Source organism: Gobius niger (assembly GCF_951799975.1).
Source record: "Gobius niger genome assembly, chromosome: 16".
NCBI lineage: Eukaryota > Metazoa > Chordata > Actinopteri > Gobiiformes > Gobiidae > Gobius > Gobius niger.
In genome coordinates, this window is record NC_136867.1 from 21,790,289 (window position 1) to 22,078,646 (window position 288,358).

The 288,358-nt window shown below is 41.3% G+C and overlaps 5 protein-coding genes across 6 annotated transcripts; 4 read left to right on the forward strand and 1 right to left on the reverse strand.

Annotated features, from left to right (window-relative positions):
* Positions 1-96,969: 96,969 nt before the first annotated feature.
* LOC306975801 (GTPase IMAP family member 7-like) lies at positions 96,970-101,178 on the forward strand. Its single transcript, XM_079573561.1, has 2 exons — positions 96,970-97,012; positions 100,152-101,178. Exons 1-2 carry the CDS (start codon positions 96,997-96,999, stop codon positions 101,120-101,122), a joined length of 987 nt encoding a protein of 328 aa, XP_079429687.1. The 5' UTR covers positions 96,970-96,996; the 3' UTR covers positions 101,123-101,178.
* A 3,829-nt stretch (positions 101,179-105,007) lies between these two features.
* On the forward strand, positions 105,008-113,423 carry galcb (galactosylceramidase b). 2 transcript variants are annotated; one of them, XM_079573468.1, is made up of 17 exons: positions 105,008-105,191; positions 106,529-106,597; positions 106,675-106,738; positions 106,930-107,043; positions 107,371-107,510; positions 108,685-108,723; positions 108,884-109,011; positions 109,959-110,114; positions 110,902-111,026; positions 111,115-111,242; positions 111,363-111,452; positions 111,531-111,620; positions 111,804-111,948; positions 112,308-112,488; positions 112,795-112,958; positions 113,086-113,162; positions 113,252-113,423. In XM_079573468.1, the coding sequence occupies exons 1-17, from the start codon at positions 105,021-105,023 to the stop codon at positions 113,393-113,395; spliced, it is 2,025 nt and encodes a 674-aa protein (XP_079429594.1). In that variant the 5' UTR covers positions 105,008-105,020; the 3' UTR covers positions 113,396-113,423. The 2 variants fall into 2 exon arrangements, with proteins under 2 accessions (XP_079429594.1, XP_079429593.1); XM_079573467.1 differs by lacking the exon at positions 108,884-109,011 and adding an exon at positions 109,601-109,731.
* Positions 113,424-113,938: 515 nt separating this feature from the next.
* Positions 113,939-120,250, forward strand: ak7b (adenylate kinase 7b). Its single transcript, XM_079573466.1, has 18 exons — positions 113,939-114,072; positions 114,185-114,337; positions 114,428-114,536; positions 114,719-114,813; positions 114,943-115,053; positions 115,416-115,499; positions 115,581-115,669; positions 115,751-115,841; positions 115,940-116,017; positions 116,089-116,238; positions 116,309-116,437; positions 116,732-116,831; positions 116,915-117,043; positions 117,181-117,225; positions 117,304-117,501; positions 117,615-117,835; positions 119,132-119,290; positions 119,591-120,250. The coding sequence occupies exons 1-18, from the start codon at positions 113,995-113,997 to the stop codon at positions 119,627-119,629; spliced, it is 2,058 nt and encodes a 685-aa protein (XP_079429592.1). The 5' UTR covers positions 113,939-113,994; the 3' UTR covers positions 119,630-120,250.
* Positions 120,251-131,787: 11,537 nt separating this feature from the next.
* Positions 131,788-225,407, reverse strand: LOC306976382 (protein phosphatase 1 regulatory subunit 37; the record flags this gene model as incomplete). The annotated part of the gene is made up of 11 exons (XM_079574299.1): positions 131,788-132,567; positions 185,236-185,402; positions 186,013-186,154; positions 190,162-190,274; positions 190,731-190,886; positions 193,740-193,887; positions 195,966-196,085; positions 196,291-196,391; positions 200,109-200,154; positions 223,375-223,475; positions 225,251-225,407. 11 exons carry the CDS (start codon positions 225,405-225,407, stop codon positions 132,421-132,423), a joined length of 1,398 nt encoding a protein of 465 aa, XP_079430425.1. The 3' UTR covers positions 131,788-132,420.
* A 3,321-nt stretch (positions 225,408-228,728) lies between these two features.
* Positions 228,729-240,668, forward strand: vrk1 (VRK serine/threonine kinase 1). Its single transcript, XM_079574138.1, has 13 exons — positions 228,729-228,832; positions 229,343-229,511; positions 229,650-229,705; positions 230,821-230,890; positions 231,420-231,507; positions 233,099-233,207; positions 233,325-233,417; positions 234,949-235,081; positions 235,677-235,797; positions 235,887-235,945; positions 238,157-238,320; positions 240,252-240,351; positions 240,427-240,668. Exons 2-13 carry the CDS (start codon positions 229,343-229,345, stop codon positions 240,561-240,563), a joined length of 1,299 nt encoding a protein of 432 aa, XP_079430264.1. The 5' UTR covers positions 228,729-228,832; the 3' UTR covers positions 240,564-240,668.
* The last annotated feature ends 47,690 nt before the right edge of the window (positions 240,669-288,358 follow it).

Below are 288,358 nucleotides of genomic sequence, written 5' to 3' on the forward strand. Positions count from 1 at the left end.
GCCTCCACTCAGCAGCAGCAGCTCAGTGCCGAGATCGTTATTAAAGGCGGTGGGCCCGTGGCATCGCGCGCAGTGCAATTACGTGTCCACAACATGCACTTTCTGGAGCATGACAGTGCACCGCGGTGGCATGTGTGCGGTGAGGTATGGCCGGGTGCAGAAGATATGAAAGAAGCGTAGACGAGGATATATCAGCTAACATCATGAAAGAGTTATGTTTTGGATTCACATATCATGCTTATATTCCAGATTATTTTCACCTTATATATATTACAATAGTCTATATGTGTTCTATTGTCCTCTCCTAGCAAAAGTGGATATTGGAGGTTATTTACATTGTAGGAAAAAAAAGGAAATCCAGAGGCGCATTGCTTATTGTGGCAACTGGAATACAATTAAAGGAAGGAAGATGACAAAGTAACACATTTTAGTATATGCACTAACTATGATTTCACACAGTAGTTTTGAAAAACTTTTTACAACCAGAAAGGTAAACCAAACCACTATCACTGCCTAATCCAATGAATGGTGCACTATATACAACTGCGCTTCTCAAAGTGCGGGGTCGGGACCGCGGGACACTGAATTGGGTGTTGCACGACAGTTTTGGGACAATATTTCTCACATTGAATTTCATGTATTTTGGATTGAAAACAGCATATTTTAATATCAAAATACAGTATCTAAGCAACATATTAGACCAGATTTAGAATGTTTTTCACCTTAAATGTATAAATGGTCATTATATTTTACAGAAGGGGGTCCCGAGTGATTTTGATATACTGTGACTTAAATAAGGTTAAAATACACGTTCCTGTGTGGCGTTGCCCATCATTGCATATCTGTACATATCAGTCATTTATTCTTCTACAGTAAAGAAAAAAAAACAATGCTATTATAAGACTATTATAAGACTATTATAGATTGTTCTGAGGAAGATCACAGGAAGTGATTGAAACTAGTAAAGCAGGTAAACAAACCTTCTGTCTTAGGTCCTGTCCATACTAGGTCAAGCTGAGGACCAAAAGCAAAGATATTTGATCAATCCAGTGTATCGTCAATACGAGCCCGGCGTTTTGGGGGTTTGTAAACGAACATTTTCCAAACTAGGTCCCAGAGTGGAAAGATCTCAAAACGCCGTTTACGTGGCACCGTTGTTACAACGTCTCTGCAACCTTTACTAAAACAATGACATCACAGCTCCAGAGTGGTGTCTGTTATCCATGATCTACTGACCTTATAATGAGTTTTCTTCATTTATCCATTATGGTTTTATGGCCGAGTCAGTCTGTGTTTTTGGACTGACGGTCAAAGTCCGGTCACTGACAGGTTTTTCTGCTTTTGTCCAGCTACGTCTGAAGAATAAACTTGCCTCCTCATCTCTTCTGTAGATCGTGAATCCTTGAATCAGTCCCTCTACATCTTGTTCCATTATCTGTGTTAGCGTCACAGCACCTCACACAGGTCTGGAAGATGAATTGCGGCATTTTCACAGACCTGAGTCAACCCATGTGGACGCACACATTTACTAAGCTGGCTTTGTGCTTACATGGATATAGCCTTACTAAAAGAACAATCTAAAATACTTAAAGACAGTCGCCAGATATGGTTGATCTCGATTCATAAAATGACCTTTCACACTGACCACTTTGTGCCGTAAACACAGTTTGCCATAGATGTGCCAGAAATGCTGCTCCAACAAAAGCTCTTTTTAAAAATGTATTTCAATATAAAGACTCAATTGTTTGGCTGTTTAGCTACATGTTTTTATATCTCTTGTTAGCTAAAACAAGACATGCCTGATCCTGATCCAGTTCTATTGTCATTGGCTCTGTTTCATGCGGCGCTAATTCCTTCACGGCAGATTCCAAAAAAAGGAACATCTTCCGCACCCGCCTCTGAATGAAACCGCGTTGGTGGTTTTGTACGGCCACACAAAACACAGCGCTCAGGAGGTTGTCGGTACATAGAGGGCAAGCATGGAACAGATTCAGCTCTGAAGCAACACGCCAGCTCCGTGTGCCCGCGAGATCCATCAAGACGACAGGAGAGAAGACAGCGAGGCGCGGAGAGGAAGTGAGCGCGTGGAAGATAAATGCCTTTTTTCTGGCTCATTGCAGGCCCTCCCCGCACCGGCTGTAACGGCGCTCGTGCAGGTGTTTTCATGTGTGCGTCGCTGGGTCTGGCCAGTGGATGCTTTGGGGGAACATCTTGTCGATCCGTTCAGGTGGAGTAAATTATTTTTCCCCCCTGTAATCTGTGGGAATAGAGCTGGTAAGGCTGGGGGGGACATGTTGAGCTGTCTTCACGGGGCATTTGGGTGTGACTTGATGCAGTCCGGTGGAGTTCATGAGGCTGAGACTTGGACAGGAGAGGAAGGAGGGAGGAGGACCCCGCTCAGATCTATGGGGTGGAAAGTGTAAGTAATAATCAAGACTATGCAAAATAAGCAAAATCACTATATTATGACCATATTATGATCATATGTGTCACATTTCTAAAGTGCTAACCTCTACCCCCTCACCTTAACCGAGCGCATGTTCTCGCATTTGCTGCTTGACTGGACAGTTTGCAGCCTATAGGCCAGTGGAACACCTCATTTGAAAGCTAAGACCAACAAAACCGATCGTACATTTTTGTCGCCACATTTATGTCACATTTAAAAAAAAGTTTTGTCATGTTTTTTTCTCTTTTTTTGTAGTTTTTTTCGTAGTTTTTTTGTAATGAAGCCTAGGCGTTAATTCAACCAGGGAGACTAATTTCAGCATTACCGACCTCCAGCCAATGACCGCTTCCGAGAGGGCCACACCTCCACCTGTGCCCATCAGTGTAAGAGCCGCACCTCTGTAGCAGCCAATCATCGCCCTCGGTCCCGCTTTAAAGCCCCAGCAATCATGGTTCGTTCACTTCCCAGCTGCGCTGCGACCCACCTCCGCCTCTTCCGTCCACAGCTTCTACCTGCTTTATCTTCACGGGTCTTCCATACCACCACCAGTGTCCAGGCTCCGGGGGGACATCCGTAGCTTCAAGATGTTCATCCATACTGACTTTCAAACATCAATGTCTACCCCCGGGGTCTGATCGCCAAAACTAATATACATGTCAATAAATCTTCCTAATCGCTGCTTTTGGCTGTTTGAGTCTATCCAGGTTGAAATGCTTTATAGTAAGGGTACATGAATTCATGCATGAATTCATCATGACATCATGAATTACTTAACTGTGAATTCATGTGAGGTCATGATGCTTCATGATGAAATACTCATGAATTCACACCGTTAATTCATGCAATGAACTCATTACTGATAATGATTAATTCATCATGATCATGATGAATTCTTTGTTGTCATGACTTCATAATGAACGTGCCCCTCAAAATGATGCGTTGCAGCTTAATAGATACAGAACCTGATTTAGCAGAACAATCACATGAATATAAACATGAATTGGCTTACGGCTGCACGCTCAACCAACATAATAATAATGATTCATAATAATAATGCATTGGATTTATATAGCGCTTTTCTGGACACACATGAGGCTTAACAAAGCATTATTTATAATTATTATTACAATTTGCACCATTGGCCCTTCCGACCACCACCACGCATTCACTCTTACACTACATTCTCACAGGCAAGGTGGGTGAAGTGTATTGCCCAGGGACACAACGACAGTGTGCACATGTGGGAGCCTCGATTCAAACCCCTCACCTATTAGCTAGTATGTTTATACAAGTTATCAAAGCATGAGATAATTGTATCCATCCATCCATCCATTTTCTTCCGCTTTATCCGGGGCCGGGTCGTGGGGGCAGCAGTCTCAGCGGAGATGGCCAAACTTCCCGATCCACACACACCTCCTCCAGCTGTTCTGGGGGGACCCCAAGGCGACACAAGGCCAGCTCGGAGACATAGTCCCACCAGCATGCCCTGGGCCTTCCACGAGGCCATGTCCCACTAGGACATGCCTGGAACACCTCCGCGGGAGGCGACCAGGAGGCATCCGGAACAAATGCCCTAGCCACCTCAGCTGGCTCCTTTCGACCTGAGATCAATTTAGTTGTAAGTTAACACAAAGTTTGGGCCTTGACACTTTTTGTTTCTTCCGCACAAGGATTCATCATTTGGTTGCGTTTGTCACAATTTCATCTCTTTTTTGATGTGTTTTCGTAGTTTTTTATTGTGTTTTTGTCACTTTTTGTCGCTCTTTTGTCACTCTTTTGTCACCTTATTATCGCTCTTTTGTGGCTTTTCCATCACTTTTTAGTCATGTTTTTTGTCACTTGTTTATTGTGTTATTGTTCCTTTTCCAGCACATTATTGTTGCTGTTTTGTTGCTTTTTGGGTAACTTTTAAGTTGCATTTTCATTCTCGTTTTTCGTTGCTATTTTTACACTTTTTTCAAGACGTTTTTAGACAATGGACAAACTGGACAGAATACGGTTCAAGTGGGTGTTAGGAGAATGAACGTTAACTTAGCCTCACTTTAACTGAGTGCATTTTCTCCAGTTCGGCTTTACCCAAATCTAAAAGCTTCTCGACTGGAGCTTACAGCCTATAGGCCAGTGTAATGCCCAATACCTTTTTTGTCACGTTGCCTTTTTCGTTGCTATTTTGACGCTTTAAGATCTGGGTAAAACTGAACCGGAGAAAATGTGCTCGGTTCAGGTGGGTGTTAAGAGATTTAATGTTCTTCTATTTCATAATAACTCTTATTTCCTGTCTGACAAACTCATTATTATGACTTGTATTAATCTGACATGTTTTCTTAGGTTTTACATCATCAAGGACTGTAGCCTGCTTGACATTATTATTCCAGTTCTGCTTTAGTTCCTCGGTCTATGAGTCATACTTGAACTTGAACAAATTAAAGAGTGAACTTGTATGACCGGTGTATAATCTATTTTGTTCAGATTTTTGTGATGTCAGGTATTCACGCTGATGAAAACAGCCCTTTTATTACGTCACATTGATCCTCCGGATGATCGGGTGTCCTTGGGTAAGGGAGCTGCAACTATTACAAGCCAAAACAAAAGGTACAATCAACCCCACGCCTCTGTTCACAAACAACACCTGGTCTTTTTAAACAGAAGTGGAAGCAGAACTGAACAAACCCGCAACACATTTTCTGTATAGAATAAAAGGAACATTTGCATCAGGTCATCCTAGGTTTGTTTACCCTCTTAACCCCCACCTTAACAGAGTGTATTTTCTGCAGTTTGGCTTTACTTCTTGAAAAAAGTGTCAAAAAAGTAACAAAAATGTGGATGAAAATGCAACAAAAGAGCAACAGAAATGCAACAAAAAAGTGATGAAAAAGAGACAAAAAAACACAAATTGTGATGAAAAAAGTTACGAATATTTGATTAAAAAAAGGGACAACAATGGGACAAAAAGGGGACAAAAATGTGATGAAAAAATAACAAAAATGTGACGAAAAAATGATGAAAAAGAGACAAAATAACACATATTGTGATGAAAATAGTTACGAATATTTGATAAAAAACAGGGGCAAAAATGGGACAAAAAAAGGGATGAAAATGTGATGAAAAAATTACAAAACTGGGACAAAAATGGACAAAAATGGGACAAAAATGGATGAAAATGTGATGAAAAAATGACGAAAATATGAGGAAAGAGGAACAAAGAATGGACGAAAATGTGATGAAAAAATGACAAAAATATGAGGAAAAAGGAGCAAAAAAGGGATGAAAAAGTGATGAAAAATTACAAAAATGGGACGAAAATGGAAAAAAAAACGGGGGGGAAAATGGGCCAAAAATGGATGTGATGAAAAAATGACGAAAATATGAGGAAAAAGGAACAAAAAAGGGATGCAAATGTGATGAAAATTTGGCAAAATTCGATGAAAAAGCAACTAAAATGTAACAAAAAGTGATGAAAATGTGACGAAAAAATTTGGAAAAAGTGACCAAAAAAACAGCAAAAACACCACAAAAGAGAAACGAAAAAACAATGAAAAGAAATGTCAAAAAGTGATGACGACACGGCAACAACGCAAGGAAAAAGATCTGTTTAGCTGAGTGTTGTAGGTCTTAGCTTTCAAATGGGACGTTACAATGGCCTATATGCTGTAAGCTTTTAGATAAGGGTAACAACTGAACTGGAGAAAATGCACTTGTTTAAGACGGGGGTTACGAGGTTAAAAAAAAGAAAATGTGAGAAACAAAACAATCTCTTCAGCCTCCCCTCTGACGCGCTGTGTTGTTTCAGTTTAGCTCTTATTAGCGACCTACATGATCCTCTAGAACAACATGACAGAAGAGGGGCCGTGGAGAAGCACAGCCGGTCAAAAGGTTGGCCTGCTGCTGCTGCTGCTGCTGTACCGAGGCTATTAGCTAAGTGCTAAACAAGTGCGCGAGGGCAGTCCGCGCTGTAGGACGCCACATGAAAGGAAGCCTCTCACCTAACCTCCGATCGATACATGTGTTCTCTGGTTGGACAGCAATTATAACACAGGAGGAGAGAGGGAGGGGAGAGGGGCAGGGGGAGAGACGAGCCAACGGGTCAAACATTTGACCTACACCTCGCAAAGTCAACCAAGACATCCACTTCTACCACAGAGGACAGCTGGGGACGTGACATCAGGTGTATTATTAGCCAGGTGAATTGAATGTGCAGTTTGGAATCGCCACCATTAGCAAAGCTTTTATTGTCTGACACTCCTGGTCTGGGTCGACAGTTGTGCTCAAAAGTTTACATACCCTGGCAGAAATGCTTTATGGTGAAACTGAATTTGCTATTTTTAAATCATAATGAAAAGAAAGAAAGTACCAAAATGATTGATCAAAAGTTTACGTACCCCAGTTCTTATTACTGTGTATTGCCCCCTTTAACATCAATGACAGCTTGGAGTCTTTTGCAGCAGTTGTGGATGAGGTTCTTTATTTTTTTCTGACGGTAAAGTGGCCCATTGTTCTTGGAAAACAGCCTCCAGTTCCTGTAAGTTCCTGAGTTGTCTTGCATGAACTGCACGTTTGAGCTCTCCCCACATTGGTTCAATGATATTGAGGTCAGGAGACTGAGATAGCACCAATTGGACCTTCACTTTATTCTGCTGGAGCCAGTGGCATCAGCGAACCAGCTCCAAATTTCACAGTCGGTCTGGTGCAGTTTTTTGTTGTCAACAAGGCAACAAAAAACAAAAAAGTGCACCAGACCTACTGTGAAATATGGATCTGGTTCGCTGATGCCACAGCTCCAGCAGAATAAAGTGAAGGTCCCGTCAGTGGCCAGTCTTCTGACCTCAATATCATTGAACCACTTCCACGGCGGCCTGAGACGGCCTGTGCCTGGCACCGGCACCCCTGCGCTCTCTTCCCAGTCTCCCGCTCTGTCTCTCTCTCATATGCAAACCTGCTTCTGCCCGTCACAGCACCGGTGCTCTGTGTGCGCTTGGTGGGGATTGGGCAACAAAAGTCATGGGGTGGGTGAGATGGCAACCCATTACAAAGAATAAAATCCATGCGATAATAAAAACATGCAAATAAAACCACAAACTAAAAAGAGTAACTGACACCATCTCACATTTTGTCTCCCTGGACACATTCTTCACATTTAGGGGGCAGTGACAACACTTTCTGATAAGAAAGAAAGTTTTCTAAAAAGGTTGGGAACCACTCCTCTAACATGTCATGAATTTAGTAAAGAGTTCAAGTCCATCTATAAAAGAAAACGTTATCTCAATGGCCGACGCCTGGGCGCCGCCATGTTTATTTCCCATACCGACTTTGAAGCTAAGCAGGGACGGGCCTGGTTAGAACTGGGATGGGAGACCGTTTGGGAACACCAGGAAGCCTGGCGACAGTAGTGACTGTGTGCGTGGTTGGTGGTGGGGGCTGAGGTGCGCAGTGGACTGAATGAATAGGCTACTGCAACCAATTGTACACCGACGAGCGTCTGGAAAGGCGCTATATAAGACTTGCCATGTTCATTTCCCAAAAATCCGCGGCCGGCCCCCACGTGGCGGTCCCTCCGCTCGCGGGCATTGGCCAGAGGCCACCACGTGACCGTCCCACCGGCCGCGGGCATTGGACACGGGTCCATATGGACCGCGGTGCTGCTGGCCGAGGACAACCCGCCGTCACAACAACGCGAGTGCACGAGATCTGACTGCCGTGCCTGTGTGCGCGCATCCAAACAGGGCGATGTGTGTCATCGTCACTCACCGCTAAACTGCAGCTGCAGACGCTCCGCACAGGTACAGTTACCTCCTCCAAAACACATCTGCGTCTCTTTGTTTACGTCTCTCCTGCAGTGACCGAGGCTGTGGTTCATTATAGATCCAGTGCTGCGTCATGTCAGAGCGCACACAAATGCGTTAGATCCAATCCTGGCCATATTCGGTCTCCAAAGTTATGTCTCCGAAAAAAAGTACACGCAGAAACACGAGCTTCAAATGAAACGCGCTGCTCCGAGAGCTTCAGCCTCCGTGTGCAGAAAGCGAAAGTGAAACTACCACTTAACGAGCGCATGGCCTGCACTGTAGCGTTTTTTTTTTTTTTTTTTTTTTTTTTTTTTTTACTTTGCTGCTGTACCATTTCTTTTCTATTTCTCCTTCCCTCCTTTACATTCTATAAAGCGGCTTTGAAAGCATTGCCTATTGTATTCTAAGGATATAAATACTGTCTAATACAAAACAACGTATTCTTTTTTAGATTGCACTTACACCGTGATGCACCAAACCACGTCTCCTGCACCGTCAACCGAACCGTAACCGCTGAACCCCTAATATTAATCCATAGGCCTACATGTTCCACTGTCTCTTGAATTCTATTCCCTGAGTTTATGGAACATATTGTCGTTGTAGTATATACGAAAGGAGTACAGGTGCATCAAACACTCCAATTGCAGTTTGTTTGAAATTATTTTTAGCATTCATTATTTTACACATTTGTAGTGGCCACAGTTTTAGGAATGGGTTGGGAACCACTGGTCTACTTACTGCGGGTCTACAGCTATTCTGACTGACGGGTTATAGGGACTATACTGGACATTTCTGTGTAATAACTCTTAATCTCTGATTATCACATGTGGAGACTAGCGAGGCCCGGCCGGAGGCCGGGTCTCAGCTAGTTGTTTATCTAAATTACCATACAAACGCTGTGTTCACACTTATGTTTCCACTTATAATGGGCCACAGTTGTTGTGGGCAGCGCTCCCATGGGTGCGCATGCTAGAATACACATAACTGATGGAAAGACGGAGCGGCCATGAAAAGTTTTGTGAGCTGCGATGAGAACAATAATGTGGTCTATGGAATTATTCAGAGGTGCCAAGGCAAATACTAGTAAGAAGCAGCTAAAAGACAACTTTGAAGGTAAGGGGGTCAGCCCTATGTTTCCCTGGACCTATATGTTACCCGTCAATAGAAGTGGGGGAACATCGATGTATTAAGGTTAGTGGCTAGGGCAGGGTAAGGGTTAAGATGATTGATATATGTATGACTTTTCACTCTCATGACTTGTGATTGGTTAACTTACCAACTCACCTACCGAAAAAAACAAAAAAACATAGGACCCGGGGACAAGCTACATGCTAATATCATGCTAACACTAGCTAAAAGTGTGTTTAAGCTGGGGTACCTGATTCTTCCTCCACCTACTGTGACATTTTTTTATTTGGGCCAAACTCATTCCTAGTCATCACAATCCCTCCTGCATTTCCATTTTTTTTCCAAATAGACAACAAATGACTGGATAAAGTGAAAAATAAATATACAGTGCTTCGGCATAAATTAATTACTGGCATTGCAAGCAACAAACTATAAACACTAGCACACAACATGTTATACACATTTCTGGAGAGTGTCTGTATGTCGCGCTAAACTTTCCGATGTGGATTAACCAAATAGACCTCGCAGACCAATAAAAGTGAAAAGACGAGTGTCCTATATTTTAGTGGAAGTAAAATGAAGGAGCTCCATCATTATACAACATTTGTGAAAAGCCCAAACCGCAAGACGTTTTTTATCAACCTCTTTCCTCCACCCTTTGAAGCCAATTTGTAAGCGCCCTTTCTTCCTCTCCATTATCCCATCATTTTAGCTTTGTGCCGCGAACTGCGCTAGAAATCTCTCCCTTCCAAACATCACCGACTTATTTTCTCCGTAAAATATGCATCGCGCCTCCACGTCTCCCTTGATTGAACGTTTCCTGTCCTCCAAACTAATCATCTTTTTTATAAATCTGATCTAACACGCACGGCCATTTAACATCCAACGCCCACTTGCACATTTACTCTGAATATTTCATCAAAAATCAAAACCCAAAAGTCGTCCACTTTCTCCGCTGAGCACCGTTTGACCCCGGCCGGCTTTTACGTAAGTCGAATCGCGTGCAATCTGCGTGGATGTCTGTGTCAAACTCTCCCTTTTGTGTGCTCTGTATTTCCGCGCCGTCTGAACTATGTACATGTCCAAGGTTAGCCATCTCGGTTTTTTGAAAATGATTTGTGTCTGCCTATGTGACCTCGCCGGAACATGTGGGAGGAAACATCGAGACGGACAAGGCTGAACGGCAAGCATCGGCTACGCTGTTCTTTCATGCCGTATAAATGTGCGTGCTGGCAACCGGGGCGGAATCGAAAGAAACGTCTTGCCAGGTCCAGCCGTTCACAGGCCCGAGCGCCAATGGTGCGGTGTATTATGCTTCGAATTACGCTTTCTGAGACTTTCGTTTTAAAAAAGGCTTTGGAACGGGGTTGTGGTGTCAGGGATATGCTGTTTAGATTCATTAGAGAGGTATTTTCTCGTTTATGAAAAAAGGAGTCCGATGTTGCATGTTTGAAAGTGCAGAGACATAAAAGACGGCCTTAATGAACCTCCATTAAGTGCATACCGATTCACATGGTCGGCTTGTGATTTATCCTATTTCAGTGGAAATAAAGCAGCATTCAATAATTGCAAAGATATGAAAAAAAAAAAAATCAATGAATAAGTTTACAAACGCAGCTGCTAACATCCTTATTGTACATCACCCCGAGACATAACTTTCATTTGCATCACAATACTCAGAGTAAGATGAGCGCTGTCTGTGGAGTCTGTTTTCAAGGGCAGAATACAATGTTGTTTTCATATTATAGAAAGGAGGAACAGGAGTAGCTTGTTGTTTGCTATTGTGAACAGAATACTGATGAGGTGGAGTCCTCGTGCGGGAATACAGCCCAGTGTATGCTCTGATAGAAAGTTCCAAACACTGACACAAAGTTCAGCGATCTACATGCCCCCTTTCATACCAATGCATCCCTCTGTTGCAGGGGGCCGCATATTGAAGTGTATACGGTGTGGTGGAACACAGATCGGTGGTCAATGCAGTGAAGACTTCAACTGAGTGTGTCTAGAAGAGTTTCAATCCTTAATTTAGGCTGGGAACTATAAAGGAACTGGTCACTGTTTTTCCATGCTGAGATATGTTCTTACCTGAGCGTAGACGAGTTGATGCGTACCTGTCTGGTCTTCGTGTGTGCGCTCAGTTACGCAAAAAGACCAAAGATGTTGTTAGCATTTAGCCTCTCCTCCTCTCCTCAATGGGGCCAAACGAGGGTGAAGTTAGAAGCGACCAAGCTCTTCCACGTTTCCCCTATTTAAATACAGTTACGTGAGTAGTTACATGAAGTATAGCTCCACAAAATTAAACATGTGGATTTTCTAAGTGGATAAAAAGGGGAACTGTAGTGAAGTGATTACTGTGCGGACGTCGAAGTGCTCCTAAGGTGTTTTTACGCCTTACAATATAGTACCCCTTTTTATCCGCTTAGAAAATCAGCATGTTTAATTTTGTATAACTAGACTTGGATCATGTAGCTACTCTCGTAACTGTATTTCGATAAGGAAAGCCTAGAAGAGCTTGGTCGCTTCTAACTTCACCCCCGTTTGGCCCCACAGAGGAGAGAAGAGGCTAAAAGCTAACAACGTCTTTGGTCTTTTTGCAAAGTAAGAACATATCTCAGTATGGAAAAACTGTTTTTCCATACTGAGATATGTTTTTGCCTGAGCTTAGATGAATTGATGCGTACCTGTCTTTTTGCCCTCAAAATGACCAAAGATGTTATTAGCATTTGGTCTCTCCCAATGTATTCCTATAGCTCCAAACGGGGGTGAATTTGGAAGCTACCATGCTCTTCCCCAGGCACGCACAAAGACCTGGCAGGTACACATCAACTTGTCTAAGCTCAGGTAAGAACATATCTCAGTATGGAAAAATGGTGGCCTGTTCCTTTAAAACCAGCTAATTCCCAAAATAAAGTTAGTTTTTGAGGTTATAAATGCGTTGAGTTATGAAATGTGTTGTAAAAAGTACTAATTCTGGCAATGTGTGCCAATTCAACAAAAGCCTGACGGCCACCAGCCATTGGTCTGAGGGCCACATTTGGCCCCCGGGCCGCACTTTGGGCACCCCTGCTCGACTGTGTTTGTGGGACTGACATTCTGATGCTCTAGTGATGGTGAAATTGTACCATTTAACAGAAAACACATTTTAGGAAGACATGGTCGACTTTGATATCTCACAGCTTGAAAATGTACGACCGCGCACTTCCTTCTCCCTCTCTTCACGCTCTCCTTTATTTTGCGCCTCCATTATTTCCTGTGTTTTGATCTCCTTTCACATGTGCTCATCTCCGACCCTGAAACTGCGTCTGGGAGGAAGTCCGTGGGCTGTGACCTAGAATTTAAATCAAGACAACGCATCACCACATCCACAACCATCAGTATTGTTTCTCGCGCGTCTTTGTTCTCTCTGGCTGCTTTCTGGCACTCACTGCCGATCGCCTTTACATAATCACGCTTCGACCGCGTGAGAACCGGAAGGAAGGGATGTCAAAGCATGTGAGAAGGTGAGGCGTGAGTTTCATATGGTCATGCGTTTTACTCGTGTGAGGCCAATGCCAAATAGATCAGCGACCAGTGAAAGTCAGCAGGCAGACCTTGGGTGAGGGAAAGAAGAAGATGAGTAGGATTTGAAAAGGCCTAATAGAAGCAAAACCAGACTTAAACAACACTACATGACAATGTATTTGCACAGTTCACACAGATTATTACTAATGATTAATTATGATGGGAAAAAATATAGTTTTTTGCTAGTAGAATAACTTCTAATACCTAAGAAACAAATAACAAATATTGTTTTTGATTCAGCCTAGCCTGGCCTTAGCCATCCGTAAACTCCGGTCAATTATAATTTCCCTACGTCTCGGTCTACCATTCAGTGAGAGGGGGAGGCGCTGGTTGTAGTGGTGATGGCAGCGGATACAAAAGTAATGGAAGCTCTTCAATCCATTCTGGCTCGGCTCCCAAATCCAGAAATTAAAATTGAAGCCTTGGAATGTGCAAAGAATGGCCCTAAGAGTTATGATAGAGTTATGATAACTGCTTCACTCACTCGGGCGTATTAGACACGTCCCGACCAAGCGCTAGCGAAATTTCAGATCCAGTCGTCTCAAAGGAGTTCACTCCTCCCACCTGATAACGGAGCTCAACTGTGAAGGTCCAGACCCTTGTGCGAAATGCAATGAGTACGAGGGTATAGTATTCAGCCCATTATAAAGCTATTAAGCTTTTATAAACTTGTCTTGTTCAGTAGCCTCAGATGTTTAGTCTAAGCACCGTCTCAAGCTCTCACAGTGAGACATAAGTCCAGCCTGCTGCTGAAGAGCATTAGTTGCTGACTAACAGTTATCAGATGAGAGGGGAAGTTCGTGAACGGTAAAACAATCCAGTACAGATGACAGATTGGGAACCTCTTTCTGCATTACTGAAGAAGTTTCAGTCACAGTATGGTGAATAATATGGGGAAAATGAATAAATCATTATGAAACTTTTTGTAGGCAATACTAATATAAATATGAGAGGAAAAATATTCCCTATATTTTCATAGATGAAATTGGAAGTTGGTTTGGATATCTTCTTTTTTTCGTTTTGTTTTTCTTCGTTTTTGAATAAGCTAATCATAAGTGAATTAACCTGTAAAAACGTTCAAAGCTGAATAAATCAAGTCGGGAATAAAGCTTTTCGAAATGATGTAGTAGCTACTTCCGGGATATGATGAAGTTTTGTCAGTTTTAAACTCTGACATGAAAACTAAGATGTTAATGGAGCAAACTAGCAACCACAACTCCACTTCAACCACTGTGTGAAAAATCAGTACTTTCAACTGCCGTGACTCGCCTTAAGTACATTTTTACTTTGAACTGCCATTAAAGGAAAAATCAACCTTTTACACCTTTTACCATATTCCAATGTTGTTCTTTCTTCAAAAATATCCCTGGAGTTGATTTTCGAGCCACTCGCGGATCTTGCATAAATCTTTGGATCTTCTCCAGTGGCTAGAGCGGTGACAGCTTCCAAACAGCTACTCCAGAGGCCCGACGGAAACGCTTTTCTTACCTCTCGATGTTTTGCTAAACTGAATCCTTTCATTTCAAATTAAAAACTCTCGCCATAGCTTCACTACAGCCAGCCAACTAAGCAAAAATACACCCCTCTTTAATATGTATATCATCAACTAGAGGCCCGGCTGAAAAAAACCTATGCTGTCCGCCGTTTTTTTTTTAAACAAACCTGACACTCAACATTTATTGTGACTTCTGATTTAAATCTTACCTTTCATCCGTGGCTCGCGTGACAGGGACCGTACAATTCCCCGGCTGCTTGTCAGTCTCCCGGGGCAGAGCTCTCAGGTGATGATGGCGTCGGTGCAGCCGCTGTCTGACCGCGTTAGCTTCACAGCCCTAACACCCACGCACCCTGTCACTCAGCGCACATTATGAGCCGTGCCTCGCAAAGTGCTCCGGACAACCGCGAGAAAAAAAAAACCCTGACCACGAGCACCTTTCATGCTACAAACGGAGCGGGGTTCCTCACACTCAAACGAATTTAAGATATCGAAAGAGAAGCGTGGTGAAGGAAAAAGAGCAGACTCGGCTGTTTATTATTCCCAAAGTGTTGAGCAGAGGCGCGGATTTGTTCCTCTTCTCTACCACACAGAAAAAAAAACCTGTAACTGTCGCGCTTGTATTTGCATTCATTATGGAAATGGTAGAGCAGGAGTTGGAGATGAGACTCTCGCAGACCTTGCCCGTCATTTGAAAACTGTTTTCCAGCATCTTCTCAATGGATTAAACTATTTCGGAGCAAACGAGACCAGATTTGTATTAGTCTGCGAAGCGAGAGCTATTGGATTACGGTCGTTTTATGTACCACATAAAACAGCTGCTTGACAAAATATCTCTCTTTAATCACTTAATTACTTGTTTATCGCGCAAAATGCTAAGTAAATAGCCACACTCCCTCTGCCTACTGCAATCCATTCACAGTCAATAGGCGTTTGTGTTTCCTCCTACTCAGCTGCTTGAAGCCTGTATTATTTCTACGTGGTCAGCCCAAGGTCCCGGGTGCAATTAATCCCTCGTTTCTGTGCACATTAGCTGTGAGAGCGAACCGGCCTTTAGCAAGCGTGTCTGTGAATGATGACTCCAATCGGCCATATCTACGACCCCCCCCCCCCCCCCTCCCAGTCCCCCCCCCCCCCCCCGGCTCTCCTCTCCTCTCCGCACACCTTATATCTAATTATTGCGGAGTCGTGGATGATGCCGCCGCTGAAAAGGTCACTGCTGCTAAGGCTAGCGGTGTGATAGCCCCGGATACGGTGTCTCCGGAGGTTTACGTTTGCGTGGTCAGCGCCACCCCCCCCCCCCCCCCCCCCCCCCCACACACACACACACACACACACACACACACACACACACACACACACACACACACACACACACACACACACACACAAACACACACACACACACCCCCGCGTGACATTGCTCTCTGTTCTGGGTTGGTCGGGCCGGGGGGAAGGGCTGCTGTCAGGTTAAGTGCTGTGGGGAAAGTGTTTTGGTGTTAACCGCTGTCGATGCATCCCAAACATTAGCGGCGTTGGGTTACTGGGTGTAACAGGAGGGGGGGATTTGTGTGAGTCTATGACCTTTTATTTGTATTTTGCACATTTGCACAGTTTTTTCTTTTTTTTCTTTTTTTTTAAGCCATTTTTCTTTTTCTTTCTGAAAGTCATTGCATCCCTGACAAATGCAATGAAGTGATCTTTAGGGTTTGTTTTCATTGTAATGTGAGCAATATCATGCCTTAAAGGTGCATTATGCGACTTTCTATGTGGAAAAAAGTTGATATTTGTGGGTATTTGACCTTGTAGTGACCCAGCGGCTGTATGAGTGGTCAGCATGGCTTCTTTACTTTCCATCACAGTGGTCTCTAGGACGCTCCAGGATCAACTGTTCTGAAGGTTTTCTCTGCTGACAAACCCTCTCACCAGCAAACAATATGCCCAAATATCAACTTTTTTTTCCTCCTAAAACGTTACATATTGCTACTTAGTAACACACTAGAGTACTCAGATTACGTTTTCAGAGTAACAAAGTAACAAGTTAGTGTTGCATTTAGTACTAGTTTCTTTTTCAAATCACTGACGCGTCAGCTTGGGTCCTGATCTCTCCCTCGTCTCAGCCAGTGCTAGTGCAAACTGCTCCAAAACTTCACGTCAAGGCAGCAACATGGCAGAGTTTTCCTGCGAGCACAACTATAAAGCGCTGGTGGCAAAGCTAAACTGTACTCTCAATATAAATCATGTTGATTATAGTTTTTTATTACCAATTCAATACACTTTGTAGTACGTAAGAGCTCCTTTGCAAATGTCCTTTTTGTTGAAAACTGGCACAGTTTCTGACAGTGTTTACATATAGTGAACAAAGCTAAGCTTTTATATGTTGACTATAGTTCATGCTCATTATTTTTGCCTATTATTGTAATTTGTCACATATAAAATAAAGCTCAGAAGCAAATTTGTGCTAGTATTTAATACATAGCTTATTGGGCGTTTCAGTTTGTGAAATTGAGCATTTCTTATCAGAAACAAATGATAGACAAATGTATATATACATGTTTATTACTGGAAAGGGATGAGTACTCTACAAGCTAACTAAGGAGTTACTTTTAATACCATTTAGTACCATTTATGTGTACTGATGCCACACCAGTTGCGAACCAGTGCCTTAAAACCCATCCAACCCAACTGGCTAACTAGCTTTCACTTTCATCATTTATTTGATTACTTATTTATTTAAAAGAATTTGACCACTTAAATTCAATTTCCGCTCTTATTTTTTTTTCTGCCACGGCACTGTGACCACTGATGCCAATACAGGCCATAAAACATCTTTAAAAATGATACATAACGTCCCTTAACCTTAAAATAAATTACATCAAACTCCAGCCAAGCATCGTCCTGAATGCGCCCTCCCATTCTTTATTAAAATCAGTCATAATCAATAACCATGCCTAGTCCAATCTCAGGCCTAATGTCCATTGCGCAAAAGAGGAGGAGACATTAGCTTCTCAATGAGCACATTAAAATCACCTCCAGCAGATTTATGACCGTAATTTATTGCCCGCTGGTCCACGTTTCCAATTTATAGCCAATGTACAGAACCAACAGGCATTTGCATAATGTATGGCACGCTTTTGTGCTGACTATAGTGAGTCACCTTACACTGACGCCGCAGAAACACTGCCACGGAGGTGTTCCTTATGTGTGCGTCTAATCCATATTTTAATTTCAAAGTCTGCCTCTATCCAGTGACACGTCTCATCAGAGAGTGATGGCACTTCATACACTGCCGGACCAAAACAATTAAATAAAATGATTGATCCTATGATGACCCGAGTTTTTGGCCATAATGTTTGTTCATGTCGGCCCCACCAACTGCAGCAGAACCTCCTCCTGTTGTTGTCTTTGAAGCATTTCTTCAAGAAGGAGCATTTGGGGTGTAAATCCAAAGCTCCAAAGTACCTGGGTGAGCTTGGGTGAGTGGTCAGCGGAGGTCAGTCAGGAGTAGCTTAGAGTGGGTACATTTATTCAAGACACTGGTGCATTAATTAACAAAACAAAAATCATTCACAGCAGGCCAAGCCTTCACCTCTGGCTCAAAATCTGTAGATGTGTAGCTGGGCCTTGCACTGTAGTCAGCCGCTTTCATCAGGTTGAAAAATGGTTCAATAAATATCACATGGGGTGACTGCAAATACAAAGAAAGGGCATACGACAGTCCTGGAATCAAACGGAGAACCAGCTTTCTTAAATTTGAATTTATTTTATTTGATCAGGGACAATGCACAAAGGATATTTGTCGAAAAAACACGAGATGTCATGTGCCAGGTCATAGCAAAGAAGCTCATTTCCACCTGCAGTCCCTGGACAGGTTGATGCTACAAAAGCTTATAAAATGTATCTCATTATTTCACTGTTTACACCATTCATATCACAGTCATGAGGATTTGCCTTGATAATAAGCACTGTTTGGTCAGGCGTGTGTACTATAGTTTCAATGAAATCATTTCGTTTGAGTGTTCCAAAGGCATAAGAAAAAGATTGTTGATCAAATGTGGTTCTTCATCTTGGAACACTGCACTCTTCTCTTAGACATGACTACTCCATGTTTATGTATGCTCTCAGTCCAAATATTTTCCTTTTCCCCCTAAAGAATTGTCATCTGGACAAGGTTGACTACTTTGAAAATTGTGTTGTCTCTAAAGACGAAGTGTTTAGCCTGAGCTCCATTTAGATCACATCAGTCAGGTCTGTCCTGGGTAGTCCTCCCGTGTAACTCCCACATATATTTACATTCAGTTACATTCGCACTTATCGGCTGCTGAATTTGAGTTATCAAAGGAATTCTGCCTGAGACCAGCTCGGCTTATCACAAACTTCCAGCCACATGAGGCACCCGAGCATGCACAGAAAATAAAAACCCGGCTTTAGCAAAGTGGGAAAGTATTTCTCTCCATCTTGCATCATAACAGCGATAAACAGTTCTGGGCGGCGCACGGGCTCCGCGTAGCACTACAAGTTGGACTCCTGAGAGGATTGTGCTTCGGAGTTTATGTTCAAATTTGGATTTCACGTGGAGTTACTGTAAGACTGAAGAAATGTTCCGAATATTGTGCGTAAATCCATGAGGGGCTTTGATACTCTCACATACCTGGGGCGCACTTCTCCAGAGACAGCCATGCAGCGGCCAGCGTGACAAGTCTGCCAGATCTGTCACACGGACCACGCCGGGGAACAACAGCTGATGAACAACACGGCACACACTTCGGGGTGTTGAAGGCGGCAGTTTGACCGCTGAAGCTAAGTGCAGCTAACATCTACTATAATTTCTATGCTAAACTCAAAGCAAACTATAGATACCTTTGTACCTTTCCCAACGGGCTCAACTGGTTTTAGTAACAGGGAGACGGCCAATTAGACCCAAGTCCAGTCAGGAGGGCAACTTCAAACACAAGTTATTGAAGTTTTGGATGAAGCGTCTCGCAGACTTCTTTTTCTTCCTTGTATAGGTGTCTTGTTACTGTGGGTATTTCAGAACTCAAAAGAAAGAGTAGATCTAATACTGGCCCCTGAGTGTTGCACCAGCTTCAACCTGTCAGTGTCTCGTCTATTTCAGTCTGTTTTATCAATGCACTGTTTCTTTACAATGGTAAGGGACGTTATCAATACATAATTACACACACATAATCATACAGCATGTTTAATTTAATATTGAAAACAGTGACAATGATGTGTTTAGTCATATCAAGTACACATACACTTTTGCAAATCCAAGAAAAACAGGTTGGAACGCTTCAGGAATTGAAGAAGAAATGGACAAAGTATATATTGCTCCAGGCATGTGTTGTGATATGTGAACTACGTTTAAACATGGTTAGAAGCTCGAGAGTATTTTTGCATGAGGTGAATAAGTCAGTGTTTTGTTTTAATTCACTGAAGCTCTGTAACTTTAATAATCGCTGAAGACGTTTCCATAGTCGTCGGGTTAAATGGTGGAATCATTTTTTTGAGATGAGGAAGTTCTGCACCTTAAACAGAGGCTTCTTCAGCTCTCAATCATTAAAAAAAAAGAGTCCAGTTGACAACTTTGGAAACTTATTTCACAATGGTGAACTCATGAGTGAGTAAGAACAATAATACTTCCCGCACACTGCCAACCTTGCAAAAATAGTTCATTAGGATTTGGTCAACGTTTGGATCCTGAGACCTCAGACAGAGAAGCTGGACGGTCTGTGATCTTGACCCGTCTTCGGAGGGACTCCCATTGGCCGTGGGTCTCTACAGCCTGTCCGTCGATGGGAGTGGATCTTTCCTTCTGTGGTTCTCCCCGAGGCTTCACTTTTCTCCCCCTGGGTTTTTTAGTTTTTCCTGCCCAGGCTGGTGAGTCTGAGGACGGGGGACACCCACGCCGCTCGTTGCCACCTGCTGCCGACGCGTATTTGGACATTATGTTTGTCTAAGCAGGGAAGGGCCTGGTCGGTACTTGGATGGTACCACTGTCGCCCCTTAATCCCGTATGACAGTCCAACTTTGGGTCTAACATTTTCCAGCGGTCACCTTCCATTACCCATGCACATTATTAGTTGCCAAGCTGTTCCCCTTTAAAAAACCACAACCAGCCATGACTCACAAAACCCCTGTGAGTGTCCCCCGCGCTGCTGCCTCGTCCTTGCTTAACTCTCACAGTATCTTAAACACATTTCTCCCCTCACTCACCTCTCCTCCCTGGCTCGGTGCTGACCTGCAGGACCGGGCTACAGCTTCTGGGGCGGGCGCTTTGGCAGCCTGCCTCAGTGATGGGGGTGAGGGAACATGGAGGGGTCAGTGGTAACCCGGGACGGCGCATACTTTATCACAGAGCGGGGCCGGAGCTGTCAGCGGTGATGAAGTAGGAAGACACCACCGGTTCTCATTCAATAAAAGAGTCATTTTTCTGGTTGGAAAATAGAGGCGTCCGTCTGACAGGCCATGTTCAGAAATGTTACTTAGAGGGTATTGAGGGGATTATTGCTTAATATTGGTCAAGTTGCTCTGAGACGGTGCAGAGGTGGTCAGAAAATGTATTTAAACTACTGCAGTTTTTGAGGATTTTTTCTTTATTTGAGCAGTATTACTTTTTTCCTTGGTATAATCTTCATGTTTTTAAGGTATTAACCACAACAACTATTTGAAAGGATCTGTACTTCCTACTTAATCTGAATATTTAAGTATTGTCTACAGCAAATACAGTGGGAGGAAAATGTTTGTGAACGCTTCGGAATTTCTCACTTTTCTGCCTAAATTTGTCATAAAATGTGGTCTGATCTTCATCAAAATCTTAAGAATGATTAAACAGTATCTGCTTAAACTAATACCACCCAAACAATTATCATGTTTTAATGGCCATAACATGTAAACATGTAAACACACCGGACAGAGAGGAAAAAGTGAGTGAACCCATGAATCTTGCTGAACTGCAACAGTTTTGTAGGTCAAAGGTCAAAGGTCAAATTTATTTATAGAGCACATTTACAAACAGCAGCCACTGCCCCAAAGTGCTGTACAGATACATAAAATAAAACATCAACATTGTACACTTCTCAAGGCCAAGCCACGGAGCTAGTCCAGATAAGGACTACCCTCACATTTTGCATAACACTGACCTTCAGATTGTAAACAACTGCACACACATACCCCCCATAACCATAAACATAATCACGGCAGCCCCAGTAATTTGACAAATTTGGTCTAATTCACTATAGATTAGGTTAAGATTAAGGTGTACTTCTTTGTGCCCGTAGGAAAATGTGACGCCCATTTGACCCATCCTTTGATGCCACTGGGGCATCAAAGGATGGGTCCAGATGTGGAGGCAAAGGGGAGCAATAATGCACGCCTGAACCTTAACTTAAAGGGACTAGATGCAAGTTGGTCATTTTATACTCACTACTGCCACCTCAGGTCATACATGTAACTGCACCTTCTATATTAAGCTCGTGCATGACGGCAATTCGGACCCGATGTAACAACTTTTTGAGTGACAGTACAGGATTTTAGAGGCAGTTGTGGTGAATATGGGGCTCTTTCTACACATTAAGACATTGCTGGAACATGTAGAGGGAGGAAAATACATCATTTCAACATTTTAAAACTCTGTATAGTCCCTTTAACCGGAGTAATATAATAAAGTGTCATGAGAGGAACAAAGTGATCTCTTCAGTGGGTAGAATAGTGTGTGGGGAAGGTCAGGTGCTCTTCAGGATCAAAACGAAAAATTGTAGGCACAAAAAAGAGCTTCTGAACAATTAAAAACAGAATTTTAATTGTTCTTGTTTGTTTTGTTTTTTCTCTCTGTATCACATATGGCTGTATTGTCTCAAATTGGAAGCTTATAATATCACGCGATGGAGACCGGGCTTATGAAGCACACCTGACACACTCAAACCCTCGGATTTTCTCTTTTTTGTGTCTATAATATAATAAAGTACTTGACCGCAACTGATCAAATACAGAGTGGTAATAATAAAACTGTCTACCTTTACATCATGGAAGCAGCCCCACTTCTAACTATCACTCACAGACAACAAAGCTGTGTGAAGTGTCGTACAGAAGGACAAACTGAGTGTATGCAGTGAGAGCGGATATTGAGCAAACCATGATATCAGTGGACGGATGCTCCCTTACCAGCCGCACCTGGCAACACAATCCAAATCACTATTTAAATGAGCGCGTGGCAGGAGCCAAATTATTTACTGGGGCAAATCCTGAAGGGATAAATACAACGGCAATTTAATAACATTTTACTCCACCATTGTTTCTCTGTTGGAGGCAAAATGATTCATCAAATCGAAATATGCTTGCTGGCACTGCATGTAACACCAGCTTCCTTCCTATTGATATTTTCAAATTCGCTCTAACATTGTGAAGATTTATTAATGTGCAAATACTATAAACAGCTATTACTCAAAGACCAATCGGCTGAAGTCATTAGACCACCAATGCTTCCCTAATTGTATCCTGTGACAGCGATATGGCCCGTAGATCCATACTGATGAATGTCTTTATTGTTGCCCTTCGAGTCGAGCGGGCGGCAGGTCAATACTGGGCCCAGGACGGATGGGGATCATAACTGCCCCGCGCTGACAGCCCCTGAAGACGGACACAGTGTTATCCCGCGCCGCCTCTGTGATAGGAATTATCGATCGCATTTTAAATGAAGTTACACACAAATGAAACAGCATTGATTTGGGGGTTATCTGGTAATTATACACCACTGTCATGACACCGGGCTGCACTGGCCTGTCAGGCGTGTGACCGAGAGGGTTTTCGAAGCTACACATGTTTAGTAACACGAGGGTAAATGGAAAGGTTGTGGGAGGGCAATGGGAAAGTGAGCTAAATGGATTTTTATGGCATTTTTGTTCTTATACTGAAATAATTTACCAGAATTCTAATGGCCAAACCTATAGATTACACATCATATCATAGCACATGATCCATTAGGGCAAGGGTTCAATCCAGTGATGGATTACTGCTTTAAAATGTGGAGGACAGTTTTGTGTTTCATCTATGGCACAATAATATCCAGGATCAGTACAGATAAGAGCTTCAGCAGTAGAACAGAATGAATTAACTGAAAGACTTCTCCAGGTAGGTTATTTTTGATTACATTAAATTAGAATATAAGCAAGATGAAATCAGATTGTTATTGTTTTGACCCTTGAAATGAGGAGTGTTATATTTAGTTTATTGTGGGGGTTCACGGTGGTTCAGATCCGCAGACTACTTCAATTGAGAGCTTCAAAACTTTGTTAAAGACACATCTTTTTGCACAAGATGAGCTGAGCATCTTTCATATTTTACTGTTTATTGTTTCACTCTTTTTCTCTTGTTTTTGTATATAGCTGTGTTTATTCTGGTTTCCTTCATGAAAGCCAGTATTTTTTTTCCTGTACTGCACTTGGGGCAGTGATGACTGCTTTGTAAATGTGCTTTATAAATTAAGTTTACCTTGACATCAATCATTTGGGAGTGAATTTCATTCATAAACATGCCGCCTGACCATAAAATAAGTCGCCACCTGAATTTAAAGCAGTACTAAGCAACTTGTGCCCCGAGAGGCCATACTGTGCCACATGTCATAGCATGTTGCATTTATTTTCCCCTCAAACTTGGCTGTGGCACTGTTAGCCTCTTCTTCGTGATTATTTTAGTGTGTATTGTGCCTCCGACCTGGTGCAGGGAAAGTTGCAAGTGTGGTTTTCTGGCCAGAGACACCAGGGGGAGACGAAAGACCCCACAATCATACCATTAACACTTGTATTACCCCCAGAGGATTGTATGGAATGGGTTTATTAAAGGGGCTAGATGCAAGTTAGTCATTTTATACTCACTACTGCCACCTCAGTTCATACGTGTAACTGCACCTTCTATATTAAGCTCGTGCATGACGGCACTTTGGACCCGAATTAACACCTTATTGAGTGACAGTGCAGGATTTTAGAGGCAGTTGTGGTGAACAGGTCTGAGCTCAATCTACACCTTAGGACATTGTTAAAGCATGTAGGGGGAGGAAAATACTTAATTTTAACATTTTTAAAGTCTGTATAGTCCCTGAGGTACACAAATAACTTAGTTCTTCTTTAACTGTTCTGATCTAGGGTTGCTGCAGTTCCTGAGGTCTAAGTTCAGCAACCCTCTGTGCCCAAAGAATGATATCAGCTGAACATCCAGAATGACCAGGTTATTCCATAAATGGATTTCTTCTTCCCTGATGGCACAGGCATGTTCCAAGATGTTTTTTTTTACTCATGGATCGGCCGCCAAAGAGTCCATTTCTTAAACCCATCGAGAATCTTTGGGGTGTGCTGGAGAAGACTTTGCGCGGCGGTCACACTCTCCCATCCTCAATGCAAGATCTTGGTGAAAAATCAACACAACACTGGATCTTTTGGCTTTGTGGAAACTTACTGAAACTGTGCCACAGGGAAGGCGTGCTGTAATCAAAGCTAAAGGCGGTCCAGAGCAGGTGACCTTGTTTTCTGGCAACTTTTTGTTTGTTTGTCAGGCAGTGTAATCTTCTTGTCCCATCGAACTGCATGCCATTACATTTTATTTCTTCATTAAAACTTGTTTCACACTTCGCCTGATACTTTTTTCTTCTTTCCCAGGGGGAATCTTTGATGGTGGAGGCTTCCTATTTGAATTCATGCCAAATTTGAACCGTTTTCTTATTTGTTGTTTTTGTCAAAGGAACTCGAGGTGCTCCACGGAGAGTGTCTTACCTCAGGGCTGTTTTCACTCACAGCGGAGTGTCATTAGACTGACAATATTCACATAAAAGTTTGTCTTTTACTTTTGGAGGGAAAGTGTTTGACATGATAACATACCCATGCAATCTTTGGATGGTTTATCTTCTAACAATAACTTCAGTAGTAGCGATACATACACGCATACTTTCTAAAAGCTACATTCATAGGTTAGCTTTAGGAAATGACCTATGTTATGCATAAGCATGCCTTTGATATGCTTACAGTGAAGGGTGGCTTTATATCAACCTCTTACCCCCTGTTCGGCTTTACCCAAACCTAATAGCTTCTCGACTGGAGAGCAACAGTGTAATACCTAATTTGAAAGCTAAGACCAACAAAAGTGTTTTTGTATAAATGTTACAATTATGTATTGTCCATGCCCTACTTGTTCCAGCAATTCGGGACTGAAATACAGTCAGGCACAAGCTTAATATAGAAACTGCAGTTATGCACAAGACGTGAGTATAAAAACGTCAACTTTTATCTAGTCCCTTAAGGCCATAAGTACCACTGCATGTGTTGTAGCATGTTACAGTTTTTTACTCCTTAATTGTCCGTGAGAGTAAATACTACGCTGACAGAAAAGACAAAGGCACAGAGGGATATTGTAAATAATACTGTTTAAAGTGGCGCTAGCTCGCAGTTAGCTTTGCCCGTTAGCCTGTTAGCTTCTTCTTCGTGATTCCATTAGTGTGTATTGGTGACTCCGAACCGGTGGCAGCGAAATTGCAATTGTGGTTTTCTGGCCAGGTACACCAGGGGGAGATGAAAGACCCCCCAATTATCCCATTAACACTTGTAATACCCCCAGAGGTACTACGGAAAGGATTTATTAAGGTAAACAAGTTACTTAGTGCTGCTTTAAGCATTTTTGTCATGCTTTCATCGCCTTGCTTTTTTTCATGTTCTTTGTTTTTGTTACTTTTTCATGGCTGTTTTTGTCTGTGTTTTGTGTCACTTTCTTGTTTTTGTCACATTTTCATGTTTTTCTTTGTCATGTTTTCGCCAAGTTTCTGTGGCTTTTTTTGGTCGCTTTTCCATAGCTTTTTTTTCATAGCTTTTTTATCGTGTTTTCGCCTTGTTTATGTCGCATTATTGTTAACCCTATTGTTTTTTTCATCCTTATTTTTGCCACGATGTTAATGCTTTTTTTAAGCTTTTAGATCTGGGTGATGCCAATCTAGAGAAAATGCGCTCGGTTCAGCTGGGGGTTAAGAAGTTAAGGATTACTCACAAACGGATGAAACAAAAGACATGCAAAATGTGTGTGATCTGTAAAGTTTTCTAAGGTGTCCAGCATGATACCTTAGAAAACCCAGCCATGCCATGCCCGCTGAAACTTCCTCATTTGTTGATCATTAAAATTCCAGGAAACGGGAGCGACATCAAAATGCATTCGCAAAATATTTCCTAACAATTAAGCCGCCCGTCCGCTCCTCTCCAGCTCGGTTGCGAATAAGCTGTGGGCGCATAATTATGAAGGCATGAGATACAAACTACGGGAGCGGCCCCGTGGGAGAGGGCACTGCGCGGTTAATAGGATTCTCCCTGCAACAAGATTAGAGTTATCAATTTGGCCCGTGTCAGGTTAATGAATCCTCCGCTGCTTCGGCCCCGCGACGAGGCAGAGGAGGCATGGCTCTGGCTGTGACAATCAGCGCGGATCATAACGGGGCAGGGAATCAGGCCTGTATCCGGCACAACGAGAGATTAAAGATGGCAGCGCGAGTGATCAGAGGGCTGTGGGGGGGACGCGGGAGAGGTGACGGAGCGCGCTGCATAGTTACGTTTGACAGATCGCATGCGGCGCTTTCAGAATCCGATGGTTTGAGAATCAAAGGTTCTGGGAGTCTTCAGACCTCTTTTTTTAATCATTTCTAACAGTGTCATACAGAGATCAGGATTAGTATATGTGTTATATGTATCTATGAATAGTCACATGAGATGCCGAGCACCCAACAAAATAATAACTTAAAAACATGTCGTAGATGTATCTTTTTTTTTTAATTCAAGCATCAACCTCTTAACCCCCACCTTAAAGGAACAGTCCACTGTTTTTCCATACTAAGATATGTTCTTACCTGAGCTTAGACGAGTTGATACATACCTGTCTGGTCTTTGTGCGTGCCCATGGAGGAGAGTGGTAGCTTCTAACTTCACCCCCGTTTGGAGCCATAGGAATACATTGGGAGAGGTCAAATGCTAACAACACCTTTAGTCGTTTTGCATGAACTGAGGGCACGCACAACGACCAGACAGGTATACATCAATTCCTCTAAGCTCAGGTAAGAACATATCTCAGCATGGAAAAACGGTGGACTGTTCCTTTAACCGAGCGCATTTTCTTCTGTTCTGCTTTACCCAAGTCTTAAAGCTTCTTGACTGGAGAGTTCACAGCCTATAGGCCAGTGGAACACCTCATTTGGAAGCCTTTCAAAGACCTACAAAAATGATGCCAATGGATATTTTTTTTTGCCACTTTTTCTTGCATTTTTCTTGCATTTTTGTTGCTCTTTTGTTGCATTTTTGTGGTTTTTTTTTGTTGCATTTTTGTCACCGTTATGTTGTGGGGGTTTTTGTCACTCTTTCATCACTTTTTTTGTCATGTTTTTTGCTCTTTTGTTGCTTTTTTTGACTTTCTTTTAGGGCTTTTTTATTGTTTCGTATTCATTCTTGTTTTTGCCACTATTTTGGTGCATTTTTCAAGACGCTTTTAGTTTTGGGTAAAGTCAAAATGGGGAAATTGTGCTTGGTTCAGGTGGGGGTTAAGAGGCTAAAATAAATGACCATCAATAATAAAAAACACTTGAATTTTCCAGTTTTCTTGAGAATTCTTGAGAAATATGCAGTTTAGTGCCACATTGCATTCTGAAATTAATGCACACAAAATATGAAATGAAGAACTGAAGAAATACTGGGGATTAAGTGGATAATGTTGTTGGTAAAGTTTGTATAAAGCATAATATAAGTACAACAACATGTGTGAGAAGCAGAGCAAAAGGTCCAGAGCATCTGCGATTTTCGCCAAATTTATTTATCCATTTATTCATTTCGTTTTGTGTTTTGCAATTCGAATCCAGTGCCATGTGAAAAACAAAAAAACTGATGCTAATGCTCGCTTTCCACTTCCACTCCATGTACTTAGCGTGATAGCGCTGCTTTTAAGCCCTTTTAGTAACAAGTAACCCAGGGCTTTCTTGTTAGCGTATTCTAATTGTTTACAAGTGAGTGCTCCTGTCTAATGGAGGCCCAGGGTTGAACATTGTTCAAGTAGAACACTTTGCTCAAGTCACTGGCATGTTTTGTTTTGTCTTGATGTATTTGGAGAACATGCAAAGACTCTGCCCATGTTGCTGTGATGCTGAACTCATTTGCAAGTTGACAGTAGGAAAACATGCAGATAATATCATAAACATAATGAATTAGTGAAGAATGTGTGAAAGGCTTTAAAGGTGCATTTTGCAACTTTTGATATGGAAAAAAAAGTTGATATTTGTGTGTGTTTGACCTCATAGTGACCCATTGGCTGCATCAGTGGCGCCTTTACTTTCGATCACGGTGGTCTCAACATCTCTCCAGTAACAAATGTTTTGTAGGTTTTCTGGTGAGAGTCTCCATCATCAGTGAAAACCTTCCAAACAATTGATCCTGGAGCGTCCTAGAGACCACTGTGACGGAAAGTAAAGGCGCCATGCTGACCACTCATACAGCCCTTGGTTACTACAAGGTCAAGTACACACAAATTTAAACTTTTTCTTTCCACATACAAAAGTTGCATAATGCAGATTTAACTATGCATTGGGGCTGCAGCAAACCATTGAAATGTAACTGTCTCTACCCATAATCAGCTGACCTTATTCTTTGTACACATAATGTTGCTGAACCTTTAAACCCCAGATCATGCAAATTGTGACTTTTTTTGTTTTGTGTTTTGGCAGCATATTCTAGCCTAACCCTATGAGTGAATCCACAAAATTACCACTACAGTCCGAAACTCATCTATGAGAGAAAAACAAAATTTCGTACTAATGTATTTAGATGACGTGTTTTGCTTTATCCAATGGAGACTTCCTACCAGCGGCGGCGCCAGACATTTATTCCAGGAGGGGCTTAGGGGGTGCTCAAAAAACATGGAATTTTTGGGCCATTAAAAAAGATAAAATACGTAATAAACACGCACGTACCCTCAAATGAGTCATTTGCTGCTCACAACTGCATCCGAGCGAAGCTGTAGAAGTGCTGTGTGGTGGAGGAGGACGCTCTGGACCTGCTTTTAACTCCAGCGACACCGAGGAGCCTCCAGGAGACGATTTAATGTCAACCCCCGGGAGGACGTGTGGCCAGAGGAGCAGTGTCTGACTTCATAACATCAGTCTAACTTCAGCTCATTGATCAAATTTAGTGTAATGTAACGACTGTCAGAGACGGTGCTGGTCCTTCTGGGACCCTAAGGAAAAATCCCTACAGTTCGCATCCCAAGGCTATTCGATGAAGAGCAAACCCATTTATGCTCTGTGTGAGAACCACTAACCACTAAACCACTGTTAGACTGGGATATAGGACGACACTAGCCTCTTTTCCCCACTTTTTAAAATGGTCACATTCTCTCACCTCTGGTCCCTGACCCACAGTTTGGGAACTGCTGATTTAAAACTGACTGAAACCTGCACCTGATGGATATTTTTGTCTTACCACTGAGAATTAGCCTGGCAGTAAGTTGTTTTAGACTGTGCACATTCAGAGAACCAGAGTCACTGAAAGTAACCGTGTGCATTGAACTCCTCTTTGAGACCAAAGAGGTCTCTCCTGCTCATCCACTTCAGCAGACTGCTCCGTATTGGTGTTTCATGTGGCAAAGTACGTAGGCGGAGAGTGAGTGAGCGCTGTCAGAGCCTGTCGCCGTAACAACGCGCTGATTCACAAGCAAAACAACACCGTCATTTGATTGAGATGTGGGGCCCTTGCGGCTGCGGGGGCCCTACGCAACTTGCGTTGTCTGCGTGATTCAGCTCTGTGAAGTGGACGGTTCCAATTTAATCTCAGTTTTGAAAAGAGATGGACCTTGTTCTGTCTGTTTTTTCAGCTATTTTGCACAAATGTTGAGCAAATACTAGGAAACAGCCGAAACCACCAAGTGAAGGTTTTTTTTTTTTTGCATTAAAAAATGATTTAGCAAGGTTGCACAAGGTTTTATATAAAGTATGTGACACATATTTCAAAGGCTGAAATGAATCTTACTGAAAGCATCTGTGATTTTGATCAAAATACTTAAACTAATTAAGTATTAGTTAATGTGTGTTATTTCACGGGCTTAGTAAAGAAAAAATCAATATAAACATGAGCCAGTCTTTTGTACAACTCTTAAAATGAACAGATCCTGAAACTGTGTCTCTCGATAAAGAGCGATCACGACAAAGGAGGCCTATTCTATAACTTGTATTGGCTATTTTGATATTTCCCAAAGGTACTCTGTGCCCGTGGCCTCTAAGCGTAGTACGCTGTTGTTATTTGCTTGTGTTTTTGTTTCCCAGTGCAGCACAAGCACGTCCACAGCTGCCCCTTCAAGGCAACTATTTCCTGTCTGTCAGATGACCCTGATGGCACCATTGTGGTCTATTTTGTCAGACTGAAGGAGACAAACAGGCATCTGTATAGTCTGCACTAGCCTGAAAACTCAAGGGGGATATAGACAGAGAGGAGGCCATTTTGGAGACTGGAAAATATTTTTTTTTCCTCTTTAAGGGTTTCAAATTATATTGATTTAACAAATTTATTGTGACAAAACTAATTTAATTGATTCTACGGTTTGTTGGAGCAGGGTGTTTTGAATATTGTTGTATGATTGGAATATTGCTGCTTTAAGGAATATGCATCGACATACTGGATTCATTCATTTGAATAATAGAAGTTCCTGTTTTAACAAGAAAAGTGTTAGTTTGACCAGCAACATCATCACTTATCATTATTCAGTGAGTCTAAAGACTGAATAATGTCAAAATAATCCCAAACTACAAGCTAGAACAAATTCCAAATCAAATAGTTTTCCCGCAGACGGAAACATTGAAGGCTGAGAGTTTTAAGACACAATGGAGGATGGACCAGCCACAGAGTTCTATTAATCTCAATGAATTCATGCCTTTTATTAATTGCCCTTTCACATTTTCTTCTGACTAACCTTGTCCAACAAACCGCCTTCAATGTGGTCACAAAACACACTCTTCAAAAACACGAACAAAACAAATACCATAACTAAAAATGTGGGCATTTTTCGATAGCTGGAATGTCTCACAGCACAACGAAAGAAGTAATGGCGAGGTTACAACGTGACCAGCACAAATGGCATGAAAGAATGTCTGGTTGATGCACTTACTGTAGAAACAGCTTCTTTCTCTTCCTGCTGAGTACATGCAGAAATCTTCAATGGAGTGTCTTGATCAAATATGTATATTTTTTTTCTCTGTGTGATGTATTCGTGAACACAAAGGCGCCGCTGAGTGAAAGAACGCGGCACAGCTCGCTCTTCAAACAACCACATATTTGTATCTACACTCAACTCAATTAATTTCATTGGGCCATTTTTCAAAGAGGGGGAGCTGCCACTGAATTCAAAGCAGAACTAAGTAACTCATGCCCCTAGAGGCCATAAGCGCCACTGCAGGTGTCGTAGCATGTTGCGTTTTTTTTACTTATTAATTGTTTGTGAGAGTAAATACTACGCTGACAGATAAGACAAAGGGAGAGAGGGATATTGTACATCCAATTACACAATGGAGATAATGTTTTTTTCACTCCTGGCTGTAAATACTGTTTAAGTGGCGCTAGCCCACAGTTAGCTTTGCCCGTTAGCCTGTTAGTTTCTTCTTTGGGATTCCATTAGTGTGTATTGCGCCTCTGACCCGGTGCAGGGAAGTGGTTTTCTGGCACCAGGGCGAGATGAAGCCCCCCCCCTTTGTTTACCTGTGGCCGGCATTACTACACATGGAATTCACAAAGGAGCTTTCTACAAATCAGATATGGCAACGTTTGGCGGTCTACCCGATGACTTTTAAGAGGATTTCGATGCAGGCTAGTTACCATAGACATGTGCTAGCTTAGCACCAGAATTAAAAACAAACTAGGAAGTGAGGCCCTATGTCAGAAATTCTGAAATATCCCTTTAAGAGTCACTGGGGAACAAACATAACACAACTTTGACATAACATTAAGAGCCACCACGCATCCTTTGGAAATGCTGAATGACAGACGTACGTTCAGAGTATGACTCTGAATTCCCAGTGTAAGAGCTTCCTTCTTGAGAGTCTGTTTTTCGGTGCCGGCCAGACGACTGCTCTCTTCTGTCACTCAGACTGAAGCGCTGTCTTCTGCCGTGGGCACAGAGCGGCTGCCAATCTACAGCCTTCACCTGTTCACTGTGCCAGCACTCAAACTCCACTGTGTCAGGTACATCTGTAGCGGAGAATGTCAGCCGATTTCACAGGCAAAACAATGCTCAAATAAATGAACCAGACAGACGCTGTGTCAGCATTCCTAAATACTGACAAATTCAAACCAACAGCTAATGAAGCAAGAGTGCAGAGTGACTGAACAGTGAGTGTAAAGTGCTGTGCGTATTGAAAGTTCTGTATCATTATAAATCCTAATCTTATGCACAGGTGTAAAGTCTGCGTAACCAGGCAACAGAACACCCTGTGTCGCAACATAATACAGTATGTGCCAAATAAAATACGGAATTTACCATTTGATAAACCCTCCGTGGGTTTACTGTGCATAAAACATGGCTTGATTCTGACTACCTAATGAACAAACTCCTTTGGCGCCACATGATGAAACTCTTATGCCCAGACTTGTATTGTTTGTACCATACCTGTTTTTGGGATTTGACCATTTATGGGATGGCTCACAGCAGCCCAACCAAGCTACAAGACGGGTCAAAATACGGTTTCCCAGCCAAAACTAGCCTGGCCTTAGCCATCTGCAAACTCCGGTCAATTATCATTTCCCTACATGTACGTCTGGGTCTGATCTCAGTGGCCGCGTTACATCGGTTGAACTTCAACCTGCTATTCAGCGAGTGGGGGAGGCGGGGGTTGTAGGTGACGTCAAGCATTTGCACCACATTTGCTGGTTGTAGTTTGGCAATGGCGGCGGAGACGAAAGTAAAGGAAGCCCTTCAATCCATTCTGGCTCGGCTCCCAAATATCCAGAAATTAAAATCCTTTAGAAGCCTTGGAATGCGCAAGGAATGTCCCCAAGAGTTATGATGGCTGCTTCACAGTCCGCTGCCTTTCAAGTGTGACGTGAAGAAGAAAGTAACCTCCAGTTTAATATACACAGAATACAGCTGATTTTAACAGATTTTGGGAAGTGGGGAGTGTCTCCAGATTTCAATGGCTTCTTGGATTCAATGGTGGCGCTTGAGGCACTTGTGGCACTTGTGGCCCTCTGTCCCGACGACATGGGGCATTGAATCAAACAACGGACTCCATGTTCTGGTTTGTATGTAATACAGTTAAAAGGATAATAAAAAGGATGAAAGAAAGCAAACAGAAAAACAGAACAGTTGCCCCATCTGTGTCCAGTTTTACAAAACAATTGAGAAGACATGTACTAAATCAACCCAACAATCCAATAAATAAACAAATGCAGCAAAAATGATCATTATCAGTATTATTATTTATTTTCATTACAATCATTAACATTCATATCCATTAATAGTAGTAATAAGCTCCATTCAAACCAGGAAGAAAATCTATATTTATCTTTATGTAATAAATAACTGTTCTTATTGCCTGTTCATCCATGCAGCTCTACTGAACATGTGAACAACAAGGACTTTTTCTTTTCTCGGTGTCAATAGCAGTTCAACACCCTCCTCTCACTAAAATAATGCGCTCCACTGTCTTTGCACCGGTCTCCACGCGGCAGATAACCTCCTGACTTAGCAGCAGGAGTGGGCCCTGAATAAAGATCATATCTTTTAATTAAACTTTCACTTAGTTGAAAGAGGGGGGGGGACCGGGCGCCGGGGACTTGGTTCTGGGCCCATCGCTGCTATTTTATATCTTTAAGGAATTTTACGGTTGGTTGGCCCTGCAGAATTTCGATAGGAGGCGCAGATTTAGAGGTGTTTCGAGGTGTCCCATAACATTACCGAGGATTTGCTGAGGAGACGCAAAGCGAATGGTGCGCCTCATCCGTTCTAAGTTGATTACATTTTAAACGCAGCCTGAAGTAAACATTTATCTCTTCAATTTACACCTATACATATTGTAAGAAGGAGCAAAGTGGCCAAATGGAGGTTAGAGTTGTGAAAAGACTTGATGATGCCAGCATAGTTTTATATTGTCATTCATGTTAGTGCCAAGATGCTTATTTGGATAAATAACGGTAATCAAAGAGGGCTATGTAGGATGAGCTCTTATGGGCAAGTTTGAAAGCTCAGAGTGGGAATGAATGAAGCAGCGATTTGCACTTGCCTCACAACAGAAAGATCCCGGGTTGGATCCATGTGCCGAATCATGCAATGGCCAGAGTGCCCCCGTAATGGCACATCAATGCCACTGTTGTGTCATGGTGACATGTAAACAAGCGGCAACTCTCTTCTGTCTTGGTACAGCTGCGTTTTTTGCCTTTTTCTGCAAGCTGCATTTGTAGTTTCTGTGTTCCACAATATGTTACTGGATACTTTTGTACATCTTTGCTGTGTTTTTGTGAGGTTCAGCTGATTTCTTTTTTTTTTACTGCAAAGAGTCCGTACTAGCCATGAAAGCAACAAACAAGCTAACAAAGACAATTGAGACCTACAAATTTCTTCTTCTGAAACACTGAAGAGGCACCAAGAGCCCCCCACACCTACCAGTGACATCATAAGAAGCGCTACAGGAAACAAAAAAGAGGCACACAAGGAGAAGATTGTGAAAGATGGAGCGGAGGGAGCTGCACAGGAGAAAAAGCAAAGAGGAAGTGGAGGAGCTGAAAAGTGCAGGACACCATGCTCTGAAACAGGGACAAACCCAGGAGGCGGTGCACCGTTTCAGAGGATCGCTGAAGGCAGCCAGCCAGGTTTCCTCCTCCAGGTACTCCGGTTTCATGCTCGTCTGGTAGGCCCCCAATGGCGGCGCACTAGATGCAAGTTGGCCATTTTATACTCACTACTGCCACTTCAGGTCATACGTGTAACTGCACCTTCTATATTAAGCTTGTGCATGACGGCAATTCGGACCCGAATTAACAACTTTTTGAGTGGCAGTTGTGGTGAACAGGTCTGGGCTCATTCTACACATTAGGCCATTGCTGGAACGTGTAGGGGGAGGAAAATACTTAATTTTAACATTTTTAAATTCTGTATAGTCCCTTTAAGGCCTAAAATATTAATTATTGAGGATCTTTTTTTTTGCTGTGGAGTTCAAAGCTGTGGTAATCAATTAATTTTCTTGGAGGGGAAACTTCTTTTGGCACCATAGAAATACATTATAAAGCAGCATTTGTGACTGAAAAACAGACCCCGTGCTTTGATGTGTGTCTAAATACAGCACATTTTCCGCTAGCGCGAATGTCAGAGGCAAAATTTGCACTACGTTAGTCAGGGTGGTCCGCTCTGTTCACGTATCAACTCTGTCTCGCTATGAACTGACCTGAGACGGACTTAATCAACTCTAACGAACAAGCAGGATGTACATTTAAGCAACAGCAGACAGACTGTACTCAACTACCTTCATCTAACCACGGAATAATTCAGGTAGTGCAGCTTTAAGGGGTAAACCAACCCCGCTTTGACTTACACTCTTGATGTGAGCCAGTGTAGAGTCCACACAGGCTGACCTCGGGACCACAGGAGTTGAGACTTCACTGCTGAGATAGAAAATCACTGTAATGGAGAGAGTCAAAGTGCCACTGTGAGCCATGCCCTGGAGGTGCTAGTCAGCTCCAGTCACTTATCCGTCTCTATTAGCACTATGGAAGGACATTGAACAACAATATTGGTGTGCAGCTAGATGAATTTCAGTAAGGGAATAATGCTGGTATGTTAATAAACAACAACCACCCTGCTACTTGTTTTATAATTTGATCAACATAAAATAAATCAAGTGTATTCGTTGCGTATAGCGATATTCTGCGCTTGCACCTTCCAATTTGCATCTACATCTCTATAACTTGTTTACGTTTACAAAGTTTGCCGTCGCTCCGGGTCTGGATATGTTGTTCGAGCTTTAACAGACTCCGAGCGGTGTTAATCTCCGCTGCGTGTTTCATCATCGGGAGGTCTTCGGAGTAATCCAGTCTGACAGAGGCACGACACGCTTTGACAATAATGAAGTGTAAGTGCGGCCGAATGTTTGCTCCGGACTCCTCCCTCTCTGCTCACAGGCCCTATTAATCATCAGAAATTAGACAAGCGCTCTCCCAGTGTGTAATTCGTTTGATCATTGCAGCGTGCACCTTCCTAGAACAGGGGTAGATAAAGTCTGGAGATAATATTTCAAGTAAACAACTTTGATGAACCATCGTGTGCGTGTGTCTGCATTTGCTTAAAGTTGGGAAGTTCTGCATGTTTAAAGAGCTTAAAAATAGTATTAAAAGCTACAGCGGTCAACTTGCGCTTGAGTGTTCTGGTCTTCTTAACAAGTGGTTGTCAAAGATTACTAGCACATCATTCGTGAAATGTTAATAAACCATTGGTCGGGGGAAAAAAAGGACAAAAACACCGGAATAAGCCCCCACAGTCCTCCAGGGCCAAAAAATCAAAGCCCAAAGCTAAAACTGTAAAAATGTTTAGCAGAGTGGGTGGATGTTTAGTAGTTGTTAAAGGAATGGTCCACTGTTTTTCCATAATGAGATATGCTCTTACCTGAGCTTAGACAAGTTGATACGTACCCGTCTGGTCTTTGTGTGTGCCCGTGGAAGAGCGTGGTTCACCCAACTTCACCCCGGTTTGGAGCTATAGGAATACATTGGGAGAGGCCAAATGGTAACAACATCTTTGGTCGTTTTGCGTGACTGAGGGCACACACAAAGACAGCTATGCATCAACTCGTCTAAGCTCAGGCAAGAACATATCTCAGTATGGAAAAATGGTGGCCTGTTCCTTTAAATAAGGTATAACTGGGAAAATACATTTTACACACCCAGGTAAGTTAGAATGAACCGGGCAGAGGCAACAGATTTTCAAAAGAGAAATGGTTTTATTATGTTAAGTTATATTTCTTAAAAGTTTGTCCCAGTTGACTTGGGTTTTGATTACTTAAAAGTACAGTCCAGCGCACGGGTAGGGCGCCATACATTCGACACAACAGGAAGGAGACATGACCCTGCAAATACATTTAAACAAAAATATGAGAACCAAAATACAGTTTACAGGGTACAGAGAGTGGCGAAATGCAACACCCTACAACCCTGCAGACCCAACCATGTCCAGCTATATGGCCCCGTTCGAACCGCCATCAGCCCTGTCTGTATAGTAGAAATGCACCCACATTGAAGCGACACAAACTACTAAGGAGACACTAAGCCAACGTTGCCGACTTGATGCTCCCGACACGACAAACAACTATGCAACTTCAGACTAGCCGCTAGCCAAGCTGAGTCCCGCAGCAGGTGCGGAAAAGGCTCTTTTTATACAACCTATCGCCGAAATGCAGGGATACCTTACTCCACCTCTCAAACTTGTTCGGTTTTATCTACTGCACCTACCCCAGAGTTATAACATGATGAATATATAGCTTTAGAAACTCTGACATTCTTTAAAATTGTTTTTGACACGTGTAAAGTCCCCATTGGTTTTATAGCCATTAGGCTGCAGCAATATCAGCCCCCTGCCACGACGGTCACAATACAGTAGGTTGCATTTACAACCATTTACAGTGGTCCATGGGCCCTTGTTAACAATGACTGATGAATTGTTATGAGTTTTTGATAGTCACCCTCATGATCAGTGCTTGGGTCGCACTTTGTAATAAGGTATGCCTGGAAGCAATTACAAAAGTTAATCTTCTATGACTCCTAAATGTCACAGCATCAAAAAGAGCTGATAAAGCTACACAGCACTTTTTATCACACAGAAGAACAAGACAGATATCAAATATAGAGGGAAGAAAGTAACATCAGTGTCCAAAATGTCCAACAGATGTGCAACAGCGCAGTGCAGATGAAGGAATAAAATAGCTTTTGTCTTTGATTGAAAACTCCTGTCACAAATTCTCATCGGATACATTCTCACGATTTGGGGAAAAGGTGAGAGATCCGTCCAACCGCAGTGCACCACAGACTACTGGCTTAAGCTATTTAATTAAAAGCAACCGTTTTAATCACAATTTACCAAGGTTTGAGCAACTCTAGCCATATTCAGACTTTCTTATTTTTCAGAGTTTGCTGGAAACAACTCCTGATTAAGTTTTTTGTCTCTGGCAGCGGCTGAACTTCGCAAACTGGCTTCACCACAAAATACGAAACATCCCGGCGTACGCTTCCAAATGAACAGATATTGAAAACTTTTTTGCATAGTCTTTCATTCTTACTTTTTCATTTGTATTCCTGACATGTTTGCTGCTTTTGTGGAGGACGAGGACAAAAACAAAATTGCAGACTGGGAGCAAAGTTAGTTGTAATCTCGCACTGTATGTCACCGCAGATCAGAGAGGCGACAACAATCTTTTTCTGGACTTACTGGTCTTTTGTTGCCCCCACAGAGCAGGGGAGAGCGAGCGACCGCAGACCAAACTCTGCACCTCTGCATCTTTTCTCTGCTGCTCTGCTTTCGACAGTATCGGGCAAATGCTATGGAGAGTTGAGGCTGCTCTATCAGTTTGGTTCAAAGCAGCAGAGAGCACAATATTGTTATTTTAGGTGTGCAGCTTTACTTGGGAAATACTTTTGGTAAATGGTAAATCAGCAAATCTAATCAGCTTGTAGGAGACTTTTACCCTAAAGAGGAAAGGTTGATGGTCATGAGTGATGATCGATGCCACCATATTGATATATCAATTCTCATTTAATTATTGAACCTGGATAATGAGTATTGATACTAACTATATATTATGTACAAGGTGAGGCAATGAATACAGATACTTTGGAGCAGCTTGCTTAATTATTTTGTGCCAAAACACCCTCACAGCAGTGGACTGATGCAGTCATAGGTGACAAGTTTATGGGTTTGTCCTTAAAGCAGTACTACTAAGTAATTCATGCCCCTAGAGGCCAAGAGCGACACTGCGGGTGTCGAAGCATGTTTCGTATTAATTGTCTATGAGAGTAAATACTACGCTGACAGAAAAGACAAAGGGAGATAAATACTGTTTAAGTGGCGCTTGCCCGCAGTTAGCTTTGTCCGCTAGACTGTTAGCTTCTTCTTCGTGATTCCATTAGTGTGTATTGGTGACTCCGGGTCGGAGCAGGAAAGCTGCAAGTGTGGTTTTCTGGCCAAAAACACCAGGGGGAGATGAAAGACCCCTCCTATCATCCCATTAACACTTGTATTACCCCCAGATGGACTACGAAAATGATTTATTAAGGTAAAGAAGTTACTTAGTACTGCTTTAAATTATCAGTATTGTTATTGGTATGAGCTAAAATTACCCACAAAAGTTTGGTATTTTATAAGTGTCAGTATTGCGTTGATCCCACAAAAGTGTTGTGTTGCTCATCACTTGTGGAGTTTCTGGATGGGTTTTGGTTTAGTTTTCTCCTGCAACCTTAAAGACAGGCACATCGCCCAGCGAGGTCCTGGTCCAGGTTTCCCAGGCACTATGCCATCAGCTAGTTCCATGCGGCAAACATTTCGGGCTGTGACCCTCAAAATCTCCCCCCACTGTAAAATAGACTTAATATTTAATATATAATAGACAATATTTAATATTTAATAAATTCAAGTGCACAACATTTAAAATCTGGTTTATTAATGTTTGGTTTGGTAGTATGATTTGATATGTGGCTTGATTTCACTAAAATGTACTGCTTTCAATCAAAAATACATCAAAAATACATCACAAACGTTTTACAATGAATGTAAAACGTTGCAATGAATGAGTAACGTTCATTGTAGCCCCCAGTGCATTATAGGTTTCCCAAATGAAAAAGATTTTTTTTTAGAAAGCATTGAGAGTATGAATTCAGTTTCAAGCAATGTTTTCTATGTGGCCAAAAAAGTCTCAAATTTTCATTGAAAGTAATAGAGTTTCATTGCACACACACAAAGTGAACAATAGATGTGTTTTATTCCCCCCACTTGCCAACAAAGCAATTTACTTTGCATTATTTCCGAATGAGTTTGGCAGAAGAACCTGCTGGACCAAACTAGAAAACCAATGCATTTGTGGAACGCCATGAAACAGATGCATCATCCAAGGTACAAAAAAAAGTTTCAATGTTTCATTGTTGGACCCGAAAACTGAAAACTTCTGAGACACTTTGCCAGTTATCATAAAAGTCTACGCAAACATAGAACCCGTTTGTTTTCCCCAAGGCCGGGAAACCACGCCAAGGCTTACAGTTGTAATTTGAGCCGATATAATTTCTCCCAATGCGTCAGAACAGGGAAGCCAAACAAAACATGATTTATTGATCTGCAGGATGACTTCTGACCTCTGCCACAAACTTTCTGCTCTGACTAAACTTGGAGTCATTTGGGGCTATGCAAGACGTTGTACTGTATTTTATATTTGTAATTAATGCGGAATAGATGTCAAAATGAGGTGTAGTTATCGATATTATAACTTTGCTTGTTTATTTGCTGCTTAAGCAGCACTAAGTAACGTGTTTACCTTAATAAATCTTTTTCGTAGTCCCTGTGGGGGTAATACAAGTGTTTATGGGATGATTCGAGGGTCTTTCATCTCCCCCTGGTGTCTCTGGCCAGAAAACCAGGTTTGCAACTTGACGGCCACTGGTCCGGAGCAAGCAATACACACTAATGGAATCACGAAGAAGAAGCTACCATGCTAACGGGCAAAGCTAACTGCGGGCTAACGTCACTTTAAACAGTATTTACAGCCAAGTTTGAGTGAAAAAAAATGATTTCCATTGTATAATTGGATGTACAATATCCCTCTCTCCCTTCGCCTTTCCTGTCAGCGTAGTATTTACTCTCCAAGACAATTAATACGTTAAAAAATTGTAACTTGCTACGACACCTGCAGTTGCGCTTATGGCCTCTAGGGGCAAGAGTTACTTAGTACTGCTTTAAATGAAATGATCTCTTATCGCATTGAATAAAGTCTAAAATGGCAGATGACCAGAACCACAGATTTAGATAACACCTGAAGTACATAATGTCTGTCATACATTACTCATAATTTCTTGAACGTATGTATTGCATCTTGAATTAATTGGGCAGAGAACCGCAGGGGAAACTGTTGCAACACGGTGCCAACATTCAGTGTGGGACTTCGCCTTAGGTCTGTGCAGGTCTATACTGCTCCTGCTGCTGCTCATCTTCTGGAGTCTGACCAGGGGAACGGCGCCAAATTCATTAAAACTATCTCGCACTTTGCCAAAACTGCCTATCTGTGTCGTATCCCAAGACAGGACAAGCCCAAGCAAATACACATCCATTGGAAAAGGTTTCCCCTGTCAGGAAGTCAAAAGTGTTGGAAAAGTTTGGGGGTTTATCTGAGTTCAGGGACTAACTGGGACACGCCGCTCTTGACAAAATTCACATTAAAATCTGTCCATCACCTCCTCCTTATCACCCATCAGCTGGATCCAGACGCTACTCAGACTATCTCACAAAGGGTGGTGCTGAAGAACTAAATGGAATATTCTGTTATTTTGTATTATTGATTGACTAAAAGCTTTTCAGAGACCTGTTTTCTCATTCAAATAAAGAAAGCTATCATTCAGACGGATAATATTTCCCAATTTACCTTGGACTGTCCCAGATTTTAGCACTTTTGTTCCGTGTCCATGTGGATTTTTAGTAATGTGCTGCTCAATACAGTGCACTTACCTTAAAGCAGTACTAACTAACTTGTTAACTTTAATAAATCCTTTCCATAGTCAATCCTGGGGGTAATACAAGTGTTAATGGGATGATTGGGGGGTCTTTCATCTCCCCCTGGTGTCTCTGTCAGAAAACCAAAATTGCAACTTCGCTGCCTCCGGGTCAGAGTCACCAATACACACTAATGGAATCACGAAGAAGAAGCTAACAGGCTAACGGGCAAAGCTAACTGCGGGCTAGCACCACTTAAACAGTATTTACAGCTAAATTTGGGTGAAAAAAATTTCTCCATTGGGTAATTGGATGTACAATATCCCTCTCTCCCTTTGTCTTTTCTGTCAGCGTAGTATTTACTCTCACGGACAATTAATGAGTAAAACATTGCAACATGCTACGACACCTGCAGTGGTGCTTATGGCCTCTAGGGGCATGACTTACTTAGAACTGCTTTTAAGTCAATGTTCGTATTTGCACTATGATAATCTACAGATAAGTAAATCCAAAAATATAAACAGTCAACGGTCCACATCATTGATGTTATTCACAATCAAACTGTTTTAGTGTTGTTTTATAGCAGATAGAGAAATAGCTGAGAACAGATCCAGTAATGGTTTATGACCTTGTGGAGAACACTTCCAGATCGATTATGTTACAAAATACGGGATATACATTAGGTATCAGAAAACTCCAGTAGTAGACAAGGCAGTGGGAACCGAGGGTGCTGAGGGCGCTGCAGCACCCCCTGGTGTCAATGTCAATGTCAACTTTATTTCTATAGCACATTTACAATGCGAAAAGTCTAATGTGCTTTACAAATTGACAAGAAATACACAGTAAAAAGAACAACAGGCAAATATAAAAAATAAATACATAAATGAGTTTCAGCTCACCTCATGTTGAAAAAGCCAGTGAAAAAAGGTAGGTCTTAAGGAGGGATTTAAAGTTCTCCAGTGACTCAGCTTCTCTAACCCTCAGAGGCAGACTGTTCCGGCCACAGAGAAGGCTCAGTCCCCTCTTCTCTTCAAATTGGACCTGGGAACATCAAGGAGAAACTGAGAAGAGGTCCTTGTGGTTCATAGACAGACAATAGTTCAGTCAAGTAAAAGGGAGCCAGCCCATGAAGACATTTAAAATCCATAAGCAGTGTTTTATACTGAATACGGTATGGGACTGGCAGCCAGTGCAGTGATGCCAGGACAGGAGTTATGTGTTGAAAGTTTTTCGTACCTGGTGGATAGTTTTCAGGCAATATTAATAAATGGGAAATAAGCTGAGGAAAAGCATTGTTGGGGAGCAATATTGTCTCCCGGCAATTTGCAAACCAAACTATGTTTCCACAGCTCTGGTAATAAGAATAACATGTAAAAGGGATTTTTCAAACCTGTGTGAATGAAGTAAAATACTTGTTGGTTTGTTTTAGATGAAGGAACAAAGTTATGGTCAGGCTATAAGCTAAAGAAACATACATTTTAGATGATATGTCCCCTTTGTAATTCATTTGAAGCTGAATGCCAGGCTCTCTATCTATCTAAGTGCTGCAGAGGTGTCTGTTATCTCCCTGTGTCTGGTCACTAATCCTCAAGAGCATCCTGTTATGATCGCACTGATTTGTGGGGCGCTTGATGCTTATGATGGTGACTTCACACTTTATCCTCTCTGTAGAATCGTGCAGTTTGGCGAGCGGGATGCCACTTGGCGCTATAGAGCCATTACCCCCGCAGCTTTGCCCATAGCCAGACGTTTAATGAGCGAACTTAAATGGGTATAAAACAAAAACAAAAGACTATCGATGGCATTGCAAAGACAGATCGCGGGGAGTGTCTGAGGAGGAGAGCTCAGATCAATAGCGCGCTTAATCACAGTAAGTCTCTCTTTCGGCGCTTTCTGATGATGCAACACTACAGACGAGCTCTACAGACAGCTCATATGGGACGGATAAAAACACCAATAGTGCAAGTGCTGTGGTATAGACAAATGAGAGGAAAGAAGCTGTTCCCAGGGGTGAGGATTTGGCCTTAAACGCTCTCAATCAGGCCCTTTCAGACACCCATTATTTCTTGTTTAACATGTGCATAATTGAGGCTCAGGCAATGGTATGTGAGTGCATCGATGGCGCTGCAACACGATTTGAAAAAGAAATGCTCAAAACCAGGAGTGCCCAAACTTTTTGTCTCTGAGGGCCAAAATGAAAAAGTGCAGAACCACATAATTACTTTATTTTATTTTTTGGTATACTTTTTGCATTTGATTCTAGCTATGCAAATAACACACTACAATAAAACAAATGTTAACTATGGCAAAAGCCTATAGTTTTAGTAGACAATCAATATAGTGCAAAACATAAACAACAGCAACACCTGTACAGCATCTACAGTGACTTTACCTCTGTCATTCGTTAACTCAAAGAAAATGCCATATTAGATAATTTTTAGTGTCAGTACAACATTTTTTTTTTTTTTATCAATATCTAGCACGTACCTTTGTTAATGTCAACAACCTTTGCGATAAAAGTTGGAAAACTGGGAGCTGATGTGCTACAACGCTCTTTGATTGATAAACACCAAGACACTATGACAGTGTTTCCTTAAAGTGTAACTAAACAGGCGTGGCAGAGCCTTTCCCCACCCACAAACTAAAGTGAAAAATTGCTGAGAAAGGGGTGGTCTCGGAGGCTTTGGGGGAGACGAGGGGGGTGAGTTTGTGGGCGGGGTCTGCTCTGTTGACAGTCTCAGACCAAGCCCCTCGATCTGACAGGACTGACAGACTGCTGTTACCGGTGTCACGACTGTGCGCAACTTGCGCAAGGTTTATTTTTTCGTAGGATAGTTGGTACACTCTCATGGCTTGTGATTGCTTGATGTAGTAACTATCCTACGAAAAAAAAATAAAGATCGCCACCGGCAGACTACTCGCTCACTGTCAGTGACTGCGAACAGAGAGCGCGCATCGCACAGTGGCTTTTCTAAGGGATTTATTACTCTACACCACCTCAGCCGACGTGTGAGCATCGCAGGGGCGCCATCACTGGTTTGACTCATGAGCTCAATATGAAACCTCCAGAATCTCAAACTATAAGTTAGCATCGTAGCTAAGGCTAAATAATACTACTCTCCCAAGTGAGCTGAATAAAATACTAGTAGAAATATTTATTACGTCGTTTGTTGTAAATGTATGTGTGTGTGGGCGGGGCCACAGAGGCACAGAGGCAGAACCACGGGCAGAACTGATGACGTTTTCTGGACGCCATGGACACATCTCCTCCAACCGCAAAAAATCAAATGTAGTTGATGCGTGAAACCAGTAGAGGCGCTAACCCTGCGGTTTTAGACACAAAAGTGAGATTTTGAACAAGTTTGCACCAAATGTCAAAATATTGACTGGGACATGTAGCTAACTCTATTCAACAACCATTTAGTTTAAAAGTGGATTTGGTGTTTAGTTACTCTTTAACTTTGAGAAAGGAGTGAAACAGCGCCCCCAATATGTCGCTTGTGGCCAAAAAGTGTACTGCATCCATATTTCCCATTGAGAATGAATGGGAGAGAGTTAGCATTAATCATACCGGCGCAAAAGTAGTCACTCTCAATTGTGGAGGACATTTGTGTTCCATCTATGATGCAACAAAATCCAGGAAATGTAGTAGAGTGCACTTCAGCAGCAGCAGCAGACATACAGGACATACTTCTCCAGGTATGTATTTGATGAGGGAACAATGTTATAACAAGGTTAAAAGCTCAAAAAAGTCACTTTAGCATGACGTTTCCTTTAAAATAGCTCTAAAGCTGTGAACAACACCTGCTAACTATTGTAGTGAAGGAAAATTGAGACCCGAATGCCTCAAGTGCAATGCTTAAGGATAGGAGCTCCGAGTTGTGACATCAGCGGGTGAAAAGCAGAGTTTTGAGCTTTTGAGAAGGAGTGAAACTGGGTTAGCACAGTGCTGACTCCACTCTTCAGGAGGAGCCAGAAGTTGTATACCAATGTAGCCTCCGAGTCTGATCAGATGAGCAAGAAGAAGCCTCTGAGAAGAAACATACTCAACTCACACAACCTAATCCAGCTGATGACTTTGAAAACCTCTACTACTACTATACTTGATGGGCGGGTGAAGCCTTGCAACACTGCAAGATTTCCCTGGCAAAAAGATTCAGAGCCTCAGAGCTGCTTCAATCTTTCTGAACACTGACCTCTTGTGGACAAAGTTTATTGCTGCGACATAAATCATGAGTTAAGCACCAACACAAGCAAATCGATGTGTGCCATTGGAGTTTGGTGTTTTCATAATATGCACAAACAATCTGATGTTGATGTTTGAATGACTCAGCCTTTTTATTTTAGTAAGAGCTAATTTAGCCTACCATCGCGCTATTTACGCTTTGCATGGCCAGGCACAGAAAACTTGCACCACATGAAATGGGAAAAACAGGTGAAATGCAGCACATTACATATGGTTCACGTTACCAAAGAAAGGACCACAAAACATCCGTGGTTTAGATATGTTTTTTCGAGACAATTGACACTTTAGTCACGTGCCCAATCTGCTTCAGGAAATGCAACACAAGCTCCGGAGCTCCAACACTACAACATTTCAAACATGCATGGATGAAACAAAAAAGGACACAACCCCAGAGGTGTGTTTTTCATGATGGGACAACATTATGCCATGACATTTGGCACAACAGACTTTCCAACAATCCAAAACATCCCGGACAACATTTGGCTGAGGGGAACGGGGGAAGCAGACAGTTTGAAAGCATCCATTAGCTTGTTGTTTTAGCTTTATGCCCCCTCAGTGTTCACTTTATAGCGACTGGCCCGCTCCACTGATGTTGTTTACCCAATTATACAGTGATACTTCACAGACACGGGGCGACGGGGACAGGCAGCTTGGAGGACAGAGTCTTGGGAGCGTAAAAAGTACACACGAGATTTTGTCAACAGGACTGGGTTGATTGAGTCGAGGACATTTTTTTCTTCTTACTTGAGAGGATTCTTCAGCTTGTAAATCAAACGATGAAACTGTCCGATTCAGTCAAATTACAAGGCCATGAGTGTCTGTCTCCCTCTTCCTTTAATTTAGGACATGCATTTAAAGATTTTCACTTTATTTCAGCAAACGTACTCAAAGTTTTCTTGTTGATATTGAATTATTTACATCAAAACTTCTGTGAGGCGTCCTTTCAACAAAATACAAACTCGCTTATAAATGCATTGACTATTCTGCAGTTTGCTTGGATGTCTGCTGCCCACTTGTGATCTTTGCCTTTCGCCTTTGAACAAACCTTCATGTTTCAACAATAAGGGAGCTACCAAGCAAAGTTCTATTTTTCTTTTTCATTTTTGAAGTATTCTGATGTGAATGGAGCGCTGAATAATTACCCAGACACTAACTTTGAAAACAAGCCTCCAGGGAGTTGTGTATAAAATGAATCAGCAGTTTCTGGATGGTTGAATATTTTATACGGTGGTCAGATTTGTTATTGTTGCTCCAAGACGTATCCAAAAAAACCTTTGCCCTAGTTTTTTTCAAAGGCTTAAGAAGAATTACCAGTCCCAAAGTCCATTAACATTTAAAAGGTGTAGTTTATACTGCAGAAGAAACGCGGCAGTGCCTGCATCAGCACAGTCAGCTCCTTTTTTTCACTTTCTCTTTACCCCGCTAATTAAAAACTTTAACTGCTGGAAGATGGAGTCTTACAAGTACAATTAGTCGTTTGATTGATCTGACAATGGGGGAAATTCACCAGTTACCTGAATTGACAGGTCTATAATTGACCAAATGCACTGACATCAAAATGGTTGGCTCATGAGAAAGATATGTATCCTGAGCAACAAACATCCTGATCAGAATTAATAAATACTTTCAGGTTTGCCTGTTTGACCTATTTCATATTGTCTTGTCTCTGAGCTACAACACATCCCCCTGGCAATAAAATATTTTGAAAGAATCTGCTGCTCGATTGTAGATCTATTTAAAATGTTCCGTGAGGTTGCAAGTATATGTTTTGTAGCGCTTAATATGGCAACATGTAAACAAGCAGAAACCTCCCTCTCTCTTGGTACAGCTTGGTTTTTTGCCTTTTTCTGCAAACTTCACTTGTGGTTTCTGTGCTCCATATTGTTTTACTGGATGCGTTTGTACATCTTGTTTTTGTGGGGTTTGGTGGATTTTTTTCAGTGTCCATTATGGTCCTGAAGAAAGCACCTTTTTAAAAGAAAACAAACAGCTATAGCTTATGAGCTAAAGACATTTGAGACCTACAAATTTCTTCTTCTGAAACACTGAAGAGGCACCAAGAGCCCCACGCGTCACAAGAGGCGCTACCGGCACCAAGAGCCCCACGCGTCACAAGAGGCGCTACCGGAAACAAAAAGGGACAAACGAGGAGGCATCCGGGCAAGACTCGCAGCTAAGCCACACATGCCTTCTGCCCCTACTAGAGATTTATGGACGTTCACTGGAGAATAAAGCAGATTAACTGCTAACCTCTCTCCAGAAGATGGTGAAAGACTTTTGTGGGGCGGATGAAGCTGTGCAGGAGGAAGTGGAAGGAGGAGGTGGAGGAGCTGACCAGTGCAGGACACCACGCTCTAAAACAGGGACAAGCCTTGGCGGTGCTGCGCTGTTTCAGAGGAGCAGTGATGGCAGGCAGCCAGGTTTCCTCCAGGTGCTACAGTTTCCTTTACCTCCAAAAACATGCGGGTCAGGTTGGCCCATATGGGCTCTGTCGCAGCGGCTCAGGACTAACGCCTGAACACATTTTTTTACAATGACAAATAAAGCACTTACTTGCTTATTTTCTCTTTTTGAAGTTTCAGTTTAGTTCCAATGAATATTAAGCCCATTATTTGTTGATCCGTTCCATCTGTTTGTACTTTTGGTTACAGCAAGGCACAAAACATTAGAGACGACAACAGAAGACGACACAGAAAGTTGCCCTGATTCGCTGGTCAACCCCTGATTGAAGTATAGGACCTAAAATAACGTGTAGTTTTGTTACACACATCCCCTGTTATAATCCGTGACACCTGTTACGACCAAGGCCACACACCGCTCAGTACCTGCACAGTTTCATCAGGCCTTGGTACTGGAATGAAAAGCCGCACCAGACCTTCAGGACCTCCTCACCTGATGCGCCGTGGCTTCACAATGCCCCTGAATAGACTTCTGCAGAGTGTTCGAATTCACTCTAACTGCTTGCTCAAATCACGAGGATGCCAGCATGACCACCCAGAAGAACAAAGAAGCAAAGAAAGAGTGAAGATAGGCATGACCTTTTGTGTAGCACCACCAGAGGGCACATTGTCACGGTTGAGCTAATATACTTAGAGCCAAAAATAAAACAGCTGTTTTGGTTTGGCATTTGCTTCAAGAATAAAAAAAAACAATGTACTTGTTGTTTTGAAAGCATTTGGCAAGCATCTAACACTGGTTAAATCTGTTGCACTGCACAATGAGTCGTTGAAAGTAGCAGTGGCACAGAGTTGTGAAATGATGACTGAACTGTTGGTAATAAACATGATGTTGTTGCTTGATCTCAGCTCCACAGTGTGACGAGACCCATCGGTCACTCCCGCAGCGATATGGGACAGTTTAATATGAAACCCCTCAGTGACGATGACCCCCAGCAAACAGAGAAACTCAAGTGTTCATTTAGGTGACAGTGAGCAAACATGTACATATTGTGTTGCCTCTTTAGCAAAATCCAATACAACTCACTATTCTGCAGTTTTTAGTTCCTGAGGCTTTAGCTTTACCCCTCAGGAATGAATAGTGAATATGATTTAAATTCAGGTTTTTGGAAAGGAGTGGTCCAAGCGGTTTGTTTATGAATTGTTTTCTCAGGGCATTCTTATTTTCTGCACTGGCAAAACTAATTCCTAATCCAACTTTATAGAAACAATTTGAGACACTGCTGTTTGTAGGTCCCGGGGGCCACTACGTTAGACATTGGTCTCGGAACAGTCAATATTTCTCATCTTGATTTTTCTTTTTTTCTTTTTTTTTACTGTACAAGCTTACAGTCCCTATGGTTTCCTGCAAGGGCCAGTGGCATCCCGGGCAGCGATAATGAGCGGATCGCACTTCTCCTCCCCGCAGGCTCCAAAATTATCCAGCGAAGAAGAGGAGGAGGGGGTGAAGAGGATCTCCACAGGCAATGTCGCGCTCGTTGAACCACTCAATCACCCCACATTAACATCCCAAAACTCTGCGGCGACCTCCGGAGAACTGCAAACTGCAAACACGACTGCTCAGCAATTAAACGCACGCTCGAGGAGGAGACGGAGACACGCTGTTCCCCCCAAAATGCTGTTTTCTGGAACACTTTATAACTTTTTTTTTTTTTTTAGTTTCCCTGCTCCACTTTCTTTTCTTTTTTTTCTTCATAGCTCTTGCGAACATGCTTTAGAACAACTCGGCAAAACTTATTGTGACGATCGACTTAAAAGGGGCATCTGTGTTGCGGAGTCGTTAGTCATTTTCCCCTCTCAGCATGGAGGTTGTGGGTTGCATTCCTGAGAAGTTCAATCACACTTGAAAGAGCATGTGGGTCGTCTACAGGCATGCATTGGCCATTGTTCTGCATGGGTGAGGTGTGCAATGCTGATTCAAACTTATTGCTGCAGAGTTTTATAGTAGGCAAGAACATATTGTCTTCATGTTTTATAAGACGTGCATCTAAATTGCAACTTCACACAGTTTGATCTGAGGTTCATGCAGTTCAGCAACACTATGTGCCCAAAGAATGAGATCAGCTGACAACCTGAACACCTTATTCCATCAAATTGATTTCTTCTTCTGTCCTAAGACGGTCACCTCTGTTGATGCGAGCCATTCTAGGGCTTTGTTGTCAAGGTGTTGTTTGGGTGTCACGGATCTTGGGGAAGATGAAGACCGCCTCCACGTGGCCTCCCCCGCAAGTAGCTAGAGAGTAGTTGCAATGTTGCTCGCTCTTCAGTGACGGAACAAATGTCTTCACTGTTTCAACAGACAAGAGCTCTTCTTCCCTGATGGCATGGGCATATTCCAAGTTGACAATGCCAGGATTTATCGGACTCGCATTGTGAGATAGTGGTTCAAGGAGCATGAGACATGATTCTTCATTGAGAATCTTTGGGATATGCTGGAGACAGCTTTGCGCAGTGGTCATTATATCACATCATCAATACAAGATCTGTATAATCGGTAATCAGAGCAAAAGGCGACACAAAAAAAAAATAGATACAGTATGTTTTTTGTGTATATGGAATCTTCAAAACACACAAGCATTTGGACCTGTATGGAGGTCTCATACTAACTTTTACGACACCAACGTTTTTGATGCTTAATCCGCAAACTGCATTTGCACAATCAGCATTTTTATATAAAGCAATCAAAGAATGGAATAATTTACTAAACAAGTGACATTATTTTTTCAAACTTTCTCTATTACCTAATGACAAAGGGCCAAACTCATGTTAGTCTCATAGCTGATAGCCTTTAGCCAAATGTGCTTGTTTAATTTTCTACTTTTTAACAATAAGCTTTTAAAATTGGCTTGAAAAAAAAGTTCTGAAATCCTTGTAACACTTCTTTGAATGTAACAAAGAACCCGAATGCACCTCGCTCAAGTATGTTGTTGCTGAAGTATCTTGTTAAACTCTTAATTATTTTGGAGAGCACAATAATGATGAGTGCCGTGTTACTCATTATATTGCCTAAAGCCCCTGAGAGGATTATTCACATCCCAAAATGAAAAGGCCCTACTTCAATCTTGAAATTTCAGAGTCTGATTGGTAAATTGAGGTGAAATCTGTCATCCTATTATGTTGATGTTAGAATAGTAAAAGCAAAACTTGCTTACTGTACCATGTTGCATCAGAGATGTACTTCCTTCGTGCAATGCTCTGGATTAACCTTTTCGAAGTCCTCCCACAGTGAAACCTGCGGACAGACATGCTCGGAAAGTTTCTATCTGTCAACGCAACATTTAAAAGAACATCTCCACCATATTACACCACACCTCCACCGGGCGCTGCACATTGCTCTATTTCCTTTTTTACAAGACGCTGTAAATACATTTTAATAGTCCTATATACCAGGTAGGAGCACGGAAAGGTCAGGACAAAATCAGCAGAAGCTTTTGAGGGTAATTTAGAGACATGTCAGAGGAGACCTTTTGCCTGGGCGGAGGACGGACCCACCATATTTACAACAGCTTACAACGGGATTATAGCAGCGGGAGACGGCACTTGTAAAGAAAGATGTGCTTATGGCCCTATTCGCGAGGAGACACTGGAGATCGTGAAACCACAGAGCATCTTAAATCACAGCCGGAGAGTCGGCAGCGCTGATAAACAGAGATCTGAAGCAATGTTGCATCACACAGAGTTATATAGGGAGAAGTTTTTTTTTTTTATTTAGAAAAGGGATTCTTGGAGGAATTCTGATGTTTTGAAAACTTGATGACATGTCAGCCAAAGAACTTTAAAAGATGGATGTGCATTCGGGAGTGAAGAAGTTTAGACAGGGTGAAAAAGAGAGAGTTCTTACAATGTTAGTTGAAAGCTTTCTGCGCCCGGTATGTATGAATGATTCACGTTTTTTCACATACAAGCTTTTGCCACTGTTCATAGGTCTCAATGTCAGGTGCTAGAGCTCTCTCAGATCCGCCATGTAATTCCAAAGTTCATCTTTTGGACAGCCTAAAATTGCACATTGGTGATATTGGTGAGTAACTAGAGAAACTAGAAGGTCTTGGCTTTCAAATGAGGTGTCACACTGGCATATAGGCTGTAAGCTCTCCTGTCAATATGCTTTCAGATTTGGATACAAATAACTGCTAACTCTGACACTAATCGTAATCCTAGCCCTAAGGTGGCAAGTAACAAGTTTAATCATGTTCTGGTAGACACAGACTCATATAGATTAAAAATGACATGAAAATGATGTATTTTTGATGGAAAAACTGTACATTGTACATTTCATGAATATCTGTCTGTGCCTCATCCAATCAGAAAGCAGAATTAGCACTAAGAGCTTCCTATGAACATTCACTTTAGGTTTATTCCATCAACACGTCCTCAAGCGGCGTCACTAGCTTTACTGTATTTGGGGAAAAGTTTGAAAGACGAGATCAATTGAATCCGATTAAAAATAATCGTTAGTTGCTAATGAGCGAGGAACGCGCTTCATTATGGTCCTCATGGCGGGGAGCTGACATTGCTGTGATACCACCCCCTAGTGGCTAAGGGCAACTCCAAAAGACATTTGGTATACAGGATTCTAATGGGACTTCAGACCTCCCTAGGGCGACTGAAAAGCCTGGCTCCAAAGGGTGTTATTTTGCCTAAAAATGTTTAACCACGCTGTTTTTTGTATATCAGCTCGAAATAGTGGTAGAGCTTGATTGACACAAGCTCTGGAGCTCTGTGGAGGCTCCGTCCGCCCCGCGAGTGCAGGGCTTCTTGCCTTTTGCCCTTTTTAGGAACAGGCTTCGTAGGAAATTGAGCAGCCATGTAAATTTTTGTAAATTGCATGAAGAAATTGTCAGTCTTGGAAGCACATGCTCTTTTATTAACACTGATGCTCACGTACTACTCCTGATACTCCTGCTACACAATTTTTGTAGCTATAAATTTAGTATATGTCACTTTGGAGTGGTGCTGTACAGTCTGAGACATATTTTTTTTGTCCAGAGTTTGCAAATAATGCAGTACGAATGTATCCAGTAAGCAGGTTTGTGATTTAATCCTAAAGTTCTCCGGCGGCTGTTTTTGGAATGCCGCAATTCTCCGTAATAACAGTTTTCCGGGAAAGCTTCATATTTGCTTTTACTGCATCGTTCTGCTCCGTCTTCCCTCCCCCTTCAGTCTGTCCACAGCGTGTGATGGAAACTCGCTGACCAGCCCTGCAGCTCCCATGACTCTTCTGCAAACACGGCTTTTTGTTGCAATAGTTAGTCACCATGGGCACAAGGCAACATACTCACCATTTCTCTCATGTCTGTTAGAGAACAGTCATGTCAGTCTTGATTTGAAGTAAATGTATCTAGTACATGTTCACTTTTCAGGCCTATATTTGGCTTGCTGTGATGTGTTTCTGACTAACTTTTACTTTAGGGGTGCAATGTGCATGCACTTCTCATGTCTATTCCAATGTTTAATAAGAAATCTTACATTTTACACCTAAAAAGTGAAATGATCAAAGGTGTGGGCGAGAAACGTTTTATCATTAAGAGCTCTATTCTGAAAACGATCTGAAGTGGAGGCACTTGTTCAAAACGTAAAAGAATGTTTGTATTAAGAGGACACAGTAAGAAGTGAGAGACTGAGCTGAACAGAATATTAAATTGCCCTGGCAGGTCCTTTGCAGACACTAGATTAAAAGTTATATAGCACGTTTCATACATTCACAAAGCTCTTTTAGGCTGTCCTAAAGGAAAATAACTTTTAAAAATAAACACATAGGTCTGAGTCTGTCCTGCTCAATGTGTTTTCCCTATAGCCGTTAGCATTAGCCACAAAACATTGCAAATTATGAACGATCCAGATGTTTTCAGCTGTTGACAACCCATTGACCACTTTTAGGTGAGGTCAAAGCCTAGTTAGAAATCCTGAACGAGTGTACAGACCTTTTGAGATTTTACTTTTGAAACAAATTAGCATCAACGAGGCCTCTGTGCTAAATGCTAATGCAAATTCGGTTACGTTTTTGCTTTTTGTGTTGGGTTGGATGCACATTCAATGGCCACTAAACATCATCGTATAAGATATTCATGATAAAGAAACCACACAAATTACATAAATGACATGAAAAGGTCATTTATGTAATTTGCTACACTAAGTGGTGACGTCACAGCTCTACTTCCGGGTCCCGAGACGTGTGAGAAACTATTTTAAAAAAAACACTTTAATACCACAATCAATATTTCTGAAACTCAACGGAAAGTTACTGAACATACTTATTTATCAGGCCCATGAGCCATAAATGCTGTACCTACTGCTATAAAAGTAATATTTACCAAAATCGGTACATCCGGGTTAGCGAAGATAAATGCTAATGGTGCAGCAGCTACGCTAACCCTGGAAGTAGTGACTTTAGTAAACATTACTTTTATAGCAGTAGGTGCAGCATTTTTGGCTAATGGGTCTGAGAAATAAGTAGGTTCAGTAACTCTCCGTTGAGTTTCAAAAATATTGATGGTTGTTTTTAAGAGTTTTTTTATCTGCTAGTACCCGGAAGCGGAAGTCGTGACGTCACACTTAACAAATATATGGACGTGGTGCTTCCCTAGAGTTTGGGAAATTCCACTGTTACCATGGAGATCCGCCATCTTTGCAGCTGTTAGCATACATTTTTCATAGACTAACATTAGCTAAAACCAGTAAAAAAAAAAAGTGGAGAAAGAAGCTGTGGAACAACTTTGTTCTACTACTGGTAAATACATCTAATACACTGTGGTGTAGTCTAAGTGTTTCTATGTGAACAATAACTCCAGCATTTTACCTTTTAAAATCTCCATTCGTTTATTTTTGCTGCTAATGCCATGATGCTTAGCGGTATGACATCAAATTCCCGAACTCCTTTCATTTGTATGGGGATGGAACGTCTATCTTGCAGCTCACGGGGAGCCAGTGCAGAAACATGAGCACTGATATGCTCTCTCACTGTCTGGTCTTCGTCAGTAGGCGGGCTGCAGAATTTTGGAGCAGCTGCAAAGGTGCAATAGCTTTCTTTATGAAGACCAGAAAGGAGAGCATTACAGTGATCTATACGGCTAGTGAGCAAAACTATCTGACTTGCATGATTTTGTAAGTGATTAAAATATGTTTGTGTGGCTCAAAGCATATGGCGTACAATTGAAGTGCTATTAACATTAAAAGAGTTGGTTGTGTATGATATCTTTAAGTCCAGAGTATCAAAGTTTATATTTTTATAATTCCACACATCATCTCATCTGTGGTAGAAGAGTGCAAACTGCCCACATGCTGATTGGCTGAGAGCCGCGGGGGACTTATGCCGAGTTGATGAGAGCGGATGTGGAGCCTACACGGGGAAAGAGCTCTTAATGTGATAGACAGTTTGACAAAAACAGGGCAGCGCAGTTTTTTTTTTATGTGCGATGCTTCTTGTTATGTAACTTGATCTTTGAACTGAATGTGCCAAATTGCCTACGGTACAGCCTAATTATTTTCATATGGTGTCGGTGTTTGATGATGGATGATGATGCATGTAATGAACCCTTTGGATGAGGCTTGAAAGTAACCCATAGAGAAACCAAATTAGATATAGGACAGCAGGAGAAAAATAGCCACAAGGGGCAATGGAAGGAAAACTGGTGGGTCAACGGTTCAAAACCTCCAACAAGTTTTGCTAATGTGTCGAAGAGCAAGACACTTTCCCTGCTTGCAAAAATGTGTTATAATACAACCTTCGATATTTCATGAAATGTTAAGCATAATCATCACACTGTTAAGAGATTTGTGGCTGATTCAGAGCACACACTGCAGTGTTCCCCATCATCCCCTAACCTCAACCCTATTGAGAACCTTTGGAGCCTCAAGCAAAACATCTATGAGGGTGGGAGGCAGTTTTCATCCAAACAGCAGCTCTTTGAGGCTATTCTGACATCCTGCAAAGAAATAGATGCAGAAAATCTCCAAAAACTCACAAGTCTAATGGATTTAAGAATTTTGAAGCTGCTATCAAATAAGGCTCCTATGTTAAAATATAACTCGACCTGATGTTTTTGATAGAAATAGCTTTTTGACCTGCTAATGCTGCAAATTCAACAAATTACCATTTTCAGTCAATTACAAGCTTTAAAATGTATTGAAACTATGAGTTGCATAATAATTTGGAACAGTAGATTTTGAGTTTGCTTTTTTTACTATATTTATTCTTGAAAAAAATACTGTTATCACTGGGAGTTTATTTCAATCCCACTCAAATGCTCCTCTAACTTGAAAATGATGCAGACTCTCATTTGAGTTAATAATTCAGAAAATCTTAGAAAAATTTGCATAATAATTTGGAACGCAGTGTATATATGTATTAATATATGTAAGTATTTTAAGTACACAGGTAGTGGACCCGATGAGAAATGTTCCAGTGAAAGTGTTTTCACCTATAAAAGGTTTATAAAAAAGTAGCATTTATGGAACTTTAAAATGTGATGAGATGAAAGATCAGATGAAGAGTAGTGCCTTTAATTGATAGAAATAAAGCATGTCCTTCCTACTTAGATTTTTACATCTCCTGAGCTAAACAACCACATCAACACATTTTATTCACTTGAAGTCTGTACTCTGCGGATACTGACCCCATCAACACTTTCTCATAATGAGTGAACTCTAAACAGATGAAAATACGAACCGGCAGCAGGTAAGAACACAGTGTCCCTGATATCCGTATCAACTATAACAGTCGGGGTCGATGGATTTAATTAAAAAGACCACTCCAGAATGTTGACAATGGCGCTCCCAATAGATCCACCAGAGCGGAGCTTTCAGCCTGTCGTGTTGACAGTTCTTGAGAGGGTACAGTATGTTACAAGAGGCTGCAAGATGTTCTCCTCTGGGCTGGGATCGACAAAGAGGGATCAGTGCGTTCACAGCGAGGTGATGTTAAAGGTACAACGTGTGCAAAGTTTAAAAACAGTGTTAAGGAGCCCACTTTTTATCATTATTAGTATTTTATTAATCCTGCATCCACAGTCTGATTAGTTTTCGACAGCTCAAAAATGTGAACAGGTGCTTCTCTCTCTTTGCTTTTCTTTTCTGTTTTAGGCTGACAGTTTCACAAGACTTGTTCTCATCCTTTCAGGAGTCATATTACCCAGGTTCAACTGCTACCTGGAGGTGTGTCTGTGTGGAGTTTGCATGTTCTCCTCTGCGTAGGTTTGCTTCGTGTGCGCCGGTTTCCCCTACCACTAAAAACATGTACAATGGTGTGTGTGTGTGACAGTGAGTGGTTGGTGGTGGTTGGAGGGCCGATGGCGCATATTGGCTACCTCGCTTTCCGTCCCAAGGCAGCTCAGCTACAAACATAGATTATTGCCTGATCTCATCAGACCTCGGACGCTAAGCATGGAAGGGCCTGGTCGGCACTTGGATGGGAGACCGTTTAGGAACACAGGAAGCCTGGGGTGAATGTAGTGTGTGAGTTAGAGGTTGGTGCTGGTTGGAGAAGCTGATGGCGCAGATTGACAGCCTCACTACTTTCAGTCTACCCCGGGGCAGCTGTGGCTACAATAGTAGCTTACCACCACCAAGGAAGGAGTGAATGAATAATGCAATGTAAAGTGTCTTTGAGTGTCCAGAAAAGCGCTATTTAAAACTAATGCATTGTTATTATTATTATGGATTGAATGTAAATTGTCCCATGTTAAGCGCTTTGTGGCCATATCTGGGAAAGGTGCTAGACAATTAAAGTCATTCCTTCCTTCCTTTTAGCCATATTTAAGTTGACAATTTATCTCTGAGCCAGAGGAAAAAAGTCAAAATGTCAACAATTTAAGATGGCTTATTATTTCTCTGTTGTTTAAAGCAGAATTAAGTAACTTGTTTACCTATATAAATCCTTTTTGTTGTCCGTAGTTTTGTAGGGGGTAATATAAGTGTTAATGGGATGATACGGGGGTCTTTCATCTCCCCCTGGTGTCTCTGGCCAAAAAACTACAATTGCAACTTTCCCTGTGCCGACCCGCAGCCCCAATACACACTAATGGAATCACGAACAGATCACGGACAGGCTAACGGGCAAAGCTAACTGTGGGCTAGCGCTACTTAAGCAGTATTACAGCCAAGTTTGAGTGAAAAAAAAAAAAAACATTGTAGAATTGGATGTGGCACAATGTACCCTCTCTCCCTTTGTCTTTTCTGTCAGTGTAGTATTTACTCTCACGGACAATTAAAGAGTAAAAAAAAATAGCAACATGCTACAACACCTGCAGTGGTGCATATGGACTCTGGGGCATAAATTACTTAGCTTTAAGTTGAGGACCTCTTCAACAAATATATGATGTAAAAAAAAAAAAGAATTAATATCTCAATCAACAAAATAGATTTCAAAAAGCAAATCACATGAAGCCTTTAATGCCCAAACATTAGCTACAAATGTAAATCAGAGCCACTGGTTAAATCTGGGGGAGAAACCATTCAGATATCTGGTGTTGATGGTTATACAAAAAATGGGTTCAATGTGTGGCATAATTCAAAGCACTCTGCCTCATACTTGTCGAAGGCACATGCAGCTCTTACCTGTTCTCCAGTAGGTCCCTTTCATCCCGACAGTACCGAGCACCCAGAGCCCACTTTTACCTCCAGTGATAGTAGTAGCTCTTTGGGTGAGAGAGAGTGGGCTTAATCACACTCTTGCCAGGTTTTTACTATTGATGTTTCGAAACCGCAGAATGGAGCGCGTACTTATTACCACTAGACTGAGTAAAGTAGAGTAAAACATCAGGGTAAGGCCATATCTGCGCAATTATTCCATTTTATTTGAGTATTGTTTTGTTTTACATTGCAATGTCCAATCTGTCCAACTGTGCCAAAGAATCACCGGATTGTCAATTCGAATCTGGTTGAATTGATTTGTGAGTTTGTTCTTGTGTCCTGGGCGATTTTGAGGAAGTGTGTGCCATGTAGATTAGTAATTAGTAGTTTTGTTTGTTCTCTGAAAAACCTATGGGAAAAATGGGTGTAGGTAAATATAAAGAAATAAAAATGACGTACAGACAAAAGCCAGTCCGAATAGTTAGAGAGGGAAAGGTGCTATAAGGTCAACTTTATTGTCTACAAAAGTAAATGCATCTACTGTACCACATTAGACACATTACAAAAAATAAAACAGATTAACTCCACAACTACTTCCTGAAATATCAAGGTAAAATAAAAAATATAGACACAGAGAGAGACAAAGTGGTTTAACAGCCTAAATTTGTGTAAAACAGTGAATGCTTAACATGATGAACGCTACTTTCATGCCATAGATATTATAATTAGAGATAGATAATTACCTATTCAACCCCATTCATGGTAAAAGTCCCGAGTCATCTGTGAAACTTACATGGCCGCTCAATCTCCTCCTACGCAGCCTATTCCATAAAAGGACTCTGGAGCCGGTCAATGCACTGAAAATGCTTCCATAATTTCAAGCTGATGAACAAAAACCAGCGTGGTTAAAAATGTTTCACCTAGCCCAGCGCTAGCAATTTATAGAAAAAAAAAAAACTTCTTGGAGCCAGGCTTTTAAAGGAATAGTTCACCGTTTTTCCATACTGAGATATGTTCTTACCTGAGCTTAGACGAGTTGACATGTACCTGTCTGGTGTATGTGTGTGCCTGTGGAAGAGCGTGGTATCTTCCAATTTCACCCCCGTTTGGAGCCATAGGAATACATTGGGAGAGGCCAAATGCTAACAACATCTTCATCAACTGAGGGCAGGCACAAAGACCAGACAGTTACGTATCAACTCGTCTAAGCTCAGGTAAGAACATATCTCAGTATGTAAAAACGGTGGCCTGTTCCTTTAAGCTGTCCTAGGGAGGTCTGAAGTCCCATTAGAATCCTATCTATCAAGTGTCCCTGGCCACAAGGGGGCCAGCTCTTCGCCATGAGGACCATAGAGAAGTGAGCTCCCCACCCATTACTTCATGCTAGCCGCTAGCTTTGAGTGCCGTTTTTTCCCACTTTTTTCACTTGTATAATCTGCTGTGAAAAAACATTCATAATGACCCAATTTAGACTTTATTTATTCGTGCTAAATATGCTCACAGAAATCATCTGAAAAGAGTGCAAAAATAATGAGTTCCATAACGTACTTCCTTCCCCCTCGCTAAGCCACACCCCCTAGCATGACGCGTTGCTGTTTTGCACTGTGAATGATTAAAATTGCAACAAAGAAACACAAACATTAATTAAAACAACAATCAAGACGTCAAAATCCCCATATCAGTTTACTTCGAAGCGAGTTCATCGTTGCAGCAATAAAAGGATTCACGTCCACATGTCTTCATTACAGTAATCGTCATCAAATTGAAATCCTAATGTCTTCGGTAAGACATCTTTGGTTCACTGCCAGGAAACCTCCATGAGACATGAAAACACATCCAAGCGGCAACATTTCAGCACGATGTCTTCCTGAACTCTCCAACAAATCATTTTAGAAAGAAAAAAAACACCCCTGTGTTTTCTCTGTTCACGCCGCTAAGCTTCTCCTCATCGACCTGCGTTTCTAACCACCCATGGCCAAACCGTTTACATTCTTTGCGCTTGAGGTGCTTCCAACTATTTTCTCCAACAACTTTGATAGCATCTTCCCCGGCATATCCACAGCTATACTTTTTGATGCTAATAATATTGTTCCATTTTTCCCATCGCAGCGCCTCGAGCTGTTGCAAAGTCTTTCTATCTACACTTTTATTGTCAAGGCAGGGGGGGGGAGGGAAAAATAAAGCAGAAAGATATGCACTGGCAGACACAGCAGAACAAGAGAGGAGATCTTAGCCTCCGTATAGCTCCAGATTTTTACTTGGCTGACGTGTCCTCCGCACTTGATCAAGAGGTATTGATTGAGTCATGAATGGAGCCAGAATCAATGTGCGCAGACCTTCACCATGCTTAATAAAAGTGTATGTGGCTGTGGGCGGCTTATGTCCTCCTCCCCGGCAGCCTTTTGTGCACCGGCTTTTCATTCTACTTAACCCCTGCCCTGCGAACATGAGAGCGAGTGGGCGGAAGGAGTGCGGAGGGCGCTACGCGGTGTCACAGAGTAGGCGGCTTTGCTTCTTTAAAAGTGAGACACAAGGATGAAGGGAGGGGAGGGGGGCCCGCATGCTGTGCCCGCTTTCTGGCAGGGCATGGATGTTATTAAATGAAGGTATGGTGCTTGTTTATTTACTCAGGGCTCCTGCGAGGGGGCGTCGTTCTGTCCCTGTGGGTTGAGCCGACCACATGAACCAGTTTTTTTTCCAGTGCTGGTGGTATTGTGCCGGCGGCTGTGCGTCCTCAGCTATGATGTTAAGCCGTCGCATGCAGGACTGAAGAATGGTTTTCATTGGATGGTCTGGAGGGACACTGCAGGTCATGGTAAAGCAAATAGGATAATTTTCTAAACGGTGACCATCTAAGCTGAGAAATGACCATTAAAATGTATTAAGCTGACTTTTTTTTTCGCCTTCCATGGCGGTGCATAAACAAGCCTCCCTCTCTCTTGCTACAGTGGAGGTTTTGCCATTTCCTACAAATTGAATTAGCAGTTTCTGTGCTCCACATTGTTTTACATTTTGGTAAGGTTCAGCTGATCTTTTTCTTTTTGCAGAGCAACCTTACTGGCCACCAAGGATAAAAACAGCTAGCTGATGATTTTAAAGGGACTATACAGAGTTAAAGCCACACCGTGTAGAATTTTACTCAATAAATAACATTTAAATACAAGCATTTATTTTATGACAGATATTTCATCATTCAAAAATACCTCATAAATGTACAAACAAACATTTATGAGGCTCACGCTTCCTAAGATATGACTGTAAACTTTACCGGGAGTGGGTACGGCTCCAGCTCGTTTCCATGGAGATGTGATGAAAATCAGTAGAATTTGAGATTCAAACAGGTTAGGTCCTCATCCAAACCCATCCTTTTATTACACACGGCAGTAATAGCACTTTCTGTGTTGAGCTGGTCATTAGGTGCATGTTTTGTTTTGCCGGCAACAGTTTTGCTAAAATTGTTACACAGTGTACCTTTAAAATTATGTTTCTTCCTCCCCCTACATGTTCCAGCCATGTCCTAGAATGAGCCCAGACCTGTTCACCACAACTGCCTCTAAAATCCTGCACTGTCCCTCAAAAAGTTGTTAATTCGGGTTAATTCATGCACGAGCTTCATATAGAACCTGCAGTTATGCCTAAGACCTGAGGTGGCAGTAGCGAGTCTAAAAAGACCAACTTGCATCTAGCCCCTTTAAAGGTGCATTATACAACGTTGTATGTGGAAAAAAAGTTTATTTTTGTACGTATTTGACCATGTAGTGTTCCCGTGGCTGTATGAGTGGTCAGCATGGCGCCTTTACTGTCCATCACAGCGATCTCTAGGACGCTCCTGGATCAATTGTTTGGGAGGTTTTCTCTGCTGACGGACCCTCTCATCAGAACACCTACAAAACAATTGATCCTGGAGCGTTGTAGAGGCCACCTTGTTCAAATTGCCACGCCAACCACCCGTACAGCCGCTGGGCTACTACAAGGTCAAATATGCACTAATATGAACTTTTTTTCCCCCAGCATTAAAAGTTGCATAATGCACCTTTAAGGTCTGCATTACAACAGATTTCTTCTTCTGAAAAACTGAAGAGGCACAAATAGCCCCCCACAACTGCAGCACAGTGGAGGCGTCACAAGAGGCCTCTACAGGTAACAAAAAAGGATACAAACGAGGAGGTACCTGGGCAAGACTCACAGCTAAACCACACAAATCTTCTATTCCCAGAAGATGGTGAAAGACTGCTGTGTTTTTAAAGTCACTGAGTCCTGGCTCGACTGAGAACGGTCAGGTCGGCCCATAATGGCTCAGGACTAACCCTGCATTTGATCTATGCAATTTCATTCTACAATTGTATAGTGATAATAAACAAAGCACTTACATACAAGCTCACAAACGTCATTGATGCAGGATGTGTCCCATTGAACTCCCAACTGCAACAAAAGAAAATCCATCTCCTTGTTGATCAATAGCCTTTATTATTGTGTGTGACATCTCATCCCCCCCTCCCATAATACTGTTCAGTGAGAAAATTCTCAAACAAAGCCACACTGTGTCATGGCTCTTTGTCTAAAGCATCTCCTCTGTTTTAATTATCAAAGACTCGAGATTAAAACGGAGACAAGTCGTTTCAAATCTCCTGCGAGACTCACTTTTGATTCGGAGGGAAATACAGCAGACGAACGAACAAAAGAGGATTGGGATTTCGAGCATTATCCTAAAAAAGCTGACACGACACAATTGTTCGCCAACTATCTCTCGAGTTTTTGCATGTTTTATCATAGAGACGGGGAAGAAGAATCCTCAAAAATGTCACTTTAGGCCAAAGAAAGCCGGCTTATCTTTTTCAACCCCCTCCCCATACCTCACCTTCTAATTCTATTGCGCTACAGCAGCAGATTTCATTCAACGAGAAGATCTGAAATATGAAAAGAGGAGACAATGTTCAGTTGTTATTCGGGAGTATGCTTTCAACCTCTTCAAACAAAACAGTCCTGGAACAGTAAGTCATTGTAGCAATTTTGAGTAATCCCGAAGCAAGAAGTCAAATGTAGTGCTTTTTAATGCCCAAATACTACATTTCCCATGAAAATCAGTTCATATTTCATTTCTTAAGCTTTGCACACATTTAATTAAACAGAGAATTGGACAAAATGGGCAAAATTTGCGCCAAAAAAAAATGTAGTCAATTCATGCCAAAAAAAATTAAAAATTGTTAAGCAAAGTTTGAATCTTTTTTTTTTCTTTACCTGTTATCTGCCAGCTTAGGGTTAGCGTTAGTTAGGATTATCAATTATACATATCCAAATCTCAAAGCGTATTGACTTGAGACCTTACAGCCTACTGCATAGTGTGATACCTCATTTGAAAGCCAAGACCTTCTAGTTTCTAAAACTATGTGTATCAGTGTGAGTTAAACACAACTTACAATAAGTAACTGGCTAGTGACAGTTAAGGACTTGATTTTGGCACAATTCATTTAGTGACTGACTGATTTAACCCTTTCTAGGGCACTCATTGAAATACTTTCAAAAAAATAATTTCAACTTAAAGGAATAGGCCACCGTTTTTACATACTGAGATATGTTCTTACCTCACTTTAGCCGAGTTAATATATCCCCGTCTGGTCTTTGTCCGTGCGCTCTGCCAGGCAAACGGAGCACATACGCAGCCTCTCCCACATGTCACATAGCTCCAAAAAAGCTCACGATAGAAGCTACCAAGCTCTTCCACGTGTTCCCTATTTAAATAAAGTTACGTGAAGTGTTTTCATGCGAAGTATATTTACACAGAAATGTAGCATGTCGATTTTATAAGCAGATAAAAAGGGGGACTATATTGTGAGGCGTAATGATACGAGGAGCACAACGTCCGCGCAGTAACTCCTAAAGGTTATTGACGGAAGTGAGCGGGGGAAGTCTTTAGGAGTTACTGCGCGGACGTTTTACTCCTCGTATCATTACGCCTCACAATATAGTCCCCCTTTTTATCTGCTTATAAAATCGACATGTTACATTTCTGTGTAAATATACTTTGCATGAAAACACTTCACGTAACTTTATTTAAATAGGGAACACGTGGAAGAGCTTGGTAGCTTCTATCGTGAGCTTTTTTGGAGCTATATGACATGTGGGAGAGGCTGCGTATGTGCTCCGTTTGCCTGGCAGAGCGCACGGACAAAGACCAGACAGGGAAATATTAACTCGGCTAAAGTGAGGTAAGAACATATCTCAGTATGTAAAAACGGTGGCCTATTCCTTTAAGAGTGTAATTGGGAACATAACACAAATTTAGTTTTGTTTAACATTTTCAACATTTTTTCAATATCATGCAGAAAATCAGTTACTATAAACTGGTATAGAACAAACTTAGCATGATTAGTCCATTGCCCTTAAAGGTCTCCTTTCAGGTCTCGGGTTTGCTGGTATTCAGGAGACGTTGTGTTTTGTGATATTGATGTTTGAATGATCACACCTGTCATAAGCAAGATATTTTGTCATGTGATTGTGCTTTATGTGCAGTGGGCGGGGTCAGTCACCTCCAATATCGTTCATAAAATGTACTAAAATAACCGTTGGCAACATACAAACACAGTCCAAGGGTTTATTGTTTCTTTTGTCAATTATGAATAACAGGTGGAACTATCATGTTCAAAAATGGACAAAACTAATTAACTTTAGGTTTAAGTGAAGGGCGGATGATCAAATATGGTGCCTGCTTTTTCATGCTGTAATTTCACTTATTTCACTACGTTCTCCAAAACCAACACATATCATCACTTAGCACAATTATTCACCAATAAAATGTGTGAGTTTCATCAACTTACCATGGTTAGTTTTGAAATGTACCATGCATTTAGCCAGACTTGGGCTGCTTCCGAAACGGGCAGATTGCTAAGAGCTCTTACGCCAAACCGGATGTGCGTCAGGGTCCGCCATGGCAAGTTGCCTCCGAATTGGTAAGTCAGTTAGGAAGTAGTTAGGAAAAGGAGCCTTGATGCTAACTATCATGGCCACTTTAGCATAGGGACCTCTGATGCTAACTAACCAGTGATTAGGAGCTATGTGCCGTCCCACAAGCCACTGCGCCAAATCCCCCCACCCCCCTCGCCCCCACCCTCGAGTGATTCATGCGCAACCACTGTTGATTGACAGGAGCACATTTAATAATAAAAATAATAATAATTAAAAATTAAGATTCTGCACAAGCCAAACTTTATAAAAGTGATAAATCCATGTTGTCGTCCCCACAGCTCAGTCACATGTCAGTGTTAAAGAGGAAACTCAGGAAACAGATTAAATGCTTTTGTTTTCATTTAGTAGAAACTTAAGCCACATGGATCATTTGCTGCTGTCGCTTTAAGAAACAGCTGTTGAAATAAAATAAGACTAAAGGGAAATGTTTGGATCATTTGGTTTTATTTTTCTCCTTAAATGTCTTTGTTTGGACACTATGTTGTTGTTGGACACTGTACACTAGGCGGCGTCATGCACTTTTGTTTGGCCCGCACCCCACCAATAACTTTAAAGAAGAAGAAAAGCAGCTGTTGGTGATGTCACTTCCCTTTCCCCTGTTTAAGGACGGACGGATTGTTCAAATGCTGCTGAAGGTCTAGTTCACTAACTGCATAGAGGTCTAACAGTTGACCCCATGAAAGGTTAAGGAGTTAGTTGCTAGTGTTAGTGCTTAGAGGCTACAATTTGATGGTTTCGGATTGAGCCTTGGGTCTTTTTCAGACTTCAGAGGAAACAGGAAGTTCAGAGCGTGGCCGGTCTCTGCTGATTGGTCAAATGCCACAGAGGCGGGATCTGTGATGTAGGGTGGTCTCTTCTGATTGGCTGAGTGAGGACTACATGTTTCTTTACCTCAAGGATGTGCAGCAGGGAGGCCATATGTTAAGTGTGTGGAAATTAAAAAATAGTCACTTTCCCTATAAAGGGTTATGAATGACCTGACTGAAGTATGTTCTTCTTCTACTGCTTTATTCTGTATTTCCTGGATTTTGCTGCATCATGGACTGACTGCAAAACCGTCCTCCTCATTTTTAAAGCCCATAATCCATCACTAGACTTGCTATAAGCAGTTCAGCACTCTATGTTTGCTTCCATCCATTTGTTTTATAGTAAACGCTTGTTGTGTAGCTTTTCATTGGTTAAATTGAAAAGCTTGTGTTCAGTCACATCGCTGCCTGCACAGGGAGCTCCAGCCCAGCCTCTCACTCTTTACAGCCTTACAGACACTATTTCAATGATCAAAGTCTAACATATTAATGCTGATCTACCCAACGGAATGTTTTTAAGCTGCAAGTCTGCATAATATAATATGTCCACTTTAAAGATTATGCGCCTACTGTCGGATTATGCCAAGTGGACACCTCGTCATCACAGGAAGCTGCATAAGTGGCTCCATCATGTGAACGCTATTAATATTTTACAACATTGTTTATGAGACAGTAAAGCAATCAAACGGTTCTCGTCGCTGTCCAAGGTGCTGAAATCCTCCAATTATGTGGCTCAGTGATGCGCGCTTTATTATCGGTAACGCAGCTCTATGAAATTAAGTCTGGTCTCATTCTCGCATGTATTTACACATGAACAAAGCAGAGCAGTGCGTGTGATATTGTACGTGTTAGAAAATGTCCGTTAAAATGTGTACTTGATCATATTAAAGTGTGTTTTTGCTCTCTAAATAAATGAGTGTGGTTTCAAACATAAAAAAATAGAGCTTTTTTTTTTGTAATAACCTTTCCAGCTTCTGGGTCAACAAGTGCAATCAAGAGTCAGCCTGACATTTGTGCTCCATGGGTCGACTAATGAGCACCAGGGGAAAGAGGAGAAATATTTATAAAACACTGCTAAAGACAGTATTTGTGCTGTTTACTTTAGTGTTTTTTTTTAACACATTGATCTAGCAGGAGAAAATATGCTTTACAACAGGTTTAGCGCTTTATAATAATAAGTGCCTGTTAAGTATTAATTAGGTATTAATAAGCATTTAGTCATTAACTTAAGGTTACGGGCAGGGTTAGCATTTTATTCATGGCCTATTAGCGTTGTGGTTGATAATGAGAAGCTTAATATATTTACAAGCATATTCATTTCTAATGCTTATTGAATGGAATCCATATTAATACTTTCTGAGCACCCGTTAATATAAAGTGTTACCGTTTTAGCTTTATAGTTTCCAGATTCATAGTTAATGAGAAGCTTCAGCTGATATACGTACGTCAGATTTTTTTAGGTTTTAATAATAATGCATTGTTTTTTTTATATAGCGCTTTTCTGGACACTTAAAGACGCTTTACATTGTGTTATTCATTCACTCCATACTCGGTGGCGGTAAGCTGCTATTAGCCACAGTTGCCTTGGGGTGATGGAAGCCAGGCTGCCAGTCTGCGCCATCGGCCCCTCCCACCACCACCACCAACCACTCAGTCATACGCTACATTCAACGGTCTCCCATCCAAGTACTGACCAGGCCCTTCCCTGCTTAGCTTCATAGATCTGACAGAATCGAGCAAAGCAAAGGCCCGATAGAAAACTATAAATTGTATAGGATTATTATGCTTTGTGTTGAATTGCATTTTTATTTTTCATAATTATTGATAAGTGAGTTTTATTCTTCAAAAGGGGCTAGATGCAAGTTGGCCATTTTATACTCACCACTGCCACCTCAGGTCATACGTGTAACTGCAGCTTCTATATTAAGCTCAGTCTACACATTAGGACATGGCTGGAACAATTAGGGGGGGGGGGGGGGGGGGGGTATAAAGTTTTGTACTAAGTGCACATTTCTCATTTCTGTTATTCAACTCAAACTGTGAAACTAATATATAATATAGTCTCATTACACGCAAAGTGAGATATGTATAGCCTTTATTTGTTATCATATGGCTCAGCTTGTAGTCTCAGAAAATGTTAATGTTTTGAAAATGGTCTGTAAGCCATAATCATCATCATTATAACAAACAAAGGCTTATGTCACCTTGCATGTAATGAGTCTATATCATATATTAGTTTCACATTTTAAGTTGAATTACAGAAATAAATTAACTTTTGCACAATATTCTAATTTTCCGAGTTTCACTTTTAATTTTTTTATTTAGTCGGAGATGCCAGAAAATAAAAGAAATTACAGTAAAATAAAACTGCCCAGTGAGTGCAATTCGAATGAAAGATCCCTCTTATGGCATCTGCCCATTGTTACTCCACAATCACTTTAAATAGTTCCATGTTATAGTATTATATTTAGTATTTAATATATGTAATTACCATTTTCATCAAGCGAGTTCCAGACAATTTCTCATCATTTATGTCCATTTATCTAAATATTAACAGTTTTATGTACAGTGTTTACAATTTGAATGCCAGGAGACTTCCTGACTCTTTTTTTTCTATCTGAAGTGCATTCTGTAAACCACACATTACCAACTTACAGTCAACCAAGCATAATGAAGCAGTTTCAGCATCATCCTATGTTGTGTCACTCTACACTTATATAACACTCCTTTATTGAACAAAAGTTGGGGCCACACTCTCACTAATAACAATAAAACATCTCTCTGGGTAGAAGATGTGCCGCGTCTTGCCCTTGTGCACAACACACTAAAACCATCAGACAGGAAGCAGCCAGGAGACAGTTTTGTAATTGGGATATTTTCAGTTCATTTAGAGGACGCGAAGCAGCGCAGTTATTTATAAACTTTACGGCCTTGTCTTAAATCATCTCTATTTACAAGTGAATGCAAGCGTTGCCGGGAAGCATAACCCGTTTTAAATCAAATGCCCCAGGTGTGACGGCTTGGTTATAGCGCGTCTCCAGCCTTTCTGCTAAAGACTGAGCGGGAGAGATACGCAGCGCTCTCACAGGCAGCGAATTCCACTTGGCCTGAGAGTCAAGGAGGATGAGGAGCATTAAGCTGTGGTTCATAAATCAATACAACTACGTCAATACATCCAGTTTATTTCAGCCTTATAAGGTCAGACAGATTTTTCTGGACTTTGTCGAGGTTTTCCTGGAGACTTACAAGCAGCACTGCCGGAAAGCTCCCGTGTGCTGATGATGGAAGTCAATGGAACAACACAGGAAATAAAAGAAATCCTACACATGATGCGACAAAGAGCAAGGGGAATAGTTAGTGACATAATATTACATAAAGCAAACTCCACACTGGGGCTCGGGGGAAATATAGTACGGATTTTTTTCGGACAAATTAGAAATGTATGTTTTGAAAATCAAGATGTAGCTCATGGTGCACATTTTAAAGGCACACTGTGTAACATTTTGGACTATACTGTGTAGTAGTACATTAGTACCAACCTGCTCCTAATGACCAGATCAACACAGAAAATGCTATTACTGCAGTGGGTAATCAACGAATGGATTTGGATGAGGATCTAACCTATTTAAATCGGCTGTAGTCGCCATCTCCATGGAGACGAGCTGGAGACGTTCACTCCTGATAAAGTTACAATCATGTCTTAGGAGAGCTGAGCCGCTCACAGCAATAGCACGTGTTTGTTTATACATGTATGAGGTATGTTTCAATGGTGAAAAGATCTGTCATAAAATAAATACTTTATTTCAATTTTATTTATTAGGTAACATTCTATGCGGTGTGGCTTTAAGTATAGGTCATCAACCCTATTCTTCTGCATTAGCTCCTGGAAAATTAACTTTCTTGACACTATTTATTTGATAAGCAGTGACTTGTGACTTGGTTTATACCAGGAGTAGGCAACGTCAGGCCCGGGGGACAAATGGAACCTCTGGCCCTTTTGAAAAATATTATTACACCAAACAGAATACTAAAAACTATTCACATAATATGAAAATTACCAAACAGAACACCCCACTAGGTCATATATTTTGTACAACAGTGGCATTACAACCTGGATAGACTCAGACAGACAAAAGCATCGATTAGGAAGATTTATTGACATGCATATATTATTTGTGGCAATCAGACCCCGGCAGTAGGCATTGATATTTATATTAAAGTCAGTATGGATGAGCAGGTTGGAGCTAGGGATGTCTTCCCCCAGAGCCTGGACACTGGTGGTGGTATGGAGGGAAGGAAGCAGCAGGGTGAAGGGGTGGAGGTGGGCCGCAGCACAGCTAGGAAGAGAACAAACCATGATTGCTGGGGCTTAAAAGCAGGGCCGAGGGTGATGATTGGCTGCTACGGAGGTGCGGCTCTTACGCTGATGGGCTGAGGTGGAGGTGTGACCCTCACGGAAGCGATCATTGGCTGGAGGTATGTGATGCAGACATATCTCAATTTACGCCTAGGCTTCATTTGTAGAAAGTGGTGCTAAAAATGGTAGGTTATTTTTACAATGAAGAAAATCGGCTCCCCACAAAGCAAACTTGCCCACCCCTAAAGTCTATACCATATTATAACCATAAATGCTGCAACTTTAAATCTCTTGGATATTTTTTAACTGTTGCCTCTGAGCAATTGAACACTTGTCATAGCCCTGGCTCTTAAAAGGTTCATGACATCTGTTAAAAAGCATACTTAGGAGCATTGATATTTGAGAGCAGACTGATATATGAGCAGCAAAACTAATTCAGGAACTCCATGCTTATGAGAATATTTTGCAGAGTTCTAAACTACAGGGCTAATATCTAGGATCCTGATAAGGATTACCTACACATGCAGCACGTTTTGGGTCAATCTGAAACTGCAGTTGCCAGAAAAAAAGCTCATGCAGACGTAGACGGCCTCGTTTGGCCTCGGAATCAAAGCCAGATCCACCTTGTTTATGTTTATACTCGCAATCGCTCACCTCCAGGGTGCTGCCAATGATTTAGAAATTCATCAACTAAACTCACATTCAAAAGCAACGCTCAAGTACTTTCAAATTCAAACATTTTACGGCAAAATATCTGATAGAAATTCACGTTGCTTGGAAACTAATGTTGAAATACTATTCAGGTCCCAGGTCCCCTTATCCCTGGTTGGGACACACACGAACATATATGGAATGGGACAAGCAACAGTGTGACAGTGGTGCAGGTGTTAGAGCGGGTCGTCTCATCTTAGGAAGGTTGGAGGTTCGAATCCCGCCTGCACGCTGTCATGTGTCCTTGGGCAAGACACTTCACCCACCTTGCCTCCAGTGTCTGCGTACACTGGTGTACGAATGAGAATAGGAATGGGGGACTGGTTCCTTGCTGCAAAGCGCAGCCTAATGTAGTTGGAAGACTATGTACAATGGAGAAAAACAAGGCCCACATAAAGCACTTTTTTCTGCAACTTTTGTTTGTCTTTATGGGGTGGTTTTGCAAGAAAATATAAAAAAAAACATCAACAGTATTTGCCACTTTATTGTTGTATTTGGTCATAATACTCCTCAAAATCATCTTGGGGGCTTAAGTTTCTATACTGGAGGGCTGAATTTGGCCCCAGGGCCTGAAGTTGCCAACCCCCCCATAAAATCCATTCTGTGGGGAAAATACAGCACTCATTAGATACGTTAAATTGCTGTAAGGCGTCCTTGGAAACAGCCAAACGTCCACATTCCTATAGCGACGCAAACTCTTCCCTTCTCTCCGATAATTCTTTTGTCAGAAATCCAGAGTGAAGTTACACAATGGCTCATCAGACCAAAAGCCGCGGAGACAACACAAGATAAGAGAGCAATCAAAAGTTTTCATTCTCGGGGAAAAAATGCGCTGCTTTGATTGAAGTAATTGTGCTCCGTAATGCAATCAGCCGGGATGTTCTGAACTGTAAGATAGGGGCTTTCGGAGCGGAGGATACCGGAGTTCAACCGCAGCTGTGATAAACAACGACTGCCGCACCCAGGGGCTCCTTCAGGGCGCAGGACACGATTAGCATATTTACTGTACAACGTGAGACCGGACGGCATGCTAATATGTGTGGTTTATGTAATTGTCATGCAAAGGGAGGCGTAGATCCACCAAAGCAACGTGCATAATTTATGTACGTGTGGAAATATCGCTGGTGTTTTTTAAATGTGCAAATTCGAAAAGTTTAGTCATGCAGCAATATGGAGAATGCTAAATGCAGTATGGCAATCTGTTATTCATAATCTGACTTTGATCCCGCAGCCCGAAGCGTAACGTCTCAACCCACTGAGCAAATCACATGTTGAATAAGTTATGTGCAGATCGATACCAAAATATCGTGATAGGAGGCGTTTCACTGGGATATTCCATTGATTCAGAGATAAAAAGTATTGATACAATGTAAAGTATGAGCCTACACATCAATCCAAAAATAACCTCTGCAGCAGCACAAAGGTCAGACTCGTGCATGTTAGGATACAGGAGCTGCATGATGTTGTTCTGTTTGTCCGTCGAGTCTTGTTTTGAGTGGACTTACTGTGTTGGAGGCTGAAAAACATTTTGTTTGTGTACCTCAGAGTAATTCCAGGAAATACAGGAGCGCTTCAAGAGTAGAAGAAGAAACGAGAGACCCCCCCAATAATAATAATAACATATCTCCTCTATTCAAAGGAATTTTTGTTTTATTTAACAGCTAAAATGACATAAAAAGCAACATCGAGCAATGCCTGTGGTTAAAATACTACTTTAAAGTAGTAGAATGTAGCAAATGTGCATACTTGTTTTGTGTACAAGCCACGAGGCCCCCAGGACCCCACTTTGGGAGCCAGTGCCATAATCCAACACTCTATCGGTTCTAAGTTCTGCGCTCAGTGTGCTGAAGTTGTAAACCACTCTGTAAATTGAAACTGAAAGTTTTTTTTGTGGTTATTCCCACAGCTGCCTGCAGGAGGAGCTACAGGCAAAGTCTTCACCAGTTCTAGCTGGTCTATTTCATTGTTATTAATTAATTCTTACAGAGACATAATGTCAAATTTTAAAATGTATAATATCAATTCTGAGGTGCTCAAAATAATATTTTTAAGTTTTTTTTTTTTTTTTTTTCAGCCTCATATGCCGGATATGTCCTTCGACTTTGCCATATGGAGTGACACATGAGAGTTTCGTTTCACTTCCAACATTTTGATACGTACAGTATATTGTCGGGTCCAGTGCCTCGCTGCTGAGCCCGGGGAAGGAGTGGAGTGTGCCGCTGTCTGCCCCCCCTTTGTGAGAGTGGGGTCTGCAGCTGCATGTACCCGCTATGAGTGTGCTATGAGTGTGCTATGAGTGGTCGGTTTTCCTGAACTTAAAGACTTTGAAAAGTCGGCAACACAAAGAAGTGGGACGTATTTCCAGTGGATCTAATGAGAAAAGACGATGGACATCAGCCCCGTGACGGAGGAGACAGTGGAGAGAAACTAGCCGAGAGAAGCAGCTGAATAGTTCTACTTCCAGCTCAATAAGTGCCACTAAACTCTAATAATAATAATAATACATTTTATTTATATTGCACTTTACATTTCAACGAAACCTCAAAGTGCTACAACAGAAGAGTAAAATCTGATAAAAACAAAAAGAACATTCACATAGTAAAAACAACGCAGCAAACAAACAAATTAGTCTGAAAGTGGTTGACTAAACTCTGTGGTTGAAATGTAGCTGGAAAAGGTGGTTCAAGAGAACTTTTGGTGATATAATATTGTCTTTGGCGTAGTCTGCACGGGGCTGTGGACACAGTTGCTAGTGCCATTGTTATGCTACAGAAATGTAAAGGGATGAGCTACAGTGTTTTTCTGAAACACGACACAAAAACCTTGTAGCATGTGCTCATTGTAAGTGCCGTAATTCAGTTTACGTTGGTTGCCTGGGAGACGTGGGCTGAGCGGGACATAAAGTTCTGATGATATATTTACAGGTTAGAAACTCTCCTATAATAAATGATTAATGTAATTCTTGAATTCCCTAAAATCAAGTGATTCGTTCTAATATGTGTGCTATCACCCTATATGGTAGTAATAGTTTAAAGGGCTAAATCATCTGTTTCCATGTAGGTCCTTTAACAGCTTCCTAATAAGCTGCATCTGTGTTGACTTTGCCACAATACTGTATCCATTACTACAATTATAGCATTTCCCACATGCAGGGCTTTGTCCTTTGTGTAATCTTTGAAATAAACAAATCCATTTTTCTCCACCAAACCAAATGTACAAACAGCCCACGCTCTCCTGCTTTGTGCATTTTTATTTACATTTCACCGCGTCGGCCCTAATGACATTAAATTTCATGAGGCTGTGCTGATTTGCTTCGACTGGCAATCTAGCGTTTTCTTATTGTTGTGTATATGCCCCGACGCCGTAAACTCCAGTCAACTCCTGGAAACAGTTTTTACACCATTCCAATCAAATCATCGTCTTTGGTCAAATTGCATTATTATTCATCGGCAGAAGTTAATCAAACAGCGGGCAGTAAAATGCAGGGCCTTTGCGCGTGTAAAGTGTGCCGTTGCGTTTTATGTATTGCTCCTCATTTGCACATGTAATACATTATCTTCATCGGCGCAGTCGGGTGGTTTGCCGCCGAGATTAATAGGATGCTTTATTTTAAACGAAAATGCTTATTAGCGCTGATACTTCCCAGGGTGCAACGCTGTAGCAATTTTTCATCAGAGCGTCTAAACATTCAGCAGCTGGAGGTCGGAAGAAATAAAGGAAAAATACTACAGAGGTTGAGATAAACTTCTGAAACTTCCGTCGGGAATGGAAGCGTGAAGTTTATCGAGCAAACTAAAACATGCAGGAGTGCTACTTGGATATACTGGTTCTTTCAGAAAATCTGCATTTCACTTTAAAAAGATACAAAACTGAGGCACTCAAAGAAAAGAGGCGCCCTGGCGAAGGCCTAACACGGCTGAAACGCATAGGCAATGTTTTAATCTAATGGCCATGCTGCAATAAAGGCCTTTACCATGACTTTTCTGTAAGTGCCTCAGTTTTGTATCGTTTTAAAATGAAGTTTATCTACTCAATGGACTTCATCCTGGATAAAAGAATAGAATTTATGGTTAAGGACGACCCGATTATCAGGCATGATATAGTTCATACATATCATCATTCTTAGATATTTCAGTATCGCTTTACATTAAGAAGTGCACATTAAGTATTAATAAAGTATTAATAAGCTTTAGTAATCTGCTTATGGTTAGGGTTAAGGTTATGACTAGGGTATGAATACTATGCTATAATAAGCAGTTTATTAACATCTGTACAAGCAAATTATTCATGGCCCATTAATTATTAATACTTATTAATACCTTTTTAACAAGCATCACTTCAGTATAAAGTGTTACCGATATTTCAATAGTAATACAATGTAACTTTCATGTTGCATTTGTGTAGCACCACCAGAGCGTAGAGTAAAGGGATTGTGTTGCTGAGTTTCTAACCAATCCTGCATATTTTATTATACATTATATTATATATTATGTTACAGCAGGGTTTCCCCCAGGAAATTAGGTAGCTAAGGCGGTGTCTGTCGAACAATTATTGATTAACAAAATAAATAATAAATAAAGAAGTTAGTTAAAGGGACTAAAATGTTAGAATTAAGTATTTTCCCTCCCCTATATGTTCCAGAAATGTACTAATGTGTAAAATGAGCCCAGACCTATTCGCCACAATTGCCTCTAAAATCCTGTCACTCAAAAAGTTGTTACTTCGGGTCCGAATTGCCGTCATGCACAAGCTTAATATAGGAGGTGCAGTTACGTGTAAGACCTGAGGTGGCAGTAGTGAGCATAAAATGGCCAACTTGCATCTAGACCCTTAAGGTGGCAGCTTGTTTAGGCGGCCTAAACAGGAAACTGTATGTATTTTGAGAACTGGAGCAGGCAGAGATTCTGAGAACTATCCCCTGCCAAATGACAACATGTGACTCATTACATACAGTACGGTACAGTAAGATATGTTTTTTGCAGGGACTTACATTAAATTTTATTTTTGAAAGTTCAAAGTCAATCAGCAATGACTCACTCAGTTCATGAATTTGTTTTCTTTGGTAGCCACTATTTGCAGAATTATATTGATTGAACAATAGCAGAAGTGAACGTTCTAAAAAGTACTATTATCTTTTCTGTCGTGAGACAGAATAGAAGCTTGTGACCTCAAACAGCACTCAAAGCTTCCTGAACAAATTTATTTCCGGAGGTGTTTAAAAAGAAACAAAAAACACAATAATTCCTGAGTTTATTGTCAGAAGACGCGTCCCACTGCTCGGGACAGAACAGCCCCCATGATATCAGATCAGACATGTTGACCTTTTGTACTCGGAGGCTGGTGACATTTCCGATGCTTTTAAACTTGTTAGGTCGATGCTTTTTCACGCGGTGACAGCGCTTCACCTTTAAACACTGTGCGATTGATTTGGGGGAAATGTGTGGCAGCTTTTAACACACTTTTTTGCACATGCCATTTTCCAAGCAGCCAAAACACTGCAAGTCAGAAGCATCGACAAAACTGTATTGATTGCTGTGTTGGCAATGTGAGATATGCTCTTTTTTTTCCCTGATTGAGGCTAAATATATTAGTCATGTCTAACCTCTAACACAATATTACTCTGAATGGACAACGAGTACATAAAAACATTTTAAAGGCAAAGTGAATCCATTTTATTTTGTGCACGGAGCATGTAATTAGACAGTGTCACGCTGGGAGCTGTGATTGGCCTGTTTCTCTGCAGGTGTAGCTCTCTACAGCCATTACAGGCATTGAAGCATGGGCCCATTGTGAATGTTCACGCGCCTCATTGAACTCGCGTCGTACACTCCACATTAGACTATGATTTGATTACATGTGAGATTGTATTTGCCTGAAAATTTCCACCCGGAGCTTGTTGGAATCCGAAAACGGCGGCCGTGTTTGCTCATCAGCGGGGAAAGTTATGGCTGCTGTAATATCCACACGGTAAACCGTTCAGCGGGAAAATGATTTGAGCTCTATTGTGTGAGAAAGCCGGGCAAATAAACAAGCTTGTAATTTAGTTTCAAATAAGACACTAGAGTAACAGAACTCATCCTGCAGCCGCTGGTTAGAGAGGAGCGTGCAAAATGGGCGCCATGGCTTTGGATGAGGAGGCAAATCCCTGCAACGATGGGCCTGAAATGGACCAGACAAACAGATAAACACTGACTCATGGCCTTCGTTCAACCAAAACACGTCTGTGAACAGAGAACTGGCCACCTACAGGACCTGAAGCTAATTTTCACCAATTTCCAAACAAAAAAGATGGTTAGCGGTCCAAATTAAATTCCCTAAAACATCCCTAGCATCTAATTTCTTCACGGGGAGGAGTTTTTCACATCTTTCACAGTGCAGAGTGCCCCTGTTTATTGTGACTCAGAATTTCTTTTATGCTTCTGCGCCTCCTGTTTTTGAAAGAGGAAAGCAACTGGCTGCTCGAAGACTTTTTTGTATTCACAAAATCGAAGGCTTTCTGCCATGTTACTGGTAGTCGCTTGGAAGTAATCCTCAGGAGCCTCAGATCGTGCAAAAAGAAATGAACTAAAATCCGATTTCTCTGATTGGCTCACTCTGCGTGCTTGTTCTTTCCCGAAAATAAGATCCAATCAAAGCAGTAACATTTATATCTAACTGCATTAGATATATTATATTGTATTATTATTAGACAATGGACTGTATGAGCAACAACTGATGGAATTATTGGAAAATGTTTGGTTACTGAAAGTGCTTTCTGGGGAGGGGTATCTGAGGCTGTTTCATAGACCAGCAAAGAAGTAAAGCCGACCATGTTTAGCCCTTGAGAAGGGAACGATATCAAGGGAAAAGGGGGAAAAAAGTTGATTTAGCTCAGACCTGTTCACTGAAAGTCTCACTCAAGCATTTCCACACAGCTGCTTCCAATTGATCGGAGCCTGTGTGGACTGTGTAGAGTGGGAATAGACAGACACAATCCCTATGTGACCTTAATGGTGGTTCATCCATGTCTCTCACACCCACACACACACACACACACATGCACACACGCAGCGTATCCAATAAGACACAGGCGCTATGGGACTGCAGACTTGCCCTAAGCCTCTTACACAACTGTAGGGGAGAGATTGCTAACAAGATCAGCACATTGGCCACTGTTTTGGTGGGAAAATGTTCGGTATATAATTGTTATTGAGACGTTTTGATGCCTTTGTACGCACACACAAAAAAAAGAAAAATCCTGAATATTATTCTTCTGACAAACATCCTGGCTCAAGTTCTGGAGCTGAGGTCTCTGAAAGCTGTAGTCGCCCTCTGCAGGTTAAACTGAAGGACTGGACGAAAGATGGGTCAAAATAATGCAATCCATTAGTGGACAATAAAGTCTACAAACAAACAAAAGGTAAAGGTCACATGCTCTAATGTAATATTTCGTTGGACCGCCTTTATTTACTTATTTATTTACTTACTGTCAGGACAATGCATATTAATGAACCTTTAGTCCCGAGGCAGGACACACAAGCAGGGGGCGGGGCAAGGTCATGAAGTGCTTTGTACACAAGGTGTTTTAGCAGGAGTGAAAATTACAGAATCATCTGTGTACATCTGAAAGTGGACATTTTGACAACATTTGTTAGGTCATTGATGTTCACAGACAAAAGTATGGGTCCTAATACGGAGCCTTGTGGGACGCCTGCAAGGCAATCTAGAAATGGTGACACAGTGCCACCCACACTCACACACTATCTTCTAGACAAGTAAAGATATAAACCAAAAGTGTCAAGTGCTGTCAAATGTCAAAAGATCTCAAAGCGATTCCATTGACTTTTGACCAACTGCAGCAACCCCAGATCATAACAGTGAGTTGGTCAGGCAGTGTGAATAAACCTTTGAATCTCTGTATGCCTGGAATTGACTAAAAAATAGGATTGCATCAACTGTATATATTTTGTTGCATGTCCATTTTGACTTACCACTGAATCCATCGTAAATACCTCATATTCAGGAAAGTAAATGGAAAGACTGTTTGCCTGAGGTGACAGAATGAGTCTAGAGAATCGTGGGTGGCACAGTGTGGACTCAGGGCTGAGCTTATCTCCAAATCCAACAGAGGAGCAGAGGCAGTTCAACAGAGCGTGTTTAAGATTACGATGTATTTTATTGTCCTGTTCATTTGACCCGTCCTCTGATGCCTCGGCGACCCACTTGCTTGGAGGAAAGAGCACCACCCTCTCAGCCATTATTTTCATAGGTTAAATCTGACAGTAAGACGAGGGTAACGCTTGTACCATGACATTTCCCATCTTTGACAAACGACCATCACAGAAAAATCACACCCTGTGAAACTGCCCTGAATTGTGAAGAGAATGTAGATATTTTAGGGCAATTGACAGCATTGATAGTAACCACTTTATTGATTAAATGATGATTATATTGGATTATACTATGAAGAAGAGGCAAGGCAGGGCAAGGCAAGTTTATTTGTAGAGCACAATTCATACACAAGACAATTCAAAGTGCTTCACAGTTGCATAAATACAAGAAGTAAATAGAATCAATAAAAACATGAACATAAAATGAATCAATTACAGTAAAAGGCAAGAGTGCAGATAAAATACTTTCAGTCATATGCATGGGCAAAAAGAACTGTTTTCAGCCTGGATTTGAACATTGTCAGAGTTGAGGCCTGTCTCACATCCTCATGAAGACTGTTCCAGATTGTACCTGCATGAAACTGAAACGCAGCCTCACCGTGTTTATTATTGACTCTGGGAACCACCAGGAGGCCCCTCCGTGCAGTTCTCAGGGCCCGAGATGGTTCATTCGGCTGTAACATGTCAGAGATATACTTCGGTGCTAAACCATGAAAAGACTTGTACACAAGCAGAGCTGTTTTAAATTCTATTCTCTGAGTGACAGGAAGCCAGTGCAGAGACCGGAGCACTGGACTATTGTGGTCGTATATCCTGGTTCTTGTCAGGACTCGAGCAGCAGCATTCTGGATTTACTGCAGCTGTCTGATAGCTCATTTAGAGAGGCCAGTGAGCAGTTACAGTAGTCTAACCTGCTGGAGACAAATGAGACATGTTGGAAATTCTTTAGTTCCTCTACTTGTTCTCATTATTAGTTCCACAATTTATCCCTCTTTTTTCATCTACTTTTGACCTAGAACTATCAAAATGCCACTATCACTGAGTGTTTTCTAGGGGTGACAATGGTGCAGATTATAGAGCGGGTCGGCGGTTCGAATCCCGCAGGTTCACACTGTCATTGAGTCTTTGGGCAAGACGCTTCGATCACCTTGCCTCCTGTGTCTGACACACTGAATGAGAGAGTGAATGGGTGAGTGGTTCCTTGATGTGAAGCTCTTTGAGTGCCTGACGAAGGTAGAAAAGTGTTTTATAAATGTGACCGTTTACTAAAAGCTCTTCCCAGACAGTGGCTCAGATAGGGGGCAGATGTATTTATTATTTGCTTCCTTCTGCTCCTCCTTTTCATTTTTTTTTCCTTTTGCTGCATGAACAATAGTATTATGAGCTGCCGTGTTGAACAGAATTGCTTTCCATCGGGTGTATATTTAGAATGCATTGCTGAAAGAACTCCACTTGAACAAAGTCTGGGTTTTCCATCATCTGTGCAGCAGCATCTGAAAAAGTCCCCCCCCCCCCCCTGTTTCCTTTAGAGCGAAAAAGCCGAGTTTCTTGTTTGGCTGCGTCTCGTGCACTTTGTTTTGGGGGCTTCTTACTTTCCATTCGTCACAAAGCACAGTGCTGCACGCTCATGTTTAAGAAGAGGGAAAGTCAGAGGCAGCGAAGAGGCACTGACATCCGACACCTATTTGACAAAAAAAAGTGTTAACTCCCTGCTTTGTGAGAACTTATCAGGTTTATTTGTGACGCTTTGCTCTGGGCTCAAATCACAGTCCACCACAAAAAAGACATGAGATACTGGGATTCATTTTTATTTGGACACGTCAGAAGCTTTCAGAATAGTTTGCGCAGACAACAATTGGCTTGTTTTTTTATTGATCGTTGGAATATTACATTTGTAAGACTTTTGTTGAGAGTGTTGGTGGGTGAATCAAAAAAGAAGTTGGATATACAGTAGATGATATAAAAGGACTGCTCTAAATCCACAACAGATCATACTTTGGGTTGATCCTTGCAAGAAATTATATTATTATTATTATTATATTTAGAGGATTTATCGCTACACCAAAAGATTCTAAGGTACCGTATTTTCCGTATTTTTTATTTATAAGTCGCTCCGGAGTATAAGACGCACTAGCCATAAAATGCCTAATGAAGAATAAACAACAGGCTGTATACGGTATGCTAATGTAAAAACGAGCTAAATAGGTGTCTGGTATGTTGACGTCACATAAACAGTTCCAATAACTACAGTGTTTTCCGGACTATAAGTCGCTCAGGAGTATAAGTCGCACCAGCCAAAAGATGTATTTTTTAACGGCATACTAATTTTCTGGAAAAATATGATATACTCAAGCAGTTCACATCCTTCATTTCATCACAGTCAGTGTTTGAGCTGCTCTGATGGAGCTGAGTGTAAGATAAATTATATCGTGTCCACAACGACATAAAAAATTACATAAAAAAGTTATATCGTGATAATGATATGTGATACAATTTGGCTCACCCCTAGTCCTGATCAAAGCTATCCCTTCGTATGTGATCCTGATGGTCCAGGGTTGTGCTGAGCATTTGCCCTGTAAGCAGATCTACTTTTTAGATTAGTGTGTGGGCAGATTGTAAACACTTCCTATTCACTAGAATGACCTGATGGCCTGTAAGAGCTCCGTTCCCAGCGTCGTCAACACCACAGCTGCCTTGTTTGCCGGCCTCTTCTTCTATTCATTGTGACCTTTGTGTTTTAATTGTAATGTAACTCATCGAGGAAGAGTCTTAGACGTGTGTTTCAGTAATGAAATGGAATGGAAGCGACTGCAACCTATTATGTTTTATTGGGATATGCTTTTCTATCATTGCGGATACAAAAACAATTCAACGAAAAGACAACCTAAAACAGTTATGGTTGACACATTAAACAGATTCAGGTCAGATTAGGATTAGATTGTCTTTTTAATCTACATTGTGTGCTCACACTTGTTCAATTTGTCTTACAATCTAAATGTAATGTGTACAATGGGACATAATTCAAACATGAAAATAATTGTGTCATTGTGAAATAGCCTTTTTGGGAAGCGCTCAAAGTTATCCTATAGTCTAGATTCATTGTAGACTATTATTTATTTATTTTAATGAAAGACGTTTGGCTTTTTATCCACGAGACCTGTTCAGTTCTGTGGTTATAATGGTCTGCATGGATTTTAAGACGCCTCCTGGTGAAACATCTTCAATTGCAAACAACCCAGACTACGATTGTGAAATAACACCAGAAGAGACACTAACCCCAAATGCACAAGCTCATTTTTATACTTATTTAATGATTCATTCTAAATCTCACTTGCCTTTCCGCACATACACATACGCCATCGTAACAAACATGTTTTCCGACATTTCCCGGAAACCTTTCATAAACCCACAACCTCTCGAACGCATGCGATTAAAACACTCCACATTAATTTTACACAAAACATTCGAGAGCTTTTATCGCTGCTATTAAAATGACTATTGCCAATTAACACAGACGAGTTGAAGCATTTCCAATTGCGTTAAAACACTAATACAAAGAACAACCTCATTAATTTCTGTCAAAAGCGTCAGCTATATTGCCAATAAAAGGCATTGTAATCGTCAATAAAATATGCTGCGCGGAAACCTATTATGTTTACTATTGGCGTCGCTGGGGCAGAACTTGCGCACGTGTAGAGCTCGCTCATTAATTTCTGCATTACTTGAGATTAAGCTTAACATAAATTAAAGCCTATAGTGATTACGGAGGAGGGCGTGCTCGTGAGTGCCGACGATGTGTTCAATAATAAACATGAAGAGCAATTTCATGCCACATCATTAAGGGCCTTTGGTTAATTGAGAAAACTAGCAACGGCGCCCTCTAGTGGTACAACTACTGCACTGTGTTTAGCCAAAACAAAGAAGTTTAGTTGAAAATGCATTAAAGCAGTACAAAGTTTACCTTAGTAAATCCTTTCCGTAGTCCCTCTGGGGGTAATACAAGTGTTAATGGGATGATTGGGGGGTCTTTCATGTCCCCCAGGTGTCTCTGGCCAGAAAACTACACTTGCAGCTTTCCTGCACCGGGTCAGAGGCCCCAATACACACTAATGGAATCATGGAGAAGCTAACAAGCTAACGGACAAAGCTATCTGCGGGCTAGTGCCTCTTTAAACAGTATTTACAGCCAAGTTTCTGTGAAAAAAAAAAAATCCATGGTGTAATTGGATGTACAATGTCCCTCTCTCCCTTTGTATTTTCTGTCAGCGTAGTGTTTATTCACATGGACAATTAATGAGTAAAAAACTGCAACATGCTACGACACCTGCAGTGGTGCCTATAGCCTCTTGGGGCAAGAGTTACTTAGTAACAGTGAGATTCTGGGGGAGTGAAAGTGTAGTGGGCACAGGCACAGGCAAGAACTAAGCGCTTAACCTCTCATATAAAAAATCCTTGGCATACTAAATTTTGAGAGCAAGAAAACAGAGGATAGTTACATTTACTAAAATGTACATGAGAAACTTTTTAAAGCTCCTGTTCTTCTCACAGTAAAGATTTGGTACTTGCAATATTACTTATGTGAGTAAAACATGCCCACTTTGAGCAAACGAAAGTGTGCAATTCTTGTGCTTAGTGGTTAGAATTATACACTAGTGTATACTGTCTGATTTTTTTTTTTACATTAAATATTTTACAATATTTTACATTTCATCAGATGGATTTCTAAAGCTGAAATCAAACTTTTTGGATCTTTTTCACAACTCTTCTACTCTAACTTCGCTGATTATTTGGATGGTTACTTTTTACTACTTAACCTCTTAACCTCTACCCTCAGCTTAACCGAGCAGTTTGGCTTTACCCAAATGTGAATGCTTCTTGAAAATAAATAGTAAAAATAACTCATTGAGATCCAATTTAAATTTAAATGAGGCGTCACACTGGCCTATAGGCATTTGTGTAAACCTGAAGATCAGAGAAAATGCACTTAAAGAGGCTAGATGCAAGTTAGCCATTTTATACTCACTACTGCCACCTCAGGTCACATGTGTAACTGCACCTTATATATTAAGCTTGCGCATGAAGCCAAAAGTCAAAGTGACAGTGCAGGATTTTAGATTCAGTTGTGGTGAACAGGTCTGAGCTCATTCTGCACATTAGGACATGGTTGGAACATGTAGGGGGAGGAAAATACTTAATTTTAACATTTTTAATCTCTGTATAATCCCTTTAAGGCACTAAGAGGCTAAGTACAGTTATTCCAAAGTAACTTCTTAGTTGAGTTAAGATTTTCGCTACCCATCTCAGCAGACAACTCCCCTCTCAACACGGTTTGGTTTGATATTCTTGCCCCGGATAATCCCAAAAATCTACCACAAATAAAGGAAACACTCCTCAATTTGTTAAAAACTTGAATTTCCAAGTTGAACTGCTCATGTGGTTTCTCTGCGGCACACCAGCAGCTTGTAGTTTAACGATTCAAAAGACTTTGATGCTCAGTGATGTGAGGTGTGCACAAGAAAAACTGGTCAAGTGCAATTCACCATGGACTTCACTGTGGCGCAGTGGTTAACTGTAGTAATAGGTGAATGATAAAGAGTTGGTGGTTAGAGGCACAGCAACGCATCTATCAGGGCATCTGTGGCTGCTAATGTAGCTGACCGCCACTAATGGAGCAAATGAATAATGCCGCAAATCTAGACTAATGCATTATTATATGGTCGAGTCTATCTACCAGCACAATTCTCCTCTTTCCTGCAAAACCACAACTCCAAGACAAAGGCTGTAAATGTCACTTTTTGAATATATTTTTCTCCAGTCCACAATCCACCCTGTCACTTTGATCTAAAGCTCCACATGGGACCGGGAGGAGGACAGGGAGAGATGTCCTGGTGATGAAGAGACATCATCCACAGGGAAATGAGGCCACTAAAAAGCTCATCTGAATGCATTAGAGTTCTGTAGATGGCATTCAAATACTATACAGAGAAAAGTGGAGTCTTTTAACTCTGGAAAAGGCACTGTTGAGTTTTGCTTATGTAAACCTCACATAAATGAATGTACACATGCTATTATTTGTCACTACTGGCAGCACACATAAACCAAATCCTGTGTCCTTACTGACCATCTGTCCACCGTACAGACAGGATTTAACTGTGTGCACACAATATATTCAAAATCAAACACCAAGTGGCCTTTTCTTAAAGTTCATAAAGTTTGGTGAAATTCTGTTGCATAAGGAAGTCGTTTTTTTTCCCCTCTCTCACTCTTATTACCGGTCTACAGATAGATAGACCAGCAGACAGACTGGTAGGAGGAAAAGGCTTTTGGAGGAACCAGGTACTGTGTGAAGCTGAAGATTTGTTTGATTCTTTATTTTGAGCATGTTATGTATCAACTCGGATTAAAAACATATGTAAATAGAAAAGAAAATACAATTAATCCTCCATCCAACTACTAGACTTTATTGGACACTGTATAAGGAAGGGCTGGAATTGGTTTTCTTCACAGGTAGAATCAATGGGAAGCAAGGGAACAACTTTCCTCCTGAATATCGCTGCCTGGACAGGACTGGACAGCATTAAGATGTTGAGACTGGCAAAGAAGAGAGACGATTGGTATTCCATGGTCGCCTACGTCACATGATATGGCACTGCTAGAAGAAGAACCCTCCATCAGCACAAAAGTCTCATCTATAGCCCAGTTTACAAACACAAGATCAGGTCCATAGAGTGTAAACCAGACTTAGAGCGACGAGTCCATGCGTTTGTCTCCAGCAGGTTAGACTCACGGGCCTCTCTAAATGAGCTGTAAGATCTGCACTGGCTTCCTTTGGCTCAGAGAATATAATTTAAAACAACTCTGCTTGACTTTTCATGGTTTAGCACCAATTATACATCTCTGACATGTAAGAGCAGACCTGGGCAAAATACGGCCCCGGGGATGATTCAGTCCGGCCCATAACTTGTAGAACATAAATTCATTCAAGTATGTCAAAAATAAAAAAAGTAAGTCTCTAGCCCATTCCTGTGCGGAGTTATGATTTGTTTTTCTTCAAATTAACAGAATTCTCACTCCAGCCACTAGGGGGCAGATTAAATAAAAATAAAAGGAAAGAATTCCACAGGTGTCCAGCAGAGGGCACTGACATAAAAAGAAATCAGGATATAAACAACCCATTGTGTGACTTGCAAGTGGTAAATGGACAGTCTGCCCCTGGGCAGCTGTGGCTACAATAGTAGCTTACTACCACGGAGTGTGGCGTGAATGAATATTGACTACAATGTAGCAGAGACTTGTGACACAGGCTTGTAAAGTGCAATAAGTGGAAGCAGTTTTTATGAGGCGACAGTCCTGTCAGGCTCATTATTATTCATTTATTGAAACAAAGTCATCAATGTATTTTCCCAATCAAAATGTTTTTATTTTTATTTTGTTTATTTATGTTAATTGCCCACCCCTGTGTTAGAGGAACCATTCAGCTTTGAGAACCTCAGGGAGGGGTCTCCTGGTGGTTCCCAGAGTCAGGACCAAACACAGTGAAGCTGCGTTTTAGATTTCATAGCTAAAATCTGGAATAGTCAAGTGTCTGTGGTGCTTATGTCATTAATTCATGATTATATTTATGTTTTATGGATAGATTGATTGATTCTTGTAATTTTATGCAACTGTGCTCTACAAATAAACATGCCTTCAAACTGAATAGATTGCTGATATTTATAACTTTCAGTTGTGTGTATTTTCCACTTCGTCCACGCCTATTATCAACCAGGCTGTGTGTGTGTGCTGTTTTAGTCCTTGAGGGTGACTTTACCCTGTCACTTGTGCTGATGCCTCACTTTATAAACTATTAGTGTACAGTAATAGTCCCTGCTGTTTTTTTTTCTTCTTCCTGTACAGCTGGAGGAGATGTCAGTCTTTGAATTAGGAGTGTCTGCTCTTCCCTTCCCCGTCCCAATGGGATCAGTCCGTATCCCCCTAACGCCCACCCCCCCATCCCCCGGGAGCTACGGACCTCCGTGGCACCCGAACACGGCGCTACAACTAATTTGTCATGTCTCTGTGGGACTTTTCTCTTATTACAGGTTTTACTATTTTCAGTGTAGTTGGGTGCCAGATTCTCTCAGGGATGTCACTTACTCACTGGCCTCACATTTATCTCTGCCATCGGGGCGCTACACCGGACACACTCCTGCTACACGGTAATAATGTTAGGAGCAAGACACTATGGGCCCCCAACAAATAGGAAATATCCATGGTGCTTTAAAGGCATATTGTTGAACTTTTAAGTAACAGGATTTGGACTCTAAATAGACGTAAATGTAAACTAGACATACAATATTAAGTCACCTTACTCACAGATACAAGCACATTTCAGATCAGTCAGCAGCAACCCCTCTCTCTCTCAGTACAGAGGCATTTTTTGCCTTTCTCTGCGAACTGCATGCTGGTTTCTGTGTTCCACGTTGTTTTACTGGATACTTTTGTACATCTTTGATGCGTTTTGTGAGATTCAGTGGATTTCTTTAACTGCAAAGAGTCCGTAATGGTCCTGAAGAAAGCAGCTTTTTAAAAGCTAAACCCATAAACAGCTAGCTTATCAGCTAAACCCATTTGAGACCAACACATTCCTTCTTATGAGACACTGAAGAGGCACCGAGAGCCCCTACACCTGCAGCCCAGTGGAGGCGTCACAACAGGAGTCAAAGGAAACAAGGAAGGGACAAACGATGAGATGGTGAAAGACTGTTGTGGAGCGGAGGGAGCTGCGCAGGAGGAAGTGGAGCTGACCAGTGTAGAACACCACACTCTGAAACAGGAACATACTCAGGAGCTGCTGCACCGTTTCAGAGGATCAGAGGAGACTGAAGGCAGCCAGTCAGGTAACCTCAGGGTGCTACGGTTTCCCCAACCTCTAAAAACATGCTGGTCAGGTTGGCCCACAGTGGTGGCGCAGCTCAGGACTAACACCTACAATGACAAATAAAGCACTTACTTGCTTACTTACTTTACATGGGACAATTATTCTTTCACGTAATACTCAGCAACTACTTAAAGCCACAGTTTAGACCACCGCCATCTCATAGGTCCTACTGGGGATAGGCAAGTTTGTGTAGTGTATAGTGTGTAGTACATAATAAAGAACCAATGGGATTTTTTTTGCCAGGAAATGTTCAAGATATGAACGGTATTTTTTATTTTATTTTGCAGGTATTTCATCTCCGATTTGTGTGTCAACATTTCTCTAAATCATCTTGGAGGGCATGAGGTTTTATGCTGGAGAGCCGGATTTGGCCCGTGGGATGGACGTTGCCTATACCCCGTCCTACAAGCTCTCCTATCCTGGTACAGTGGGAGTTAAAAGTATGTGAACCCTTTGGAATTTCTTACTGTACATTTCTGCCTAAACTGGTAAAATAAAAAATAAAATAAAATGTGGCCAGATATTTGTTAAAATCACAAGAATGAGTGAACAGTGTCGGCTTAAACTAATACCACCCAAACAATTACATGTTGTCATATTTTTATTGGCCATAACGTGTAAACATTCAGGAGAAATTCCAAAGGGTTCACATACTTTTTCCTCCCACTGTAATTGTTTTAACTTCTGTTGCTCTCAAACATAAAATGACAATATGATGCCGATGTGTCCCGAGTTAGACATTGTCTCCTCCTTGCATTGCCTGCAGGGATGGGTGAAAAGTAAAGTAACTGAAGCACCTGGTGGAGGTTGCAACACTTTAAATGTGACCATGTATTTTTCTATCATGTGTAATGCAATTCACTGAAATAGCAGGAGACAAATGGTTGCAGGAATATGAAACTACTCATCCGAAAATATGTTTTGTAAATCTCTCGTAAGCCTAATTGGAAACAGGAAGCTCTAATATTTGAAGTCACTAGACAAACATGTAAAGCTAATTATCATCTCATGTTTGGCTGCTCTCGGCTAACAGCTGTGATAGTGCCCTTGACCCAGGCTCGGAGTCACTTTAAGCACACTTGCCCGGGGCATGTTGGTGGGTTAATTAAATGCACAGGAGATTTAGCCTCAAGGACAATCAAGTTAAACCGGTGTCTTATTAGCCTTATTGCTCCACTCTCCATTACATCTTTAGTCCAGTGGCTATGACAGCAAAAGGATCGTAGCTTAAATTATGAATTATTATTATTCAGTGGTTACACTCTCCCATCATCAATATTAGCATATAGAATCTTATTGAAAAATGAATGTAACACTGGATCTTTTGACATTTCAGAAGCTTGGTGAAACAATGCTCCAGCTGTAAACAAACAACATATTAGAGCACAATATTACTTCTTTTTTTTTTTTTTGGTTAGGCATGCGTATTACCATTTACAAATAAGGAGTTTAATGACATTTATGCTGACTTTTTGTGGCATTTCCTTTGTCATGACAAAGTCCGTTCAAGTGGAGAATGAGGGGGAATGTTTGCCGCTATAATCTGATGCACAGTAGATTGATTGGTGTAAAATGTCTGATGTTTTAATTTAGTTGAGTTAATTGAAAGGCTAGTGTGCAGCTACATTAAAAAGATGGTCGCACCATATTTAGCACTATGCTAATTTGTAGTCCTACACAATTAAAATTACTTAACAAAATTGAAAACTACATAACAAAAGTCTATTTACAACTACAAGTGCAATATGAAATACAAAGTGCAAGTTACAAGGTGCAATATTGGCAAGTCAACACATACACTTAAGATAAACTTATTACACCTGTAATCTGGTATCCATCAGATGGTACCTGTGAGGGTGTCATCTGATGGCCAAATACCTGTCTTGGACATTTAGTGTGAGCAGGACTGGTGGTCCACAAGCCGGTCTTTGACCGCCCATGAGACGCTTGTTCTTAAGATTGTCTGGGAGCCCATTCCATACTATGATGGCTTTGTAGGAAAAGGCTTATTGAGAGAGGACTTTTTTTTAGGAACATTGCAGACCTTAAAGGGGCTAGATTCAAGTTAACCATTTTATGCTCACTACTGCCACCTCAGGTCATATGTGTAACTGCAGCTTCTATATTAAGCTTGTGCATGACGGCACTTCGGACCGAATTAACACCTTTTTGAGTGACAGTGCAGGATTTTAGAGGCAGTTGTGGTGAATAGGTCTGGGCTCATTCTACACATTAGGACATTATTGGAACATGAAGGGGAGGAAAATACATATTTTCAACATTCTTAAACTCTGTATAGTCTCTTTAACGCTCTGTATGTTAGTTGAGAGCACAGCTGTACATATGTTTTTAAGGAGGGTGGGGCAGCATCATTAAGGATTTCATGTACTAAGCGAATATCGGAGTACCTGATCAGGTTGCCGAAGCTTAGTACTGTATTTTTCAAGTATATTGCAGTGGTGGTATCGTCAAGGCTTTTTATTGAGGATTTTCAAGGCAAATGTTCCTTCGCACCAACAAGTCAACACTGCACTGTTTCTGTAAACGGCCTGAAAACGACTTTGTGTCCATAACTGGCAGTAGCCCTATGTAAACTAATATGAGAAGGGGCGGGCACAATGAATGGCGCCGCCCATAGTCAATAGAGCATTTGCCCATTACCTGTCTCTCTGTCTCCGAGCAACATGTTTATCCCACAACTCAGTCATGACTCATCCATCCAATTCACTTAGAATGTTCTTTTTTAACAAATGTATTTATATTTTTGAGCATATACTAGACATTGCTGTTCAGTTCCATGAAATGCTTTCAACATTAGGTTTCGTAAACATCGAATCATTATTTTGATCAAGAGGAAAATAATGGAACTCTGACAAAAGCAAAGGGGGAAACAAACGTTTGGCCTGTGAATAAAACCTGCGCCACTTAAAGCATCAAGCCCCCTGACAGGACGGACTGGATTTAAATGGTGGATTTCACGCATTCAGACTTCGATGAAAGCACCTGCCAACAACAGCGGAGGCAGACGGGCGGGGAAACAAAAGGTTGCATTTTACGACGTCTAAAAATACAACTAACTTCACGACACATTTTGAGACGTACACCCCACACATGTCACACACGCTTTCAAATGTGAGAATATGCCAGAAGAGATTGTGTTTTATATCGTTTGATTTTAGCTGGGAAAGCCATACGATTCTTATATCACACACTCGCATATTTTGTAGCAGCAACAAGGAATTTCAACAAACAAAACATGTCCACCTGCAATCTAATGTAGAGGGTTTGATTTGGTGATGGAGCGACTGTGGTCCAGGTGGCATCTCTTCAGAGACCTGTGATGTTTTGTCCATGGGCAATCCAAATTTCAAAGGCACTTAAGAAAAAGCACACCAAAGTGATTGGCCAAAGTGCTGCACACATGAAAGAAAATGCTAGGGGGAACAGACCGGTTTTAAGAAGAGACTTAGCAACAGGAAGTAAATTCATAGGGAGCTATTCCAAAGTTACTGAGGATCGCTTCTCAATTTTCCCAGGGTTTTTGCCTTTTTCGGAACAATAAAAATGAGAGCCAGATTTAACTTCTCGCCCCCCGCCTTAACCAAGTGCATTTTCTCTGGTTCGGCTTTACCCAAATCTAAAAGCTTCTTGACTGGAGAGCAACAGTGTAATGCCTCATTTGAATGCTAAGGCCATCAAAACTGATCCTAACTTCTTTTGGCAGGAGGTGCGGGGTGCAAGGGGCGCTGCGTTTAATATGCAATTGCTTACGAAATCTGATTGGCCAATATGCACTGCAGATAATAAATGTTTGTTTTTTTTAATAGTAAAAATGAAGCCTAGGCGTTAATTCAACCTGGGAGACAATTTTCAGCATCACATACCTCCAGCCAATGATCTCTTCAGAGAGGGCCACACCTCCACCTCAGCCCATCAGCGTAAGAGCCGCACCTCCATAGCAGCCAATCATCGCCCTCGGTCCCGCTTTTAAGCCCCAGCAATTATGGTTCGTTTGCTTCCCAGCTGCGCTGCGACCCGCCTCCACCCCATCTCCACCCCATCTCCGCCTCTTCCATCCACGGCTTCTCCCTGCTGCATCTTCACGGGTCTTCCATACCACCACCAGTGTCCAGGCTCCGGGGGAAGGCATCCCTAACTACAAGCTGTTCATCCATACTGACTTTCATACATCGATGTTACCGCCGGGTTCTGATCGCCAAAACTAATATACATGTCAATAAATCTTCCTAATCGCTGCTTTTGTCTGTTTGAGTCTATCCAGGTTGAAATATCCCTCTCTTCATCCTTCACCGAAACAAGGCTTTAGGCTTACAATGTTGTGGAACAGAATGAAACAGCAACCAGATATATTTATAAGCTATCATTTTATTTTCATTGCAATTTTTCAAGCTTCACCACCAGGGGGTGCTGCAGCACCTGCCGCACCCCCACTTCCGGCGCCCCTGGTTGTTGCCACGTTTTTGTCATTTTTTTTGTCTCTATTTGTTGCTTTTTTGTCGTGTGTTTGTCTGTTTTCTTTGTGGCTTTCTCATCGTTTTTTTGGTTGTGGTTTGGTCATGTTTCTGTCGCTATTTTGCTGTATTATTGTTGCATTTTGGCACGTTTTTGTTGCTCTTGTGTTGCTCCTTTGTCGCTTCTTTTGTCACTCATTTGTTGCTTTTTCATTCTTTTAGGTGCTATTTTGACGCTTTTTTTAAAGAATCTTTTACATTTGTGAACAGGTGGGTGTTAACCTCTGACCCCCCCCCCCCCGCCAAAACCGAGCGCATTTTCTCCAATTCAACTTTAATTAACTTTAATGAAAAATTCTCAACTGGAGACCAACATTGTAATGTCTAATTTGAAAGCTAAGACCTACAAAAGTGACGCGTGACTGTTTTGTCACATTATGGAAGAGTCTTTGTTGCATTTTCATCTTCGCTTTCATCACTGTTAAAAAAAAATTAAGCTTTTAGATTTGGGTTATGCCACACTGGAGAAACCCCCCACCTGAACAGAGCACGTTAAGAGGTGAAGTGACAAAAGCTGCATCACCATCGGAGAAGTGGCCCATTGGCGCAGGGTGGCAGCCGCAGGATCCCTGTCAGTCAGTCAGTTCCCACGGTATTATTATCCTCATCTTCAAGTGTGCTGAGTGAATGGATAATGGCGCACTGTAGGTCTTTGAGAAGCTTGTGAAGCCGCCGAACCCTTCTCCAGATCTCTATAGCTCATGGAGGAATTAGCTTTTTGTGCTTGTTTTAGACTGGTGGCGGTAACAGGAGCGCCATAGCAGGAAACAGGAAACCTACCCAGACACAGGGAGGCCATACAGGCTCCACACAACCCAATATCCAACCAGGGACCTCCAAGCACTCAGCCATTGACGAATCACTCTCTTCACCTAAGTATTCTACCAAGAAACTCCCCCGCCCTCCGCTTTCATTCACAGGTATGGCCGCAGTGATTAGTAAGGCCGGTTACAGAGCAGTGTGCGCAACAGTCTCTAAGTAAACAGCTCATTGACCAGTGTGTGTGTAACATTAATTTGTGATGCAGAGGCTGTGGCTTGTTGAAACAGAGCTCTGGAGTGCCCAATCGAGCCACAGGAGCACAATTACCAAATGTAAATACCGGACACTTGAGCGAGCAGCGGGAAGCGTGTGCGGCTTTGTGGGAGCGCACGACGAAACCCACAGACAATGCTGCCATCTAGTGGTGAAGACGAGGACATGTCCTCCAGAGGTGAGGAAAGAACACATTAGTCATAATCCAAGTATGAAGGTGAGAGTGGATGGATTATGACAACAATAACAACTGAATCATTGCATATTATTATTGTGTCATTCTTTGCACATAAAGTAATGATTTACCTTTTTTATTGGACAATTTACTCAGGACATACATGTATACAAGCTAAATAGGAAAGTATAGTGGAAAGTAAGTAAACATATATCTAGTGCCTTTCACAGCTAAAATATCAAAAACAGTCAATCCAACAACATTTCGCTCACTTTGATTTGCTTCAATCTCTCTTTACTTTACTTTTCGTGTTTATTTGGAGAGGACGGTGCGCATTAATGAACACTCATAGAGTTACTTTGTGTAAATGCGCCGTATTTAGCCATGGGCAACTTGCCATCCGTAATCCTCAAGACAACAATTATTTACAAACAGATAAACATGGATATATTGTATTTACACTATTTACAAAAAACCCTGCAGTATAGAAAGTTTTCCATTCGATAACAATTAATCAGGTCTTACAGGTGATCACAGGATTGATTAGGTGGAAGACTCCCACACAGACATGTTTTTTTTGTCCAGTGTTGGTTCGTCCTGAATGGAACCTTACAGCCCCCTCTAGTGGCTAATCTGGGTCTAAGATTATGGTCTTTTCTTTTAATGAAGATTTCCCAAGATTTCTGGAAATATGACGGAAGAAGAAGAAAAAAGATCTTTATTTATATAGCGCCTTTCACAGACATAGTCACACAGCACTTTACATGAGACAATTGTACATTCACTCCATACTCTGTGGTAAAGCTTTCCCCTGGAGGAGACTGACAGAAATGCTGGCCACCACCATACATTCACTCACACACACACATCATTCATCCTGGCCTTTTGTACATGTTTTTAGTGGTAGGGGAAACCGGAGTACCCGGAGGAAACCTACGCAGACACGGGGAGAACATGCAAACTCCACACAGAAAGCCTCCGTCCTGGTGGGAATCGGACCCGAGACCCCCTAGCTGACCATCTAGTTGATGAAGTAGATGAGGTTGAACAATTAAAGTGTTAAACGATCAAGCAAATTACATATATTTTATTTTATTTTTTAATTATGATATAAAGGATTGTTTTGTTATAGTTTATGCCCTTTACAATGCAATACTAACTCATGGGTATACTGTTTCAGGAACTACAGTCATCTCAACATCATATTCCTGACAGAGCTGAAAACCGAAACTGCGTCACTTATCACCAATCGCCAAGATGTTTGCGATGTCCTGTCAACGTTACCGGTAAAAAACACTGAACAGGTTTAGAGATATTTAGTTACGCACACTGGAAGCAAAACAAAAGCAAAACTGAACTTAAACGTTTCACTTGTTCTAATGTTATTATTTAAAGCTAAAAATTTGCAAGTAAATAGATAAATCATACTTGGCAGGTACTTTTGAGCATGACTTAAACAATTTGCTATGAATCAATAATGATGGATGTGTCTTGATTGAGAAAGCCGACAGTCTCTTTGCCCACTTTACCGACTAAATCAAGAAATGTCACTCTGTCTATACCTCATGTGAGAATTCCTATTTAATTATGAAATAAAAGAATAATGGGTTCACAAATCTGTCACTGATCAGTTGAACAAACTCAAAAAGAAAGTATAAAATTGTCTTTTCCCCAAAATATTTCTATGAACTCTATCAACGTTCTTCTTTCAGTAAACGTAAATCAATTGCATGGACCAAAGGTGACATAACATTAGTGTTGTATTCTCATCCTGCTGTGACTCTTGTGTTAAGTATGCTGCTCCGCTTGAGCTCTGAAAGACTGGTTTGTCAGAGAACAGAGGAAACGCCCACTGCTGTGTCTAAAGAGCTCAGAGAAACAGGTGACAGAGAGGCCATTCATGACCAGAACACGGCAAGAGGACTTTTCCATTGACTGGATACGGGTTCAACATGAGCGGATATGCAGGTCAGATATATATATAAAAATATAAAATATCTGTCAAATTATAAGAAGCTTGAGTGAATTAGTAGATTGTAGAGTTGGTGGGCAAGTGTGGGAAAGTGCTCAGCTTATGTGAGGTTAAAATTGAATATACTCCAATACAATTATATATGCTTAGTCATTCAAGAAGAAAAAATGACAACTCATGTTACTAAAATTATCAAGACAACAATTATTTCCCGTCAAAACAATACAATTATTCATAGCATCTGACTCATTATGACTCAGTGTAAATTACTATAAGCTATTCTAAATAAAAGTAAATTGACTCAACTATCATGAAAAACAAAGAAAGCAAACACATTAGGAGTAAAATTACTTATTTACATACTTACATACTTTCTTACTTACTGATGTGAATCCCTGGTAAGAAACGGGACAAACCAGACTGGGTGCAACAATGTGCATTGTTTATGCAGTTATGTCATGTCATAGGTCGTATTATAAGTAGCTCTTTGGTGACTGCAGATACAAAGAAAATAACAACAAAAAGTCCTCTGCTTTTATAAATAGTTACAATGTCATACAGTCGTCTCCAGGCTTTTACTTTAGGTTCACCAGATTGAGCTTTTATTTTTTTCTCTAACTTAATAATTTGGTTTTGGTTTTACTCAACATTAGCAAACATCCCGATTTGTTGTGCTGTTTTCTTTGATTTGATATTTTGCATCTCGTTGTTAGAGGATAACATTAAATCGCTATTTATCATACTGGGTCAGGCTGTACAGTCGTACTATCTCTGTCATAGCCTTGACTGTGGTGCTCAGGCGCCCACTCTCTGCCACTGAATGCTTGCGTATCAGTATGACGCTCTGAGAGGGTATTTATCCCTCTTCTGTGGAAGCATAGACAGACTTGAATGGTAGGACTAGCGCAATGTCTCGAGTTCATGTCTCCGGGTCCCGCAGAAGAGGGATAAATACCCTCTCAGAGCGTCATACTGATACGCAAGCATTCAGTGGCAGAGAGTGGGCGCCTGAGCACCACAGTCAAGGCTATGACAGAGATAGTACGACTGTACAGCCTGACCCAGTATGATAAATAGCGATTTAATGTTATCCTCTAACACTCGTGACTGAAGAATGCAGTCAGATCAGATTTCCTTTAAGATGTTCTTTTTTTTTTTTTTGCACTGGCTCTTTTGTTTTGCTCCTCATGTGATAAAAGATGTGTTGTTGAAGTAGACTCAACACATTCTACTGGTAAGTTATTGAAGTGGGAAATCATGAGTTCCTCTTTTTTTCTGAATAAAATTATTCCAAATTAATTGAATAAAATATAAAATAACCGATCGGGGTTTTTTGATTTCCATTTTGGATTGGTCCGTGCAGGGGCTTGTAACCTCTACCTTTAGGGCCCTCACTGGGACCAAGACTCCTTGAAAAAAGATTATGAACTTTGGGATCCTTTCAAGGTCAAATAAATAGTAAGACTTAGATCATACTGAAGGGTGAGTGCTTCAAGAGAAGAACTTTCTCTACAGAGATTAATAAAGTCTAACTTAACTTAAGAATAAGCATAAAAAACATAGGCGCTCTCAAGGAATCTCGTCCGAAACCTATGCTAAAACAGAAAAAAGTTTGCTTGACCCAAACCGTGGCTGTGAACGACAGGAAAACAAGAGATCCGAGGCAACACTGTGTAAAAAAGTAGACTAAATGTCCATTATTGACATGGGCCACGCCAACGTGTTTCGACCAGCGTCTTCATCGGGGCGGTCACTGCCGTCCTGCCGTCCATAGCCATGATATGGGTTTAGCAAACTGTTTTAGTTGTAGTAAGACAAAAATCAAATGTATGAATCAAAGTTGGTGGTTTTCAGATTGTGTTATGTGATGATGGTCCTCTCTCGGGGCAGGAGTCAGTGTTGATGATGTGGCTCTTTGATTACAAATATATTCTGTTCCAAACGGTAGCACCAACATCAGGGCTGCCATGACATGATGTTGGGCTGGACGATCCAGCAACAGAAATGTTTTTAGTGTTTTTTTGTAACATGTGCAATAACCCCTGTATTTAAATCACTTACCTGCGTCACTTTATCAACTACTTGCACTATGATTTAAACCTGCACTGCTATAACTTTCTTGTTTATAGTCTGTTTACTTAATTATTTACTGTTTATACTTTTGTCCCCACAAAGTCCTTGGTAGTCATTGTGCATAAGATACCACTATTTTACTATTTAATCGTTTTTTGTTTCTAAGAGCTGTATGTGACAAGTAAATGTCTCCATTGTAAGATCAATAAAGGCTTATCTTATCTTATCTTAAAGGGGCTAGATGCAAGTGAGTCATTTTTTATGCTCACTACTGCCACCTCAGGTCTTATGCGTAACTGCAGCTTCTATATTAAGCTCATGCATGACTGCACTTCGGACCCGAATTAACCCCTCTTTGAGTGCAGGATTTTAGAGGCAGTTGTGGTGAACAGGTCTGAGCTCATTCTACACATTAGGACATGGCTGGAACATGTAGGTGGATGAAAATACTTCGTTTTAACATGTTTAAACTCCGTATAGTCCCTTTAATCCATGAACTTAGACACACCATTAATACAAACCTCAGCTCAAACAAAAACAAATGCTTTCCTCCAGTTCAATTTGACGCACAAAAATCTCCCATTGTCTTCTCCAAACTCCAAGACTAGTCGCTGATCCTGCCAAAGAAATGGCTGTAAACCTGATGATTATGAGGACCTATAATGAATATTGAGATTGCGATTTTGATTTTGTAGTGATTAATTGCCCAGCTCTAACGTTGTGTTTATCCAATTACAAATAACAAGGTTGATAAATAAGCACAGTCCGGTAAATCGAGACAGCTGGACATTTCTTGATACACAAGACCGACGTTTTAATTAACCATTATCTGTTGTCTTGATTCATCGGACTGTGCCAATAGTCCTAATTTGTCCGGATTTGGTCTTGGTCTAGTCTTTATTAGAAAAGCCAAGTATCTTATGAGGATGTTCTTGAAAACCACAGTTCTGAAACACTGTCATAATCGGTAGCCTTTATGCTGTTCTGGCTCCTTCCTCCATTTGAAAAACTGGCATCATCGCTTTAAAGAATCTGAAAATTGCCAATGTTTGTGTCCGACAGGCTATAAGGGCTTTGACGTGAGCGAATGGAGGCTCGTACTGGTCGGCAAAACCGGAGTGGGCAAGAGCGCAGCCGGAAACACCATCCTGGGAAGGGAGGCTTTCGAGTCCGAACTGTCCCCAGCTTCCATGACGTCGGAATGCAAAAAAGCAAAAGGATTCATCGGCGGTCGGTCACTCGCTATAATCGATACCCCGGGCCTTTTCGACACCAATTACACCGAAGAAGAAGTTTTGAAGCGCATCAAGATGTGCATATCCCTCTCCTCGCCCGGGCCGCACGCGTTTTTGATTTGTCTACAGCTCGGCAGGTTCACCAAGGAGGAGAAAGATACCGTCCAAATGATCCAAACCACTTTCGGGGAGGACGCGGCCAACTACACCATGGTTTTGTTCACGCACGGCGATCAGCTGCGGCGTCAAAGCATCGAGTCCTACATTGCCGAAAGCGCCGATCTTCTGGAGCTTGTCCGGGGGTGCCACAACCGCTTCCACGTCCTCAACAACGAGATCAAAGACGAGAAACAAACGTATAAACTGTTGGATAAAATTGAGAAGATGATACAAGCCAACGGAGGAGGGTTCTACACCAACGAGATGTTTCAGAAGGCAGAGGCGGCCATTGAGAAGGAGAAAGAGCGGCTTTGGAAGGAGTTAGAGGAACAGCGCGTGAAGGAGCTGGAGCAACTGAGAGCGAAATACGGCAAAAACCAGAAAGTCTACTACCACGAGGAAACCAACGTCAACATGAGGTATCACAATGAGGCGCGGATGAGAGCCGAGAGGTCCAACGAGTTCACGGCGGCCCCGGTCATTGCCGTGACGACAGCCTGTGGTGCCGCCATCGGGGGGATTCTGGGACTTGCAGGAGGCCCGATCGGGCTGGCCATCGGGATGGCAGCTGGAGCGGCCGTGGGGGCGGGTGTAGGGGCGCTGTCCATTCATGTGTCCAAGGGATGTCGCATGCAGTGAGCAGATATTTCAGATGCAATCTCTGGATGCACTTTGCTATTTCAGTGCGTTGATTGTTATAGGAAAGTACTGTTGATGTTTGACACTGCATATATTTGATTGCTAAATCAACATATTTAATACAGAATTGTATCTCAAGATAAAAGTTGTTATATAACATGAAGTAGGCCTTTAGGTTTAATTGAGTAAGCAGAGTTGTTTTCCCTCTCTTCTATCCCAAGGCCGACTGAGCGACGATCCCTCTGTCTTGAAGTCTGCATTGACATACCATATAATGCAGAAATTTGTATTTTCAATAACCACACTACTATTTAGTGATTATTGTTTGTTCACTGTGTTAATTTCAAATGATTATTTGTAAATGATGCTGTATAATATTATTTTTGTTGAATGTGAACTTTATTAAATATATGTACAAAGTATTATTGAGTTGCCTGATTTTGTAATAAGCATCTATCTTGCTGTGTCACTCCTGACTCTGAAACAATTGTTGTGGATGGCCGAAAGTACTTTCCATGGGTGTGAATGGTTCCGCTGATGACATGGTAAAAACTTTGTTTTTGCAGTGCCATCAATTAATATTCCTTCCCTTAATTATAGTTTGTGGCAATGCTACTTTCTACAACTTTCTCAGCAGTGATTCCTGGAGATTTTCTGGCAACTATATCCTCCTGACAGTGCTTTTCTTATTTCTGAGCTCTCCTTTCCAGAGGTGACCGTAGGGAATGCCTTCCCTCTATATAACCCTATATCTTCTGCATTATTTTCTGTCAAAATGTCTTTACCAATATATCATCCATTCTCCACAATTTTCACCACTTGTGTCGTAGCAAAGGTTTTCTGGAAATAGTCATTTGGATCCCCCTGTGGGGATCTGTTAGGGGGATGGAAATACGTTACTATAAAAATATGCATAATGTGAAACAACCGTGTCTTTTATCTATAGGAGGATCCAAGAAGCAAAAGAAAAAAGACCAGCTCCGGATGATCCTCGTGGGGAAGACCGGAGCCGGGAAGAGCGCAGCCGGGAACACCATCTTGGGTCGACAGGAGTTTGAATCGGAACTATCCTCTTCATCCTGGACATATCGATGCCAAAAGTCGGAGGCGACCATCAGAGGGCGCAACGTGGCTGTGATCGACACACCCGGACTGTTTGACACCAATTTCACAGAGGAAGAAGTTTTGAAAAAGATCACCACGTGCGTCTCCATGTCGGCGCCAGGCCCACACGCCTTTTTGCTGGTCTTGAGGCTGGGCAGGTTCACGGAGGAGGAGAAAGAGACTGTCCGACTGATACAGAAGGCGTTTGGGATGGACGCGGCGAGGTTCTCACTTGTTTTGTTCACGCATGGTGACAAACTGAAAAAAATGACCATTGAGCAGTTTATTTCGAAGAGTGAAGACCTCCAGCAGCTAATAGACGCTTGTTATGGGAGGTACCACGTTTTTAACAACCAAGAAAGCGATCCCCAACAGACCTATGACCTGCTGGACAAAATAGACAGGATGGTGACGGAGAACGCGGGGAAGTTTTATACAGTAAAGATGTTCAAAGCAGCGATGAAAATGTCCAAAAGGGAAAAGAAATATTTGTTGAAAGAACAAAAGGCAGAGGAGAAGTACAGGAAGGACGGACTACGAGCGGAGGTGGAGAGAGAGGCTCAGTTTGCCTCACAACCTTCATTGGGGAGAGAGAAGGGGAATAAATGTGTCTTGCAGTGAGGGGGAGTGCAATATTGTTCCAACTTTTCTCAAGGAAATGTCAAATCCAAACTGTACCGTTTATAAGATCGTTTATAGGATGTCATTCTGTCCATGCCCATACCACTTTGACCACCTTGCTTTTGTGAATTTGGTGTGTAAATAATTGATTGATGGTCACAAAAAATGCCCCAGAGAAGCGTTGGTGACAATCTGAGTGTATGGATTGAATAAATAGTGGCCTAATCATGATATAAAAGATCAAGCTTCAATAAAAATCCGAGCTTATACCTGTATAAACTTGGATTAGGTGGGTAGAGTATCCAAAAATATTTTCTCAAGTAAGAGTAAAAGCGTACTTTGAGAACATTTTACTTGAGTACTGTGAGGAGTAACTGCTTGTTGGATTTACATTTCAGTAGTGACATAAAAGATGAGAAACAAAACATGAAATAATGTGTAAATTGTAGTATATTCAAATAAAATCTAAAATAAATCATTATTATAATTCAAGTAAACAATCAAACAGAAAAATACATTCATTTCACGACTTTTCACTGAGAGATTTACTCACAGTGTCGCACATTACTATTTTATTTGATTCAAGTACATACTTCATTTTAATAATACTCAAGTAGAAGAAAAAAGTGCTGTATAAAAAAATACTTGCAAAAGTACAGTTACTTCAAAAAAGTTACTCAGGTACATGCACTTGAGTAAATGTAACTGAGCACTACCCACCTCTGAACTGATATATAATTAATCACTTGCAGGCCACTATTTTTGGGAAAGTATTGGGCCTAAATATGACAGTTCTGCACATAGTTAACAGTAAAACAAGTATGAATTTGAGAAGAAATTATAATAATGTTATAATAATGGAACAAGGGACATGGAGTGATTTTCAAGTCATTTTTCGAACATCCAATCCAATGCTTAGTCATTCAAGAAGAAAAAATGACAACTCATGTTACTAAAATTATCAAGACAACAATTATTTCCTGTCAGAACAAAAAAAAAAAATATTCATAGCATCTGACTCATTGTGACTCAGTGTAAATTACTATAAGCTATTCTAAATAAAGTAAATTGACTCAACTATCATGAAAAACAAAGAAAGCAAACACATTAGGAGTAAAATGACTTATTTACATGCTTGCGTACTTTCTTGCTTACTTACTGATGTGAATCCCTGGTAAGAAACGGGACAAACCAGACTGGGTGCAACAATGTGCATTGTTTATGCAGTTATGTCATGTCATAGGTCGTATTATAAGCAGCTCTTTGGTAACTGCAGATACAAAAAAAATACCAAAATAACAACAAAAAGTCCTCTGCTTTTATACATTGTTACAATGTCATACTGTCGTCCCCAGGCTTTAGACTTTAGGTTCTCCAGATGTAGTTTTTTTTCCTCTAACTTGTTATTAATACTTGCAAAAGTACAGCTACTTCAAAAAAGTTACTCAGGTACATGTACTTGAGTAAATGTAACTGAACACTACCCACCTCTGAACTGATGCAATTAATCACTTAGGCCACTATTTTTGGGAACGTATTGGGCCTAAATATGACAGTTCTGCACATAGTTAACAGTAAAACACGTATGAATTTGAGAAGAAATTATAATAATGTTATAATAATGGAACAAGGGACATGGAGTGATTTTCAAGTCATTTTTCGAACATCCAATCCACTTATTGTGTATCATAACGCAGAAATGTTTAAAAGAAGTTTTGTGCAATAAATTATGCTATTCTAATGTTGTGGTTTAACTTTTCGTCTATTGTTAAATCACACAAATTAGGTTAAGAATAAGGGTGAGGCATTCTTTATATTATCATTTAAAAGGAGCAATTACCAGTGAAATCAATCAAGGAAGCTTTCATCCACCCAACCGCACACCATATGAACTGTAGATCAGTCATCCATCACCTGCCAAGAATCGACATGAACCTGAACACATTGAGTGGACAACAGTGACACCGTGTGGCCATAAAGTATAAAACTTTACTCCGTTGACACCGAAGTTAATTTTCCTGTATTAAAAAAAAAATCCTGCCACTGATTGAACACAATTATTTGCCATATATCTAATGTTTTTATCCATTGCTTTAAAAACAAAGTAACTTTCATGAGCCACGTGACCCCGGTGTAACGGCACGTGACGCAGCTCAGACACAGCGCCGCTTTCATGCTTCTCTACAATGCACTCAGCAGCACCATGGAGCCCAGAGGAGCTGCGCTGGTGTTTTTGCTGCTGAGTTTGACTTTAGACACCAGTGAATGTGAGGATTATGCGCTCGATGATAAAGGCGGACTGGGCCGAGTGTTTGACGGGATCGGAGGCTTGAGCGGCGGAGGGGTGAGTGAAGAGGGACTTTGTTTTGGTCCACTTCCTGGTTGTTTAGTTTCTCTAAGTTGAATGACTAAACATATATATTAGCCTTTTTTATATCTTCAACAGAGATGGGCAGAGTGGCTTCAATACTGGTGTAAATAAGTGTGACTTTTACTTAACCTCGGTTGGGTAACCTCTTAACCCCCACCTGAACCGAGCACAGTTTGGCTTTACTCAAATCTAAAAGCTTCTTGAAAAGGCGTCAAAATAGCGACAAAACTAAAACAAAAACGTGTCTGAAAAACTAAAAAGTGACAATAATATGACGAAAAAGTGACGAAAATATGAAGAAAAAATGTCGAAAAAATGACGAAAATGTGACAAAAAATATGACGAAAAAGTGACAAAAATGTGATGAAAAAGTGACGAAAATATGAAGAAAACGTGTCGAAAAAATGACAAAAATGTGACAAAAATATGACGAAAAAGTGACAAAAATGTGATGAAAAAGTGACAAAAATATGACGAACAAGTGACAAAAATGTGACGAAAAAGCGATTAAAAAAAGTGACAAAAATATGATGAAAAAGTGACAAAAATGTGACAAAAATATGACAAATGTGACAAAAATGTGATGAAAAAGTGACGAAAATATGAAGAAAAAGTGTCGAAAAAATGACGAAAATGTGACAAAAATATGACGAAAAAGTGACAAAAATGTGATGAAAAAGTGACGAAAATATGAAGAAAAAGTGTCGAAAAAATGACAAAAATGTGACAAAAATATGACGAAAAAGTGACAAAAATGTGATGAAAAAGTGACAAAAATATGACGAACAAGTGACAAAAATGTGACGAAAAAGTGATTAAAAAAAGTGACAAAAATATGATGAAAAAGTGACAAAAATGTGACAAAAATATTACAAAAAAGTGATGAAAATCTGACAAAAATGTGACAAAAATATGACAAATGTGACAAAAATGTGATGAAAAAATGACAAAAATATGACGAAAAAGTGACAAAAATGTGATAAAAAGTGACAAAAATGTGACAAAAAAGTGACAAAAATGTGACGAAAAACTGACTTTAATGTGACCAAAAAACATTCTAAAATGTGACGAAAAGTGGTACAGGTTGGGATTAAGACGTTAAGTCATCCAAATCTCAAAGTACCTCTAAATGTCAGTCTTCTTATTCAACGTGGGTATGAGTAAAGAGTAGAGTCCCGAATACTTGCTGAGTGCTCATGAAGTTTTAGTGCGATGTAGGACACACAATAAATTCATAACGTTGAAATTATAATATATTTTTTTATTTATAGAAAATGTGCTCATTGATTCCCCCTCCCTTTGTTTCCTAGGCAACAACTCGACTACTGGTTAACTACGATGAGCCTTATCGTAGCCAGATTCTCGACTACCTGTTTAAGGTAAAACATTTCTTATCTTTTCAACTACTATGTCAGCTCAAAACATTTTTCTTAAACTTTATTATGCCATTCTTTAGCCAAACTTTGGGGCAGCGTTGCACATATTAAAGGTTGAGATTGGAGGAGACGCCCAAACTACAGGTGAGTATTTATGGCCTTGTCACTTTTGCATTTTAGCCACAGGAGAGTTCACTTTACAATGGTATTCCAACAATTGTTTTTGTCCTGTTTTGTTGTAGCTGACTCCTTATACAGTATATTTTTCTTTTTTTTTTCCTTTTTGCATACCTAATACTAGTTTTGAATTCAAGCACTTGTATTTGATTTTCTAGATGGAACAGAGCCTTCACACATGCACTATGAAGACGATGAGAACTTCTTCCGAGGCTATGAGTGGTGGCTCATGAAAGAAGCAAAGAAGAGGAACCCCAACATAACTCTTATAGGTAGTAACACTGTCTTTCTCTGCTCATGCTGCTCATCTGTTTTCCAATTATAGTTTCAGATAACCAAACAGTGACATAGCAATTTTGAAGCCCTTTAAGTCCACCTTTATACCATAGTAATAAAGCTATTTCCGCCATATTACCATGTTAATACTGAGCTGTAAACTGCAAACAATAACATACAATATATGAGTTAAGCAAGTTTCCATTTCTTCATAAACTAGCTCAATTTTTTGAATATGAAAACAACAAAATGACAAGTGCTGTGTTGGGACAAAGACCGTGTCAAGGTTAAAGTTGTAACAGTTTTTATCTGTGTTATCTGAGGTTTGCCGTGGGCCTTTCCGGGATGGGTCGGACATGGCAAGAACTGGCCGTACGACTTTCCCGACATCACGGCTTCGTATGTGGTGAGCTGGATCCTCGGAGCCAAGCAGTACCACGACCTTGACATTCAGTATGTGGGGGTGCGTATTTATTCACTCAAAGGTAACAAAACATTGCATTTCAACAGCAGCAGCAAACAATGGAAACATTTGATACACATTAATCCCTGCTGTTGACGTTTTTGTGAAAATACTACATTCCTTTGTTTGAAGAGGACTGTCACTGGACTATTGCTAAACCAGTACTAAACCATGACTTAAATAGGTCTAGACAAGGACTGAAGTTTAGACCATGATTAAAGCATGTACCAAATCGGTAACACTGTACATTACGGGCCGGTAAGTCTGTGGTGCTTATGGTGGTAATTACTAGTAGTGACAGTTGTACTTACAGTGGTACTGATAGTGGTACTTACAGTGGTAATTACAGTGGTAAGTACTAATATTTACAGTGGTAATTCCAGGTTATTATTGTGGTGCTAAAAGTCATAATTACTAGTAATTAGGGTTAGGGGTTAGGGAGACACAGGGTAACCACTGCATCTCTCATTACTAAGAGATGCAGTGGTAACTCTTAGTAATGAAGGTCATACTTCTATGTACTTTGGTACTTTAAATGATAGTTTCTAGTAGTTTCAGTGATACATCTATGGTACTTATTGGTAATTCAAGAATACTACAGCAGCAATTCATAAGTAGTAAATGTGGTACTTCTACATACAGATGTAAATTCTAGGATTGTGTGACTATAAAACAACATAAAACAGCATTAGAGAAAACAAGACGTACAACCTTCGTTACTATGAGTTACCACTTTATCTAGAAGTACATAACTTGTAATTCTCACTATAGTATCCTTTAAGTACCACAATAAGTACCTAGAATTACCACTGTAATTACCACCTTAAGTACCATTGTAAGAACCACAATAAGTACCTAGACTTACCGGTGTAAATACCACCATAAGTACCACTGTAAGTACCAAGGACCTACCGGCCCGTAATGTAAAGTGTTACTGAGACGACCCAGATTGAAAGTAAAGGCGCTATGTTAACGACTCATACAGCCATTGGGTCACTACAAGGTAAAATACGCACAAAAATATATCTTTCAATATAAAAAGTTACGTAATGCAGCTTTAAGTTACAATTTATTCTCATGTGGTAAAATGTCTTCTTTCTTTAGCATTAAAACAATATAGTACTGCATTATGTGGATGTGAAATAAATCCTAAAATACTTCCTGTATTTGTCAGATTTGGAATGAGAGGGACTTTGACAGCAAATATATAAAGGTAAGACTTTCACGTTGATGTCATTTCATACACCACAGACACAATGAGAAGCAGCCACCAACATTAAGCTTTGACCCGTCCGGCACACCTGATAGATTTTAAATAATTGTTTAGAGTGATGAAAATAGGCGGGTGTTGAGAGAGTGTGTTTGTTGTCGAGGTGCTCCGGGACACTCTGGATAAAGCTGATCTTTCAGTGGTGGGCATCATCGCTGCAGACGGCGACTGGAGCATCGCCAGCAGTGTTAATGTAGACCCCGGGCTTTACAAGGCCGTTAAAGTCATCGGGTGAGTATGTGAAGAAGCTACGACTGATAGTTTAGCGAGAGGTACAGGTATGTCCTATTTCAGGTTGGTGTTGTTGTATAATGTCGGCACGGCCTGAGCATGTGACAGTCAGGTGAGGAAATCACGGGTCCAGGGTGTGCCTTTTCTTTCTGTATACTCTTCACCTGTTCTTAGTTTTACGTAACTTCACACTGTGTCATCAACATGGATCAAAGATTAATGTTTGTGGCTGTTTGCAGTAACAGGCCTGCACTATGGGGCAACATTTCAATTCTTAAAGCAGGACTGTTCTGCTTTCCTAAAATGATTTCACCATTTTCACCATAACTAACTAATTATTACTTTAGGGCAGCAAAATGATGTGCAATTACATTAAAAGCAACATGTTCTGAAATACTTCATGCATTAGTTTAGCGGCTTATAAAAATTCATGCTTTCAGACATGTTTCTCTTAAAATTGCTGCCCTAGTTCACTTCTGCATGTTCATTAATCATTTATTTGATCATTTAAAGTTCACCATAACTCCTACATCTAATTACCATTCTGGTTCTGTCTTTGTTGTTTCTTCTGGTATGTCACTGCCTGTAGCTGCTGCGGTACACCCTGGATAAGCAGGGTTTGGAGCACGTCAGAATCGTAGCTAGTGACAACCTGTGGGAGCCCATAGCCCTGTCTGTGTTGAAGGACCCCGAGCTCAGCGCAGCCATAGATGTCCTGGGGTAGGACGAGCACTTAGCCGGTTGTTCTTTCTGGCCGAATGCGTGTTTTCTTGTAGCTCTCTTGCATGGCTACTAACAGGGGTTTGTAAAGTTATGGTTCAAGTTGGTTAAATGATTAAAGTGTGAGTGACGGTGGGGAGTTGTTTTGCAGAGTACATATTATCAAGTGTCTTGTGTAGGTCTCGCATGAATGTTTGAAATATCCTTTATTATTATATTGATTTTAGAGCCCACTATCCGGGCACCAACACCGTCCAGGACGCTCTGAAGTCACAGAAGCCGCTGTGGTCGTCAGAGGACTACAGCAGCTTCAATGACGAGGTGGGAGGAGGCTGCTGGGCCCGAATTCTCAACCAGAACTACGTCAACGGATTCATGACGTCGTGAGTTTACAAGTGACCGAACTGAGTGTTTGAGTTTAGATTTTGTTGTAAGGACTGTGTTACTTGTACTGGTTATTTTGAAATAACATCAATGCGAGTTTGAGCATGGAGTTCAAACTTAACCCCTGAAGTTAACTCAAAATAACGCAAATAAATACCTTTGAGGATTAAAAGATAAAGCAGTACTAAGTAACTCATACCCCTAGAGGCCATAAGCGCCACTGCAGGTGTCGTAGCACGTTGCGTTTTTTTACTCATTAATTGTCCGTGAGAGTAAATACTACGCTGACAGAAAAGACAAAGGGAGAGAGGGATATTGTACATCCAATTACACAATGGAGTTATTTTTTTCCATTCAAACTTGGCTGTAAATACTGTTTAAGTGGCACTAGCCCGTAGTTAGCTTTGCCCGTTAGCCTGTTAGCTTCTTCTTCGTGATTCTATTAGTGTGTATTGTGACTCCAACCCGTAGGCAGCAAAGTTGCATTTGTGATTTTCTGGCAAGAGACACCGGGGGAGATGAAAGAGCCCCCAATCATCTCATTAACACTTGTATTACCCCCAGAGGGACTACGAAAAGGATTTATGGAGGGAAACAAGTTACTTAGTACTGCTTTAAGGTTCTACATAAGTGCTTTTTTTTTTTTAATCTATACTTGAGCATGTGTTCCCTCCCTTTTTATTGATTTATTTTTTAAACTACATTACTATTGTCAAAGTACGTACAGTAATTTCTTCAAAACCACTCTGCTTAAGTCTCTCAGTGTCTTCCTTTATTTCGTTACAGAACCATTACCTGGAATCTAATCGCCAGTTACTATGAAGACCTTCCTTTTGGTCGTGACGGGTTGATGACGGCTGAGGAGCCCTGGAGTAACAACTATGTAGTGGAGTCTCCCATCTGGATCACCGGTCTGCTTTATTTTATTATTTAAAAGATGATCCCATTGTACTGTATCATTCAACATGGATTATGTTTTTAACCCTGTCTTCTTTGTAGCCCACACCACGCAGTTTACTCAGCCCGGGTGGACCTACTTACAGACTGTGGGCCATTTAGCGCAAGGAGGAAGCTACGTCGCCCTCACTGACGGCAAAGGGAATCTCACAATTGTTATAGAGACAATGGTACAAATATACAGTAAATTTAAATCTTATGTGTTTGAGGTTTTGGCCATGTTGGATTGGATTCTAGGAAGAATTGTAATGTAATGCAAGGTATCCATATTTTAACAATTTTCTCCACAGACTCACGATCACTCCATCTGCATTAGACCTCCACTTCTTCCTTTTAACGTGACGGCCCAAAATGCAACCTTTAATCTCAATGGTTCATTTGTAAGTTCCACTAAGTAAAAAACAACAACATTCATGTCTTTTTTGTTTTAGTTTGAATGTTATTGCCGTATTTTTCAGGCTTCTATCAAGGAGCTGCAAGTCTGGCGATCACAGTTCAACTTCCAGTCCAAGAAACCAGCCTTTTTTGAGAAGCTTAGTCCCATAAAGGTAAGGCAGCATGAGTCATTGCTTCTCAGATCTTACACTGGACTTTGTGGGTTTCTTCTTCCTTCTTAAAGCTTCCCTTCATTCCTTGTCCCAGTTAGATTTAAAGAAAGTCAAAATTTTCACCATACTTGTAATAGTTTAGGCAAAGTTTATTCCAACTCATGACGTGTGTCTTTTTTCTAGCTTGTGGCTGGAGCCTTTACTCTGAATTTACAAGAGGATGAAGTTTACACCATAACTACAATAACAACTGGCCTGAAAGGCAGCTATCCCGATCCACCTCCTTCTGCACCTTTTCCAAAAGTTTACAAAGACGATTTTGATAACAGTAAGTACACCAGTATTTCAATTCTGCTGCCTTGTAATACTGACTTAAAAAAAAATACGAGCATAAGAAAGCAGCAACAATTATAAACATTCTACATAGCTACATTAAGCACACTGTGGGATTTTTTTCTCATTTTTTCTGATTATGTGCTTTTTATTAGGTGAACAACATGACATATTATAGAATATGTACTGTAAATGAAGAGCCTAAATCAGCCGGGAAAAAGTCAGAAGTAAAACGCAAGGTTAACTATGAGACAATAGATTTTATAAGTGCTACCAAAGTGAAATGAACTTAATGGAGGATAGATAGATTTGAAGTAAGAATATCATTAATGTTTTGTCTTGGTGTCCCAACAGAAAACCCTCCTTTCTCAGAGGCACCAAACTTCGCCGACCAGACTGGAGTATTCGAATACTACATCAATCTGACAGATCCCGGACCACATGTTTTTACTTTAAGGCAAACGATCACTCAAATGCCGATTACATGGGCCACAGACGCCGATCAGACCATTAGTGTCATTGGAGATTGGCACTGGTAAGTAAGAAATACTCCTCGCAACTATTATCCAGCCCTAATAATGAATAGTTGATTATTAGAAAATATCATGATAACAGCTGTCACCAGCATTACATTTTAGATCGATAATTGTTGCTATAATAGAATCAGAAGGGAAAAGAGATACTGCATTTACATCAGAAAGTTTGATTTTATAAAGTGGCCCACATATTATATAGGTAAACAATGTGAAAAATAATCATATCATAACATCAATATTTCTTCGCATCCTGATCGGCAACTAGATTTTAAAATTGGGCCTTTTTTTTTTTTGCTTTCTTCCAGGCAGAATGTGACAGTGACTTGTGACGTTTTCATGGAGAAGGTGAAGACCGGCGGCGTGTTCATTGCGGCCAGAGTGGACAAAGGCGGCCAGTCCATCCGCAGCGCCAGAGGAGTCTTCTACTGGGTGTTTGCAGACGGAACATACAAAGTTACCAATGACCTGGGTGAGGAGGCTTAATGCCCTTAATGGAGCAGTACTTGTTGTGTTGTTAGTCATACTATTAAGTTGTTATGTCTACTATGGCTACTATGGCTTGACACAGTGTAAAGCTTAAATTTGTTTCCTTCTAGCTGGTCAGACTGTGCTGGCAGAGGGCCAGTCTGGTACCCGTGCGTATGGTTGGCACACACTGACACTTAAAGTCCAAGTAAGTTATTATTATTTATTTAGATTTTATTTATCTTCATCATAAAGGCACCAAAGATTATCTGACCAAATGATATATTTATTTTTCAGGGACAGTATGCGTCTGGGCTTCTGAATGGATATCCACTGTGGAAGAATGCTGTGGTGCTCAATCCCAAACATGGCTGGGCGGCCATTGGGACAAACTCTTTTGAACTGGCTCAGTTTGATAACTTTGTTGTTGAGGCAGAGTAAATGCACAAATGTCCTGTGACTTTGGATCGACTGACACTGAAATGTACTCACATGACTGCGGAGAACACTGCTGTGAATTGACTTATTTTAATTGCTATAAATTATTGTCATTGTGTAAATGAAACAGGGAATTTTACTATGGAACAAAGCACTGCATTTTTTTTTTTTTACTGTAAAACTTGTAATTAAATTGGTATGTGTCAATTTTAAGGGAATGTATAATTGTTTGAATGCTTTTATGAAGGATTTACCGGTAATTGAAAAATGTTGTTTTGTTTTTTTTCTTTTAAAGGCTATTTTAAATTCATCTGCAAAATCTATTCCCTAATTTAATGATGGCATTGCTAATTAAATTGTTGTGTCCAAGCCTTGTTTTGAGTCATGAGGTCATAATAATATCTGTCATAAAAAATGACATGATATTTATTTAAATAATGTGTCTGTGTGAAGTAATGATAGTACATTTTACAATCCAGCATGATTGAGTGTTGATGCTGCCACCATGCGATTGCTGTCACCATGACAACGTGACGCTAACAGCTTCCACCAAGCTTCCAAACGCGAGAACTAGTCGAATAAACTAGTTAAGGTTGAACAAAATGGAGAAAATGGAACCCCCGCCTAAACGGGTTTTTGTCAACAACATTGACTCTTACTCATCGAAACACATCGCAAAGGTAACGGACTTTGACACGAGAATAGCTAACGAGACTTTCTAATGCTAGCTAATGCTAAAACATCATTTGTCATTGCCAATGGGCTTTCTAATGTTGTCACCCTCTGTGGTAGTTCTTGTCTGATTCTGTTGTTGGAGCTTATGGCGAAGGTGAAGATGAGGATGAACTACTGGACAGCAGCAGTACAGACAAAGCCTTTGAGATTGTGGGAACTGTTTCAGAAACATCAAGTGAGAACCCGGCTAATGCAAAGGAACAGTACTGTGTAAGCATCTTGATGCGATCTTAATATACTTTTGCATTATCATAAAAAAAAACGTGTGTGAAAAATACTTTATGGTATGCTTCATTTCAGCAGCTGACAAGGGAGGAGCTTCTTCCTAAACTCATGGACTGTGATGTAATAGTTTATAACATAACACAACATCAGGACCAAGTGGAGGAGGCTTTCTGGGCTGTTACAAGTATGCACATGTGGCACTACTGTGTTTATCCACAGTAATTCTTGAGTGCACTAGTTTATGTGATGAAAATTCTATTCAAATTCTTCCATATACTGTATTATGTTCAAAATAGCTTACTACAAGATGCTATTAAAAAATAGGGAGCACTTTAAGTCACTACTTATGTGCTTTATTTTCCTCAGCTCTTCAGAATGAATTGGACAATTTTCCTGGGCCAAAAATGTTTATCCTTGTGTCAACAGTCATGACATGGGCGTGCAGAAAACCCATAGATCCAGTGAGTAGACACATTAACAATGCGTTGACATTGAGATGAATAAGACTGTGGTGATCTGTACGGATTTGAGTGTGTTTTTTTCTACATATACGTAATACTTTACTCTCTTCTGCATGTATGAAATGGCAGGAGGATGAAGAGCGTCCTTTCACTGATGAAGATTTCCGACGCCAAAGACCCCATCCAAATTTCAAAGCACACAATGATCTGGAGAAGTGGGTGATTAAACTGGGGAAAATGGTTTGTCTATATTATTATTATTATTATTATTATTGATATTTGCATTTTTTTCTGTCTCGCTAACCAACTTCACTACACTCTGTGTCAGACAATATTAGATCCAGGTGTTTCATTTAGTGAGATACAAGGACATGATTATTAGTATTACTAACACATTTTTAGAAGTTATGTCTAAATTAATAAAAAAGTACTGTTTTTAGAGAAGCCTTCTCAATGATTGGCAAGGACGAAGGGGTGGTTGGTTGATGGATTGTATGATGGTTCCAGGCTGATATTAGGCATACGCTTTAATTTACATAAACTTAGAACATTAAACTAAACTATTATTATTACTACTATTACTATTATTGAATAATTTTCAGAACAAGACCATGTTCTCCACCTACGTTGTAGCGTCTGGAATGCAGTATGGAATGGGAGAGCGCACTTTTCACTACTTTTTCAAGGTAAGACTTCATATCCAGTACTAATGGTTCAAGATTTATACAATTACTTCAAATAACTACATACTGATGATTTATTTTCAGACTTCATGGCAGGGACTGAAACCTCAAACACCTGTTTTCGGAGAAGGCACCAATATCGTACCCACTATTCATATCTGTGATCTTGCAAGGTTGGACAATACACTTCTCTCATATTAAATCACTTTTTGTGTGGCATAAAACCATTCAACTTGATAATGTACTACTTCAAGTGTGATACAGAATGTGATTGAACATCGCCCCAGGCCCTACTACCTGCTGGCGGTCGACTTTTCACATAATACCTTGGAGGAGATTATTCAGGTTAGTTCAGAAATCAAACACTGAGGAGTTTTTGGGTTGTTTTTGAGATAACTTGAACAGAAAGTGACGTGGTGCGAATCTTAAAATGTTCTTTTTAGGCCATTTCTAATGTGCTTGGATCAGGGAAAATTGAGAAAATGCCCGTCGAGGAGGCCTACCTTATACGTGAAATCAGCGTATGTTATGCAACTTCACTTTGAATTTAATTTTATCTGGAGATGAATTTTTCTTTTTTCCTTTTTTTCAGGAGTTAGAGCTTTATTATATGACAGTGAACCTGCGAATGGAGTCAGCCCACCTGAAAGAGCTACTGCCCATCCCCTGGCAGTGTGAAAATGGGCTTGTGGAAAACATCAATCAAGTTGCGGAGGAGTACAGGCAAAACAGAGGATTACTAGTACGCAACTGGTATTAACACAGCAAATAAGGCTATTTCGTTTCAACTTTATATTCTCCTCTGCCTTTAGCCTATTCGCATTTGCGTGACGGGTCCCCCTGCTGTTGGGAAGAGCACACTGGCCAAAAACATCTGTGATCACTACAAACTTCATCATGTCAAACTGAGGCCAGTCATTACAGAGACAATCGCTCAGCTGGTAAGTCCGTATAATAACACAAATAGAGTAGATAATTTAATTGTATTGTGTATTTTGACAAAACACTGGAAAACAGCCATATTACAACTCTTGCATACAAAGCATGTTTTACCCCAAATCACAAAATGTAGCCTAGTGGCCATATTACAGCATCTTGCAGATTTTATTGACCTGATTACTGTAAACCAATTTTTGTTTAATTTAATTTTAGTCACAATGAATCTGATTAGTTAATGCAGTGCTTCGATCCAGTCTGCGATCCTGAATATTTGCTTGCTTTTAATGAATGAACAGGCGGAACAAGTGGCGAATGATCCAAGAACAGAGGATGAGAGCACGGCGGAGGCCCAGGAGCTGCTCAGTAGCCTGAACAAAAGCCTGGAGGAGAACGGAGGTACACGCCAACGTTTTAAAGCAAGTGTAAAGAGTGAACGATATAGTCAGTGTTGGAGTGTTTTATATGTTGCTCTTTTCTAGGTGTTTTGGAAGAGGATCTGCTGGCCAGAGTGGTCCGGGATAAGCTGATGTCTAAGCCCTGTAGAAACCAGGGATTTGTTTTGGATGGATTTCCAAAAACATATGATGAAGCTAAAGAACTCTTTGAGAGTAAGTCGCATGGCAAAATTAGAGGCAGGATCAGCTAAACAGCTTTGTCCCACAAACTAAAAGGTTTGACTTGGGACTTTAGAAAAATATTTCTGTTTATGAATGTTTGTATGCATCCGATCATCTTCTTTGCGTAGATGAGGAAGAAGAGGAGGATGTAACTTCCAACAAGATACTCCCAGGTTCCTCTATATGTACATCAACACTGACAAGCACTGTGAGTTCAGATGTGTTTGACCATCAACCCTTTTTCCTTGCAGAGTTTGTGTTCTACCTCGATGCGAGTGATGCATTTTTGAGAGAGCGAGTGATGAACTTGCCCGAGGCCCAGGTGCAGGAGAATAACTACACACCGGCCAACTTCCTGAAGAGACAGGCCAGATACAGGCACAGGAACAAACAAGACGCCATTGTGTCTGACTTTTACGACAAGTTTGACATCCCTATGATGAAACTGGGTAATACAAAACATAAGACTTTGCTTCACACATGTTGACCTGATCTGTTTGTGTATTTAAAGTGCGGTTTTCAAATATCCCACGTTAACAAGAACCTCTATTGTTCCCCTCAGTGGTCACGAGCAGCGATGAGCCTGACTGTCTGCAGCTCATGGAGAAGATCATCGAAACCGTGGGTCCGCCGAGAAACTACGGCCCCAGCATCGAGGAACTGGAGGAGGAGGAGAGGAGGATCGTCGAGGAGAAACGGAGGGAGGAGATGCAGAGGAAAGCTGAAGAGGAGGAGAGAGAGGCAGAGGAGGCCAGCGAGAGGGCTGCACGCTGGGACAAATGGGTGAACAGTTCTGGAATTCACTGTAGAGCAAGGGCAGAGGATGGTCATAATACAGCCACATTGCTATCAATAAATTGAATGTCATAAACTAGAGGTCGACCGATATATCGTCTGGCCAATATTTGGGGATTTTGCAATATTGGCTATCGTCCGATCTAGTGCCGATGAAAGCTGATATCTCCGGGACCGAAAGATATAGAGACTTTCGCTTTAAAACAAGTCCTCCCACAACTTCCTAGGCATTAGGGGAACTGATAAAACATCACAATGAAAATTGTTTAGTTACAAGTTTGTTAAAGGGACTATACGGAATTAAAACAAATTTAAATTATGTATTTTCCTCCCCCTACATGTTCCAGCTATGTCCTAATGTGTAGAATGAGCCCTGACCACAACTGCGGCTAAAATCCTGCACTGTCACTCAAAGTACAAGCTTAATATAGAAATTGTAATAATAATAATAATAATGCATCGGTTTTATATAGCGCTTTTCTGGACACTCAAAGACGCTTTACATTGCATTATTCATTCACTCCATACTCGGTGGTGGTAAGCTACTATTGTAGCCACAGCTGCCCTGGGTTAGACTGACGGAAGCGAGGCAACCAGTCTGCACCATCAGCCCCTCCGACCACCACCAACCACTCACTCACTCACTACATTCGCTATAGGCTTCCTGGTGTTACTAAACGGTCTCCCATCCAAGTACCGACCAGGCCCTTCCCTGCTTAGCTTCCAAGGTCTAACAGGATTGGGCATCGCAAAGGCGGTATGACCACATAGTTGTAGTTGTAGTTACACGTAAGACCTGAGGTGGCAGTAGTGAGTATAAAAATGACCAACTCGTATCTAGCCCCTTTAACACAAATTTCACCATCTAAACCTCAGTGAATATGGACATGCTGCATGTAATTTTGAAGCACAGAACCTGGAGAATTCAATTGCTGCGTTAGTTTTAACCTCCACAATTGTATTTTGGATTGGCGTGCAAAATGCAACAGTATGCTAATGCTAACGACAACTAATCAAAGCTGGGACAGAAACTATGATTGAATCACCTAAAGCAGCAAAATAAAATCAACCGCTGCTGGAGCGGCCAAGGGTTTATGTTTTTACAGGATTATAGACCAGACATTTGGAAAAATCTGCCAAAAATATCAGTCAAAAATATCAGCTGTGCATATCGGCATCGGCCAATTCAAATCTAAAATAATTGTCATCGGCCTTAGAAAACCCCATATCGGTGGACCTCTATCATAAACATCATCAAACAGTGACTAGTTCTTTCTCTTTTAGTCCAAGGCGTCGGAGGAGTTGAAGCGACAGGAGGGGGAGATGCTGGAGGTAGACACGGCTGAGATGAGGACCTACCTGATGGAGCATGTGATGCCCACTCTGTCCCAGGGGCTGGTGGCCTGCTGCGCCGCCAGACCGCAGGATCCGGTCGACTTTCTGGTAAAAAAAACTGCTGTGTTTTTGCATGTTTTATTTCACAGAGGATGTTGACCTTTATCCCAGGGTTAGGGCTTTTGTTTCATGTGAGTAGAGGTCAAAACATGAACAATTTGATAGTTAAAAGGCATAAACCATAAAACAATCCTTTGCTCTATTTGTCAGTAGTAGTAATTCTACAATATTTCAAACCATGGCAAAGCGTTGGCGAGAAGATGAGAAATTGTTGCTATTGTTACAGTTTTATTTGTTACAGGTTCTTGCGACTAACACCAATCGATCTTATGTATTGTGTCTTTTCAGGCGGAGTATCTGCTAACAAACAACCCCCATTTTCTGTGAACTTAATTGTTAGCCTTTGTTATTATAAATGTCTCTTGCTAAACAATATTAAAGGCACAATTCAACACTATCTTTCTGGGAATCTGTGTCTTTCCAAGCCAAGTGTCCCCTGGTTCACGCTGCGATTTTGATTAGGCTTCATTCGTCGCTCTTGGCCCCTGTAGCATTTACCGGCTGCTTTGTTTGAGCTCTCGTGTGCTGGCCGTTACTTAAAAGCGCCCTAAAAAGCAAAATGAAAGTGCGAACGGAGCCAAGAGCTAATTAAGAAGTTCATTTGCTAAATTAACTTGGTAAACTCTAAAGTAGACATGCTCCGGTCATTATTGCTTGGATTTTGGCTTCTGATATCCAGGAAGGACAAATCTTTCAAATGGCTGCTAATTTGTGCCTCTCTCATGTCGCCACTCTCCACGCCAAAGTAAATATAATTGGCCACTGGCAAACACCACATTATTTCGGTGTACATAGGTAATTGCCACATGGGGAAATTAGCGAGCTTTGTTGGGGACACACTGCGACGCAAAACGCCGCAAAGTCAATTTCGGAGGCTCAGCTACAAACGTAATGCAACATTTTTAAGGCACACTCAGGCACTAATTTCATTATTACAGCCATCCGCAGGAGGAATAAAGTTTGTTTGTTTTGTTCTCTTCATATTGTCCAAACAAAACGCTACAAGTGTCACTATCAGAACTTTTAGGACAAATGTTTTGTTCTATTTCGGTAAAATTATTTATGCTCATTTATGATCATGGTCAATTTCAAACCTTCTACAAAGCACACACTATTATTATGTCCCCGGGGATTTTAAAGCGCCCATTTCATTGATAATGTGGCTAGGTGCAAGAGGAATGTTGAGTACATGTTTTCGAGTTACATATAAATGGTCTAACACCTTTACAACACACACAGTGGGTTCTAAACGATAGTATATGATGCAGATGTATTTTGACCTGGTAAAATCCAACACTGAAAACCCTATGATAACACACTGACATACAAAATATACTGAAGCTATAAAAAAAACTAGCTGATCAGGGGGCTAGGGTTAGGGTCGCTGGTCGCACTGCTTTATCACCGCGACTCTAGGGGCCGCCATTGCCCTCCATTGCTGCAGTACCTCCAGATAGGGGGCAGCAAAACAAGCTAGTTTTCCATTAGAAAGCATTGCACTTTACACACGTTTTAAACAACTGTAAAGCCTGGTGCTTAATTTTGTTAAACTTTCTACAGCTAGATATTGCTCCTGTGATAGCGCTGGGTTAGTTACAATTAAAGGGACCAGGTGGGTTACATTTTAGAAATCTCGTATACTAATAAGGCCGGACTTTGATTGATAGATATAGGCCGTTAGCATTAGAGCTAATGGTGCGGGCACGGCTACGACCGAACTACGCGCCCCGTGGGTGCCAAGTCTACAGTGAAGATCCCGCCCTTATGCCCTTTTTAGGAACTTGCTCCGTCAGCGCTGGGTAGGAGGAGTCTGTAAATCCGCAATGATTTCTCTGGTCATTATGATAAACGGGGAGGAGTGAGGAGGAGCTGTCTATTAATTCTACAGTCTATGGTCAGGGGGTTAGAAACGGCAAATGTGATGTAAGTTGTGTTTCACTCATACAGATTTTTAGAAACTAGAAAGTCTTGGCTTTCAAATGAGGTATCACACTGGCATGTAGGGTGTAAGTTCTCCAGTCAATACGCTTTGAGATTTGGATATGCATACTAATCCAAACTCTATCCCTAAGCTGGCAGGTACCAGGTTAATGAAGCTTTTTCTTTTTTCTTTTAGGAAAAAAACATTTTCAGTATCAAACATCAACCAACAAATATAAACAGACACAATACAGTAGTGATTTAATACTGCCTCCACACAATGCTATTTTATTAAATCATTTACTTGAACTCACATGAAAAAAACAACTGTATCACACTTATACCCATTTGTCCACAATAAGAAATATGACAAGGTTCCTGTGGCATATTTCCAACTCCCACCACTAAGTGTCAGTGTTGTATAGTCTATGGCAGTAGCTCCCTCCTCGATGCAGACTTAATGACTATGGGCCTCGTGCCTGAGCGAGGCTTTGATCAAATCATTTTGGTTTCATCTTCTTGATAGATTCATTCGCTCAATTTAGTCTCTTCACATATCGTTACTTTGGTTTCACTATTGCACCATAAAGACGGCTAATGCATGCGTAAAAAGGGGATTTCGCCTGTGTGTCAAAAAGATCTGAAACTTCGGATTCCAGTGATCCATTGTATAATATAGAAATTACGGCAGCTCTGCTTATGATAGGAACTGGCCCAAACGAACTTACTTTTGTGCAACCCGATTGGACTGTGCTCCTTGCTTGTTCACAACACAACCAAAAATAGTGATCTAAATGTTAACTAAAACTATGGCATTCAGGCTATACCTCAATTCTCTTCAAGTTACCAATATTCCTTTACTCACTATAGGTGATTGATTTCAGTGTCCTATGATGAAGCCACAAAGCTCTATTGAAGAATATACTTTTATACCTTTGGCTGTAATGCATTTCTCTACACTACTTTACCTCTTAACCACTTTTTCTCCAGTTCAGCTTTACCCAAATCTAATAGGTTACAAACTAAAGCTCAGTGTAACACCTTATTTGAAAACTAAGACCTACAAAACCTGCGTTGTTGCTGTATGACATTAAGGCAAGAATGACATTTCGTGCCATTGCTTTTTTTGTTGCTCTTTTGTAGCATTTTTGTCTCTTTTTCATCACGTAATTGCGTTTTAGTCACTTTTCTGTTGCTCTTTTTGTGCCATTTTTGTTGCTTTTTCGTCACACATTTTTTTCACTTCCTTGCAAATCTTTGGTTGCATTTTCATCCTTTTTTTTCAACTCATATTTGTTGCTCTTTGACTTTTTTTTTTTTCTTTTTTAAGAAGCTGGAGAAAATATGCTCGGTTCACGTGGGGGTTAAGAGGTTAAATCAATAAATCCTAATTGAAAAATACAATTCAGGCACTATAGCATCCGCTTTAAACTGGTAACATTTTCACATAGAACTGTTTGTTGGAACTTTACTTTTCCGATCTCGCCGCCATGCTGTCAAAGTCCCCATATCTCTCTCCTTTAAAAACAAGAACCTTTAACATTGTGTCCCCCCCCCCCGGCTCATCTATGATCTTATAACACACCTAATATACGCCATCAGCCGCCGTAAAGCCCCTGCATCTGCACTCAATCCACTTGGACTCATGCTGGTCACTGTTCCCTAACACCCCTTAATCCCGTGGACACACAAATCAGGCCGGGACATGCATGCTCACACACACGGAAGCGACACCTGCGCCGCTGTCCGAAAACTTAGGGTAATAATATAGAGACAGACAGGATGCATAGACCTCTTTATTGTCTAGGGAGAAAGGGGCTGCGCATCTTTGTCCCCCCCCCTAAAAAAAAAAATCCCTGCAACCAAAAGACCGGGAGAGAGTGAAAATGTGTTTTGTTGCTTAGGAACAGTTTGCCTCGCAACTCAGCGGGGGGTCTCCTTCTGAATATCATTATGTCCCCTCAATTGGGGAGGACGGCGCATTATTCTTTTCTGCCAATATTTATCTTGGGCTCCGCTCGCTCTCCGGAGGCCCGCAAAAAGAAAGAAAAAAAAAACAAAAAACGTTTTCATTGATTAAAGGCGGGTGGAAGGCAGAGCCGCCGAAAACCCGCCAGACGCCTCACCTCTTTTAATGTAAATTTATCAAAATGGCTGCGGCGCGCTGTGGCAGGTGTCAAGGTGAGGAGCGAGGGAGTTTCTATATTTCTTTAGGTTCCTTTAAGAGGCGCTAAGTGGGAAATATTGTTTCGCCCAAAAATCCCTTTTGATTCTTGTTGTGGATTGTTGAATTTATGAATTTATGAAAAAAAAAACTTGAATTAACTTATCTCTGTCATTACTCACTGAAAAAAAACAACTCATCTCCTAATCTGGCATCTGCCTTTTATTTTTGTCACTACAGACTATACATTGGAAAAGACTGTGTTGAAACAGTACATCAAATATTGTGTCTTTTTTCATCCATTCACACAAGTGACAGGTCACAAGTCAGTGTGTCCAACTATGCCAATGGTAAATGGATTGGTATTGTTGGAAAAATAACAACAGCTATATGATGAATCAATGACTAAATAACTCAACAAGCCATTTGAAAAGCTGAAAGGAAAACAAAGGCTTCAAAGGGGTATTGAGATGTTTCTATCAAAGGATGACTGCTGTAGATACAAAAGCGGAATTGTAGTTTAATCGATAAATCTTATTTATGAAATAGTTGGTATATAAAATGCAAACACACACACAAAACATAAAACAAGATGATTTGGAAGTGCTGTAGTGACATGCACTCTTTGAAACACCACCTAGTCACATTTATAGATGTATGTTTTGCACCAAATGATAAAGTTATAAACATGATGGACACAAGCTGCAAAGTGCAAACCTTTGTGTAAAATACAAAGCATCAAGAGTGTTATAGTCAGTGTTGGGTAAGTTACCTTAGAATTGTAATATATTCTATATTAGTAGTTACAACTTTTAAAATGTGATATATTTGTATTGCATATTACATTTCAAGAATGTAACCGAGTTATTTTTGAGATACTTTACTGAAATGATTACTGAAAATAGTAATAATGCCACTGAGCAAAAGTGCAGTCAAAAATTTCCTTCTCCTTTACTCATTCGTGTTTTGTTTTGAGGACATTAACTTCACGCAACTGCAGATCTTACACACCAGTGTCTAACTTGATTTTGTGCTGCATTCTTATTATTATAAGTACATCAATACAAACCATTTGAATGCACTTGTAGCCTGAGTTACTAAAATTGTAATGACTAATATGTTGTATTCCTCAGTTACTGAAAAAAGTTATATATTTTTGTAACTCTTTACTTTTATAATATGTTGCCCCCAACACTAGTTATAGTTGTGTAAAAATCTCATCTCCAACTGTCCAGGATGTACTCTTTCTATGTCCTAGAGTTGCTCAAGTATTCACAAAGCATAGCTCTGTGTTGTTTTTATTTTGTTAAAGGTGCTCACGGAGGAAAAAGCTCGGAGACCCGCGTCCTTAAGTGCCTACTAATTATCCCCGATGGTCCTCGCTTCCTCTCCACTTCCTGTCAGGTGTCACCAACACTTCCTTGGCACAAACATGTCGAAATGCACATACCTGGAGTGTGCTTGAGAGCGCTGACTTCTGCGCACAGCCCCACAGTATTCAGCCGCGCCTCCCTCTGCCTTTGTGCCCGAGCCAACTCCCCATCACCGCGAGTTACTATCCTATATGTAAAGCCCTGAGTCTTACAAGCGCACTGCTCGCAAACCCACTTCCACTCGCCACTTTCCCCCGACTGTCTGCTGCTTCGCGAAAGTTGGCAGCCGCACAAGAGCCCCGCAGAAGAGACCCCCCACCCTCCCCTCCTTCATTCCTTATTTCCACAGTAATGAATAGGCACGTGTCATTCCAACAAGCAGAGAGGAAGAGGAGCATTCGGCTTCCTCCCCTCTCCCCTAACGAGTATCAGCAGCTTCTTGGCTTCTATCAAAGGGAGGGAAAGTCTGGAGCTGTTAGCAAACACCGCTATACATCTCTGGATTATTGTGGGCTGCGCAGGTAGGGAGTGCTTTGGGAGGGAGGGTATATTTAGCATAGGATCCCATATGGGCAAGTGGAGGTCCCCAGAGCCAATGTGTTGCATCAGTTTGAAGAGCTGCATTCTAACTGCTATCACTAATGGACTCATTTGCACCACTGGGATCGATGGACCTAGTTTTAAATGCCATCTATAGGTTGTAATATGTACGTAAGCTTTCGGTGGCAAGGAGAAATATATAATTGTTTTCTTTAGCTACATTTCAGCTGTATGATGTTTGGAAGTCAATCACAGTCTAAATGAACAAATCTTTTTTGTCATTGGTGGGTAAGGATGACTCTCACACTGGACGTTGTGGGCTAACTTTTCAGTTTTACATTAGTTTCTTGTGTGTTTTGTGTCAAAGTTAAATTAATTAATAAATTTACAGTGGTTTGTGTTCAATTTGATGAGATACAAGTTGAATGACCCCTCAGCTGGTTCGTGCAAAGATGTGAACCACCCCTGTCTTCACTCATGATAATAATAATAGCCATAATAACTAACATCAGGGATTCCGAGGGACATTGAAAGTCATTAAATGAATTGTGCCCAAATCAAGGCCTTCAATTCATTCAAATCAAGGCCTTCAATGTCATTAAAAAGTATTTCAACCTGGATAGACGCATACTGTCAAAATAACAGGAAGATTTATTGACATATATATTAGTTTTGCTGATCAGACCCCTGCGGTGGACATTGATGTGTGAAAGTCAGTATGGATGAACAGCTTGGAGTTAGGGATGTCTTACCCGGAGCCTGGACACTGATGGTGGTATAGGAGACCCGATGCAGCAGGTGGAAGCCGTGGCTAGAAGAGCGGAGGTGGGTCGCAGCGCAGCTGGGAAGTGAACGAACCATGATTGCTTTGGCTTAAAAGCGGGACCGAGGACGATGACTGGCTGCTATGGAGGTGCGGCTCTTACACTGATGGGCGGAGGTGGAGGTGTGGCCCTCTCGGAAGCGATCATTGGCTGGAGGTATGTGATGCTGAAATTAGTCTACCAGGTTGAATTAACGCCTAGGCTTCATTACACTGGACTCAAACTGGCATTAAATCTAAGTCTATTGGAAAATGTGTTTTAACTATACAAGTTCATCGAAAATACCAAAATGATGGTTCAGCTGCTGTTTTGGCTGAAATTGACCACCTTTTTTGCTCAAAAGTTGCCCATTTAGTCCAATTCTCTTTCCTTAATAAATGAAATATATGCCATTTTTTTCTGTGTGTGGCATTAAAATATAGTTTTGGGGCATTGAAAATGGCATTAAATTTGGCTTGTTTTTGCCTGTATAAACTCTGTTATCTGTTTATTCATCCTCCTTTGAGACGAGGTTTGACTATGATATCCAAGTGTCAAGTGTGGGACACTGACTCAACCGCCTATAATGCATGGAAAGGTACTCTCAAAGTAATGCAGAGTTGTGCCACACCAAATCAAACTGTGACCCTGAACATGCACAGTCTAGGTACTCCCTGACCAATATACTGACTGAAAAACCTGGAGGTGGGTCCCCGGGCGCTGCACTGCGGTGGCTTAAGTTGCCCTTATGTGGGCGGCACGGTAGCGCAGCGGTTAGTGCTCTCGCTTCACAGCTAGAAGGTCCGGGTTCGATTCCCACCAGGACGGGCCTTTCTGTGTGGAGTTTGCATGTTCTCCCCGTGTCTGCGTAGGTTTCCTCCGGGCACTCCGGTTTCCCCTACCACTAAAAACATGCACAATAGGCCAGGATGAATGATGTGTGAGTGAATGTATGGTGGTGGTCAGAGGGTCCGTTGGCGCAGACGTGTGTAGTCGCGAAAGCGCCTCTGACAGTCTCACCCAGGGGAAACTGAAGCTACAAACGTAGTTACCACCACCGAGTATGGAGTGAATGTACAATTGTCTCATGTAAAGCGCTTTGTGACTCTATGTCTGTGAAAGGCGCTATATAAATAAAGATCTTCTTCTTCTTCTTCTTCTTCTTATGTAATGCTCGAAGGATGGGTCAAATGCAGATTCCAAATTTCCCTTTGGGGCCAATTAAGTCATACACACAAAAGCCCAAATGCAAACCATACTGTGTCCTTTCATTCATAATTTAAAATCTACTTACCTTTGCCATCCGTGCGAGCAGAGTTTGTGAACTAAAGTATCGACCGGAAAATGCAGGGTGTGTTTTTGGAAGAATCGCTGTCATAAATCAAAGGTCCTGCTCGTTGCCCAAAGACAAACCGTGTGCATGTGTGTTTGTGCCGGCGGGGCGCAGGGGTGGGCAGAGGAGACGCAGGGAGCACCCAGAGGACTCGGCGAGGGGGCGGATCGCCTCCCGCCGGGGCCCGGACTCACGACGGATGGAGAGGGGGATCGTGTTGACAAGGGGGAAAGATGGAGAGCGGGTGGCGGGGGAGGCGGGTGGAGGAGGAGGAGGAGAGGCAGCCACACGTTCAGCAGGGAGGCTTCAGAGCAGCGGCCAGGAACTCATCAAAGCACCTCCAACAGCCCGGCAACAGCAGGGCGTGTGCCAGCCAAGCGGAGGTTTCGGAGCCGGGGAAAAAAGTCTGCCATGTTTTAGGCTGATGGATGGGAGCGGCGCGGGAAGGAGCGTTCAACCATTGTTCATTAGTAAAGTACACAACTGTCCCGCCTAATTGCTCAGCCGTAATGTCAGGCAGCAATGAGTGATTACTACAAACGCTGCTGACCTATTCCTTACTGCAGCGCTCAGAGAAGCTTCACCTCATCATCCCCCGATGGGACAGGGGGAGGAGGCAGCTCACTGTGGGCATGCTGGAATGGCCGTAAGATGCAAAGTTAGATGGAAACTTTTTACAAGCCAAATGATCTTCAGTGGATGCCTTTTTTTTCCCAGCAAGCAATCAAATAAGTTCGTGGATAGTTTGCATCTGGCGTTTGGAGAGACGGTCACTCAATGTTGCTTTCGGTCTCAGCAAAGGGCTCACCGACTACAACCAAGTACCGTATCCAATGGGGGTCTTGCTCAAAGCCAGCTGTTCTACAACAAGGCAAAGTCGACAGGTCTGAGCCAAGCCTATTGGAAGTCGGAATCCATTTCTATTCAGTGTACAAACTTAACCTGCGTTTCAACTCAAGTTATTTCAGCAAACAAAGCAAAAAGTCCTCTTCAAAAGCGGTTTTCCGGCCACATCAGCAAGTAAAAAGTTTGTGCACTTTTTGATATTCATGCCTTGCCCACACTCGCTCCTAACTATGATAAAGTAGCCCCGGCCCTGTCTTAGACACTGCCCTGCTCCCACTGCCCAGGCATCTGCCTCTCTGCCGCTGCCATCCCGCCCTGGACGTGGTTCAGATGGGGCAGGCTGGAGGGGCCCGTGCAGAGGAGGCTGAATCAGGGGCTCGGGGCTGGACCTGATATCAGTCCTGGGGCCGCGTTGGCTGGAGGTGAGGCCGCTTGGGAGAACGCCACCACCACATGGGTCTGAGCAGAGGTGGAGGCAGAGGAGCCAAAAAGGTACTCAAAGGGTGGTATCTTTAGAACAATACATTAATTATTAGATTAGATTAGTTTATTTGAAAGGGGGCAGAGCAAATTCATAAAATACATGATAAGACACGTTTTGTTTGTTTTTTAAAACCAGAATAAGCCAGAAGGCCATTTGTCATCTGTCTGCTCCTAACAAACAAGATATATATAATGACCAAGTTAGACAAATTCTGTTAAAACTCTTCATTATAGATTACCTTTGACCAGATACACTGATCACTGGCAACACTTTCCAAGATAAGTGGTTTACATCGCATTAGTCATGCACTCTCAGAACTCTGTGGTGATAGGCTGCTGTAGCCACAGCTGCCCTGGGATTAACGGAAGCTGGCAATCATCAACAGCTCCTTCCAGAGCCATGGTAACATATTTTGATTAGGGGGTGCAGAGGAACAGGATTTCCTCCAAAAATGCTTTTTCTGGGCTTATTTCCTATTTATTATTATTGCCTGCAATATGTAAACCATCCACCCTCAGCACCCTGGGTTCCCACACCATCGGCTCCTTCATCACTCATGGAGCACATACAGTACATTTGCCCAAGGACACGACGACTGTGAATGCCATCTCGAGCAGGATTTCACGAACAGCTGACCTTTTGGATCCATGAAAGAATGCTCTAACCACTGTGCCACTGTTGTCCCAATTTACGGCAGTTTGTATTCCAACACATCTCTCATCCTGATACAAACAGGCCCAACCTGCTTAGCTTTGGAGATCAGACGGGTACTAATTTTTCATCTCTTGAGAACCATGAATATGCAAACACAATCATGTCACAGGATAAACATGTGCAGTAATATGCAAATAAAATGCACACAAAGCTTAACTTAAGCATGACCAAAGTTCCTGATCTTTTACAATCTGTGATTGTAGGAGGTCGAGGCTGAGAAGGTGCTGGGTGTATAACCATCAGGTAGGGCCCTCATGTGTGTTTCTAGTCAACATCGGGGGCTACCTGCTGCTACCAGTCTGCTCTCTGCCCCAGATACAGAAAAAGGCTCTCTCCTCCTACGCTGGCTGGGGGGCACAGGGCTGTCGCTGGGGAGGGTGCTGACAGGGGGGCTGGGGGAGAGGGGTGTTTGGGGTGTGAATCTCAGGTCCCATAGAGGAAACAGAGATATACCCCTCGTATGGCCCCACCTGTCAATCAGCGGATCGTTCACAGGTCGCGGTGTGTTTCTTCGTGCCCTGCGGCCGCACGCTGGAGCTTCACAGGTTCAACGCACTCACTGCATATTTTAGCAGGACTCCAATAATAGGCCACATGACGGGATTATGTTCAGCTATAGGCCCGCAGAGTAAAACATGCTCATGTGCGATGGGAATTAGAGCATCGGGGCATACATGATAAAGGTTACAAAAGCTGTGCACCATATTGTGTTTGTTGCTATCCAGTAGTTTGAACTGCTACGGTGGACACGCTTTTATGTTTTAATTGGTAACTTATATTGTCACAGTGGCGGAGTAGAAAGCGTTCTAATTACCGATCCAGTACCGATGTTAAAGGGATATTTCAGGATTTTTGACATAGGGCCTCATTTCCTAGTTATCCAAAGTGTTGTTGATTTCTGGAGCTATTTTTTTTCAATTCATGCAGTCCTTGTATTTGAAGAGTTTAGTGGTGCTAGGCTAGTGCTAGGTTAGCAAATGTCTATGGTAACTCCCCCTGGTGTCTCTGGCCAGAAAACCATGCTTTCAACTTCCCTGCACCGTGTTGGAGCCACCAATACACACTAATGGAATCACGAAGAAGAAGCTAACAGGATAACGGGCAAAGCTAACTGCGGGCTAGCACCACTACTAAAACAGTATTAACAGCCAAGTTTGAGTGAAAAAAATTATCTTAGTTGTGTTATTGGATGTACAATATCCCTCTCTCCCTTTGTCTTTTCTGTCAGCGTAGTATTTACTCTCACGGACAACTAATGAGAAAAAAAACACAATATGCTACAACACCTGCAGTGGCGCTTATGGCCTCTAGGGGCATGAGTTACTTAGTACTGCTTTAATACATCGATGTTCCCCCACTATTGACGGGGGAACATCGGACTTGGAGAACATAGGTACCGGGGAACATAGGGCCGCCAACACAGGTATCGTTTCAGTGTCAGATATTTGGAATCAATACTCGAGATCAGGGGCAGACTGGGACTAAAAAACGGCCCTGGACTGACTTATTGTCACATTGTGGCCGCATTTTTGTCAAATTTTTGACAATTTTGCTTTTTCATTCCTTTTTCTGTGGCTTTTTGGCATGTTTTCATCACGTTTTTGTTGTCACTTTTTGTTGCTTTTTTTCATTGCTTTGTTGTTGTGTAATTATCACATTTTTGTCACTTTTTCATTGCATTTTTGTTGTTTTTTAATCGTGTTTTTGTTGCTTTTTCATTGCTTTTTTTTCATGCTCATCCTCATTTTCGCCGCTATTTGATGCTTTTCTTTTAAGCTTCAGATTTGGGTAAAGCTTGGTTAAGGGGAAAATTTAGATTCCAGACCAGTGGCCCAAGAGCCATTGTCCCTTCTGTGCTCTTCCAGAATGGACATATGGCCAGTCCGCCCATGCTCGAGATTGTATTTCCCCAGGATAGGCTCCAACATCCGATACCACTATCAGATCAGGACAACCCTAGTCCTGTGTCAAAAATATGAGGAAAATTCCCCAAATGAAGACCCAAAACACACAGTATCTCCCCTTTATGTAAGTGATAAAGATTGTGTGCAGAACCTAAACTCATGTCCAGGAGTTTGTAATAAAGGTTATCTTTTCTATCTATGGAACAATAATCCAATGCAATGTAAGGTCTTAAAGTAGCACGAGAAAAAGGAGAAGACAAAGAAGAGGCTGAAGGATAAGAAGAAGCACCAGTCTGCATGGAGAAACTTTTGGCACACATGCTTTACCCACTGGAGGTGGAGCAGTAGTTGAAGTCCCAAATTTTTATTGCATTATGAGTGATATACAAAATAACACCGCTAAATAGAATCCACTTCTTCCAATCAAACAAGGGAAAGCAATCTTGGTGAATGTCCACTGTCCTGCACTTTGACAGAGAACCTCATATCTGACAGTAGCTGTGGTAGTCTGCCATAATATTTTCATCTAGTGAGCCTTTTTCCTTGATAAATGAAAATGAAAACTTGGCTTAGCTCCTGGCTGCCTCTTCCGTTGGAGAAATGATGCCACAGAGCAATGTCCCTCGAAACATTAAGTGATGATGGAGCGCAAATAAACACGCGCATAGCCAAACATCGGTGTAACTATTGTCAGGTGTGTGTGTGAAAGGGGGGGGCCGGGGCGCAGTAGAGTCTTCATTTCTAGGTGATGCACGTCTGGAGTGGGCTTGCAAAATTGCTTTATGGAAAATGGCGAGCCGCGCAGTGGGAACATTAAGCGGAAAGCAGCGGGGAGGCCGTCTCTCCATCAAGGGAGCTCTCCTCGGCTTTTATTACCCGGATTTGGAGTTTTATGGTTATCATTATTTGCGATAGAATTATTATTCGCATATATCTGCTGTGGGCTGTGACTGAGCGGTGATCGGAGTTCTCAGGTGGACGACAAGGTTAGCTGTTTGTTCCCTTTTGCTTTTTATGAAAGCAGTTTTTTTTTTTCTTCAGGTTATAGGGGAGTTGTCGTGACGTGTGTCCTCAGTAGATAATGACTGTTGTGTTTCGGGGAAGCTGGAACGGCTGGTGTTAGCGAGACAGCGTTGGGTGATTTCAGAACGAAGGCTCATCTGGGTCTCCATCAGAAACTTGTCCTGTGAAAACATAACAATAATACCAATCCATTAATATTATATTAATACCACATTTGAATAATAATAATGCATTGGTTTTATATAGCGCTTTTCTGGACACGCAAAGATGTTTTACATTGCATTATTCATTCACTCCGTACTTGTGGTGGTAAGCTACTATTGTAGCCACAGCTGCCCTGGGGTAGACAGACAGAAGCAAGGCAACCAGTCTGTGCCATCGGCCCCTCCTACCATTACTAACCACTCACTCACTACATTCGCCCAGGCTTCCTGGTGTTACCAAACGGTCTCCCCTCCAAGTACCGACCAGGCCCTTCCCTGCTTAGCCTCCAAGGTCTAACGGGATCAGGCAGAGCAAAGGCCATGACAAAAGTCACTTAACCTCTGACCATCTGCCTAAACCGAAGACATTTTCTCCACTTTGGCAATAGGCCAGTGTAACACCTCTTTTGAAAGCTAAGACCCACAGGACTCATCTTTTTTTTGTACTATTGACACATTTTTTGTTGCGTTTACATCCTCATTTTCTTCATGCTCTTTGTCACTGTTTTGACGCTTTTTTTCATGAAGCTTTTAGATTTGGGTAATGCCAAGCTCGAGAAAATGTGCCCGGTTAAGGTAAGAGTTAAGAGATTGACAATTAATTTACTTCTGTCACTGATGTTAAGCAGCTTCAGTCGTGTTTTCAATTCTGATGACTTTTTGCCATTAACAAAGCACCACTGATATACCACTGATATACTAATTATTGAAGTCATAAATAGTATATCAGTGGTGCTTTGTTCCCTTGGATGGGAACAAACTGACATGGCCGCCAAGATCAAACCACATACCACCACTCTAACACGTTCATACATGCTTTAAAGCGTCTTGCCCAAAGGCACAGGAACAGTATGCAAACCCGGTGGGAGGCATCACTCTGCTACAGGCTTGTGGATGAGCCTCACTGTGTGCGCTTCATGGACCAAAATGTAACCCCCATTATGTGACACAGCGTCGCAAAAACAAAATCTGAAAACTTTTAGGAGCAAATTGAAGAAAATGAGAATTCTCATTTTAGCAGAAAAGTGGCATGTCTATCTTCAGGTGTGGCAGTTATTGGGCCAAATCTTCAAGAGATCGCATCAATCTGTGTTACTGTTTCTGTGATTAAACGCTCTAATATCCTTTTATGGAGGCACTTATCTGGGAACAGTTATTTCATAAATTACCCAAAATTTCTTCCCTTTTCCATTTACTTTTAAGGATATTGTTACATTATAAATTGTTGCAGATATAATGGTCTATAATATACTTGTATCTGCTTTAACCTCTTAACTCCCGCCTTAACCCAGCACATTTAGTTTGGAATTACCTAAATGTAAAAGCTTCTTGACTACAACCTACAGACCATAGGCCAGGGTTACGTCTCATTTGAAAGCTAAGACCTACAAAACGCTTAAGCTTCTTTCTCATTATGATCGTCACGGTTTTCTTGACATATTTTGGTCACATTTCTGTGGCTTGATCACATTACATTACACTAAATAAGCAATGAACATGTGGCAAAAATGTGGCAAAAACGTGACAAAAAAGTGACAAAAATGTGGCAAAAAAGTGGAAAAAACTGACAAAAAAGTGGGGAAAAAGTGGGAAAAAACTGACAAAAATTTAGCAAAAAATTGACAAATAATGTGACAAAAATGTGACAAAAATATGGTAAAAATGTGACAAACATTTAGCAAAAATTTGACCAAAAATTTACAAAAAAGTGACAAAAATTTGGCAAAAAAATTACTAAAATTTGGCCAAAAAAGTGACAATATGTGGTAAAAATGTGGCAAAACAGCAATGAAAACGTGATTTAAAAAAAAACACAGCAAAAACAATTAAAACCTGATAACAAAGGAGGCAGAAGCTTAGCTTAGCTTTCAAATGAGGCGTTACACTGGCCAATAAGATGTAAGATCTCCAGTCGAGAAGCTTTTAGATTTGGGTTAAACTAGAGAAAATGTGCCCGGTTAAAGTGGTTGTGAAGGGGTTACGTTATTTTACAAATCACCATTAATTTCACAAGTTTTATTTTGTAATTTCACTATTGCTACTTCATAAATAATATTAAAAAAATAGAGGAAAAAAACATGTGAAAGACGTGCAGAGGCAAAGGACAAAGTGGGACACAGCAGAGTTGACTCCTGGCCAGAATCACTGATGCTGATTCCCGCCTCATAAATTATCGCCGTGACGACGGGTGTGATGCTGTCAGGAAAGACCAGTGTACCAAAAAGCATCCGCATCCGCCACCACAGCAGCAGCAGCAGCAGCAGCAGCAGCAGGTCTGGACCGAGTCTCTTCCTCCTGTCATCACTGCGCTCTCTGCTCCTCACACCACGACCATGTCACTTTTAAACAACAATGAGTCACTTTACAAACAACAGCTGTTTTAAGGAGAGACTCTGCAGGAAAAAAGTCAGAGTTTTCAGTGTTTGTGCAAGTTTGCTTCTTAAACTCACAAACGTGCACCTATTTTTGTTTTCCAGTAAGGTGTTATTGCAATGAGTCACCGTTTCTTTATGGGTTTATACAGGAAATTGCAACCTCGAGGGCCATTGTTCTTTCATTCACACTTTCGCAGGACAGCCTTTTATGAAAGAAAACTTGCTACTCATTTATGTCTCATGTGTGTACACTTTATGCCTCTTAAATGGTATATTGCTAGCCTGTTCATCAGTGCAAACCTATAAAACATGAACTAATTACAAATCCTGAACTATATTAGATCAGCTACACTGGTTGAAATAGTAGCTTATTGCACATACTGTAATATTGCAAGGGCATAAAAAATAATACGCATAACTTTATAGCATATATTGCAGCACCAAACAACCAATCCCAAACTTTCCAAACCGAGTCCCGCCCCCCCCTTCTCTCTCTCCCCCCTCTCTCTCTCTCTCCTGTATCTTGCTGGTGGCGGCGGTCGGCAGCAGAGCAGTTAATAAAGAGATTGATTATGGTCCTGTCAGGAAGTGACAGTTGGACAGGGCGGCTCTGCGTGAATGACAGAGGGCAGGCTCACCACGCAGCAGTCGCCCCACACACGCCAGGGTCCGTGCCAGCGCAGAGAGAGGGGGGGTGGGGGGTTTGGGGTGGGGGGTTGAGGAAAAGGGGGGAGTGTGTGGAGAACAGGCACCACAGCCACAGAGGAGAGAGCGAGTTCGTCCTGGTGTGTGGTGTACAGCCACGATGGTCAGAGCATGATCCATACTTTATGTTTCAAGATGGATTGTCACGAGGTTTGAGTTTACAACATAATGAAAAACACATCTCTCTAGTGAATTATCGCTTTAACAAAGGAATCCATTCCCCCATAAGGCCTCATATCCGAGAATACAACATATGACCTTCTTGCTGAGGGGAGAGACCCCTGAACACACTTAACCTTTTGACTCCCACTTTCATACACCAGGCTATCGGGAAGCTGAACTCCCTCCCTTCCCTGCCCTCCCTGTGCTTCCACCCCTTACTCCCCACAACAAGGACAAGGAGAGAATGAACTATTTCGATTCATTGTGAAATGCGGAAAAAGCGTCAAAAGAGCGGCAAAAACATGCCGGAAAAGCAACAATAACAAAATTCAAAAGTGACAAAAACACAAGAAAAAAGTACCAAAAACGTGACGAAAACACGACACAAAAGAGCAACATAAAAGTGACAAAAAAATCAACAAAGCAGCAACAAAAGAGAGCAATGATAACACAACAAAAAAGGGACAATAGAGCGACAAAAAAAGTGATAAAAACGTGGCAAAAACTCTACGAAAAAAGCAACAAAACAAGTACAAAAATAAACAAAAAAGCGACATAAAAATAGACGTAAACACGACAAAAAACGCTTCAAATGAGGCATTACGCCGTTTAGATTTGGGTGAAGCCGAACTGGAGACAATGCGATTAGTTAAGACGGGGGTTAAGAGGTCTCTTTGAATTAGTTATAAAACAACTCTAAACTTTCCTTCTCGAGTGAAAGAAAAAAAGAGACCAAATAAGCACAAAAAAGAAAAAGTGTTTTAGAATAGGACAGAGAAAACAATGAAATATGGTGAAAAATGAAGATAAGATAATGGAAGTTTAAATGAATTCAACTTAGTTCACTTCCATATGTCAACATAAAGCTTTTGTCACTTCCATACCTGTAGTAGAAAGAGTAAGCGTACTGTAAGTGTTTAAATGCTGTTAAATATTTGAAGCTTTCCCGTACACAGCAGTGTTGTTCTATTTCGTGCACGCTGTGACCACACACTTCTCTGGGGAGTTTCCTCCTAATAGTTTTCTGAACAAGGATTAGAGGTGCGAGGCTCGGAGCTGATGGAAACTAATTCAGTGAGTCCACAAACACTCCTCTCTCTGCCTCAGTGCCCCGCGCGACACCTTCGTTCATACCTGATTGGGGCTCGCGACGATCGATACTTGGAGACGGACTGAGTGAATGCTGAACTAGGAGTCGTTTTTTTTCTTCCATTGGGAGTAAAGAGGGGGGAGGTTGGAGGAGTGTCTCTATATCAAGGGGTCTTTAACCTTTTTAATCCTGTGAGCAACTTATTCCTTTTACGGAGCAAAAAACGGCAAAAAGCTGCTTTCAGTTCAGACACGCATGCGACTTATATTTAGCTGAATGTTTGCAGATTTTGTTAAACATGTTCAGGAAAAATAGGGGAGTGTTTTTTTTTAATAGAGTGGCTCAGGTTCTTATTTGTAACTGGAAGGTTTGGGCAAAACATGTTGTGTATTTTCCGGACTATGAGTCGCTCTGGAGTATAAGTCACACCAGCCAAACAAAATGCATAATGAAGAGAAAAAACATATACTGTATAAGTCGCACCAGTCAAAAAAGGCATAATGAAGAAGAAAAAAACATATATAAGTCTCACAAGTCAAAAAAGGCATAATGGAGAAAAAAACATAAGTCTCATTAGTCAAAAAAGGCATAATGAAGAAAAAAACATATATAAGTTGCACCAGTCATGAAAGGCACAATGAAGAAGAAAAAACATATATAAGTCTCACCAGTCAAAAGATGCATAATGGGGCCTGGAGGCGTAACAGCACCATTGACAAGCCTCTTCCGGCATCACGTTGTTCAAGCTCTCATTTGCGAACTTGTTCCTCTAGCTGTGGCCATCTAGCTTTTAGCTCACGATTAGCTTCTTTTGTTTTGTTCATTGCAATAAGAGTAACCTCCGCTTTTCGCCAGTCCCTTTGCTGCTGCTCGATTACCGTCTTAAAAACATCTTCAGTGGTACAGGAGTAGCAGATGCTGGTATACAAGCCTAGAGCGCCCTCTAGCCGCTGTCAGTGTGACAATAACAAACATGTAAAATTATATATTTTGATATACAAGTCGCACCTGAGTATAAGTTGCATCCCCAGCCAAACTATGAATAAAGTGTGACTTATAGTGTGGAAAATACAGTACTTGTTGCCTGTATGAGTAGAGGAGGTCGGTGAAGAAATAGGTGCTTCCGTCACTCTACAACAGGGCAGCTGTGGCTACAACTTAACTAAGTCCTAATAGAGGAAGGATAAAGGACATAGAAAGAAAGGGAAGATAGAGGAGGAGATTGAATTGGAGAGAGAAAAAGCATGATCAGGGGTGTGTTGAGAGGCTATGAGGAGGAGAGAGAGGAAGAACAGAGTGGGTGGAGACTGAATAAGCAAAATGATGAGACAGAGAATTGTTAAGTGGAGGAAAGAGGACGGACAATACAAAAATAAAGTGGGCAAAGAAGGTGCGACTTAGAGATAGGTAGAGAGAAGAGCCAGAGGAGGGCTAGAGGAAGAACAGAGTGCAGGGGGAGATGGAAAGGGAAGACGGAGGAGACTCTGAGTGGGAGAGAGTGGAAGGAGGAGGCGCAGATGGACAAGTGGTTTTGCGGCGCGTCGCGCTCTGGCTGCGTGCCACGGCCACAGACTCTCTTTGTTTGCCAGGCTCCTAAACTAATAGAGATAAAGGCAGGTTCCTGCTGGCCCTGAATTAGAAAGTCATTAAGGAGTATAAACACACTTGGGAGAGCGCACACGCATTAACGCCATTAAACCTACATGTGTCCACACTGCGCAGGGAGTGTGGGCGCAGTCAAGTGCTGGTCTGAAACCCTATTTATACATTTGCATTTAAAAAAGGAATTGAACTGAATAGAGAGATTTACAACATCACCAAATTATTGTTATTGCAATAGGTGACACAATATCCCATATCACAAGAAGCCACAACCACAAAATCAATGTCCATTTAACTGAGATCTACACATTTTTCTACCAACTCAGGCTATAACAAATATATAAGCAGTGTTAACGTATTACAAAACTAACAAAAGTTACAAAAATATATTACTTTTTTCAGTAAATAAGGAACGTAACATAGTACTTTAACAAAATATGGGAATATACTAGTCATTCAAATGTAGGTAACTCGAGCTACAAGTGCATTTCAATGGTTTGTATTAATGCACAAACAATACAATCGTTGGACACTGGTGTATAAGATCTGCAGTCGCCTATAGGTAATGTCGTCAAAACAAAACACGAGAGAATGGGCAAATCTTTGACTGCAGTTTTGCTCATTTATTATTACTATTGCCAAAAGTAACCCAAAGTAGTAACTCAGCAACAGTTTTGAAACAGTCATATTTAAAACAAACATGATACATTTTTAAAGCTGTAACAACTAATATAGAATATATGGTATCACTTTATTTTACACTACCTTGATACATTGTACCTAACTAAACTTAGTACAATGTAATGTGCTCTGTAACAATCTGTAATAACTTGTAGTACATACACAATGGAATAACTTATATTAGTACTTTGTAAGTACATAATGTAATAGGACCCTTAGGGTTAGGGTTTAGACGTAGAATTATGTCTTATTACATTATGTACCTACAAACTACAAATACATATTATTCCATTGTGTATCACCCATAGGTACAAGTTATTACACATTGTTACAAAACACATTACATTGTACTAAATTTAGTTAGGGTAGTAAGTAGTAGTCAACGATAGTGTAAAACAAAGTGTTACTGAATATATTACACTGCACATAAGGGTGCTTAAACATGTCAAAAAGTTCAGTCATGCCTTTCAGAATAAAGTTACTTTTGGTGCTAATTTAGCCTTTTTTCAGCCTTGTCTTGATTGAACCTGACAAAAAACAGCCAATTGGGTATGATTTTTTTTTGTTCAAATTTAGTGTAACTGTGGAAACAGTTTATTAAAATATTGCTATACAATCAATAACACAAGACAGACAGTTATCAAATATTGCATTTCCGTACTACTGTCCTACTGCATACTAGAGCATGTTATTTTCAAAAATGTGTCAAATATGAAAGTAATGATCAAGGCGTTCAAATATAAATAAATCTCTTCAACATTTGGGTAAAAGTGAAATAAAGCCTTGTTAAGCATCCGTGTAAGAAAAGCTAATGTGGTGCTGCGTCACATCCACCGTGGAATCCAAGTCAAAATAAAATATGTCTGAGGAGTGATAGCATTAGGCAGCAAGATGGCAGCACAAGACAACTGTACGCCCCTTATTTCTGCACGTTCAGAAGCGGCAAACCTACACTGAGCTCGAAAACGCATTCGCTTCATAAATATAAGGGCAGCGGAGTGGCAGTAGATGAAACTGAAAAGGTTTATTTGACTCCTTTTTCTCTGGTCTGATATTATACTGGCTCTATTGTGAAGGCTGAGAGACAGTTCAAGAGGCAACAGTACGGAGAAATGATTAAGGGAGGTCAAAATGAGCAATTAGCAATGCGTTTTATACAGTCATGCTCGCACAAAGTGATACAAATGATATGAAAGTTGAATATTTGGGGGATTTTGTATGTTTGATCCCGGATTACAGTGGCTTTCTGACAGTGGTCCACAAATATCTAAGAATCACACTTTAATTCGACAAGTTTGCTTGGTTTAGGGGTCGGAAAGTCTCTTGAATGACCTTTATCAGTGTGAATGTTATCGAAGCTGCCAATGGGGGAGGATAGTTAATGTGTGGCTCTATAAGAGAAACAATAAAGCTCAATCAATCCTTTTTTTTTTACGCCCCAAATATGCAACATTAGCATCTTGAGCTTTTGTATCCATTATTCAGAGCGGAGAGCTGACAGTACCTGGTCTAAATCGGGGGCCGCAGTCACATGTGTGCGTATTAACAAAAAAAAAAAAGGAGAGAAGAAGGTGAAAAGCAGCATATGGAAACCCCAGCAGAGGCATTCTTATTTGTATCTGTGAAAATTCATTACGCGTTCGCACAAAGCCGGCGTGTGAGAGCGGCGCGTTTGTTCCCGGCGCGGGCTAAACAAAGGCACATGTGCTCGGTTTTCAGAGCGGGACTCGAACGGCCCCCACGATTTTCAAAGACGCAACTTGAAAGCCGACAGACAGCTATTTACAATATTTATACATTTAGGATGCTGATACTATGCATACTGCGCCTCTCTCTGCCCGGTTGTGCGTATGTGTATGTGTGTGTGTGTGTGTGTGTGTGTGTCGGGAGAGGATGAAAAAAGAAAGGTTACTTTGGAAAATTCTCTGATAATTGGTGCCTTAAAAGGAGCTCATTTTTTAACTATGTCACCGCGACTGCTCGATGACAATTAATGTGTTTGCGGCGGCTTCCTTGGCATCTGTGCCAATTACTTTATATGCTAATATATGTAAATGACATCTCAGACGCCACTTTCAAGTACGGAGCGAGTGGCGTATTGTGGCGCTTTTTTAAGTCGTATTGTTGAGGCTGATCAAGAAAAAAAACAGAAAAAACAGGGCCTTAAATTTGGAGGTGTGCAACTTCTGTTTTTTTTCAAACGTCTCGCCGCATTCTTCATGTGAACATATTCCAAATTAGGCGCACATCATGTAGTTGTTTCAATATGCACGATTATTATGGCGGTATAGGCTTTAAAATGCACGTAAATATTGAGTATACACGTATCGGTGGATGTGTCGGCGTCACTTCTAAGGGAAACATTATACAAACTCATATTGTGGAAAGTTGATCTTAGAATAAACGGGCCCCAAATTTGGAGATGTGTAAATCAGGCGCAGATCAGAGTTATTTCAGTGATAGTTCTGAAATGTAGTTTTAGTCAGAACGTGTTTTCTTTACCTTAACTGTGGCCACAAACATGAAAAGGACAAAGTAAAGAAAAGCATTATGATTGCTCTGGGGTTGTCACACTACTGTCTGACTGAAATATTACACATAGAAGACAATCCGAATGCTAAGCTAGTTATTTCAAAAAGCCTTAGTGTTTTCTGGCTGCAAGGAATGAGCAAAGTTTTTCATTATCTAGATCTACATATAGCTTTGGTCTGTTGAATTGTGGTAAAAAAATCAGCTAAAACAAATAGTTTAGACACAAATACTGGATTGGACACTTGTTATAAAGTGTAGCATTTGTGAATGTTGTTGCATCTCATGTATGTAACTAACTTAATTGTTTCATTACTACAAGCTACCAAGTTTAGCAACCACATTATTTAAATTATTCAGAATATATGAATGGAGTAAACAAGTTTGTCTTCTTCCCACTCTTTTTTTGAGCTAAAATGTTATTTATTTTATTTTGTTGGCCAATTATAGGGGCAAAGGAAGTGTGTTGTATGTAAAGGTAAAGATCTTGGACAGATATGGCCTGTTCCCTTGAACACTGTACAGTTTTGTTATATGGAAATAAAATAAAATGTTAAATTCAATTCAATTCAATTATACAGGTTACAGTCTACTTTTAAATATTCCTAAATTTGCATAAAATAAAGCACTTTTGAGTTGTAACAATAAATTGCTCATTTCATTGCAATCACAACTTTTTTTTTTCTTCTTTTTTTTACAACAATCACACTCAGACATTTTGCCAAAAACCATCCACCGCTTTCACATAAATATTGAAACAGTCGACTCATGCATCCGCTTGCTATTTCAGTCAATAATGCTTCCCAGGGAGAGAAAAAAAAAACAACAACTAACATTTCTCTCCATCTCCGTAAAGTGTACAGTAATTCAAATGTAAAAATCCAAACGTTTCCTCCCGACGTCGCCCTGTAACGGAGAATCGCTTGTTTTGCTGCTCATAAATCTTGACATTAAACACACTGCAACATGCTGTGATAAAACTATGCAGTAAAAAAGGAAAAGGAGTGGGGGAAAAAAAAAAAAAAAAAACTGTTAAGGCATTTGATGGTGTGTGTAAACGTATACACATTTAATTAGCGATGCACATTAATTTCCGTTAATTATCATCAGACGGAGGGGCGTCGCGTGAGGAAATAAAGTTGTTGACATCTGCATAACGGCGCTGTGGCAAGTCAACTACTTCTTTGTGCAAGAGTATATACAATTCAAGCGATATGTGTGATTGCAGTTTGAAGGGTCGCATACAGTATGTGTGAAACGTGGTCTGAAATGTAATGCATGTGTTTGTTGTAGGTAGATACGAAGTCGGATATTTTCAACTCGGTGCATTGATAAAATTCCAATACAAATCTTAAGCAGTGTGATTTTCCATCAACATATGTCAAAACAGGAGTGAAGTGGGGCCAAAACGAGGCTAAATTTGAACAGTTTTCGACCATGGAGTTTAAAAAGTGCAACGTGCCCTCAAATAAAACTGCAAACTGCAATATCAGTCAGAAAACGCTTCATTTGAATCTGAAGTTTCCCCCATAGGAGCACACGCCGTTGAACAGTTCACACAATTAAAGCGGCCAGTTCAAATCCCTATACGTTAAATGCCTGTAAGTGCTGTAAAACACAATGGCTGCACACTTCTTTTTTTTTTTATTTACATCAAACGTAAAGCGCTGTACGGCGACTCGGCTTCACGCACTTCCCTCTGAAGATTTATCCACCGCATCGAACTTCAAAACATCACACGTCTCAGCCGGAAGATGCAGCGAGCAGGCGGGCGGGCAGGCGAGCCCATGCAGCGCGCATTGGGGAGGGCTTCAGGCAGAGAGGAGTTAGAGACTATGGGCGATGTGGAGAGAATGTATTGAAATTAGGCAGAAATGTATAGGTTTTAAATGTACTGGTGCATCTTATAGGGAGGAGGGACCTTTGAGCATTTGGTGTTTTTGTATTAAGCAAGAATATTATTACGAAGCAAACAAAATGAATTGCTGCACTTTGTCCTTTATCAATGTAAGTCAGATCACAGCCTTTATTCTATTTAAAACTCACTAATCCTGCAGTTCAGACCAAACGTACATGTAATCCTTGTAGTAGTCTTCTCTCCTGCACAATACATAAAAAATGTGGAACAGAATCAAAAATTGCAACATTTTTGTAATTTTTCCTCATATTTTGTTTTTCTTGGAAGCTCATTTGAAGACACGTCATAATGAGCGGGAATAATCCCTCTGTGTAAACATTTTTTTTAATCAATCAGTGCCTTTCTGAACCTACAGAAATGACAAACCAGACGCCTAATACATCCTATAAAAGCTACTACTATTATCACAGTGTAGTTTGTGTGCGACTCCACTCCTCCACTTCCTCTTCTTCTTCTCGGGGGCCTTTTCTATCTTTCCGACTGAAGATGTCACTGTTGGATACGTAATACCGCCCGACGATATGTGTGACATGGGAAAATATGTTTCTGCGGACATCAATGGGAGAGCACTGCGATGTATTAGAGGCATATGATAAAGTGGAGTTTTCGACAATGCAAAATAAAAATATATGAGAGAAAATGATATGCATCGACTGGGCTCCTGCTGAGAAGCTGAACATACATATAGATAAATGGGGGGGGGATTGGATTTGATCGATTCCTTGGCACATTTGGAGCAGTAAGTTTAAGCCGAATAAGCTTAAAAATCATTTGGTTGATGGAATTACAACATCATTTTGTCACAAGGCATTGATAATGAAGACTATGTGTTTGCTGCTTTTTCAACAACATAATGCAAAACTAACCTTTAATTCCTTCTTGAGCTAATTATTACTTATCATAACAACTCATTTGTTCAATCTTGTGTATCTTTTTCCTAACAGGTCGGTCAGCCAATCCCTAAATTGATATTGTGACTAATTAAATGCTTCATAAATGTGAATCAAAGATGTACCACATGGGAGAGAGGGCTTTACTGAATCGCTTCTGAATTGCTCCGAATATACGGCGAGTTTCAAGTTTCTCCGCAAAAGTGCATAAAAAGAAAAAGTCTTTATATCTATTGACAAGACCAAGACAGTAAAAAAAAAAAAAAAAAAATCCTTTAACTTGTTTTTTTTTTTTTTTTTAATGAAAAGCGTCGGTGAGATAATTAATATGCGTTTAGTCGTTTGAAGTTGTAAACACGTACGTAAACGCGCTCGGTTTATTTGTATCTGGCACAAACACAAAAGGTGTTTCAGACGAGGAGGGACTGGTTTTCGTCGCGACCGATTCAAGAAGCGGTGCTATATTTTTGAAAAGAGATGATCGCGCTGAGTGAATCATGATTTAGAATTGAAACAATTTTCGGAAAAGACAAAAATACGCCTATGTGTTTATTTATTCTGATGTCGGCTGTGGCAGTGATGAGGGAAAAGAGAGAGAGAAAATTTAGCTCGACAGACGTGCGATTATTATTATTATTTGACGTTTGAATTCATATATTTAGGTTTGAACAACAGGGGGGGGAAAAAACGATATTTGAAAACTGTCTTGAATGTTGTGATAATGACACTGTTATAATGTTAAACCTCTTACCCCTCCCGCCTTAACTGAGTGCATTTTCTCCGGTTCGGTTTTACCCAAATCTAAAAGCTTCTCGATGGAGGTTGCAGCCTATAAGCCAGTGCAATGCCTCATTTGAAAGCTAAGGCATTTTGTCATTCCTGTTGAATTCTCATCGCTTTTTTGTTAATAATGCATGGGTTTTATATAGCGCTTTTCTGGACACTCAAAGACGCTTTACATTGCACTATTCATTCACTCCATACTCGGTGGTAGTAAGCGACTATTGTAGCCACAGCTGCCCTGGGGTAAACTGACAGAAGAGAGACCACCAGTCTGTGCTATCGGCCCACCTATAAGACCACCACCAACCACTCACTCACACACTACGGTCTCCCATCCAAGTACCGACCAGGCCCTTCCCTGCTTAGCTTCTGAGATCTGACGGGATCAGGTAAAGCAAAGGCGGTACAGCCACATGTTGTTGTTTCTTTGTCTTGGTTTCCGTGCGTTTGTGTCACTTATTGTCGCTCTTTTTTTGTTGTATTATTGTTGCTTTTCTGGCACGTTTTGTTGTTATTGCTTTTTTCCGTCGCTTTTTGGTTGCGTTGTCATCCTCATTTTCGTTGCTATAATGTAGAATATGTGCTCGGTTAACCTAAAATAGACAAATATGCGTACATGACAATAAACAATGATGATAAATAAACAAAAACTGAACGTTTGCACTTTTTAAAATGCCTTTTTTCTTTTTTTTAGGCTGTGTAAAAATCTAAATCTCAGACAGAAGACTTCCATTAATTTGTGTCACCTATTTACCGAAATATTGCTCAGTTCAGAAAACATGAAAAATAAAGTAAATATTTGTCAAAAATGTGTAAGTAAGTAAGTAAGCGTAGCCCTTGTAATTATAGAGGCAGTTTCTTATTCGTAGTGCACACATTAAAACACATCCGGGAGCATCAGCATTTGAGATGAGAAATATGTACAGTTTAACTCGTATAGGGTTAATCATACTAAAGATTCAGTTTGAGATGAGACTTACATGTAAACTCTTAACCACTTAACCCCCACCTTAACCAAGTGCTTTTCTTCTTGTTCGGCTTTACCCAAATCTTAAAACGTCGAAATGAAAACAAGACGTAAATCAGGGTGAAAGTGCAACAAAAAAGACACAAAAATTCATGAAAACACACACAAACTGTTAGTACTCTGAATTTGGGGGTAGGCGATCATAAGCTTCTTGCTTCAGCCCACTCCTTCTGAGCAGAATGTATACTGCTCAAATAAACAAATAAACTAACTAAACTTAGTGACAAAAAGCAAAAAAGTGACAAAGCGCAAGAAAAAACCTAAGAAAGACATAACAAAAACGTGAGAAAAAGAGGTGAAAAAGCATTAAAAAATATGCCAAAATAGTGACGACAACGCGGCAACAATGCAACAAAAAAGTTGTTATCGTTAATGAGGGTCTTAGCTTTCAATTGAGACGTTACACTGGCCTGTAGGCTGTAAACTCCAGTCGAGAAGCTTTGAAATTTGGGTAAAGCTGAACTGGAGAAAATGTGCTCGGTTCAGGTGGGGGTTAAGAGATTAATCAATGAGTTGCTTCAGCCCTAATTGAATGTATCACTAAAGCAGAAATATAATTACCTCAAATTAAATGGAATAAGGTCTAAATTGAGAGTCCCACCTGAAGAAGTACCACAGCTTGAAAACCATCGCCCTGAATGACAAAATGATGAACAGCATCCACAGACCCCTCTCTTCCTTCCTTCGTTACGTTTGCCAAATTAAAAACACGGTTAATTCTCATCTGTGCGGATTAAAAGGTGTTTAATACGAAAACGTATTAAGGTGTGAAGATCGTTTGCACAGAGTTGCGGCGGCGTTTGGCTGGGATCGGGAGAGCGCGGCCGCGGGACTCTGCGGTGGTCCCTCCTGATAATCAGCAGCCCACGGCCCCATTTAATCACGCTCAAGTCTGTTAGCTTTCACACGCTGCCAATGCTAAGGAGGCTACAGACGCTAACCACGCTAAAGACACAGATTAGAAGGTAGTGCGACTCTGTAAATGTCAGGCGGACTGCAGCCTGCCGCTATATCCTGTCTCCATGGGGTCTTATTGTGTGTCAAAGCTACTCTCCCTGTAGTTTCAACATCTACAAACATGATCTTTACACTTTGTCTTTAAAGTTAGGGTATGTGGAGCGATTTGTACATTGTAAATTTCATAATTATTGGTCTGTGTCTCAATTACCCAGTCAGAAAGCAGTTTGGAAATGCACTTCCTTGGTCCCAGCTCCTGTCCCGGATAATGTCCCAGTCGGTGCCAGTGCAGTCTGCATTATGCATTAATGAGGAAATGCCCTGTCCACAGAAACTTGTTTTGCTCAAAGCTACGCATGAACACAAGCACAGGTTCAGCTGTAGTGCCTTTTTTTTTTAGTGCCTGAGAGCCTCCGACAAAAATCAACCGTCAACAAGTCCTCATGCGGCATCACTTTAGCTTTTTGTGGAGAAAAGTTCAGGAAAAAACCCCTGAAAATTTCATGCGGCTTTCACTGCCAAGCAATTTATCGGTTAATCCTAACAAAACACATCTGCAGATCAACTGATTACCAAAAATAACCTTTAGCTCCAGCCCTACGTTCAAGTTTGGTGTGTTCCTGGTTTGGACACAATTTAGTCCAGTTGTTGTCAATTTCAAACTTGAAAGGTCACATATTTTGTGAGGTTGTACTTGCCATGAAACCTTGAAACCACTGGTCCATTTGTTTGCTGCCCCAGTGGCTGCAGTTTCCATCCACAGATCGTATAGTCGGTGATCAGACTGCAGCTCTGACTGGTGCTTTTACTTTTTGTCTTCTTTGGCCTGTATCAATGTGTTCTGAGAGTGAGGCTGTAGACGCAGATTGTGAGCCACACTTTGGTCACATGGATCTCCAACAGGCGGCCCACGGGCCAAATCTGGCCTAAGAGACGATTCAATCCGGCCCCTGACTTTTAGAGCACAAATTCCAGAGCATGTAAAAAAAAAAAAAAAGAATCTCTAGCCCATTCCTGTGCGGAGTTATGAATTTTTAAAGAAATACCCAGAATGCTCACTCCAGCCACTAGGGGACAGTGTCCAGCAGAGGGCACTGACATAATAAGAGATCAGGATATAAACAACACATTAAAATAACGTGGTAAATGAACTGCCAGGCTCATTATTATTCATTCATTGAAAAAAGTTTCCTCAATAGTATTTTCCCATTCAAAACATATTTTACTGGAGCTTTTGTTTACGGACACTCCCGGTATATTTTGGCCCTCGGCTTAACTTGGAGACCCCTGCTCTACCCCGTAGCAGCAGTTTGTAGAGAGAATGAATGTGAACTATTACGGTGTTTGAGAAACTTCTTTACATTGTCCCATTCAGGTGGAACGTGGCCTTGCCTGCATTTTTAAAGACACAACTTTGTCCATGTTTCTCGAGTTCCTGGTTCAAGAAGTTCTTCCCATAGTATATCTTAATTTAGAACAACAACAACAACAACACAAAGTAGAGCAGCACTGCTTGACAGGAAACTAGAAACACAACAGGTTGATTGAGTATAAAGAAGGCAAAAAAAACAAAAAAACACACACACTAAAGAGGTGATAAAAGCCAGCCTGAATCTGGTTTGAATCTGATGGTACTCAAAACAGAGCCCTTTTATTCTAAGCCGGTGCTTTATGTGGAAAGTTTGAGAACCTTTGATTTGCACAACTCAAGGTTAATACTCTTCATTTCAGTCATTTCAGCTTGATGCTTCTTCCAGTGTGTAGCAGTTCTCTCGTAAAAACAAAACAATCTTTTCAAACATTAGTCACGGTTACTCACAGGTACACAGTGTTGGCGGGTCTAACTATAGGCCAGTGTGACTGTTAGAGAAAGAGTGGAGCGATGCCAGCTTCCGCCTGAGCTCATTTGCCATATGTGCGGAAATGTCTCTATCGCTCGCTGACACCCGCGGACAGAGCATCCCCAAATCTGTTCAGAAAGAGCAATGGGACACAACACACCTTTAGGCATACCGGGACATCCGAAACAGAATCCTTAGAAAAGAAAGACGCAAGCTTAGATACGTAGATTCAGTGTTTTGAAAGCAGTTGAATCAGAGAAATGACATTTGGTAAAAATCTCAAGCATATCTTTATCACTATTTTACACTTTGTTGGTTAGTAGATGCGATATGGATCTACAACAGTAGTTTTACTTCCTGATTATCCAAACAATCTCACCCTAAGCCCCTCCCACTTCTTCCTCCCCTTGCTCCCCTTTGCAGCGCAGGTGTTTCTATGAAGAGAAAAAAAAGTGAAAATAATTAAACAAAGGCCGGTGGCCTCGTGCGGCTGTTGTGAAGCTATGGAGAGTGTTCTTACCCTGCGATGAAAGGATTAAGCTTAGCAAGAGATCGAGAGGTGAGGAAAGCATTAGATATGTAGGAAGCTTTCTATGAACTAGTGCTACGAAGTGACAAGGGAAGATTAGAAGATTATGGAAAGATGTGCCAGTGGCCAAAAAAACAACAACTCCAGGTGCATTTTAGATAAGAGAACAACATTGTAACATGCTTGGAAAGCATCCTTTTATGAATGAGTAGAGGTGTTATATGTAAAGCAGAATCCTCCGCTACAGGCTTGGAGAACACCATTGTGCGAGTCTGAAACACAGTCCAGGGCAGAGCAATAAACAGATAATGACACTGAAACTCACTAAACAATAATGGTTTGTTTTTTAATATTTGGGAGTAGCTTTTAGAATGAAGAGGGATGCTACTAGGAAAAGTTAAACCCCTACCATTGGTCTTTAATAATTCCTCCTGTGGCCAGAGTTAATTTGTGTTGCTGACAAGGCTTCTTGGATGAGAGAAGTAAGTAAGTCCTGTATTTATCATTGTACAACCGTAAAACAAAATAGTGCTCAGGTGTTAATCCTGAGCCACAGCGACTGGGCCGCACAACCACAGTGGGCCAACCTGACCAGCATGTTTTTGGAGGTCGGGGAAACGGTAGCACCCGGAGGAAACCTGGCTGGCTGGCTTCAGTCTCCCCTGATCCTCTGTAATGGTGCACCACCTCCTGGGTTTGTCCTTGTTTCAGAGCGTGTTGTCCTGCACTAGTCAGCTCCTCCACCACCTCCTTTCTCTGCCTCCTGCACAGCTCACTCTGCTCCACGACAGTCTTTCACTATCTTCTGGGAAGAGCATATCCATTCGCCAGAACAATAGTAGGATAGAAAGCCTGTGTGGCTTAGCTACGAGTCTTGCCCGGATACCACCTCTTGTGACGCCTCTACTGTGCTGCAGGTGTTGGGGCTCTTGGTGTATATCTGAAATGTCAGTTTGCAGAAAAGGGAAGCAACGCAGCTGTCCAACACTTCCACTACAGAGTACAGACAACGGCTCAAGAACTTTTGTCTGCCATGGACAACTCCTGAGAGCTTAAACAAACATACTCACACACTACATTACCTTAATCACCATACTTTTAGGTGCTACTTCCAGCTCATTACCATTCTGTAAAGTGACACTGGAATAGCACCCACGTTCTTTGTAGCAAATCTTGTGAAAAGCCCATTACGTATTAATTTTTGTAGGGCAGCCTAATACGAGCCATGCCACCTGCCCGTTACATTATACCGTGAAGACTTAGGGAGGCTTAAGTTCCTAAAACTGGCTCGTAAAATTAGAAAAATATGATTCAAATGATGTAGTTGACACCACCTCCATAACAGGTCCTGTCCACCTCCGTAACAGCCTGCAAGTCTGCCAACGAGGGCATCACCATAAGCTTTATCGTGGAGCGTGAATCATACAGGATGTTAATAACTGGGTCACCAGGTTGGACTATTTCAGAGGAAAAGGGGGGATAGAAAATATGTCCAAGTTCCTGTCAGGTTTTGAGGTTAGTCCGAGAGACATGGCATTTACCGAAAAACAAAATATAAAAGGAGGCACATTACACACAGAAGTGAACTTTCCATGCTTTTAACCATGTTGTAACCTTTTTCTCTCATCAAAAACAGACCTGGAGTAGTGTTTTGCCTCTTTCTGTGGACACGTTACGGGAAAAAGGGAGAATTTTTCTTTTAATGTTCAAAATAGGCCTGTCATGGTAACTAAATCTGAAGTTTGATATATTGCAGCAGGAAAATATCACGATAAATGATATTATTGAAGACCTTTTAATGCTACAGAAATTAACTGTACAGGTTAAAAATTACCTTAAAAGTACTCAATCTTAAAATATCCCACCTTGAACATAATACATTGAAACACCACTTAAATATTGTGCCCGAGAATGTATTGTTTGTCTGTCATTCATTGAACGATAAGTTAGCATAGTACTGTGATAGGCCTAGCTTTAAATTAAACATTAACCTCTTAAAGAGTCTCTGGTCAGAAAATCATGCTTGAAAATTCCCTGCCTCCGGGTCGGAGGCGCAATACACACTAATAGAATCACAAAGAAGAAGCTAACAGGCTAACGGGCAACTGCGGCTAACTGCGGGCTAGCACCACTTTAGCAGTGTTTACAGCCAAGTTTGAGTGGAAAAAAATATCTTAGTTGTGTCATTGAGTTGTACAATATCCCTCTCTCCCTTTGTCTTTTCGGTCAGCGTAGTATTTACACTCACGGATAATTAATTAAAAAATTAAAAAGCGCAACATGCAGTGGCGCTTATGGCCTCTAGGGGCATGAGTTACTTAGTACTGCTTCAACCCCCACCTGAAGCGAGCACATTTTCTCCAGTTTGGCTTAAAAGCGTCTTGAAAAAAGCATCAAAGTAGCAACAAAAACGAGGATGAAAACGCAACTAAAAAGTGACAAAAGAGTGACGAAAAACACATGACACAACAGCAATGAAAAAAGTGACACAAGACAAAATAAAAAACATGCCATAAAAGCATCAATAACATGACAAAAAAGTGACAAAAAAGCAACAAAAGAGCCCCAAAAAATGCCCTAGAAAAGCAACCGACTTTCAACTGGAGTTCAAAATTAGCACTACAGTGGCTATAAACTCTTTTAGCATACCATCAGCTACAAGCTTGTTTTGTACTATGTTGAATTGTTGAAATGTCCCTGTGAAATAATACAAAATTTAAAAAATCGAACAATTACACAACAAAAAAGTGACAAAAACACAAGAAAATGCGCTTGTTGCATCACTCATGGCCCTTATAGAATGGCTGCATGGCAACAGTTATGGACATTCTTCCACTTTGTGTGTCACAACCTCAGCTCAAGGAAGTGAAATAATAAACTTTAAAAGAAAAAAAAAAGAAGGCTAAAGCAGTGAAAACTATCATTCCAAAATCTGAATGCTAAATTGTCTTGACTAAAAAATGTGGACTCTTTACATTATCCCATGTTCATCTTCCACGAATGTTGATTATTTCCCAGTTTTGCTAACTCTAGTTGTTGTTATTGCGTGGATAGTAGCTTCTAAAATATCAGAAATATAGTACGGGGGGAAAGAAGCCAATTACTGCAACACACGTCAATCAAGAGCTCTCACAACCACTGCTTCAAATGAACAGTATTCACCACTTTTACGGAAAATCTTTATTAGAATGAATTACATTTTAAAATAACCTTTGGGCATCTTATAAATAAACAATATAAAGAGCGGCAGCCAATATAATTCAGAGTTTGGGACTTAACAACTCAAATAGCACTGGTTATTATTATTAATCACATTTAAATTGATGGTGCAGAGGCAAAACATGCGGCAAGTAAAGCAATAATGACGAGTGGACGGCACTGTCTCCTCAAGGCCATTACGCAGCGCTACAGATTCCAGGCTGGTGTTTATGATTGGAAAGTACAGATATAACTTTGACTTTTTGAAGCGTACGTTTTTATGATCGTTCTTCCTTTGAATAACTGAACATACTGTACGTAGCAATAGTGATTATGTTGTCAAAAGTGCTAAGGTTTCTGGGATCACTGGCACATTCCATACGGGTTTTAAAATGAAAAATACTGGGTCACATAAAAGTACTTGGACACTACAGTTTGTTTGATGTATCAGTGACCTGGCACTCAGGAGTTGTTCCACTATACACTTCTTTTTATACAGCTTTTATGTCTATGGAACAAGAAGAAGAAGAAGAAGAAGAAGGAGATGTAAAAGAAGAGGAAAAAGAACAAGAAGAAGAGGAAGTAGAAGAAAAAGGAGAGGGAGAAGAACAAGAAGAAGAGGAAGAAGAAAAAGATGAAGAAGAAGAAAAAGAAAAGGAAAAGAGGAGGAAGAAAAAGAAAAAGAAGAGGGAGTAGAAGAAAAAGAAGAGGAAGAAGAAAGAAAAAAGACGTAGTAGAAAAAGAAGAAAAAGAAGAGGAAGAAGAAAAAGAAGCAAAAAGAGAAGAGGAAGAAGAAGAAAAAGAGGAGGAAGAAGAAAAGAAGCAAAAAGAGAAGAGGAAGAAGAAGAAAAAGAGGAGGAAGAAGAAAAAGAAGCAAAAAGAGAAGAGGAAGAAGAAGAAAAAGAGGAGGAAGAGGAAAAAGAAGAGGAAAAAAGAAGAAGAAAAAGAAGAAAAAAGAAGAGGAAGAAGAAGCAGTAAAAGAAGAGGAGGAAGAAGAAAGAGAAGAAGACGTAGAAGAAAAAGAAGAAAAAGGAGAAGAAAAAGAAGAGGAAGATGAAAAAGAAGCAAAATAGGAAGAGGAAGAAGAAGAAGAAGAAAAAAAGAAGAGGAAGAAGAAGAAGAAGAAGAAGAAGAGGAAGAAGACAGAAGAAGATAAAGAAGAGGGAGAAGAAGAAAGAGAAGAAGACATAAATAAACAGAGCATGTGTTTATCTTTGGGTGCTCCAATATGTTTGTGAAAGGCCCCTCTTCCACACATTTGGAGAAAGTACAGTATTTGCCAGTGTCCACCAGCATCTGAGCACTAAGCGCTGTAAGGTAGCAAGGGAACGTCTTTTGGCAGAACGCCATGATAACAAACTTTATTTTTCCTTTGTCTCCATCTGTCACCATTGTTCATATTTTTAATTTTAAAAGACTGTCTTTAAGACTTGGAGTGGGCTCTACACACAGCTGCCAATAACTGACCTGGGAGCTGCCATATGTAGGAGCACACTGTACTCTGACAAAGTAATGCTACAATTAGATATTATTTATGGTACAGTAAATGTCGATGATTGGCTTTGAACAACCGAAAATTAACAGTGATATTTTGTATCTTAATAGTGTTTATTTTAAAGAATAAATTAATGAATAAACTGCATAGCGAGAACTGAGGGACTGTTTGAGTGTAAAAGCCTGATTTATGTTTTAGTGCCGATGCATTGGGACAAAATAAAAATAAAATATTTTGTCATTTTCAAAGATTACAGTACATAATAAAAGTTATATGTGAATAAGTGTGAATATATATGAGTAAAATATTTAATAGATCTAACTTGAACTTTGAAGTTTTTGTAAGATACAGATTTACCTAAGGTGGGAATAAATAATGTTTTACTCAAGAATCAGTACTGTTACTACAAAGTATCATTGAGTTTGAAGTAAAACATACTTCTTACAGTGTACATTAACTACAAAAAGTTACTCAAGTACTGACATTAACACAACAATGGCCAAGTGAGTCCATTGTAGGGTATGAGGGTTTATTAATCAATTAATTTGTATATTAATTAATTAATAGGTTGTAGATTAGCCTTAAAATTTAACGGGGCACCAGTTCTAAAAGCGAACAAAATAAAGTAAGAATAGGAGGCTAAACTACAGATTTATCTGAAGGAAATGAGGTCTTGGACGTACACATGGACCCTTATTCTGGAATAATAAACATAGACATTACCAAAGCAAACTGTGGTTTATGGAGGTTTAATGATCAAAATCAATTAACAGACGGCATTAAATATTAAAGTGCAAACAGAATAACCTAGAAGGCTAACAGGATGAATAATCAGATAAAATGTTCTAAAATTGTATCTGAGAGTCAGTAAGGTGGTTAGAGGTTATGTGAGTCTTATTGAGCTAGGTCTATGAGCTTACGACCGTGAGAGAAAGGCTTTCCACTCCAACTGTGGTCCGGCGTTCCAACGTCCGACGGCCTGTGGTGGTGGTTTCTCTCGGATGGCTATCTCAGCTGATGCAGGCGCGGCCCTGTCTGCAGCTCCTCTGGCCTTGGGCGCCAAGCAAGACTCAAAATCGCTGAAAGCTCAGCGATCAAAAATGTTGTTGTCTTGTAGGAAAAATGCAAATGTTCTTAAAAGAAGTAACAGATAGTTACAAATCACGTCAAACGACGGGCTCAAACTTAAAGTTCTTGTGGTCCATCTGAGACAAAGGAGAGGTCAGAGTTCAGCGGGGGATGTCATCCTGCCGTCTCTCCTTCTCCAACCCTCTCAGAAGCGCGTTTTTTAAAGAAGAGCAAGGGTAAGGGTAAGGGGAGTTTCTGGCTATTTCTCCTTCCTTTATACCAAGGGGGCGGCCCCTTTTTCTCCGTGGATTCGACCAATCGACATTCAGTCCGTAACTCGATATGACGATCCCAAGTGGGAATGTCTTTGGGAGAGAATTCAAGAAATACATTTCTATTGCGATAAACACATTAACAACTTCACAACTTTCCAAACAACATTTCGACAGTATGTTTGTACATTGCGTCTTTGTTGACCTGGGGAAGAATTCATCATTAGAACAGATTGGTTGAGTTCATTCTCACTGTCCGTGAATTAAAGAATTGGATTATTACTCAAATCAGAAGTTTGAGATTCAGTCTTTAGTCCAATTCGAAGGTCAATAGAGAGTTCTCCTCTCTGGTTTTGAAGGTTAAAGGATAGATCGTCACAGTCTTAATTTCCTGAACTGTATTCGATCTTATCAGCCATTCACAAGACAGGAAGTGACGACATTCCAAAGGTCATAAAATGGCCTAGGAGTTTTGGAGTGGGGGTTGAGCTGCTCTCTGGAATGCGTTAACAATGGCGAAAGGCAATAGGCGAACCTTCACACGCTACAGTCCCCTCTTCGTGGCAGGCTCCACCCTACGGCGGAGGTTGGCACGCCATTTCCGTGATGTGATGGGATGGCCGTTGACTGAAGACGATGCCCGATGTTCATTGACACAGAGTCGGCTCAGGTGTTTGCTAACTGTGGCAATATTAGGCTAAATGTGTGTAGCAATAGGCAAGTGTGTTTACAGACTAGGTTTAGTCTTACGTGTTTGTTGCTGTGGCTACAATCTTAGCTAGAAGCTACATGTGTTGCATTGTGTGCAACTATGCACGACTTAAGTCCTAAGGGTTCAGGTTTGACACCTAAATTTGGAAAAGCGGTAGAAGCGCTAAATTTACTGAGGCGGTCCATTGGAAAACAAAGTCTCTAGAGTTGCTGATATCTAAGGCTGCGAGTTCACCAAGATTTCCTTTACAACAAAAGATTTTGCACAATGGATTGAAGAGTCTTAAGCAATACTTGAGCATTGACAACTGACTGCTGATTGAATTGTATTCTGTTGTCCAGAGTTTAACTGCAGTCAAACTGAAAACAAAGCCTCAATAGTTATGACAGCATGCATAGAGGATAGCAGAGGTTAGTAAAAAGTTTAAAGTAGCTCCCCCCTTTGGTTAGAGAAGGAATTGCTATTGAAAAACTTTAGTGATTGCTATTGACACTGAATAGACTGGCTAGTGTCTATTTACAAACAGGAGCTGTGTTTCCTGTTTATTTACAAGTGTGCATCTGGAGCACCAAGTTCATCTGTCCAGTGGACTAGATGTTTTGTTTCAGAGCTTGGAGGCAGTTGCGATAACTTACCTTGTTCCCTGATAACTTACCATGCCATACTGGTTTGGTAATGGCAGGTGTTAAGTGTCTCTGTTTTTGGAGATCGTTCTGTTTGTCTCCAAACCTTTGGTTTGTGGGCTTTACCCATTTCTTCAGACCTGTTGTCTGACATTGGCTGCAGGTTGACCTGTTAATCGTGCCTTTATCATATGCATTTGTACATGCATGTGGGCAGCAGGATTCCTTTTGCCTTATTTCTCGCACTGTCTGAGTGCCTTTGTGGGCCGACAGAGAGGCTTTATGTGCTTGAGCCGGCGCTACCCCCCTGTGGTTCGGGTGCACCATGAGCATAAGAGAAGTGAGTGTGTCCGGGCCAGGCTGGACCCGTTGGCGGGACCAAAGGCCGAAAACATGAGGTAAGGATCGTTCACAAGCAGCGTCTGTGTTAGGGACGACATTGGAGAAGGCATCAGACCGAGGTGAGGCAAGGTCTGATAAGTGTGAGCAGGGAAGCTCAGAAAGGGTGGAGGAGGGGGTTGAGGTGGCCAATGAGGCAGCGTGAGGGGCCACAATAGAAGATAGGGTGGGAAGGGTGGGAAAAGGCTGAACAGAACCTGGCTGGGTGAGCTGGGGTTCTAGGCTAGCCTTTACAGCGTTGTCATCAATGACTGCCTGCTTGGATAAGATCTTCAATGAACTTTGAAGTTCATTGTTTTTTCTGGGGTCACAAAGGTGACCTTGAGTCTTCTCTGGGTGCATTTGTGGACAGTTCAGCTCAGGTAGAGCTGTGTCCCTGCACAAGAAGTTGGTTTGGGGTCTCCAGAGGCTGTTCTGAGACTGAGTTGGGTCAGAACCTGACTTCTTGTGTTTGTAGTCCTTATGTTTTAGGACAGGTGTATGTGTTAGAGTGGCACACTGAAAGATCTCACCATAGTTTCCTGGATGTGAGAAAGGCCAAGGTTTCAGCACCTGTGCATAAAGTATTGATTCTTTGAAATCAATAAGAGGCTCAAATCGATTGAGGAGATCCTTTCCGATAAGGAGAGGCATCATATCAAGTGGAGACACAAAGAAGGGATGGACCACTGTCATCGGTCCAATTGTCAAACGAATGTACGCCATTTCTGTGAATGCAGTTTGAATGTCTGCATATGGCTGGATTTCAAGGAAGCAAGAGTGAAGATTTATTTTTCTTCTTTTATGTTGTAGTGCTTCCTGAATTTCACTAAAAAGAGAGGTTGACATTATGCTGACGTCAGCACCTGTGTCAAGGATTGCTTCCTCTTGGAGAGCACTCTCAATAGTAGTTGGCATGTAAAATTTTCCAGCCGGACCTTTTTCAGTGAGATTACACAGAAAACGTTTGAAAGGTTGTTTAATTGACATTTTATCACAGCTCTGATGGATTAAAGAGGCTAATGAGGATAGCTCAGCTTTACCATCATTGTCTGGAGTTTGTTCAATAAAAGTGTCATTTTCATCACTGAAGTGAGTCAGATCAGTTGAGCTGTCAAGTTCACTGACTTGGTTTTGAAAGCCATGATTCTGATTTCTTTCAGGTTCTCCTGACGAGAAGAATTGAGAATTTTTGTGTATTCGGAGATGCTTTGTGCTATCCCGATTTTCTCTGTTCTTACTGTGATGAGTGTAATGACCCCCCTGTTGGAGATGCTGCTTTGTTTGGCACTGTTTGCCATAGGCGGGGTTTTGCCTACACTCAAGTTCAGGGCTGGAGAGCAGCGTTTGCTTATGCTTCTCATTTGTCTGTTGACATTGGGCCGGTTTTACTTCACTTTTGCGTTTCTCTGCTGGAGAAGAACGCATGTTTGAACTGCTTGACTTGCAGTTTTGAGTTCTTATCTGTTGTGAGTTCTTTAACTCGAGATTAAGAACTGGGGAAGGTTCTGGATGTTTTATCATCGATTGTTTGTGTTTCATGAAAGCACGCATCGCTAGTTCACGAAGCTGGTAGCTCGTTTGAGTAGCGGGATCTGCGGTGATGCCAAGGTGGTACTTTGTTGTGGGATGAAGATTTAGAACAAAAAGTGTTTTAAAGTGGAGGTCTTCCTCCATCTCAAGTTCGTTTGAACTAAAGTAGGCATCGCGCAGTCTGCAGTAATAAGCCTGTGGAGACTCTTGTCGAGTCTGCTTCACATTTAAGGCTGCAGTTAGGCCAGTAGTCAGGCAGTTTGAGAACTCTTTTGTGAGAGCTTGGCAAAGGCGACCATAGTCTGCCTTTGTGTGACGCGCCTGTCTATCAATGAAACTTCCCACATTTCTACTTGAAGTAAACCTGATTAGGTAAATTCTATCTTCTGTCGTAGAGTCTGGAAATCTACGCAGGTAAAAGTCAATGTCATTTAAGTAGGTGCTTGTGTCGTTAGCACCATCAGACTTGGGATCAAAGCGAATGACATGTTGTGCAATTCTGTCAAGATCTTTGATTGGAACACGATATCCACGCTCAAACTCACCAGTGGAGATCTTGACGGGATCGTTTGTTTCCTGTGAAGCATAACATTGATCAGGTGGCTCAGGGATGAGCCTGTCCAACCGCTGCAGGTGCGGTGGCTTGGGGTTCAATGTTAAAGCAGGTGGAGGAGAAAAGTCCCTGAAGAACTTATTTGTTTTCTCCTGAAGTGTTCCCGGGGGATACACTTGAGATCTTACTCCTTTTTCAGGAGGATCTTCTTGCTCTCTTTTAAAGCTCTTTTCTTCCTCACTGATCGTGCGCCGTAGCGTCGTGTGATCTATTTTAATCTGAGCTGCTGTAAGCTGGCTCTGAATGTGAGTTTGTTTTGTTTTGTCCTTTTCTTGGTTTTCTTGGAGAATCAAAATTTCCGATTTTAAATCTCTTACCTCTAGGGTGGCTTTATTGAGCAGGCACTCAGACCTGTTAAGGTTTTGAGTCGTCCTGTCTAGCTCAGCATGGGCTGTCACTAGCTCCTCCTCTCGTTCCGAGAGGTTTCTGCTAGTTTTGTCAAGTTCTGAATCTGCCAATTTCAGTTCTTGCTCTTGCTCGAAGAGTTTGCTGTTGGTTTTCTAGATGTTTAGTTTCTTTGTCATTCATAAGCTTTGCATTCTCTTCTTGGAGAGAGGCATTTTGTGATGCAAGTTCATCATTTTGTCTCCTTGTGTCAGTCAATGCTTCTTGTGTTTGTTTAAGTTGTAAATGCATTGCAACTGCCATTTTAGCTAACAATGTCAGATTCTCCTCTTGTTTTCTTGTAAGTGATGTTATACTTACTAAAGATGTAATTATGGATTCAAGTTCAGAGGGATCTGTTCCCTGCATTTTGTCTACACAGTCAAGGACGTCTCCCTGGCCTGGTCTGTAGACAGCGGCTGTAGACAGGTTCTTTAAGTTTCCTGGAGGCATGTTGCTTTATCAAAGGTCTGACAACTTTAAAGTCTGACTTGACCTTCTGTGGGTCACAATGAAACAAACCAGTTTTAATTGTGCTTAACTAAAACCAGGGTTGATAGATGGAATGAAGCAAGACATGAAAGGGGAATGAGACAAAAATGAATGAGAAGAAAGGACATGGACATGGAGAGTGATTATTGAATTAAAATCAAATTAATTAATTAAATTCAATATCAAAATTTGACTTAACTGATTGGTGACTGTCCAGCAGTCAGTCAGTTAAAATTGATTTCAAGAGGTGGATGAAAATTCACTAAGTTTTACTTAGAGAGGGTAAATTTGAATTGAGCCCTTTAGCTTAAAAATTGTAAAATTTTATGCGTTACAATTTGAGATTGCAATTTAAATTGCAAGGCTGAGCATTGGTCTAGATAAAGGCAAATAAGAGCTTGTAGTGTGGCCACAAAACAAGTCATTAAGTTAGACCCAATCAGAAAAGACCAGTTAAAGCCGAAGACAAGTGTTAGTCTTGAGAAGGAAGAACAGTACAGTAACTGTTAAAGATGGAAAAGGACAATGTTTTGGCTTTATTTTCAATAAAACAACAGTAAACTAAGGTACAACTGAATGTTTTATAGTTTAAGTTTTATTGTCTAAGTTACTCAAGTAAAGCTTACTTACTTGGAAGAGAGCGTTGTGATCAAAGCTCACTTAAAATCACTTCTGCCTCTGTCTCCTCCTTCACGGTAGGGGGCAGAGATAGTGGCACAGCCTTCGGTAGGCGGGCTCTAAGGAAGTGATGTCATTAAGACCGGCCCACTCTGGGGGATGATTGACTCATTCTGGCGCCAAGGGCCAGGGGTGAAACATCTCCTTGACCAGAGCTGTAGGGAGGGGGGTCTTATCTGTTTCCGCTCCTGATGAGGGGAGAACAGTTTAACACCAATGCAGTTTAAAGTTACAATTTCTGGAAAACTCGCAGACAAATTATATTACTTACTGCAAAATACAGGTAATTTTTAATACTGGAAAATTCGCAGCTATTAAAATTTGGTTACCTTAAGGCCTTTGAGAATTGTGCTTTTGATAGCACAAAGAGAACATGCATGTTTAAAAATCACATTTAAAGTAATGTGCTGCGACCTGTAAACGGTAGCATTGAGAAAGAGTTGCGCAGAGAGTTTTGTTTTCAATGGACACCTTTAAAATGCATTTTTCATTCTTTTTCAACAACTTTTTGATAAGATTGAACCTCAAAGTTTGCTTTGGAATGATCAGTGATCATTAATAACAGATAGAGTTTATGACGGCTCACACGGGGGCGCCAAATAGATGTAGGGTATGAGGGTTTATTAATCAATTAATTTGTATATTAATTAATTAATAGGTTGTAGATTAGCCTTAAAATTTAACGGGGCACCAGTTCTAAAAGCGAACAAAATAAAGTAAGAATAGGAGGCTAAACTACAGATTTATCTGAAGGAAATGAGGTCTTGGACGTACACATGGACCCTTATTCTGGAATAATAAACATAGACATTACCAAAGCAAACTGTGGTTTATGGAGGTTTAATGATCAAAATCAATTAACAGACGGCATTAAATATTAAAGTGCAAACAGAATAACCTAGAAGGCTAACAGGATGAATAATCAGATAAAATGTTCTAAAATTGTATCTGAGAGTCAGTAAGGTGGTTAGAGGTTATGTGAGTCTTATTGAGCTAGGTCTATGAGCTTACGACCGTGAGAGAAAGGCTTTCCACTCCAACTGTGGTCCGGCGTTCCAACGTCCGACGGCCTGTGGTGGTGGTTTCTCTCGGATGGCTATCTCAGCTGATGCAGGCGCGGCCCTGTCTGCAGCTCCTCTGGCCTTGGGCGCCAAGCAAGACTCAAAATCGCTGAAAGCTCAGCGATCAAAAATGTTGTTGTCTTGTAGGAAAAATGCAAATGTTCTTAAAAGAAGTAACAGATAGTTACAAATCACGTCAAACGACGGGCTCAAACTTAAAGTTCTTGTGGTCCATCTGAGACAAAGGAGAGGTCAGAGTTCAGCGGGGGATGTCATCCTGCCGTCTCTCCTTCTCCAACCCTCTCAGAAGCGCGTTTTTTAAAGAAGAGCAAGGGTAAGGGTAAGGGGAGTTTCTGGCTATTTCTCCTTCCTTTATACCAAGGGGGCGGCCCCTTTTTCTCCGTGGATTCGACCAATCGACATTCAGTCCGTAACTCGATATGACGATCCCAAGTGGGAATGTCTTTGGGAGAGAATTCAAGAAATACATTTCTATTGCGATAAACACATTAACAACTTCACAACTTTCCAAACAACATTTCGACAGTATGTTTGTACATTGCGTCTTTGTTGACCTGGGGAAGAATTCATCATTAGAACAGATTGGTTGAGTTCATTCTCACTGTCCGTGAATTAAAGAATTGGATTATTACTCAAATCAGAAGTTTGAGATTCAGTCTTTAGTCCAATTCGAAGGTCAATAGAGAGTTCTCCTCTCTGGTTTTGAAGGTTAAAGGATAGATCGTCACAGTCTTAATTTCCTGAACTGTATTCGATCTTATCAGCCATTCACAAGACAGGAAGTGACGACATTCCAAAGGTCATAAAATGGCCTAGGAGTTTTGGAGTGGGGGTTGAGCTGCTCTCTGGAATGCGTTAACAATGGCGAAAGGCAATAGGCGAACCTTCACACGCTACACCATTAACAAACTTTTTTTTCTTTCTTTCATTGTCATTGAAGTTTAACTATACAGAATTATAAAACAAAGACTTGTGTGTATGGATCCCATTCTAAAACCTTTCTTCGGTTAACACTGTACTGGCTGATTTCTGCAGGACGTTGCGGACTCATTGATCCTCTCGGGGTGATCCAGGGGACAGCTGCAGTGAAGCCGAAACGACCGGCCCTGACTTTGGCTCGCGTCCTGTCAGGGCTTTAATAAGACGCCTCTCGACACGGAGCGTCCGGGGGAATGCCAGGACAGCGCAGCGCGGTGCCAGCTCTGCCCCGGACCAGGAGGGGTGTGCGGGGAGAGGCTTGCGTGACCTCGCCGACAGACTGAAGGGGAAGGGCATCTGTCTTAATAAGGCTGCCCAGTCTTTATGATGGTGTCAGCCCCAGTGTCCCAGAGCGGCCACTGGGCACTGGCATCAGAGGAGAGGCTTCAAGGGAGGAGCGGGATTCAAGATTGCTTTATTTGTCTCCAAGGAGATTTTTCTTGGACACGGGCTGCCTCACAAACATGTCTTCAAATTACATTTTTGAAAGTCCTGTTAAGCATTTTCCTATTTTTGGAAACCTGAGCTGTAAAATGTGAAATAAAAAAACAGCATAACTCTGTATCAACAGCTCCTCTGACCATCACTGGGCGACGGGCACACACTCACAAACCACAACACAGGCATATTGGACAAAGCATCTTGCCAAGGCACAGAACAATAGAACTCAAAAGAAGTGCACTCGCCATAGAAATATGAGGGGGAAAGTAACTCCTGCCCCTAGAGGCCATAAGCGCCACTGCAGGTGTCGTAGCATGTTGCTCTCTTTTGTACTCACTAATTGTCCGTGAGAGTAAATACTACGCTGACAGAAAAGACAAAGGGAGAGAGGGATATTGTACATTGTGCCACAACTCAATTACACAATGGAGATAACTTTTTTTTCAATCAAATTTGGCTGTAAACACTGCTATAATGGCCCTAGCCTGCAGTTAGCTTTGCCTGTTAGCCTGTTAGCTTTTTTGCCCGTTAGCCTGTTAGCTTTTTCTTCATGATTACATTACGATTACATTATGAGACAGGCCTCAACTCTGACAATGTTCAAATCCAGGCTGAAATCTGTTGTTTTTGCCCATATGACTGGAAGTATTTTATCTGCACTCTTGCCTTTTATTGTAATTGATACATTTTTATATTGATGTTTTATCATTTATATTATTATCTGTTTTCTTGTAATTGTATCTGTTTTCTTATAATGTTATGCAACTGTGAAGCACTTTGAATTGCCCTGTGTATGAATTGTGCTCTACAAATAAACTTGCCATGCCTTAGAATGTATTGGTGGCGCCGACCCGGAGGCAGGAAAGTTGCAATTGTGGTTTTCTGGTAAAAGGTAAACAAGTTACTTGGTTCAGCTTTACCCAACTCCATAAGGTCACAGCCTTTGGACCGGTTTCCCGCCTTATTTGAAAGCTCAGACCTAGAAAGGAAAAAATTGAGCTTTTCCCTCACAATGTTGCCGCATTGTCCATGTTTTTCCCATAGATTTTTTGGGGTTTGCGTTTTCGTCACACATTTTTGTCAATTCTTTGACACCATTCTGCTGTTCTTTTTGGTGTTTTTGTCTGGTTTTCATCACATTGTTGCCACATTTTCATCCCATTTTTTCCATCACATATTTGGCGCTTTATTAGTTTTAATCTCATTTTTCTAGCTATTTTTAGCTTTTAGATTTGGATAAAGCCATGTGCTTAAACGGTTAATAATGATATCTTCTCTATCTGCATTCTTCATTTCAGAAATATACGTATTATTGCTTTAGTTCAGAGGTTCATGTGTCCCTCTTCTCTCAAAGGTAATCCTCCTGGACTGTGATCTGAATTCGGAGAAAAAAATGTCAATTGTCAACAACACCGCAAAGCCCTCACCAAAGATCCTCACCAAATTCCTCGCTGATATAGGGATGAACAAAAACCTTTCACACATTCAGGGGGCGGTGTTTGGTCACTGGAGGGAACAGCTGGTTGTTGCCCGGGCTGTGTGTCCGTGCCATGACCAGAGCTTCGTGAGTTGGTCCAGGACTCCAGCTGAGGCTCTCCCTGGGCCCCTGTCACACTGATGTCTTCATCCCTAAACCGAGCCGACAGCACCGGCCCGGCAGCCAACAGAGGTGACAACAAATCCAATTACCTCCACGCCATGGTGCCCAGACCAGTATATGACCGGGACAGTGCGCATGGGACGGGAGGGGGACACACAGGAGAGGGGACAGCTGGACAGTGCAGCACTCACGCCAGATGGACCCACAAGATTTCAGCATGAAGTACAAGGTTACTTTACTGGTCATGTTTCATTAGTAAATGTAGGGCAAAGGAATGCGATGAATAGGCAACTACTACTACTACTACTACTACTACTACTGCTACTACTACTGCTACTATAGAGTGAACCTTGACCCAGGGGCGGACTGGGACTGAAAAACGGCCCTGGGCTCTGACCAGCCTGGCCCAAATTAGCATAAACGTGCACTTCCACAAAGACATATTTTAACAGATGGAAATGAGCTTGAGAAGCTACAGTCTGGTACGGTCATCTTTGCTCTCGAGCATAATATATGTCTTAACCGAGTGCATTTTCTCCTGTTCGGCTTCACCCAAATCTAAGAGCTTCTCAACTGGAGAGCAACAGTGTAATGCCTCATTTGAAAGCTAAGACCTACAAAAGTGATGGCAACTTTTTGTCACGTTGCTGTGTTTATGGTGCATTTTTGTCAAGTTTATTGTGGCTTTTTGGCGTGTTTTCGTCACGTTTTTTGGTCACTTTTAGTTGGTTTTCCATCGCTTTTTTCCTTGCTTTGTCGTTATGTTTTCGTCACTTTTTTGTAACTTTTCTGTGGTGTTTTCGTCACTTTTTTGTCATGTTATTTTTGCTTTTTCGTTGCTTTGTTCTTGTGTTTTCGTCACGTTTTCGTCACTTTTTTGTCATTTTTTGTTGGTTTTTCATTGCTTTTTTGTAGTGTTTTCGTCATGTTTTCGTCACTTTTTTGTTGTTTTTGTCACTTTTTTGTCTCTTTTTAACTGTTAATACTTCTTAACCCCCACAGCACATTTACTCCAGTCTGGCTTTACCCAAATCTAGAAACTTCTTGAAAAAAAGTGTCAAAATAGCGACAAAAATGAGACATAAACAAGGATGAAAATACAACAAAAGAGCGGCAAAACCCAACAGAAAAATGACAAAAACGCCACAAAAGAGTGACAAAAAAGTGACAAAAATGCAATAAAAAAGCAGTAAAAGAGTGACAAAAAGTGACAAAAAGCTAAAAAAAAAGTGACAAAATGAAACCAAAAACCCCAACAAAGGAGCACAAAGACGAGAGAAAAGCGACAAAAATACAACAAAAAAGTGACAAAAAATGTTGAAATTGCAACAAAAAAAGTCCAAAAAATGGCAAATAAAGAGATGAAAAAGTGACAAAAATGTGTAACAAAAACTCAACGGGAAAACTCAACAAGAAAATGACGACAATGCGGCAACAATGTGAGGAACAAGATTCTATTAGATGAGTTTTGAAGGTCTTAGCTTTCAAATGAGGCATTACTCAGGCCAACAGGCTGTAACCTTTGGGATTCGGGTGAAGAGGAGAGAAGTTGGAACTGAGTAGTATTTTATCTGAACTCTTTGCTTTAATGTAACTATTGATTTTATTGATGTTTTATGGTTTCATTGTATAATTATATTTATGTAATGGTATGTAACTGTGAAGAACTTTGAGTTGCCTTGTGTACAAATTGTGCTCTAAAAATGGACTTGGCTTCTTTATAAAATACCCCAAAAAAGGGAAAATAAAACAGAAGCTTTAATTCAAACTTAAAAACATTAAGAGAAATCTCAAGGCAAAAACCCTCTGGCAACGCTCTGACTTCCACAGCTGGGAAGCAATACAAATTCCAGCCAATTATTATGAAACAAAACCTTAACAAACAACTTATTCTTCAAACACTACGTCCATTTTTGTTCATTGATTCATTATGTTGTCAAATATTCACCCTATACCAAAGTCAACCCAAAGACAGTCCAGTCAAACTTCCCTAATGTCCCACTGGCGAGATTGGCCTAACTGACCGCGCTGTGGGGCCGAGACCTGCTACGTGCCCAAACCCGCTCCGCCACATTTAGCCCGGTCCTGCGTTTCCATCGTAAACAGGCCTGATGTGAAGATGTTACAACCTCACTTTCTGAAGCCGCCCGGTGTCATGCTTCTTAAACACCGTAACTCAATTAAATCTCCATAAACAAATTGGTTCTTCCTTATGGTCTGGGCCGGTACATGTTAAGTGCTGATCATCCCTGGACAGTATTGATCACAGCTTTCTATGCGATGGGGGTGAAGGAGAGGTGAAAACGTGCCTCAATGGGAGGGAAACGAAAAGCCAAAGTTACATGGGGCATTTCATCGGGCCTGTATTTTGCTAAACAAGCTATTAAAGTTGGCATATTGAGCAAACTAGTGGCTTATATTTTATAATTCAAATCAATGTGTCACTTGATGAGTAAGGACCACTCTTTTAAACAGGGGGTAGCCACTATACATGTTCCTTGGATCTCTCTCTTCGGATCTTCACCAGTGGTTAGCATCGCGGTGGCAACCTCTTAACCCCCGCCTTAAAGTGATAGTCTGTAAGTTTACAAAGTGAGGAGAGACAGGGTGAAATGTGAAAGTAAACTCCTCCTCTCTTGGACCAGAAAGCCCTTCTTAGTTTGCAAAATGAGGAGAGCAGGAACAGAATTTTCAAAAGTAAATGATCAAGCTCCTCCCCCTCCCTCCTGATTAGACCTGACGGGCTGGCTCAGTGGGAAAGCTCGTCTCATTGGTCAACGCGGGAGGATACTACGCTCTGATTAGCTGCAGAAATCTGGGAAGGAGGGACTTAACAAAAAAACTATTTTGGTATATTTGTACTACTTTACATCAAAACGCAAAACCAGGTGGTCGATTTTGCACATTTTATAAAATTTGTAAAACATCTAGACTTCCAGACTATCACTTTAACCGGACACATTTTCTCAAGTTCGACTTTAACCAAATAACCTAAACACTTCTTGAAAAAAGCGTCTAAACAGTGAGACTACGCAATGTAAGTGACAATGAAAAGCATCAGAAGAGCAGCAAAACAGGCGACAAAAATGCAGCAAAAGAGTGACAAAAAAAGTGAAGAAAAAATACGATGAAAAAGTGACGACAAGGAGCCGACAATGCGAGGAAATATCTTCAGATCAGTTTTGAAGGTCTAAGCTTTCAATTGACGCTCTACACTACAGTGAATGTAGTGTAGAATTTAGTTTCAGCTGTTTTAGATATATGTTGCATTTTCTAACCAACAGAGTGTAAGAAAGTGCAAGATAGTGATTGGGATGTGTCAAAAACCTGGAATAAGGAGCAGGAGGAGTTAATCTCTTAACCCCCACCTGAACTGAGCACATTTTCTCCAGTTTGGCTTTACCCAAATCTAAATCTAATCAAAAATAGCGATGAAAATGAGGACGATAACAAAATGTGACAAAAGAGTGACAAAAATGCGCCGGAAAAGCAACAATAACAGAATATAAAAGCGACAAAAAGCACAAAAAAGCCACAAAAGAGTGACATAAATGTACCATAACATGAGAAAAATACAACACGAGAACTACGAAAACATGGCAAAAACATGACAACAAAGTTTCAAAAATGTGACCAAAAAAGCGGCGAGTTACCATCAGTTTTGTGGGTCTGTCGGCCTCAATCACTCTACCCACCTCCCCTCCCCTATTGTACCAAAGAAAAAATTCCGCCCGTAATGTGTATGTTATGAAGCGTTACTCTGCCCTATAGGCTGTAAGCTTCAGCCCAGAAGCTTTTAGGTTTGGGTAAAGCCGAACTGGAGAAAATGCTCTCGGTTAAGGCCGGGGGTTAAGAGCTTAAAACGCTAAAAACAAGATTGAAGCCGTCATTTTTAGCCAATACCTTGATAAACACTTGAGTACAGAACAGCTCAGTGATGGGGATTTATGGAGTACTTCTTCAGTAGAGTAAATGACACAAGCAAACAGGATTACTTAAAACTTAGAGTGAATAAAGCTGAATACAACTGCAGGTATGATTTTGAAGAGCTCAAATAAGCTTATGTTGTACGATATGTCCTCTTTAATAGACCCGGATACTGCACAATGCCCTCCCTCTGTGCCACTCACTCTTCCCTTTTTTGAGGGGCTCTTTTGGAGGAAGTTGCATCTTATCCTCCGGCGAGCCTTATTGTATAAAAGTTTCCTGCGACTTTGGTGGCCAAGCGGAGAATATCACTCACCACCTTTTCTTCTGGGATGATCGATTCGGGGGCGTAAAGGAAGATTGGATACTTGCATGCTTGGGAGATGGTCGGGTTCTCTCTTTTTCTTTCCACACTTTTCTGAAGGTGGTTGAAGCCTTGCCAAGACATTTCATATTCACAGTTTTTTTTTTTTTTAAATATTCAGCGCGCATGGTGGACAGGGGCAATTTCGGCAGTCAGCCCGCCATTCAGAAGTGAAAAGGGATGTGGCTCTTGGATGAAGGAAGCTGCGGAGAGATAGACACGCATGGGGCTTCATGGTAGTCAGATGAGAAAGTGCCAGCCGCTGATGGGTAACTGTTTAAGCATGGCACCCCCCGGACATGCCCGATGAAAAAAAAAAAAAGGCGACGCGATCCGGTACCCCCCCTAAACTTATGCGGGGCTTATATACATACGCCCTCTCTTATGCAGAGTAGAGCCATATCAATTGCGAAGAACTTGGGCTGTTTTGGCCATTATGCCGAGTTGTTTGAGAAAGCGTCTTGCATGTCTGAATGGAGGATGTGGACTTACTGGGCTATGACCACTCAGAAAAGCCTGCTCTGCATAAAACGACCTCGTGGCTCCTTCAAAATCATACTTTTTGCATCGGGGAAAAAAAAAAAAAAAAAGGCTCGAGAGGAAGGGAAGTTTGTGAAAAAGAAACTTTGTTCATGTACAGAGAAGAAGCAGAAGACGGTCTGGACTGCGAAATGATCTGAAATGTGATAAATTAGTTGATGCATGGAGTGAAATAACAATATATCTTAATGGCAGCGACCATATGGTTTGAAATGGCATACACTGGGTATGGACAGGGCCATCAATTAATTAGCCTGATGCTTCGGAGCTGAAGTTTTATCTCAGCTCCGTAATGTCTCCAACGCGAGGTGGTTCAATCCAATAATGCAAATACAGTCATTAGGCATTACCTTTTTTGCTCTGTCTATGTGGTCAACATAAATAGGGGTAGGTCTGCATAAGTTCCATGAAGAGGAGAGCAAATTGACTCCTTTTCCTGCTATAAACATGTGTTTTTTTTATCCTGCTCATATAAATGAAATAAACAAACATAAACTGCCATTATAACATGGTATTTGTTAGACAGAGGTCAATCTGTCGTCAGTAGTGCTACATACACTTTTTAACAATTGTGTTTCACATTAGAATACATCGGGCCGATATTTGGGGATTTTACTAAATCGGCTATCGGCTGATCTAGTGGCGATAAAAAACGATATCTCCAGTGATAGAGACTTCCCACTTTTTGCATTTGGAAAGAGCAATGTCAGGGCTTCAAAACGAGTCCTCTCATAACTTCCTCGGTCTCAGGGGCACAGAGGAACTTTACAATGAAAATTGGTTAGCTTGAGTAAAGTTATTTTGTTTCACGAAACCTCTGTCAATTTGGACATGCTACATATCATTTTGAAGTGCAGAACCTGGAGAATTCAATCGCTGATCTAGTTTTAACCTCAACAAGTGTATTTTTGATCGCCGGGCACAATGCAACAGTATGCTAATGCTAACAACAACATGCTAATGCTAATGGCAGCTAATCAAAGAAACTAACATTGAATCACCTAAAGTAATAAAGTAAAATTGACCACTGCTGGAGTGGCCAGGGGTTTATATTTTTTTTACAGGATTATAGACCAGACTTTTGGAAATATCTGCCAAAAATATCGATCAGAAATATCAGTGGAGCGTATCAGTATCGGCCAATAAAAATCGATCGATCTCTAGTTCACATGGTCATTTTTTGGGTTGTGGCCTTCAAACATTGTCAATCCCAAGATTATAATGTCTTAGATATTATTTATTTGGCACAGAGACCTCACAGCAGTCCAATTCCTTGGTATATCACAATTCGTCCGGAAAAATGGAAACAAAGCCATATCAAACCTAAGCATACTGTATATTGTTCAACAGCTTTGTCAGCATTTCCAGGACTCCTACAGTCTACAAAATGACATTCCTGACAATCCTATTTAACTTTATGGTCCTAAATTATAACACCTACTTTTCAAAATGCAAAATAAAATGTTGCCCTTGACAGTGCCCGTCCAAAAAGTTGTCCTTACTCACTCCCTCTGGCGTTTTTTCCTCTTTCGCGCTCCTCCCAAAGACAAACAGAACATTGCTGTGATCGAGCGGGTCGCACCTCTCGCTTTGGCCGAGTGAACGTAATTAAAAATGACAGAGAGACAAGTGGAGTGTTATACATCAAAGAGCATCCCTGCGTGTACCCGAACCAGGCGCGTCCACGGGGGCTATATACGGGCTGCGAATGTCCCCCCTCCGGCCCATCCAACATCCAGACCCCCAAACGCCAATCCCACCCCCCCCGGATCCCCTTCCCCCTGTCTACACGTTCAAATGATCACACCACACACACACGCCCGCTCAGAGGGCCTAATTAAGGCTTTAATATGCAAATGAGAGCCGCAGTAAATTACACAGCTGGCAAATATGGCTGTTTTTGCCTGGAAATACATCAGGAGCGCAGCGACGAGTGCGCTGTTGTTGCTTGTTGTTGTGTTTTGTTGCAAAGAGACATCGTGGGACCGTCCCCACCGAGCGCCGGCCCCTCCCACCCTGTAGCTTTGTCCCCGGCAGCGCGACGAGCAAAAAAAAAGAAAAAAAAAAAAAAAGACTTGGACCAAACACTGCTGGGTTTCAGGTGACTGCACAATATTTTATAGGACTGTTTAGCCAAGATGTGGGTAAAAAGATCATTATAAACATATTGTTTGTTTGTTTTGAAATGAGAGTTATGTCTGTGCTAGACCAAGACATGATGAGATTGTAATCCTCTTTAAGTGGCACAACACAAGGGGTCATTATATATTCTGCAGTGTTATCATACTGTGCCAGCAGGTCCGGTCCGGGCGTTTATGCTCAACAAAAGGCAGAATCTATTTCACCTGCTTGTTTTTTGTTTTGTTCCTCACACCCCACATCACAATAAATGTATTATTGCCCTGTCATCCTAATACAAAGGTTATAATTATGTCTCAGTGTCTATTATGTCAATTAGAGACAAAAGAAATCAAATGTTTATGATTTTAAGGGCTGACGCTGGCAACAGTCCTGCTAATATAGGCTTAGAAATTGATAAATAAAAGGTAAAAAAGTGGGAATCCATATCATATTTTCCGGACTATAAGTCGCTCCGGAGTAAAAGTCGCTCCAGAGTATAAGTCGCACCAGCTTTGGCAACTAGCATGGAGGCACAACTGCACCATTGACAAGCCTCTCCCGGCATCACGTTGTTCAAGCTCTCATTTGCGAACTCGTTCCTCTAGCTGTGGCCATCTAGCTTTTAGCCCAGGATTAGCTTTTTTGGTTTTCTTCATTGCAGTAACAGTAACCTCCACTTTTCGCCAGTCCCTCACAAGTTTCTCACTCAGTCCAAACTTTCTTTCTGCTGCTCGATTACCGTTTGTTAAATCTTCAGTGGTACAGGGGTAGCAGACACTAGCACACAAGCCTAGAGTGCCCTCTAGTGGCTGTCAGTGGGAAAAGAGCAAACACATGAAATTACATATTTTGATAGATACGTCGCACCTAAGTATAAGTCGCACCCCCAGCCAAACTATGAAAAAAGTGTGACTTATAGTCCGGAAAATACGGTACTTTTAACCTGCTTTTGAACTTTACAAAGACATTTCACTCAATGCAGACTGTTTACAATAGGGTTAGGATTAGGTTAAAGTATTCAAATCACCCAACACTTTCAAAATTTAAAATGTAATGCAAAAAAAACAAATAATGAAGAATATTGAATCCATGCAGTACAACTGGACAAGGTGAAAATCTATATGGAACATAGGAAAACTGAAAACCATAAAAGCATGTGGCACTTGTTTAAGATTATTTTTGTGAAAAAATTGACTCATGACTTGATACCTGCGTAATGTGAAATGTGTTGTATCGTGGCAAAAGCGGATCATCTCAGCCCTCATCGCCAAGGTGTCTATAAATACATCGTCTTTTAATTACGTCAATGCCGTCAACTCAATATAAAAGTTCAAAAAGGACATGCCTCTCCTCTCGTCCTCTAAACTCCAGTGTTTTACATTTATCATCTCGGAGAATCGCTGCTTGAGCCAGTCGTCGCCTGGTGTCAGTCTCCATTTTGTTTACATCTGCTTCTCAGTGCGATCACGTCAGGAGGCGCATCACTCCCCCTGGCATAATAATCTTAATAATATCCCATAGCGTGTGACGTGCCATTATTTTGAAATATTGAGCCCTGCGCATGTTTGAGATTAGACTGGAGAAAGAACATCTGCGGAATTTATCCTCGTGCTGTTTTGAGTTTGTGTTTTCAAAACTTGGGCGTCCTGACTTCGGTGACCCCCTGGCTTTGGATTGAAATTAAATTCGAAAACAAATAAACAAAAATAATTAAGAATGAATCCCAATTCAAGTAGGTTTGATAAATTGTTTTTACAGATAATTATTTGATTATAAAAGAAGAGAAAGACTTTGTCCAGGGAGAGGCTGGTTCAAATCTGGCTCCTGTGTCCCCGTCAAATCTTTTGTCTACTTTAATTATGGTTGTGGTTGCTTAAGAAACTGCATTCAAAATCTTGCCATGTACAGGTTTCAAATGCAAACAATCTACAAAAAAGAAAAGATGTTGAGACAAATCTGAAATATCTAAAGTCAAACATTGTTCTGCCTAATGGTAAAATAATGGTTTTCACTTTCATTCCCCTCTGGGACCAGGACTCCACGGAAAAGAGATTCTTAATCTCAGTGGGACTTCCCTGGTTAAATAAAGGTCAAACAAACAAACAACTTTAAAGGCCAAACCGCCTTTGCTCTGCCCGATCCCGTCAGATCTTGGAAGCTAAGCAGGGAAAGGCCTGGCCGGTACTTGGATGGGAGACCATTTGGTAGCACCAGAAAGCCTGGGTAAATGTGGTGTGTTAGTGAGTGGTTGGTGGTGGTCGGATGGTGCAAACTGGTAACCTGGCTTCTGTCAGTCTGCCCCAGGGCAGATATGGCTACAATAATTTAGTAGCTTACCACCACCGAATATGGTGTGAATGAATAATGTACACAATTGTAAAGTGAGCGTCCAGAAAAGCGCTATATAAGACTAATGCATTATTAAGCTGCCCTTTGGGGTAGACTGACGGAAGCGAGGCAACCATCATTCTGACCTATTGTACATGTTTTTAGTGGTAGGGGAAACCGGAGTACCCGGAGGAAACCTACACAGGCACGGGGAGAACATGCAAACCCCACAGAAAGGCCTGTGAAGCATGAGCTCTAACTGTTGTACCACAATGCCAATAAATAAATAAAATAGCAACATAAACTATTGGGTATATTGTAAATGATTAAGTCATTAATTACCATTACTGGAATCCAAACGGTACTTTTTCTTAATGTACATATCTTGCATTGCTTACTATCTATACCAGGGGCTCCCAAACTTTTCAGGCCAGTACCCCCAAAATGACTCCCGTACCCCTACAGGCCTGTCACAATAGCAAATTTAAAGTTTGATACTTGGAAAATATTGCGATAAACGATATTGTTGACATAATGATACTAGATACTGTCAACTCTAAAGCATGAAATATGTTCTAAAAGTCAATCAACTAGACAACATAGGGGGAAAATGCTAATACATGTACAGATGATGAATACGGAGCCCAAATCGGTCAAAATAAGTCGGTATAGAAATTATAATGACAGCCCCCACTGTAAAAACTAATATTACATTCTAGGCTTTTATTTTAGGATTATATTTAATACACTACTACACTATATCTTGAAATCACCTTTGGAAACCACTGATCATTACAACAAACAGATTTATAAAAACAAGTACTTTTCACAGCTTTCACAACACATTTGTGCAGGAACTACTGTCCAGTAAGTTTCTGTAACACTGTCCGCACTTGATTTCAGAAGAATGTCCTGATCTGGCCCCTGCAAAGGTCAGAGGCTGATCAGGTATAAACCATCCTGAACCCCTGAGCTCCCAGGCCCCTCCCCTCTGCCCTCCCCCTGCAGTTTCTGGGAGGTTTGTTCTGCCTGGCTGCAGCTTTTCCTTGCCTTGGTACTCTTTATTCCCCCGAGCGCCGGTGTCATCATGATGCGAGACCAAAGCGCGGTGCTGACTACATGCATGGTCAGGCTCCCTGTCACCCGGCGCACCCTCCTGGGAGTGACCGTGACAGAGGGAGCCGGGAGGAGCAAGACACCCACAGACCTCTTTGTTTCACGCTGGTCCTAAAATAAGAACCTCGCCGCCGCTTCAGGAGGTGCGTGGTTTCCCTCAGTGAGGAGGAGACAGGTCAGAAACAAACATAATGTCATCAGTGTTGCAAGATCAAGAAGGCAAGGGAGAGTCAAGACAGGTACTATATGCAGTTTCTCAACATATTACTGTCCAAGCGACTACAAAAACTGACGACTGATGTTATGTTGGTGCTAGACCAAGACAAATTGAAAAAGTAATCTGCTTTAAATTACATAACACAAGCGTAATCATATAATCTGTTTTGTTATTTTATGATTCTTACGATTTCAGGTTGGCAATACAATAAAGTAAAGAACGCACAATAAGTAGTTTGAAACAGAGCTTGGCTTGGATCGCCCTCTGCAGGCAGTAGTGGGGATGACTTCCACTGTTATTTAAAGGCATGATAGCAAAGCAAAGGTGCTATGATGAACACACTTTGAGCGGAAAACTGTGTGTGCAGTGATGGACTTTGTAAATGTGGATGACAGTTCCGTGTTCCTACAATGGAATAAAATCCAGGAAATATGGACTGGTGTTTATAATCAGTATAGAAAACTTAAAGGCACTGTACCTGAGTTTTTGAGAATGAAATTTGTTTTGTCCTTCTTCAGTATATTGTAAACTCAGACATATGAAAGATAAACACTGTGTGCCTAATTAGAAAGCCTATGTAACGATATTGTGAACTTACGGGCTAGTTGTCTTGCACAAGTGGGATCCTACGTATATGTTAGGAAAGCTAGGAATGAGTTTGGACCACAACCAACATTTTAATTTAGTGGTTCCCTCTTTCACAGTTTGTAATCAACAATTGAGGGATAGGGCCTTTAAAGCAGAAATAAATCCTTTTTACAGTCCCTCTAAGGGTAATACAAGGGATGATTGGGGTATTTCATCTCCCCCTGGTGTGTCTAGCCTGAAAACAACGCTTGCAACTTTCCCTGCCTTCGACCCGGCAGCCCCAACACAATGGAAAACATCTCCCTTGCTGCTCTCAGTTGTCTACAAAATCACTTTTGGCTTGCATTTCTAGGTTGATGACATGGACAGGTTTATGATGAACATTTTGCAAAACCTTTTTACTCGGTTTATCTCAATCAGAAGAAGCTAACAGGCTAGCGGGCAAAGCTAACTGTGGGCTAGCTCCCCTTTAGCAGTATTTACAACCAAGTTTGAGCAGAAAAAAAAAATATCTCCATCGTATAATTGGGTTGTGGCACAATGTACAAGATCCCTCTCTCCCTTTGTCTTTTCTGTCAGCGTAGTATTTACTCTCTCAGACAATTAATAGTAAAACACGCAACATGCAACGACACCTGCAGTGGCACTTGTGGCCTCTAGGGGCATGAGCTACAATAGTTCTCCTTTAAGAGGGAACAGTGTTGTAACAAGGTTGTGTACAGTAAGTATTGCACAGGGAGATAATGCTAAATCTCACTTCATGTACAGTCCTACTTGTATTGTGGAGGAAATTCTATGATTTCATGTCAGGGATACTTCTGACGTGCTTTCAACTTTCAACCTAGACTAAAACATGTGTACAATCAGACTGAAAAAAACCATCAACAATGAGCTCAAGGCTATAGCTTCTACAAAAAGAGTTCCTCTGTCCAGGACCGCTAAAACCAATGACCCTCCCTCTTGTCGCCTTCATCCACACGCTAAATTTGCCGCAATTACCGCTCACTCAGCCAGACCGCTCCGTCTAACAGCTCCGCCTGACATTCAGAAGAGGACATTATTTCTGAACTCTTCCGCCCGCGAACAAGACTCTCTCTCACGCTCGGCCAAATCCGAAAGCAAATATTGAAACTCCAAACAGGTAAACAGCGGCAGAAGCGGCCGGTCGACGACAGGGTTCATTATTACTGACACAGTGCCTGATAAGGAGGACACTGTTTAGATAGAGGACTTACGGAAGAAAACACTTACGTAGGCTGGCTCTCGAACAATTCACACCAAGGACCACCTCACAATAATATCTAGTTACCAGTTAGAGAATCAAATAATATCAAGCCAATAATAAACCGAACACAAAATCAGTCAAAGTATCCTGAATTAACTGAAGTTGATGCACATTTCTATGGCGCATAAACAGCACCTCCCTGCATCGGCTACAGAGAGAACTTGCCCCTTGAAAAAGCCCGACCGGGCCAGGGCTGCATGAATATTTCAGACGGGTAAATACTTAATAATTAACAGCAAACAGGCCAGCGATCAAATGGAGCAGCGGATACCAACACAGACTTGAAAAATCAGACACTTGTAAACAAAGACATGAGGATCCAGATTAGCAAATGCAGGAAAAAAAATATCTTATTGCGATTTTTTAGGGTGTAATAAATAATGTGAATGAGATTAACCTCTCAACCCCCACCTGAACAGGCCACAGTTTCTCGAGTTTGGCTTTACCCAAATCTAAAAGCTTCTTGAAAAAAGGATCAAAATAGTGTCAAAAAAGAGAAGAAAACACAAACAAAAAGTGACAAAAGAGCGATGAGAAGTGCAACAGAAACGTGCCGGAAAAGCAACAATAACAAAGGTTAAAGGGGCTAGATGCAAGTTAGCCATTTTATATTCACTACTGCCACCTCAGGTCATATGTGTAACTGCACCTTCTATATTAAGCTCATGCATGACAGCACTTCGGACCCGAATCAACACCTTTTTGAGTGACAGTGCAGGATTTTATATTTCATATCTGGGCTCATTCTTTTTTTTTTTTTTTTTATTTGAGCAGGGACAGTGTACAATATACATTAACCTCAAAGGGAGAGATGCATTGTACCAGGTTATAGCACAATTTCCACCTGTAGGACATTGTTGGAACATGTAGGGGGAGGAAAATACTTACTTTTAACATTTTTAATATAGTCTCTTTAATTTGCGACATCTAAAGAAAGATTCATAACAATGACATAACGTTTGTTTTGTTTGCCCGGGTAATCTGGTTCTGGTTTCCAAAGCTGTAATGCGTTAGTTCTGGTCATCTCCTCTCTCTGCCCTCCCTCACCATTTGCCTGCTCCTGACCCGAGCAGGCACTTGTGTCTGTCTTTTGTTCTCATGTTTTAGTTGTTTTAGTTGTGTTTTTAATGTTTTCTTTGCTTTATTGCCCCTTTCTTGTCACTTTTTTGTTGTGACCAAACATGTTAAAAAAGCAACAAAAACATGATGAAAATACAACTAAAAGGACAAAAACGTGACAATCATAACGAGAACAAAGCTTGGATTAGTCATTTCAAATGAGCTGCCTATAGGCTGCAACGTTTTAGATTTGGTTAGAGCCGAATTATAGAAAATGCATTTGGTTGAGGCAGAAGGCAACCTGTTACTTGCCATCCCCCTGATCAGGGAGTTAGGGTCAGGGGTCAGGGTTATGACTGGGTTTAGAAACGGCAAATGTAATGTAAGTGGTGTTTCACTCACACAAATTTTACACATAGTTTTAGAAACTAGAAGGTCTTGGCTTTCAAATGAGGCATCACACTGGCATATAGGCTGTAAGCTCTTCTGTTTACGCTTTGAGATTTGGATCTGCATAATTGCTAACCTTAATCCTAACCTTAAACTGGCAGATAACAGGTTAAAAGTAACACAACATTGTCCAGGAGGAAGGAGGACATTCATTATCAGGTTTCATATGAGTTTAACCTCTTAACCCCCACTTTAACTGAGCACCAGTTTGGCTTTATCCAAATCTAAAAGCTTATTTCAAAAAAAGGCAAAAAAAAACGCAGCAGTGCCAAGAAAGTGACAAAAACAACAATAATACAACAAAAAAGTGACAAAAAACACGAGAAAATGTGACAAAAAAGTCACGATCAGTTTTGTAGGCCTTAGCTTTCAAATGAGGCGTTACACTGTTGCTCTCCAGTCCAGAACCTTTTTGATTTGGGTAAAGCCGAACAAGAGCAAATGCACTTGGTTAAGGCGGGGAAAGAGAAGCCACTAACACTTCAGCTTCTCAGAACTAAATAATGAGTAACATTGCAGCAGCATTCGCCATAGAAGCGGCATTTCAAATTGGATTGTTTTTCTTTTTAAGTACAGTATGTGCCTCTCCTGCATCGCGGCAAAAAAAAAAAAAGGGAGAAAAAAAAAGCCACTCTAGCGTCCCGTGTACACACAAAGTAAAATAGTAAAATATCAAGCGTCAAACAACCAAAAAAGTGGCGCCATCACCCCCTCTGTCACTCACTCGCGCTCCAAACCCCACACTTATTTCCCGACACAAGAATGAAATTTTCGCGTATCCCTCTGTGACCTGGGGGAACGTGGCTGAGCGCGAACACTTGATCTGGCCACCCGCTGCTTTCTGATGGAAAGATTTGCTTTTTAATACAATCGTCACTCCTCCCACCTGGATATGCCATGCCAAGACAAATCCCAGCAGCGCGCGACTCCCGAAACCTGACAGAGCTTAAAAATTCCCCTATTACCGTCGTCGTCGTCCCCCCCCCCTTAAAATATCCAGCCGCACTAACTCCCCGACAATAGTGGAAATGCTAATCACGTCTCTCGGCGGCTTACAGGGAGCAGGGACAAAAAAAAACAGAAGAAAAAAAAAAACCAGAGCAATATGGACGCTTTGGTGCATGTGTGAAGTGAGAGGGGAGAAGAAAGGGGAAAGATGCACTGCAGAAACAGGCATATGTTCCTGTTTTAATCCTAATTTGTGGAGGTTTCACTGGTTTACAATGAATTAAGGGTGTATTATTTGGCTTTTTTAGATTAGATTTGCGAGTTTTAAAAAATGGCAATTTGGTTCACACGTTTAAAGGGACTATAGGGAGTTTAAAAATGTTTAAAAAAAAAGTATTTTCCTCCCTCTACATGTTCCAGCCATGTCCTAATGTGTAGAATGAGCTCAGACCTGTTCACCACAACTGCCTCTAAAATCCTGCGCTGTCACTCAAAAAGGGCCCGAATTGCCGTCGTGCACGAGCTTAATATAGAAGGTGCAGTTACACGTATGGCCTGAGGTGGCAGTAGTGAGTATAAAATGGCCAACTTGCATCCAGACCCTTTAAAAACACGTCGAGGAGCAGTGACTTCATCTTTTAACCCACACCTGAACCCAGCACATTTTCTCCCGTTCGGCTTTTAACAGATCTCGGAAAAAAAAGTGTCAAAATAGCGATGAAAGCGAGGATGAAAACATGACGAAAACATGACAATAGAGCGACTAAAACATTGCCAGAAATAACACGATAAAAAAAAGCGGCGACAACAACATGACTAAAGAGTGATGGAAAATACGACGGATAATAGATGAAAACGCAACAAAAATGCAGATAAAAAAAGAGACAAAAACATGGCAAAAACGCTATCCAGTGGAGAAGCTTTTTCGACTTGGGCAAAGCCGAACCGGAGATGAACATGTTTGAGTGATGACTGATATGTGCAGCAGTGGAACAAACAGATTTCGCAGTCAGTCTAACTGTGATTTCAATTGAATTACCCTCTTAGCCCCCCACCTGAGTGCTACATTTTCTACAGTTTGGCTTTACCCAAATCTAAAAGCTTCTAAAGTAAAAAAAAAAAAAAAAAAAAAACGAGGGTGAAAATAACAAAAAAGGCAACAAAAGAGCGACGAAAACATAATTAAAAGGGGATGATGCTAAGACAAAAAAAAGAGCAACAAAAATGTGCCGGAAAAGAAACAATAACACAAATAAAACATGACAAAAACACGATAAAAAAGCGTCAAAAAAAGCAGGAAAAAAGCGGTGAAGAAAGTAGCAAAAAGTGACAACAAAAAAGACGAAAACACAAACAAAAAAGCTTAAAAAATGTGACAAATACACGGCGACAACCAAACATAAATGTCACGATCAGCTTTGTAGGTCTTAGCTTTCAAATTAGGCCTGCAACTACGCCAATTCTTTTGTAATCGCTTGGCTGTGAATGGTGTAGGAATTTTTTTTTTAAATTTTTTATCACATACTGCTAAAGTGGCGCTGCTTGAGGACGTGTTGATGGAGTAGCTCAGTACAGACAATAATCTGCTCTATTGCAATATATGTGGTATTTCCGCACTTAGAACTATATCACTTTGTCACTGTATCACTTTATACACCTACACAATATGTAAATCCAATCCCATTCTTTTGTCAATTGTTGTCGTCTTACCATATTTTACCTCTTATTTTTTATCTTATTGATTTATTTTAATATTCTTATGCATGCCCCTAAAGCCTTATAGTTTAAAGCTTATTTTTATCTAAACTCTGTGTTATATGTGTTATATGTTTCTATGTTTAATGTTGCACGTCTCACCACGAAAAAATCCTAGTTTGTGAACCTGTTTACAAACAATGGCAATAAAAACTATTCTGATTCTGAATAAACTTAAAGTAGATGTTTGTTGGAGGCTCTTGGCGCTAATTCTGCTTCTGATTGGATGAGACACAGACGGACATTCATGAAATTTACAATGTACAAAACACTACAGACCCTAACTATAAAAACAAAGTAGGTTTTCATCAAAAATACTGCTCTATTTGAGTCTGTGTGAACCAGAAAACGATTAATCGATTACTAAAAGAGTTGTCGACTATTTCAATAAGCGATTAGTCGGCGATTAATCGATTAGTTGTTTCAGCCCTATTTCAAGGGTTCAGGTATTTTTTTTACCTGTGGTAGCGCCACCATGATATAACATTTGTATAATAATCCTTGAACAAGGTAACAGTAAAGTTGAATGTATTAATCTCTGAATGGGGAACTGGGGGTGGGATTAAATATGTTATATTCCTCCCACTCAATCATCATGTTTACATACTGTATACTGTACTTTCTGTGCCATTGCCTGAAATAAATGAATGAATGAATGAAAATGAAAAAAATAAAAAATGAAATGAGGTGCTCCTCTGGCCTATAGGCTGTATGCTCCAGTTGAGAAGCTTTCGATTTGGGTTAAGCGGTTAAGGATATGATAATAATAATAAGAATAAGAATATCATAACAAGAATAAGATATGGTTAAATATTAGTTGAGTGTGTTTAACATTTTAACCTGGATATCAAATGGGGTCAAACGAGTTCATAACTAAACTAAAGCTGAAATATTACTTTGTGTTGCAAGTGTGCGGCCGTAGAAAAATAGAGAGGCGTAAGATTCCAGCGAAGTTTAGGCATCAATGACACACACAATCACCCAAACCACGGTGAAAAAATCTTTTAAAAAAAGCCTTCTGAAATCTGGCACATCTCGTCGCTCGACTTTCGCCGGAGGAAACGTTTCAAAAAAAAAAAAAAAAAAAAGTAAATAAATAAATCGGACTTAATCGTGTAAACATTGCGGCAGACAAACGGCAAAAACAACCACTGCAAACAAAAATAAAACAACTTTGGAAGCTGCGCACGGATCGCCTTCAGAGTTAATTTTAAAGTAAGCATTCCGCTCCTTGGAGATTTTAATTAATGCTTTAATATGCAAATAAGTTAGCGGAGATAAAATCATGACAAACAGATGGCAAGTGCGGGTAATTATTTTGCGAATCCAGCAGGGGCATGTATTAAAGTTATGGCATCGTTTTCCTCGGGCCTTTGCCGCCGACGGAAGGTGCAATCGAGAGGAGAGATAGAAAGAGAGAGAGAGAGAGAGAGAGAGGGAGAGGGAGCGCTTACGAACTGCGACTTTAGTTTGGAATCCGAGTGACAAATTTGTGACCACACAGCGCCGGGATAAATAAGAAAAAAGGACAACTTGTTTATGATGGAGAGCTCGTCAAGTCGCCGCTATCTCTTAATTATCGGTTAGACGGCGGTGAGAGTCATTTGAACGCTCGCCGTGTGGGGAAAAAAGAGTCAAGAGTCTGTTGTGCCACTGAGGATGAATGAATGAAATAATACGTTTGTGTGTTAAGTGTAAATGCTAAAACCGGAGCCTGTTGAGATGAAGATGTGAAGAGAGCTACATGTGATGTGATGTACGAGCTTTCAACAAAGTGAAAAGGAGTTATATGAAAATAGTATTGACCTAAATATGTTTTATGTTCCTTGGGATAACTGGAACCAGAACAGACATGGCATGGATCCACCATAGGACTTGGAATCAATGATACTATGAAATATTAAATATGTCCCAATATGGCAGCACTGCATTAACTGGTATGTTGATAATCTACTGAAAACTTCAACAGTTTAGGATAAAACAAAATATATCCAAACAAGCCTCACCTGTTGTAGCTTAGGGCTCATCATCAACCTGTTATGACAAGGTGTGACTAAAGTAGAAATATAAATGTCAACTTAAAGGGGCTAGATGCAAGTTTGCCATTTTATACTCACTACTGCCATCTCAGGTCATACGTGTAACTGCACCTTCTATATGAAGCTTGTGCATGACGGCACTTCGGACCCGAACACCTTTTTGAGTGACAGTTCATAATTTTTTGAGGCAGTTGTGGTGAACAGGTCTGAGCTCAATCTACACATTAGGACATGGCTGGAACATGTAGGGGGAGGAAAATACATTATTTTACATTTTTTAAACTGTGTATAGTCCCTTTCAGACATTTGCAGTTTATCATGTCAAAACACTTAAAGGAACAGCGCAACATTTTGGACTATACTGTTGCCATCAGTACAAAACATGCTCCTAATGGGCGGCTTAATACAGAAAATTCTATTTCTGCAGTGTGTAGTCAAAGAATGAATTTGGATGAGGACCTAACTTATTAAAATGTCAAATTCTGCTGACTTTAGAGTCCATCTCCATGGAGACGAGCAGGAGACGTACCCACTTCCAGTAAAGTCACAGTCATGTCTTAGGAGAGCTGAGCAAAAGCATATGTTTGTACATTTATGATGTATTTTTCAATAATGAAAGTATCTGTCATAAAATAAATGCTTGTATTTCAATTTCATTTATTGGGTAAAATTTTACGTAGTGTGGCTTTAAATATCCAGTAATTCATGATTGATCATACAGAGTACTTCACTATCAAAAGTATTTAGTATCAGAAATTTTAGGCAAGTGGCAATGAGAACCAGTGAATTAAGTGACATAATGATAATGTACTTTTGTGAAACATGCAGATTTTCCTACCACTTGATTGAACAATTCAGCCATCTTTAAAGGCCCTATACATGATTTTTCTACATTCATAGAATGGAATTTGTTTTGTCCTCCTTCAGTATATTGTTAACTCCGTATTTGTGCTTATAAACTCATCGCTGTCAAGAATTTGGAAGTTAGAAATGTGCTAGGAAAGTTAAGAATGAGTTTGGACACAACTAAGAAGTGAGGGGCACTAAAATGGAATAAAATAAAAATGGTTTGTAACTAGAGCGAAGGCCTTTGGATAACTGGAACTAGAACAAACATGACATGGATACACCAGGGAGTCACTGATACTCTGATACACTGATGCTTCAATACATCATAATATGGCAGCACTGTATTAACTGAAAACCCCAACATGCTCAGTTGTTACCTCCCTCTGGTATTTGAGTCCGCTCACCTGCTCCAGAGGAGGGTCCTGGTCCATGTCGAGCTGCAGCAGGGAGCGGTTGATTCTCAGGGCCAAACACAGAGCCATCAGACCCCCGACCCTCACCTCATTCTGACACACGTCCAGCCTCTGGAGGTGACGGCTCTCTGCCAGAACCTCAGCCAACGCCACCGCACCTACAACATACAGATATGCCACAAAACATACCATCCAGCAGGGGTTTGCAACCTTTTTATACCTGTGAGATACTTTGACATAACAAAAATGCAGATGCTTTGTGGAGTTCATTCTGGAGAGACAGAAGCCAAAGTTTCCTCTTTATACCTCACTGTGTTTTCAGATCAGAATATAAAAGTGAGTAGTTTGTTATTCTTACATTTCTCCCTAAATTGGACATAAAATGTGGTCTTAAATTGTTTTGACGTGCACAACGATCAGAATGAATCTTGGACCATTCCTCTTTATAAAACTGCTGCAGTTCAGCCAGATTCAAGGGGTGTACTCACTTATCCCACGCTGTCCTGTGAATGTTCACAAGTTATGCTGAATAAAAATATGATAAAATGTAAATGTTTGGGTGGTATTAGTTTAAGCAGACACTGTTAACTCAGTTTTTAGATTTTAATAAAGATCAGTTTTATGACCAATTCAGGCAGAAATGTAAGGAATTCCAAACGGTGCACTCACTTTTTCCTCCCCCTGTAAGTAGCAAGTAACTAACGATAGTCCCAACCTACCGGTGTTACATGAATGTGCAATCAAGACACTTTCATGAGATTGTCTTACCTTCACATGTGATATTGGCTTGAGCCAGGCCAAGCTGCTGGAGTGAGCAGTTTGCCATGAGGGGCTCTCTGATGACGTGGATCCCCTCGTTCCCCAGGGCGTTTTCACCCAAGTCTAGCACCTGCAGCACCCGCAGCACTGGCTACACAAGCAAAACAAATTACGCATGGTAAGAAAACAATACAGTGAGACTGTAGTATCACAAATATAGTTGCATCCCTTGTTGAAACCGTCTAAAAAAGTGAGTGTAGTAGGGAATAGACTGTCTGGTGCCCCCTCTGCAGTCCCCACATTTCCAGTCGGAGAAGCTTTAATCATCATTATTATTATGCGGTGATTATTATTCCATTCCAAACTGTTTTCCCCCTCTCTTGTTAAAACGCTCAGAACTTGTGTTACGTGTCTCCGGAGCCACATTAGCGTCGAAGGTTGATTAGCTGGAGCGTGAAGCTGTGGGAGTTTTTGTCTGCACTAGGGGCCTTACTTTGCCCCAACAGCGCGCACCACCCACCGCTTTTTGCTTGGCCACCTCCTCTGGTCACCGCTTTGGAAGAGCGGATCACGGGGGCGGAAAAGCAAGCCACGGAAGACGACATCCAGCGAGTGTCTTCTCAGATAATTTGCACTGCGGTGACAACAAATCCTTTTTTTTTTTTTTTCCTCACCCCCTTTTTTCGTGTGACAGAGTATAGCTTTTGGGGCAAGGAAAGAGGCAGGAGAGGAGACGAGGAAGCAGAGGGTCTCAAAAGGATATGCACAGGGGATAATAGCAGACAATTAAAGAGGCGAGTGCGTGGTTGAGAGTGCGTGAGAGTCAAGCATGGCTGAAGCCTGTCAAACGTAAAAACCGCGGGAGGGTTGGAGTGAGAAGTTTGAGGGGGGTAGCAGCGAGTGTGAAGCCACCGCAGAAACACAGCGAGCGTTCACACATGACACGCTGGCGAGAAGGCACCAGAAATGTAAGCACAAAACAGCCGTCGACAATACCCCTTCTTAATGAAAAAAGTGCAGAAATAAACAACTTGCACGGTGCTAGAGGGGGCACACGATGGGAATTCTTCAACTCGAACTCTTCAAGTTTTCAAGTAAGTTATAATGCTGCCTAGTAAAAGACATGGCTCGAGCTTGTCTCCAATCAATAGCATCAATAAAGTTCAATATTATGGTTTACTGACTCTTTATGGTTTCTAGTGTTCCAAAGGGGCGGAAAATTCCCAATACATTTTCCGAAATGTAAAACCGTCAAAATGCTCAATCTCTTAACTCCCGCCTTAACCGAGTGCATTTCCTCCCATTTGGCTTGATCCAAATCCAAAAGCTTCTCGGCTGGACCAGCGATTAAATATGAGCGTGGTAGGCATTTTACGTTTTAAACAAATGATAAGAATACTATGATCGGCTAAAAACAATGTTCATAAACAGGGCATTGCTTCTCTTGCGCTGTAACAGATCTATCATTTTATAAAACCGTGTTAGAGGCCTGGATGCATCAGCTGTTGCCTACCATTCACCAAAACATCCGGCGAAAATTGCGGAAGTAAACAGTGACAGTGATCGCTCGTATAAAAAGGTGTACTCACTTATTCCACGCTGTCCTGTGAATGTTTACATGTTATGGCCAATAAGACTATTATGACATGTAATTGTTTGGGTGGTATCAGTTTAAGCAGACACTGTTTGTTTACTCATTTTTGTGATATGAAGCCTAGGCATTAAGTCAACCTGGGAGACTAATTTCAGCACCACCGACCTCCAGCCAATGATCGCTTCCGTGAGGGCCACACCTCCACCTCAACCCATCAGTGTAAGAGCCGCACCTCCATGGCAGCCAATCATCATCCTCGGTCCTGCTTTTAAGCCACCAGCAATCATGGATATTCGCTTTCCAGCTGTGCTGTGACCCGCCTCCACCGTCCATCTCCACCTCTCCTACCCACGGCTTCTCCCTGCTGCCTCTCCACGGGTCTCTATACCACCACCAGTGTCCAGGCTCCGGGGAAGACATCCCTAACTCTGAGTGTTCGTCCATTCGGACATTAACACATACATCGATGTCTACTGCCGGGGTCTGATCGCCAAAACAATCCATGCAAATAAATCGTCCTAATTGCTGCTTTTGTCTGTTTGAGTCTATCCAGGTTGAATTTAATAAAGACCAGACGACATTTTATGACCAGTTTAGGTAAAAATGTAGGAAATTCCTCCCACTGTAAAGTGTCTTTGAATGTTCCAGGAAAACACTACATAAAACTGATGCATTTAGTCTTTAATACACACTGTTTACAATTCAAAGCCTAAATTTCATTCCTTTGCAATTAGAGAGTGGCAGATTCAAGTGTTCTTAATGAAAGCGCCCCCTTGCCCTGGAGGACCTTTTGATACATGGACAATATCACACCTGACAACACCAATGACTAAGTGCCCAAGTGTTTGAAGAAGGCATTATATTGGACCAGTAAAGGTTATGAAATGTGCAGTACTGATGTATGATAATAACCGAGACTGGTTTCAAAAGTAAATTGATGGAAAAATATCTCTCCGGCCTTCGTCTTTGTGCCCAGCGAGTCAAGAGGACACAGCAAAAGTGCGGCTACACCATTCAGAAAGGTTAATAACAGCTCTGCACTTCATCATATTCGACAAGACCAGCTTTAATTATCATCATTACGGCCCGCAAGGACATCTACTTATCTCAGTGACTGGCAGGCCACAAGAGCGCCCCTCCTTAGCACGCATCTATTATTGAATCAAACTGTTCCTTCTTTTGGTACCGCTGAATTCGACAGGGGAAGTGAGTGTACGCCGTGTGTGTGTGTGTGTGTGTGTGTGTGTGTGTGTAAGCCTTTAATTTCTAGCCTTTTGACTTGTACAATGGCCACTCACATGACAGTAAGGTGCAGTTTATGGTGCCAATCAGGCGGAAGGAATGCATGTTATTAGGAGTGTACAGGAGTGAAAAAAAAGAAACGCGGAGGAGGGACATTTTTAGAGAGAGGATGAAGCAGCCCAGTGCTTTTAATTGTCTCAACACCAGATGAAGCAGGTTTCAAATGGACAAGAGATGAGCAGAGTCTATAGAGCTCAAGCATAAGCGTACAGGATATGAAAACGAAGAGTGAATTTTTGAGCGGAGAAACAAAAACATAAGTTGGATTAGACAGTTTTAAGTGTTCGGTGAACTGCAGCTGTTAATTTGCACCTTGTCACCACACGTGAGATTAAGGAGTATGGAATGAGCAGGTGTTGCTCGAGATATTAAAAAGTGATACAGAAAACTGGTTTGGTGTAAGTAAAGATTTAGAGTTTGTGGAGACGGCCGCAAAATTCAGTCAAAACATCTTATAGTCTTATTTTCCTTGATCAAAGAATTTGAACTGCGACCAGTCAAATTGTATTTTCAAATGAATTTGAAATAGGGATGCACCGATCCGATACCGGTATCAGATATTGGAGCCGATACTGTTTGAGTGCCGATAGAGTTTGAATGTCAATACTGGGAAAAATTCAATATTGGGTATCGGAAACAAATATCCGATAGTGGCTACTAATCAAGGCTAGGACAGGATCGCCTGATTAAATATAGCCCCTGCTGGATTGGCTAAGTGTTTGTATTTAAGTTTATGAAATGCAATAATTCATGTTATGGTAAATGGACTTAACTTATATAGCACTTTTCTACCTAAGGAACCAGTCACCCATTCACACTCTCATTTATACACCAATGTACGCAGACACTGGAGGCAAGTAGGGTGAAGTGTCTTGCCCAAGGACACAACGACAGTCTGCATTTGTGGGAGCTGGGATTCGAACCCATGAGCTTCTGATCATTTTGTCTTTATAATGCACAAATTGTAATGATCTGATCACTTTGCTCATCACTATGCTGTGAGTTAATTTAGCTAAACTAATAGGCTATCATATCCCCAAGTATAATTAGTAGAAAAGTGATCCTTGAGTATAATGTTTTTCACAATGGAGGAAAGAGGTCACTCACTTTTTTCATTCACAGCAGCCCCTTTTAAGAAAGTCTCTTGGTATCAGTTAATATTGGATATCGGCAGCCACTCAAAGCCCAAGCATCGGTATCGGAGGCAAAAAAAAAGCTGGATTGGTGCATCTCTAGTTTCAAATCCGATTACATTTCTTTACCAGTGCTTTGGTGAGATGGACCATGCCCTTTGCCGTTATTTGGTTGTTCCTGAGTATCAGCACTTTCAGCCCGGCCGCCTGCCACCTGAGGCCGTCACAAAGCTCCTCCAAACCTGCAAAAGTCAGACATTTTTACTTGTTGATCTTCAATGACAGCCTTCATCTCATTTTGCAATCTGAATATCACTGGCAGATGTTTAGTGAGAGCGTTTCTTTAGTTACTGCGGGCGTCTGTGATCTTTTCTATACAGTAAGTTTGAATAAATTAGACAATATTTAAGATGGACATGATGACCCCTCCCACATAGTTTACCGTGAAAGAAGTTGCTATAAAAAAACAAAACTAAATTGACATATACAGAGATACACCTTGATAAAATGAATGGCTGAACATCTGCCTGTTTGTTTATTTGATTTACACTGTGTGGAAAAGCAAAAAGGTGTGAAACATTTCCATAAAAATTAGTATAAACTTCTAACCACACTTTTTTCATGTCCACATGCACATTAAAGAACACTTGTCAGAGAATAGTTACGATATAAATGAACTTTGTGTAAATTGAAATTACCAGCATCGGCAATCAAGTTGTTGCTGAGTTCGAGTTTGCGCAGCGTGTCGTTGTAGCGGAGCAGGTCTCCGAGCTGCAGTGCATCCTGGAAGCTGTTGAGCAGGTTGTGGGTGAGGTGGAGCTCTTGGAGATTTCTGTTGGACTTCAGTGCAGTAACTATTACATAAACACGAACAAAATGCAATGATGATGTGATGAATGGCTTATAATAAATGAATGAATGATGTCACTTAGAAGTAGGGCTGCACAAAATACCTATACATATTGCCGCATTTTCTGGACTACAAGTCGCAATTTTTTCCATAGTTTGGCTGGAGGTGCGACTTATACTCAGGTGCGAGTTATATATAAAAATATATAATTTCACCACAAAAGAGAACTCTAGGATTTTGCACCAGTATCTGCTGCTCCTGTACGGTTGTAAAATGACAAATACAGTACTTACTTACTGCACCACTGAACATTTTAAAAACGGTGAAGTTTGGAGTGAGCGAGAAACTTGTGAGGGACTGGTGAAAAGCGGAGGTTACTTTTACATCAATGAAGAAAGCAAAAAAAGTTAATTGCGGGCTAAAAGCTAGAGGAACGAGTTCGCAAATGGGTGCTTGAACAACGTGCAGCCAGGAGAGGCTTGACAACTTGACATCTCGTACAGTTAAGAGTATAAGTCTGGTGCGACTTATACTGCAGAGCGACTTATAGTCCGGAAAACATGGAAGGTAACACATGAGCCCCACTATCTCAAAATCACTGAGGACTTCCACCTGACTGAGATTCACTAAATGTTTTTTTTTAGAGAGGAGGCACTTCTATCCTGAGGCTATTAGACTGTTAAATCAAGCTGACCCCTAGCTCCCACCTCCTCCCTTATTTGTTGCTATTGCAGCCGGACGGTACAAAGCAAAATTTCAATGTGTGTGCATGTGTGTGTCCTAATTTATGCCAATTTTAGTCCAAATCTAGCATTTAAATTTTGCTATGACACAATTAGATTAAAGAAAACCAAACAATGAATTTTAATGGAATGTGCTGTGTTGAAATATTCAATTTAGTTAACAAATCATACATTGTTCCCCCACATATTGTGAAGCCCTACTCAGTCAGTATTGCAATGAATGCCCAATGTGAAAGAGTTGACGGGATGAAGATCTCCCACTGGAGGCATAAACGCTGATGGTGGGGAGGATGGACACTGAGGCGGCTGGTGGTTCTACTGCTGGCCAGATGTGGGAGAGAATGAATGTCTTCTGTGATTGACTGATCGCAGCAGCAGGCAGCCTACCATCAGATATTTTTTTGGGAAAAAAGAGATTCTGAATTTCAAGATAAAAGTAAAAGAAGTGACAAAGAACAGCATGAAATGTATCTCGAAACGTGTGTAAAAGTCTAATATTAAGTTTGAGTTTTACTTACTGTGTTTTTTTTTTTTACTGCTATACCATTTAATGACATTGTTAAGTTGTCAATTGAAAATAATGTCATAAAAGATCGAGATGAGGAATGGATGTTTATGATTCTGTACTTCTTTGTCCACCCACTGCCTCGCAAATACACTGTAGCCTTAAGCTATAGTTACGGACAGGACTTAGCCCAGAATGACCCCTTGTGGGAATGAGGCAAAGTGGATAAATAATGATTTATTTGCCATGTATATTGCTCGAGCCTGAAGTGCGGACCAGTGGGTTGTGACTGTGATGGACTGATTGATGGAAAGCGGACGCGAGCATGAAAAAGAGCGCACAGCAGGGGGCGCCGCCTGCTTCAATTATAGCAGTAAAGATGAAGTGTCCCTGTGTCTCCGTAGTGAGTCCTCAAGCCCACACACCTTTGGTCCCTCAGTCAATGCTCCTGCGATTGTCAAAGCCTGTTCATTAGTACTCCATCAAAGCTTTCAATTGTGTTTGTGGAGACAGCCTTTGTATTTGCGCGGAGTGTGCCATGGGCATTTCTGTGCACACGCGGCCGTGTTGTCCGTGTGTCGCCGGGCCCCTGCGCTGCCCTCCTGTCCTGATCGATGGGGCAGATTTGATGGAGGCTGGCGGGCTGCATGTGGAATGCCAACATTGTCATCAGTCACAGTGGGAACCAAATGGTGGAATCGGTGGGATTGATCCGGTCGACTCCGCCGCGAGCGCCCAATCCCGCAATCACAGGCCCCTCCGATCGAAAGCAATGATCCTGAGCCGGGACCCCCTGTTGGGAAGGGAAGGGGAGGGAGCAGGGAGCCAGGCGTGTGTGGGGCGGCGGAGGAGTGTAGGTGGGGCCGGCTTCTGAGACCCGAAAATATCAAAGAGATCCAGGACGTGGTGCAAAATGTTGGTTTGAGGAACAAGGGGCTGTTGGGACAAGTGGGCAGCCCACTGTGTCCATTTGGATCTGTCTCTGCTCCCAGCGGAGGAGAGATGAGAGATGGCACTTGACGCTGATTTTTCTTTTTGTGTAACAATAAAGTAAATTGAAAATTAAATATATTTTTATTCAGTGGAGACGCAAGCACATTTTGGCAGCACTGCACAATAATAGCTGTCTAATTGTGGCTTCAATCTTCTATGTTGTCATACTACCCAAAAGGAAATGCCGCAGTTTTGTTTTCATGCAAAGAGTCAATAATAGGTAACAATAAATTCATTAGTATATGTTTATATTAATTCTAAAAAGAACAGAGACTTATGAGAGCCAAGAATACTGATTTTGGCCAGTACATAATGGTTCTGAGATCTCATTTTGGGTTCTTTGTGAAGCATTTACCCCTGAACTGGAAGCATTTGTACCAAAACCTCTCGTTTTAGGTGAATGTGTGGGTGCGTCCTGACTCCTCGCTGCCGGTGCCTTTCTGTGCAGTGGTGTGTAAAGTGACAGAGGAGAGATTAGGCCCATAATCCTGCCCGACCCGCAGAGAGAGGCGAAGGTCGAAATCTGGTCCTGCTGGCCGCACGACACAAAAGCTACTCACTCCTTCACACACAGGCGTCACGGGACAATAGGAATACTATATGTATGTGGTCGCACCTAGAGTGAATAAGGGCAGGCCGCTGAGCTTGGCATTGTCCAGGTGCAGCACGGAGAGCCGGCTGGTCAGCAGAGCTTTAGACAGAGACTGGGACGGGTATTCGACGAGAGGCACATTACACACGTCCAACCTGGAGAGGCGCATGCTCTGTAGAAGAGAGGGAAGTGTGACATGTTAGACAGAGCAAAGCAAAAAGTGAATGCAAAACTACCCAGCTGTGGAGTGATCGGGTGGACTTATATTTTATTGAATATATCCCCGATACTGATACATGTTTTAAGAATCCATAGAGGCCAATATCACATATAATCAATTTATATTTAGTACATTTCTAAACAGTGCAGCCAAATTTAACCTCTGAACCCCCACCTGAACTGAGCACATTATCTTAAGTGTGTTATTACGCAAATTTCCAAAACTTTTTGGAAAAAAAAGTCTCTAAATAGCGAAAAAAAACGAGATGAAAACGCACTGCCACAAAAGAGCAACAATAAAGCGACAAAAAATCAATGAAAAAAAAAGGTCTTAGCTTTTAAATGAGGCGTTACACTGGCCTGAAAACTCCAGTCCAGAAGCTTTAAGATTTGGGTAACGCTGAACTGGAGAAAATGTGCTTGGTTAAGGCGGGGGTTAGAGGTTAAGTATTGGTAGAATTATTGGTTGCTAAGATTTTAAAGCAGACTTGTCATACATATAAATATAAAGACATTATTGTAGGAGCCTCAGTTTTAATATTTTCTGAATTAAATAGTGGGATGCAGGCGAAAGAGCTGGTGAAGATCTTGACTGGGGCTCCTCCTACTGGCAGCTATAGGAATAATGTTCTTAAAAAATAACTTCTAGGTTGGATACGGCGCGGTTAGCAGCTCCAGCAGTACATGATAAACACACTTCAAGCACAGAACGGCAAAATCAATAATGTTGGATTATGGGCTTTAAAAATGTGGAGGACAGTTTTTGGGTTTAAACAATGACACAACTGTAATCAGGAAGTACAGGACGAGGCGCTGACACTGAAGAAGAAGAAACAGCAAAATTGAACAGCTTTGTCCGAGGATAAACTCAAAACTGTGTGAATGTTGTGAAATACTACTCCAGGTCTGTCTTTGATGAGGGAACAACGTTAAAACATGGTGTAAACCTAAAGGAAGTGCATGATATGTCCACTTTAAGACATCCACAACAGCCCTAAAGATAGATACAGACGGCATCGTGTCATAGAAGGGGGCGTGGCTTCGCCGAGAAGGAAAATAGAATCTTCTGGGAAACACAGTTTTTCACAGCCATTTTCTGGTGAAATATTGACTTATTTATCACATATAAATAAAGTACAGTCTAAATCAGATCCATATGGATGTTTATTCACAGCAGATTGTCCAGTAGAAGTGAAAAAAAAAAAAAAATCGTATCGTAGCTAGCGCTAGCATTAGCACGCTGCTAACATGTAGCTTCATGTTAGCATTCTCCGTTATTTATGTATTTATGGGCTGTTGAACTGCTTTGCTCCTCCCCATATCTTTGTATCTTTATTTATAGAAAACTACGTTCATACTTTGTTAAAGTAGTTTTTGAATAATTAGAGAAAGTTTACATTTTTCTCCAAACTATTCCCCCTTAACTGTTTTCAAACATGACCATATATGGGCAAATCCAGAGATGCCATCTATATCTATAGCCTGAAATGTTTAATTTAGTCTAAAAAAGTGAGCTGAACAAAATATCATTGCACCCTGATTCGTTAAAGTCAACTGCCAATGGACGAATAGAAAACATAATCGAGGATGACTAGATGATCACATAAAGCCTAAGTTTGTACCCAGAACAATGGAACTACGGAAGTTTCTTGAATGAAAGGCAAACCATACTTGAAAACCCCTTCTACACCGTTACATGCAATTAAAACTACGAATATAAGGACTTAAAATAACATTTCAAAAGAAAGATGTTCATATGTACAATTAGAACTTCAAACATGCGCCATAAGAAGTATTGGACAGTTGGAAAGTTCAAAGCCTATCAAATTATGCGCACTATTCATCTTTGGTAACCTCCGCGTTGTAGTTTTGTCATGTTTACAATGAGGGAACGTCTCACCCGGTCCCCGTCTCGCTCTGCCCTGTGTCTCCAATCCGTGTAATGTGCTACAAACTCACTTCCCTGAGATGTACATTATCCCCTGGAGACAGCCTACACGAAAAGATTACAATTGCTCCGCATCAGCCAACCTGCTTTATTAGATGAGCCAGGGCCCTCCAACCCGACGTAGCCATACCGCTGTTGTCAGAAATGTCGAGATGGGTTGTAGATTCGTAGTACAAAATCATATCCAGTAAGGACGCGGCACCCTGCAAGAGACAGGAAAAAAAAGTAGCGGCAAAAACATGAAGAAAGTAAGGCCACAAATTTGACAGGAACGTTATGAAGTTCTTTGGGAAAGGGGGGGAAAAAAATAGCATTTAATCTGATCCAGGGAGAAGGCCGGAATATATGAAACTGTATCGGAATTGGAAGACGAAGATGAGTGAAATAAGTTTTGCTCATAAAACTCACATTTTCTTCCAGTTGGGCTGCCTGCAGACTGATGAAATCAAAGTGCAGCGATTTGAGGACGGCTTCCAGAGCTTCACAGGAGCGGTGGTCTAATCGCTCACCTTGATGGAGCAGGCAATCAAAAGCAAGATAATTGGGAGGCTGTTTGCTAACAGGCGAAATTGCGTCGCTCTAAACGTGCTTTATCCATTTTTGAAAATTAACATTTCGGTAAAAAAAAAAAGAAAAAAAAAAAGAAGACGAAAAAAATCACGGCAAAACAACTTCCTTCAGAGGCGACGCTGTGTGTTTGTATGTTTTCTTTTAATAAGGTGCTGAGGCTTAATCAAACTCAGAGAAAGAGAATAAAGAAAACAGTTAGAGGAACACTTTTTGATTGGACTTCCAAGATTTGAAGGCTCAAAATGACATTGATTTTTCGCATGGAAGCGCTGAAAAAGATCTATAAAGTTGCAAAGTTCTGCAACAACTAAAGGCGGTTTTCTTGGATGCCATTCACGCACGCTGGAAATCACAGTCGGAGTTACTTGCTCATACTAACCAACAGCAGAATATACAACAAAGGCGTTGATTTTCTCCAGTTTGGCGTTACCCAAATCTCAAAGCAAATAACCAACAGCAGAATATACAACAAAGGCGTTGATTTTCTCCAGTTTGGCGTTACCCAAATCTCAAAGCAAATGAAAACGAGGATGGAAACGCAACAAAAAAAGTGATAAAAACGTGGCCAAAATCCGGCCCGAGATGATTTGACCTGACCCTGACTTGTAGTGTACAAATCCGTAAGTATGTAAAAAAAAAAGTATGTCTCTTGCCCATCAGTGCGGACTGCAGAGTTATGATATATATATTTTTTTATTTTTTTTTACTAAACAACCAGTATACTCATTCCAGCCACTGACATAAGAGATCAGGACATAAACAACACATTATAGCCACATGGTAAATGGAGCTTTTGAATAATGACTGCACTGTACTTTGAGAAACTACACTGTAGTTTGAGAAACTACACTGTAGTTTGAGAAAGCTTGTACAATACAAGTGTAAGCAGTTATTACTTTGGTCACATTACGCAATGATGTTTTATTTGAAAATAAAAATAAAGGCAATAACTGTGGTATTTCAAATTAAAACAAAGTGTGAAGACTTGATTACTATCTTTGTAAACAAGCAGCTAAACAAAATGATGTGCCTGAAATCAAGTGTTGATCTTGTGGATATATAGGTGGGGATGACTGTGCCAGGCCAGTAATCTCTACTTCGCAATGAGGCCTGCTGCTTTTTGGTCTGGGTCATACAATTCTATGTTATAGCCAACCCGGCCCGGCCTGGCCTGGCCCCCCATCACAGTCAGGAACGATAATGTATAACACTGTTGCTCTCCAGTCGAGAAGCTTTTAGATTTGGGTGAAGCCGAACTGGAGAAAATGCACTTGGTTCAGACAGGGGCAAAAGGTTTTAAAAAATAAATAAATAAAAAACTACACTTATCTATGATATACTCAAACACTTTCTCCATTTATTCAGGTGTGAAACCAAGAGCAAAGTGCTTTGTCTTATGCAGGTGAAGGTTGTAACCCTGTAAAAGAACCATTACTTATCTTAATTTACTCATTCTCAGATCTGGAGGTATGTTTGTGCGGGACCACCTGGAGATTTAGCCAAATGTGCTTTTTGTATTAGCTATTTTAGGGGAAAACGCAGTTAAAGTCAAAGTTAACTCTTCAGGTGAAAGCGTCGACGCTCGATTTCTGTTTCAAATCTCCCGAAGTCCCCGAAGCGCACCTCGCCTCGTCTCAACACGCGCACGCACATAATCTGATTTCTCTGTGTACATGCGTCGGCTACAGTTACAGTCGGCTAATGTGATTATTATTGACCCCGAGTTCCAGATCAAACTGTGACTGATGAAACAAATCCGTGTGATGCTGTTCCCCCCTCTCCGTCTCTCCGGTTCACTCTTATCTCCCCACCCAAGAAGGGGGCAAATGATAATTACGATCATAATTATTTCCAAAATGATTTGAGGTTTTTCCCCCCGTGTTTTAGCAATAATCACTTAACGGGGCGATGGCGGAGACGGAGAGAGAGTCAGAGAGAGAGAGGTGCAGGGTGAGACATTTGAAATCCTATTTTTCTAATCCGTCCTGCGTGGGGGAGATAATAAGGAGACGACACCCGCAGTCAGATGGCATCAGTGCGTGACGCGGGTGACACCCCGTCTCAAGTTTAGACTGCGCCTCTTTGTGACTATATGTGACTGGTGAAGGGACGGCCGCAGAGACAGACAGTGGAGGGCTTTGACTCTGGGATGGACACTCTTTTAATTATCTTACAAAGTTAGCATTAAGTTTAGCAACTTTGGAATGGGGTGTAGGTCTTGAATTCCCACGTACTCCAAACGGTTGTATAAGGGACGTATTTTAGAAGTAATAGTAGTAGAAGTAATAGTAGTCAATATTTTAAATAATATAGAAAGTACAACAGAAAGTCAAAGGATAATTTAGATATGGTATTTAAAATATACTTGGACTCAATGGGCAACCTCTGAGCAAATATGTGTATAAATCTGACATTAAAAACAATAAAATGTGTTTTGGACTGTTATTATTTGTGATGAACTTGTGTGGTCAAAGGTCAATAGTCATTACTTTCATGTATTTCTAATAGAACTGAAGGTCTATAATGCTTTTTACTGCCCCACGGAAATGTGTATTTAGCTATGCAAATTTGGGATGGACTCGAAGTTTAGCGCATATCTACAATAACAACAAAAAGTATTGTAGTGAATTTAAATACGAAAGGGAATAACTCGATAATTGATGCTGATTTGGGATTTTTTCTATATGGTCTCCATAGTGTTTAATTGTACAGACCAACATGCTGTTTTCAACACAAAATGGTGTGTTGTAGTTTATTTTATTGCACTATGGCCTTTAATAAACAGCACAGTACAAATAAAAATGAGTATGTAGTTCAGATATGAGGCTATAGTTCTGTATCTAATAGTATCTGAGCTAGAGATGCACCGATCCAGCTTCCGATACTGATTCTGATTCTTTAACAGCATTTCATGAACTAAAATAGAACCACTTGGCCGCTCCAGCAGTGGCCGATTTTATTTTATTAGGCCACTTAAGATATTTCTATCGATTTCTGACCCAGCCTTTGATTAGTTGCTGTTAGGATTAGCATGCTCCTGCTAGCTTTAGCATGCTGTTGCTAGCCGCGGCAATCAAAAATATGTTTGCAGAGGTTAAAACTAACTCAGCGATTGAATTCTCATTTTAAAGCAGTGAGAGGCAAAACTGGTATCGGTTCAGTATCGGATATTTGTAGCCGATACCCGATATGGTATGTTTTCCAGTATCGGAGCAGAGCATCCCTAACCTAAATAGCCTTTAGAAATATTTTGTCAACGGCAATTTGGTTATTTATTGAGCAGCCCTGATACACATTCCTATTACTTTCATCTAAAATTGCTGACAAAACTTTTCCCTTCAATTCCCATATCGTCCTTCGTAATGAAATATCTCTCGCCATGACAGCCAACAGCACATTTGCGTCGTATATACAGTAATGCCTTGTAAGCTTGCCCAGCATTTAATCTGTCCCATATTGCCGAATTAGCGCGCATTAGCAATTGGACCAGGACATATTGTTTGCACATAAACGCGGCAAAATATAGAATATATTGAGACCAAACAGCTTCTCGTCCTAATTGGGTGGATTATCGCGTAGACTATTTCTATAATTACGCTGTAAAGTCGCAGAGAAGTCATTTTTAATAATAATAAATTGAGCCGTTTTGAGCTTACCTTTGAGATCCAGGCATTTCACACTGCCACCTACACAGGCGCCCTGCTGAGAGGAGACAGGCAGAGGTACGAGAGAGAGGTGTTAAAAATGGGATAGGCGAGAACACACACAGAAAGAAAGAAATTTGGCAGCGGCACTGCTCCATCCACCCTCTGCTAGACTCTCCTATATGGCCTCACTATGGCGATGTCAGGAGAGTAGGTTTTGCAATCAGTCGTAGTTTGTGAGGAGCATAAACATGAGGATTTTAGGATCTGCAATGTCTGACGGAAATACTGCAAAGAAAACTAAAAAGGGACAATAACCGAAGCTACAGGATTTAACTCGGGCTAAACCAAGACTAGACGAAGGATTAACCGGGAGTAGGTCCAAACCATGTCTGACCCAGGAGTAAACAAGGACTGGCACAGATTCTGATTAAACCTTCTATAATAGAAAGTTTATTTCAATACAAGGCACAAGATCATGAACAAAAGGCTAAACCAGGCCTAAAGCTGAACTATAAAGTTGACAAACAAGATCTAAATATGAAAAAAAAAATACTTAAATGCTAAACCATGACTAATCCCTAGAGCTGGGTATTAACAACGACGCCAGGATACAGTACAGGTGAATCCCGATACAGATAATACAATCAAATGTAGCTTAAGAAAAAATATCATATAGGACAGTAGTTCACAAAATATCCAATATCCAAATGTCAGCATTGGCAGTGCAAAGTTTACATTGCAACAAAGTGATCCATTTAACTCGCTTTATTCAGTATTCAAAATAAAGCTAAAATACTTTCAAATTCCAACATTTTACTGAAAAAAAAATCCTTAAAATTGACTGTCCTTTGAAAATAAATGAAATGCTACTCTACTACTACACTGTAAAATGCAAAATTGTTTAAACTCAAAAAAAAAAATTTCAAGGGTTGACAAGAAATGTTATGTTGAACCAATAACACATTTACAAGAGATTCACTTCTTCGGGTCGATTGTGTTCTTAGGTTGACATAACTGTTTTCAGTAGGGACTACAGATGGAAACTAGCATCCCTGCTGTAATCTGGCATATTTACAGTGGTCATGAGCAACTGTTCATCAATATGCATTGTCCCTATCAAATAAATAAATAAATAAAAAATAAATAAGTTGTTACTGACGTTTTTCACTTCAGACGACTGAAAACAGTTATGTCAACCTAAGAACTCAATTGACCCGAAGAAGTGAATCTCTTGTGAATGTGTTATTGGTTCAACATAACACGTTCAGTGCAACACAATTGCACTGAACTGTCTAAAGAAGTGAATCTCAAATTTCAAATCGACTACATTGTAAACGTGTTATTGGTTCAACAAAACATTTCTTGTCAACCCTTGGAATAAGCTTTTTGAGTTGAAACAACTGGTCGCCTCAAGCGGGAGGTATTCCTAGCATGTCCTACTGGGACAAGGCCTCGTGGAAGACCCAGGACATACCGGTGGGAATAGGTCTCCGAGCTGGCCTGGTGTCGCCTCGGGGTCCCCCCAGAACAGCTGGAGGAAGTGTGTGTGGATTGGGAAGTTTGGGCAACTCTGAGACTGCTGCCCCTGCAACCCGGCCCCAGATAAAGCGGAAGAAAATGGATGGATGGATGGATGGATGGATGGATGGATGGATGGATGGATGGATGGATGGATGGATGGATGGATGGATGGACGGATGGACGGAGTTGAAACAATTTTACATTTTACAGTGTAGTAGTAGAGCAGCATTTCATTTATTTTCAAAGGACAGTCAATTTTAAGGATTTTTTTTCAGTAAATGCTAAAACGCTTTTTATTCATTGTGTATAAGATGTCTCTATTTACTATTTAATTGTTTTCACAGTTCCTGTCTATTTTTTGCACACCCTGAGTAACAAGTGCCCCATGTAACAAGTGAACTTCTCCATTGTGAGATTTTTGTTGAGTTGAAACAATTTTACAGTGTACTGTTTTACTTCCTACCTGCTAAATGCTCAGGTAACACTGATAAAGGACACTGATACTGAGGTTTTTATTGTACTCTGCAAGTTAAGCCTTATATTCCAGTAGTTAGTGTGCATGTTCTGAATCAAATCTGGGGGCAAACAAAAAATATACCTTTTTTTATTTTTATGATTTGCATATCACGATGCAGGTGCCTTGATAATAAACCAGACTAAACCTGGTCTAAACTATGTCTGAAAAAGAATAAAAGTGACGAAACCAGGTCTGGAGCAGGTCTAAACCGGATCTCACCCCGATGGACCTGCGTATATGATAAATTCCCGGTATAGGGCCCGTTGCCAGAGCATGAATTATGTATTTCACAGTGCAGTTTACGGCACTGACGGTGACACGGCGTCCTAATTAACCAGTGTATAATAATTAGAAACAGCTGGTCATCAGTTGATGTGTTCATTTGCCGGAGCCAGTGTTCCACATACATCTCATTTGACTGCATCAATCACCGGAGGAGGCAGATCCGCGAGCAGCCACCAAAACACGCATTTTTGGGGGGGTTGGGGGGGGGAAGAGTGACAAGCACAACAGGGAAACAGGATGGAAATTTAAAAAAAAAAAAAAAAAAAAGAAAAGCTTCCCTCTTTTAAGGATGACAATCAGTATATGAATCCTGATGAGGGCGGTGGATGACGGCTCGGTGCGTTTAACACAAGGTAATGCACACGGTTTTATGTATGTTAATTAAACAGGTAAACATTCACCACAACTGGGTTACGGAGAAACGTGACACGCATCCTTCGATACGTAGACCGGGACAATTTGCAACGCAGCATGGTGTCTGAAAACATATGATTGAATTATGTTCACGTTTGATACACAATGGTTTCTGAAATGTTCCACTTATGTTGCTGGTTTACAGTGCAATGTAAGATTGCAATGATTATGAGCAGTAAGTCTATTCTACACAGTTGTAGCATTGTCTGCTGCTTTTTGTCTATTGCTTTATAAAGGCTAATTTAACAGCATTCGTGTAGTCTTCAATTGATGTGGGTAAAGGCAAAGTTACCATTGTCATTGTATGGATTTTGTGGATGTAGTGGGATGTTGTAACTTCTCTCTAATACCAATGAGCAAGTTCTAAATTTGCGTTCTTTCTTATGGATATTTCTGATGATAAAATCAAAATAATAGAGCCTGGTGAATTGGATTATTTAATTTATGTTAGTGGCAAGGTCCTTCACCCCACTGTATTGTCCAATCACATGCATACGGTAATAATAAAAGTAACTAATAGAAGATAATAATGTCATTCCTAAACAATAATGTAGTGTCACTGATTACTTGATTTTAAAGGGACTATACGGAGTTTAAAAATGGTAAAATTATCTAATTTCCTCCCCTTAAATGTTCCAACAATGAGCCCAGACCTATTCACCACAACTGCCCCTAAAATCCTGCACTGTCACTCAAAAAGGTGTCACTTCAGGTCCGAATTGCCGTCATGCACGCGCTTAATATGGAAGGTGCAGTTACACGTATGACCTGAGGTGGCAGTAGTGAGTATAAAATGGCTAACTTGCATCTAGCCCCTTTAAAGGAATAGTTCATCGTTTTTACATACTGAGATATGTTCTTACCTGAGCTTAGACGAGTTGATGCGTACCTGTCTGGTCTTTGTGCGTGCCCTCAGTCACGCAAAAAGACCAAAGATGTTGTTAGCATTTGGCCTCTCCCAATGTATTCCTATAGTTCCAAACAGGGTGAAGCTAGAAGCTACCACGCTCCTCCACAGGTACGCACAAAGACCACACAGGTACGTATCAACTCGTCTAAGCTCAGGTAAGAACATATCTCAGTATGGAAAGACGGTGAACTATTCCATTAAAAGTAACTAATTTAGATTCAAGGTAACATCATCATTACTGACACAGACTCAGAATAGTGACCCATTTCCGTCTCTCTCCTCGACCAATGTCCGTGTCCTCGGGCTGAAAACGACTGTCACATGCAGGTGAAACTCCTGAAAATTAGAATATTGTTAAAAAGTGGATTCATTTCTGTTATTCAACTCAAACTGTGAAACTAATATATGATAGTCTCATTACATGCAAAGTGAGACAAGTAGCTCACAGCTTGAAAACACCACAACTTTTGAACGATATTGTCATTTTCTGAGTTTCACCTGTACATTGCCTCACTCGCTGAGACGCAAACAGAACAAAATGTATTGTTTTACTCAGGAAAATTACAAAATAGTAACTTTGGGAAAGTAACTTTGATCTGATTACTTGTTGGAAATATGAATGCGTTACTGAAAAAAGTGATCAGATTACAGTAATCCATAACAACCTCTGTCCAAGCCGTCCCACATAGATAATATTGTAAGTGAGACTAACTCTTCCAACAGGGCTCACCATAAAAGCAGATCACCTTTTGTATCTTTGAGCATTTCTGCATATTGACTTGTACAGTTTGGCCGAGCAAAATAAACTGTCTCCGTTATGACTTCCGATGATGTCCTTGTATCATTTTTTTTACGAGTCTTTCTATCAGTAACACTGTCTGCCCCGTTCTTTATATAACACCCCAGACCTATAGAGTACTGCGATGTCATCTGAAAGCCAGCTATACTCAGACGTGTTTTTGGAAGTACAGATAAACCCTTCCCTTAGAGAAAGAAAAAAACCAAACTCTTTTACATCCTCTGGCTCTAATTGAATCGCGAGCAGGCGCAGTTAAACTGAATGGCACGTGTGATGCACTATTGGTGGCGCACTATTAGGCTGAATTGGATTTGCACGCTCGGCTGCTCGCACAAGTAATACGAGCGCTGTTGTAAGGAGGGATAACATTACGCGCCTTTGCCTTATACTGACGGCGCTAAAATGACCACGTTTCCAAATGGCCCCGATCATTGCACTTGACACATAACCATTCTTTACATCTGTAATACACATGGAAATGAGCTGCTAATCATGGGCTTTTAATTGCTCCGAGACACCATCGCCCCGAAATGTTCCTAAATAGCGCATGGAAGAGCCATCCAATCAAAGATTAAGTTTAAATTGTTAATTCGCACAAATTGCAGCTAAAAATATCAGCTTTTCCAGTCGGCACTGGAGCATGTCTTCTGATGTAACAGCCCCATCACCTTCTGACGGCACTTTCGAAGTTCAGCACAGGGTTACAGCGAAAGGCCAGTGTTATTTTTATGTATTTGGGTTCAAGATGAGCAGAAAACTAATCATTATGCATCTATTACAGTTTTCTGAACTAAAATCTGTTGTGACAAAGCTGACCTTTCACTCCTTATGAACTATATATTGAATAATAAACTGATGAATTCTCTTTTAAGACATTAGAGTCAAATTTGGAGTGTATTTTATATCGTGGTGCTACAGACTCTCCCTCCCTGATGAAAGTGAGGCTGCCAACACGGTGGCAACACTCACACACAATATTCACACAGGCAAGGAGGAAACTCTGTTTTGCCCAAGGACACAAAAACAGTCAACATCTGCAGGAGCTGGGATTCGAATTGTCAACTTTCTGACCCACTCAACCATTTGAGGTGTTAAATGTAAATGTAAGAGTATTAAATGTAAAGACAGAAACCATGGTATCATTTTATTTTACACTACCTTGATACATTGTACCTAGCTAAATTTAGTACAATGTAATGTGCTCTGTAGTAATCTGTAACAACTTTTACCTTTGTAGTACATACACAATAGAATACCTTGTGGTAGTTCTTTGTAAGTACATAATGTAATAGGACACGAGACCCTTATGGTTAGGGCTTAAGGTTAGGGTTGGGGTTAGAGTTAGAATTCTGTCTTATTACATTATGTACCTACAAATACATATTATTTCATTGTGTATCTAACCCATAGGTACAAGTTATTACACATTGTTACAAAGCCCATTACATTGCACTAAATTTAGTTTTAGTGTAATATAAAGTGTTACCAAAACCACTATACTTTTACTTACAATGCAATGCAATGGAATCATTGTGGGGAAAAAACGTATCATTATTTGTATTAATAAATCTAGTAAATATTGCTACGGGCTCCCCCTCTGTAACCTACAATGGTACAGTCCAGCCATACTGTTAACAGTTTGCAGTAAAACATACAGTTTGTTCTACTGCAAACTGTATGTTCAAAGACACGCTACCTAGCTAGCTCAGTCAAATGCCAACTGCTTGCCATGTCTTCATTCTTACATAAACAAAAAATATTCTTAAGTAAGTCAAGATTGGAGTTCTATCTATTTCTCGTTTCTGTCGTTTTCTTTTAGCTTTTTGCACAGAATATGCTTGTTTATCCAAATGCTAACTTCTTAGGGTAAAGACTATTTCCGGTCGTAGTTTTGTTCCTATGGAGTGGTAGCCGCGTCTTGCTGAAATAAATGCATATTTAAACAGAATATTATATGGCAGAAGACACGCAGCTGTTGGATTACTTACAACGAATCAAAAACTAACTGGAGGAGACGTCTGTGTTTTAGCCTTGAAGCTAAAGGCTAACACTAATTTGATGCTAACAAATATTAAAATAGCACCACCATCAGAACTCATATAAAACACACACAGCTTGACTTTCATTTTAAGTGTTCCTTTCGTATAAAAATCTTTTTCATTTAAATCAAATTACTCATTTAATTTATGTTAAAATATTGACAGGAAGTAGTCTTTACCCCAACAGGAAGTTGGCCAAAAACAGAGCCTATGGGTGTCTAAATGCATATAAATCTTTCAAAACAGCAATATGACCTTTACTTTAATAAAATATCAAACCGATTTTTGCATTTATATATATTTGTTTTGTTCCCCATGGCAGCAGTACATTAGGGCTGTGTATGAATTGTATTTTACACAAACTGATCCTTAATGTATGCACATATTTTACAGCAATCAGGAAAAAGAAAAAAAAAACATAGCACTTAATTTTGCACAGATTTATTACTTGTTTTTTTTTTTTTTTTCTCCACAGCAGCAGCACAGACCCTGAGTAGATTGGGGCTACGCACGCTGACACGCTCCTCACTCAGGCGTGAATGTGTACATTAATTGTGACACCAGACATTTAAGGGGACAGTACGTTTTACACCGAGTGGCATTAATTAACTAAGCACGCGCTATCATGTCTTTATAGCGCTGCGTCGGGCGAACAAACAGGACAACAAAAAGGAAAAAACGCTCAAGTCAATTTGAATTTTACGTTTGTTTTTAGATCTGGCTCTTTTTTTTTTTTTTCGTCTATCATAAATGAAGTTACTAATTTTGTCCCCCCGCTCTTTCTAGACACTGCGGCTTTAATTGCTAATTGTTAACAGCCAGTGAATACATTTGCATATTAATTAGTCTCCGAATTTGCATATTTAATTTGCTGCCTTCAAAGGGTGTGAGATAAAAGGTCGTGTTATTTTAAATAATTTATCCTTCGTGCCGGAAAAGATGCTGAAAGGGAGAAACGTGGGTGTGATTTTTTAACCCTTAGGAGCGCGGAGAAAATGTGAAAAATGAGTAAGTCAAATATATGGAGCACTGGGCAGAGGTGTGAAGAGAAATGCTGTCAACTGAGAGCGCGCTCATAAATGTGGAATGTTATGTTTTATTTTTTCCTGGCGAATAATCAACAAAAGGTCAGTAATGGACCATGAAAGAGATGATTGGTTTTTTTGCATCTGCATCACTGTTGTATGCAAGGGGACGATTCTGGACACAGTTTCGCTGTTACTTCACTCACACAAAAATGAATGAGCTCCCGTTGCGATTTTGAAGTAAGACATTTTGCGTAACACTAAAGCAAACATTTACCCTTGGGCTACGAAATACTTATGTTATTATTCATTTTATGTGTACTACGTCTTGCCTATACTCTTAACAGTTTGTCATTCGTCATGTTGTGATTGTGTGTCAAGGACTTGTAGTTCTGTAGATAGATAGATAGATAGATAGATAGATAGATAGATAGATAGATAGATAGATAGATAGATAGATAGATACTTTATTGTGTGGACACTGTAACACTTGTATGTACTAGTAACAGTAACATTATAAGATGAACAAAAAAAAGCCTTTCAGCCACTTCTAACTTTTTGCAACCATGTCTAATCCTGTGTTTTATGAGATTGCATTGTCCCCTTCTATGATATAAATTGCCACAACTAAAGTCATACAAAGTCACCTTTGATGCTTGAGTGAAATATAAACAAGAGACAGAGGCCTGCTTTCTATTTGTGGGCAAATTACATTTTCCCCCCGATATAGTTCGTAGTTTTGTTTATTAAATAGATTCCTTTACATGTTCCTTTAAGCCAGTTAACTAGCATATATATGTAAAAAGAGTTGCCTTGGCAGAGGTCCGCATTCCTAAAGTTTGTATGTTTAGAGTTCTCTCACCGTGTATTTCTGTACTTCAAGACACTTCTCTTTGTTCTTTGGCAATTTAATCGTTTTTTTTTTTTTTTTTTCCATCGTCCACAGTTGTGTATATTTTGCTCTGTTAATTAAAGTAGTTAGCCATTTTAATACAAAGCCACTCATGCCCCGCTCGAGTGAAGAATGCACTAGAGATGACTACTTCTTCCGAGCAAGTTTAGAACCCCCCCCCCTCCCTTTTCTCAATCTGTCCGTCCCTTTCCCCAGAAGTCCGTGGCGAGGAGAGGAACGCGTCGCTTTTCATCACTCCGTTTTACCCCCCCCCCCCCTTCTCTCTCCTGACACATCAATTGATTTGGCAGCCGAATATTTTTCTTTTTTTTTTTCTTTTTGCAGATTTGCGTCTTTTCCCTGCACCGGCACAGGCAGCGGCAGCAGCAGCAGCAGCAGCAGAGGCGAGCCGAGAGGGAAGTTCAGCAATTCATTAAGATGAAAAAGTAACACCAGTTTATTCACTGTGAGGAGAAGGAGCAGTATCCCCTCCAATATTTGTGTCTGTCTGTCTCTCGTACATTTGTGTGCACTGCAAAATAGTTTTTTTTTTTTTTAATGCTGCGTATTTAAAACGGATGGATAGGTTTTTTTTTCTTCCTCATTTCACGCAGGACAATCTGCACTTTCTCTGAAAAGTATTGTGACTGCAATTATATTTGAGATTTATGTTTCAGAGTGAGTTCACAGGGAGTGCGCATTTCGACAACACTCAGAAGAAATAAGGAACAAACTTGCTGACTAAGAGTAAGAAACACATGCATTTTTTTAGGTCAGTTAAGCCGTTTTAAACACAGTATAAACTTGAAGTAATGAGATGTTTGATCCAAGCTACAGTCACATTTAGTCATGCTTAATTTTCACAGTGACTTGATGCAGAAGTTCAGAAATTCCATAAGCTAAAGCAGCACCAGTTTATCCTTTGTACAGACATGGGATTCCTCTAACTCTCTCTCTCTCTCTCTCTCTCTCTCTCTCTCTCTCTCTCTCTCTCTCTCTCTCTCGCCTGCCTCCTGCGAGAGTGTGTGTTTTTACGAGTGTAAAAAGCAGGCAGCCCGGTGGTTTTTGCGCTGTGGGCCGCGCGTTGGCTCGCTGCCACAGACTGGTTTCACAAACAGCCACCAGCCGGACGCCGCTGACACTTGTGCGCTCACGCTGCTGCTAAAGACGGCTACAAAAAACGGCACAGGTGTGGCCAACGTGTGGCGAAAAGACTCCGACAAGACACGGTTTTAATTGGGAGGAAGATAATAGATTGGGATTTTCAGCATATGAAACGAAGCGAGCGTTTGGTGAGGCGTCTGAACACTGCTGTCCATTGTGGTTAGAAACATCATCCCCAAACATGGTATTATCTGTAACTTTTTTTATTCAACAATGGCTCAGAAGCTTTACCCGCCTTGCCAGTAGGAATGCGGTGTGTGAGTGAGTGGTCGGTGTTGGCCTGGGGGCCTGGTGCCGCAGATTGGCAGTCACACTGACGTCACTCTCCCCCAGGAACAAGCCCATACGTAGCTTGCCACCACCGAGAGTGCATGATAAATAGTCCCCTGTGAACCACCTTTGACCTAAATCCTTCAGAGCAAATTTGGAGTTCGATATATTGAGGAAGGAAAATATCGCGATAAACGATATTTTTGATTCTAAAGATACTGTCAACTCTAAAGCATAAAAATGACAGTAAACCTTTTGTTCAAAAAGTGCATAATCATATCCTAAAACACGACACAAGCTGAACTAAACATGCAACGTAATGTAACCCAATTTGCTTCAGTTAAAAATCCCCCAAGAAATTGGGGGAAAATGGTAATAAATGCACAGACAATAAATATTGAGGCCAACAAAGTCGAGTAAATATCATTATTCAAATAATCTCTTAACCCCCACCTGAACCGAGCGCATTTTCTCCAGTTCGGCTTTGCCCAAAATCTAAAAGCTTCTTGAAAAAAAGCTTCAAAAAGAGACAAAAATTAGGATGAAAACGCGACAAAAGAGGGACGAAAGAGTGATGAAAGAGGGACGAAAGAGCAACGAAAATGTGACGAACGAGTGACAAAAGAGGGACAAAAGAGCGAGGAAAATGTGACGAAAGAGTGACAAAACAGTGACGAAAGAGGGATGAAAGAGCAACAAAAGAGCGACGAAAATGTGACGAAAGAGTGACAAAACAGTGACGAAAGAGCCACGAAAATGTGATGAAAGAGCCACAAAAGGACGAACCAGTGACGAAAATTTGACGAAAGAGCAACGAAAGAGAAACAAAAGAGAAACAAAAGAGAAACAAAAGAGCCACAAAAGAGCCACAAAAGAGCCACAAAAGGACAAACCGGTGACGAAAGAGGGATGAAAGAGCAACAAAAGAGCGACAAAAATGTGACAAAAGAGTGACAAAACAGTGACGAAAGAGCCACGAAAATGTGATGAAAGAGCCACAAAAGGATGAACCAGTGACGAAAGAGGGATGAAAGAGTAACGAAAGAGAAACAAAAGAGCGCCGAAAATGTGACGAAGAGGGACAAAAGAGCAACAAAAGAGCGACGAAAATGTGACGAAAATGTGACGAAAGGGTGACAAAAGCGCAAGAAAAAAAACAATGAAATAAACAATTTTGCAGCTTTTAAATGAGGCATTACCCTCACCTAAAGGCTGTAAGTTCCAAACTTTTAGATTTGGGTAAAGCCGACCTTGAGAAAATGAGCTCGGTTAAGGCGGAGGTTAAGAGGATACAATTCATTGTTTTTAACCTAAAAATTTGGCAAAAGAAATCTGAAAGTGCGTCACAATCAGTCCAGGTCACCATTCCACATTTCACATTGCATTGCTTTAATACCAAACCCGATATTTTCCCATAATAATACACTTTGCATCAACCTACAATTTCCATTGTACCGTATTATTCACCGGACAAACGACGCGCTTCTAAGAACCAACAATTTATCTCAAGTGGATTTACTATTTTGCCAGCTCCAAACAATAATAATACATCTTGGCGTTTTGCTTTGATAAATGTGTTGCAATGCGGCGAGGTCATAAAACATCAGCAACAAAAAAATCCCCCAAGTTTTCAAGCGAGAGACCAAAGTGAGGTTTATATGCCTTTCTTTTCCCGCTTGTGACAGAAATCTTTATTTGATACATGCGCCGAATCCTAAAAAGCATTTCCGAACCTGATTCATTATACCGCACAGTATATTTGTATGTATGAGTGTGTCTCTTAAGATGATTAAGGGAGGAAATTCAGCCACCTCTCCCAATTACACAGCAGCTCTTGTATACATAAACACCGCAATTTATGTCCCATTGATGCGTCTAATTCTTTCAACACGAGTGCATTATGGCCGCCGTCCTGTCTCTCTCTTCTCTGCAGCGAGAGAGGAAGCATTTTCCTTTTGTACTCCACTTGTCCCTTTGAACAATGAATCATATTTAGCAGTGGCACAAAGCACGGAGGCACTTGCGGCGTATGAGGGCTGTATCCACTCAGTCAGAAAAGTCAAGGTAGAGTATATAGGGCAGGTTCTGTTTGCTCAAAAAAGTTACTTTGCATTAGGGCTGCATGTGGTTATGGAAAAATGCTCGATTATGATTATTCTGAACCAATCGGCTCTTTTGAACCAGATCTCATTTTAGAAAAGAGCAAGATCTTTTTTCCTGTTCTTATCAACCTTTTAATCCCCACCTGAACCAAACACATCTTCTTCAGTTCAGCCAGACCCAAATCTAAAAGCTTCTCGACGCTGGAGCTTACAGCCTATAGGTCAGAGTAATGCCTCATTTGAAGAAACAAAAATGTGTTTTAGTCACATTTTTGTCTCTTTTTTGTCTGGTTTTCGAAGTTGTTTTTGTTGCTTCCTTGATTTTTTGACGCTTTTTATTTGTCGTGTTTTCATCACTTTTTAATTGTGTTTTTGTCGCTCTTTTGATGCTTTTTTTGTCACTTTTTTTGTCACATTTTCATCCTCAATTTTGTCGTTTTTGTTGGCATAAAGTTGTATTTACATGACACTCATTTCAAGGATCAAAATGAATCCTGGAGTTAGCGCTGGTCCTTTTAGTCTAAGGTCTAAGAAGCCAGTCTTTTGAGCGACTCTTTTAAATGAACAGATCCCAAAGCTTTGCCTCCCTTTAAAGAGCCACAAATGCCATCGCTACAAATCAATAGTCAGTATTTAAACACCTATAAGGCCTTTATATCTATAATATGCCCAGTACGAGTAGCTAAACATAGTAGGATAAGGGACCTTGCTAGTGTTTTTTTTTGCTTTTTCCTCCCGGGATATTTCCAGTGAAAACACCATAGGATCGACACAGGAATGGTACCCACTGCCCCATTTGAGATGTTCACATTACCACAGCCTAACCAATATCTTAAATAAAAGTGTGTTTGGGCCACTCCAGTGACAGCCAGTGGAGCATTGTTGTCTTGCTCTCCTCTCTTCTTCTCTCTTTTCTGTGCGTGATGGCTGCACTCTGTCTCCTTTTGCTCCACAAACCGTCCCGTTATCGCTGCCTCGTCCCGTAATAACAACATATGTCCGGTCCCCTACTGTTCGCGCCTCCCTCCCTCCCTCCCTCTTTCTCACTATCTCTCTCTCTCTTTCTCTCTATCTCCTGTCCCCGCTTTCATTTCGCATGCAAGCCTTCACTGGCTAACAACCACAACCGCACACGGCAAATAGCGCGCCACTTAGTGACATTTACCTCCGCGCCGACTATTTCTCCTCGCGATGGGGCGGGGGCTGCAATAACAATCAGCATGCATTTAATTTAAAAGAAGAAGAAAGTTCCCCTTAGTGTTACACAGGCTGGAAGAGTATGGTGTGTGTGTGTGTGTGTGTGTGTGGGTATGTGGCAATAGCAGACTTCCACAGAGCAACATTAATGCTAATCAAAAGAGCTGAGGAAGCAGCGGTGGTCTCTAACAAACAGATTTTCTCTTGTCTTTTTCATTTCTGGGGGGATTTGCTCCTCTTCCCTGATTCCTCCCCTCCCAATAACCACCCCTAACTCGAGTCCACGGACTGGAGCACACAGCAGTTTTAGGACCCTCGTTTTTGCTTATGCGTCAATTGTAACATAAAGCACAAGAATTGAAATTGTGTCACTCTCAAACCTTCAGTGCGAAAACACAATGGTTAACTCTCCACACAGAGCAACATCAAATACATCTGTTCACAGTAGGGGGCAGCAGAAGGAGGAAAGGGGAGAGTTCAGCTTCCTTACAGCCTAAAGTGGATGACACAGTAGAGGCGGTGACATGGGTGTGGGGTAACTCCGTCTGAGATGACCCCAATGAGATGTACATTAAAAAAAATCTAGTTCAAAATGTGGTCATACCGCCTTTGCTCTGCCCAATCCCGTCAGACCTTGGAAGCTAAGCAGGGAAGGGCCTGGTCGGTACTTGGATGGGAGACCGTTTAGTAACACCAGGAAGCCTAGCGAATGTAGTGAGTGAGTGGTTGGTGGTGGTCGGAGGGGCCGATGGCGCAGACTGGTTGCCTCGCTTCTGTCAGTCTACCCCAGGGCAGCTGTGGCACCGGGTATGGAGTGAATGAATAATGCAATGTAAAGCGTCTTTGAGTGTCCAGAAAAGCGCTATATAAAACCGATGCATTATTATTATTATTATTATTATTATTAAAATGGAGATGCACCGATCCAGCTTTTTTGGTTCCGATATCGATACTGGGGGTTTGAGTATCTGCCGATATCCGATATTAACCCATACCAAGAGACTTTCTTAGTGTCTTTCTCTGAGTGAATGTCCCTCTTTTCTCCATTTTAATTTCAATAAAGTCTGATAGTTTGTTGTCATGATGTTACAGATCAATTATCAGTTATATCAATGAATAAACTAATAGAAAATATTTAAAAAGGATCATGGACTTTTGTATTTTCTTAGCTATATGGCAGGCATTCTAGGTTACATGAATATAAACAACTCACAGAAAGTGATCTGATCATTACAATTAGATTAGATTAGATTTGTATTGTCTACTGAGGTAGAATTCAACTTTGGCTCACCGACACATAAAAACACAACACTAGGATCATACAAACAAAACAATGTTAGATCAATTATTCTTTAACAGCATTTCATTAACTAAAATAGCAGTGGCTATTTTATTTAGCTAGGCTTATTTAGGTGTTTCTATCTTAGTTTCTGACCCAGCCTTTATTATTTGACGTCAGTATTAGCATGCGGCTGCTAGCTTTAGCATGCTCTTGCTAGCCGCGATATTTTGCGCAACGATCAAAAATACATTTACGTAGGTTAAAACTAACTCAGCGATTAATTTCTCCAGGTTCTGCCCTTCAAAACACCAGTGTGTCCGCATTCACTTTGGTGAAAGTTATGTTTTTAAAGTAATGAGAGCCGGTTCAGTATCGGATATTTGTAGCCGATACTCAATATCATATTTTTTCCAGTATCGGCTCCAATATCCGATACCAGTATTCTTGGATTGGTACATCCCTAGTTCAACTGAAAGAAAAATCAACAAAGTGAGCGACTACCCAAGACGTGTATTTTCACAAAGATAAATAAATAGTGTATCCACAAATGAATAAACAAAGAAGTGAGCTCATGTACAACTACAAAATAATAATGTAAGTTATATTTTACAATAACGAAACCATATTAAGTGGGATTCTTGCATCTATCGGATCTTGGAAGCAATTGTAACACGATCTTCCCAACGGCAGATGGTTCACTGCTGTCTCATTTAAAACAAAGGTATTAAATCGGCAGTGGCCCTAAATTTGCAGCTCCTCCAGTCTGCAGATTCCTAATATCGCTCAGCGGCGGCAGCAAAAATAACATCTTTACGAATTGGATGTGACCCCGTGAATTTAAGAAAAGCGCTGTCAACTTCTCTTTTCTGCTTCTTTTTGAGCCCCCCCCCCTCCTCCCTTCTTTTCCCCCTTCGCTGTACGATAAATAATGAAAGTTAAGTTGTGGTAATTGATTTCTCTTCAGTCCACTCAACTGAATAATCTGCAAGGGAAACAAGCACTAAGCTGTTCATTAGAAGATTTGCCAACATGCAAGTAATTCCGGGCTTACTCTCCCAACATCACGCGGCGAATACAAAAAAAAAAAAGAAAAAAAACTGCAGTCGTATGTGGCCGTGCTTCATTTCAAATTCTTTTGAGTTTGGGATAAATGCTCATAACTTCTAAGTCCTTAAAAACATTCATAAGATTCGTGTTTGTCTGCGGAAAACAATATAAATGACTTGAAATGATTGGATCCGTTGTTATGTATTCAGCAATGCGCTAAAATAATCTCCGGGATAGGTATGTGTCGCGGTCGGATAAACCGGCACAAAGCATAAAGCATGCGCGCACAGACTATGAGCTGGTTTAGTTATTGTATCTGTTATTGTACGCATCATCTCTGCTCCATCGTAAATATGTTTTGCATTTAAATTATCTCCTACTGTTGATCCGGGTGCTATAAATTTCAATACATTTAGATTTAAGGCATTTCCGCCATCCCTTACCAGCAAAATCTCTCCCATGCGCAGTAGTTCATAGTCGGTTAAAAGTGTAAGGTTTTTCTTTTGGCTTTTCTCAGCTCTAAAAACATGTGGGTCAGATAGATACAGACGGCATCTCTGGAATCGCCCATATATGGTCATGTTTGAAAACAGTTAAGGGGGAAAACAATTTGGAGAAAAATCTAGACTTTCTTTAATTATTCAAAAACTACTTTAACAAATGCTGAATAATGAATATACAGTTTTTGACTAAATAAAGACACAAAGACATGGGGAGAAAAGTGGTTCAACAGCCCATAAATACATAAATAACGGAGAATGCTAACCTGATGCTACATGTTAGCATCGAGCTAATGCTAACAGTTAGCTAGCGCTAGCTACAACTGCCGTTTTTTCACTTTTACTGAACAATCTGCAGTGAGAAAATATCCACATGGGCCCGATTTACACTTGACTTTATTATAGTTTATTATAGTTATATGTGTGATAAATAAGTTCATATTCCACCAGAAAATGGCTAAAAAGAGTGGAAAAATGTTTTTCTCTAAAGATTCTATTTTCCCCCTCAGCGAAGCCACGCCCCCTTCTCTGACGAGATGCCGTCTCTATCTATTCACCTTATTCCACCCCGCCCACTTTTGCCACTTTTTGCGTTGTCTCGGCACTTCCGTTGTCCAGACACTTCCGGTCGAGCGCGAAGCCCGTTCATTTTAACGGAGAACGGGGGAAAATATTCTCCGCTCAAATCTGATGTTTAGTCGATTGATTTGTGTAAAATGGCCAATGTTCACTTGCACTAACATGTCAACACTGCACCGTTTCTCTGTGCGGCCTGAAAAAGGCTTTGTTTTCGTGTAGTGACTGATTTTATGTGGACTTCTCCAGTCCCATGTTAACACATAGGAGAAAAGGGGCGGGCACAATTCATGGCGGTGCCACGCGAGCCTCCGGAATAAGGTGAATAGGTCCAAACATCCCTTAAGTCCATCTTCATACAGTCATTGTGTGGTACACCTCATAGCGACAAATAAATCCCTTTACAGCAGCTCTCTTTAGGTCATTACAGCTGATTTCTTCATCCCAGCAAGTAGTTTCTCTTTCACTCTAAAGAGGGTCACTTCCTGTCATCTCATTGAAGTCTTTTCGCTCGGCCTTAGACCCTCTGGCGTGAACCTATAATTGTTTACCACTCATGTGTGAAGAAGTCACTAAAGGCAACCCTGTTTTATCAACTTACAACATTTCAAAGCAGCGCAAAGGGGCCCAAGGGTGCAATAAAAAAGCCTTTGAATAGTCTTGAGCTCCGGTCCTCGGGGATCGCCTCTCGCCTATAAAGACCTAATTTAATAAATTTGCTCTTTAGGCGTTCATATTTTCATTTTGCGCACTTATTACGGATTCATTCGCAAAGCAGCAGCTTTTGGTCTCAATATTGCCCCTCTTAGCTAATGCTTAACCATACATATTTTACTCTTTCAGGAGGACCACCTACATCCGTTTTGAACGCAACTGGGTTCATTAGCACCACCTCGGAGATAATACAGTGGCTGTGTGCTTAATGTACGCGCTGCTAAGTCGCTAATTTTCCACAAATAATTCCCCTTGATCTTAAGTGAAATTTATGCGGAGGGTACAGAGCAGAGCGCTTTAACAGGGAGCGTCTAAGTAAAGTAAGTATGTACATAAAATGAATTATAAATGCCAGTCTGAGTGTTTCAAGTGTGAGGCTGGAAGAAAGAACGAGTGAGTTTAGCTCCTTGCAAAGGGGAAGAGAGGAAGGAAAAGAGGAAATCCCTTATTGATCACAACAGAATGTTTATAGAATAACAATCAGTCTGATCGATAAGAGAAACATTTACAAGAGAGAAGTTTTTTTAGCATTATAGTATTTTACAGTCCTAAGATCTCTTAATGTCGTCTAGAGCGCTGATGTTAAAAGTTGCATTTCAATTTCATTGCCTTATTCATTCACTTCACTTCAAGAACATATCTCAGTATGGAAAAACAGTGGCCTGTTCCTTTAAAATGTGTCCAAAGTTTATAAACCAAATGCCATTTGACATTTATGGAAGTGTTAAGACTGAAAAGTGCATTACACAAAATGTGAAGGCGCGTTGAGTTGCCTTGTGTACGAAATGCGCGGTATAAATAAAGTTGCCTTGCCTTGCCTGTGTAACTGTTACTGGAAAACAAAGGAGTGCATGAACAAATTGCCTCCAAACACAAGTCACACATTATTTTGAGAAAAGACTGAAATATGAACAAAACTAATACAACAATCACATGGATTTCAGAACGTCTTTGCAGGGTTAGCGGCTTTTGTAAGGCTTCAAGGAGACAAGATTTGATTATTTTGTTTGTTGCAGTGGACATAAAATGGGACAAAGGCAAAATCGACTTTTTAGAGCTCTTAACAATGTTCCCTTTATTCATGCACTTTTGAGAGATTTTGTTTGTTTTGTCCTTCTACAGCTGCAATAAAGTATTGATATTTGGTATTGCAATATGATCCGATCTTTTGTCCCAGCCCTACTTTCTAAGCACACTGCCCTTTGGTAGACTCACGGAAGCATGGCTGCCAATCAGCGTCCATGGGCCCTCCGCCAATCACTCACTCACACATCGGCCACATTTATACATTATAGCAAATAGCAAAGAGAGTGAAGTGCCCAGTTTTGTCCAGCAACACAGTGCAGTGGTCGGAGATGGGATCAAACCACCAAACTTTTAGATACATGAACGAAGCCTCTAACCACTGAGCCACTCCCACCCCTAGTTTGTCCAGTTCAGTGAATGCCTTATGTCCCTTTAACATTGTGTGGATTTCTCATTTAGAAATGTATCAAATTAGCGGTTTGTGGGATATGGATAGTCTTCTCATAGCTAAGCGTCCAATTCATTTTTTTCTGTAGACGGGTAAATTTATTAAAGGAACAGGCCACCATTTTTACATACTGAGATATATTCTTGCCTGAGCTTAGACAAGTTAATGCGTACCTGTCTGGTCTTTGTGTGTGCACTCAGTCACAAAAAAAGACAAAAAGATGTTATTAGCATTTGGCCTCTTCCAATGTATTCCTATGGCTCCAAACTTCATCGGGGTGAAGTTGGAAGCTACCACGCTCTTTCATGGGGACGCACAAAGACCAGAAAGGTATGTATCAACTCGTCTAAGCTCAAGTAAGAACATATCACAGTATGGAAGAACTGTGTGCCCTCAGTCACACAAAAAGACCAAAGATGTTGTTAGCATTTGGCCGCTCCTAATGTATTCCTATGGCTCCAAACGAGGTGAAGTTAGAAGCGACCAAGTTCTTCCACGGGCACGCACACAGACCAGACAGGTACGCGTCAACTTGTCTAAGCTCAGGTAAGAATATATCTCTGTATGGAAAAATGGTGGCCTGTTCCTTTAAGTAGAGAGTCTATGGCTGTCCACACAAACTCTCTTCAGTGTCTGAGTAAGCTGTACATCAAACAATGCACATGATTTAGTCATGTCAGTACAATCAGTACATGTGGGATATGTTGTGAGAGAGCAAGAAACGAGTTTGGTGCAGGAGCTAACAATTGATGCTCAACTGCCCCAAACTTTGACGGCTTGAGAACAAAGGAATATTGTGAGTATTTATATAAAAGCATTTGGGAAAACTTTTACGCTCTTCGTATTTCCGGTGTAGCAACTTTCTGCACAAACTGTGCTACAACGAGAAATGTCCAAATGTCAGTGTGCAACAAAAAGATGTCACTAAATTAATGATATGTCAACTTTAAACATAATGTGACTTCAAAATGGGTGATCGGTCTGAATTGTTATGACATATTCTTAATTAATGTCAACATACAGTGGGTTAAACGACACGCTAATTTAGTTTACACATTAAAAATATATAACATACAAACATTATATTGCACTGTGTGTCATTAAATTACTATAATAAGTGCATTTAAAACAATAATCTAATTAAAACTTAAATTAACTTTAGAAGAAGAAGAACTTTACAATATATGGCTTCCTTTTGCACTTATATCTGATTGAAAAGTGACAAGTTCATAAATCTATAATGGAGTGTTGGTGTTTGATGCCACTACGCTGTCTCTAAAAGTATTAATTTGATGCGATTGTTCTGACAAGTACAGAGTAATTGTTCTTAAAAGCAAGATTCAGATCACAATGAACATTTTAAACATGTCCCGGAGTAAACATTTCAGAAAAGATTGTAATATGAACTAAACTAATACAAGAATCACATGGCTTTTAAGAACATGTTTACAGGGTTAGCAGCTTTTGTAAGGCTTCAAGGAGACAAGATTTGATTGTTTTGTTTGCTTGCAGTGGACTTAAATGGGACAAAGGCAAAATCGACTTTTTGTAGCTCTTAACCATGTTCCCTTTAGTCATTGACTTTTGAGAGATTTTGTTTTGTCCTTCTACTGGTGCAATGTTTCGATATTTACTAGATTGTGTTGCGCTTTGTAATCTTAAAGTGATCTCTGCATTACTTTAAAGGGGCTAGACGCAAGTTAGCCATTTTACACTCACTACTGCCACCTCAGGTCATATGTGTAACTGCACCTGCTATATTAAGCTTGTGCATGACGGCACTTCGGGCCGAAGCAACACCGTTTTTAGTGACAGTGCAGGATTTTAGAGGCAGTTGTGGTGAATAGGTCTGGGCTCATTCTACACATTAGGACATTGTTGGAACATGTAGGGTGAGGAAAATACTTAATTTTAACATTTTCAAACTCTGTATAGTCCCTTTAAGGCACACTGTGTAAACAATACAGTCCATAACATGCTCCTAATGACCATTTAGACACAAAAAATGCTATTTTTGCAGTGGATAATAAACAAATGGATTTGGATGAGGACCTAATCCAAATCTCATATTTGGCTGCTTTTCATCAACATCTCCATAGCAACGAGCAGGAGGAGCAGGAGACATCAAGTGTCAAGTTTTTGGAGAGGTGAGCCGTGCTTGTTTGTTCACTTTTTAGGCATATTTCACTAATACAAGTATCTGTAATAAAATATATGATTTTATGTTACACAGTGTGGCTTTAAGTCCATAAAAAAGACATTCCCTTCTAGCTGTTCTACACTCAAACTAAATTCATCACGGTGCCGTGGATTTGATAGCATGCCGTTGCTGTAAAAATGGAAGCTCGCGTAACATTATTAGCAGGTTTAAGTACGTTTTGACGCTCCAACCAAACTTTGAGGCGCAAATCAACACAATGACAGTTCTTTTTTTCATAAACAGAAATTAAATGCCCAAAAGTGAGATTATAAGCCACAGTTATGTACGAACTGTCCTCAATTTGTGATGTATTAATTGTGGCCATTCATATAATATTGTGCTCTACCTCGTGTATGCCCCATAGTCTCACTGTTGCCTCAGCTTAATATCGCACTGTGTGTCTCATATCTTTTGCCTGAGCAGTCTCGGTATCGATCTTTTTTGGGGAGCTGTAACATCATTGCATGCTACACTTATTTTATCCGCGCAGTTGCTGATGTTGCATAGACGGACAGGGTTACATGCACTTTGTTTTACAGTAATTTAATTTTGCCACAGCGGAGCCACTCTCGCCGGGAGTTTGTGCTCTCAGCCTGTGGTCTCTTGTCACTGATTAAATGAAATATCGCTTTAAAAAGTGTAGCATGTTTTCTGCTCTGTCAATCAAGTGGAGTATTGTTGGGGACAAACCAGCCAAATAAGAGCGTAACCCGATAAGAAGTTCATGTTTGGGGACTCGCAATTGTACTTGTTTTTCCTACACCATTGTTCCCAAGACAGTTCAGGTGCTCTTTCCATAACAAAGGTTAGTAAACTACTCAAGTTTTATCAGCAGCAAACACCACACACTTAAACTATCTTTTTATTTGCCTTTTTTATATATATATATTAGGTGGATGAACACACAGCACTAGGATTAAAGGAGAAACATATTTTACTTATTTACAGTGCATTGTGAAAGAGACAATCCAACTGAACTGAATGAAAGTTAATTAGGCCTATTGCAATAATTACTTGTTACAGGAGCTTGAGTTTAATCACGCTTTGTATATGAAATGTATTTGAAATAATGAAAACGTCATTATAAAATTATACACTTCAATAAAGAAATTGTCGGGGTTAAGTAGTGTTTTTACTCTTACCAAGTACCACCTAAGAATTTTTTTTATTTTTTTGCCCCACCAGAACATAATACATTTGCACCACTTAGTACTAATACGGTAATAGGCTGGAATAGCATGGTAACTATATAGGGATAATACAAGACAATGAATTTTGCCCTGTTTCCCAGTTATTACTGTGCGACCTAAACTGCCCTACGGAGGTTAGCACACCTGGCTGCGAACTCAAGATAACTCTGAACACGTGTCTCTAAAGATATCCATACAAATAGTTCAAATAAACTATACCGTAACGAACAGTCCCTTGGCCCTAATATAGAGGCATACAGTTACACTAGCGCCTCAAAATGTGTAATGTAATCACCATCTCTACTTTTGTCAATCTCAATAATCGTCATAGGACTTTATCATCTTTAGAGCTTGGATGAGACAATGTGTGTGTTAGATTAAACGAGAGGAAAGCATTTGTTATGGTTTGAGCTGAGGTTTGTATAAAAGATTTGTCTAAGTTCAAGAATTACATGTATGATGAAAAAATCTACATGAAAAAAGTATTGTGATTTTTTTTTTTTTTTTTTTTTTTTTTGGGGGGGGGGGGTTAGGGTTATATTGCCATTGAACATAACATGCTATTACATGTTTTAGGCTCTAACTACTTCCATCTTATTAGGCTGATAAACCAAGTCAAAACCATTACATAAAGAGACTAGATGCAAGATGGTCATTTTATACTCACTACTGCCACCTCAGGCCATACGTGTAACTGATTAACGTGATTAAGCTCATGCATGACGGCACTTCGGACCCGAAGTAACAACTTTTTGAGTGACAGTGCAGGATTTTAGAGACAGTTGTGGTGAACAGGTCTGAGCTCATTCTACACATTAGGACATGGCTGGAACATGTAGGCCCTAGGGGGAGGAAAATACTTAGTTTAAAACTCCGTATAGTCCCTTTAAAGACGTTTTAAACAAAGACTAAGCCAAAACAGGACGGAAACGTGAATTAACTTGGAATAAACGTAAAAATTTCAGGAGGATCTAACACCTAAAGCAGTACACGTACCTCCAATTGTACTCATTCCACAGTTTGAGAATCACAAAATGGTCTTTAATACTAATAATACTTTAATACTTCTGCAGTCATATTAAAATGTATCAACATGTGCTCTTGTGACGTTCCTTTGATGCTGCACTTCCCTGAAAACACCGTCTGAGCTGGCTTACCTGCAGTTGCTCCAGTACGCGGGCATTGGGCTGGACCTGGTGTTTGCCGCAGCTCTGTTGGTAGGCCGCCATTACCTCTGTCAAGGTGAGGCATCTGTCAGCTGAAATAAAACAATACACCCATTCAGCGATTTAATGTCTTCACATCCCGGCGAGGCACCACAAACCATTCGAAAGTGCTTAAGGGCCTCCGAAATGCCATACGGTAAACTGTGTGCTTGTGTTTGGGGGGGGGGGATGGGGCCGGCGTGGGGGGTCTGCGGGGTGTTTGCGAGTGCGACAGGGAAGAAGGCAGTCATTGAGGAGTGAGAGAAGGACATGAATGTTTGTCTGGACTATAAATCAACCAATCAGACAACTCGATTTATCAACCATAGCCTTATGGGATGGGACAATCCAGATGTGAGACACTACCGAGGATTATGTTGACGGAAATGCTTCATCATAACATATCCTTCAGAAGACGCTTTGCATTTAAATCAATTACTAAACTGCCAAACTTTTGCAATAGACTTGATTGATAACTAAAGCTTTATTAAACACTGTTTGTTTTCCCAATGTCCATGGTGCGCCATTTGTTTGATGGGAGCCCTCTAGTGGTTGGATGAAGTATTGTAGATGTCTCTCCTGTCTTCCCTGCCCTTGATAAATTATGGGAGCACGTGGTTGTAAGTAGGGCCCGACCGATACGGATATGTGTGGTCCGATACCGATACCGATATGAAGGGGGTTGACATGGCCGATAGCTGACACATAGGCCGAAATTTTAAGCCTAAACATTATGGTAACAGGTTCAATTATTGAAATATACAGAAGTATATAAAGGTCGACCAATATGGGCTTTTCTAAGGCCGATTATTGGGGATTTTAATTGGCCGATATTTTTGACCGCAGATAATTTTGTTCAGTATTTTTGAATGTCTCGTCTTTAATCCTGTGTATGTTGCTTCTAAATGTGTCAGTGTTGAACAGCAGGGGGCGCTATATGAGGGGCATAGGGCTGATTTATTCTGGATGTTTATGTTTAGTAGGTACTTCAGAGGTGGCTTGTTTGAAAGACAAAAATCATTAGATTCCAAAGCAAAAAGGGTATGTGTCTATCTCTTACGGTTACGAAATTATAAACAAAAGTCTACATCATAAAATACATAATATAGGTGAACAAACTTGTGACAGATTTTCACCACAATGCTTCTCGGCTCCTCTGAGGCCTAGGAAATTGGCTACTTTTCATACTCTGAGCTCATTCCGATGCAAAAAACCAGGAAGTCTCACTTTCACTTCCAGAGCCATGTTATTGACCGATAGCTGATACTGTAAAATACCTAATATCTAAGCATTTTGACCACAAGAACTAACTGTTATCATAATAATATAAGAGACTTTTATGATGCAGTCTTACACGACTCAGTTTGCAGTGGCCGAGCAAAGTAAAAAAGAAATTCCCACAGGTCCAAAGGTCGGTCAATGGATCTTAGCATCCACCAGATAACACAGGACTCACCCAACCTCCAGTATCTGTGTGAAATATGCTATATACTTTAAATTTAGACCATTCACCATAACAAACTAGCTAACATCTAAGTGGAAGTGGATATTCAGGGATCCTTGGTGTTTATCTCTGTCTTTATAAGGGTTCCTGGTCTGAAAAAATCTGAGAACCTCTGACTTATGTGTGTATATATTAGACACAATTTTATGGACTTGAACTTAAACCTCACTGATTACGAAAGGCATTGCTCAAAGTTGCGATGTTGCACTTTAAAATACTCTTATAAAAAATAAAAAATATCCGCGCTATACTGCATGTATGACACAAATAGGTGAAGAATAAAAGGACTGCATGTATAGTACACAGAGTCTCTCATCATCTCACCATTTTTGTTTTGGTGCTCAGCAAATCCAGACACAATCTGCTCGTCGGGAGGGAATGACACATGCTTTTCCGCTTTACTTTTCTTCTTGTGGCTGCCGGCGTTTTCCGCAGCCTCATCGCTCGCCTCGTCACTCTCTTTGCCATTGCAGCGGGTCATGGCTCAGACGAAAAGACTGTGGGAATCCCAAAAAAAAGGCGCAGGTCAGCTTATCAAAACACTTTGCATCAAGATCCCGAGAGCGGAGCCATGGCAACAGTTGTTAAAAGTAATCCTTATTTGAAGAGGGTGAAGAGACGCGCGGGTTTGGATCAAATAAAACAGTCGGTGGACGTAAAGTGCTGCTCTCATCAGTCTGTGCCACTCGGAAAGACAACACTCCACAGAAACAATATCTTATTCATGAGGTGCAGCATCGGGTTGCATGTGAAACCGTGTATGTTGGAATCAAATGACACATTGCAAATGGGTGAGGCTCTGTGCATTTACATACCTGGCTGCCTCTGTTCAATATCAACTGCATCCTGGAAGAATCAAGAAAACCGAGAGCGTTAAACTGTAAACAAACAAAAAAAACACAACAACAACAAAAAGTGCAGCGCGTGGGACTAATCTCCTGATCTTGAGAATGTTCATAGTTACATTGGTGGTTTTTAGGGTACCTGGTTAGAGGAGTGGCCTGTTATGCATGCTTCGGGTTGAAAGGAGAAACCGGAGCGGTAGGAAGAAACCTACCCAGACACTGGAAGAACATCCGAAATACAGAAAGGTCCCTCCTGGCTGAGAATCCAACTTGAAACCTAGAGCTATATAGAATACAGTACATTGCCAGTAATACTGCAAGATGTGGATCCATGCATACTTTTAAAAAAAAAAAGAAGAAAAAAGGAAAGGTCAGGAGAGCATCACTGGTTCCTGCGTGTTTGGTTCGCAACGAGTAAGAAACGTCTGAGGTCAAAGGTGAAACTTGTACCTTGAGTATTTTGCTAATTAACTACATGTTTTCCTCCCTTTTTTTCCCGCGGAGAATAACCGGAGGCTACAGGCGTATTTATCACAAACTCTCTAAGCATGAAGGGCAAGTCAACAAAAAGATATGGGTACGGAGTGGCTCTTAAAACTTCAAGAGGACCATTAACAAAGGCTGAGACCCATGTTTACACCGCAGTGCATATCAACCACCGCATAAACAGCAACATGAGAAATGTCACTGGGGCTCTGTCTATTTCAGGAGGCAGTGCAGAGGGTTACAAAACAAATGGCAAGGTATTCCACTGTGGATTCACAATGGGAACTGGGGCTTACGCTAATTTGTACCACAAGCACAAGTGTGACAAGCAGCTTAAATATTTAGTTAAAATAAGATGACAGCAAGGTAGAAGAAGCAATCAAGTGAATGAACAGAAAATACTGCAGCAAAAGGTACATTTTTTTATGCGTCATTAAGACGATTTTTGAATTGCTCCAGTCCTTGGTGTATGCATGAGGAACAGAATAATGTACTGTATTTCAGCACAAATGTATGAGCGTACGAATTATCTGGGCTTATCCTCCAGTCTGCAGCCTCGATAGGAAGTAAAGCAGAATTTAAGGGGTACAAATAGGGCGAAAAAGCTTAAAAGGTTTTCAGAAAAACATGCCCTGCAGTGGAGGCAATTATCATCACATCAGGAGTCACATCTGGCGAAGCTGGCTGGACAGAAGGGACCACCTCATGACCTCAGCGATGAGTTTTAGTCCAACTGTCTAAATAAACAGGGATTACTCGAACATACATGAACACATAACTGAAATATTTTCCATAGAGACAACACTAAAACAAAGTTAAAGGAACAGGCCACCGTTTTTCCATACTGAGAAATGTTCTTACCTGAGCTTAGACGAGTTGATGCGTACCTGTCTGGTCTTTATGTGTGCCCTCAGTCACGCAAAATCCTATAGCTCCAAACAAGGGTGAAATTGGAAGCTACCACGCTCTTCCACGGGCACGCACAGAGACCAGACAGGTATGTATCAACTTGTCTAAGCTCAGGTAAGAAAATATCTCAGTATGGAAAAATGGTGACCTGTTCCTTTAAAGGAATAGGCCACCATTTTTACATACTGAGATATGTTCTTACCTTAGCTTTGACGAGTTCTTTAGGACCTGTCTGATCTTCACCCGTGCCTTCAGTCACATAAACACAGCGCAGACGGCGTTAGCATTTAGCCTCTCCCCCTCTCCTCTATAGCTCCAAAACTGGTCAAGATAGAAGCTACCAAGCTCTTCCACGTTTTCCCTATTTAAATATGGTTACGTAAAGTGTTGCACTACAAAGTATAATTACACAAAATTAAACAATGTGGATTTTCTAAGCGGATAAAAAGGGGGACTATATTGTAAGGCGTAATAATACCAGGAGTAGTGCGAAATCCGCGCAGTAATCTTCACTTTACTGTGCGGATGCCAAACTACTCCTGGTATTATTATGCCTTACAATATAGTCCCCCTTTTTATCCGCTTAGAAAATCCACATTGTTTAATTTTGTGTAATTATACTTTGTAGTGTAACACTTCACGTAACCATATTTAAATAGGGAAAATGTGGAAGAGCTTGGTAGCTTCTATCTTGACCTGTTTTGGAGCTATAGTAGAGAGGGGGAGAGGCTAAATGCTAACGCCGTCTGCGCTGTGTTTACGTGACTGAAGGCACGGGTGAAGACCAGACAGGTCCTAAAGAACTCGTCAAAGCTAAGGTAAGAACATATCTCAGTATGTAAAAACGGTGGCCTATTCCTTTAAAAACTGACTAAAATCTCGTTGGCATAATATAGTTTATGAAGGGGTCGGTATATAGTCAGCTGTGCACTGGGATCACTTCTAGGATTAACTATGACTTTAGCGAGCCCGCCCCCTTCATTTGCATGTGGTGAGAGAAATCAAGAAAATAATAATATAGGCTGTAAAAATAAAGTTATTAATAAAGTTAATAAATGCAGACAGACAATATGTCTTCAATATTTTTATTCTAACAAAAAAGAGACGTTAAATAACTATTCTATATTATTTTTACTTCAGCATTTAAGCAGCAAAAAAAATATTATAGAACTTTATTTGTTAATGTAAACCCAAAAATAGCATGTTGATTAAAAATATAATATGTTTTATTTCAGCGTTTGCAGTGATATGTATTTATAACATATCTATTAATTTATTTATTGAATTATTATTTTTGACAGTTTTGGTCCCCCATACCACTGCTTGATTGCATGATTAGAAAAGTTAGCTCACGAGACAAGGTCCGTCCATCATGTCAAAACAGTGTTTGTGTTCGTTGTGTATTCACATTACCTGCATATCTTCCGATTTGACGCCATCACACTGAGAACATGTGAACACGTCAGCTACAGAAACTGCAGCTACTAACGTTAGCGTCTTAAAACATTAATAAAATATCATGCGCAGATTTTCTGACGTTTGCGTAAGTGACCAATGGAATACAAAGCTCACGTGACGCCACTTCCGCACCGGTAGTTTTGCGGGAAGTTTGGTGTCAGGAGCTAAATAATAACACACGCGGATCACATTTGTAAACCATCAAAAGGTACGTGCTCGTTATATTTGGTCACAGCTCCGAAACGAGTCGTGTTTTTACGTAGCTTAACAGATGGCATGGCGTTAGATTTGACTAGGAAGTGGATGACAGGAAAAGGGATGCTAACCACACATGCTAACATGGCTAACAGTGATTCTCGTGACATAAAAGTGATATCAAACTGTCATTCAGTGCCTTGTTACCTTCTCTTACCTTATTGTTACCTTATACCTTATCAGTCCTCCGTGTTTCCATTTATCTCTATTTCTCTAAAATCCGGATGCTGAAGCTGTTGTGAGCAGAAGCTACGCAGTTTATTTACAACACGTTTAAAGATGAGCTAGTAAAAGTTTAGCTTGATCAAACCCCAATTATCGGACTCCCGCAGATGCTTAGACGTGCTTCCAGACATTAAAAGATAAAACATAGATGCCACAATGCTCTCTGCTTACGTAAGATCGCTTATTTTTAGCATCCAGATCATGTTAGATGACAGATGACAATTATAGCTTGTTTTAGATGCCTCCGAAGGGTAAAGCTGCTGCTGGAGGAGGGAAAGGCAGAGCTCCAGCGAAGAGGAAGCTGGCAGAGGAGTTCCCACCCGGAGAGGTGCTCACTGACACGGGGAAGAAAGCCTGGAAACTCGGTGCTCCTGTTGGACAAGGAGGCTTTGGTCTGATCTATCTGGGTGAGAAGATGTTTTCTGTTTAGTACTGTGGGGCTCATTGCAATTTGTAGGAGAAATTGTTGTTATTGTGCCCTCGCTATAATTGTAGTAATAGTAATATGTAACTATATATTTGTGCCTGTGTGTTTTTTTTACTAGCTGATGAAAATTCAGCAAAACCTGTTGGTTCAGATGCCCCTTATGTCATCAAAGTGGTAAGAGCACAGGCCAGATCAACATTGTTCATTCTCTTTCACTTTACTTTAGTGTTTACAAAGAAACGTAATGCCAGGAAATGAAATGATTTGAGGTTCTGGCTAAATGTGGACACACTGTGGATGAAAGCAGTGCGACTACAGATGGAAACCATAAATAAAATATTGTCCTATTAGGTCTTTGTGTTTTTATGATGACTGTTATTCATGCCACAATAAGTGAAAAGGGAAACTGAACGTTATTTTGATCGGAAGAGCTCTATTTTGCTGTAAAATGTGTAGTTTTGGGAGAATTTTATTTTTATTTTTAAAGCAATATTGTCTTTTTACTTACAAATAGAGAGCTATAATAATGAGATATGTTCTTGCATTAGCTTAGACGAGTTGATGCGTATCTGTCTGGTCTTTGTGCGTGCGCTCAGTCACACAAATAGACCAAAGACATTTATCCTCTCTCAGCAACATTTCTATAGTTAGTTAGTTAGAAGCAACCAAGCTCTTCCACGTTTTCCCTATTTAAATACAGTTACGTGAAAAGTTACACGATCCAAGTATAGTTACACAAGATTAAACATGTTGATTTTCTAAACCAATTAAAAGGGGTACTATATTATACCTTAGTGTTTGCGTACATCATTAGACTGTGAATGGGTGACTGGTTCCTTACTGTAAAGCGCTTTGGGCCTGATAAATGTAGAAAAGCACTATATAAGGGGAGTCCATTTACCATAAGCTAAGGTAAGAACATATCTCAGTATGTAAAAACGGTGGCCTATTCCTTTTCGTGATTGCTTTCTAAATAAATGGCAAGACCTTTGAGTGAAGGGCTACACGGACTACTATTGAAAAGTCCACGGGGTTCGCAAGATGAAAAAAGTTGAGAACCACTGAATTACAGCACCTTTACAGTACCTTGTTCTTTGATTTTAGTTTTCTTTTGGCTGATGAATGCTTAAGTGTCAGTGGAGTTTGATTTGTCTATGTCTAATGCCTGTTTTCATATAATATTTCCTTTTAAGTTTTTATACATATCATTTATCAACGCCTTAGATCATTACAGTGTTATATTTTAATACCATATCCATTATCAAATAACCTTTTTCTTTCCCTCTCAGGAGCCCAGTGACAACGGCCCCCTGTTTTCTGAGCTCAAGTTCTACATGAGAGCTGCGAAGCCAGAGCTGAGTAAGCCACTTCACTGTTGTTTGTAGCCAGACACAGGAGCAGATCACTAAGCCAAAGTTAGCCTTATGATCATAACACCAAAGTCTCTCATCACCAGGGCAAACAAATAAAAGAAACCCAACTTTCTTAATTAAAAAAGACAATCTTGTAGCCGCAGCACAGAAGGGACCTGCAGAGGAGGGGAGGCTTTTGGTGGCTGCTCCGTTGCCCCCAGGCCACAGCTTTGCATTTTATATAATAACAATCCAAATGTCAATCTCCCCTGACAATTAACTGTTATATTACTAAGGAACCAAGAGCTCATATTTTATTCATGGAGGATCTCACGTTGTTGGTAAATATTTGTCCCAGCAGCAGATTAGCTTGCGGCCGCCCTGCCTGACTCTCCTCAATGGAATTATGCTCTTATTACTTTGAGCATCACACACTCGCCCTCCAACACTAGTTAGCCTTGTGTTCATGGGGAAGTTACTCAAATGTTTAACTTCTGTCGACAGTTTACTCATACGATTATGTGCCTCTTTTACAGTTCAGAACTGGATGAGGTCTCACAAGTTGAAGAGCCTGGGTGTCCCAAAATACTGGGGCTCAGGACTTCATGATAAAGGAGGGAGGAAGTAAGTTGTCGTGATGCTTGTGAATGATGATGGAAACATGGCTAGTATTTTCTTGATAATGGTATAGAAACTGCGGCGTGAAATGCGTTCATCCCCTGATATCTCTGGTGACCGTGCTGCTGTATTTCCATCCTATTATTATGTTATTACTGTGGTGAACAGTGAAGTGCAACCCTGTCATTTGTATGCTATAGTAGAGAAAAGATGACTCCGCACATCAAATACTTAGAGCAGATGAGACGAGGGAGCAACCCATGTTACATCGATCAGGAAATATCCCACACACTGCCAAAACTTGCATAAATATTGGACATTAGGTGCACTATGCAATTTTTTATGCGGGGCAAAAAGGTGATATTTGTATTGACCCAGCGGCTGTGTGAGTGGTCAGCATAGCGCCTTTACTTTCGATAACGGCGGTCTCTACAAGGCTCCAGGATCACTTGTTTTGTAGGTTTTCTGGTGAGAGGGTCCATCAGCAGTGAAAACCTTCCCAACATTTGGTGCTGGGGCGTTGTAGAGTCCTCCGTCATCGAAAGTAAAGGCGCCATGCTGACCACTTATACAGCTGCTTGGGCACTACAAGGTCAAAAACGCACAGCTATCAACTTTTTCGCATAGAAAGATGCATAATGCAGATTTAAGTCAATGTTTTGGTGCTATTCAAATCAGAAAACTTTATTGATCCCAAAGGGCAATTCATTTGTAAAAAAAAAAGATCCACAAACACATCACAGTCACTTTGTGTCACGCCCAACAATTTAGACAAGAGTAAAGGCTCAAGATAAACAATAATCCTGTAACAATAATACAAATAGAGCGCATATCAAATTGTCTAGGTTACTTAAAGTGACTTGATGCAAGTTGGTCATGTTATGCTCACTACTGCCACCTCAGGTCTTATGCGTAACATCAGCATCTATATTAAGCTCGTGCATGACGGCAGTTCGGACCCGAAGTAACAACTTTTTGAGTGACAGTGCAGGATTTTAGAGGCAGTTGTGGTGAACAGGTCTGTGCTCGTTCTACACTTTAGGACATGGCTGGAACATGTCATGTAGGGGGAAGAAAATTCTTAGTTTTAACATTTTTAAACTCCGTATAGTCCACTTAATAAACACACTCCCTTCAGAATTCAACAGTTCAGTGACAGAGAGACAAAAAGTCAGAAAGTACATAAAAACGACGTCCAGAAGGCATGAGCGAAAACTCTGAATGCAGAGCTATGGCCTTCATCAGGAAAATGCCAGTGCTACAGTATAATGCGCATCACTTCACGAATAACATGTATGATTTCTTTAATAGCAATATAAAATGTATATGTCTTGATTTCCAAAACGCCACAATGTAGTTTTTATTCATCCATAGCGACTTTTGTTATCACAGCTGCCCCGGATTCAATCAAGGCATTAATATGTGCCATTGGCCGCCCCGACAGCCACCAATAACTCACTGACACACTACATTCTCACGGGGCAGTGGGTAAAGTGTCTTCGGAGACGGAATTCAAACCACGCACCTTTGGATCCATGAACTAATTCTGTTCTCACAAAGCCACTGTCATCATAAAACAGCTGCTCTGTTCTTGCAGGTACAGATTCATGGTGATCGACAGATTTGGCACAGATCTGCAGAAGAAGTATGAGGAATGCGGGAGACGGTTCTCCAGAAAACTGGTCCTGCAGCTCGGCCTTCGCATGGTAGGTTCCCGACTTACTCAACCTGTTTGTTCCCCGTTTTTTCTATGCCGTGCACATTTTCTCAGGCACTTGAGTCATTGCAATTCTAATCGTAATGATGTTTCTCTTTATAATTAGCTTGACACTTTGGAGTACATCCACGAGCATGAGTATGTGCACGCTGACATTAAGGCGTCAAACCTCATGTTGAGCTACAGTGATCCCAACAAGGTCAGTGCTTCAAATATTTATCCTACTCCAACTGCATTCCCCAACACTGCATATTATCCTTGTATTTTTGTAGTGGGTAACTCATACTACGACGAGGGAGGGGACTGTGTTTTTGATCATAACACACTAGTGCTCCTTCATTAAATTCAATTAAGGCCTTGAGAGGAGGGAGGGCACGTGTGAGTGCGCTCCAAACAGGGGGAGATTAGATGGCAGCAGCAAAGAGCTTTTAGTGGAAAACAAGGTGGGGGCAGGGGCAAATATTTAATTTGAAGATTAATAATGTATCATTGGCGGTGTTATTAAAGAGCTATTTATAAATGACAATTTAAAAACTGGCCTCATGGGACTTAAATTTGGTAAGGCTTTTTATGGCTGTGCTTTCTGGATTTACCCAGATATTAAGAATCCAATTTTAGTTTAATCTCCCAAATACTTCAATTCAATAAAGGAAGATGAAAAGGGAAATGAGTTATTTTACTAACCGACTTATGATGTATAAAAGTGTGATATTTTTATTATTTTGGCTTTTTCTACTTTTTCTACTACACATTTCTTTGTTCAGTGCCTGTCTGACTGCTATTTCTTATTGATTAAAAATGTTGCACTTTGCTTTTTGTGCTTATTCCATGCACTATTCCCAATCAACCCAAAACATAATCAATAGGCCAATTCTCCAGCCATAGGTTCTCTTGAAAATGAACCTTCCTCAAGACTTGCAGATGTGTCATTGGTCAACATTGCTCCTGACCAGTCGCCCGAGTAGAGTTTTGACTCTTGCCCTGAGCCTGACAGAAACTTGGGTCAGGTTCTTGGCTGACTGCGGAGCGCGTGTGGCTGAATTGGTCCGATTTCTGCAGCCGCCTTGGAGCCCAGTTCACTTCGATACCAAAGCCAGAGCGAGATCATCGGTATAGTCTATTTCTCTCAGGACAAAGTGTACGTAGTTGCTTTGTGCTGAGTAAAAGTGCACAAAGGCTGTAGAGCGATGTTCACCTCTTAACGCTCACATGAACCGAGCACAATTTCTCCAGTTTGGCTCTACCCAAGTCTGAAAACGAGGATGAAAATGCAACCATAGAGCAACAAAAACCTGATGAATGGCACAAAAGAGTAGCAGAAAAGTGACCAAAAAAAATTTCAAAGTGACGAATACACTGCAACAACACAAGAAAAAGAGTCAATTTAGAGGAGTTTTGTAAGCAATAGCTTTCAAATAAGGGCATCACACTGGCCTGTAGGCTGTGACCTTATGGATTTGGGTAAAGCTGAACTAAAGAAAATGTGCTTATGGTGTTGGCCTCATCCAAGAAGATTGCCTGTTTTGCACACTTTCAAGGATCCTGAAGCCGCTCACCTTCACTGTATTTTTAGTAAGTGAATGGGATGGGGATGGGCTGATTTTTTTTTTTTTTGTGCCTGATCTTATTCCTACCTCCCTAAAGATGGTTCAAATGTAAGGGGAGACAAACTACACCTTAAACAATAAAAACTGCGTTATGGTGCCTGATGTTATGATGCTTGACGATAGGTTTACTTGGTGGACTATGGGCTGGCGTACAGATACTGCCCAGAGGGCGTCCAAAAAGAGTACAAGGAGGATCCCAAGAGGTGCCACGATGGGACCATTGAGTTCACGAGCATCGATGCACACAAAGGAGCAAGTGAGTGCACGCCTGCAGGTCTACGTGAAAGTGTTTATGACATGAACTGACAGTAGTCTTAAGGACCCTTGTCGTGTGGAAAAGTTACATTAACGTACTGTAAGTATTAATAAGTAATTTACTGTCATTAACCCGTCCCAAAACGTCCCAAAGGAGTTTTCACAAATAAAATATTGAGTGTCATCTGTGTCAGCAGTTGTCATGAGAATGAGGTTTAATCATTTGACCAACACAGCATCCAAAATAATTAACTCATTTGACTTTGGAGGATTTTACAGTTCCTGCTATTTTTCTTGAAGCGTTAAAGCCAAAATGTTGCAATATTTTATGTGAAAGATACGTAATATCCATCTTGGCTTTGAAGACATTTAAAGTTATTGTCTGAGAAGAGCTCACAATACTAATTTATTAAACAAAGACCATCTGCTTTCACACAGGCTTTTGAGCAGTTGAAAGAAAATATCATGTTTTTATTAAATAGAAATGTCATTAAAATGTCACAGCATTTATGAATTTATGAATTGTTCAAATTAAGGATGAATGATGACGAGTCTAAACATCATGTCCAAATGCCTCTCTGTGTGATTGTGCGTAGCTCCCAGCAGGAGAGGCGACCTCGAGATCCTGTGTTACTGCATGGTGCAGTGGCTGTGCGGCCAACTGCCCTGGGAGGACAAGCTGCAAGACCCCATCTACGTCAGGGACTCCAAAATCAGGTAGAACATGTGAAATAAAAATTGTTTAAGTTTTATGTTGAAATTGTTGCATGGTGACATATATTCTATTTTCTGTCTTTCTCTTGCAGATGTCAAGACAAGGTTTCAGAATTTATGACGACGTGTTTCTCCTCTCAAGACAAACCAGGTAACAGACACATTGTTACATAGCACTTTACATTATTCTAAATTGGTAGTTACAATGTATCCAAGGTTGTGTAATATTAAGCGTTCCCTTTGGTACCGTGTTTTCCGGACTATAAGTCGCTCCGGAATATAAGTCGCACCAGCCTTGGCAACTACCTGGGCATGGAGGTGTGACTGATAAATAAATAAAAAGTAAAAAAAGCCGTAACGTATTTTCTGGGACTATAAGTCACTCCGGCGTATAAGTCGCACCAGCCAAAAATTGCATTATGAAGAAGAAAAAGACATAGAAGTCACTCCAGAGTATAAGTCGCAACTACCTGCCTGGGCATTTAGGCATAACTTCACCATTTACAAGCCTCTCCCGGCATCACATTGTACAAGCTCTCATATGCGAATTCGTTCCTCTATCTAGCTTTTAGCCTGCAATTTGCTTTTTTTTTTTTTTTTTTCATAAGTAAGAGTAACCTCCGCTTTTCGCCTGTCCTTCACAAGTTCCTGGCTCACTCCAAACTTTCTTTCTGCTGCTCTATTACCGTTTTTTAAATCTTCAGTGGTACAGGAGTAGCAGATACTGGTACACAAGCCTCGAGTGCCTTCTACCAGTTGTCATTGTGAATATAACAAAAAGTGTGAAATTATATATTTTGATGTAATGTATAAGTCGCACCCCCAGCCAAACTATGGAGAAAAAAGTGAAACTTATAGTCCGAAAAATATGTTAATTAGAAAATCCAATCATTTCCGTACAAAACTCTGATTAAGGCATTCATCAAGCTTTCTATCAAAACTATACTGGAACCCACTGACCTAGAAGTGGTACGGTATTTCAAAATCTGGTTGTAAAAGCCATATAAAGCTCAATATAGGCCTTTTTAGCACACACGCAGTCCCTGTTTTTCCATTTCCATGAGCAGTGAGGCTGTATGTGGCGCGCCTGCCTTTTCCTTCGTCTCGCTACTGTAGTATTTGCCTTTTTACCGTTGGCACTTTGACCCACGGCGTTGTCAGTTCAGGCAGGAGTAAGAAGAGCGAACACTACACGTCGCACCTCCTTCTCTCCTGCCCCGCTGAGCTCCACCAAACTGTTGTTTACAACTCCATCTGCGCGTGTGTCTGCGGCGACGCGACGAGTCGAAGCAAAGTCACACCAAACAGAACGAAACCACGGCGACCGAAGAGGAACATTATGGTGGCGATGGAAGTGTCAGAGGAAAAGATGAGTAAGAAGGAAGGAAAGAGAGATGCTCAAGTCCAGACAGGGTACAGCGTTCTATATGCTACTGCGGTCATTTTCACAGAAGTGTCAAGAAACTACGGTTGAACACAAGAAGTGATCTGTCTGGAAAAAAAAAGTTTAATTGCCTAAAATATGCATTGATTATTGTTATTGTTGAAATGGAAAACAAAATCATTTTTGCAATATCGCCATTGTGCCTGACTGAACATTTTTTCCTTGGGAAATATGGCAATTATTTAACCTCTTTATCCCGCCTGAACCGAGTGCATTTTCTCCAGTTCAGCTTAGCCAAATCCATAAGGTCACAGCCTATAGGCCAGTGTTATGCCTCATTTGAAAGCTAATGCCTACAAAACTCATCTATATGGAGCTTTTTCCTCACATTGTTCCCACGTTGTCACCACTTTTTTTTGGGACATTTTGTGCATCGCTTTTCTGTTGCTCATTTTTAGATTTTTTGGTCTCTTTTCTGTTTCTCTTCTCTCTTCTCTTCTGGCCTTTTTCGTCACACATTTTTGTCACTTTTTAGTCACTTTCTCATTGTTTTTTTTGTCACGTTTTTGTTGCTACTTTGTGACGTTTTCACCTTCGTTTTCAAGGCACATTTTGAGCAGGTCTTACCTGAAGGACGTTTAGAACAACACTCTAACCTGGAACCTGGACCTGACAGTGGCTCACTCTTGCATTAAAGCAATTCCCAGACTGTTTAGGCCTGTTTGCCGCTTTCATGTTTCGCTACTTCCTGCGGATGTTTCCCCATCAACATAATGTGCACAAGAGGCTAAATCCTGTTGCTAGTTACTCCAGATCACAAACCTGGCTCAAGATCTGTAGATGGGTCCCCAGGCGCTGCACTGTTCTCTACCATTTTGTGATTTAGTTTTTTTTTTCATTCTGGGCCTGTCACAGAAATGGTTAACAGGATGCAACGTAGTGCTCAACATGTACCTTCTTTTGTGGGATGTGATGTAGATGAGCTCCAGCGGTTCATGGAGGAGGTGAAGAAGTTGGGTTACCAGGAAAAGCCGGCGTACGACACACTGCGTTCCATTCTACAGGCAGGACTCAAAAGCATCCAGGCCAAAGACGACGGCAAGCTGGTGTTCAACGTGGTCAACGGGACCACATCCGGACAGGTTGGTACTCTGTCAAGTACGAAACGACTCTGTTTGATGATAGTATGCTCAACATTAGAAATATGAGCAAAGTTGTTGAACTGGTAATGGTAACTAGTGAAATTTTCTTTCCTGGGTGTCTGTCCCAAAGCCCATAGTTACTGAGATGTTCTTTTTTTACAACCCCCACTGGGTTTAACAGATCAAGATTAACTTTTGTTCCTTATGTTCTTCAGCATGGTTAGCGGCACATTTCTCTCTTTATAAATCATAAGTTTATTTTTTGAGCGCTGTACTGTATTTTGATAATTGTCCATTATTGTTGCATTCTGTTGTGAAAGAATTCTCAGCTTACAAGTCCCAAACAAAAGGAACAAACTTTTTAGCATCTTGGGTTTATCCATTTGGAAGTCCTTCCCATAAAATCTGTCCAAGCTTTTTATTGCACTTCCAGCATGATCACTCTTAATTCCTACTTTATCTCGCCGTTTCTCCATCTCATCTGCTTCGGTCTCTCGCTGCCTCTCTCTTTCTCTCTCACTCTCCTCCGTGCATATGGGGAGATACCACTGGGGACGTGGTCGTTGCCAGCCGAAGGGTTACCAGGCCTCTGCGCTGGTTATTGTATGCAATTATCCCGCCAATCTGTTCACCTCAGCAGGCGCTGCATAGTGATCACGAGGTAGCAATTGTCAAAATGGAGACCAAAATGGAACGGGGGCAGGGGGTGAGGGCAGAGTTTATTTTCAAGGCCTGAAAAGGAGGAAGGAGGAAGGGGGCGGGCAGCCGGGCCGAGTGCCTTTGTTAATGTGCATGTCTCTCTCAGTGACTACCTTTTCATGATCAGTTAAAACATTTTTGTTTGTATGGTCAATATGTTCAACAATGTCAGTTTTATTCATGTTTGGTGACCCGAAGAAACACAAGTAGAATTGATTGTACATTTTTGAGTCACTCATAAGTCAATGTTCTCTTTATGCCATTCCCAAGACTGGATTAAAAATAAGAGGAATCTCTGCTTTGTTGCTAGGAATTCACAGATCCGATACTGGTATCAGATATCGGAAAGATATCTGAAAAAATACAGTATCGGCTACAAATATCCGATACTGAACCGATGCCAATTTTGGGCTCTGAGCGCTTTGAAAGCACAACTTTCACCGACTAAATCTAGATGAGTATAGGCATACTGTATATCATTTTGAAGGGCAACCTGGAGAATTCAATGGATGAGTTAGTTTTATCCTCCACATGTTTGATCGCCATGCAAAATTCAGCAACATGCTAATGTTGACGTCAGCTAATAAAGACTGGGACAGAAACTATGATCACCTAAAGTAGCCAAACAAATAAAATCAGTGTTTGTATTTTAGTTCATTTCAATCATATTTATGATGTTGTAATGATCAGATCAATTTATGTGAGGTGTTCACATTAATGTAACCTAAATTGCCAGTCATATCTTTACAGTAATGTAGAAAAGTCCTAACACTGGAGAAAAGAGGATCTTTTTTCATTCACAGTAACTACTTTTAAAATATATCTTGGTATCGGTTAATATCGGATATCGGCAGATACTCAAACTTTCAGTATCAGCAGCAAAAAAGTTGGATAGGTGCATCTCTATTTTTTGACATGTTACAGTGTTCCTTTGATTTTCACTGCACTCCTCTCACAACAAATATTAGCAAGTAACTCCCGCCGAAGCTCCCTCCTTCACAGATCTTCACTACTACAGAACAATACACTCTGATACTCGCACTGATGTCCGACAGCGCCCTACATCCAGTGAGCAGCGCAACCCGGAAGATAGGCTAAAGGAAACTTTGAACAATCCGTTTCTCACCAAGTGCAAGATTGTGTCTGTTTGTCTTGTTGCTTTTTCATTATCACACCATTCTTCAAGTCCTCTCATTCCATTCACTGACAAATCCTCACATTTCTCATTCTAGAAGGCCTCAAAACGAAAACAAAAAGTTGATTACAATGAAGACGACAGCGAAGACAGTGACGAAAGTCCGGCGAAGAAGAAGAGAGCGACCAAGAAGAAAGGTTACTTTATTTCTCTGTCGTCGACGCGCATATGGTATAACCCGTCAAAGTACTCAGATTTTTCCTTTTCTACAGAAGTCAACGGTGTGAAGAAGTCCCCCAGAAAAAGTCCCAAAGCTAAGAAGACTCCAAAATTCACAGAGACGGCGACACAGACTACACCGGGGCTCAAAAGGTCCAGAGGCAGGCCCAAGAAAACTCCCTCTTCATAAACCTCGACTCACTCCATCGGTACTACTGCCTTAGCTTCTTCTAATGAAAAGATTTTAGTGGATTTATAGTTTTTTTGTCTTTCTTTTGCACTATCGCCGATACAGTTTTATATGATGTGGCCACATTCATTGTAATAAAGAAGATTTGGTATGCGTATGTGTGTGTGTTTTTTTTTTTCCCAGTTAGAAATTAAGACTGTTTTGAAATCAGGTCTGACAATATTCAAAATAGATTAAATCATGTTTAATATCAGGCCTATAGAGCTCAACAGGCCCATCTACTTCCGGTCACGTGTTTGGATTCAACGTAAAATATAAGCATGGATTTTGTTTTTGTCTTTCATTCTGGTCCACTGCGTCTTCCCATTAATTTAAACCAACTTTTTTTTTTAATTGATTGACTTTGTATGATTTTATTTACTCCAAGCCTCCCTTGCCGTGCCTTCTACGCACCAGTTGCCTCCTGGGTGTGCGGAGTTGTCCTTAGCTGCGAATTTACTCCAAGCCTGAGTGAAGTTAGAAGCGACCAAGCTATTCCACATTTTCCCTATTTAAATACGGTTGCATAAACAGTCACACGATCCAAGTATAGTCTCACAAAATTAAACATGTCAGTTTTCTAAGCGGATAAAAAGGGGTACTATATTGTAAGGCGTAATAACACGATAGGAGCTGTTCGACATCCGCGGCGTAAAGTGAAGATACAGTATTACTGCACATTGAACGTCCTGCCAACAGGCCTTAACAAAGTGACCTAATGCACTGGTGTAAAACTATATAAAACTATAGCATCAACATTGTCTCACTCTTAAATAATATAGAATAACATGAAAACCTGCCACTTTAAGAACATAAATATTTCAACATTGTTTTCCTCATACATTTACCACTTCACTGGTGTAAAAGCTATGATAAATACCACATGCATTATAGTATGAAACTTTAGTAATAGTTAAAAAATATATCAAAACCTGCACTTCAAATTTGTCATAATATTAATGACATATTTTGGTGCTGTTTGTTTTTACGGACTGGAGCTTGTTTTGACTAACCACAATCACATCTTAATATATAGTCTGTTTTGTTTTGGCCAGCTGCCCATCTCTGTCATATTCTCAGCACACGACACTTTTCAAATAGTTGTGAATCTTGTCACTCACCACGCGCCTGTTTTTGATATGCCAACTTCACGGGACGACATTTCACACATGAGGAGCGTTTGACAGACTGTCCATTTCCGATCTGTCCGAAACATTCCCTGATGGGACCATGCGTCTTTCCTTATTAACTCACAAACGGCTACTCCCCCAAACGCCTGCACCCCCTGTTCCCTGTGGATACGGGCTGTGATAGGAGATTACCAACCCTTATCAGAAGGGTGTTATTATCATCTGTACCTTTATGATGAAAACAGTATGCAGTATATGCACTTCCTTCTTGCCATGTTGCATATCACAAATTGTATTGTACAACCCTGTCCAACATTTTACACTATGGGACCTTTTTGGGAGCGTGTAGTTGGGCCGTGTGTGGACTTGCCATTGATTGTCCCATCTTCAGAAGTAAATGCCCCCCTGCCTGGCCTCCCTCCTCCCCACCCCTCCCACTCTTTGACTCTGACCTCTGGGGCGCCACAGCCTTTGTCCCGCAGTAGGGGGCAGTAGTACATAATGGTAGCAAATGGGTGACTAGAAGATGGGAGAGCAAGAAGCACAGTTTTGCCCCAGCCTGAGCTTTCTTGTTTTCATTTTTGCAATGTTTTTCGCTGGACGTCCTTGCTGCAGTATTGTCACCACAGTGTGTTTTTGGCCCCTGAGTTGGTGGGGCATGAAAACTCCCCCAGCGGTGGCCTAAACGCTGCTCTCATGGTACGGGTGCCAAATGTCCCCCCATGGGCCAAGCGCCAATAACTCAATAACACTTTGCCCGGCCAGTGGCTTTCCAGTGTTTGTGACAATTGGGGCTCTTCTTGGAGAGGAGGTGGTTGAACGGTGGTCCAAGAGTGTAAAATTATATGATTACGCTTTATAACAGGAGTGCATGAATTTATGCATAAATCATGATGAAATCGTGCATTGATTAGTAGGGATGGGCCATATTGTATTGTATATCGTCATCGTGATATCATTTTTTCATATCGTGAACTGGACACAATATAAACACTGACTGTAGAACACGGGGACAGATGCTTAAAAAGTAAAATGAAATATAGGATGTAAACTGTTTGAGTAGCTCATATTTGCAAGGAAATTAGTATGCCATTATAAAAATAAATTAATAGAATATCACTGAATTAAGCCTCCCAATAGGCGTAAGGCTGGAACTTTTAAGTAATCTGTCCATTGTCAACTATATCGTCAATTATATCGTTATAGTGATATAGATTTTAGGCCATATCGCCCTGCCCTATTGACTTCCTCATGTGTTACCATGAGTTCATGAGTTTTCATGATTAATCAACACAAGTAATGAAGGCAATGAACTTACGAATGAACATAAGTAGTAAATAATAATCATGATGAACTTCTTTTACCCACGATCTTTACGGGTCGCCCCAGCGGCATCGAAGGATGAGTCAGATGCAGAGGACAAATTTCCCTACGGGGACAATAAAATGTACCATAACCTTATAATTTATTTGTCTCACCTGCTGTCAGATGAGGTATTAAATCTCAATCTATCTCTCTCTCTCTCTCAAAGGAAAAACACACAGAAGGATTTGATATGGTTCTTGGAGAAATCCTATATGATTTGAACTCTTAACCCCCACCTTAACCGTTCACATTTCCTCCCATTTGGCTATATCAAAATCTAAAAGCTTCATGAAAATAGTATTTCATTTTTTTATTACACATGTGACACAAAAAGCAACAAAAAGCTTTAAAAAATATGATGAAAAAGTGACGACAAATTTGGGTACAACCCAACTGGAAAAAATGTGCTTGGTTAAAGCAGTACTAAGTAACTCTTCCCCCTAGAGGCCATAAGCGCAACAGCAGGTGTAGTAGCAAGTTACGATTTTTTAACATATTAAGTGTCTTGGAGAGTAAATACTACGCTGACAGGAAAGACGAAGGGGGACAGGGTTACTGTGCATCCAATTATACAATGGAAATATTTTTTTCACTCAAACTTGGCTGTAAATACTGTTTAAAGTGACACTAGCCGGCAGTTAGCTTTGCCCGTTAGCATGTTAGCTTCTTCTTTGTGATTCCATTAGTGTGTATTGTTTTCTCCGGACCGGTGGCAGTCAAGTTGCAAACATGGTTTTTGGTCCAGAGACACCAGGGGGAGATGAAAGACCCTCCAATCATCCCATAAACACTTGTATTACCCCCACAGGGACTAGGAAAAGGATTTATTAAGGTAAACAAGTTACTTAGTACTGCTTTAAGAGGTTAATTCTTTTGAATGTCCTATTATTTTGGAACAATAGAATCCTATTGGATTTATATAGGAATCCTATAGAAAATCCTACATAAGCTCAGGTTTTAAATGCAGTCAAACTTTCCAAATCCTTTTTGCAATCACTCTGCGTTCCAACAAATATGCAAATTTACCCGTTTCATCTTTGATCATTTTGTCAATGCTTTTTTGAGCCAATGTTCCTCGGAGAGATTTCACTCCCACGCCCAGATGCAGTCAGCTGTGTGCGGACGCTTGTTCGTCTAATTTTGTTGTATTTATTTCTCACAATCACCTCCCCGAAACTCCAACCAACAGCGTCTTGTAAAGTTGACCCAAACACGCGAACTTAAGCCAACTTTCACAGTGGCCTTTTTGAAGCAACTTTTCCAACCCTGAAGCTTCCTCGCTCACCCGTGGGGCCTGTGCGCCACTGTCTTTCGAGAAGCGGCACAGCGCAACAACTATGGAGGCGTTTTCGCTCGTAGATGCCAGTCGGAAGAAACTTTTGACAATGCTGCAGTGTGTAAAATGTAGCCTGTTGTCATGTTAGCGTTGATGAAGCTTGAACATCTGCCGGCTCGTCTGTGAACTGGTGCTTGTTTGAGTGTTCCTATGCGGGGAATATGTGGGTGTAACACAATCATTATTGTGGCAGTATAGCAGCCACCGAGTTGAGACTTTGGGGTTGGTGCACCTACAACTCAAAGGTAATGCTGATCCTTAATATATGCAAAAAATGTACTTGCTTTATCTCTGCGCCGTAACTATAAGAGACGGAAAATCAAAAGCATTTTGTTATTGGCAAGGGTTCAATACAATATAATAATGTAGGAAACGTTGAAATGAGGCCAAAAAATAAAATGCAAATTGCTCCAAACTTTGGCAATTAGAGACTGATAGACAAAAACTTTTCTCAGCACTGCGGGTCAGTGTAGATTTCTTACAATTCCAGAAAGGAAGAATGCAAAACATTAAGTGGAGGGGGGAGGGGGGGGATGCATTTTTGGAAATAATGATCTAGTGCAGGCAATCTCCACCAGTATGCTCTACCGTTTAATCACAAAGGAATCCCAATAGACCCTGCAGATAACAATTTGCCAAAAAGAATAAGAATTTTTATAATCAAAAAGTAAATATTATTATTTTATTAATTTGCCATTGCCAGTGCAACCAGCAGTGCAGACCACGGCGCTATAGGGGCCAGCATTGTCCGCCATTGCTGCAGTACCTCCATATGTAGGTCTCAAAACTTTTATTGACAGGCCGTTGGCATTAGAGCTAATGGCGTGGGCGCAGCTACGACCGAACTATGTTCCCCGTGAGGGCCGTCTACAGAGAAGATCCTGCCTTTGTGCCCTTTTTAGGAACATGCTCCGTCACAGCAGGGTGGGAGGAGTCTGTAAATCCGCCATGATTTCCCCCTTGAACGTAGTCATATGATAAATGTGGAGGAGTGAAGAGCCTATTAATATTATGTCTATGTTTAAAACCTCTTAACTCCCGCCTTAACCAAGTGCATTTTCTCTAGTTCAGCTTTACCCAAATCTAAAATGTTGCACCCTATAGCTAGTGTAACGTCTCATTTGAAAGCTAAGCTACAAACTCTTGCTAACTATGCTTTGTCGTTTTTTCTCACATTTTTTTGCTTTTTTGTTGCATTTTCTTCCTCATTTTTGTCGCTTTTCTCTTGCTCTTTTGTTGCATTTTCTGTGCTTTTTTGGGTCAATTTTTTAACACATTTTCAGTGTTTTTTTTCCTCACATTTGTGTCACTCTTTTATTGCGTTTTCATCCTCATTTTTGTCTCAATTTTGTCGCTATTTTTGACACTTGTTTTAAAGAAGCTTTAAGATTTGAGTAAAGCAAAGCTCTAGAAAATGTGCTTGGTTCAGGCCGGGGTTAAGGGGTTAATAAACGCCTATTTCTAGCGTCTATTGGGAGATATTTCAGGTGAGTTGTCTGTTAAAGGAGCTCCAAAAACATCTCTGTGGCAGTTTGACAGCCTACAACTTTAAAATAGTTGGTATTTAGAAAAACAACGGAAATATCTAGTCTGCTGATATGATGAATTGGTCACAAAAAAGTTGCTAAAGGATTATACTAATATATCGATGATCAGGGAGTTTCTGAGTGGATTTGCTCTTAAAGGATTGTCTCTGTGATGCATCTTTTCAGCCTTTGACAGTATATTATACGCACTCTCATTGTCAGATTCGAACCCGCATTTCTCCAGCAGACATTTTGATGTAAGCCACAAAAAAGTCATTTCTCATTTCATTGACTTCTAATGTGACTCCCATGATCTACTTTGTCGTGCAGTGAGGACTAACGTGCTGTGTCAGGGGCCTCCCGCGAATCCACTCAAATCCTGCATCTCCTCCATTGTCACAGCTTACACAGTAAATCTGCATTTCACCCTCCAACCTTCTTTTAAAACTAAGTCCAACTCTTCGTTCGCATTTGCGCTCGAGAAAGTAAACTCCTCAAACAGTCTGGCTCCGAAGGTGTGGAGTTTGCCTTTTGGAGCGAGGGTTGCCTGTTTAAATCTCCAGCCAGTGCATATTTTCAGGGTCTTTCGCATCCTTGGGCAAGATAAGAGTCGATGGCTACGCGTGTTGGAGATACTGGAGTGTGTTCGGTCAAAACCTATGACATGTTAATTTGCAATCACTGTATGATTAATCAATTGCCGACATATTTTGATTAATTGTGAGTTAGTGGTTCCCAATCTTTTTTGTCTCGCTTGCCCCTTGACTCGTTCTTTTCTACTCCAAGTATCCCCTACGTCAGTGGTTCCCAACCTGGGGGGCTGGCCTCCCCAGAGGGTCAGGTCATAAATCATATTGTTTGAGTAAGATAGGATAATCCTTTATTGATCTCACAATAGAGAAATTCACTTGTTAAATCAGCTCACAAGAAACAGTCAGGGTGTGCAAAAATACAGGCAATGTGCAAACAATTAAATAGTAAATAAAGGTATCTTATGTATAATGAATGCAAATGATATAAAAATAAATAAAGAGAAAAAGTTAGGTAAGACTATAAAAATGTCAGCTGTGCAAATTCGTTCAGTCTTAGTGCAGGTAGAGTGACACTGATACAGAGATTAAAATGGCATTTAAACTGAGATTATTGCAGGTAATTTTTGCATAGTAGTTATTGCATAGTAGTTATGAGCTACTACAGTGGTGTTGTACCGTCTGACAGCAGTGGGGATGAAGAATTTGTGGTAGCGCTCCTTCTTGCACTGATGGTTTCTCAGTCTGCCACTGAAAGAGCTGCTCAGCTCCTCCACAGTTCCATGCAGTGGATGGGAGGTGTTATCCATGATGGAGGTGAGCTTGGCTTATATGGTTAAAAATGATCAAGTATGAATGAGAAAGGACGACAGGTGCATTAAACACACAGTTTATTTGTTCGAAATAACACTTATTAGTAATTATTTTCATGTTTTGTTACACTTGTGGGGTCCACAGTTTTGGACTTGCTGGTGTGGCCCAATTTACAGGCGCAGTGGGGGCTTCAAGGAAAAGGGTTGCCCAACATCGAGGTACGAGCCAAAAATGTCTCGTGACACAAAACTTACTCACCGTCAGTGTCAGCAGTTTGAACCTGGTATTGTGTAAACGTAGCTGGTTGAACTGGAAGGCCATCTTGCATGTTAACTCTACCCCATCATCATGCAAAACAAACAAACTTTGAAAGCCAAGCCGCACTTCCTGAGGTGTCATTTTTTTTGCCGTGAAAAGTTTGAAAACAGGATAGGCTCGAAAGACACACAAAAAAAAAGAGAGAGAGAGAGAAATCTAGCGCAGTGATTCCAGGTGTGGTTGGCTGGTGGGCGGAAAAGGAAGGGGTGAGAGCGCGTGGGCGAAGTTACGGTACATTTGCCTTTCTAGTTGTGTGTAAATATATTACAAAGCTGCGGGTTTCCTGGAGAGAGGAGAAGTCTGCGCTAGCTCCTTATCGGTATTGTGTTTCAGACTCTTGCATTCTTCCCGCTGTTTCTAATCTGCAGTCGCCGCTGTGAGCAAAACTGGACAGGCATTTATGGTCCCAGCGGGTGCGGCGCTTGACAAGGGAATGTTAAACACGCCGCTACCTGCAATTTTCCCCCCAAAAGGCGATAGACCAGACATGATAAAATGTACACACGCGTCTAATTTCGTGTTTTGTTGTTCGGTTGTTAGGTGGAGGGGGATCGGGAAGACGCAGGGGCGCAGAATTGGAGGCTTATGGAGAAGAATAACTAGGTTTAAAGCAGGAGCTGTGGAGGATTGTTCAACTTCATGAAAATAGAAGTCATTTGAGGACTTGTGTTATGATGAGGAATAGGCACATAGTTGCACTGGGATTACTGTGGTTCTTTTTGGATACTAGGGCTTTTCTTCAACATTAAAAGGGATGGGTGCACTGCATGCACTATATTCTGTTATGAGAGATAACGGGAAAGACTTAGAGTGAATGGTCAATATTGTATGTCAATATACTGTCATCAGTCCTATTTGGGCTTTGTCTGTGGCAGTAGGCGCCAGTAGGTGTGCACTAAACCAAAAGTTGGCAGTTTGAAACCCATACTGCTATGCTAACCTCTCGGCAACAGCCCCACCCAGACTACTGCAGGTGGGATTTCTTGTGAGGCTATAGTGACATTTCAGTTTGGAGAGGCAGAGGTTGATGTTGTTTTAATTATTATTTTGTTGTTATACGGGAGATTTACAGGATAATACAAATACTGTACCTGAGGACAGTGGGATTGAGGGGTACAATGTGCTAGTTTCCCGGCCAAAATGGGAGACGTGACAACTATGGACTAAGGCTATAAACACATGAAGACAAAATGGGTAAAGTTTCAAAAACATTCTCTATAAACACGGAGCCAGCTCGGTAAATGTGAGTGTCCACATGAAGAAAGTCATGTGTGTAAAACCACAGCGATTCATCTGCCACGCCTGCGTGTGGTGCTGTGACGCTACCACAGATAACAGAACAAGACGTCTAGCACATGCAAAGTAAGCTTTTGTGGATTGTAACCAGTCAAGAGGTGAAGCAGATTCATGGATTTAAGTAAGTAAGTAAGCACTTTACAACCGTACAACAAAATTGTGTTCAGGTGTTAGTCCTGAGCCGCTGCAACTGAGCGCGCCACCATTGTGGACCGACCTGACCAGCTTGTTTTTGGAGGTCGGGGAAACCGTAGCACTCAGAGGAAACCTGGCTGGGGGCCTTCAGTCTCCTCTGATCCTCTAAAACAGCTCAGTGCAGCGCTTTCTGGGTTTGTCCCTGTTTCAGAGCGTGGTGTCCTGCACTGGTTTACAGAAGAGACAAGGAGATGAGTTTATTTTTCAGACGTAACAAGACTAAAGCAGAAATACTGTCAGTGACCGGACTTTTACTGTCAGTCCAAAAACATTGAAACACAGACGGAATGGAGGCTAACTCTGCCCTGTTTGTCACCTGTGGCTGGAGCATAGAGAAGCAGAGTAAAACTCATTATAAGGTCTGTAGATCATGGATAACAGACACAACACTGGCGCTGTGATGTCATCATTTTAGTAAAAGTTGCAGAGACGCTGTAACAACGGAGCATTTAAGCGGCGCTTACAGACCCCCAAAACACTTGAGTTTGAGATTGACTTTGTGTGGACAGGGCCTAAATTCTGTGTCTAAACTGTAGACCAGCAAAGCACTTCACTTGAATGTGTTATTAATGCTTAAATGAAACTATATCAAATTGCAGATGATTATTATGGTTAAAGAGGCCCAAGTACCACCACTGTGGCCCTATAACTACCACTGCCCTGCTTTACTTTGCAACAATACCACTCTTTCTTAATTGCTGTTGACACTGGATTGGTCTCACGCTGTCTGGGCAAACGTCTCCACCCTCGGGCGTCATAATGGTACTCAAACTTACCCCATTACCCTCACCCCTGCCCCCCACGCCTCCCCTCGTCATGGTCCTATCCCGGGTGGAGAAGTCCTCACCGGCGGCGGGGACATTGATTTGCTCTGATTTGACTGCGCGGTTACAGCGTGTGTACGTGCCGCCTCCAAATTGGGTCACAGCGACTAATGGATGCCATGCTGGTTGTGCCATTAAGAGGAAATAAACCTTTGTGGACATATTTATTAAGCAATCTGCACCTCGGGCCCCGGGACATCAATCAGCGGCTAATCAGAGCCGCGTTGACTGGCCCTCGTCACCTCTATGACTATAATGCTAGACTCTATATGATGACTGATGGTAATGTAATAATATGCTTTCATTATTGTATTCATAGGAGTCTATCAGCGAACATGTGGATAACAGTGGGTGTGAAACTGGCACTGGCTATTAGGCAGAAAAAGCATGATCAAATTGACCCACTCACTCTCCCTTTCCTTCTCTCCTTGTGTGTTGAAATGATCATGAACCAGTGTGTATACTCACTGTGCTGGCCCCATGCCTGGATAAATTGAGAAAATTGCAAAACCTTCCCTCAAACATGCAAGGAAAAAGATACCAATCTCTACCCACTGGATGGAAAGTTGGCACCTGGATTGAACTATCCTGAAAGACCAGGTTATTCATTTTTTTTCTCACATGGATCAGCCGCCACAGAGTCCAGATCTTACTCCCATTCAGAATCTTTTGGATGTGCTTGAGAAAGTGCAGTGGTCAAGATCTTGGTGAAAAGCTGAACACTGGATGGAAATGAATCTTTTGACATTGCAGAAGCTTATTGAAACAATGCAACTCCTGCAATCAAAGCTTAAGGTATAGTCCAACCAAATATTAGGGGCAGTGTATTTTCGTATTTTCAAAGCCATGAGAGAGTCAGAGTTCAATCATTTGTATCTCTCACAATACTTCATGCAATTCCTGATTGTTCAAGTCAATTAATCCTTTCGGGTCTGCGTTCAGCTTAGTCAAAAGGCAAAGTCAGTCTCCCTTTGAAATAGGTCTAGATCAAACAAAATAAAAAAGAAAGAAACCAATAATTTGCTATTATTAGGTTACGCTAACACCAAAGTGTCTAAAATCTTCAACCTCTTCAGTTCTTTTCATCTATGAAAACTGTAATATTCAGCGAGGCGGGGTCAGTCCTATGGGATTCGGCGGCTTCACTCCGCTCTGTGTCTGGCAGTGGCGACAGGGTCCGGCTCCTAGACTGGCCCGGGGCGGTCCCTCTCTGTCCAGGGCGGGGGCAGCGGTAGCCCGGGGGCGAGATTCGGGACAGTGGCTTCTTTAAAAGGGGGTGGAGGTGCTAGTCTGAGGTCCGTGGGGAAGTCATGCTCATTGAGGGAACACAGGGAGCTGGTGGGGCGCCCCGGGCAAAGTCCCACTGAACAGTGTTGTGGTGGGAGTCTGCAGGTTAGGGAACATCACAGTGCGGTCAGTGCTACAAAGGATCCTTCTATGTGGGCTGCTCTTGTCCTGGGTCCGGAAGGTGATGGGGGTCATTTTATATTTCATCTTTAATTAGAGTGAATGGTAACGATTTCAGTGGGGGGTTGTACAGAAGTGTTGATTCTTCATTTGTGGCACAGGACGTTTGATCATAAAGAACTGACTCTCGAGAGATAAAACAGACGATCATGGTCTATGTGATATCTGCTTTTGTATTACAATGTTGCAGCAAAATGAGCATTATGGGTTTATCAGCTCAATGCATTATAAAGGTTGAGTTAGATTTAATATTGCAATATTCCCACAGTGCCTCTCTAATGAAATTTACCATTCTAAGACCTAGTAACCTTAGCAAATGCATAATTGGTCATCCGTTTCCCCAGATCACAGTTAACACAAATATATTTCGTTCCTTACGGGGTCTCCAAGTAAATTTCACTGGTGGCCAAAATATATCAGGAGTGTATTGCCGGGGTCCATTAACAAAAGCTCCAGTAAAATGCGTTTTGATCGGGAAAATACTATTGAGGAAACTTTTTTCAATAAATGAATAATAATGAGCCTGACAGGACTGTAGCCTCAGCTTACACTTGTATTGTACTTAACAAGCCTGTGTCACAAGTCTCTGCCACACTGTAGTTATTATTTATTCACTCAGCACTTGGTGGTGGTAAGCTACTATTATAGCCATAGCTGCCCAGGGATAGACTGTCCATTTACCACAGGATTATAATGTGTTGTTTAAATCTTGATCTCTTATTATGTCAGTGCCCTCTGCTGGACACACGTGGAGTTCTTTCCTTTCTTTCTTTAAGCTGCCCCCATGTGGCTGGAGTGAGCATTCTGGTTATTTCTTCAACAAAAATCGTAACTCCACACCGGAATGGGCTAGACACTTACTTTCTTTTTTGACTTTTGAATTTGTGCTCTGCAAGCCGGATTGAATCATCTTGCAGGCCGGATTTGGCCCGCGGGCCGTCTGTTGGAGACTCCTGCTCTAGTATGTTTTGGGACATTTATTATTGAGCTTTATGAAGCTTATTTTCAGAGGTGGGTAGAGTAGCAAAAATATTTTCTCAAGTAAAAGTAAAAATTGTACAAGTCATTTTAAGTGCAAGTAAAAAGTAATGACCCCCAAAAATACTCAACTAAAAGTAAAAATAATCACAGAAAATGTTACTTGAGTACTGTGAGCACATATGAACTGTTTGAGTGTAAAAGTCTGATTTCAGTCTTGACAAAAAATATGAAAAACAAAACTGACACCATAAAAATGTATCAAATATATTGAAAGAAAAGTTACATATATGTCAACATACTGTAAAGCTTTTGTAACTTTAAAATTTACCCACAGTGGCACGAGTAACTTTTTTTTCACTCAAATAAAGACGCTTCATTGTAAAAGTAAAAGTAAAAAGTCCTGAATGACACAATTGCTCTTATAAGTGCAGTTTCTTTAAAAACTAAATACGTACATTTGCTATATTAATGCACTTTTATTTGTCATGAGGAATTGTAGATACATGCAAAAAATAGTGCTCACACAAGATCTAAAAAGCCTGTGATACTGCAGCTCAATGCAAAAATGTGCGTGGGGTCCTTGGGTTAATTACCTCGACAATTATGAAAATTACCATCTCCATTTGCATGTTAAAATAAGTAAGTGAAAGTTGAATGACCCTTTTATCTATTGGGAATTCATTTAGCTTTTCATATTTTCTTTACCACGAATCGTGCAGTGTTTTTTGGCCCATCAAAGTGCATACCATGTGATTTTTTTTTTTTCCCCAGCTTTTTATTTTCTAGCGCTAGGAGGCAAAGTTTGAAGTCTCCACATAAAACCCTCTCTTACAGAAGTAAAGCGTGTTCCTTCTCTCTGCTCTTTGCCCCCTGCGCCCGATCCTCTCCGCTCCATCCTCGCATTCGTTTAAACTTGTAGCTACACACTGCGATGCCACTGATAGGCGGTAATTAAATGAGCGTAGCCGGCTTCTCTGGCCTGTAAAGCAGCTCTCCCGGGTCCGATACTACATGGAAATTCAGCCACGAGAATCCACTTTTATATGTCTTCCCCGAAAACATGCCTTTTTCCTCTCTGCATGTGAGTTTGTGTATGTGTGTGTGTGTGTGTGTGTGTGTGTGTGTGTGTGTGTGTGTGTGTGTGTGTGTGTGTGTGTGTGTGTGTGTGTGTGTGTGTGTGTGTGTGTACAACGGCGCGGACGATTTGGGGAATACACTTAATGAATCTTTTAACCTCAATATTTTCAAATGTATGCAGATCATGATCAGTGTCGGCTACAGCCCCGGAGTTTCATGGTTTATTTATCGGGAGGAAGAGGGGGGGGGGAGAAAAAAAAACGCTTGGATTCATTTGGGAATTTGGCATGGTATTCAGAAATGGCGTGAGAAGTGAGATTTTCTTTTTACTTTTTAGATAATTTCAGTAGGCATGCTTTTAAAAGGTGGGGTGTTTAGCGAGTGGCATTTGAATATTCACAGTATCCTTATCAATCAATATTTCATATAAAAATAACCAGTAATGAACTTTAGAATTAATGTAGAAGTTGTTGACCGAAAGCATGCAAAACATAAAAACTTGTGTTGCTTAATCTTTCATAATGCTTTTACCACACACTTTATACTTTGTGTGTCCAAAACAAGTTTATTGAACGTTCAGATAATGCCTTTATGATATATTAATAAAGAGAGTAACATTCATGAGTATTTATCCAAAGTAATTATGAAGAAAAAAAAAAAAAAAAAAGGAAAATACAGTTGGGCTCAGTGGATAGACATGTCAAAGTCCACAATGGGCTGACATGCCGGAATTAAACCTATCCTTGCTAGTTCAGGAGTAAATTCTCAATAGATTTGGGGAAAATTGACTATTACCATGGAGATCCGCCATGCTTGTGGGAACTATAAGCGTTTTCCACAGACTAACATTAGCTAAAAACAGTATGAAAAGTGGAAAGCCGTGGAGCTACTTCGCAAGCTGCTTTTATTATTGTAAATGCAATATTGATAATGTATAAATGAAGCCAATCACAGTTGTGTTTGTGTATTTAGATACGCTTCGGAGCGAAGGAAATTGAGGGGAAACATCTGGCTCCTCTGGCCTTTCAGTGGACACATTTTCAGTTGTTGTTTTTTTGTTTGTTTGTTTGCGGGACCCTTGGCACACTTCTGTGAATACACTTTTGTTGTTTATTCCCTTTTACTTACAAGCAAAATTCTAATTCTCTGTCTGTCTTGGCTGTGTTCAGTCTGTCAAATGGAAAAAAAGGGTTCATGCCTAGAAGCATCCTTGTGAGGATTGTGATATGTAAAGGAAACTCACCGACTGTACCAAAATAGGGCATACTGCAATATAAATATATACTTCATTCATCCTATACGTCAGGAGGGAAACCTGACTGGCACCCCTAAAAAAGAATCTTACAACAATATATAATAATAAAAATAATAACATCAACAATAACAAGACCAGTTAACCATGTTTTACTGGTTAAAACATGTAATTCACTGTAGTGTCCAAATGTTTTAATGTGGATAATAGCTCCAGTATTTTCTCCATTAGTTTATTATTACTTGAAACCTCATGGTGCTTAGAAACATGATCCTGAACTCTATATCAGGCCTACAGCCACATGCCGCACATTAACATTGCTCTTCTGACTCTTTAACTGTATAGTGAAAAGCAGCTTGTCCTGATTTTATCCTCACCTTCACATTGAACACAAATTAAAATGGATTGCGACTCTTTACAGATCAACAATTTAGTATTTCCGGGATGAATTGTCGCTTTGGATCCAAAAGGTTCCTGCACCAAACAATACATCGCTTTTAACATGCCATTGAAACTTATTTGCAGCATTAGAGTTGTCTTTAACAGACTGATAAGCAAACTAAGCTGTGGAAAAATGTGAGCTCCTTGGCATTTGTTAAACTTCGGGGAATATTTGGATAAATCTTTTGGGACAATTTTGCCAAATATTCCAAAAAGTTTCCCAAGCTGTCCGTCTTGCTCACTCAAACTCTTTACGCATCGCCTTCAAACACTTCTCTCCATTGTAAAGCACCATTAAAATCATACGAAGGGAGGGGCAATTCCCTTTAAATCTCAGGTTTCCTCTTCCTTTCTCACTCTGTCCCATCTCAGAACCTGGCCTCTACTCCTCTTTGGTGTTCTGTTCTGCCCCTCCCCTTGTACCCTTCCTTGGCCTCTCTCACCATTACGCCCTGCCCTCCAGATTGGCTTTGCACCGGAATGGCACCCCGAAAAAGCGGATGTGACCGGCCCCCTGTCCCATCTGCCACTGCCCGGTCAAATAATAGGATCCTGTGTGAGAATATGGGGGATAATTGCGGCCTGTATTCTGGTCCCTAAGTGTATAATATTAACCCTATGCGCACCCCGCAAGTAAGAGCCAGATGGTTTTGTGTTTTGATATCCGAGCTATGGGAAAGGAGAGGGCACGGGTCAAGTTGAAGTTCAGATTTAAAGGGTTGCCATTTCTCCAGCTTCCTTTAACCCCCCTCTCGCTCCCACACTGGCGAGAATATGGATGTCATTCAAAAGAAGGACATCCCAGGCTTTAAGTTGACCCCTGCCCCCTCCGGTTACATGTGAGAGGCAGGTATAGCCCTGTAGCCGTGGAGCTAGCCCAGGCTAACCTACTTACATACATGGGGGCGACACATGCAAAGGTGGGAGAGGTAAGGGGCAAAGGTCGGAGCGGGGGGTGTCGGGTTTTAGGTATAAGATTGAATCGCCGGGCTGCATAGTGGAGCGCGGGTCAGCGGCAGAGCAAGGGGTTAGGGAAAAAGCCATTCAAATAGACTTTTCTTACAATTTCTCTATTACTGTCGCAAAAGTGATGTATTGAAATGGTGCGGGGGAAAGTCATCTGAAAGTCCAGTTTCTGTGGTGTGTTGGGGGCAACACGTTGAGTTTTGTTTTTTATAAATTCGAGCTAGTAGGAATAATAAACTATAAAGGGACTGACGGACCAATAACAGCCGAAACTCAAGTACTAATTCCAAAATATTATCAGTTACATCCAGGATCTTTTCAAAGCTAGGATCACTTTTTCAGGTAGTAGAGTATTTTTCAATAATATATCGAAGCAACCACGGGTGCTGTGAGTATCAAAATAGGGCAGATTTGTGGTCAGGTTTGTGTTGGCTGAGGATTAAGGAACAGAGATTTTGCCAGGGTGCATTAGGTAACGAAGCTAAAGTCACCGGCACGTTAAATGGTTGTGGTGGTATTTATGATTTGAATGGGCAAGTATCTCTATGTTTTATATGTTTAGATAAAAAATAAATTAATACAAGTCAATTTCCTTCTTCTTTTGTTGATACAGTGTCAACAAATGTGGGTCTAAAACACTTCCCTGTGGTGCACCATAATTCAACTGTATCAACTTACGCTCTTGAGGAAGAAAACATTTACTTATGACAAAATAAGGTGCATTTAATCCGTGTATGCCAATGGGTGAAACATGTAGGAGCAGAGCTTGAACAACTAACTTTTCTGGAAGTAGAGTATTTTTCAATAAGCCTATATCGAAGCAATTTGTGGAAAAAAGACCACAGGTGCTATTTTAATCAATCACTGATGCAGGATATCACCTCCTCACCTAAAACTTGCATGTGACTAATTACATGAACAATAAGGATGTGTGGGAGGTTTTGCGCGAGCTAGAAATGACTTTGAGCAGCAGGTGACAGTTTATGCTCCACTACAACATTCAGGGCTTGAAAATTCGAAGAAGCCCTTGATTTAATGTCATTTCTGCAATTGTTTTCCACTTTTTCAAATCATCCATCAATATGTGCAACTCAAAAATTCCCTTTTAAATAAACAGTACATGTTGTTCCCTGTCACATTTCAAAAAAAATATCTGTCTGATCCTTCGAAATTGCAGACTGTGTTTAATAATATAACAGGCATTTTACAAAGGGAAGTGTCTGGCAGTCTATGATAGCGTCTGGGGACCCGCGTAACCGGAGCCCTTTCGCCGTGATGCATGGGAAAGCTGTAGGAGCAATATGAGCTTCTACAAGTGCTTGTTCATTGCGGGATTATCGCTCATCAGCACATTTAACATTCGCCCCTTTTTTCTTTTCTTTTTTTTTACGCCGGGGCGGGGGCTCTCCCAGGACACGGAAGCAGCGGGCCCCTCTCCAAGCTAACCTGCTCCTCTTTTCAGCTACCAGACAGCCAATAAGGAGGAAGATGGATTAGGATAATGCTTCGTGGAGAAACGGAGCTATCTAGACGAGCCAAGTTCTCAGCATGGGGTCGCAAAGAGAGGAAGAGCGCGCCATCTCCGCTAATTAGGCTCAAACGATTTGTCCATATTTAGTCCCTGTGTTCGTATTTGTTTTGGAGAGGGGGGGTTGTTTCTGTGTTTGTGATGACTGAGGATTGAACCCAGGTACAGAGAGGTTTTGCTACGGTGCATTCGGTATTAGAGCTAAAATACATCAAAGCCTGAGTCATTGGCACCGAAGAAAGAAGGATGCGCTGTTATTTCTGATTTGACGTTTATAGTATATTCCTTTTGGACGTTCCCGGCGGTCGCGAACATGTATTTATTTGCACTCGCACCATTTTCCTTCTAAGCAATACTCTAAATGTCCCGTGCCGAGTTTCATGGCAAATAATAAATGTCATGGCGCAACTTCGTAACCAATTTACTGTAACTTCTGTTGCAGTTGCTGTGTCTTTCTTTGATAGTGTGACTGAGATCCTCAATATGCTTGTGTTCTCCTCATGCATGACTGAAATTGCTTGTATGAGAACTGAATCATTGATAAGTCACTGGGCATCAGCTGGTCTATCTTCTTTTCCCAACACATGATTGTGCTATCGTGTTTGCGCCAAACAGGCTTTGTACATTGTCCCTCAGTGTGCATTTTCCTCAGGGACACATGCTTGGATGAGTTTTGATATCTTTCTATCTATTTTTACACCATTATACATTCCTCAAAATGCATGTGTCCATATTTAGTCCCTGTACATGGGTATTTCTGTGTTTGGCTGAGGATTAAACCCAGGTACAGCGGTTTTGCCAAGGTGCATTAAGTAACGGAGCTAAAACAGTCACTGGCACATTAGACAAGGTTGTGGTGGTATTTATGACTTGAATGAGCAAGTATCTCTATGTTTTATATGTTTGGATTCAAAAAGAATCAAGGATACAGTGTCAACAAATGTGGGCCTAAAACACTTCCCTGTGGAGCGCCATAATTCCACTGTATCAAGTTACGAAAATATTTATTAATGACAAAATGAGGCGCATTTAATCCATCTATTCCAATGGGGATACATGTAGGAAGCAGTACAGTAGGCATCCTTCTCCAACCAGGACTTTGGTCAGTACTTTGCATTTTAGTGTGATATACAACCACAACGCAACATGGTCAAGTTTCCCTGGTGGCCCAATCGCAAACTGTCGCACCAGGACAGGTAGGTACAGTATATCTGTCAAGTCACTTTTGCAACAATCCATTGCCTAAAATAACCCACAATAGTAGTCTCTATATTTAACATTTTAGATTAAAAACAGTTAAAGCAACAAAGAACAAAGAACAAAGACAACGATGCATAATTCAAAATGTGTAAATGCTTGATCTCAAGAAGCTGTCTCTAATTACAACATTTAAGCTGTTGTCCACATACAATCTAATGCACTATTTAAAGATAAATACGCTAATGATGAATCAAATCTTTCATTTTTTTGGAGCTAGCTTGGACACTTTGGTCTCAGTGCCAGCACAGCGCCTCAGTCTAACAACTTTCCTGGATATCAAAGCCGCTCTTCCCCAGAGAGAGTTTTGGTTCTTTGGAAGCACAAAAAAATCCCATAAATAAAGATAATTGTTATTTCTGTATTATTATTGCTCTATTCATTCTCCCCCTGCATTAAACTTGCTCCTGGAATGTTCTCCCCTGTCTAATACTTCTAAATGGGCCTCAACTGTACCAAGTATATTGTTAGTCACTCAGAATCCACCAGCAGAACACTGTCTCGACTACACATATAGTTGTGTGTGTGATGTGCAATGACTAAAACAGCAAACACTCCAGCTTCTTAAATAGAGGCTGACGATTATTAGCTGATACAGGCATAGAAATATTGGCTGATATCAAACCTGCATTGACAACTATGAATTTCAACATTTTGAGGGTCGTCTTCAAAATGACAGAATGAACACATTAGCATTTATTCTTACAGTCGTTTCTCACCATAATGCAGCAACTTATGGCTCCTTACTATGGCCTACTTATGGCAAGTATGGCTCCTTCTGTGTGTTGATATTTACAATAGTTTCTTTATTTTACCTTTATTTAACCCCTTAATTCCCACCATGACTGAGCACATTTTCTCCAGTTCTGCATTAGCCAAATCTTAAAGCTCCTTGACCTAAGATTTCACAGCCTATAGGCTTGTATAACAGATCATTTGAAAGCTAAGGCCTACAAAAATCACCTAAGCTTCTTGTTTCTGTTAAGTTTGAGTCGTTTTTACCACATTTTGTCACGTTTTTGTTGTTTATTGAAAATGCAACATAAACGTGACGAAAACATAACAAAAAAACATGATGAAAACAACAAACAGTTGACAACAAATATGAGGAAAGAGCTCAGGCCTTAGCTTTCAAATGAGGTGTTACACTTGCCTATAGGCTATAAGCTCTCAGGTCAAGAAGCTTTTCCATCTGGGTAAAGCCGAACTGGAGAAAATGTGTTTGGTTAGGGTGGGAGTTAAAGGGGGGGTATTATGCAAAATCAACTTTTTCATGTTATTATGTCATCGCCTCATTAAAAAACATGCCTGAAGTATTTGCCTTGGCACATTCACGTATTTTTGAGTAATCTGTAAAAACTCTGATGGCAGCCATCTTAGGGATAGGTTTGCCTGAGTCCTCCTAGGAACGCCCTCACCTCCTGGAGACGCCTCCGAGCTTTCGTCACCAGCCGAGTAAACCAACCACTGCTCCTCAGCAGAACCCCCTCCCCACTGATGCGACAGCGTGTGGAGGGGGCGTGTCGGAAAGAGTCAGAGGTTCTTAAAGAGACAGAGGCCTATTTCAAGACATTTGCCACAGCCATTTTGAGAGAGCAATTTTATACAAGGCAGTTATTCTAATTTACTGCATTTACAGACCAACAGAAGGTTTCGTCATCATTGTAGTGTGATATAGACTGGTGCTATGTGATTGAAAAAAGCATAACACCCCCTCTTTAAGAGGTTATTTTCAGTGGTCGGGGAAACTGGAGCACCTGGAGGAAACATGGGGGAAATGGTAATGGTCTTATTTAGCGCTTTCACACCTACATTAGGCAAAGTGCCCATTCACACTCAGTCACACATTCACACTCACATTCAAACACCAGTGCATGCAGAGACTGTAGGCAGGGTGGATGAAGTGTCTTGCCCGAGGACCCAAGGATAGTGTGGACCTGCAGTAGCCAGGATTCTAGGACTGGCACCCGAGACCTTCTTGATGTGAGGTGCTAACTGCTGCACCACCATGCCCTTAAAGAAATGAATAATACATCACTTAAATCACTAATAATATATCAGCTATGGACATTTTCAGCTCCGTTTATATTGATATGGGCCCCCAAAATGTCATATTGGTCGGGCCCTAATCCTGTACCTCACCCTTTAGGCGCTCTTGGAGTGACATTTAATGTAAAAATGAATTAGCGACTGTATCCGTATAATCATTTGACTTGACAGTGTCACCTTACATACATGATCCGTATCTAAAATGCACAACAATAGACTTCACCTCCATTCCCAGTATACAGCACTGTGCCAGTCTGGCCTTAACACCTCTCGCCCCTTTTGCTCTCCGGCTCATCACTTAGACAGCGGATTTAATGTTGTCCCCGGCAGCGAAATCCAAAGGTGCAGGTTAATATCCCTCTCGAACACACACACACACACACAGGCCAAAACATCCAGCGGAACCAGCGCCCCTCCTCGCGCCCCATCCAGTCATATCAGCAATCTAAAATTTCACTTACATTCCAATTTAATACAACCTATCATTGCGGTGCACCTTTATCTGCCGTGATATATGCTTACAGGCGGCGAGAGGGACGACCGCGCCGAACCTATTTGTGTTTATGGCATTGTGGGGAAAGAGATAAATGACCTCCTGTTTTTATTTGGTTTTAATGAAGTAGGGACCTAGGGACTCCCCACGCCGCATCCCCTCCGCGCTCTCTGCCTCGCCGCCTGTCCTGTTCCCTTACCCTCCAACCCTTCCTTCCCCCGTCCCCTCCTGCCTTCCTTCCTCCGCTTGTTTCCTTGTTTGTGACCTAGATGCGGGACGGCTGACAAAAGGACACAGGTGTGGTGGAAGGGCTCACCACTTGAATTAAAGTCTCTGTATGATAATTGTGTTGGCTCTCGGTCGGTAATTTTTCGTCATCGTGCAAATATTCTCGACTGGACGTTTCGCTTCACTTCTGTCTCCTCTCACTCAATTATTCTATTCTAATTAGTAAAACTGCTTTAGTGGTATCAAGACATAGTGGGTAGAGTAAAAGTAGTTCGGCCATGATTTTTTACCAGTTGCAAAGGGAGCAAAGACCATGGATCAACAGGGGAGCGAAGCTGCGTCCTTTGAGGTTTGATTAAGCAATTTTCTATCAAAGCAAATTAATCTCATTGTCAAAAGGTCTGTATTGGTCTTAAGCATGTAGGGGCACATCCTGGAGGGAGATAAAGGGCACAACCTCATGATATCGGCTGGCGGAACGTATTGTTTTGAGTTCTTGAGAGATAGGCTTAAAGGTGCATTACGCAACTTTTTATGTGGAAAAAAAAAGTTGATATTTGTGCAGATTTGACCTTGTAGTGACCAGGCTGTTTTATGAGTGGTCAGCATGGCGCCTTTGCTTTCGATCACGGCAATCTCTACAATGCTCCAGGATCAATTGTTTTGCAGGTTTTCTGGTGGTGCGTGGTCAGCAGTGAAAACTTTCCAAAACAATTGATCCTGGAGCGCCCAAGAGACCATTTTGATGGAAAGTAAAGGCGCCATGCTGACCACTCATACAGCCGCTGGGTCACTACAAGGTCAAGTACACACAAATATCAACTTTTTTTTCCACATAAAAAGTTGCATAATGCACCTTTAAAATGAGAGATTAATCAGCATCTTAGCACAGTTATTGCCTGTAAATCATTCGGACAAATTGAGATTGTTCATTTTACTCTCCAAACGCTACTAGGCTGTTGTCAAATTTCTCTTTTTGTCCAAATTATCTTTATTAGAGTTCAGAATTATGTATTCATTTATTTTTTTTATTTTCCCAATATCGTTTAGGCCTTGAACTGTCACATATGTTGTATGACGCTTACGGTGATTTGCTAGCGAACAAACACAAAAAAGCAAACTCCTTCAGGCATCTTCAATGAAGGTTCTTGAGTCATCTACTGTACTCTGTAGTTGAAGTTCATTTGCCTCTCATCCAAAAGGCTTCGTCAGCCACACTTAAAGTTTAAATTCAGCCCACAGACTGCGTATAGACCACAGGGAGGAGTTCAGCTTGGCTAACTCCCTCCCCTCTATTAATGGCTACTCTCACATATAGGTAATCATCTTTGTTGTTCCAAGTCTTTGTAGTTCTAAGTCCTAACGACCTAACTCACACCTGAGTTTCAGTCTGAATGGCCCTAATCTCAGCTGATCACTGCTAATGACCTACTTATTGATCTGTCCTGGGCTGAGTTTCAGCTTCATTAGCATGACAAAGACCTCCAGGCCTGGGGCTGTACAGCGGGGACAGGTCTAAGCCCATTTCTTCTTTATGGAAGGATTTTGTTTCTTCACAGGTATGTTTCTGATCTTTAAAGACTGGACAAAACGTGTTGATATACAACATTAAATGGAGGTTCTCCCTCTGATCTCCTCTTCTGTCCCTGTTTGTGACCTAAATGCAGGATGGTTGATGAAGGACACAGGTGTGGCAGACCTCACCTCTCATGCCTTCAGCTGCCTGTGTGGACGGAAGGTGTTAGCCCTCCATACGGTCACAGGGTTAAAAGGAGCTCCCCTGGGCGCAGGCGGGGGTGCTCCAAAACATTACGTTTGGCCACCGCATGTTAGCCATACCAACCGGCCACACCGCTCTGTTGTTAATTGGACACTCGGGCCCCCAATTAAGGCCACGGCTTCGAAAAGGCGACTGGGGAAAAAAACAAGAGAGAAGAAGACACACACGTGCGCACACAAACAAGCGAGAGAGAGAAGGAGGCGTTGATCCTAGCCTTCTGTACTTTCCTTGGGACTTCATTAGGAGCGTGGTGAAGGGACGTCCTGTGGGAGCGGGAGGCACAAACACACGCGTTCGAGAGGGCGACAACAACGCACATGGACAAATGTTTCCATGTACACACACACAGAGGACACAGGCACACAAGCGTTTAGAGTACTTTGACTGTGTTCCGACTGTGCTCCACCTGTGTCTCTTTTCTTTGTAAACCTATTTTAAGAGTTAGCACTTTTAAGTCACCTGCGTTTGCTGGGAGCTTCCTCTTCGGTTAACTGCACATGGTATTGAGTTATTTTTGTTACATTTTCACAGCTTTCAGATATATGTCTTTACCTCTTTTCTTCACACAATTGATTTATGTTTTCTAGAACAAGGGCGAACCCTAAAAGTCATGGACTGAGGGCACCCCAAACTTTCCATTTCTGAAGGATATTATACTTGAGATAGTTTGTGATTCTGCAGTGTAAGTTTGTGAAGGATCTCATTCATCCAGGGAGTATCCATCGTAGAAAAGGTTAAATCATCGACTGGAGTGGGTTTTGGTAAAGTTGAGGACATTTCGCTTCTAGTCACAGAAGTTTCTTCTTCGCTCATTTGGTCAAAAAAGATTAGCATTAACCCCAAACTGGAGCGGATTTAAGACTCAAACTCCTCCCAGGTGTAAGGTACGTACAGTATGTGACTTTTGGAAATAAGATAAAGCTCTGTGGTGTCCCTAAAGGTCTCAAACCCCATGTTGAAGACCCCCGTTCTCAGGTAACTTTGCAATAGGACATACCTTTACATTGCCATCAAGGCCGTGGGAACCCAGGGTGCTGAGGGTGCTGCAGCACACACTGGTGGATGGTTTGGGCATTGCAGGCAATATAAATACATGGGAAATAAGCACAGACAATTATTTTGGGGGGGAAATCTGGTCCCTCAGCACCCACAAACCAAAATATGTTCCCACGGCTCTGATTGCCATTGTATAATTCACAAAAACAGATAAGTGCAGTTGAAAAAACTCAACGTATGCTTGTAAATTTCTCTTCTCTTTCAGATCTGCTTCGTTCTTGATCAAATTTACACAACATCAACAACGATACTAAAACAAATATAAACTGAGACATCTGCTTTTACAAATGAACTCTTCATTTATTGAACTGTCTATAAAATGAGTTATAATGCTGAATTATGTTTTATTTAAATCTTAATTTCCATTAATGAATGCTTTTCAATTAAGAATAGAATGGTTTGACGATTTATTCTCTCTGACATACTTTTATTGCTAGATGTCCTTCATGACAACAACCGATTGGTCTTAGGACTTGAATTTGGCTCTTCCATTTCACAGCACACATTAATTTCCATTTGTTGTTCATACTTCTATTTACTTTTCTTTCCTTTCCTTCTCTTTCCTAGATTGAAAGGCCCCGCTGAATGAGACAGAGAATGGGGTTAGATATGTTAATATTTAAAAAGGTCGGGTGTCTCCGGGAGAGTTATGCTCCTTCGGGACAGCAGACTTCTGGCCGGCCGCGGCGCAGACGAAGTGACAAGTGTGATGGGTAAACAACAGCAGAGGGACGCGGCGTGTTATTGTGATCATGCTACACTTTCCACGGCTCCCTCTCTTTGTTCCTTCATTAAGTTTTAACGACGCTTTATGAATTTCACAGCAGCGCTCTTTGGAATCAGACGCTTTATCTGACTGGCTGGCAGCGTCTCCGGGGGTTAAATGATGGAGTCAAACACTAGGACATGACAACGTTCAGCTGGTGGAGAAGAGGAGCAAAACCAGAGTCTCAAAGGTCATCAAAAGGGATTTATCGGACAGATTGTACAGCAAACATGTATCGACGCATTTTGAGCCCAGAGGTGTTTGGGATCAGTGGGATGGAGAAAATATCTGGAAACAGTGTCCAGGCAACAATCTTCTGTTCCTGGGGATACAAGTAGGGGCCAGCTTTTAAGGTCTTCAGCTTAGTCGTTTATATATATTGGGAGGCCTAAATTGGTCAGCAATACATTTCTGTAGTTGCAGATTAGACGCGCACAACGATCAGGATGAATCTTGGACCATTCCTCTTTACAAAACCGTTGCAGATCAGCAAGATTCCTGGGTTCACTTACTTATTCCGTGCTGTCCAGTGAATGTTTCCATGTTATGGCCAATAAAAATATCATAACATGTTATTTGCGTGGTATTAGTTTAAGCCGACACTGTTTATTCATTCTGATGACCAAGACCTCATTTTATGACCAATTTAGGCAGAAATGTGAGAAATACCAAAGCGTTCACATACATTTTCCTGCCACTGTACTTTGCAAATATTGATGTTCTTATTTACTATTTACATAAATGCGCCAACCACCAAAGGGCTGAGTGTTCACCAACTAACCAGTGGATAAGGAGTTCATTTCTTGCACAAGTGCACTGTATCCAAATACATGTGACACTTCATTCAATTTAGTCCACTGGTTCCCAACCTTTTTTGTCTTGCGGTGCCCCTGAACCCTTCATTGGTACTCTGCAAACCCCCATCTCAAGAGCGTTAAATTAAAATGACTATGTATCAGTAAAAAGACAATGTTGTGTCTAAAAGTCAAACATTAAACTGAAAAGTGTCATTTAAATAGCCTTTCCTTTAAAACGTAATCTTCTAATAGTAGTTTCAACTAACAGTTTCATCTGCCTTTTTAATCTAAGCTAATTCCAAGTTCCCCCGTAATCCTGGTTGGGAAACACTGGTTTAGTCCCATGCCCATTGCAATCCGGATAAACCTGCCAATTTACTTTACTTTACTCTGTGACAGCAGGGGACCCTATGTTTCGGAAACTTAAGATATACTTTTTGGTTTTTATTTGTTCATTTAAATACCAAACAAAAAAGCAAATCAACTGTGTCACAGAAAGCAAATACAATGAAATCAATTTGCAGTGCAGTCAATAGCAATGGAAAGACAGTCCCCCCCCCCCCCCCCCCAAAGTGGAGTATTTAAAACATGTTGACAATAAACCGGGCAATATGCATAGTAGTCTGTATGCATAGTCCTCTCATTAGCAGCGAGAGTCTATTTTTCAGCTGAATGGTGAAGGTTGCGTCAGGCCAGAGATGCTTATGGCGCATGTTCGGTTTGGTGCTTGCAGGTGTCGGCCGGTCACCCCCCGACAGGCTGTTGTGATGCAAGTCTGTTTATGCTGCTGATGTAATGGGGTTGGCCGCTGCTTTTATTAGTGCTCTGCTTAATTACATCCTGTGGTCCGCGTGTGGGCCACAGAGCTGCGTGCACTCGGCATTGTTGCTGGTAATGCGCTCACGCCCCGAGCAGGACCCGCACTGTTCATTTGGTGTGTGTGTGTGTGTGTGTGTGTACGTTTGTGTCCGAGGTGTCCTTGGAGATCAATCCGCTGCATCTCATCTTTAACGAAGGCCCAGAGAGAGAGAGAGAGAGAGGGGCCTGTCGTAGCACCACATAAGTCCAGCCCCTGGGGTCAAGGCAAGTGTTTTAATTGGCTGTGAGTATCCGTTAATGCTGCTGGCTGCGGCAGCGCTGGCCGAGCTCGCACCTCCAGTGGCCACTTTACAATCACTAAACTGACAAGGGTGCGCTGGGCCAACGCCAGGCCGCCTGCTCCGACCACATACACGCACTCCGCTAAGTGCCCTGATGACACCGCTCCATTAGTTAGCATGGCAACAGGCTCTCCAGGAGGAGAGAAGGGGAGAGCGCTGGCTTTGTCTAATGAGGATGTTAGGGTAATCGTGAAGTGTACCGTTAGTTACGTCTTGGCTCCTTGACCAGAGTCGTAAGTCATGATATCAGTTTAACAAAGCTGTAGATCATGTTGCATAATAATGTGCAATATTAAGGGGCTTTTTGAGCTTTTACCATAATATTTTGATTCTCAATAAAAATTTACTTGAAGTGGTGTTTTGTTTCAGTGGTTCTGTATAGTATTAAGGGCCCAATCTTGTGTTTCTAAATGCAGACTCTAGTGATACTTTTTGTGCTTAGTAGGAACGACATAGTGAATTAAATGGGCAGGACAGACTCCTGTGGCCAATGGCCTTTTTCCTCCAATCAGACTCTATGAGGGTAAGGAAGTGGGGGGCGTTTTGTTTTGGTGGTGTTAACGCAACTACGGCCGAGCGAGTGCCGACCTGCACTACAGTGGGACTGGCTTCGTTTGACAGATAGAGCTTATAAAAGCCCCTAATGCTAAACGAAGAATGTGAGGCTGCAGTGCTCTATGCTGTTTGTAGTAAATCAGTCGACCTCTTTTTTTTATAAGCGACACCCTCTCGCCAGTGGCACAATCACAACCTAAAAACGCCAGCCCACACTCCAGCAGACGTCAAGATCTGGTCCTAAGTCTGTCTTCCACCCTAGAACCCTCAGCCCACACTCCAGCAGACGTCAAGATCTGGTCCTAAGTCTGTCTTCAACCCAAAAAACATCAGCCCACACTCGAGTAGACGTCAAGATCTGGTCCTAAGTCTGTCTTCCACCCAAAAAACGTCAGCCCACACTCCAGTAGATGTCACGATCTGGTCCTAAGTCTGTCTTCCGCCCTAAATACGTCAGCCCACACTCCAGCTGACATCCAGATCTGGTCCTAGGTCTGTCTCCCACCCTAAAAACATCAGCCCACACTCCAGCAGACATCACGATCTGGTCCTACGTCAAACAAGTGCAGTTTACCCTCAATAGGTGGCCGCGAAAGGCAAAATATATCCCTAGCCTTCCCGTGGACTTATAGCTTCCATCTCTATCACCATCTGGAAAACACATCCAGACAATCAGTCACATATCTATTTTTCTCCGTAACATGTTCAGCAGCACATAACGAAGTAAAGCTCGCGCCTCTGACGTGTGAGGAGCCTGCCGTGGGGAGCGAGGTCTTTCCGAGTGATATTTTCAAACATAAAATATGGCACGACTCGGCTCGCTTTAGCGCCGGCGTTTCATGTTGACAAAGGCCTTCCGCGCGCTCTCTCCGCAGATACATCAGCCAAAGTGGAACAGGAGAAACAGAGATGGCGGCATCAAAGGCGGGCTGTCAGCTTGTAGGTACGGGCCTCATCGGGAGACAGCCTCTTCCTCCCTTTCTTCAATCCTTCCTTTGTTTTTCAAATGCAGCAACGTCTTGAGCCGGTGGCAGGGTGTTGTCTAATTAATGCTTGCGAGTGTATGCGGAGTTGACCTAAAAAAAAAAAAAAAAAGAGAGAGAGAAGTTCTCGTCAGTCTCTGCTGAATGTCACTCCTGTCACGTTGCCATATGAAGGTTGTCAGGTTGTTTTTTCATGAAGGTGGTAAGCTAATGATATGTTGTACTTGACCCTATGTGGGAAAAAATAGTCTTTATGACTGGCCCTGAACGTGGAAACAAGAGCGGTGATGTCTGTCAGTCCCGGAGATGCTATGATGCCAAACGCTTTACAAGAGAACTGCTCTGGAGGACGCGGTGAACACTTGAAGAGATCATTATCCACCATTTGAGTCTGGCTACGGGTGACAGTTGCATATGTGTCTGGTAAGAGTGGACTCTTGATAGGAATTTGTTGCTATAGAGCGGAACACAACTCTTTTTCAAACAGTTTCCGCATTGTTAAAGATTAAGTTTTAAGTAGATAGAGAGAATAAGATGGAGAGAGTCTGCATGTAGTACAATTACAGTACAGTAATATCAGTACAGGACATAGAGACATGAAACCATCCATCCATCCATCTTCTTCCACTTGTCCGTTGCCGGGTCGTGGGGGCAGCTAGCTATTGGAGCTGCCCAAATCACATTGCACCAGCCCCTTATGGCTCCTCCTGCAGGTGGTGGGTCCACAGAAGGACAAACTCATGGTTCTAACCAGGCCTGTTGGTCTCTCATAAGGGGCTTCTGAACCGCTCTTTGTCTGACCCGTCACCTAGGACCTGTTTGCCCTGGGAGACCCTACCAGGGGCACGAAGCCCCCGACAACAGAGCTCCAGGATCATTCGGGTGCTCAAACCACTCCACCACGTCAGGGTGGCGGTTCCAGGAGGGGAAATGAAACCAGAGAATGATATTACCTGAAAATCCCATTGAAATAAAGGCTGAAGGTTTCTGTAAGTGTTGACTCCAACCTACTCGTTTTCAATATTTTTTTCTGTTTTTAGCATGTTTTTATTTATATATTCAAAATAAAGACCAATCGATCAATCAATCAAGTTCATCCAACAAGAACCCACTTCCTCTGTCCCTTCTGGAGCCACAGCTACTCTCTCTTCTCTCCATAATCTCGCTGTTTCTGCCACAACCACCAACCACCTTCCCCGTACACTCCATCGCAGCGGCAAAACGATGAACCAACGCAGCCTCTCCACCTCCTTATTATATACTACATTCAATTGATTGAAGTCGTCTCCTTCACGAAGAGTGTGGTGTCGAGTCAGAAGAACCGGTTATTCCGACTGATGCCATCTGCACCTCGTATCCCTCAAGCTTTGTCTCCTTTTTCCCACAATGGCGCTAAAAATAACCACCAACTGTGTCACATTCGAACATCACACATGTCAACAAAAGGGAAAGAACTGTCATTATGTCTATGGCTTTTTAGTGGCACTACTACGGCAATAAAAAAAAAAAAGATTTCCCCGGTAACCGCACGTTCATAACAAGCAAAGTCCGATACTTCGGAAAACCGCTGGACATTTTGATGAACCAAATCACTTTTTCAGGGTCAAAGTTGGTGGAGATTTCCAAAGTTGGCGGTCACATGTAAGGTACTTGAAATTAGTCACAATCACTACGCAAACTATGCCAAATTGTTCAGTTAATACTCAGAAAAGCAGGTATTTGATGATGAATCTGGTTAATCCCGAAACGTCGGCTCTTTAAAGTTTAAAAATGTTACAATTATGTATTTGCCTTCTCCTACATGTTCCAGCAATGTTCTAAGGTGTAGAATGAGCCCAGACCTATTCACCACAACTGCCTCTAAAATCCTGCACTGTCACTCAAAACGTTGTTACTTCGGGTCCGAATTGCCGTCATGCACAATATAGAAGGTGCAGCTACGCATATGACCTGAGGTGGCAGTAGTGAGAATAAAATGGGCAACTTGCATCTAGCCCATTTAAATCACGAAATGCCTCGGACTGCTTAGTATCTACCTGGATGTCTGAGATATTCTGTTGCGTTTCGGTGTATATATATTCGGTGTACTTCTGTAAAATACATCTGTTTCATTTACATTTATGTAGATGTTTACAGTTGCAGCTCTGACCAGTGAATATTGCTATTGTTTCCTTGGACCCTTAACCGCCTGCCCTTTTCATAATTTACAACATGTTTTATTCCAGTGAAAAAAAAAAAAAAAAAACGTTGAACCGCATGTGTGTCCACAGATCGGCTGGGGACCCGCTTGCCCTGATGCCTCTGAGTGCCTATAAATATCTAAATGTCAGCTGTACATGGTTTGACTTTCAAGCTCTGGGCCGCCGAGCGCTTCATAAAGATGTAAGTACACACGTGTAACCCCGGAGTGGCCCCAGCTGCCCCCTGCAGAGGGCAGCACCGAGCCAAAACACCTCGGGCAGCGTGTCGGTATCACAGGGGAGCAAACAGGGAGAGGAGGGGGGGCGCGGTGACAAAAGTGGCATTTCCAGAGCACATCTACACGTACACACACACACACACACACACACACACACACACACACACACACACACACACATACACACACCCGCTCTCTCTCTCTTCAGTCCTCTCCCGCGCCTCTTCAGCCTTAGGCCTCATAAATTTGGACTTATGACTGGGTTTGCCGCATAAATAAGTCCCTTTGATAGTTAGCGGAGGAAGTTATGACCCTCGTGGGTGCGTGGAGGGACAGTGGCGGGGCGGCTCGCGCTGTCCCGGCAGCTCTGATCTGCGCCTCCATTCAGGGCACGCTCTCTTCATTACCGCCGGCCACCGGGGACTTGTTTTTTCTGCAAGATTAATGAGTGCCGCGGAAATTCTCCAGCGCATCTCGATAATTAAGTCTTTGTTTATCAAAAAACAAGTTATATTAGGAGCAGGAAATTCGCAGTAATTATTCATAATCCTAACAATTCAAGTGTAGCTACCTCATTTGCCTGTGTAATTCTGCTTTTTAATTTCTTGCATACATTTGCATATTAATTTTGCCCATCGGCTGCTGGGGCTCTGACAGTTTTTTTCCCCCTCCACTTTGGTTCCCCTCTCCCCTCTCGGCGTGATGTTTTTTGCCCGGGTGAGGCGCAGTTGGGTGGCATTTCGGGGCTGGGTGTATAATGATAAATTATGAATTCCTCTAATTTGGTGCATAATGAAGTAACCCCTTCTCATCTGCTTCCTCTCTGGTCTCACAGATGCCCCGCTCTTTGCCCTCCACCCCCCCCCTTCCGCAGCCATGTGGTCATTAGGGACAGAGAAGCCACGTCCCGCTGGTGTTGAGGGTGCTGAGGTGGGTGACAGAAAGGAGCCGGAAGAGTCTTTCTAGAGTTCAACACTCAGATGGTAACTATCCCTCTCTTTCTGACACAAGGGATGCTGCAAGATCAACATTTGTTAAAATTATTTTATTTTTTGTTTGTTTACATTTATCTTATTGAAAACCAACTCATGTATATGTATATATATGCACCATTCTCTGCTAATGTTCATTTAATTAAGCTTTGGCCTAAGCAAAACAAATTCACAAATTCTAACAACAAAAATAATGACATACATGCAATGTATTACATCCTGACACAAAATGTAGATGTTTTCTTAGTCATATTGACAGAGGGGTGTCAACTATGTCATTCCACATTTGGATGGTCTTTGATGGGAGCACCAGAGGTTTAGCATAGAAATGTAATCTATTCATCACAATACTAAAGCAATGCTCTAATTCTGGAAACATCAATGCACTAGTCAGTGTGATTTCAGCTAAAAAGGTCTGGATCAGTCAGCAGCTTAAATAACTTGCGTTGCTGATGAAGCCAGGTAATAAACTACCCAGTACAGATGACGGTTTGAGAATCTTTATCTACAATGAATACTTTATCCAAACAAATATGACTAAAAACTGCTCAGTGACCATATAGTTGTTGTAATTCGGGATGGTTTTGCCACCGCAACAAAACAAGAACTTTGCTCCCCATTTCATTAAAGGTCCTATCATGCTTTAAGGTTAAGGTATACTTTGTCGCCGTAGAGAAATGTGTCCTCTGCATTTGAACCATCCTTCGATGCTGCTGGGGCAACCCTTAAGGACCCATCTCCAGATGTGGAGCCAGGCTCATGGTCAGTATCACCTGGCTGGAGGATTCACCTATTGTACATGTTATTAATAGTAGGGGAAAGTGGAGTACCCGGAGGAAACCTGTAGGTAGACATGGTGAGAACATGCAAACTCCCTCTTTGCTAAACATACCTTATGTTTTGTGTCTTGGTGCGTGTTTCAGTAATTCAACCTAAAAAGACTCAGAGACAGAATGTGTTAGGAACTTTTATTGAACATGGATCATGATTGGGGCTCGGACCCCAGCGGAAGATTGCATCCCAAAGCCCGGACACTGGTGGTGGTAGGAAGAGACCCGAACTGGCCGGTCGACACGAGGAGAGACGGAGGAGGAGCACGGCTGGGAAACGGCCGAGCGATTGACCGGGGAGCTTAAGAAGGGGATCCGGACGATGAATGGCTGAAGCAGGATGAGCAGCTGCGGTGATTGGCTGACTCGAAGGTGCGGCTCGAGATGGGGCCCGTGATTGGATGATTGGATAATGAAGGCTGCAGGTAGGTCCTCCAGGTTGAATCCAACCTTTGTTTCTGCTTATTCTTAGTCCCTTTCCCGCCCTCATGCTGGCCACTACTCCGGTAAACGTCATGCGGCGGTTTCTATGAAGTTCCACAGTGATTTACAGTCCACACCCCCTTCACCAAACTGATTTTGTCCATGTCTCGTCTTTTTCTTTAAGTTTGACTTTTGCACTGCTACCCTGTTGATTGTTTGAAAAGGAGGAAGTGCGCCCTCTGCTGGTCTTTAATATAATATCAAACATGAAGCCATTTTTTGACATTTTTTGTGAGGCGATAGCGCATATAATCTTTAAATATTGTTCCTACGTGACCAGGACTAGGAAGTGTTTTCCGTCTCAATCCCAGCTTATCCCTCCATCACAGAGTATCGACAGGAAAAAACAACCGTCAAAGCTTCTACAAAGCAACTCGCTGCAGTTCGCTCTGAGACTAGTCCGAAGGTTTGTTGTGAATGGGAGCGAGTGTTTGTTGAACCAGGAAGTAAGGTTTGAATTTGTAATTTTAGATCAATATAGCATTTTCCAAACAGCAAAGTGTAAGATGTGTTTGAAATCAATGACATATACCTATAAACAGTATAATACCCTTGTTTAAAGTTGCACTACAAAAATATCCCGACTAAGGAGCATTAAGTATATGTAAAAGCATGAATAGATCTTTTGAGTTCACCACATTATCGCTACACTCACACATACTGAAACGTAGCGGATATTGTTACATTTTCCTCGTATTTTTTTGAGATCTAAATTTGAGCATCTCTTCCTTGATGAACACATCTCTTTGGTGCGCTGACATATGTTTAAGTGGTGGGAGTGCGGCGTTTGTTAAGTGCTAAGCGTTACACCAGGCTGACTGCTGCTGTCATAAGGAAATGAATATTGATGATCGGGGCCTCGTGATGCGTGCGGCTGCTGGCTGACGTGTTTAAGAATACAGCCCCGCAGCCATTTAGAAGACATGCTCCCCTCACACACACAAACACACGGAGTGACACGGAGCGGCATTAAATACGGAGCTGCCTTTAACCTTCTCCGGTGATAAATACGGCGACTAATGCCACTAATGCAGCTCAATAATTCAGAGAGTTTGGGGTAAATTTGCTGAATGTATGCAAACGGAAGAGGGGAAAGTGCCACGTTGTGTGACATCTGGGTGACTGGACAAATCAGCAGTTTTTTTTTTTTTATAAGGGAATGTGTATAAGGGAACTACAGTGTGCTCGGTCTATACATCGAGTATCTACCATGAAGTACACAGAGAGCTCAGAACACTTCCTCCATGTTTGATCCCTCTCTTCATTTGTAATTTTGTTTCCTCTTTTACCATAATGTTCAATATTTTTGTGGACGATAGTCTTGTGGCCTTTGCTGTGCTGTTTGTTGTTGTAATTGCCAGTGTAAATACTGTAAATTTTGCCATTGAATGTTTGTTGAGGCGATTCCTTTATCTGTATTTCATATTGTGAATGGACGCTCATTGTCCAGTGTATAAACCTGCTGTCACTTTGCCTCTGCCCAGGGACTGCACATGAACATTGTAGCTTGTAGCTATCTCTGGCCTGTGCAGCACATTGTTGTGCAATGTCCCTGTCAAATAAATAAATAAGTAGTTTTGAGAGAGGCGACACTCGTTTTGCCCAGACAAAGCATCCTATTTATACTCATTTGACCATCACAGATCCGTTTTTTAGTTTTGCTTAGTATTCATTACAATGGAGGCAAGCAATCCAGCGCAGCTTTCAGCCATTTCTTAATTTAGAATGCTTCAAAGCATGGTGAGGTTGTCAAGATTTAGTGGTAGTAGTATTTGGTCGTAGTAGCTTTAAAGTGCGTTTGACACATTAGACACAATTTGTTATAAAACATACAGTAGTTATCACAATTAGATTTAAGATTTTGCTAAAGATTATACCCAGATTTCTCTAGTTTGGCCATTTTTGTGATGTTTATTATTTCACTTCCTTATTGGACACTGACAGGAAGTGACGTAGATGAAGGCAAACAATTGTTGCCGTGCCAACCACGTTATGTCAATGGGAAATGAGTCAAACTGCTAAGGAATGTTACCTTCTTCTATGTCACTTCCTGTCAGCAGCTTAAAAATTCTCATAAAAATCACTTTTCCTCGTTAAAATTGCTGCTTCACTGAAATCAAATGATAATTATGCAACTGATGAACTTGCAACAGATGTTATCCTACTCAATAAATCATATTTTCAAAAGCATTAAAACCTGTCATATGCACTTTAACATTATCTAAACTAAAGTATTGAGAGATACTCGTCGGTTAGGTTCCTGGCTCGAGCTGGCACATCACTTTACCCTGCCTCTGGATTATTGAAGGGACTCATTAAAGCTGCATTATGCAACTTTTCATGTGAAAAAAAAAAAGTTGATATTTGTGTGGATTTGACCTTGTAGTGACTAAGCAGCTGTGTGAGTGGTCAGCATGGCACTTTTGCTTTACTGGTGGTCTCTACAACGCTCCAGGGTCAGTTGTTTTGTAGATTTTCTGGTGAGAGGGTCCGTCAGCAGTTAAAAACTTCCAAACAATTGATCTTGGAACGTACTAGAGACAACTGTGATGGAAAGTAAAGGCGCCATGCTGACCGTTCATATAGCCGCTGGGTCACTACAAGGTCGAACATGCACAAATATCAACTTTTTTCCTCACATGAAAAGTTGCATAATGTACCTTTAAACTTATAATTATATAATGGACAAAAGTTTCGCACCTCAGGAGGCTTTGTCAGCAGCTATCGAACTTTTAGCTTTGTATTGAGGTGAGAGGCAAATCATCCTTAACACTAAAATAACCCAACACAGACGACGGCTTAGGGGGAAAAAAGAGAAAAACCTCCTTTACTACTGGAAGCACAAACAATAAAAGTTAGCGATTCAAACTTGAAACAGATTAAGCATCGAAGAAGACAGACGTAAACACTCAATCCTTGTTAATTGTTAATTGCAGACAATACAAAGCGCACCTGCATGTTGTTGAAACTACAGGGTGTCAAATCACCAACGAAAGCTTATTCACAATCAAGACTAATAATGAAAAACACTTTCAAGTATCGCTGTGTCATTTTTTTTTTCCTTTTACAGCTTTCCCTACTGTATAAAGACTAAAAGAGATCGGAGCGTCTTTGCTCCGATTTGAGGATCGACTCTGGAGTTTTATTATGAGAAAACTGCATTTGCATGAGCCGTGTGAGCTAATTATCGCATTAACACGTTTGTTTAACACTTCTTAGGGTCATTTCAAGCGCATCAGAATTTTATAGTTAATACATGCAGCCCTTATAGGTGATAGATCCACGTATACAGTGTCTCTTAAGACTCGTGGCCTAAACTAAACATGAAAGTGCTATGGACTTGGTCTAGATTTAAAGTGTATTTCACAGGGTTTGGGAAATCTGTGTTGAATGTTTTCCAAAGCATATTGTATGGAAGCATGTTTGGAGCAAGATAAAATGTGAGTAAATGATAGTTTGTTTGAGTCATGAGATGGTGCCCTCCTCCTTCATCTTCTTCATCGGTATTTAGGAGGATGGGTCAAATGCAGGGGACACATTCTAGCTTCATTATCATTGTCGATTTAGATACGATATTTTTACTTCCCATCCACCATCCTCCCATGCTGTCATTTCGCATCACATGTGCTCATCCGGCTTGACCTGAACTCCAGCCCCCTTTCCTCCCATGGTGTTAGCTAGTGTCACCCAGTGTCGCCCAGTGTCACTCGGTGTCACCCCGCGCCGCCGCCAGACCCTCTGCCATGGCAGCAGGGGCACGGTGGCACCTTCCAATTACAAGGGTCACGTCCCTGCCATCCGATCACACATTACCAGACCCCGGCATGCCCCCGTGACTCCTCCTCTGCCCCCCTTCCCCCCTCCTCCCTTAAGAACAAAAAGAGACCGGAGGCACAGCGCTTTCACGGCTGCTGTTTCCTGACGGCAGATTCAAGCTACTTTTTTTCAAACTTTTTTTTTTTTTTTTAGACAGCGCCATCTGTTGAATGTCACACACTTGGAATTTGAAAGTATGAGCTTGCGTCAGTAGTCTCCGCTGTGCAGAGGTTCAACGACTGATCAGTAGAGCTGTAATCATGACCAAAGTTTCTCGTAAGCAAGTTCCTAACTAAAGACAACGTGTGTTTATCTTTAAGCCGGTGTTGCTTGATAAGAAGCTCTTTCAAAATGATGAAAACTGCTAGAAAATGGATTGTAGTGAAGTTCATGGAGTCAGTGATCTTGCTTGATCTTCTTTTGAATTTAAAAAGCAGAGGCAAATAGTAAATCTCAACTTATATAGGGCTTTCACCCATTCACACTCTCATTCATGCACCAATGTACGTGAACACTGGAGGCAAGTGCCCAAGGACTCAACAATCATAAGACTACCTGCTCCACCATCTGTGCTGCTCTTGTAAAGATACTAGAAACATGCAGTCCTGAAACGGCAGCCCTCAGAGCGCCGTGCCTCCGGTCTGCAGGTTCCTAGTATTGCATCCCACTCTCCGTCCATGATTATTCAGAGGCTCGCGCATTAGTCAGGCTGGCTGTGATGGCCAGCGTTATGCATAAACTGTTAGCGATGGATGAACTTTGACACCCGGCAAATAGATGGAGAACATGCAGCCGCGGCGGTGTCTAATCTGAGTCTGGGGCCGGCGATACCAGAAAGGTCAAAGGTGGCGGAAGATTGCACACATCAACAGCCGTTTGCTTAACAGAGGTGACAATGTGTCCGCTTGTGTACGCCGCCAGAGCCGGTGGTTCTACTCCAGCGCATCTGATCCGACAATATGCCCGAGTTTAATCTGTGACATTTACGTATAGGCTCAGGGGCCGTGCAGCGTGGTGATAGAGAGATGTCAACAGCGCTGTGAAGAGAAACGTGAGATGACAGAGAACAAGGCTCGGCGTAAGTCAAGGCAAACTTTCACATTTATTGAGATTGGGTCCATGCATTTGACCCATCCTTCAGTGTTACTGTCATCAAGGGTCGAGAGTACCAAGGTGGAGGATTTTCCTGTTGTGTAGAGTGTAGGTAAGCGCCATTACAAACAATCATTTAGGTGGACTTGCAAAGTTCATTCAAAACATTTTTACACTGTGGAGCAGTGTGTGGCATGTTCAGTTCAGTTTTTAGTACAATTTAGTACAAATGTATACATGCAAGGTGTAGAAGAACGCTCTCATAATGCTGTTTCTTTAGACCAGCGGTCTCCAAGTAAATTTGCTCGGGGGCAAAATATATCAGGAGTGCATTGCCGGGGTCCATAAACTAAAGCTCAGCACTTGGTGGCGCCCAGGGGCAGACTGTCCATTTACCACGTGGCGATAATGTGTTGTTTATATCCGGATCTCCTATTATGTCAGTGCCGTTTGCTGGACATGGGTGAAATTCTGTCCTTTCTTTATATAAGCTGCCCCCCTAGTGGCTGGAGTGAGCATTCTGGTTATTTCTTTTAAAATTCATAACTGCACAGGAATGGGCTCGAGACTTTTATTTACATACTCAAATGTCAAAGGTTAAATTTATTTATAGAGCACATATTCAAACAGCAGGCTCTGCCCCAAAGTGCTGTACAGATTCATAAAATAAAACAATCAGCATTTAATACAATAATACTCTATAAATCAGAGGCCGGATTGAATCATCTCACGGGCCGGATTTGGCACGTGGGCCGCCTTTTGGAGACCCTTGCTGTGGACTGACCATTACCAAGGAACTCACTAATCGTCTGTAAAGCTTATTTTCCTCTTGAGGATTAATGTTCTGCCTTTGACTAACAACTCTGATATCCCATATATTTTGGATAAACTCTCGGGCTGCACTGTTTTGCACACGCTCTCCATTTCCTGGGAGTAAGTCGTGAACCCGCCTCGGTGACACCAAACTTTCCCAGACTGTGGCAGAGCAAAGTGCACTTGTTCACCGTCACTTTACCTTCTCTCCATGTGTGTGTTTGCGGGTGTCTGCCTCCGCCGCTGGAGCCGAGGTGAGGGGCTGTCGAGCGCACACTACGCAGAAAGATATAGAGAAAAGCGAGGGAGGTGGGGGGGCAGTGATGGCGTGGTGGAGTTTTTTTTTTTTTTTTTTTTTTTGCCGTTGAAGTTTTTGAAGGCTGTTCTTTTGTGGCGCCCCTGCCTTCTGATCATTTACATCACGTTGACATTCGGAGAGTTTACTCTGGGGTCTGTAATTGTATTCTTTCGCCAGTTCTGCATTGCCAACCGTGAAAATGGAATCTTATCAACCCTGACCAATTTTTAATGTACAAAATGAATTGGCAGGGGTTCAAAAAAAAAAAAAAGGTTGGGGCACACAATTCAAATCAGGTGAATGATACACAGTAGTTTTTTTTTTCTCCCCCCTCGGTGAATGATTGAGCGACCCACCGCCGCCACAACCTCCTTATCGCTCCCCCTGCTTTATATGATCGTATTACATTGGATTTACTTTTCAAAAGGCAGTGCGAGCCCAGGACGGGGGGCCAACTGCAGGTATAAATATGACATTCTGTGTGTGTAATCATGCATGCTTGTACGCGCTGTGTGGGGATATACATACAACAGTTTATGGTGTATGGAAGCATGTTATTTTTTTTTTCCATACCGTAGAAGTATAAAGGGAGGCTGGAGGTGGCGTGTCAGCAGAAAGAGAGCAGGGGTAAACTGGCCCCAAATGCATGTGGGAGGTGGAGACGGTGGAGAAGCTAATTGGCTGATGACCTTTACAAGCAAAGTGCATTGACTATGACCAGACCGAGGCATGCGTTCTGTATGTCTTATAGAACAATTACATAAGGATAAAGATTTATTTGTTTGCGTAGTGCTTTTCATAGACACATAGTCATAGATAGAAGGGGTGTCGAACTCATTTGGAGTCGTGGGCCGAAATTCAGCTCCCACGGCGGCCACATGGAACATAAACAGGAAAATAGCACTGATAGCACTGATTTGGTCCAAAGCCCGACAGGACTGTAGCCTATAAATAATAACAATGGCTTACACTTGTATTGTGCTTTACAAGTCTGTGTCACAAGTTCCTCAAAGTGCTACATTGTAGCCATTATTCATTCACTCCACACTCGGTGGTGGTAAGCTGTTTTGTAACCAGAGCTCCGCTGGGTCAGACTGACCATTTACCACGTGGCCATAATGTGTTGTTTACATCCTCATCTCTTATTTGGTCAGTGCCCTCTGCGGGACACGTGAGGAGTTCTTTCCTTTTGCAATCCAGGCTACTCCATTGTAGCTGGAGTGAGCATTCTGGTTATTTCTTTAAAAATTCATAACTATGCACAGGAATACTTACTTTTTTCTGACTAACTCAGGAATCTACGCTCTATAAATTTGGGGCTGGATTAAATCGTCTTGTGGGCTGGATCTGGGCCTTGTGTCTGACATATGTGATATAGTGCAGGGGTTCCCAATGTGGGGGTCATGGGACAATAATGTGGGTGTCGCGAGATGATTTAAATTTAGATTCATAACATTGAATTTGATGCATTTATGATTGAGAACGGTATATTCTAGTGAACACAAACATACATTAAAGGGGCTAGATGCAAGTTAGCCATTTTATACTCACTGCTGCCACCTCAGGTCATATGTGTTACTGCACCTTCTATATTAAGCTCATGTATTCAATGTATTCAATGGCAATTCGGACCCAAAGTGACACCATTTTGAGTGACAATGCAGGATTTTAGAGGCAGTTGTGGTGAACAGGTCTGGGCTCATTCTATACATTAGGACATTGTTGGCACATTTAGGGGGAGGAAATTAGATAATTTTGCCATTGAACTCTGTATAGTCCCTTTAACAAACCAGATTCTGAATGTTTTTCAACTAAAATGATTACAAATGCAAATGACATTTTACAGAAGGGTGTCCTGAGCTGTTGGTCAGGTCATTTTGAGGGTCACGTCCCAAAAAGTTTGGGAACCCCTGATATAGTGCATACTTCAGTTGTGTCCTTGTACAAGCCACTTCACCTGCGCTTTGATGTACGTCGACTATATGACTTTGATTGTGCATGAAGTCTGACGTTTTCCCAAACAGCAAGTGCCAACGCTACGATATGAAAATGAACTCACAGGTGACACTAAAGACCACTGGGGCAAATGGATGCTTTATGTGTTTACCGTTTTGCCAAAAAATATTGAAAATACCGGTCATTTATATCAGTTAGACACTTCTTTATTCCCCACTCTGGTTATGCCATAGCCAGTTCTGATTGATGTCACTTCTGCAGCGCAGCAAGTCACCACTCATCTCGTAAATAAGCGGGTTCAAATCTCCAGACGCACGCACAGATCCACCTCCCAAAAGGACAGCCGAGATGAAAAATGGACGCTCACCCTGGACAGGAACAATAGAAGCGCGACCAAAGCCATACATATGTTAAAATTGCCGGCCATAATAAAGATTAAGTAGAAGTTAATGGCATCCTCAGTCATGCTCGTGAAGGTAATCTCTCTTTTTCAAATCAAAATTAGATTTGGAAGAGGAGCAACAAACAGGGGGTGAGACTTTGGCGTAATATTTTAATCAAATTGTCATGAGTGAGTGGATACAATTAGGGAGGCTGTCAGTCACCAAGGCAGAGACCCTGTTGTCGTGCGGCTGGCGAGGTGTCGGAGGGGCCAAGGTGGAGAGAGCGAAAGGGGTGGGGGCAGAGAATGAGGGAGTGGGAGGGCAGTTTCTCAGATTTAATGTAATGGTATGGCCAAACTACTGGACAGGATAATCCAATCCGATCTCTTTGCTCGAGCAAGATCATTTCCAAGACCTTTCTCTATGTGGACTTTATATTCTTACAGTTTCCATGAAGGGCTAATAGCACACAAAATACATGTTAAATTGGTTAAGTCCTGATTTGATCTTAGCTATAGGCCTGTTTTTTGTACCGGCACATATTTTATGAGGCGGTACAATGTGTGAAAACTTTGCGAACCACTGGGTTAGAGTGTTGATTCACGGCTCTAAGGAGCAGCCGTTCAAATGCTGGCTCCAAACGTCATGCCATTGTGTCTTTGGGCAAGACACCACAACATCTTGTTTGAATTTTATGTGTGGATGAGTGAGTGCTGGTGGTCGGAGGGGCCAATATGAGCAGTCGGATCGTACTTCCATCAAGTGTGGAGTGAATGAATAATGAGTACATGGTCCTGCTAACACTGTCAACTCAAGCTTCTAAAGCACTGTAAAATTGTATGCCATAATTATTATAACATTACTCAAATGCTTCAGCCACAGCAGAGGTGCCCAAAGTGTGGCCCGGGGGCCGAATGCAGCCCTCAGACCAATTTGTTGTTTCTTTGCTAGGTTGACAAATATTACCGGAGATGGTACTTTTTACTGCCAGTTTTATAATTTTTCCTAAATATAACCTCAGTATCAAACATTTTAACATGAGACAGAGCTGGTGTTGAGGTTCCAAATAAATAATTAATAAATAAAGGTGTGATTTAAATCTAAATTGAATGTTTCATTGCATTAATCGCCAGTCTGTGACCCTCAATGACATCAAAACTCCAATATCCAGTCCTGGGTGAATAAAGTTTGAACAAAGTTCCAAGTCCCTGCACTGCTCCTAATCACCACTGGCTTGCCTAAAAAAATATATGAAAACAGAGGACAGTTTGGCTTACATTCCTTTTCTAAAAATGAAGAAACATTTTAAAACTATTTTCAGTATGTCTACTGCTTTATCTACAGCCGTTGAAGGCTGCAGGCAAGTGTACCTTGGATTCTGGAAAAATTTAAGTTTAGAGTTTGGAGAGAAAGGAAGCTAAAAGGGAAATCAAATAACTAAAGTATTACATTTCTGCTAGAGATAATAGGGTACAAGGCAAGACACAAATGCGCAAAATCGTATGAATGCTCAAATGCCTGGATCTTAATACCCAAGTCACTAAACCATGATGTTCCTGTGTTCTCCTGACCTCCCCTCCTCTTTCCCCCTCTCCTCTAGCATGAACACTCTAAAGCCTAAACAAGTGTGAAAACGGTCTCTGATTAGCCCGCTTTAGTCCTGGCCTGCCTCCCCTTTTATGCGCACAAACACCCAGCGCGCTTTATCTGTGATCTGGGAGCACTGGGCTGTCTACGCATCGTGATATAATCAATTTGAGACACACCTAAAGAGGACCAGGGTTGGCTTCCCCTAATTGGGCCATTACTGGAGCAAGAGGCATTGACTAACGAGAGAGGCCTATATTATTATTAGCTTGACACTGCGTTATTTCTTACTTCACTGGTTTCATTGACTGGTTTTGCTCCCCTCGTTTAAGTATCGAAACTAATGTTTTGGTAGCTATAAGGCCACACAGTTTAGGAAAATATATGTATTCGCAATTTTTTTTGACACGTAGTGTGTCTAGATTTGTGATGTTGGTTTTGAAATCAAGATTCAGTTCTTCAAGCACATTGGAGACAAGACCTAAATATCCATCCATCCATCCATCCATCCATCCTGCCCAAATCACATTGCACCAGCCCCCTATGGCTGTGGGTCCACAGAAGGACGGCCTCACGATTTTAACTGGGCCTGCTGATCTCTCATAAGGGGCTTCTGAACCTCTCTTTGTCTGACCCGTCACCTCGGACCTGTTTGCCATTGGAGACCCTACCAGGGGCACGAAGCCCCCGACAACAGAGCTCCAGGATCATTCCACCATGTTGAGGTGGCGGCTCCAGGAGGGGAAGACCTAAATATGAACCGTTAATATATACAAGAGTCATATGCATTTCAGAGCAAGTTTTGTAGAGATATTCTAGGTCCTCTCTCCATTATGAAGTCGGGATACTCTGTCTTTTCGCAAGCGATATTGTAGCAGAAAATAAATACCATTCAAACTCTTGCATATTGGTAGACGTTTTTTGTCACTTGAGAAAAATACCTTTACTCTGCATTTGACCCGTCCTTCAAGGTAGGAGAGGGACCCATATCCAGATCTTGAATTACCAAGCTGGAGGTATTTTATCCTGCTGTCGATGTTAGATGATTGGTGCGGGTAAACAAGTTGCCTGGAGGAAACCCAGACATGCACAGAACATGCCTTCTCTGCGCTGTAAGGCCCTGTTCCCGGCAAAGGAATCCATCTCTGGACCTTCTTTCTGTGACTTGAGAGGGCTAACCACTCTGCCAACCAAACTGTCACCATTTCAGTTGATGACAGTGATGACTGTTAAATTTGCAGCTCTATAATCTAATACGAATTGCGCCTATTAGCGATTCTCAATAAAAATCATAACATTAGTTGATGACAGCCATTTCTCTTTATCTAGACGGCATTGGAGCACATCTTCCATGCTGTGCAGAATAAATTTGACAAAGTGGCTACGTGTTTGCGCAACTGCACTAACCACACTCCACCACGTATTTAGGTAGGATATACAGTAATTATGATTTATCAAATTAATTTGTCAGGCGCCAATTCATCACTCGACGAGACATGCTAAAGAGCGGATTGACATGCTAGCTCCCACACACACACACACAGACACACACACACACACACACACACACACACACACACACACACACACACACACACACACACACACACACACACACACACACACACACACATACACACATGGACAGGTACCTACTCCAACATTTGGTATCACTAATTAAACACAATAGATGTCAGATGGAGTGACTGATGGCCGGTTTGACGGTGCGAGCCCCAGTGAAAAATCAACTCAAGCAAAACTGAAAGCCAAGCGCCGTGTGACAATGAGAGACGCCGCAGCCGGTCAGACGCTTCTCTTCACGCCGATCCTTTCTGATTCATTTAGCTGCCGCCGAAAGTGTGCGTAATTCGGAGCTAAATGGGACTTTGGTGTCACTGTGATTTTGTCAGAACTTTTAATGATAGCTAAATGTCGTAAAGAAAGAGTGGAAGGACTTTTCGTGACTTGGAAGGCGTTTGAATAAGTTTGTGGCGAATCAAAAGCTGGTGGTAATAGTATTCATTATTTAGGGGTTTTGGCATCATTTACATTTCTTGCATTGATTATATTTCATCAGTGCTTCAATGATGAGAGCAGACGTGCCAAAGCTTTTTTTAAAATTATTATTCACTAACAAATCAACAATAATTGTGCTTGAAAAGACGAATTTGGTCTTCCTACTGACAGCGTATTGTAGTCCACTTTGTCGGCCAATCATACCCCTTGAAGGGCCACAGTTTGGATACACCTGGGTTAGAGCATCCCTTTACAGATTCAAAGGTCAGTGGTGCAATTCCAAGACTGGTACCTACATTTGTTGTGTCCTTGGCTATGACACTTCACCTCGGCTCAGTATGATTGTGGTGTTTAAATAGTTGGTGGTGGTTGAAGAGGCTGAAAATTGTCAGAAAGGCCTCCTGCATTCAACTGAGGCTATTTAAATGTCAGATTCTGCAAAGAAATAGCCTGCTATGCTCTTCCCAGAAGATGGTGAAAGACTGTTGTGGAACGGAGGGAGCTGCGCAGGAGGAAGAGGAAGAAGAAGCTGGCCAGTGCAGGACACCACGCTCTGAAACAGGGACAAAGCCAGAAGGCGTTGCACCGTTTCAGAGGAGCACTAAAGGGCAGTACTCCGGTTTCCCCTTCCTCCAAAAATATGCTGGTCTGGGCTCAGGACTAACCCAACACCTGAACTCAATTCTTCAGGACTAACCCAACACCTGAACTCAATTCTTCAGGACTAACCCAACACCTGAACTCAATTCCTCAGGACTAACCCAACACCTGAACTCAATTCTTCAGGAACTAACCCAACACCTGAACTCAATTCTTCAGTACAAACCCAACACTTGAACTCAATTCTTCAGGACTTACCCAACACCTGAACTCAATTCCTCAGGACTAACCCAACACCTGAACTCAATTCTTCAGGAACTAACCCAACACCTGAACTCAATTCTTCAGTACAAACCCAACACCTGAACTCAATTCCTCAGAACTAACCCAACACCTGAACTCAATTCTTCAGTACAAACCCAACACCTGAACTCAATTCTTCAGGACTTACCCAACACCTGAACTCAATTCTTCAGGACTATCCCAACACCTGAACTCAATTCTTCAGGAACTAACCCAACACCTGAACTCAATTCTTCAGGACTAACCCAAGACCTGAACTCAATTCTTCAGGACTTACCCAACACCTGAACTCAATTCTTCAGGACTAACCCAACACCTGAACTCAATCCTTCAGGAACTAACCCAACACCTGAACTCAATTCTTCAGGACTAACCCAACACCTGAACTCAATAATTCACGACTAACCCAACACCTGAATTCAATAATTCACGACTAACCCAACACCTGAATTCAATAATTCACGACAAACCCAACACCTAAACTCAATTCTCCAGGACTAACCCAACACCTGAACTCAATTCTTCAGTACTAAACCAACACTTGAACTCAATTATTCAGGACTAACCCAACACCTGAATTCAATTCTTCAGTACTAAACCAACACTTGAACTCAATTCTTCATCACTAACCCAACACTTGAACTCAATTTGTTGTACAATAAAATTTACAATGACAAATAAAGCACTTACTTTCTCAATGACTTACCTCCTGTTGACCCCGATCCTAAAGTGTTGTACATATGATCCAAAGAAGAGCACCTTAGATGGAGAAGCAGACACAAGGGGGAGACAGCACATGGTCTGGGAATGAGGGACAAATCACCACCTCTCCAATCTGAGTCTATGTTTACATCCACAAAACAGTAAGTGAAGAGGCATCTGTTGTTGGGGACCAAAGTCTTGTTGCCAATCAGATATCATTGGGTCATTTATTGCCACACATAACGATCATGTTGCCAATAACATCACTGCTAGAATCATTTGCAGACATTTTCAGTGCAGGCCCCACAACAGTGCGTCCCCAGCCTGTACCTTCTCCTCTGTGCAAAACAAAAGCCCATGGTACCCCCATTACCATTAGCACTTTCCGCTGCCTCTCACGGTTGGCCTCTCTCATCCATGCTGGCATTTTACATTATGCACAGCGTTATCAATAATCATCACGCGCCTAAATCTCTCTTTATTAATGTGTTGCGCCTCGGGCTGGAGCTATGGGGCAGCTCCGTTTGTGCCAATGTGGTTTCTCCTCATTTGTCTACATCACGCTGAAATTGAGCTCAAGCCAAGCCTTCCCACTTAATCAGCAGGTTAATCCTAGCCTCTGAGGGAAAGAAGGAGGAGGGAGGGGGGGGAGAGGTGTCAGCCATATTGGGATTTTCGGCCATTTACAAAGCGGGTATATAGGGAATTACCTCGTGCCCGCGTGCACCGTCCCTGCCCCGCGCGTGCCCTCCGTGCGCAGTTAAAGCTATAGGACGTGAGTGATCGCGGCGATGCCATTACGTCCATAAGAATGATGCTCCTCTCAGCCCCCTGTCCCGTCTCCTCCTCCCTGACATTTCGCTCCACCTGTCCCTCCCCACCTCCGCCTTCTCCCTCTCTTCATCTATCCATTCTGTCATTCTGCTTAAAGCTGAGCTACTCCATTTGACTAATGCTGTCCCGGGTGGGCTCGCAACAAAGGCTGGAGCGTTTCCTACTCGTCTCACAACAACAATATGGAGTAGCAAAGGCATTTCTTTTCGTTTTATCACACACATGTGCATTTTGATCTATAGAGGCAAACTTAAAAGATTATTCTAAATGCTGAAACCTGAATTTTGGAGCTGCTTACGCTTTACAGATCTTGTTTTGTATTTGTATGTCATGCTTTATGACTTATTATAGTGTCACGTGAGGCAGACAAAAACAGCCATTTGTAATCATTTGAGCACCATTATTGTCCGGTCAATAAAATGCACTTTAAAAATACCACTTCATGACATCAGCAGGTGGAGCA

Coding starts and splice junctions, on each gene's coding strand:
- ak7b (XM_079573466.1), top strand. CDS start 113,995: ATGGAGAAAATGGAACCCCCGCCTAAACGGGTTTTTGTCAACAACATT. Junction 114,537..114,718: donor GGCTTTCTGGGCTGTTACAA/GTATGCACATGT, acceptor TATTTTCCTCAG/CTCTTCAGAATGAATTGGAC. Junction 117,836..119,131: donor CTGCACGCTGGGACAAATGG/GTGAACAGTTCT, acceptor TTTCTCTTTTAG/TCCAAGGCGTCGGAGGAGTT.
- galcb (XM_079573467.1), top strand. CDS start 105,021: ATGCTTCTCTACAATGCACTCAGCAGCACCATGGAGCCCAGAGGAGCT. Junction 109,732..109,958: donor GCAGCCATAGATGTCCTGGG/GTAGGACGAGCA, acceptor TATTGATTTTAG/AGCCCACTATCCGGGCACCA. Junction 110,115..110,901: donor GTCAACGGATTCATGACGTC/GTGAGTTTACAA, acceptor ATTTCGTTACAG/AACCATTACCTGGAATCTAA.
- vrk1 (XM_079574138.1), top strand. CDS start 229,343: ATGCCTCCGAAGGGTAAAGCTGCTGCTGGAGGAGGGAAAGGCAGAGCT. Junction 233,208..233,324: donor TGCAGCTCGGCCTTCGCATG/GTAGGTTCCCGA, acceptor CTTTATAATTAG/CTTGACACTTTGGAGTACAT. Junction 240,352..240,426: donor GAGAGCGACCAAGAAGAAAG/GTTACTTTATTT, acceptor CCTTTTCTACAG/AAGTCAACGGTGTGAAGAAG.